The sequence below is a fragment of the Bos indicus x Bos taurus genome, chromosome 14, assembly GCF_003369695.1.
Source record: "Bos indicus x Bos taurus breed Angus x Brahman F1 hybrid chromosome 14, Bos_hybrid_MaternalHap_v2.0, whole genome shotgun sequence".
NCBI classification, from domain to species: domain Eukaryota; kingdom Metazoa; phylum Chordata; class Mammalia; order Artiodactyla; family Bovidae; genus Bos; species Bos indicus x Bos taurus.
In genome coordinates, this window is record NC_040089.1 from 8150605 (window position 1) to 8397716 (window position 247112).

The window sequence follows — 247112 nt, forward strand, 5'->3', positions numbered from 1 at the left end:
GGTGAGACCGAAGAAAAGGAGGAGGGAGTGTCAGGAAAAAGCACGCTCATCGTTTACATAGCAAGCTAGCAGTTGTTAGAAAATGGACGGCAGAAGAGGAAAAAAGATCTTGTTCAGAATCACAAAAGTATCTAAAAGAAGAAATAAGAATTGCACTGTTACTGAGCTTGTGGAGGTCTGTGAGGGGAGGCTGGGTGAGGCGAAGTATGCTAAACCTTCATTTTTCTCAACAGGAAATCAACGGTCCTAGTATGAAGCTGATAAATCACAAATACACACCACAGTATGTAAAACAGACAGCTAGTGGAAGTTCCTGTACAGCACAGAGCGCTCAGCTCGGTGCTCGGTGATGACCTCGAGGGGAGGGATGCGGGTGGGAGAGGCTCGGCAGGGAGGGGATATATGAATAGGTGCAGCTGGTTCACTGTTGTTGCACGGCAGGAACTAACAGCATTGTAAAGCAATTACGCTCCAACAATAGAATAAAATATTCTTGGAAAAGAAATAAAATAAGCAGGCTGTAAACATATGGCTAAAAAATGAAAAAGACATTGTCTAGAATCATGGGGGAGACCAAGCTAAAGTGAAACTGAAACGAAGTTGGGAAAATGGACTTATGGCAGACTGGGGACCCAGGGAGGGCGTTCCTTAAGTACCCAGTATTTCTTAGATTTAGGAGCCCGCGAGACCTCTGCAACCTCGAATATCTGGAAACAGGAACCTCAGGTCATTATCGGGCACTGTCCAGAGCCATCTTGGACAAATTGCCTGATGGCCTTGAGTGATCTGGGAGGAGCAGGGAAGCCAGGAGTCCCTGAGTACTGACAATCCGGGCCCCCGCAGCTCGCAGCTGTGTTTCAACTTCCCTTTGAGAAGGTTCCTCACCTCATCCCCTTGTCCAAACGGGTTGCTTTCAGCTCTGACGGAAGCTGACTCAGACCAGCACAGGGCTCCCGGGAAATGTCGTCACTTCCCTTCCTGATTCCTGCTGTACTGACCCCCAAGGTCACCCTGAGCCTCAGGGGGAGGTGCTGCCCTCTTCACCTCCTGACTCCTGGGTGACCCTCGCCTTGATGTCGAGCATTCTGGGGGCTTCCTGTCCTTGGCAGAGAAGGAGAAAGTTTGTGACGTCTTCATGGTTGCCCTGACCCACGTCAAGCGGGCCCTGCCCATCTGGGAACACACCAGGACTGGCAGAGGCATCTGTGTAGTGCAGGAAAAACGTGCTGGAACGGGAACTGGGCCCGATGGGGTGAGTGTAGCTCAGCCCCTTCCTTGTAATGCGGGCTCAGGCCTCCTCCAGCTCAAACGATGTAACTACCATATGTGTCTCTTTGGCCAGGCATTTTTTGAGAGCTATCTCAGGGCAGGACCAAGACAGCCTGGTCCTTGGACCATCTGATTCCTCATTTCTGGCTTCCTAACAGGCTGACTCATACATAGCAGGTGCCCTGAGTCGATGGTAACTGTCCAGGCTCTGCGGACATCGCATTAGTGTTTTCTGCTGGTGTACACAGCACCTCCATCAGCAGGGTGAACCTGCAGACTAGGCATTATGATAATGACAGGATGTTCAAATGGGATGTTTTCTATCTCAGTTTTCAGAGGCTGAGAATGAGCAGCACGTGGCATCCAGTGCCAGGCCCTACGTGCAGGGCTGACAAACGGGGTGGTCCGGGTGGGCTCTGTGAGCATTAGTCCATTACCCACCCCAACCTTGTTGGAGAAAGTGAATGCTCCATTCTCTGAGCTATCGATGGTGAATTTGGGGTTTTGATATTGGACGGCTGAGAACTTGGGGAAAACAACGAGCTGTGTCTGAGCTTCGTTCCAAGAAGGATAAAACCTAGCTCTGAACAAGTGCAGTAATATGTTACTTTTCTGTGGTTGCTATAACAAATCAGCACATGTTTATGGACTTAAAACTACATGAATTTATTATCTTACAGATCTACAGATAAGAAACTGGCATACAGCTCAGCAGGCTAACTGAGCGTCAGCAGGCTCATTCCTTTCTAGAGGTTGTGGGGAAGAATCCATTACCTGCTTTTTCCAGTTTCCAGAAGCCACTCACATTCCTGGGCTCATAACCCCTTCCTCCATCTTCAAAGGGGCTTCCCAGGTGGCTCAGTGGTAAAGGAATTCACCTGCCAATGCAGGAGATGCAGGAGATATGGGTTCGACCCCTGAGACAGGATAATCGCCCAGGAAATGGCAATCCGCTTCAGTATTCTTGTCTGAAAAACTCCATGGGCAGAGGGACCTGGCAGGCTACAGGTCGCAAGAGTCGGACGTGACTTAGCAGCTAAAAACAACAAAAAACAAAACCACCTTGGGCGTCCCAGGCGGCACTAGTAGTAAAGAATCTACCTGCCAGTGCACGAGATGCAAGAGATGAGGCTAGATTCCTGGGTTAGGAAGTTCCCCTGGAGTAGGAAATGGCAGCCCATGCCAGTATTTTTGCCTGGAAAATCCCATGGACAGAGGAGCCTGGAGGGCTACAGTCCAGGGGGTCTGGTAGAGTCAGCAAAGGGTCAGACATAGCTGAGCGACTGAGCAATGCAAAATGTGGATATGAACTTATTTGGAAATATGGGATTTGCATATGTAATCATGGATCTCAAGATAAGATCATTTTGGATTTAGAGTGTCCTTGTAAGAGAAAGGAGAGGCAGGTTTGATGCGCAGAGAAGTCTGTGTGAGGACAGACGCAGAGATGGCAGGGAGCCCCCAGTCATTAGTCACCAGAAGTTGGGGGAGGACCATGAAATGGATTATCCCTCAGGGCCTTAGAGACAGTGGCTCTGCTGGCCCCTTTGTGTTGGATTCTGGCTCCTAGAGCTGAAATCATTCACTGCTGCTGCTTTAATACTACTCCCGACCCTTTACATAGTGTGTTACAGCAGCCACAGGGAGCAAACAGAGATCTCATCCACTCCCACCTCTGGATCCGCCAGGAGACCCAAACAAGGCCTGGAAAGGCAGAGCACGCCTCCTGGGGCTGTGTCGCCTGCCCCTGCTCCCTGTCTGAGCCCCCAGGCCCGGTAACCTGCTCCTGAATTAAGGGTACCTGGATCCACCAGGGCCATGACCCCTGACACTGGGGCAGTTGGGCTCATCAGATTTCACAGTCCACACTGGACTGAGGAAGTAAAGAGGTGCTTCAGGCCAACTCCAACCCTGGGCCAAGAAAGAATGGCCCCAAGGGTGAGAGGGCAGGATCAACTCTCATGGTCTTGGGAGCAAAGCTAATTTTGTGGCAGAGTGACAGCTGTCTACTCAACAACTATCTCTCCACTTGTCTCAGCTAACTGCACCCCAGCTTTGCTGGAACAGCAACGTCTCCTATTATAGAAAACAAGTCATTCTGAGTCTAATCAGATCATGGTAAGCCCATTCCCTACTGTCTAAAAGTCTAAAGTAACTGGTCTAAAAGTGAGAGCACAATTCCATTATGGACAATGAGATGTAAAGGGAAATCTGCTAGGAATTTCCAGGAAAGATTTTCCTCCAAAAAAAGAAAGAAGCACTTGAAGGCGAGGCCCTTGGCACTCTGTCCTGCTTACTTCCAGCATGAGATGCTGTCAGGAGGGGATGTGATGTCTGGAGCTGTGGCAGCTATATTGTGTTAGTGAAGTGAACCATCATCCATGGACTAAAGATGGCAAAGAGGAAGGCTATACAGAGTCTGGGTCCTTGATGGTACCACTGAGCCATTGGTCAATCTTGGGACTACTTGCTTCTGGAAGTATCCTTTAGTTAAAGCATTGTAGTTGGGTACTTGTTTACTTACATAGAACCATCTTTGCCAAAAAAAAAAAACAAACAAACACCTATAATGCAGGTTAGAGGTCACCTGGGGTTTCAGTGCTATCAATAGGCTTTTACAAGACATATAGACTTATCTGAAGTCCAGGAAGTACAAGGAAACAGAAATCAGAAGACTTGAGTTGAACTCTGATCCTCCACCTCTCCCCTGCATGAATTTAGGCACCATATAAGCCTTTCTGAGCTCCGCCTTCCACATCTGCAGAATGGGAGTGATAGTCCCAACATATGAATATTCACTGACTTTGGTCTGAGTTCAAATGAGATGACGTGTGAATACAACTTGTGACATGTCATGTAAATGACAGACTGTGAACCAGCTCCACCTGCTTCAACTTTGCGTTAATTGTGTGTGTGTATAAAGTGGGGGAGCGAGGGGGGAGAGACAGGAGAGAGAAAGAAAGATTGGGGTGGGGGTGAGGGATTTAAACAGAAGATAACAGAAGATTTACCTTCATAAGTGTGTCCCACAGGAGGTCAATCAGGTGCTTACCTGGGAAGGCAAGTCAACCAAAAGCTAGGGAGAATTCTGCATCCTTGCAGCTCTTACCTCTCACACTCAGTCAGGTCCTGTCACCTCTAATTTCTGAAGGGTTCGTGGATCTGTACCTTTCCCGGCTCTCACCCCATCCTCTCTGCCTCCATCCAGACCTCACCACCTCTCATTCAGAATACTGTCCCAGCCTGAGTTGGCCTCCCACCTCCATTTTGGAATCTTCACATGAGAATTCTTTCTAACACACAGGTGAGACTGTCTCCTTCTGGGGTTCGCCCTTGATAGATCCCCATTCCCTGGGTCACTGTTGACCTGCCTGCCTCTCCTTCTTGAGAGGAGGGTCCTCGCCACCCCCGCCACCCCCAGTACCCTGCACAGGGCTTGGTGCAAAGGGGATGCTCCATCAATATTTGTCAAAAGGAAACAGCCCCCGGGATTCAAACCTTGGGAGGATTAAGACATAGTTTGGTGTCTCCCAGGTGAGTGAGTGAGTGAAGTCGCTCAGTCGTGTCCAGCTCTTTGCAACACCATGGACTGTAGCCTACCAGGCTCACCCATCCATGGGATTTTCCAGGCAAGAGTACTGGAGTGGGTTGCCATTTCCTTCTCCAGGGGATCTTCCTGACCCAGGGACTGAACCCAGGTTCCTGCATTGCAGGCAGATGCTTTACCCTCTGAGCCACAAGAATCCCTGGTGTCTCTCAAGGACTGTCTGAAATTAAAGAATCTGAGTCACCAATGCTTTTCTGCATGTAGACACTTTATTGATAGTTAGCAGCTATGTTGGAGAATAAGGTGTCCAGGGTGGCATTTGGGATGGGGCTGGTCACTTGCTATAGGTCTTGGAGGCTAACTCCGGGAGACCCAGGAGGTCTTCTGTCAGCCCAGAGCCAGCCGGCTGGTCCTCCTCTTCACTGTCTGCTGACGGCCCATCCTTAGTTTCATCTGAAATAGGAGAGAGAAGCCGAGTCCAACCTGGATCCAATTTCTCCCTCATTTCTTCCCCTATGACCCAAAAGAGACCCCAGCCTTTGATGGGAGCTCTCTAGTAATGCCCCTCCAGAGGGACATTTCTGGGGCGGGGCACAAGACTTATAGCCTAGCTCTAGGGACATACTAAGAGCATGATGGCCTTGGGTTCATCAACTGAGAAGATAAAATCAGAGTTGAGGACTTCCCTGGCAGTCCAGTGGTTAAGAATCTGCCTGTCGATGCAGGGGACACGGTTCAATCCCCGGTCTGGGGAGATTTCACATACCGCAGAGCAAGGAAGCCCATGTGCCGCAATCACTGAGCCCGCGACTCACAACTACTGAGCCCGTGCCTCCTAGAGCCTGTGCTCCGCAACAGAAGAGACCTCAAGGAGAAACCAGCACACCCCAACTAGAGAAAGCCCATGCAGCTACGAAGACCCAGCACAGCCAAAAATAAATAAATTAATAATAATTATAAAAAGCAGAGTTGCGAGCCTAAAACGTGTGTTGGCCAAGTTGCTTCCCTGCTGAGCACTCCACCCTTTCGCTCCCCACATGAGGAGCTCCTGTCAAGCTGAAAATCTCAGCCCCAGCATCACCTCCCCCAGGAAGCCTTCCCAGAGGCTCCAGGGAGATGCCAGCCTTCCCTCCCTTGGGACCTCCATAGTGAGGGGTCAGGCTTCCATCATGGCACCACAAAGCGGAAGGGCATTCACTGGTTATGTCACTCACTCCCCCACTCTTCCGGAAGCTTCTGCACCGCTCTCTCTATTCCCAGTGTCCTCATGATTCACTTCCCCTCAGCACCTTTGCAACAGGAAGAGATGAAATGCCCACTTCCCCCTGGCAGAAAGCCCTTTCTAAGCTGTTTCAGCCAAGCCTCCGAGGGCAGCAAACAGGAAGTTCAAGGGTCTCTCCCCACAAGTGCTGCCTGCCCGTGGCTCCCTTCTCAACCCTTTCAGCTCTCCCCACCCCAGGCCCCCAGGGTCTTCTCGCTGTGCCCCCATCAGAACAGGAGCCCTTGTCAAAGAGGACTCATTGCCCCTGCCCCCAGACTGTGAGCCCCTCACGGGAAGGGGCGATGTCAATGGCATCCCAGGGACCCGGTGACCCCCTGCTCCCCACCTGCCGAGGCCTTCAGAGACTGGATGTACTTGGACCAGAAGGAGCAGTCAGCTTTTTTCAGGCCCTGTCGGTTGGGGAGCAGGACACTGAGCTCCTTGTAGCTCTCTGCGCCATCGCGGGGGACAAAGTCAGGCCAGGGGGCTGCAAATTCAGGCGCTCTCCTGGAGAACTCATGAGGGTAGTTGGGATTTCTGGGGAAATGAGAAGAAAGCAACACCCATGAGGAACGATGCTCTTTCCTTTCATCATCTGAGATCACTGCCCGCTCACACACAGTCTCTGAGGACCTAGTCACACATCCTTAGGTGTCGGAGCAGGAGTTGAAAACCCGCCCCATCTGATTCCAGGGCTGTGCTCCTAACAGCTGTGTTACACATGAGTAAAGAAACAGAGGCCCTGACTCACCCCTCTTAGGCCATTTCAGGAAGAGGAAAAGATGTGAGTTCAGGACCCAGCAGTGTTTCCCAGGACCTAGCCCTGCCCTTCTGACTTTCTCATCGCTCAGGAGGTCACATGTCCCTTTCAATTCCGGTGATCTTTGCTCTGCCAGTGTCTGGAATGCCTTTGTTTGCCCAAGGCCTGGGCAGGAAGGTGGGCCTGGAGCTGAACAAATTTGTTGGCCACCTACAGGTCAACTCGTCCTTTGAGGTTTTCAGGGGGCTGAGCGCTGAGCTAGGTGAGCGCTGCTGGTCTGGTGTAAAGGGACAAAGGTAAACCACAGCAGGGCGGGCAGTGAAGCAGGAACTGGTTCCAGAGGAAGGAACGGTGAGCACACTAGCTGGGCTAGAATAGAGGTGTGTGGGAAGGCTGGAGGGAGACAAGGAAGGGTCTTGAGCACTGGAACTTCATTTGATCATCTAAGATGGCAGTCCTGCACTTGGGGTGATCCTGCCTTCCAGGGGGCATTTGGTAATGTCTGAGATATTTTTGTTTTCATAAATGGAAGGACTGATGATGAAGCTAAAGCTCCAAAATTTTGACCACCTAATGTGAAGAGCCAACTGCTTGGAAAAGACCCTGATGCTGGGAAAAGTTGAGGGCAAGAGGAAAAGGGGGTGGCAGAGAATGAGATGGTTGGATGGCATCATCAACTCAATGGACATGAGTTTGAGCAAACTCTGGGAGATAGTGAAGGACAGGGAAGCCTGGCATGCTGCAGGCCATGGGGTAGCAAAAAGTCAGACACAACTGAGTGACTGAACAGCAACAACATAACTGGAACACAGGTGAGGTGCTCCTAGCATCTAGTGGATGGAGGCCAGGGATGCTGCTAGACAGCCTACAATGCCTAGGAAGCCCCGCCACGAAGACTCACCCAGACCAGTGTCAACAGGGCTGAGGGGGAGAAAGTCTAGAGCCATCCAAGGGAATATACGATTGGGATGTTTCTGTACCAAGGTCACTTTGGGTGGAAGGGGAGAATGAGTCAGGGAGACCACTGGCAGGGAGGCAAGGGTGAGTCCATCAGTGCAAAGTGTGACCTTTGCGTTCAGAGGGAGGGGAAGGGATGCACACGACAGCCTCCAGGCGCACATGGTCCACTCACCCGGATCGGATGAAGTTGGAAAAATACTGCATGATTTTCAGGGAAAGGCTTTTCTCCTCCAGAGTAAACTGCCCCTCGTAGGCAGGGTAGAAGGGAAGCCCAAAGGCATACAGAACATCTGTCAGCAATTCCAAGCTGGGAAAACACACGGAAACAAAAGTTACAAGAAAAAACAAAAGTTAAAGGAATATTAAACTGCTGGAAGAACCCACATGAGCCAAAATCCAGTATTCATGCCCCAGTGAAGATTTTCTCTCTTTATGTCTTAGATTCCTGTGTGGCGCTTAATTGAGTTGAGATTCTGCTTGGCCCTTAGTCCAGTGGCCCCTTGGGCAGATCCTTGGCACATAGATAGGTTGAAGAGTACCCAACCCTGAGAATGCAACTCCCTGGAAACATCTGTAAGACCAAGAAATTTTCTAAGACAATGTTCTCTTGACTGCATTCCATGATACTTAGAACACTATCAATTGAACATCTGTTTGTTCAAAGTAACTTGTGTTTTCAACCCCTTCTCTGTGCTAATTCTTATAATTATATATGGCTTATACTCTCCAACTCTTTTCCAGGTTGACACTCATCCATGTATCCCACTCAGTACAATGCCTGGCACATAACTGGTCAATAATACATATGCTATGTTTAACTGGAGATCTGGATGGATGTGAGAGTTGGACTGTGAAGAAAGCTGAGCGCTGAAGAATTGATGCTTTTGAACTGTGGTGTTGGAGAAGACTTGAGAGTACCTTGGACTGCAAGGAGATCCAACCAGTCCATCCTAAAGGAGATCAGGCCTGGGTGTTCTTTGGAAGGAATGATGCTAAAGCTGAAACTCTAGTACTCTGGCCACCTCATGCAAAGAGTTGATTTATTGGAAAAAGACTCTGATGCTGGGAGGGATTGGGGGCAGAAGGAGAAGGGGACGACAGAGGATGAGATGGCTGGATGGCATCACCAACTCAATGGATGTGAGTTTGAGTGAACTCCAGGAGTTGGTGATGGACAAAGGCCTGGCGTGCTGCAATTCATGGGGTCGCAAAGAGTCGGACACGACTGAGAGACTGAACTGAACTGAACTGAACTGAATAAGCAGCAGGCAGGAGGGAATAAAGATCTGGAAGCCCAATGAGTGGTTGAAATGGACTGAGCTGGTGATGGGGAGACAAGTCCAGTGGCGCACAGGTCCATGGGAGTGAGTGCTGGGAGAAAGGCTGGAGGGACTTTATAGCAGTGTAGCAGAGAATCTGACTTTTCCCAAGAAGTCTGGCCCATGCCCTCTGGTGGCTGGGAAGTAATCCATGCCATACCGATGTGAGTGTCTTTCTTTAGGGCAGCACTTTGTTGGCCACGCTGGACCTTCCTTAAATGTAGCAGTATCAGCACAGGGGCTGGCCATGCCAGATCAACCACGTGACTTAGTGTGGGGGCTCTGTGTCATATGATAACAGTCAACCTGGAGACTGAGGTTAACCACGTGGGAAATCAATGAAGCAATCACTCATGCTTATATAAAGGGGCTCCTATCAAAGCTCTGAGCGAGTTTGAAGGCGGCTCCCTGGTTGACACCACTCTGGGTGCATCTTTGTTGCTGTTCAGTTGTGAAGTTGTGCCCGACTCTTTGCCGCTCCATGGACTGCAGCACGCCAGGCTTCCTGATCTTTCACTATCTCTCAGAGTTTGCTCAAACCCATGTCCATCAAGTCAGTGACGCCATCCAACCATCACATCCTCTGTCGCCCCCTTCTCCTCCTGTCCTCAATCTTCCCCAGCATCAGGGTCTTTTCTAATGAGTTGGTTCTTCGCATCAGGAGGCCAAAGTATTAGAGCTTCGTTGTCACACATCAGCATCCAGAGTATGACCCTCCCGATTCCGCGGGGAGAGGACAATAGCAGAGCTTCATGTTCGGAAGCCCCCTGGACTCTGTGCTCTGCCGCTCTTCCTTTGTCTGATCGTAATCTACATCCCTTCCTTGTGACAACCTCAACCATGACTACAGCAGCTTTCCGTGAGGTCTGTAAGTCCTTCTAGTGAATTTTCAAACCAGAGGGTAGTTTGGGGAACCCTCCAAATTTGCACTTGTCCTCAGAAATGAGCGAGGTCTTATGGGGAGTCCATGTTCTCTGACCTTGCACTTGGCCAAATTTATCACGAGAGCCAATTTCTTAACTTTATAGATGAGGAAGATGAAGTTCAGAGAGGTTTCCTGACTTACTCAGAGACAGTAGGAACTTGAACAGCAGAGTTGGGTCAAGAACCTTGCTAGGAAGGCATGATGCTAGCAAAAGACCTGAGGAGAGTGGTCCGAGGACACTGTCCCTGGTCTTGGCTCCTCGACTTTCAAGCCGAGCGATTTCTCAAAAATTACTTGACCACCCTGATTTCCTGTTTTGTCATCTACGGAACGAGTGTGAAATACCTGCTGCACATGGCTGCAGTGAAGTTTGAAATAAGGGGGATGCAGTGGGGACTTGAAAGCTTGGCTCACTTCTTTCTCATCCATCACTCTACTTCCAGATTTAATCAACCATCTTTGCGGAGTCAGTGGCGTCTCTGAGGCAGGGGTACAGAGTCACCAGTGATTCTCACCAGCGCTGGTACAATGGGCAGATATGCCCAGTGCTGGTCCTGGGAAAGGGCTTAGATTACATGACTCCCATGTAAAGGCAATTTGTACAGAGACTAAACTGCTCTAAAACAAGAAGCAAAGTTGTGTGACTAGACAGTGTGACTCTGAGTGACCCACTGTGATGACCCCAGAGATGAGAAGGGAGACCCTCAACATGAGGGATGTGAAGGGGGACATTTCAAGCGCAGAAGGGGCCTTCTCTGCTGTTCCTCACTTGCTTAGGCTGGGAACTGCAGTGACCCTCGGGCCTGAGGTGGGCCTGGGGGCCTGGCACCTGGTCTAGCCTGGGGACTTCCTAGGGGCTTGAGAGCCAGAGTGCCTCCTGTGACCATCAGACTTATCAGCAGGTGTACATGTGACCACAGCAGGGCACAGGAGAAATGACGCGCTACTGAGTCACTCAGCTGAGACCCTGCTCTATCTGTCAGTTGTCACCTGTGTAACTTTAGATGAGTCATCTGATGTCTCTGAGGCTGAGTTTCTTCATCATGAAATACAGACCAGCGCATCCATGGCACGTGGAGGCTATTAAAACACATGTTTCACAAATGCTGGGAACTACCGTGATTATGGTTTTTATTGTTCAGTAGCTAAGTCGTGTCCAACACTTTGTGACCCCAAGGACTGCAGCATGCCAGGCTCCCCCGTCCTCCACTATCTCCAGAAGATTGCTCAGATTCATATCTATTGAGTCCGTGATGCTATCTAACCACCTCATCCTCTGGTGCCCCCTTCTCCTCCTGCCTTCAATCTTTCCCAGCATCAGCTTCTTTTCCAATGAGCTGGCTCTTTGCATCACGTGGCCAAAGTATTGGAGCTTCATCTTCAGTATCACTCCTTCCAGTGAATAGTCAGGGTTGATTTCCTTTAGGAATGATTGGTTTGATCCCTTGCTATCCAAGGGACTCTTAAGAGTCTTCTTCAGTATCAAAATTCAAAAGCATCAATTCTTTGGCACTCAGCCTTCTTTACAGTCCAACATTCACATCCGTACATGACTACAGGAAAAACCATCGCTTTGAGTATATGAACTTTTGTTGGCCAAGTGATGTCTCTGCTTTTTAATATGCTGTCTAGGTTTGTCTAGGCTTTTCTACCAAGCAATAAGCATCTTTTAATTTCATGACCACAGTCACCATCCACAGTGATTCTGGAGCCCGAGAAAAGAAAATCTGTCACTGTTTCTGGTGCCTCCATGAAACGCATCACAGAAGGAACATGAGACAGTGTGAGTCCGCAGGACCAAGGGCGCTCAGAATCATAGTCCTAAAGGGTGATGTCTCTTTGCAGCTGTTGTCAGGTACCCTGATCCTCTCAGAACCAAGGTAAGCTTTCCTTCAGTCCTGAGCAGGGAGGAGGAAGTGGCGCCAGAATTTATAGGTTCTGGGACCCGAAGGGCCAAGCCCCTTGTTCGGTGACAAAGCATCCACGGTCAAGCTCAGACAAAGCCCAGAGTCTGCAGTCCCCACCTGGACCGTTCAGCGGCCAGCTCTCCTCAGCGCCTGTTCACAGCTACCATTTCCCGAGCACCTGTGATGCGCCAGAGACTGTGGTCGATCTTTGATCAGCAACATTAAGGACCAGCCAGGAAGTAAGAGTAGCACCTGCATCATTTGCAGATGACGACCCAAGGCCCAGAAAGGTGATACATCACAGGAGAGCCAGGGTCCGAAGCTGTCTCTCAGACCCCCAAATCCTGTCTCCATCTACTCTACCTGTAGTGGGGGGGCTGGGGACCACTGCAGGATACTAACGCCCCACGAGAGGGAAAGGAACGCAAGACAAAAAACACCAGGGAGGTGCTCATGTTGTAACGAGGGCGATAAAGATGTCTCACCTATGCCCACACTTGGTAGCTCACCAGTCACTTTATCCTTATGATCCCCAATTCCTGTGAGTAGATGGTACTGGAGTGATTTGTAGAGTTTTACACTGGACAAAACTGAGGCTCCAAGACGTCATTTTCCCGCCAAGGTCCTGAAACTCAGCAATGATGCTGGGACGAGGCCTGCGATCGAAGGCCAGCTATCCTCCTGGCCTCGTGGCAAGGGCTCCTCTGTCAGCACCCCACCACTGGGCTGCTTGAGGTCTGTGCCTCTCAAAGGCTGTGGGGGAAAGAGGGGGGCCTGGAGTCTCAGGGGTCGGCCTCTCCCCTCTGTTACCCCCAGCCCAGCCTGCTCCTCCTCTGGTGTGTGGGAGGGAGCCACCTGCAGAGAAAGTAGCTCTATTCCTTTCCTACTGCTGCCCTAAGAAGGGTTTCCCAGGTGGCTCAGTGGTAAAAAACCTGTCTGCCAATGTGGGAGATGAGGGTTTGATCCCTGGGACAGGAAGAGGCTTTGGAAGAAGAAATGGCAACCCACTCTGGTATTCTCACCTAGAAAATCTCATGGACAGAGGAGTTTGGAGGGCTACCGTCTATGGGGTCACAAAGAGTCGGACATGGCTGAGCAACTAAACAAGCGGCTTAAAACAACAGGAATGTACTATCTTGCAGGTTCTGGAGTTCAAAGGCCCAGCATGGGTCTCACCAGGCCAAAATCAAGTGGTCAGTGGGCTCTGCTCCTTTGGGAGTCCCTGCAGAAGGACCTGTTTCCTGCTCACTGAGTGGGGAGCTGGGGGCTGTGTCGGAACTGAAATCCAGAAGGGGCAGAACCCAGGCGGCTCCCACTCTCTCGCTGGAAACTGTAGGCCATTCCCAGCTCCGACAGGCCACGGTCCACGGTCCTCTTCCTCCATCCTCAAAGCCACAGCATTCAGTGGAGTCCTCCTCTCCTCCCATCTCTCTGACCCGTTCCTCTGGCCCCTCTCCAGCCTTGAGGAACACACGTCGTTAGATTGGGCCCACCTGGGGATTCCTGACTCACCTCCCATCTCAAGGTCCTTAATCTTAATCACATCTGCCAGGACCCCTTGCCACATAAGATGATATATCCACAGCCTGGGGGATTTGGATGTGGACATTTGGAGGGGCCCTATTCTGCCTCCCACGGTGGCCTTTCTACCGCCACTTCCAAAGAAAGCTGAGTTCCAAATGGTGTCGTGAACAGAGTTCGGATCCTGACTCCATCACTTAGTACCTGTGAAGTCTTATAGAAGACCCATAACCGCTCTGGGCCTCAGGGTCCTCATCGGCAAAAGGGTGATACAATCAAGCTTCCAAACATTAAGTGAGGTTTAGCAACAACGGTTTCATACCTCTTGCACAGTTTCTGGTTCCAGTGCCCATTCCTGTTTCCTTTACCTTATAAGAACCATCAGAAAGCTTAGGAGTAAAGGTCTTTAACTTGGGGCTTCCATTATAGGGTTTCAGAGGACCACAAATTCCCTGAAACTGGGTGTGAGCTGCTGTGACAGTGTGCACGCGCATCTTTCTTGGGAGAAGCTTCACAGCTTCCATCCTGTTCCCGGGAAGATCATGGGCCCATGGTGTGCTGATGAACATTTAAACCTTGGCCTTTGCCGATGTACATGGTCTCCTGCCTGTGCACACGTGTGCGTGTGCTCAATCGCTACAGTTGTGTCTGACTTTTTGCAACCCCATGGACTGTAGCCCACCAGGCTCCTCTATCCATGGGATTCTCCAGACAAGAATACTGGAGTGGGTTGACACGCCCTCCTCCAGGGGATCTTTCCAACCCAGGGATCCAACCCATGTCTCTTACATCTCCTGCATTAGCAGGCAGGTTCTTTACCACTAACGTCACCTGAGAAGCCCCCTCATGCCTGTAGACAGTACCAAACTACTAAAGAGACATCATAAAGCACAGAGTTGGGAAGAGAGGTGCACACTGGCTCTGGGGAGCACACACAGGCCGGCTCCAGCCCACCACCCAAAGGTCACAGAGCACTGCTTCCGGGAAAGGCCTGGCCTTCCAGCCCATCTGATCTGTCTAATTTGAGAGTTTGTCGTTGTCGTTTGCTTTGTTGTTTCCTTAGCAGGGCTGATCTTTATCAGGATGCCGGAGTTATTTCGAGCTGTTGACGGCAAACATCTGGAGGAGGGGCAGGCAGTGGGGAGCCTTGGAAGAAAGCATTTGGGATTGGAGGACCAAGGCCTCTGTGAGTCTGGGCCTGAGAACTCCTGAGCTTCTGGAGGAAGAAGAGGGATTTGGACTCAGTTATCAGCAGAGGGAGACACAGAAGGACACTCCAGGGACTGTCGAGGTAAAAGAAGAAACTCGCTAGCTGACAGGCTGCAGTGCTGAGGCTGCGGGCAGACAGTTCAGGCATATTGATCTGGCTTCTTTGCTTTGTGCTGGGTTTGATCGCTGACAGGTCATAGACCCAGACCTGTGGCAGCTGTACAAGGCACGCCGCTTTGATTTAGCCTTTCGATGTCATTTGCTAACAATCCGCCCACCAAGATTCCCTAACACAACAGTCACTCGTCCTATCTCAGGCCAGGTCTACATCTTCTCGTCATCCCATGTGGATGTGAGGTCTGGGAACACTTCCTTCCCCGGGCTGGGTGAGCTCAGCTCAAACTCTGCTTCCACCTCTGACTCTTGGTTGTTCTCTCTGTGAGATGTATCTTATCATCTCTGTTCAGCCTCCCCCGTGGTATCACCAGATGCTCACAGACTGACGGTGGATGGAAGTCCCTCTAAAATTACAAATTGCCATCCAAGCAAGGGCTTCCCAGGTGGCGCAAGTGGTAAACAGCCCACCTGCCAATGCAGAAGATGTAAGAGACTTGGGTTCGATCCCTGGGTCAGGAAGATCTTCTGGAGAAGGAAATGGCAACCCACTCCAGCATTTGTGCCTGGGAAAGCCCATGGACAGAGGAGCCTGGCGGGCTGCAGTCCACAGGGCTACAAAGAGTCAGGCACAACTGAAGCGACTGAGCACACAGCCCATCCAAGCAAGAGCTACTGTTGCTGGTGCTGGTCACGGTACATACAGCCAGGGAGGGGGAAGGATCCAGCAGCTCCCCGCCCAGGGGATAACATGGGCTTTGAGCTCAGGATGTGAATACAGTTCAGAGGATGGTTGCAAACACGGCATGTCGGGGCAGGATTGCACTTGAGCCACATTTGCCAAAGGCCTACTGTGCGCCACGCTCAGAACAGGTGCGGGGGTTAAGTGAGGATTAAGTCCGCCTTTCCGTCATGGAGCTCAGAGTCTGAAGTGCAGAGAAGCCGACATCACAAAGAATAAGATTCTGAGAGAGAGATGCCAAATGATAGAATCATTGGCAAAGCTTTGTAAAGAGAAAAGTGTTGCTACTTATTTTAGGTCAGGGAACGGAGAGGAGTTTGTAGAAAGTCAGCCAGGAGAAATTATGGTTGACCTGGCCTCAAAAGGTGAGTAGGGGTCTCTAGAGAGGGGGTTAAGTACAGACAGGCGTTTGAGCAGAGACTCGGGGCATGTGAATCACAGTGGGTTTGGAGCTTTGTGCGGAGGCCGGGACGGGAGGCGTGGCCTGGCACAGAGAGGTGGGCGCCGCAGCAGGTGACAGAGCCCCCAGTGCTCTGGGCCTCGTATACTGTGAGAAGCGCATCATGCTGACCAATGAAAGTGGAGTTTTTCCTGATTCAGGAAAACCGAAAGTTTGGGAACCACTCTAGTGCATGCTCATTAAGGTCTTTCGGCTCTGGTCCTGTGAAAGGCATGAGAACTGAGACCAGAGGAACTGAGGGCCACATCTGAAGGGATGGGGGACATCGGTGATCTCTACACAAACCAGTCACCAGCTGATCTCTTTGGGAACCATTGCTGGAGTAGGCTGGGAAGATAGATTAGAATAGAATCGCAGGGTGGCTGCAATTATCCGGTAAGGACAGAAATCTGCTTCCTTTAACAGATTGCGCCCTGCCCCCCCATCCCCGCCCTAGCCCTGACCTTACCTTCTAGCCAACCTGCTCACCTAAATTCTGCTGGATTTGCAGGGAGGCTAAGCCTGCATTCCAGCGAGTTAAAAGCAAAGTCACATTTCAGAGACTATTCACACACAAGCTCCTGACCTGAGCTCTGCTTCCAGCATAAGGGAGGCATCACACATGGACACCAGGGCTTCTTAGGGAGCAGGACTGAGGTGCTGTCCCCAGAGAAATATACTTGGTTCTGGGCCCTGTGGACACAGTGACCTGTGCTGGGGAGCAGGGTGAGGGAGGGATGGGTAGTATCTTTCTTGACATAAACAGGCCACGTGTTTGCCTTCTGGAGGCTGAAGAGGCTTGGCTGCTGAAAGGCCACGGCTCCAGCCTGTGTGACTGGATTGATCTGAGATTCTATCCTTGTTCCGTCTGTAGGAGGAAGTTTGTTGATCTCATCCCCATAAAATATACTCCTTTTCTTATCTTCAGCCAGCATCTCTTGACAAGTTCCTCCAAAGGAAATTAGGAAACATGAAGGAATAAGTTCTTCTACTTCCCAGGCCTTTTTTTTTTTTTGAAGGGTTGTTAAATAACTTACAAATAGAAGCTTACCAGTATGCTTCTCTTTGTGCCAATCTAATATGCAAAAGTTCAGATTCTGCCCATGAATTAATTAAGAAGTAATTATATGCTTTGGCTTGTGTTTTACAAAAGGATTCCCTTTACAATACTTTAAATAACACAGCCTCATCCATGGCTCCAGATGAAATAGTTGCAATATTTCCATAGCTCCCTAAAGCCCAGCAGAGCTGGATGATATATGCTTTGGCAATACAGGCAACACTTTCAAAGGACTTGCTGGATTAACCTGGACATTTTATTCCCTACATAAGGCATAACAACTGTTGCTCAGAAAAGGCTGAACTTTCGTGGCCCAACACATCTATTCTCACCAGGAAGTTATGTGTCTACCAAGAACCAACTGTGTTCCTCGCTCATCTGTGCCTGTTATAGCTCTCACTGTAATTACAGAGCTGAATTAAATGCATTGCATATCTTGTGGATGCCCCACTTTCAAGAAACCAAAAGTGGACATCACAGAGCTTGCATTATGGTTTTGGTTTTGCACAAATTTCAAAGAGAGAATTCCAAACTGTGTTCTACTCAAACTTTTGACCCTGCAGGAAGCAGAGCAAGTAAATGTACGTTTATATGCTTACAGTTCAAATTAAATGTTTAAGGCATATACATACCTTATTCATTTTCACAAGTTCCCATTTTAGTTAACTTTCCTGATTAACTAAATGATCATAATATTGGATAACAGGGTTTCCAATGGTTTTTAGTGAGTTGTGTTATGAGTGTGAAAGAAAAGACCAATGTGCATTCTACCTAATCTTAAAAATCTCCAATGTCTTCCTATCATACTCAAATACAATAATATCTCTGCCTGCCACAGCTTGCAAACTCCTATGTGAACTGCAAGACCCCATCTTTTTCTCCCACATCTCCAACTACTCTCCTGCTCTTCAAAAGACTTTAGTTCTCTATCCCTCTTTATCCTCAGACATGCCAAGCTTTTTTCCTTTTTTCTTCCTACTGCCATTATCCGAATTTATTCTACTTATTTATCATCTGTTCTTTGCAACCTATTCTTAGACCCTTATCAGCCTTACCCCATGACTATAGTGTTAGTCCCAAGAGTGTAGCCCTTCTCTTCTTACCAACTGCTCTATCTCTAGGATTTCCATCTCAGAGAATCAGGGGCATAGAAGATAGTAGTTATTTGTTGAATCAGTGCTTAAAAGGATGTATAGCACAAGCCCTTACATATCATGAGATTGGCTTCAGTCTCAGAAAATGATTTACTTCCATCTTTACTGGGAAATTATCTTGTTAATCACACAGGATGTAGCCAGGCCAAGGGACTCAGTTCAAGAATTCAGCCTCTTAATATTTTCTTTGGTTTGCTAATTTCAACTAATCCACCAAGACACATCCACTAGAAAGATAAGACTATGAATCTGGAAAGTTAAAGGCCCCTGGAATGCACAGAAACATCTAGAATGCACATGCAGTGGTGTACAAAATGTCTTGAGTTTGGAATCGACGGCTTTGTTTTTCCAGGGTTGGGACAACTTGTGAAGGAGGAACATAACTGCTTCGTTAGTCATTTTGATTTTTTTTTTTTCTCAGACCTTATTTTTCCTAAAAGGAAAATAACCCAAATACTGACCAGCTACAATATGCCAAGTATCTAATGTACATTGATAGGAATCTTCACACTATGAGGCAGATGCAACTAAACCCATTTTCTAGGTGAGGAAACTGAGGCGAAGGAACATGCTCAAATGCAGCAGCTAACAAACGGAAGAGACAGGATTAACATCCTAGTTGGTTTAACCTCTAAGGTTGTGTTCTTCTACACTGAATTGCTTCTCCCAAAGGTATAGAACAGTCCAACATCCTATGTGGAGCTTGGAAAGGTGTTTAATCCCAAGAGTCCGACTCCACCGCCCATTCAAAGTCAAGTCTCAGCTCTCTAAAACGTCTTCTGCACTGCAGAGACATGGGAATCACATCTCAGGATCCTGGAGATCAAAAGCTTTGGAATAAGGACCTAAACAGAGCACACAATTCAAGTCTGATGGCTCACACAGTCCTGAGGTGAATTCCCATGTGAATGATGACCTGACTCTACCTGCCAGGAAGCTTAAGATCATGGGCCTCTATCTCCTCTGTGAAGTGGCCACAGCAACCCTTTCAGTGGCCAGTTCCCCAAAACCACTTTATCTGTGGTTGCTTTCTTCCTCGCACTTGCTCATTCTAACGTGAGTTCTCCCAGGATCATACGTTAAGCAGTATGAGTAGCACCTACTGAGTGCCAACTTTAGCTAGGCAGCAAGTTAGGCTGTTTGCATGCTTTGTCTTACTTGATCCCCACACACTCCTGTACGTGTCAGTACTATTACTAGCTCCATCTATGGATGAGGAAACCGAAGCTCAGACAGGCTGTCACCGGCCAGAGGCACACAGCACAAGGCAGAACCAGGCTGAGCCCCCTAAGGACAGGCAATATCAGAGGAAACACCAATGCTCCCTGCTATGCTTGCTGGGGCCTGGCTCCTAGAGGAAGGTTTGGAGAGGACCCCCTGCCCCAAACCTGAGTCGGTCACAGGGGAGTCCTTTTGCTCGTGAGTGGCAGAGAACAAAGCGGGGGTGGGGGGCATTCTGGGAAGATACTTGGCAAGTGTGACCTTTGAGAGGAGCTGGTTAGAGAGAAAGACACCAACCATAGTCAATAAGATGGTGAAGCCGGGACTGGCAGGGAAGGAAGAGTCCCAGCAGAGCGTGGGAGGTGATGCTTAGAGATAGCTGGGCAAGAGAGACAACGCTCATGGCCTGAGATGCAGGAGCAGACAGTGGGCCAGGGCCCTGCCTGATGTGACCACCAAAGACAGCCTGTCAGCTTTCCAGGGCTTTGTAATAGAAGCGCTAAAGGTTTTGGTTGGGTGGTATGCTGTGGGCTGCCTGAGACTCTGTGGGGCCAGGGACAGTATCTGGGGGTAGGTTGGTCCTGTGCTCATTCAGGGATGGGGTCTGAGAAAGGGGTTGCCACTTCCCTCTAGTGCTGTTAGTGCTAACTACCGTTTTGAGGGATGCCAGCAGTGTTTATCAACTGAGGACCATTTTGGCCCCCAAGGAACAGTGGCCATGTCTGGAGACATTTTAGTTATCACAACTGGGAATGTGCTTCTGGCATTGAATGAGTGGAGGCCACAGTTGCCGCTAAACTCTGCTAAACAGCATGCAATGCACAGGATAGGCTCCACGCCAAAGAGTTATCCGGCCAGCAATGTCAACAGTGTTCAAGTTTAGAAACCCTGGATTACAGTCACCACTGAAAATTCCTCTTCCTGAAATAATAGGCTATATAGATGGAGCCATGGAGGAAACTGGCTCAAAATCTCCACAGTGAGCAGAACTGAGCAAAGAAACATTCTAATTTGTGTTCACTTAGGTTCAGTCGCTCAGTCGTGTCCGACTCTTTGTGACCCCATGGACTCCAACATCCGCTGGATCATTGAAAGAGCAAGAGAGTTCCAGAAAAACATATATTTCTGCTTTATTAACTATGCCAAAGCTTTTGACTGTGTGGATCACAATAAACTGTGGAAAATTCTTCAAGAGATGGGAATACCAGACTACCTGACCTGCCTCTTGAGAAACCTATATGCAGGTCAGGAAGCAACGGTTAGAACTGGACATGGAACAAGAGACTGGTTCCAAATAGAAAAAGGAGTATGTCAAGGCTGTATATTGTCACCCTGCTTATTTAACTTATATGCAGAGTACATCATGAGAAGTGCTGGGCTGGAGGAACCACAAGCTGGAATCAAGATTGCCGGGAGAAATATCAATAAGCTCAGATATGCAGATGACACCACCCTTATGGCAGAAAGTGAAGAGGAACTCAAAAGCCTCTTGATGAAGGTGAAAGAGGAGAGTGAAAAAGTTGGCTTAAAGCTCAACATTCAGAAGACGAAGATTATGGCATCTGGTCCCATCACTTCATGGGAAATAGATGGGGAAACAGTGGAAACAGTGTCAGACTTTATTTTGGGGGGCTCCAAAATCACTGCAGATGGTGACTGCAGCCATGAAATTAAAAGACGCTTGCTCCTTGGAAGAAAAGTTATGACCAACCTAGATAGCATATTCAAAAGCAGAGACATTACTTTGCCAACAAAGGTTCATCTAGTCAAGGCTATGGTTTTTCCAGTGGTCATGTATAGATGTGAGAGTTGGACTGTGAAGAAAGCTGAGTGCCGAAGAATTGATGCTTTTGAACTGTGGTGTTGGAGAAGACTCTTGAAAGTCCTTTGGAGTGCAAGGAGATCCAACCAGTCCATTCTAAAGGAGATCAGTCCTGTGTGTTCATTAGAAGGAATGATGCTAAAGCTGAAACTCCAGTACTTTGGCCACCTCATGCAAAGAGTTGACTCATTGGAAAAGACCCTGATGCTGGGAGGGATTGGGGGCAGGAGGAGAAGGGGACAACAGAGGATGAGATGGCTGGATGGCATCACCAACTCAATGGACATGAGTTTGAGTGAACTCTGGGAGTTGGTGATGGACAGGGAGGCCTGGCGTGCTGTGGTTCATGGGGTCGCAAAGAGTTGGACACAATTGAGCGACTGAACTGAACTGAACTGAACTGGACTGCAGCACGCCAGGCTTCCCTGTCCTTCACCAACTCCTAGAGCTTGCTCAAACTCATGTTCATTGAGTCAGTGATGCCATCCAACCATCTCATCCTCTGTCAATCCCTTCTCCTCCTGCCTTCAATCTTTCCCAGCATCAGGGTCTTTTCAAATGAGTCAGCTCTTTACATCAGGTGGCCAAAGTATTGGAGTTTCAGCTTCAACATCAGTCCTTCCAATGAATATTCAGGACTGATCTCTTTTAGGATGGACTGGTTGGATCTCCTTGCTGTCCAAGGAACTCTCAAGAGTCTTCTTCAACACCACAGTTCAAAAGCATCAATTCTTCAGCGCTCAGCTTTCTTTATAGTCCAACTCTTATATCCATACATGACCACTGGAAAAACCATAGCCTTGACTAGATGGACCTTTGTTGGCAAAGTAATGTCTCTGCTTTTTAATATGCTGTCTAGGTTGGTCATAACTTTTCTTCCAAGGAGCAAGTGTCTTTTAATTTCATGGCTGCAGTCACCATCTGCAGTGATTTTGGAGCCCCCCCAAAATAAAGTCTCTCACTGTTTCCATTGTTTCCCCATCTATTTGCCTTGAGTAGATGGGACCAGACGCCTTGATCTTAGTTTTCTGAATGTTGAGTTTTAAGCCAGCTTTTTCACTCTCCTCTTTCACTTTCATCAAGAGGCTCTTTGGTTCTTTGCTTTCTGCCATAAGGGTGGTGTTATCTGCATATCTGAGGTTATTGATATTTCTCCCAGCAATCTTAATTCCAGCTTGTGCTTCATCCAGCCCAGCATTTCGCATGACGTATTCTGCATATAAGTTAAATAATCAGGGTGACAATATACAGCCTTGACATACTCCTTTTCCGATTTGGAACCAGTCTCTTGTTCCATGTCCAGTTCTAACTGTTGCTTCTTGACCTTCATACAGATTTCTCAGGAGGCAGGTAAGGTGGTCTGGTGTTTCTATCTCTTTAAGAATTTTCCAGTTTGTTGTGGTCCACACAGTCAAAGGCTTTCGCATAGTCAATAAAGCAGAAGTAGATGTTTTTCTGGAACTCTCTTGCTTTTTCGATGATCTAACGGATGTTGGCAATTTGATCTCTGGTTCCTCTGCCTTTTCTAAATCCAGCTTGAACATCTGGAAGTTCACGATTCACATATTATTGAAGCCTGGCTTGGAGAATTTTGAGCATTACTTTGCTAGCATGTGAGATGAGTGCAATTGTGCAGTAGTTGAGCATTCTTTGGCATTGCCTTTCTTTGGGATTGGAATGAAAACTGACCTTTTCCAGTCCTGTGGCCACTGCTGAGTTTTCCAAATTTGCTGGCATACTGAGTGCAGCACTTTCACAGCATCATCTTTTAGGATTTGAAATAGCTTAACTGGAATTCCATCACCTCTACTAACTTTGTCCATCACATCACCTCTACTAACATTCCGTCACATCACTAACTTTGTAGTGATGCTTCCTGAGGCCCACTTGACTTCATACTCCAGGATGTCTGGCTCTACATGAGTGATCACACCATCATGGTTATCTGGGTCATGAAGATCTTTTTTGTATAGTTCTTCTGTGTATTCTCACCACCTTTTTAAAACATCTTCTACTTCTATTAGGTCCATACCATTTCTGTCCTTTATTGTGCCCATCTTGGCATGAAATGTTCCCTTGGTATCTCTAATTTTCTTGACGAGACCTCTAGTCTTTCCCATTCTATTGCTTTCCTCTATTTCTTTGCATTGATAGCTGAGGAAGGATTCATGTCGATAGTTTTAAACAGTGTAAGTTGTGTTCTCATGTCAACAGTCTTGGAAGCAAAGCTGCTGGATATCATTGTAGATACACACACACACCTCCCCCCCCCACCTCAGATGCAGGTATTCTCTCCAGGAACCCTTCTGGTATCCCTATGGGACATGCACTATCACTCTCCCTTATACAGATGAAGATGCACTGAGGCTCAGAGAGGTTAAGCATCTTGTCCAAAGTCACACAGCCAGCAAGTGGACTTAGCCATGGTAGGGACTCGGAAGTTTCAGGCTGAAGTAGGTGCAATTTAAAGAAAACTGAAGAAAGGGTAGGAGACAGGGTTTGAGTTCAGACTGCCACTTACTGACTCTGTAGCTGGCACATAATTCCAGTCTCCCCTGAGCATTTGTTTCTTTATCTGTAAGATGAGTTAGACAAAATCATCTTAAATAGTTTGTGATTCTTTGAATCTGGATCTTAAAATTGCACCTTCTTCCCATACTGTAGATTTTCATTTCTTTGTCTCCTCCCTCATCCATTATGCCTATTCTTTCCTCACAGAATTTCAGAGATGTAAATCTCATCTACAATCCAGGTAAGCAGGTAGAGGACAAAGCAGTGCTGCGATCAATTGACAAGAGGTCGTGAGAAAGTGGTAATTTATTGTGTTTTGCTCTCTGGCTATGCCAGGAAAGCTAATATATGCTCCCAGAAATGGAGGTACCAGACAGATGGCTGAAACCATAAGGCACGCACATATATTTTAAGTCTGTAGATCTGAGCCAGAAATAAATGAGACTGTGACAGCTCCAGGGCAGAATGAGGGAGATGTCTTTTCAGGCAGTAAAAGATAAACTTGCCAACAATTAAATGGGTTAGTTCCCATGATTCATTCATTCATCTACTATATGGATGGAACCGTTTTACGGTCATGGTGGGAGAGATGATATACGCCTAGAAAAATGTCAAGAACGCATTTTGATGGACAAGAACAATGAGACACTCTCACCATTTCCTGTTTACCAGGTCCCATTCTATATACAAATGATCATAGCAACCCTCTGAAGTAGACACTATTATTATTATTCCCATTTCCAGATGAAGAAACTGTCACCAAGGAGATTAAGTGACTTGCTTTAGATTCCTGAGCTAATTAGACAAGTTTCTAACAAGGCAGCTGGCCCAGAGTCCCTGCTCTAACCAGGACACTCTCTGCCTTTGTACAGTTAGCAACATCTCTGTCTCTAAAATGTATCAGTGACTCAGAGTCTCTTTGCTCCAAAATTCATAGAATGTGAGAGTCAGAAGGTGCCTTAAAGGTGACTGAGCCCAGACGCTTTTCATATCTCTCTAAACTGCATGAACTTGAAATTTTATTTGAAGCTCAGTTATTGAGATAAGGGGCTGGGAGGCTCAGATTCCTGCACCCTCTTCTTGCTGTCCTCCTCTCAGGGACCCTGGGTCCAGGGCTCTGCAGAGCCCAGCTAAGACTGAGTACTCCTGATCTCTCTTACCACCTTACTCCCATTCTGCAGATGGCAAAACTAAGCCCCAAGGCACCTATAAACTAGAGTGGAAAGGACACTTTCCCACCTGTTAAATGAGGTAGTTGGATCAGCTTCTGTCCTTCAGCATGGTTTCCTGAGCACCTACTATGCCCTTTCTGTGTCAGGAGGGTCTCTTGGCCCTGAGGTGCTGTGACTATAAAGACCCCACAAGCACTTTGTGTGTCTTTGATGCACAAACATGTCTTCCTTTCAAGGGAGGTTCTGCGGACCAGCCCTGTCGGTCCCCAGGAGGGTGTGAAGATGCTCTTCAGCAACACAGAACACAAAACTGGCCATGGGAGACTGAGGATATGTCTTGGACTCTGTTCAAGGATCGCTCCTCCCAGGACCATCCCAATCCTAAGTCCCAAACAGCCAGCTTTGAATCCTTGTCTCTCAGGAGCCTCCCCAGCAGGGCTGTCATATTACTAAGAAAGGTGGTGCTTCGGGTTGAATTCTGTCCCCCTTAAAAGACATGTTGGAGCCCCTACCTCTAGGACCTCAGAATATGACCTTCATTGGGAACAAGGTCTTTGCAGAGATAACCAAGTTAAATGGAACTCATTAGGGTGGGTCTTAGTTCAGTAGGACTGATGTCCTTACAAAAAGGAGAAAGTTGCATATGGACGCACAGTGGAAAGAAGTTCATCTACTAGCCAAGAAATGCCTGAGGCCCCGGAAGCAGGGGCTGAGGGTGGGCTGGAGCAGATCATCCCCTCCAGCCTCCAGGGGGAGCGTGGCCCTGCTCCCGCATTGATTCCAGACTCTGGGCCTCCAGAACTGTTGTTCTAACCACCCCAGAGTGGAAACGAATTCAGATGGGGTCAAAGCATTACTGATTCTGGCTAGAATCCTATGGATCTTTTCATTATGTTTTGTTTTGATTGTTTCTGTCCTCATATAATAGGTGCAGTTCTTTTTTTTTTTTTTGCCACTTATAAATTCTGGAGTCCCAGCCACTGAGGTGGCTCAGTGGTAAAGAAAGAATCCACCTGCCAGTGTAGGGGACACAGGTTCGATCCCTGACCTGGGAAGATCCCACATGCCTCAGGGCCTCTAAGCCTGAGTGCGGCAACTGCTGAAGTCCATGTGCCCTAAAGCCAGTGTAATGAGAAGCCCGCGCACCGCAACTAGAGTAGCCCCTACTCGCTGCAACCAGCGAAAAAGCCCATGCAGCGATGGAGACCCAGCACAGCCAAAACTAGATAAACAAATGAAAAAATTATCAGAAAAATTCTGGAGTCCAAAAGTACATGCACTTGTTGAAGGCTTTTGATGAGCTTACTTCTGGAGGCTCACAGCTTCTGCTATAACCACTACCTTAGAAGAGAGGGCAGACCAGACTGAAGAAATGCCCCGGGAATGAATTCCTGAGAGCCCTGGCATTTGGGAGGTGCTGCCAAGGCAGCCTCCACCAATGGCTTCCCACACCCGGCCCCCCAGGACGCGGTGGCCACAGGGTTACAAGGCTTTCTTTCATCTCTGTCCAAACCTTCAACTGTCCTCACCACCCTCTTCCTTCTCTACTGACTGCCTTCTCAGTAGAATCCTCGCCTGACATGACTCCCCTTCCCACAACCTGGAGGCAGTTGCTTGACTCTAGGAAATGGAGCAGGCCGACAGACTTCTAAGCAGAGAAACCACACGTTTTCATGGAAAGAGAACTCTGGGGCTCAGAGAAGCTGAGTAGCTCACTGTTCTATAACCAATCACCGCTTGTCTTCGGGGAAATCATGTGAAGCTCCTTGACCTTCAGACTCTTTATCTGTAAAATGCCGAAGGTCATTTCAACACTGCTGACCTCATAAAGATGGATGTTCTGTGTGTGTGTGTGTGTGTGTGTGTGTGTGTGTGTGTGTGTTAGTCGCTCAGTCGTGTCTGAGTCTTTGCCACCCCATGGACTGTAGCCTGCCAGGCTCCTCTGTCCATGGGATTCTCCAGGCAAGAATACTGGAGCGGGTTGCCATGCCCTTCTCCAGGGGATCTTCCCAACCCAGGGATCCAACCTGGGTCTCCTGCATTGCAGGAAGATTCTTTACCAGACATTCTATGCAGTGTTACAAATTTAAAAACCTGTCAAGGGAAGCCAGGTAAACAGTGAGTGCTTGCTTAGGAAAACTGGAATATTTGGGAGACTGTATTAGTTTGTCGTAGCTGCTGTAACAAATTACCGTAAACTGGTGACTTATAGCAACAGAAATTTACTGTCTCATGGTTCTGGAGAGAAAACCGGATTTATTGAGCCCAAATCCAGATGTGGACAGGGCCATGCTGCCTCTGGAGGCTGCAGAGAAGAAGCCAGGGCTTATGCTTCCAACTCTGGTGGTGCTGGCATGTCTTGGCTTGTATGTGCATCACTCAAGCTCTGCTTCCTCCTCTTCTATGTGTATCAAATCTCCCCACCTCCCTCTTATAAGGACACTTGTGAATGCATTTAGGATCCTTTGGGATAATTCAGGAATAGTTTTTTTTTTTTTTTTCTGCATCAGGATCCCTAGTTTGTTCACATCTACAAGCCCCTTTTTCCTTAAGAGGTCACATTTAGTGGTTCTAGAATTTAGGACCTGGTATCTCTAGGTGATCATTATTTCCTTTTGTTGCAAAAAAATCTTTTTATACTTTGGAAAGCCATTTTCTTAAATTAAGCTAACTGTTCAGTTTTTAGAGGCACAAACATATAGGATTAATAAAGATGGCTCCTCCTCCCAAGCCAGGTCAATCAATGAATAGCTAATGTTGCAATCCCAAACTGCTTTCTACATCTTTTATCCAAAATGCCCTTCCTACAATGCTGTGAGATACAGCGGCGATTACTGTTCTACCCATTTTTCAGATGAGACTCAGAAAAGTTAAGCTATGTGTTCCATGTCATTGAACCAGGAGTTGTACGGAGGTCCTACCATCTTTTCTCTGTTACCCTGTGGACCACAGAAGTGACAGGGACCCTCAGCTAAATTCCCTTCACATGAAAATACCCACCGTGGCCACGCGGCCACCTTACCTGCTGTGGCTGTAGCTTTCTGGAGCATGGTACATGAAGACGTTTCCTCGGACCGTCCTTGCCCAGTGGCTGGCCATGTCGATCACGGGGCAGATGATAAAGTAGTCTCTGGTGAGAGGAAGACAGAGGGGGGTGTCTAGCTATGTCCAGCTCTATAGACAACCATGCTGGGTAAAGGTTTCTCCCAGGTAAGGGTCCCTGGGCTACCAGCCCTTCTGCACACACCCGTAGAGAACACACCTGCTCCTTGCACTCCCAGCTTTCCTCTTTCCCCAGCTGGGCCCCCTGCACAGTCCAGCCTGCTTCATGGATGGCCATGGTCACACACTGTGGTCCATATGACACATCTCAGGGTCAAGAGACCCGTGGGAAACATCTTCCCAGAACATCAATTTTACCCAAAAACTTGGGAACAAAACGTCTTATAGTCAAATAAATACAATACACTGTGGAGCTGAACATAATCATGAATTTAAAAAGAAGATGGAGACCTCAAGAGTCTGGGGCTACCAGGCTCTGAATCCCACACAGCATCTCTACGTCTCCTTGACACTCCACGTCCTCAGCTGAGAACTGGGGCCCATGAGCCCAGCACTGCAGAGATTCTGGTAAGTGATGGACTCATGGAAGTCCATCACTGAGAGGGCTGCCTCCTCCGGAGGTGGAGACCAGCACTTCCAGGGCTCACAGGGAAGGTTCTCAGAGAGCACGTGGCTGGTGGGGTGAGTCTCGAAGTGCAGATGGAGGCAGCCGTCTTCAGCTCATGGGCCCTAGAGGAACGGTGAGCAGGACAGGGGTAGGAGCAGACCTTCAGAAAGGCCCACCCTGGTAACACTGTGACGAGGACACTGGAGGCAGGGAGGCCCGTGAAGGCTGTTGCGTCAGCCTGGCCAGGAGTCTGCCTCATCAGTGAAGCCTTCCTGGGTTACCTGCCCTCCCTCAGACCTCCACTCCTGACCCCGGCTCATGGATTACTCTCAAAGACAGTTACAGGCTAAAGCTGGAACGGGAAGGAACATGGGTTTCTGAACTCTAGCCTGAGCTCTTTCCACAACATGGATCTGAGCCAGTCCCAACGTGGCTGTGAGAGTCTCAGGGCCCAGGAGTCGGACATCTGTGAGCCCTTAGGGTCCATTCTGGGGCTGGGCCTCCAGGAACAGCTGCTGGCCATTTGGTTCAAAGGGTTCAAAGCTGAACTCTCCACTGGAGGGAAAATTAGAGCCTTCTTGGGCCCTGAGGTCCCAGGAGGTGGTACAAAGTTTTATTCGGAGCCAATGATGCTCTGATTGGAAACCGCAGACTCTTGGGCAGAGAGACCAAGCAGGGAAGCATGTCTCAACACCCTTCAGTCCAGCTCTTTCCATCACAGGCAAGTTCAGCAGGGGCCTCCGAGCCTCGACAGCAGCTCTGTCCCCAGGGATGGAGAGCGAGGGCCAGTGTGGACCTCCCCAAGGACAGGAAAGGAGCCACAGGATGCTGAACCACCCCCCCCCCCCCGACCAGGTTCTTCCTCCATGGAGGGGCGCCCGCCAGGGAACCAGAACATGCCACGGGGGACTCACAGGTGACTCAAGAGCTAGAGTCCCCGCTGTGGTCTCATCCCAGGGGCTCCACAGGCAGAGAGACCCAGAACCTGGCTGTTTCTTGACTGTGATGAGTGAGAGAGGCATGGACTGCAGACGCATGGGTTGGGGGCATCCACTCACCACTCCTGGGTGGGGGACCTGGGCCGACTTCCCCAGGAAAGGAAGCTGGAGGCAGTGACCTTGAGCAACAAGGCCCATAAACAGTGAGTGTAGAAACAGCATCCTGGGGAATGGGCACACGGCCTCAGGAGCCCTGCGTCCTCAATTCTAGGTGTGACGTCAGGCACAAACCTTCCCCTGTCTAGGCCTGTGTTTCCTGTGCAAGGTGAATTCTGTCCAAAAGCAGAGTCACTTGAGGGACCCTAAAAATACATTTCATGCTTAGTCACTCCATCCTGTTGGACTCTTTGTGACCCCATGGACTATAGCCCACCAGGCTCCTCTGTCCATGGGATTCTCCAGGCAAGAATGATGATGTGGGTTGCCATTTCATCCTCCAGGGGATCTTCCTGACCCAGGGATCGAACCCAGGTCTCCTGTACTGCAGGCGAACTTTTAACCATCTGAGAGATATATACCAGCACTTATGAGGCCTGGGCTCTTGCCCCACCCTTCGAGTGCTCCCTACATGGTTCTCAAGGGTAGCCTAGGTCCAGACTGCTGGACTGGAGGACGGCGGTCCTCTCTGCTGGGTTGGGCTGTTCCCTTCTGCGCCAAGCGCCCCACTCCCTGGTTCTCCATCAGCACCAGCTGAGCTCAGCTTCTAAGTGCAGGGTGTATACAGCAGGCGCAAGTACCATGGAGGGAAGGAAGGGGTCACTGCTCGTGTCTCCCCCATGCAGGCAGGCAGCCCGCACTTTGGACTAAATGAGGGAGGCAGCGAAAAGCACCAGCACTGTGCCCCGGTTCTCCCCAAATGGCCTGAGCATCCCCACGCCCGCGTGGAGGCAGACCCGCGCACCCAGGGGGCTCACCGCGTGGCCTGCTCCAGGGCACGGGAGAAGGAGGCATAGTCGTCCGAGTCATGCTCCAGGGAGTAGTACCACGTGGCCGCAGCCTGCACACCGGCGTCTGCTGCCTCGCCACCCAGGGAGTTCTGCAGCGCCTGATAAAAGGCTGTTTTGCTACTGGTCCGGCCTTGACTTTCCTCAAATTGCTTGAAAAAGAAAAAGATACGGAAATCGCCCGATCAGATTCTGAAAGGCCTCGAGTCAGCGTCGCTCCAACACTTGGTTTAGAATGTTCTCTCTGGAAAGCAGTGGCAGATGGTGTGAAGCCCATGGGTACTAGAGCCAGACGCCTGGGTGCGAATCCCAGCACTGCCTCCTTCCAGCTGCGTGACCTTAAACAAGCGCTGTACCTCTCTGCGCCCCCTCTCCCAGCCTGAAAACGGACAGAGCAGAGCCCGCCCCCACCAACCCAGGCAGGGCTGCGAGGAAGAGTAAAAGCTGAATACACGTGAAGCACCGAAAAGCGCGCCAGCAGCAAGCAAGCGCTCACTGAACGCCAGCCGTTGCGGCAGGCTGCTCTTGGGTCTCACAGTGGGTGCTCAGCCAGCCTGTCACGTGGTTTCGATAGGAAAGCAGACTCCCGTCTCCTTCACTGACTCAAGCAGTCAACGTAAGGATGTTCTCTGTACCCTCTTCTACTGACAAACCCACTCCAGGGCCAGGGCCAGCTGCTTGCCAGGCCTGGGAAACAGCCCTGAGCATGCTGTTCAGAGAGCCCTGATCAAGCGTCCCTGCTCTCGCGGGCCTCATGTTCTAGAGAGTGGAGGTGGAAAATAAGCAAATAGTTACACCGTTCATCCGGGACAGGTGCTATGAAGAGAAGCAGAGCAGGGTGAGGCCGAGGGCAGGGCGATTTCACAGAGGATGGGCGGGGATGGGGAGGGGTCCCCAGGCACCTCTCTGGGGATGGGCGTCCAGTTGGAAGTAAGTCTTTCCCCTTTCCTTCTTCCTTTCTTTCCTCCGTTCCTTCCTGTCTAGCTTCCTTCCCCCATCTTTCCCTCCCTCCTGTCTTTTCTTTCTTTCTTGTTTTCTTTCTTCTCTCTTCTTTTCAAAATCTGTTTTTAAACTGCAGTATCACTGGTCTATAACGTTAGATGACTTGGATGTGTACCACATTCTATTCCTACTTCTGGGTACCCGACCGTGAACTCCCCACCAAAGGTTTAGTTTCCATCCCATCACATACGCCTGAGACAGTAAATGAAACTGAAGTTAGTCCCTTTTACCCGTCTTCCCTGCCCCCACCCCCGCCTCTGATCACTGCTACTCGGCCCCTGCTGTGTCTACGCGTTTACTGTTGCTTGGTTTGGTTTGTTCAGTTGTTTGTTTCACCTGCAAGTGAAGTCGTATGGTATTTGTCTTTCCTTCTTCCCTTCCTTACTTGTCCTGTCTGCCTGGGAGAGTCTGGGGAGGGCCATGTCTCCCCCGCCAGGACTCAGTTTCCTTATTTCTTAAGACAAGGGGAGGAGGGAGATGCAGCTCCAGCGTGTGAGGTCCAGGCCCCTCGGCCCCTGTACAGTCCTGGGGTGTGTGTTTACGTATTTCTAGACTCTTATGTCAACACCAACATGTGCTTATCAGGACTTCCTGACCTGTTTAGATTGTTTTCCTAAACGTCCCAAGCACACCGGGCCTGTGATTAGAATTCAAGGAGTGGATATGATCAGTAAGGAATCCCTGCTGTCTGAGACACAACCCACTGGGGTCACAGGCTGTGCTGCCTTCAGCCTGGCTCACCAAGAGCCTGGACCAAGGTGTGAATCACTGATCAGAAGCACGTCTGCTGGTGGCTACACGCCAGCTTCAGGAGAGATGAAGAAAGGAGATAGGGAGAGGTGTGCAAAGATGGCTTAGTCTGAATTCTACCTATAATGGGTTATTTCTTGGAAAAAGATCTGAAGAAAATATGGCAAAAAATGCTAATACCTGTTAAATCTGAATGTGCCTACTGTATCAGTGTTTATTATATCAACATGGGTTTATTATATAATTCATATATTATCAAATATTTCTGATCATGATCTATAATAAAAAGACATTGGATACATGCGGAATTCACACACACTCACACTGAAAGGTCTGTAGTAATGTTCACAAGTAACACTCATTCTCATTGTTAACATCTATGATGTATCTGATAGTTTTCATTGTATTGTATTGTATTCTAGTCTTGGTCTAGTCTATTCAAAATGCTTGCCTGCAATCTAATTGACTTCACAATCTTCTAATAGTTTAGGTGGAAACCATCATGTTATTATCTGCCCTTTTCTGAGTGTTTGACATATTTTATCCCCCAAATTATATTAGTCACCATTCACATACCTCCGATTATTGCTAAACATTTAGCATGTGTATTTCACTGAAATATCAAAATCACCATGAGTTGGGCAGTTGCATAGAATCACGTCAAATTCCAACAAAACTTTAATATACAGGGCACAGCACAGCTCTGGGCACACAAGGTCAGTAGATGTGAGTGATTTTTTTTCCCTTGTCCCAGATGCAGGCAGGGGCCCCTGGGTGCCTTCAGGATGCTTTACTGAATCCCCAGGGGCTATTCTTGTTCTATTCTTGTTCCAGGACCACCGAGGAACCCCTGAACCACAGGACTCAGTGTGGTGCTCTGTAAGTGCTGGACAAAATGAATAGTGAAGACCTTGCCCTTCGTAGAGATAACACAGGAGAAGCTGCAAGTCCAAAGTCAAACCTCCTGGATTCAAATCCTCAAAGCTGGAAAGACCTGGACTTGGATGCCAGCTTTGCTAGGTATTGGATGTGCATCACGGCGACTTCCTGGACCTCTCTGCCTTTGTTTTCTTCTCCGTGCCATGGGCACGATAACATTACCCTCTTAATTAAACTGTCCTGAGGTTACACGTGCACACTGTTAGCATGATGCCTACTGCTGGATGCATGCAGACTCAACCCTGGGCCCAGCTCAGCTGGCTCAGAGGAGCTCATGTTTTACAGTAAGACCTGATCCGTGCTGGGGCCCCTGGCTGTGGGGCCAGACCCTTGGAACTCCTCTTTGGAATCACTGTTGGAGAATGACTGACCTTGTCCTGGTGCTGTGAAAATTCTTTCCACAAAGAGGCCGCTTTTAGGAGCAGCACGCCATTAAGCCCCGGGCCTTACTAGAAGCACCTCAAACAGCCTGAACAGTTCCACAGCTAGAATGCTGAAAGGAAGGTCCCAGTTTCTGCTGTCACGAGACTGCAATTCATTTCACATTCTAACAGGACCTGAGTAGCTCAGACGAGCTGGGACATGACAGTGTCCATGGTCACTAGTCTGGAGAGACGGCTGGAGCGTGGACCTGGGACACAGCGGGGCGTGTGTGGATGCAAAGGGGCCTGATTTCAGCAAGACCCAGGTCTCTTCCTGCTTGGCACGGACAGAAGCACAGATGCCATTGCTGGTTTAATTAAAGAGGCAGCGGGAGGGAGTGGGGCCACCACGTGACTGCCAAGCCGGGGGCCAGTGGCACAAGCTGTAATTATGGGCAGGACCTTCCTCAGAGGCGGGTTTGCTGGGCGTGGGCTCATTAAGGGCCATCAGGGATTGGCACATCTGAGCTGCGTGGTTTTATAGGGCTGCCCTGAATATGCCCCACAGAACAGTTAGAGGAGCCCTGGGGAACATTTAGAGACTGCAGAGGGGTCCAGAGTCACCTTGCATGCTGGTGGCCTAGGGAACTGAATGTGGGGTTCAGACCTGGCTCTGTGTGCGGCCTCAGAAGATTCATTGCCCGTTGGTGTCCCCAGCTCCACAAAGCCCCAGCAGGAAGCCCAGGAGCCCCTGGTTCTCCTCTCCTTGAAGTTATGCAAAATGGTTGTGACATTGTAAGCTGGAGGAGAGAGAGACCGAGAGAGGCATCTCCAAAGGCAAGCAGGTGCACGCTGAAAGGAGCAGTGAATGGACAAACGTCCCCAGAATTCTCTAGAGCTCCAGGGTACCTGGAGACACAAATCCTCCTTCATTTAATGGGCATACGTTAGAGACGTACTGTGGCCAGCAGCTAAGCGGTTTGAAGTGAACAGGACACAGACCTTCCCACAGAACAGCCTGGTAAAATCGAAGAGGTAACTTGTCAATGAATGAAGTGGTTGTGCAAACCGTCGATGGCTGGTGTCCAGCAGAGACGGGGGTGAAGCAGAAAGAGGGCGGGTTTGGGAAGCACACGATTGCTTCCTCACTCCCTCCTCAGCCTACCCTCATCACTCAGGCCTTCCCCTCACCCCCCTGAGACCGCTCCTATCAAGGGCCCCCGGGACCTACATCTTGTCAGGTCCAGGGGTCAGATCTCTGCCCTCATCTCACACCACTTCCAATGACGTTCTACCCTCGACCTCAACTTCCTTTCACAAACACGTTCCTTTCTTGGCTTTCTGTGAAATCAAGATTTCTTGGTTTTCTTCCAGGTCTGTATCTATAGCTCTGAACTCGCTCCTGAACTCCCAGCTCACCCACCCAACTGCCGATGCTACATGTATCCCCAGTCTGGGCCTGCCTCCCCTCTACCGTGTCTTTAGCCCTAACTTAACACACCAGCTGGCCCCCTGGGCCTCACAGTGGACCTCAGTCTGGTCTCTCAATCCTTTGTTATCTTTCCACAGTCGGTTTTCCATAGAGCCGCCAGAATGCTCTTCAAATTCACTGATCAGGAGTATCATTTTCTAGCTTGCACTTTCTGATAATGGCCCCCTGCAAGTAGAATCAAGTCACTGCTCAGATGGCCTAACAGGTCAGCTTTCCGCTCTTATTGCCCCCTCCATCACCCACTGGGTTTAACAGCATCTGGCCTTCTCGCCCCTCAAACCAGCCCTGCCCCGGGGTCTTTGCACCAGCTCCTCAACTGGCTCCACTCATGACAGGCTCTTCTCACCACTCAGGACCAGAAGTCCCCTCCTCGACCTCCCTGCAAAGTGCTTTCCCCCATCGCTTCCTTTCCTCTCTTGTTACTGTTACAGCTTTCTTCAGAGCACACTCCATGATCTGAAACTCCTATTTCCTTTGTTTACACACCACTGCCACTGTCCTTTCCCTGGAACATAAACTCTGTGAGCCAGGAGCCTGATCTCTTTGGTGGGGGCTGGGGGCGGGGGGTTACAACGTTCCCCAGAGCCATGAGGTGAGCCCTCAGAGAGTTTGTGTTGACCCCTCCTGCCCTGACCACTGGGTGTGGAAGTGACCAGACCAAAGGCTGACTTCACCTTCCAGCAGGCCTCTCTCCAGGCCCCGTTGTAATTGTAGGGGCCATGATAAAATGTTCCTTTTAATTTTTTTTAAATCAGAAGAAAAAATTAATAATAATAATGAACATATACTAATGAATCCAGGGACTCCCCTGGCAGTCTGTGGGTTAACACTTCACCTTCCAAGGCAGCGGGTACATGTTCATCCCTGGCTGGGGAGCTCAGATCCCACACAACCCAGGGCCAAAAATCCAAAATATTAGACAGAAGCAATATTGCAACAAATTCAATAAAGACTTAAAAACTGGTCTGCATCAGAAAATCTTAAAAAAAATAAATAATGAATCCAGCCTGGCTTACATTCATCTTTTACTGGCACAGTCAGAAAATATTTTTACTGTTTGGGGGAAATGAGTCAAACCCATTGATCCTTGGTTTTCTCTTCACACAGCACAGGGGATACTGAGACTAGGGACACGGGTGAGTGACAATGCTGAGGGTCGGCTGGTTACAGCACCAGCGTGGAGGGGTCTCGGTACATACAGCTCCCACGGTTGGGTGCTGTCACCTTGCCTGGAAGTACTTAAAAAATAGGACTAAAACTACCCTATGACCCAGTAATCCTACTACTGGGCATAGACCTTGAGAAAACCATAATTCAGAAAGACACATGTAACACAATATTAATTGCAGCACTATTGACAACAGCCAGGACATGGAAGGAAGCTAGACGTCCATCGACAGGTGAATGGATAAAAAGATTGTGGTATATATACACAGCAATGGAATATCACTTGGCCGTAAAAAGGAACAACGTTGAGTCGACTGAACTGAGGTGGATGAACTTAGAGCCTGCTATACTGAGTGAAGTAAGTCAGGAAGAGAAAGACAAATACCATAGAGTAACGCATTCACAGGGAATCTAAGAAAATGGCACTGATGAACGTATCTGCAGGGCAAGAGCAGAGACGCAGATGTGGAGGTGCAGGTGTAGACACGTGGGCACAGCGAGGAAAAGAGGGTGGGGCAAACGGAGAGAGCAGCACAGTGGGCTTAGTCACTAGGTCGTGTCCGACTCTTGCGACCCCATGGACTGTAGCCTGCCAGTCTCCCCCGTCCATGGGATTCTCCAGGCAAGACTACTGGATGGGGTTGCCATTTCCCTCTCAGAGTAGCATAGAAATATATGCACTGCCATATGTAAAATATCTAGCTAGTGGGCAGTTGCCGTATAGCGCAGGGAGCTCAGCTCGGTGCTCTGTGATGACCTAGAGGGGTGGGAGGGAGGCTCAGGACAGAGGGGACACACACACACACACACACAGAGCTGATTCATGTTGTTGTATGGCAGAAAGCAACACAACATTGCAAAGCAATTATCCTCCAATTAAAAATAAATTCTAAAAGAAGAAGAAGAAAAAAAAAACACAAGTTCTCACTTAACTACAGGGTTGGTTGCCCTGTGCCCATTCAAAGACTAAAGAGATGCTAGCTCTCAGACTGGTTCACCTGCCTGCATGGCATGGCTAAAGCAAGGAATCCCAACCTGTTTTTCTGATTCTGGGTCCTGGCTTTCCAGAGGGCCCCAGGATGTCTAGGGTCCGCACCCTCGCATCTCTTCACCCCAAAGGGCTGGGGATTCGGCGTGGCAGTCCCTGTCTCTCTCCACAGGAAATCCATGTGCCCCCTGAGACTCTGGCACGCCCCTCTGCTGTAATCTGTCACCAAAGGCTTGGTTTTCCCGGGCTGGGGCTCATGCCAGCTCCTGGGGCTGCCAGGTGCCACTTTCCAACTTTCAGATGGGCTGCCCTCCCCCTCCCAGCTCCCTGCAGGGCCCCCACCCCACCTGCTCCTGGATGAGGCCAACTCCCAGCCAAGCTCAGGGGCAACACGGCGGGGGCCGATTGCAGTTTTTTTCTCGCCTTCCTTGGAGATGCTTGTGCTTGGAGGGGAAGGCAGAGCATTGCCTCTTGGAACAAATCTGCTTTTGATCATGCAAATTAATGCCCGGTTAATGTAGGCAGACTGTCAATTTCACCAGTTAGGAAGAGAGAGAGAGAGAGAGAAAAGAGGGAAAAATCCCCACCACGGTGACTGACGAAGAATTTCAACGGAAAGCTGCTACTTCAGAAAATAAGATCGTTCTCTGTGAACAGAGCCATCGCAGGCATCTCAGGGCGCGGCGATGCACCACCGGTACGTGGTTAACTCTGCCGGTGTCGTTAAGGCTCCTCGGGTGGGCCACAGGCGGCCTGGGGTACTGGGGGCTGAGGGTCTTCACGTGGATTCGCTGGAAGCCCTACCCACCCTCTCTGGGCTGAGGGAATTTATTGGGTCTCCGCTGCTGTGACAGACGGGTGAGTCTGGGGCCTCACTTGGGGTGGGAGGGATGTCTATCTACCTCTCTCATGACTTTCCCTGGGAAGCTGGATGGTGTGTGTTTGGGGTTGGGCTCTGGATGGTACTGATGCAAGAGTGGAATGAGAGGAAAGCATGTGTATGTATCTGCCACGATTTGGAAAACTGGCGCAGGTCAGGCGAGGTGGTTCGGTGATCATACGCTCTTTGTATTCCTGCCTCCTTGGGATAATTCTCTGGACTGGGGACAATAGCTTTGATATTGATTGTCATAGCACAGTTAAAGAATTAAGGGAAAAGCTAATATTTATTGAGCACATGCTACTTACTGCCTGTATTTTTTTCTTTCAACATCTTTATGGGGATATGTACTGATAATCTCCCGATTTTACAGATAGGGAAACTGAGGCTCAGGCTCTAGGGAGCTCAAATTCTCCTGATTACAATCCGTGGACACCCAGGACACTGGCACTCTGCTGACAGACAGCTCAGGGGACGGGGTACCGGCCAGTTCCGTCATCACTGGGTCACTTCTGCTGTCGGTGCCACTGTGGGTCCAATGACCCCTTCTTCCCCAACTGTGCAGAGGTCCTGCAGTAGGTGTCTGTCTCTCCAAACAGTGTGTATCAAACTGCCTTTTAATGATTTATTTTTGCTCATTTTCTATTTTGTTCCTTGACTGTGAGCTCCTCGAGGGCAGGAATTTAATTTGTATTTATGTCCCAAACACCTAGCACAGTGTTGGGGGCACAGTAAGTGACCTTGTTAAGTGTCGCATGACTAATTGAACAGGTCTCTGTGCTGGGAAAACATGCTCGAGACTCTGTTCTAGTGGATCTGTCCTGCTTCTCAGCACAGACAGGGTGGGAGAGGCGGGGCCGATATGGATGGATGGAGGACTGGGGAGAAGGAATGGCTGGGATGAAGGTCCTTGGGGATGTGCCACCCGGGGCTCCTCCTTGACTAACGGCAGCTGGACTCAAGTGCTACAGAGCTGTCCAGGGGGAAATGGAGAAACCCACAGCCCAACCCTGAATGCAGGTCACGAGCAGGCTGAGACAAAGCAGGGTAACCCGGAGGGCAAGCGGGCGCAGGGTTGTTGGAAATAAAAAGGGAACTTCAACACCACATTCAGAGGGCAGCTGGTAGCGTGGTTCCCACTTGGGTGTCCATGCTGGTCCATGGCAGCTCTGTGCCAGGCAGGACTCTGAGGACTCCTCTGGGCTATGATCTGTCTGTAGGGTGTAGATGGTGCTAGTGCATTTCCACCACCCAATTTCCTAGAGTTGAATACAGAAAGCACCCCCGACTGGAGCCAGAGGACCTGCAGTGGGGACTCGGCTTTGCAAATGGCTAGTCAGGTGACCCGTCATGCGTGCGTGTTTAGTCGCTCAGTCGCGTCTGACTCTGTGGCCCCATGGACTTTAGCTCACCAGGCTCCTCTGTCCATGGGATTCTCCAGGCAAGAATACTGGACCGGGTTGCCATTTTCCCCGCCAAGGGATCTTCCCGACCCAGGGATTGAACCCAGGTCTTCTGCACTGCAGGTGGACTCTTTACCATCTGAGCCACCAGGGAAGCCCCTAGGTGACCTGAGGACAATATCAATGCTCTCAAAACATGTTTCTTCCTCAGTACAATGGTGTTAAGTGTTGCTTCATGAGTATGGACCTCATAGCGTTATGGCTGAGATAAAAGAAGAGTGGGGGAGGAATTGCGAAGTCCTTTGCATTGAGTGGCCCTGATTCTACCTGAGTTCCTGTCCGTGTGAGCATCTAGCATGCTGTCATTGGTGGACAGCAGGCTCACGAAGGGAAGGTTGGCTTTTCCCAGAAGGCTGGGATAGAAATAGAGTGCCTTTGGAGTTGGACAGACTTGGATTTGAATTCTGACTTCTCTCTGAACTGGTTTCTCATTGGAAAATTAGTGATAATAATCCCTGATCCATAAGGTTGGTTGGGGATGAATTATTGGTTTTGGTCAACCCAATCTTTCCTTAAAGACTCCTACGTCAGATCCGTAATTTTATTCTTTCAAACTAATAAAGATTCATCGAGCACTTACTGTGTACCAGTCACTTTTATAGGCACCAGAAATAGAGCAGAAAGCAAAACAGATAAAGTCTCTGAGCTCAGGGCAACTTATATGTGCTCACATTCTAGTGGAGGAGGAAATATGATAGACAAATAGATGACATTCAGGGGTACAAGTGCTGAGGATGGAGAGCAGGACAAGGGAGAGAAAGACTGCTGGGGGTGTGGTGCCCTCTGTACCAGAGTGGTCCAGCAAGTTCTTTCTGAAGGAGGTGAGGCAGTGAGTTACCTGGAGAAGAACATCCTAGATGGTCTAGTGGTTAAGAACCCACCTTCGAGGGTTCGATCCTGGGTCAGGAACTTAAGGTTCCACGTGCCACAGAGCTACTAAGCCAACGAGCCACAACTAGAGAAGCCTGCACCTGCAACAAAGAACCAGCACAGCCAAAGAACATTCTAGAAGAGGGAACGGAAAGTGCCGAGATCCTGAGGTGGGAGTGTGCTCGGCAGATCTGAGGACTGCCACAGGGACCAGTTGGGCTGAAGCACAGTGAGCGAGAAGGGAGCGGCAGCAGATGAGGTCAGAGACCGTATCAGATAGCGGTCGTGATGGACTGGGGCTTTCCCCTGTGTGAGCTGAAGCCACTGGAGGACGTTGAGGAATGAAGGGATCTGACTTATCCTGTGAAGGGATTACTCCAGCCACGGTGGTTCTTACACCTCATAAGAGGCAAAACCAGAAGCTGGACGATGGTTAGGGGCCATTATAAAAATCCTGGAGAAAGATGATGGCATGGGTCAGGGTGAAGGCAGAAGTGGTGGGGAGAGAGGGCTGGAAACATTCTGAAGATACAGCCACACAGACGTGCTGATGGAAAGCTGGGAGCAAGAAAGAGAGGTTTGGAGCCTGTGCCTGCAGAAGCAGGAGCTACTGTTTATTACAATGGTGGACAGTGGAGGACAAGCTGGTTGGGGCTGGAGGAGGGCATCAGTGGAATCAGCAGTTCCTCTGGCTATGTTAAGAGTGAGAAGCGATGAGACCTCTCAGTGAGGATGCCAAGTAGACCCTGGGCTAAGCCAGTCTAGGGTTCAAGGGAAAAGCCCGGGTGGGAGATAGAGAGTCGGGCTGGAGGTACAGGTCAGTCCAGGAGATGCAAGCATGTACACGTGATGGCTCTGCAAGTGTGCATTTGGCCCCAAGCCTGACTGTTACCACATCCTTCTTCCTCCCAAATTTCCAGTCAGCCCCTGGGTGAGTTCCCAGGGGGACATAGTCTCCCAAGACCCTGCCAATGGCTGCACTAGTGCCTGTTCACAGGAGGACAAACACGGGAGGGAAGTAAGACAGGGACAGTCTAACCAGAACGAAGGCGCTAAAGGAGCACTGGCTGGGACGGGTTTGGATACAAGCAGAGACCGGAACACAGCCGGGCGCTACTCCACCTGGACCTGCCGGCCAGGTCCCTGATCTGGAGCCTGGCCCCCTACCCGCCTCCTGATGTGGGCAGAGAGCTCTCGTCAGCAGACACCATCTTTCTTTGCAAGTGGACCAAGGAAACAGCTCCTTGAAAGCCTCTAAAGGGAAACTCAATGAGAGGAATGGAAACACATTGCTGCGGAGGGTTGCCAGTCCTCTGGATCTGGGCTCCCTGCCATGGGGGCTCTGAGAGTCAGGGCAGAGCTGGCAAAATCCCAAGATGCTGCCAGGAGAGGAAAGACCAAGGCAGCCACAGACCATCCTCTTACACTGGGCTGTCATCATCCCCAAGATATAAACCTGAGTTATCCTATGGTCAACCCTAGCACCAGGTCCATCAACTGGGGACCAACGTGTCCACATTGCTATATTTAAAACGGACAACCAACAAGGACCCACTGTAGAGCACAGGGAACTCTGCTCAATGCCACGTGGCAGCCAGGATGGGAGGGGCGTTTCAGGGAGAATGGATATATACGTATATGTATGACTGAGTCCCTTCGCTGTCCACCTGAAACTCTCACAATATTGTTAATCTGTTATTCTCCAATATAAAATAAAAAGCTTACAAATTAATAAATAAAAGCTCCCCTCCCCTGGTTCCAGTGGATGGATGGCTTTTCCACCATGAGTTAGGGGTGTCTAGGAATTTGCTGCCGGGGCCTGCTTCCCCCTGTCTAGGATGCTCCCTAGGCTCCCAGGAATGCAGTTCTTCCCCTCTCCCTAAGGTTGGAGATGGGCTAGGATGCATTTTCAGTGCATGGTCCAAAGGCTTAGAGCTTAGAGGATAGAATATCTTCTGCACAAAGCTTCCCATGTCCTCCCCTGCCGGGTCATGTGAAATGAGGAACTGCATGGAAGGGACTCCAGGGCTGATGCACACGTCTTTCCAACCTGCCCGTGCTGTAGGGCACTGTCTCCCACATGGAGGATGTAGAGCGTGCAGCAAGAAAGGACATTCATTTCTTTCTCATGCTTTAAAACGTTCTGTTTTTGTGAATCTTTTATAACAATTGGTATAGGACTATGCATGTATACTATTAATACTCGAATGACTAAGCTTCCTACTTTTTAATTGATGACAGACTTGATCAAAAGTAATTTGAAGAGCCACTGCTTTAAAGAAAAGCCCAGGGCTAGTGGTGGAGAGCGGCCTTGTTTCAGCCTTTCCTCAGTGAAACTGTCAGTCTGGTTCATAACCAAGTTGCAGACCCTCGAAATAAAGGGCTGAGTCATAGATGGATGCGTGGCAGAAAAACGTAGAGATGGATCAGAGGCAAAATTCCTTCTCCATGGCTGTGAGCCAACCAATGGAAGCTGATAGTGAATAAGCTGTGCCGTATGCCACCTCCTAATACACACACACACACACACACACACACACACCTCTCTATTTATACACATATACATGGTATTGTTGTTCAGTCGCTAAGTCGTGTCCGACTGCAGCCCCATGGACTGTAGCACACAAGGCTCCATGGGGTTCTCCAGACAAGAATCCTAGAGTAGGTAGCCATTTCCTTCTCCAGGGAATCTTCTTGGACCAGGGATTGAACCCGTATTGCCTGCATTGGCAGGTGGATTCTTTACCACTGAGCCACCAGAGAAGCCCATACATACCTGTATAGGCACATATATACGCATATATGTTATAGATAATGTGTACATATGTATGTTAGTAATGTTCATAATACTAAATTCATAGTATTATGAAAATTCTTTTTCACACCGATGCACCTCCTGAGATAGTCCACGTTAATTGCTGTTTATTCTTTCACATAGAAATATATACAATTATACACACTTACATATTTACAGATATACACTGTTTTTTTAAATATACGAATACTACCTTAATTTCACACTCCTCTGGGTTCTGACTTTTGTTTTCCATTCAATAACATATCACAGGCATCCTCAAGACAGGAGAGATGGGCCTGGTTCATTCTTTTTAGCATCTACATTATATATATCCAATAGTTCATGTGTATCTTCATTCAGTTAACCATTTCCCTGTTCATGGATATTTGAGTTGCTTCCAATGTTTTGCTATAACAATTAATGCTGTGACTAATACCTTTATATATTAACATATCTCATCTCAAAATGGTAGTTTGCATTTTTTTTTCTTTTGCTCTAAGATAGATTCCCCCACAGGAGGTAGATTACCCAAGGGAATAGAATAATCCAAAGGATGAGAGATCCCATTCAGTTGTGTTAATGATCCTTATTTGCTGTTATTAATTCCAATGATACTGCCTTATATAGAGTCAAACTGAGCCAACATTGACTGTCTGTCCTGTGTGTGTGTCATGAGCTGGGACCACCATCCCAGGTTGACAACCTAGAGGGCCATCAAGAACAGCTAGACAGGGAGAGGCGGGTAGGCCAGGGGCCAGTGTGCCCGACCCCTTCCCAGGGGTGGCCACATCCTAGTGAGGAGTGATGGCCTCTCTGGTCTGAGCAGGAAGCATATGCTCAGGCAGATAAATGACCCCACGAGTCCCTCACACTCTGCTGTGTCTCCAACAAGCCACAAGGCTCACATTTGGGCTTCCCTGCCAGACTGCCTTCATCCACCCACCTCTCCTTCTAGGCTCCGTGGGATAGGCATCCTTCGTGGGTACAAGGGGTATGCACAGCTGGAACCCTGAAGCTACAGAGCTCTTGAGTCAGCCTTGCTGACGGTTTCCCACTGTGATTCATACATTCACAGATGTAGTTTCTGGATGTGTCTGTGTCTGTGTTGCTCACAGCACAGCAGGTGTCTTATTTCTGAACCCCACCCCCACTACCATCTCCTAAATTCCTTACAGAGCTTGTGTACATGTAGTTTTCCAGTGACTGTCTTGAAATAACAAGCAAGCAAGTCCATGACTCTTGACCAAGGTCTCGCTTAGGTCCAGAGTCACTGGGCCACACCCCAAGGCCCCTCCCACCTACCTTCACAGCCTTGGCTCTGTTGATGAGCCCGTCGTCCTGAGAACTTCCAATGAGCAGATCCACCTTGACCCGTGGGGCCCTCTGCAGCACTCGGGCTGGGGTCTCTCGGAGGTACTGGCCGTCGACCACCGGACCCCAGTAGTGGAAAGGACCACTCACAGCCAGAAGCTGCATCAGGTGCAAAGGGGTGTCATGGTTTATATAGACTTCATCCTCAAAAACTGATATGAAATAGCCAGTTGTACTGCTTCCCCAGGGGCTTCCCCAGTGGCTCAGTGGTAAAGAACCCCACCTGCCAATGCAGGAGATGCAGGAGATGAGGGTTCAACACCTGGGTAGAGAAGATCCCCTTGAGAAGGAAAGAGCAACCCACTCCAGTATTTTTGCCTAAAAAATCCCATGGACAGAGGAGCCTGGCAGGCTATAGTCCAGAGGGTCACAAAGAGTCAGACACGACTGAGCCACTGAGCACAACACAGTTGCTTCGCTTAATCAAGTCTTAACCATAATGAGCACCAATGCTGGCTATTCACCCAAAGCTCTACTGGGAAAGAGAGTAACGTGGCCAGAACAGCAAGCAGGCAGGACACCAGGCCACAGTGCTGGGGTCAGGATGGCGAGTCTTACTCGGAGCAGTGACTAGTCCCTAGGAGAGTATCCCAGAACCTCCCACCGAGATGACAACAAATCCACTGGGAGGAAGGGTAAGCCTGAGCCTGTAGGGGATATTGATCGTGATGGTGGCCAAAGGCAGGACATGACGGGAAATTTATCAGCTTTAGTCACAGTCTGATTAGCTCATATTTGGAAGAGCTGAGGATAAGACTTGCTCCAGGTCCATGAGTCCAGGCCCGCTGCAGAAGGGATGAAAGCCTCAGCTCAGATGACAAGTTATTCTTTCTAGAGTCCCCTTTGCCAATATCAGGGCCAGGCAGGGAGCCTGGGGGCTGTAGCACCATCTTTATACGTTGGAGAAGAAGCACACAGCTGCCATGTCTAAGGGGCGTGGTGGCCTCGCTGCACTGCAGCCCTGTCCACAGTACTCAGTACATGTTACTGTGACCTGACCAGGTGACACCATGATCCCAGCAAGACCCTTTACAGATGTCACTTCATCTTCTCTACTCTGTAAGAGTCCCGTTATTAACCCCATTCTGCGTGCATGCTCGTGCCTGAGTCTTTGGGACCCCATGGACTGTAGCCCACCAGGCTCTTCTGTCTATGGAATTCCCCAGGCAAGAATACTGGAGTGGGTTGCCATTTCCTCCTCTAAGGGAATCTTCCCAACCCAGGGATCAAACCCAGGTCTCCTGGGTCTCCTGCATTGGCAGGTGGATTCTTTACCACTGAGTCACCTGGGAAACCCTATTATCCCCATAGTACAGACAAAATCTGGTGCACAGAGACCAGTCAATCCTCAGGACCCGAGTTTGGTCCATGACGTACTGCAGCCCAGGCACAGCTCAGGGAGGCGGGGGGGTGGTCAGGGAATATGCATTTGGCCCCAGCTGGTCACCAGCCTACTGCGTGGCCTTGGGTGGGTCCTGTCTCCTTTCTGGCCTGGTTTCCACTTGTAAAAGATCCCTCCGTCCCCAACTCACATACGAGTGCCCACCTTGGTCTGGGCATCATTGAGGATTCTGGCCGGCTCCTGGCGGAGGCAGGACACCATTTCTTGGACAGACGAGCTGGGGCAGCCAACCTCCTTTGCCAAAGCAGCTGCCTGTTGCCGAGCCCTCTCTGGCCTGATGACCGCGGCAGGGGAGAGCGCAGAGCCACCCTAGAAGAGAGAGCAGACTCAGAGCCCAAAGTCTAGATCATCTCCCACGCCCTGCTCAGCCCAGAGACCCCAGGGCTGCATCAGGGCTCTGCGTCCTTCTTCCAGGTGTGGGAGTCCCAGGACCCTTCCCTCGAGTGCCCACAGGCGTCTGGGAGGTCAGGGCTGGTCAATATCACATCAACATGCTGTGTGGTCTTGAATGAGTCTCTCTGGGCCTCAGGTTTCTCACCTGTGAAGTGAGGGCAGTAGACAGAGTGGTCTTCAGTCCTGACTATGAACTAAGGTTGTCCGTGTGTGTGTGTGTGTGTGTGTGTGTGTGTGTGTGTGAGTCATGCAGTCCAGTTCTTTGCGATCCAATGGACTGTAGCCCACCAGGTTCCTCTGTTCATGAAATTCTCCAGGCAAGAACACTGGAGTGGGTTGCTGTGCCCTTCTCCAGGGGATCTTCCCAACCCAGGGATGGAAGCCGGGTCTCCTGCATTGCAGGCAGATTCTTTACCATCTGAGTCACCAGGGAAGCCCAAACTAAGGTTGCATATTGAGACAAAGAGTTGACGGTGGTTGAGCAGGGACAAAAATCAGAACTGTCCTCTGAGAAGAGGACTCCACAAAAGGTGGGTACATCCCACCAACGCCTCCTGAGGATTTCTTAAATAGCAAGCTTTCCTGGCTCGGTTAAGATAGAGTCAGACTTGAAAATAGATGCCCACCTAGAAGGTGATGGAAACACAGTCATCGTGAAATAAATTGTATTCGCAGTCATTGTAAGTCTCCGTAAAATCTTTAGGTCTCTGGGAGCATTTTCTAAGAAGGCAGGTGGTGGTTGCTAGGTCCTGGGCAGTGGGTCTCAGCCTGGACGGTTGGTGGGATTGGATCTTCCGCCCGGGGTAGAAGAGTTTAGCTGAGCAGGGTAGGATCCTGGGGCCTGTCCTCTGTGGGTCAACCCCTCCCTCCAGCTCAGACATAGGCTGGGACCCCCCACGGAATCTGAGACAGCCAGGGTGGGACTGCTGGCATCACCACCATTTCTCACAATGCCACCTCTAACAACAGTAGCAGAACGGCCATTGACTGGAGACTTCAATTAACTTGAGTTAATCTTGTTTTATCTCATTGGGTCCTCACAATAGCTGTGTACCTTAGCAGCTGTTACTGTCTCCATTTGATAAACATGGTAATAAAGAAACAGGGAAATGAGCAACTTAGCCAAGCACAAAAATCTTATCAGAGGCGGAAACAGCCTGTGGCTTCTAGACAGTCAGGCTTCAGAGCGTACTGTGCTCAGGACCCCAGGAAGAAAGTAGAAGGGTCTAGATCAATTCCTGGGTTGGGAAGATCCTCTGGAGAAGGGAATGGCTACCTACTCCAGTATTCTTGCCTGGAGAATTCTATGGACAGAGGAGCCTGGCAGGCTACAGTCCATGGGGTCACAGAGAGTTGGACATGACTGAGCACACACCCACATAATTTACTTAAGCTTCACAATCATCCCACGAGGCAGGGGGAATTATCATCTGATTTTGTAGATGATGGGGGTTAAGGCACAGAGGGGCTCTGTGGGTCTCCAGTCAAAGACTTGCTCTGAGCTTCAGCATCTGTTAACCAGGGCAAGTCCTAACTCCAGGTTTAAGCAGTAATACAAGAAAAACACCAACCAACCCAGGGCCTGGAGGTCAGCAATGGTGGCAGTGAATAGGTTCACGATGGTTGAACCCTCACCATCATGATGGGTTGAGTCCCTGGGCCCTTGGGTTTGTTTCCAATGATGAAGACCACCGCAGATGTTCAGTCTTAAGGGAAAACACACACACACTAATACACACTAAAGATATTCAAGGTCAAAGCCCCATGTTCTAAATTACGCACTGAGCTGCCAGAGTGCAGGAGGCTGAGGTGGGCTGGTTTGACCCACGGGTAGGTCGTGAGGAGACGTGGGTTTCAGGAGGGGGCCCTCTAATGTGTTCTACACTTTCTACAGATATAAAAAGCCAGAGTCCCTGATACGGTGAGGAAGTGGTTAACAGCGTGGGTTACACTAATATTGCCAAGATGCCTCAGAGAACGTTTTTCTCTGCAAGGACTTTGTCTTAATTGATCTTTCTGAAGGAAACCATGTTCTTCATGGAAAATCGGTGGTTAAACAAGCCAACTGCCAGCTCAGCCCTCACTTTGAAGCACTTGGTTGAAGACAAAGAACTGCGGGTGGGAGGAGGGGGTGGTACGCAGAGTTGTGCAGAGAGAGGGGGCTTAGGGGGCAGAAGAACCGGGTTTAAACCCCAACCCTGCCGCTCACCGATGAAGTGACCTTGGGCCAGTGAGTGGCCCCCGGGGCCTCGGTTTCCTCATCTGTAAATGCGGATGATGAACCAACTTCACAGATCACTATGAGGATGCCCAGAGAAGGGGGCAGCGTCCTCCCCACGGAAGGCAGAGAGGTCTCCGCTGCTGTGGGCACCACGGGGCTCCGCGGACCCGGGACTGGAGTGGGTTCTCTCCAGCTCACCCTGTCACCCCAGCCAGCCATCCGCAGCTCTGGGCCCGGACTTTATCTAAATCTGACCTAGCTATCGAGTGGCAATGAGTTTCCGCTTTTTTTTTTTTTCTTTTTAACTTTAAAAATAGCACAGGGCAAAAACCACAAGTGCTGACCACTGCTTCTTCGTTCTGGAGCCTCCAAACATGGGAAGGTATCTTGACCTCAGTCAGCCACAACGGTCGCTTCAGAGTCAGGACCTGCCCTTGGGCAAGCACAGGCACAGACCACATGGTCAAATGGAGAGGCACCTCACTATATAGTCATACACACACACGCACACAAGGACACACACACACACACTTACCGACATACATTCTCACACAGAGACACAGATAGAAAGACACACGCAGACACACTCAGAAACACACAGGCACTCAGCTACACACACAGACAGACTCTTGACTGGGACACCTCAGTGAACCCCTCACAGTCCTTCCCCGGAAAGCAACAAGGAGGGGTAGTTTCTGTGACAAACGTGCCATCCCAGGAGGGCCTTGGGGCCCTTCCTTTCTTTGGGGGGTGAGGAGGGGGGCTCTGGGTGGCAGATGAGCCCTCCAGGAGGTGCAGGCTCCTCTCACTGCCTCCCTCACCCTTCTCTGCCCACCCCCCACTGTGCATTTCTCACCCGTGAGGTTGCGGGTGGCGGGGGGCTGGTAGTGATGATCACTCGTGAAGAGCGAGGGGGTGGATGGGAAGCTGGGTGCCTGCTGGGGGCACCGTGTGGAATCAAGGAGTTAATTCATGCTGAGACCTTGTGAAGGCGCCCTGCAGGGAGACGTAACAAGGATGGTGGCAATTCTCATTTAAACAGCACTCACTATGTGTCACACGCTCCAGGACGCTGTGCTCATAAAGGTTGACTTACTCTCAAAGAGCAACCCTGCAAGGTCGGGGGGTGGTGGGGACTGGGTTATCTGAGCCTTACAGGTGATGAAATTCAGGGTGGAGATCAAGCCACTTGTCCTGTGTGTCACAGCTGGAGAGGGACAGCACCGGGATTCCAACCTTCGCAACCTGCTCTAACCTTGTGCGTCCTCTGTCTTATGCCTCTGGTCGCTGCCCTTTCCATCCCTGTGTGAATGTGAGGTCAAAGCAAAGTGGAAAGGCATGCCTCCGGGGTTTGGGCCCACCAGGGTTTTGACCCCAGCTCTGCCTGTGGCCATCTTGCCAATTCCCTTTGTCATGTTGGGCTTCCAGCTCCTGATCTGAAAAATGGAGCTATTTTCATGAACATTCACAGAGCTGGTATGTGGATTACATAAAATAATGGAAGCCAACTACTTAACATGGAATTATCATTCAGTAAAGTTAGTTGTAATGATCATGGTGGATATTGTTATCCATGTGTTTAACTCCTACAATTTGACTTATTCTCAAGTCACTCAAGCCTGCAGTTACACACCAAGTGACAGGTAGGTAGCAAGTCCCTTGTGATCTCTGTCCTGTAATTCTGCTCAAGCTCACTTCCTGCTTGTTGAAAATATGGACTGTATCCAGCAGGATACACATATTAGTGGCCTCCACATGAGGCTCTCTATCATCAGGGTTAAGAGAAGAAGCAGAAATTCATGTGCTTTCAAAGATCAGAGTGGGAAAAGATCTCTCATGCCCAGAAATCTCCTCCCACTCTGGGCATGAGAGTAGTCCAGAGGAAGCTGCTCAGATGTAGGACTTGAGTGGGCTTTGATGGAAGGAAGTGATTAGAGAAAAGGAAAGAAGGCAGGTGGCCACTCTTGAGGGAGTAGGCAGGGATGGCAGGTGAATCCAGGGGTCTGATCACCCCAAGCAGCTAAGGGGAATGGGAGCTGGTTTCAGGAATCCCAGAATCCCCAGATTAGGACTTCAGTCAGTTCAGTTACTCAGTCATGTCTGACTCTGTGCCCCCAAGGACTGCAGCATGCCAGGCTTCCCTGTCCATCACCAACTCCCAGAGCTTGCTCAAACTCATGTCCATAGAGTCAGTGATGCCATCCAACCATCTCATCCTCTGTCACCCCCTTCTCCTCCTGCCTTCACTCTTTCCCAGCATCAGGGTCTTTTCCAATGAGTCAGTTCTTCCCATCAGGTGACCAAAGTATTGGAGTTTCAGCTTCAGCATCAGTCCTTCTAATGAATATTCAGGACTGATTGCCTTTAGGGTTGACTGGTTGGATCTCCTTGCAGTCCAAGGGACTCTCAAGAGTCTTCTCCAACACTGCAGCTCAAAAGCATTGATTCTTCAACTCAGCCTTCTTTATGGTCCAACTCTCACATCCATACACGACTACTTGAAAAACCATAACTTTGGCTAGACAGACTTTTGTGGGCAAAGTAACATCTCTGCTTTTTAATATACTGTCTAGGTTGGTCATGGCTTTAAGATTAGGACTTAGAACTCAGAAACACAGGTACTAAATGAGTTATCCAGCAACTGTGTAAGTGAATGGATGGATGAATCAATGGATGGATTAGTTAATTCTCCTGAGTAAGAGAGGCATGTGCACAGAGAGGTAGGGAGGAACAAATGTGAGAGCGCTTTAAATTCAGCCTAAGCAAGATAAGCGATTAGAAAGCAGTAAACCCCGGGACACAGGCAGGTATCCCACAGGCAACAAGGAGTTAGTAAAGGCTTCTGAACGGGGTGTGACAGAAGGTATTTTAGGAATATTCTTGGGTCATTTATTTTTGCATCTCAGTGCTGAAAATGGTGCATAGCACTCAGTAGCCCCTCAGCAAATGAGCATCAAAGCCTCTGGAAGGTGAAAAATTCTGATGGCAGAGGTTGGGACGGGTATTCCCTTACCACCAGAACCCAGCACAAAGCTTGGTGCACAGCAGGCCTTCACTAAAGATCGGTGGGCAGAATGGAACTCAAGTGAATGGCTGGATGGCTGACTGATGGCTGCATGGGATGAACAGGAGAGGTCGTGTCTGAAGCAGGGATTACCACAGAGGCTTGTGTGGGGTGGAGGAGAGAGGGGTGAGGCATGAACCAGAATATCACTGCCATTGCTCTGCATTGGACCCTCTCCTGGGAACGGACCCAAACCTGGAAACTTGCCACCAGAACATCATAGACTGGCTGGGTTTATTGTTACTGTTTGGTCACGTCCAACTCTTTTGTGATGCCATAGACTATAGCCCACTAGGCTCCTCTGTTCTTGGGATTTCCCAGGCAAGAATACTGGAATGGATTGCCATTTTCTTCCCAACCCAGGGATCAAACTCGAATCTCCTGCATTGCAGGCAGATTCTTTTTACCACTGAGCCACCTGTGAAGCCCCCTAGCTGGACTGGGGGACATCACTGAGGCAGACAACTCAGAGATAACTCTGCAAACTAAAGCAAGAGATACACTTCAAAAAAAAAAATCTTCTATACGTGCAAGTTAATATTAATATTGCTTTTAATCTTTTCTACACTGAAATCATCTTCTTTTCTTGATCCCTAAAAGCATGAGTTTCACTCTGATTTGTAACACTTTGATTCTGGCAAAATTTCAGTCAAAGGGATGATAATTAACACAACTTTCATCCAGAGACCCTAGTCTTCGGGGCATTGGAGCACACTGCCCCCTTCCTCTGCTTCTTCGGAATCAGCAGTTCTTGGTTTTAGTTGGTGGGAGCCCAGGGAATTTGGATGAAGGAAAAAGGGGGTATCTTAACCCTTGTTGGAGAACTAAATAGCAACCCACTCCAGAACTCTTTGCTAGAGAATTTCATGGACAGAGGAGCCTGGTAGACTACAACCGAGGGGGTCGCGAAGAGTCAGACACGAGTCAGCAACTCACATACATAGCCCTTGTTAGTGTCCTTTGAATATCAGACAAAATGATGCCCTTGAAGCATCTTAACACCAACTGCAGGGATGAATTACAGCCTAGGCGAGCTCGTGAAAGACAAAGCTCTGTGAATGCTGCTTCTTTGGTGGAGAAACGCGTGCGCACAGAATACGTCACCTCTCCGAGCCTCAGTGACCTCCACTATAAAGTGCTGGCCTCACAGTCTTGCTGCCAGAGGTATCAAGTATGCTGCGTGGGGAACTCAGCGTGGGACCGGTGCAGGGCAAGGGAACGGCCCACTGGGTCTCCTGCTGTTCCTCTTAGGACTATGGGTCTTCCCAGTAGGACACACCAGCCTTTCACTGACTAATTCTGAATTGCCATGCCCTTTAAAACTTTGAAAACAACCTCCAGTGTGGAAAAACTGGGCGAGCAATTTGTGAATCAGGGCTGATGGCAAGAATCAACCTGCAGGAAAAGCAAGCAGCCCAGTTCCTCTGAGGAGCAAGGAACCGAAAGGAGACCTGGCTTCCCGGCCAGTCTGCTTCCTCTCTGCCATAGGACCCCTGCTGGGTCCTCCTCACCCTCTCTTCCCCTTCCATCTCTCCACCTTTAAAGTATACAACTTTTAAAGGGAGGTGGAAGAGAAGGGACATTTTATAAAGTAACTTCTAAGAGCCAGGTCATTCCTGCACATTTTCTCATGTGATCCTAGCAACAGCCCTGTATGGATTACCATCCCCACTTTACAGATGGAGAGACTGAGGCTCAGGTGGGCAAGTACTTTGTTCAAGGTCTTGGGACTGAAAGCATCAGAGCCAGGGTTATAAAGCTTGCACTGTCTCCCTACACCGTCCTACCTACAGGCAGAGACAACAAGAGCTCAGCCTATCACATTGCTGCTTTCCACTACACTCGGTAGTGGCTGATGGGCGGTGATTTGTAAACAAGACGTTTGCAAGGTGGTCAGGACAGAGAGAGGAAAGGCGGGGAGAGCCTGGCTTCACCGGCCGCAGGAGTGCCAAATGGGAAACAGTCTCACAGGCCGGCTTGTAAAGGCCCCTCCCTTGTCGTGACCTCATTAAGTCTGTGGCATGGAAAAGCCACCCTGAGACTGACCAGAACCAGAACCCACCCTGGGTCACTGTGATGTGCATTAACAAGTGTCCCACATTCTGTTTTATATAGAGTGTTCGCTCAGACCATCTCAACACTCCAACCCATGTGACGAAGTAGGAAGAACCAATATTATTTTAAAAGGAAATACATTACTTATTTAATCACTCTTTTTGTACATTCCCTACCTCATTCCAAAAGGAAATTGGGATATACTCCGGAAAGAATGTCAACAAAGTCTAGTAAACTGTTGGTACAGATGAAGGAGGTTAAGAAGCCAGATTTTCTGGCCCCAAGATGCTGTGGTTTTCCCAGGCTTCCATGCTGCCGTGATGGAGGGCAGGTGTCCTGGGAAGTCCACGGGCATCCTGACTCCCTCATCTCCCCATCGCCTATCACTCCACCAGGCTCTTTGGATAGTCCAACTCTATCAGTTCCCAGGGTCCCCGATTAATTCAAGATGAGGGACTGGTGAGTGATTTTTTGGACTCTTTATAGTTTTCAAAATATTCTAACTTCTCTCCAAAGAATTTTATAACATTTAATTAGAACAAATTTTAATTGCATTTAAAAGAGTAATTCCTTACTAAAATATAACCTGACTCTTGCTGAGAGGAAAGCAGGCATAGCCACTGATCTGTGGACAAGTGGCGAGGTCAAAACCACGTACGAACACTTGGCGGGGGGAATAAAGCTGGGGCAGAAGGAAGACCACGGTGGGCACAGGGAGGTGGTCCTGACCAATGGGTGTGGTCCCCAGAGCGAGCCTCAGCGTCATCACATCCCAGGTTTGCCAAAATGGCAATCCTCTTCACACCTAGAAAAAGGCCAGCATGTATTGTTCTATCAGTGTCACCTTGGTTTTGTTGTTTAGTCGCTCAGTCGTGTCTGACTCCTTGAGACCCCTTGCGGTGCTCCTCTGTCCATGGGGTTTCCTAGGCAAGAATACTGAAATGGGTTTACCATTTCCTCCTCCAGAGTATCTTTCCAACCCAGGGATTGAACCCATGTATCCTGCACTGCAGGTGGATTTTCTGACCACTGAACTAGCAGGGAAACCCAATTTGTCACCTCTGTATAGCGCAGAAATCTATGGTAGAAAATAAAGATCAGCAAAACAATGGAAACTTAAATACAATTTTCTGAGTCAAGGAGCAATGACTGTGAGATATTGTTAGCCTCTCAGCATGTCCCGTGTGTGTGTGTGTGTGTGTGTGTGTGTGTGTGTGTGTGTGTGTGTGTCTGGGTCTATTTGTATATTTATATGTAGGGAATAAATTAGATCATACTGATTTTGAACTTGTCTTTTTCACCTCTCGATCCATTGTGCATATCCTTCTGTGCTGGTACCTAGCCATTTATGAGACTTTCTAATATCAACAGTGCATCGGGTATTTAGGCTGTTAGGGAGAGAGTCATGGACAGGTTAGGAGCGCCTGCAGGTCACACTTGAATGCAAAGCACAGCTCTGATTGGTACTTTTTGATCTGGACTCTTCCTTCATCTGCAAGAAGGAGTATAATGATGCTGATAGCTTCTCTAGAAGACCTCAGACAGGATAACTGACTTGCCCCAAATCATCTACTGTTACCAAGTTGGATTCAGGATGCTTTCTTCAAAGCCATCGCGTCACCTGGCCCTGCTATGCCGAAGGGAGCAGGGGACCAGGCTACTGTCTGCTCTCAACCTCCCTTCTCCTGACATCTCTGGCAAACACTCCTTCCCACCTGGCTCGGTTACAAATCGCCTCTGCTACCTGTGGATGTGCTATGTGGAGGCCCTGCCCAGGCATCCGCTGGAGGCGGCCTTCCCGGGGCGGGGCGCCTCCCAGGCACTTGGTCAGCCTTGGCTTTGCCCCTTTAGAACCATGCTCGCTCTCCTGTCATGCTTGTCTTCCATGCTCTTGGAAACTTGACAAAATGCCTTTTTTTCCCCTCATCTGTCACGAGCATCACACCCAACGGCCTCTGTCACCTTCTGCCTGTCAGAAACCATTTAAACGCGTGGCACTCGAAACGTACTGCTGTCCCAGGCTAAGCTTTCACCCTTTAAAAGGTAATACCCTGACTCCTGGCCAAGGCAACGGCCGCCTTCTGATTTCAAAGGGAATGGAAAGGCAGGCTCCTGGAGCTCCCCCTCTGTTCTCAACGAGCAGTTCATACACACACGCAGTAGGGGAAATGTCGCCTTTGAAAAGTAATTTCCAAATTACAACTTGTAAAAGTGCCTAGGTACCTGGATGTTTCTGTCCAGCCATTGCTCCCGTGGCTCTGTTTCAGGGACCGGCTGATTTAGAATGAATGCCTAGGACAGCTGGGACTGTATGGAGGAGAGGGCAAATCTTAGAGGAGGTTGGCCTGGGCTTTCCCACATTCCTACGCTTTGGCTTTGAACAGATTAGTCACTTCTTCAAGACTCAGTTCCCTCAGCCTTACAGCCTTGCTGCCAGAGATATAGGAAGTAAGGAGTGTGAGAGCTCAGCACAGGGCCGCGTGCAGAGCAAACGCCCCACTGGCTCCCACTCCTTCAATTCCTTTTAGTTCTCTAGGTCCTCCCAGTGGGACACGCCAGCCCTTCGCTGAATAATTATACATTGTCATGCTTTTAAAAAATTTGTAAAGCAAAACCAGTGTAGAGAAGTGGTAACAACACAGACTAAGCAAAAAGAAAGACTTGCATTCGAGCCTCTGCTCTTAGTGGCCTTGTCTTATTGGGCAAATCAGTTAACTTTATTTACCCTATCCATTTTGTGAAGTTAGAATTTTATTTTACTTTTTAATCTTCTCTCCATTTGCTGCACAGTGGGTTCTTGTTGGTTATCCATTCTAAATATAGCAGTGTATACATGTCCATCCTAAAGAAAGAAAGAAAAGTGAAGTCGCTAAGTCGTGTCCAACTTTTTGCGACCCCATGGACTGTAGCCTACCAGGTTCCTCCGTCCATGGGATTTTCCAGGCAAGAGTACTGGAGTGGGTTGCTATTTCCTTCTCCAGGGGATCTTCCCTACCCAGGGATCGAAGCCGGGTCTCCCACATTGCAGGCTGACGCTTTACCGTCTGAGCCACCAGGGAAGTCAAACATGTCCATCCTAAACTGCCTAACTATTCCTTCCTCCCAGCCTTTCCCCTGGCGACCATAAGTTCGCTAAGCCTGTGAGTCTCTTTCCATTTTGTAAGTTCATTTGTATCAATTCTTTTTAGATTCCACCTATAAAGGATGTCATACGATATTTCTCCTTCTGTGACTCACTTCACTCAGTACGACAATCTCTGGGCCCATCCATGTTGCTACAAATGGCATTATTTCATTCTCTTTAATGGCTGAGTAATAGTCCGTTGTGTCTTCTTTATCGACAGAGGAAGCTCTGTCGATGGGCATTTAGGCTGTCCCCATGTCTTGGTTACTGTAGACATGGTTACTCGGTTACTCGGTTCATGCTGTAGTGAACACGGGGGTGAAGGTACCCTTTCACATCATGTTTTTCTCTGAATATATGCCCAGGAGTGGGACTGCAGGGTCATATGGTAGGTCTATTTTTAGCTCTATGTTTGAGGAACTTCCTTACTGTTCTCCACAGCAGCTGTTCCAATTTACATAGTTGGGGGATTTTATTCATCCCTCTGTTTGGTTGTATGGATCAGTATACAGAGATAACTGGAACTGGTGGCAGATCTGGGGGTCGGGGGTTAGCCAGCTCTTGCCCAGGGCTATATTCCCACGTCTAATATCAAGCTGGAAAGACGGAAGAGTGAGGGGCATGGAGGGAATTTCTGGCCCAGAGGAAGCTGGCCTGGAACTGAAGTCTGGCTGCTCTGCCCCACAGGAGAGACTGAGCAGCCTGTTTTTTCTATAAGTGTGGCTCTGCAGTCAGCCATGGCTGACTGTTTGAACTATGCCTCCAAATATGAGCATCTAGAAGATAGTAGGGGGCTTCCCAAGTGGCTCAGCAGTAAAGAACCCACCTGTCAAAGCAGGAGATGTGGGCTGGGTCCCTAGGTCAGGAAGTTCCCCTGGAGAAGGAAATGGTAACCCACTTTGGTATTCTTGCTTGGGAAACCCCACGCACAGAGGAGCCTGGTGGGCCACAGTCCATGGGGTTGCAAAAGAGCTGGACACAACTTATCGACTAAACTACAAGAAGAAGACGGTAAGGCCCGGCCCAGTCATCTGGGAGTGAGAAAGCCTTGTCTGGTAACTGGTTTCCTCCCCGTCACCTGCGATCACATCCCTCTGTCCATCTCCTCCTCCTTTGCTTTCCTCCTCCTTTCCTTCCTGGACTAGGTGGCACTGACCAGCTCCTGGGGAGAAAGGGCTCCCCAGGCCACGCTGGAGAAGAGCAGTGTGTGTGTAAGTTCTGAGACTCTGGTGGGTGTGGATGGTCTTGTGTGTGCAGAAGGGGAATTGGCTGGGGGACAGGGTAGCCTCTCAGGGGACAGTGTCACCAGCAAGGGTGACTGGGGCCGCACGGACATGACCGGGGATGCCTCTGTCAGAGGGAGTAGAACAGAGAGGAGGGACGTGGCCCAGCTCTCATTAGACATCCCTAGAGGGGGCACCTTGGAAAGAGGCTGGACCGGGAGACAGGGCACTGACCCAGAAGGCCTTCCTGGGTGCCCGGCACAAAGGTACAGGTGAGGGGGCCACCCTGGGGAGATCAGTCATGGGTGCCGGAGTCAGGTTCTGGGCTGGAGGCCCTGTGCTGGCCACAGCGGTGGGGAGGCGGGAGGGGCCCCCACCGGAAGTGGACGGTGGAGGGCTCCCACCTCACATCCAGACCACAGAGGCGGCATGGAGCGCCTGAAGGCAAGCCGTCTGCACATCCAGCTGGACTGAACCCTGCGGCCCTGGGCTGTCCTGGCAGCTGTCCTTCAGACTTGAGCCTCACACCCGCATCCTCCCGCACTTGGCCTTGTGTGTTCAGCAGGGCCCTGCATTCTCCACGGCTCACTTCCTTATCCTGTATTAGCTCCAGCTAATGGGTGTGCGGTCTGAGCTTAGCCCCCTCCCTGTAACAAGGGTAGCCCTCGCAGGCCCTGGGCCCATCACTCTGCCAGACCCCTCCCCAAACTCCCCCGTGTGACAAGCCCAGGGGACTCTTGCTAAGGTGCTGATGCATCGGTATGAACTAAAAAGGCCTGCTTCCGAGCCCCGCCCCAGCTGAGCTCCTGGAACCCATGTCACGTCATTTGCAACAACACAATCCCCTTCAAATTTGTCAGGGAAAAACAAATATACATTTTTATACGGTGTAGAAAAAGAATGGACAGAGCTTGAGCTTTGGGATTGGAGAAATCTTCTGAATCTTAAACTTACAATTTGGTAAGTGGTTTTACTACCTGGATTTCAGTTTCTCCACCTGTAAAACGGGTACATAATAGTGTCTCAAGGTACAGTATCGAGAGCATGGACCATGAGTTCATTATTAGTGCACATACAAGGCCAGTATCTCCTCCTCCTACAAGCTGTGTGTACTTGAAAGAAAAGTGAAAGTGAAGTCGCTCAGTCGTGTCCGACTCTTTGCGACCCCATGGACTGCAGCCCACCAGGCTCCTCCATCCATGGGATTCTCCAGCCAAGAATACTGGAGTGGGTTGCCATTTCCTTCTCCAGGGGATCTTCCCAACCCAGGGATCGAGCCCAGCTCTCCCGCATTGCAGACAGACACAGGCAGATGCTTTAACCTCTGAGCCACCAGGGAAGTACTTAGGAAAGCTATTTAAATCCCCTGTGCCTCAGTTTCCTCAAGTGTAAAATGAGGGTAAGAAGAATATTTCACTAGATTGTTGAGATGAATTGATGAGGTAAAAGGTAATGTGCTTACATGGGTTAGGTTTCCAATAAATGGTAGCCAATATTAAAATCAGAATTGATATTTCAAAGAGCTCTAGCAAGAATTAAATGAAATAACAGGTTTGAAAAATATTTCAGAACCTGTATAGCACTGTCAGAGATCAGTTATTATGATTTATAATATTATTGCTGCTGCTACTGCTAAGTCACTTCAGTCGTGTCCGACTCTGTGCAACTCCATAGACGGCAGCCCACCAGGCTCCCCCGTCCCTGGGATTCTCCAGGCAAGAACACTGGAGTGGGTTGCCATTTCCTTCTCCAATGCATGTAAGTGAAAAGTGAAAGTGAAGTCGCTCAGTCTCAAACTCAAATTTAAAAAATAGCCAAATCTTTTCCAATCTAAAGAAAGCTTTGGGGATTGCAGTTCTGTATTGGCCAAGGATATTTTAAGCAGCTGGGCTTGTCTATCTTCTGTCCCTGCTTGGCGGCCCCGTGCTGCTGGGTGTAATTAGTCGTGGCTCTGTGGGTGATGAAGTAAAGGCTGGCTGACAATTTCACACCCACCCAGTGGCTTGGAAACGGATGACACCATTCTAAATTGCATTAAGGCCAGTTTTGAGCTTGTTCTTCAGATGACAACCACGGAATCGTGTTTTGAGTGGAAAGCCTATCTCATAGAAGTATTAAGGCATCATAAAATGAGAGAGAAGTTATTAGCAAGGGGACTTTAATAAAAGCCATCATCATGCTATGAGAGATGGTAACCTCATTTTGTGCTGTTAAAGCATATTTTGAGGTGTTTGGACAAGTGTAATTGAGATTATTGTTTATGAGATGAAAATACAGGGGTGAAGCAATGAAGAGGGCTGACTCGGCTCACGCTCGAGAGCTAATTTCAGAGGTCTTATCTTTAATGTTCATCCAGCTCTTCCTATCAACTCTGGGATACAGCCAGCTCTGCCATCAGAAGCTAGTTCTTTACCAGAATAACTCCATGGGCTTCTTTGAGCATTTCCTGTATGCAAGATGCTGCATGGAATTTGAAGATGATTAAGGCCTAGAGTAGGAAATGGCAAACCCACTGCAGTATTCTTGCCTGGAGAATGTCATGGACAGAGGAGCCTTTCAGGCTGAAGTCCATGGAGTCACAAAGAATCAGACATGACTGAACACACACCCATGAAGGCCTGAAGAAAGTTTGTAATCTACGGGAAGTGGGGTTTCTTTGTCTTTCTGAGTTTTTTTGTTTTAAATTCTCACTCTCCCTGTCCCACCCTCCAATTCTCCATCCGTTCTGCCCTTTCTTCCTCCTAGCAAATATTTGATGGTTACTCTGGCCATGCAAGGTGCTAATGCTAGGTGTCAATCATTGACAAAACAGGAAGCCGCCTGGCCTTCATGGAACTTAACGGTTTTCGGAAGACAGACCAACATAGAGGTGGGAAAGGGGAGGTATTAAAGAAAAGCTTGAAGAACTTCCCTTCAAAGGGCCTGATACCACCTGATGCCACCATGTACCAAATCCTATTTCTCTTGGTAAGACTGCCTCTTGCCTTTGTCCTAAGTGAAATCCACAAGGATCTCTGAGTCCTTCCTGGTTCAACTGTACATTTGAACCAAGGAAAGATAACCTGTGATGTCTCAAAACTCCTTGTTAATAATCCTTTTTGTTTAGGATAATAATACTAAACAAATACTAAAATAATACTTGTTTTCCTCTTTATGTTTCTATTAGAGTCTTGGTCTCCCAAACACAGACAATCCATTGGTACACAGGAAGAAATTTCCAGAATATTTACCTATAAATATCATTTAGGTAGTCTTATTCTTTTAAAACATGTTTATATATATAATGTATATTTTAGTACAGTCATCTATGAATATAACTAATGACTGTGTATATAAAAGATGTGTATATTAAAAATGTGCACATATAGGGAATGCTTACTCAAACTCACTCAAAACTTTGTCTTACTGTCATGATCAACAAGTTCAGAGACGAGAACACTTGCACTCGAGAACAGGAAGAGGCCTTTTCTCAGTGGACTGAAGGAAACAGTCGAACGAGGATGCCCCCATGCGCCATAGCGTTTGCTCCGCTGGTGGGAATAAAAGCGACCAGCAAACTTCTTGCCTCTAGGACAGTCACAGGGCGTTCTGGCAAAAGGCTCCACTACAGACAGATGGCACCGCTTCTGTCATCCCTCCTCCCCACCAGGGCCACGCGGCAGGAGCCAGTCTGGGGAACAGGCTGTTCAGACAGCTGAGGAACCTCACTTTAGGACAGAGGACAAGAGCAGGCAGGGGAGAGGGCCTACCCCACTGCATAGGGTAAAGGGAACATGAGTCCTTCCACCAGGCTCTAAGTCTCTAAGAGGAAAGGATCAAGCCTTGGCTGGCCCGGACTGGAGACTCACTCCTGATTCTGGCAGATCCTAGAATGAGGGGAACAGCAGGAGTAAATTCAGGGACAGAGCCAGCAGAGCCTGCCAGGCAGTAGGAGAAAGTGGAAGTCACTGAGATGGCAGGTCGGAGCAGTGAGGACCAGGGAGGAAGCCACACGAAGGCCACGCACAGTGAGGGCAGCGGGGGTGGAAGGCTGGGGCAGAGCTGGGCTGAGACTGAACTGACCTGAGCGGGTCAGCTCGTCAGCCTGTTCCAGGAACACTGAGAGGGAAGAGGGGATCACAGGCAGCGGGAGGACCGACGTGGCCGATAATGACGTCACTTCCGACTCCAGACAAGATGCAACTTATCATCCCACAAAGAGAGAAAAAACATGAAGGGACCAATGGAATGTCCCGGCCAGCACTGCCAAATGTGTAGCCTTAGTGGACTCATGTTCAAGGTTGAGCTGAACATCACCTGCGTCCTCAAGACTCGGGGCCACTGCAACATTTTGAACCATTTCCTTTAGTTTCTCCTCCCACAGAACCCCCACTGTGCTCCCCTCTCATTGTGGTTTATTCCTGGTCCCTGTCTGCTGACCTCTCGGATGTCAGGACATGAGTCCCAGTCACCCTGATGCCCCCTGAGCTTAGCCTCATGGTTGGCATGAAGCCAATAGTTACTCAATACAATATTCATTTAAATAAAGAAATACCTGTTAGATCTAGAAAAGAAAAGAGTTTGCATCTTCATGCATCTACAGGAAGTCAGTAGGGAAAGCAAAATTGCAATGTTGCTAAGACTGAAATTGGGGCCCCTCTCAGAGAGCTTCCCAAGCTTTGGGAACCCACTGTCGCTAAGGGGGATGCAAAGGGGACAAGTTGAGCAACCGCAGAAGAGAACAGCTCGGGTGAATCAACACATTTGTGCAACTCCTCAGAGTGGAGAAGCTTCAGTGCAAACAGAGCTTCTGCTTTTTTTTTTTTTTTCTCCTGAAAACACTGCCAGCTCCAAGAGGCACCCCCGAGAGAAACACAAAGATTCTGAGGATACACATTCAGGTGCCATTCTAGCTGGATAATTCAGGTCATCCACATGGACCATTTACCCAGCTCTGGAGATAGTTCCAGAAACATGAACAGCTCCCAACTCTCAGGAAACAATGGGGTCTGATATCTCCCAGATGATTTTCAAGGTTAGCTCATCATCCTCCCGGGAGGTGAAGAGTCAATATTCACAGCCCAGGTGCTTTTTGTTCAGAAAGCAGATCCATCACTTCCATTTACTTGTTCATCTGATGCATGGGTGTGGCTCATCTGTTTGGGGGGCAGGCTCGGTGCTGGGCTCATGGTCTGTGTTAGACCTGCCCCTGCTTGTCCCAGCTTATGCTCCACTTTGAAAGGAAAGAGGCGGAGGCATATTCCGTGGTTCCCATATCCCCACCCCACCCGCCACCCCCCGCCCCTGCCATACACCTTGCACTATGCTAGCTAATCTATGCACATCTTCCTATGGACCTCACGCTGGAGAAGTGGGCTTCGTTCCTGCTTGGTTTAGGAGAACTGCAGACCCCCCGGGGGGGTAGGTAACACCTGGCTCTCGATGACACTACATGTGTAAAGCTAGCATTTACAAAGGAGAAGGTTTCAATAAGATCATCATCTTATCCACAGAAGTAGGAGGAAATTAGTCAAGCAAATCTCAACATACAGGGTCATCTTGCTAATTTGCCTGTGGACATTAGCCTGGGTCCTAATAGCTCATAGACAGCATATTAGAGCAGAGACATCACTTTGCAGACAAAGGTCTGTCTAGTCAAAGCTATGGTTTTTCCAGGAGTCATCTATGGATGTGAGGGTTGGACCATAAAGAAGGTTGAGTGTTGAAGAACTGATGCTTTCCAACTGTGGTGTTGGAGAAGATGTTTGAGAGTCCCTTGGACAGCAAGGAGATCAAACCAGTTAATCCTAAAGGAAATCAACTCTAAATATTCACTGGAACAACTGATGCTGAATCTAAAGCTCCAATATTTGGCCACCTGATGAGAAGAGCCAACTCATTGGAAAAGACCCTGATGCTGGGAAAGACTGAAGGTAGGAGGAGAAGGGGGAGACAGAAGATGAGATGGTTGGATGGCATCACCGACTCAATGGACATGAGTTTGAGCAAGCTCAGGGAGTTGGTGATGGACAGGGAGGCTTGGCGTGCGGCAGTCCAAAGAGTCAAAAGCGACTGAGCAACCGAATAACAATATAACAGTTCATTAACTCAAAAAGCTCCCTGGAAATCAGCTGCTTTTACACTAATGGACCTGGATGTCTCCATGCGCTCTTGTAGTGTGGTTGCCGGACACGTGGCCACTCAGCCAGGGCTGATCCCATTCTTAACTTAAGGACCTTGGTGGGGGTGTCCCCTGCCAAGTGTGGGCTCCAACCTCCATACCATCCCTCAGCCTGGGCCACAGCCTGGGATTCTTTTAAGTGCAGTTGACAGCTTCAGGTATGTTTTCTCAAACAGACCCCATTTCCATGCCGTCACCCCAGGGGTGAAAGGAAGGTCGTGAAACAGCAAGGCCAGGGCAAGTGGGCAGCAGCTCCGGGTCACCCAGTGGAAACAAGCAGAGAGGATCCTGCCACGTGGGCTCCCATGGCTCCCAGTTCTGGGCTTCTCCTTCTGCAGCAGCCTCTCCTGGGCACCGACCACTCCCTTTGATAGAGACCCGTCTATGGTCCCTGCCTGCCTGCTGTCAGCCTCCACCATTAGACCACCGGGAGCTACCTTAAGCCCACCGTGCTTTTCCTCCCTGTCCCCCGAAGTCTGCATGAGCCTCTAGCCCTCTAACGTGTTCCCAGGCTGATCTTTTTCCTCCTGGAGCCTCAGCTCATGGCACAGAGAGCCCCTTCCTCTCCCAGCTCCACAATGGCCATTTTCCTTTCTTTACAGAGTCACCAGAACTGATAGCTGTGTAGTAGGGCAGGGCTTTCATGCACGGCTGAATTCCAATGCCTAGAAAACGTCACTGAATAAATAATTGAGTGAGGGAATGACTTCAGAGTCTAACTCATAATTGATGTTCAGTAAATATTTTTTGACAAGTTGCCTAAAGCTTCATGCCTCTGAACTATCAATCTAAACCTCTGTTACTCCTCTGGGTGAGTTCAGGGGGAAAAATCCACTTCTGCTTCTCCCTGCCTGCCCACTCCTCCCCCTCGAGGCCAAGCACCCAGTCAGTCTTTGCAACATTTCCTCTGCCCCTTCCCAGGGTGCCCCGCGCAGTACAGGGACTCTTACAAGTCGTCTAAGGAAGCACCTCTCTAGTACAGAGCCCCTGCTAAATTTAGAAGCAGCCCTGGTGTTTTGAATTCATCTTCGATCACAACAGTGAGAGAGGTTTCTAAATGACTGTCCCTGCTGGCCGAGTTGTTCCCACCAGGTTGGGGCCGCGCCACCAGTCCCAGACAGTGACCTGACTCTGCTTGTGGACCAGTTGAGTGATGCTGGGCAGATCACTGGATGCTCTGTCTTCTCTGTGAAGTGGGAGGTGGACCAGGGCTCTCAGAGGGCTATGCAGCAGGTCACCTGGCATTCCGAGCTCACCCAGGCACCTCCATGACACGCTGTCTGGAGCCGGCGTTCCGGCAGCTTCCATCTCTACCAACAAGCCCTTGGGCTCCATGTGTTGGGCTTTCGATCAAGACCAGCATGCTATGAGTCGTGTTCGACTCTTTGTGACCCCTTGGACTGTAGCCCTACAAGCTCCTCTGTTTATGGGATTCTCCAGGCAAGAAAGAATACTGGAGTGGGTTGCCATTTCCTTCTCCAGGGGATCTTCCTGACCCAGGGGTCGAACCAGCATCTCTTGCATCTCCTGCATTGGCAGGCGGATTCTTTACCACTACACCTCCTGGGAAGCATGCTATGAACAGGGAGATATATACTATTAGTTAAAAAAATTGAGACCCATCATGAAGCTGAAATAGTACAATGCACATATTCCCTTCACCTAAACTGACCAAGCATGAACATTTTGCCACATTTGCTTTCTGTCTTTCTCATTCTCTTTCTCTTTGTGTGTGTATGTTTTCTTTCTTTTTTACTGAACCATTTGAATGTTAAAGACAGCGTGCCTCTTGACCTTAAATACATTAGCACGAAGTTCCTAAAAATTAGCACATTCTTCACATAGCTCTATGCCCAGAAAATGAGCGCTGACACAAATGGTCTCATATGCAGTCTGTGTTTGAATACCCCTACCTCCATCCCAGGAATGTTCTTTCTAGTCCTTCTCCCTTGATCCAGGAGCCAGTCAGGCATCATACATTCAGTTACCATGTTTCCTTAGGCAACTTTCATCAGGAACCTAGGACAGCTGACTATTTTTCATAACCTTTCTAGTTTTATAACCTTTCATAACCTTTCTAGTTTCTTCCAGTTGTAGCACCAGCCAGCCAAGGGGTGGTTTGCCTCCCCCGGGAAGGCTGGTGGGCTGCTCCTTTCTGTAAAGGGTCTTTGAGGCCCATTATTTCAATCCTCTGCCAATTAAAAACTTGTCTACAGTGGAGCCAAGACCAGAAGCTTTGCTCAGGGCCCACTGGGCCGTGACATCAAGAACCTGAGAAGAGAGAAGCAGCTGAGGCTTCTGAGCCTCAGCCCCCTTGGACCCAGTGAGCTTTAGACCATAAGAGCATCCTCTCAGCCTCCTCTGCCTTTTAATTAGAGACAAAATGTCCCCGTGTCTGAAAGCGGAGCATGGCCTGGACACTTAGAATCAAGCTGTCCATATTCCCAAGTGCTTTGCAAAAAAAAAAAAGAACAGTGTTGCTATCTGCACTGTCCTTACAAAGAGAAGTCTGCTCGGCGCGGTTGCTGAAAACAGGAACCTGTCTCCTGCAGCCCGCGCCTTCCTCGTTTCTAGCAGAGGAAGTGGCAGCCGGTTTAGCAACTGTGCTTCTCGATAGCATGGGCTCTGCACCGGCGGGAGGCTCACTCTGCCACGGAAGTAGCAGCTGACGGAGTGGTGGTGATGGTGCTCCTGATGGTCCCTCCTCTGCGACTCCCAGGGGAGACCGTGCCCAGCTGTTGAAGGTATCTGGGGGGACGTGGCAGGGGCTTTGGAGGGGAGGTGTCGGGACCCCTGAGACACACAGCTGGCAGTGGGGGGACTTTCTGGAGACAGACATGCTCTGGGAAGATAGGCAGAAGCAGGTCTAAGTGAGGCTCTGTGGCTGTTGAGTCGTGGCTGCTCACTGATGGGGAACTCTATGCCAGGAAGGGCTGGGAGAGCTCAGACCGGGCACGCTCATGCCAGAAGGAGATCTTCCAGCCACAGAACATTCTAGCACAGAGCAGGGTTCTCACTGTGGACACTCCAGCTTGCTATTAGACTTTCTAGAGGTATATCCTTAGGTGAGACATTTAAATCTCTCCAGGCCTTCATTCTCTCCTCTGGGAAGTGGGAATAATGGTACACAGCTCACACAGGTATTGGGCAGATTCAACGAGCTAAGCTACGCAAAGTGTCCAGGCCAGTGTCAGACACGTAGTAGGGGCTCAGTAAAATGCTACCAGCATGGAGTCATAACGTGTGTAACTGGAGCCCAGGCAGGTGGACATCACAGTGGTGCTTCTAGGCATCTGGGGTGTGGATCTTCTTGGGAAGATGCCAACAATGACTGATGGTAACAAACAATAAGAATCCAAGTAGGTGAGATTTTTATGGCGCATATGATTAAATCAAAGGCAAACATGGGAGGCATACAAAAATCTGAAAATAAAATGCAAGCATTAGGAGATATTTTGGAGAACTAGAATTTTCTAAGGAACACGGCACACTCCTTATCCTGCTAGGTTCTTCCATGTCCAGAGAGCCTGGTGTGTCAGGGAAATGGCCTGGGTTTTGGCCTCAGAATGTCCTGAATCGGGGTTGTGCACATAGTGTGAAGGGATGGAGTCCGCCCAGCTGAGTGGCAGGGGAGGCATGTTGCACGAAAAGTTATTTTCCTTCAATCTTTCTAACAATCCTGTTAAGATTACCATGATTATTCGCTTCCAACAAACAAGAAAATGAGGCTCAGAGAGGTTAAGTGATTCATCCAAGTCACACAGCTGGTGAGAGGCTCCGAGGGCTCCAAGGGCTGAGACGGGGGAGGAAGAGCCCCACCTAAGTGAGCTGAAGTGGGGGGAGGACAAAAGTGTGTATTTAAAGCAGTGCTCGTAGTATTAAGAGAAGTATGCTCCATCGACTGCAGGGTGTCTTTTTGTAGGTTGCTATGAGATCCTGTACTGGGCTGTGGTTCTTTCAAAAATAGGGAGGTAAACTCAAGTAAAATTTCTGGCAAAGTTTGGTGCAAACTATAGTCTTCAGTTGGGAAAATGTTATTCAAGAGTACTTAAGGAACTTGCCTAGTGTTCCAGTAGCTAAGACTGTGAGTTCCCAATGCAGGGGGCCTGGGTTCGATCCCCGGTCAGGGAACTAGATCCCACATGCTGCAACTAAGACCCTGTGCAGCCAAATAAGTAAATAAATATTCAAAAAAAGAGTGCTTAATAGGCTCTGAAACATACAATGGTAATAACAGGGGAAAAAAATCTATGGAATAGGCTGAAAGCTATTTAGACTCTTGTGTCTTAAAAAAGATCTAGAATCTGGGAAGTAAGACCAGGAAAACCTTTTTTTTTAATCAGCTCCACCTGGGCCTACATTCTGGGTTGGTCGCCAGTGTACTCACTGTGTGACTCTGGGCAAGTCGCTTTGCCTATCTGAGTGTTTGCTTTTTCCTCTTAGTATAATAAAAAGAAGACCAGCTTCCTTATGTGTTTGTAGAAAGTTTAAATTATATACAATATGTAGTGCGTGCTAAGTACTAAACAGCAGCTACTATCACTCCTAACCCAGACAATTAAAGCACCCAAGCTGCTTGTGCATCCATCGGCAGTAAACAGTAGCGGGCAGTGTTCAATATGACGGGTCACATGGCACAGCCGATGACCTGTGATTCCTTGCTCGATTTTTCTGAATACTTATTTCTACCTGGTGGTCCTCCATCTCACTTAAGTGAAACAGCTATAGGTAGGTTCGTACTGCACTGAAATCATCTTCCCAATACAGAAAGAAAAAAACATTCCTCCACTCTTAGTTTCAAGAGCTGGCAATGTATTTCCAAGGGGAGTGGGTCTTCCTTAAAGACTTAGAAATTATTCATCTCAGGAAACCCCAGTCAGCTTCCTGCATTAATAGATGCTGCTGGGTTTTAATTTCTCATCTGACATTCAGCAAGAATTTATTCCCCCAGCTCTGAGAAGCTGGAGCTTAAAATTCTCATTAAAATTTTCCAGCATGTCAAGCTAGAGCCTTTGGTTCTTGTCAGCAACCTGAGGGCCCTGTTAGTACATTTATCCATCCGTTTGTCCACCCACTCATCCATCCATCCATCCTTCCCTAATGAGCAACGCATTGAGGCCGTATCCTCTGACTGATTTCCTCCCCTCCCACCTTCCCAAGAGTTCCAAAGGAAACAGGTACACTGGTCCCGACCACTTCCTCCCATCTGAGAACCACCACGGGGGGAGGCAGTTCATTTCGTTACGGTAACTGGAGCTACAGACAGAAACCGTGGGGCCTCCAAGCCGCTCACTTTTGTTGCCATACAGCCTCGCAAAGTCACGCTTCCCTCCTTGGCACCTTCAGGCAACTGGGACCATGGCTGGGGGACTCGGGGTGGGGGTGGGGGCAGGTGGGGAGACTTCAGGAGCTTCAGACCAAAGTGGGAATTGTCCCTGCAATGGTCCTTGGGGGAAAGGCCCACCCTGAGAGGACAGGGCTGCCCCTGAGGGCACAGCCCTGCCTGCCTGCCCTGTGCTGGGTACTCTGGAGGGACACTTTTAGCCACTCGACTGAATGCAGTGAGCCCTTACTACGTGCCAGGCACCTGCAAGGTAATGATTTCTCATTGAGCAATACACTAAAGAAAGGATCGCGTGCTCAGGGAGTTTATAAACTGGGGCTGTTGAAGACACAAATCCATAACGAGGAATTGTGGTGTGAGGCATGAAGGGGCCAGAACCCTGGACAGAGGGCAGAGGGAAACCTGTTGTCAGTGAAGTCTTTACCTTTAATTCTCACTTTAGCCCTTGGAGGCAGGCACGCTCCTTCTCAAAGTACAAATGTGCCATCTCCCCCTACTCTTCTGGACTCCCACAGCCTCCAAGTCACGTGGACAATCAGCTTAAAGATTACATCCTCTGAATAGAACTTGGAAGAGCCTGGTAGGTCAGGAACCACTTCCTGATATGCTACTTTAGCAATATACCAACTGGTCTATCTACTTAACAGCTATGATGCAACTGACCTCCTAGCGTACAAGAGCAGCGCCACGATCTTGTCATGAAAAGGGGTTGATTTAGCTTCATGTAACCCTCTGTCCACTTCCTTATGACTCAGAGCAGAGGACTTAAGAGCCGGGCTCCGGAGCCAGACACCTGGGTTCAAGCCCTGCCTCCTCTCTTACCAGCTCGCTGATAAACCCAGATAAGTTATGCAAACACTCTGGCTTTGGTTTCCTCAGTCCTACAAGAGGCATAATGGCCGTGGTGTGTCTCTCCCGGGCACAGGGTCTCCTCAGTTTTCATCTCTTCCTTTTCTTTCCCTTTGGAACACCTAGTGTGTTTCAGGTCTGAGTCAACACAGACCTCTGACTTCAAGGCACTTACAGTCACTATCAAACCACCACACAAGAGAGTGTCAGAATCCCCTTTGCGGGCAAGGCAGGTGACCCTGAGCATGTAAGGATGAAACCCTGAGCTGAGAAAGTGTAGCTTCGGGGGTCCCCACCCCAGGCATCTGCAAGTGATTCACGTGCGGCTCAGCACATGCAAAGGCCGTTAAGAGACAAAAGAACAATTTCCGTCTCCCTTGATAAGCTCATGAGCCTCGCTGGTGGTTCACGTATCTGTACAAAGAGCAAACCCAAGTCTTGCTGGGAAAAGTTATGCAATACAGGAACCCCTAACTTCACCACGCCCGGGCCCAGACGTCCAAACGCCCTCTCGCCTATCCATCTGCGTCACCATCGACCTCCACCTTCTGACGAGACCTGCATTTCCCAGGCGTTTGAAATGAAAAGCCCATTTCGTCTTCACTGCTTTCCCATTCTGTGCAATTGCGTATCTCTGTGATCTAACATCAAAATAATTGGCTTTCTGACTGTTTGCTCATTGCCAAGGTCTGTGATTGTCAGCTTGTAGGTTATGTGGGTATCGAGGACCTGGCCTGACTTCATTTGTAACGTGGTTTTTGTCAGGAAGTGTTGTTTGGTGTTCAACAGACTCACAGACTGGAAGGTACCATATCCCACCAGCCCTGTGTATTGCGGGGCAGGGGGGAGGAGGGGAGTGGTCACTCTGAGTATGAAAAGTTGATTTAGGGGAAAAAAAAAAGAAATGGGGAAATTAAAAATTTTTTTTAGTGAGATGTTAAAGCCATGCCAGGAATAACTGTATTGTTCACCTCTCCATGCTGGACACCACTTTTTAAGGATCCCGCTAGGCCTGGGGTCAAGGTGCTCACTTGTAGCACATTTACTGTTGGCAGAGAAATGAGCAACAGAGCACTCACTCCCCGCCTCAACACACGCACACACCCAGCAATGTGCTAATCTTGTAACACATACTCTCTAATCCTTACTTGTGAAAATTCAGCAAGGAAGCTATGGCTAAGCTCAGTTTTAAAACAGAAATCAACAAAAAGCAGTGGAAAGAAGTTTAGCGGCATTCTAAGAGATGAAACTGAAATACGCCCCAGCACCAAGAGGTCCCAAATCTGGATTCTCCCTCTGACATCCTAAAATGACTGTAAAATGTTTTCTAGGATGTGTGTATCCTGGTCTCAGGGTAAAGCTGAGACTCCCTGTTATCCTGAGGGTATACGAGATCCTCTTCTGGACACCCAAGGGTGAAAGGAACATAGGCTCGTGGACATGTGGGTCAATGATGATAAATGGTCAGTGACTCTCTGTGGTGAAGAGCGCTGGATGGTTGGGGAGGGTGGGCGGGTCATAGCACTTATCCAAAATTACTGAGAGGCCTTGAGAACAGGGCTTGCCCTCTCTGAGCCTTTTCTTTGTAATTGAGGACACTGAACTGCTCACCTCCAGTTGGTGCTTTATGATATTCTAGGGTCAGAAAGTCCTCTCTGGAGAGGTAAAGGGGCAGGGAGTGCTGAGCCCCCAACCCCCAATAAGCCTGCTTTTATCTATTTCACATGTTGAGCTTTCTGGGGAAACTTTGTCAGAACAGGTTTCAACCAGCCGGCTGGACCGCAGGCTTCTTCTCTGCACAGGGGCAGGAGAACAAGACGGGCCTGGGGTCAGGGAGGACGGGCCTGTGGCTGCACCTGCCCGGCGAGGAGAGCTGGGAACCATGTGGGTCACAGGGCGGCACACCTGCCGAGCAAGGTCAGGATGTGGTGGGGTGCCCCCGGAAATCCTGAGAGATTTTTGGCAGGGGAGCCAACCGATGCTAAGGTCCTGGCCCAGTTCTTAGGGCCCCTGCTGCGGGTGGCAGACCGCAGGCAGCCCCGAGCAAGTCCCAGGGCTGTTGGGTGGGTACCGGGTACCACTCAGGGTGTGGGGTAGGGGGTAATTGAGACAAAAGGACCATAAGCCATTGTCTGGCCCAACCCTTTCCCCACCATACTTGAGAACCTGAGGCCTAAAGGAGGGGAAGGACTGCCAAAGTTTGCCCAGTGACCTAGCTGGCCACCCAGTACCCCTAGGGATCCAGCGGGTAAATCTGTAGTGATCCCATCTTACCACGCTTATCTCTGCTTCAGATATGACCTTAATTTAATCCTCAAAACAACCCCTCAGGGCACGGATTAGAATCTCAAATTTCTGCATTTGGAAAGGGAGGCTCAGAGGAGCGCAGCAAACTTGCTAAAGGACACACAGCCAGGAGGTCAGGGAGCTGGAATCTGAACTTCTGCTTGCCTGCGTTGGAAACCCTTTATTCAAGGCACCCTCCTTCTTCCCTAGTTCTACTTCTGATTATAGAAGCAGTTCAGGCACGTGGGAGAAAAACTGGGCGATTTTAGAGAGGTGTAAAGAAGTAGTCAAGAAATTCACCTATAAAATCAATCCTCAGAGAGCCCTTGAAAACACCTTGGCAATAATTTCCTTTAACAGTTTTTCACATATATGCGAATGCGTGTTAAAATTTTGGGCTTCCCCGTAGGCTCAGACAGTGAAGAATCCACCTGCAGTGCAGGAGATCCAAGTTTGACCCCTGGGTCTGGAAGATCCCTGGAGAAGGGAATGGCTACCCACTTCAGTATTTTTGCCTGGAGAATTCCACAGACAGGGGAACCCGGCAGGCTATAGTCCAGGGGGTCACAAAGAGCTGGATACAGCTGGGCGGCTAAGCACGCGTGTTGAAGTTTCATAATATTGACATAGTGTGAGTATGGCTAGTTTTCTGTTTGTTTGCTTTGTTTTGGGCTTTTTTCTCCCCATAGCATTAATATTTCTTCAGAACAATGCTTGGAAAGGCTGGAAAACTTTCCATACAATTCACTCCTGCCCTCCTGACCACACCAGGCTGCCTGATAGTGGCCGTGACCGCTGAACCTGAGCAGCCCTTAACTGGCACTTCTCTCCTGTCCTTCCTCCTCCTCCAGTTAAAACCCCAGCCCTGGGCTTCCAATCACTGCAACTTGACATCCAAGAGACCCCTGGGGACCTCTGTGTCCCCTGGACTAAAGGTCCACCCCAACGTTTATGGCCCTCAAAGCTTCCTTTGGCACGCTTTCAAAATCACTTTCGGTTGTGTTCTTGGACTAGACCCGAGGGCAGGCAAGCAGGACAGCCTTCCGCGGTGGTTTTGAGAATGGGTTTGGGAGTCAGGCAGAGCTGGTGTAAAGCCTGGCTTGCCTTCTTACTACTCATATAACCTTGGACACATTGCTTAGTTCCTGTCACCTAAAAGCTGGGCTCTTGTGAGAAGCTGGTGGGGGAGTGTGACGTCTGTAAAATGCTGGTGCCCGGCAGAGGAAGGGCTGACCACCTGGGGCGGTGCTGGTGATTCTGTGGTGACCGCTGCTGTTGGGATTCGGAGGTGATGGGTGACGAGGGCCCCCACTGGTGCCACCATGCCTTCACACCTTAGAAGCAGGTCACGTGGACGGACTTGCCACTGCCACACTCTGTGGGAGAAGTATCTGATTCCAAAGGGAGGGCTGCACCCCCAAGTGAGTTCTCACCTCCCAACTGTCGCCACGCTTACCCGACTGTTCTGGACCTGCCTTCCCTGGGTTGGGGCTCCTCGAGCTGCCGCCCCCTTGTCACACTATGAAGGGGTTCAGGTTACTTCCTTTCCCAGAGTGAGGCTTGGCCTTTAGGAGCACAGAGTGGATGAGATGCACAGAGCAGTCCTGGGATGCTGCTCCCTGAGTGGCAGGCGCTATGTCCACCCGGTAACACAGAGCCCAAGATGGAAACTTCCCTGATCTGGTCAGACAGAAACCAGCCTGAGAAGGCAGGGCCCACACGCCTTGACTCCTCCATACCAGGGGTCCGCTCAAAGGGCAGCCAGCCATTTGCTGACCAGAGTCCTTTGGGGACCCAGCTTCCTCCTGGTGGAGTCTGCAGCATGGCCCTGGGGAAAGGGCAAGGGCTCTGCAGCCAGGGCCAGTAGGCGGGCCCTGGCATCCCTGCTCCACGGGGCTCTGGCCCCGGGCGTGTGGGCAGGGGAGCCAACCAGCTGACCTCCACACTGAGAAGGTAAATGCAGAAATTCTGCCTTCCGGGATGCCGGGAAGATGAAAGGTGGTGGCATCTGCTTATCGCCCACACGAATCACCCTGCCCATGTCCTCAGAAGTGTAAAGACCGGGCTTGTATTTTATTCCGTGTAACGGGACTTCTTAAGAAAGCGATGATGGGTCTATTAGTAATCATTTTCAAAAGGTCACTGAAATTGCTGGAATTGAAAGAGGTTCAGTGGCTCTCTCTTTGGAGATCATCTTTTCCATTCATTTCATTTTTAAGAAGAGTAAACTGAGGCCCAAGTCTTCGCAGAACAAAAAGCAACATTGGCCCAAAGACGGGGGAAGAAGAAGAGGCGAAGGTCGGTTTCCATCCTCTGACACCACAAAGAAAAGGGATGAAGAAACCAAGCCTGTTCGGAGCCAGTGTTAATTAACTCATTTCTCTCTGGCCCTCTCCTTGTTGTTTCCAGAAGCAATTATGCCTTTCAAAGCCTCGCTCCCACCTCCAGCCACTGCATAAAACTGTCACAGATTAAATCAGATCACTCAGCCATTTCATTAGGGAAACCCCAGCTCTCAGTCTCTGGGGGCACTTTCGCTCTTCTCAAATCAAAGCCTCCTTCAGATGAGTTCACTCCTCCCTGGAGATGACAGGAAATCAGCCAGCAGACCTCCAAGGAGCAGGTGGACTGATGGGCTTTTCTGACTAGCACAGGCGGGATAAGGAGCTTACAGTCCAGCCCAGCCCCTGCTCCCGGAGTGTGCCCACCCGCCAGACAGAAACAGAGAGAAGACCAAGAACCCGGGCTTCTAGCATCCACCCCATCTCATCTCAAGACTTTGGGTATGTTTCTTTCCTTGGATGGACCTCAGTTTTTTCATCTGTAAATCCAAGTTTCAAATCTTTTGTTTTCCTGCATTGTAGTTCCTGGGCTTCCCTGGTGTCTCAGACGGTAAAGAATCTGCCTGCAATGCAGGAGAGCTGGGTTCAATCCCTGGGTCGAGAAGATCCCCTGGAGAAGGGGATGGCTACCCACTCCAGTATTCTTACTTGGAGAATTCCATGAACTGGGCAGCCTGGCGGGCTACAGTTCTTGGGGTCACAAAGAGTTGGACATGACTGAGCGGCTAACACTTTCACTTTCATTGTAGTTCCTGAATCCCTTCAAAGAGCACACACATCCTTGAGAAGAAGGATAAAGTTGTTGGAAGGAAACAAAGTTAGAATCCCCTCTGATCGATAACAAAGTCTATCGGCATGACTTTCCTGGAGTTGCTGATGTAGAGATGAGAGTATGACGTGATGGCTGGAGGTCATCGCTTGGAAGTGGCTGGGGGAGAAGATGGACCAGGAGTGAGGCTAAGACATGCTGCAGGGAAGGGGCCCGGGTCTGCAGGGGTGAGAGCTCACCTGCCTACTGGGCGCTCGGGGGAGGGGTGAAAGGCCCAAGCCCTGGGATCTAGCTGATCCTGCAGACCAAGCATCAGGCTGCAGGCAGAGAGGGGCATTGTCCCCAGTCAGTGGCAGCGCTGTGGGCACCCTTGGGAGTGCGAGGGGGCAAGGTGGGCACACACTTGAGTGATACCTCCATGGGGAGGCCTGCAGGGCCACTCCCCATGTATCCTGAGAGCTCCACTAGAAGCCCTGGTGACCACAGACGGAGCGGCTGAGGGGCTGGGGTGACTGTGGGCTCCAGGAAGTCACTGGGAGCAGGACAAAGGCAGTAGGGCCTCTCAGGACGTCTGTGCATCCCATGCAGGGTGCCGGCTCCCCAGAGCCAGTCTGCTTACTTCCCCCTTCCCTGAACAAACCTCAGGTGGGGCCCCAGAGGCGGAAGCCTTCCTGTCCACTGGGTGGGACCCCAAGGCCCCCCGTCCTCTGGGCGCTGGCTCAAGGCCCCACACAGGAGACACTTAACTTCAGAGTGAGGCTGCGGGTCCTTCCACTAGCACGGTTTCCCCAGCACTTTCTTTGAGCACATTTCCAGGAGTGCCTACACCACACCCGAGACAAAGAAAATTCATCCCTGTTCCCCCCAGAGCCAGGGTGATGCTGTTAAAACCCGCTGGCCTGCAGGAAGGGCCTGCCAGGGACAGAGCGCCCCCTTGGCTGTATTTGGGGAGGGGGGAGGCGAGATGGAGGAGGAAAAAGGGCCTTGATCTTGCATCAGAGTGGCCTCGCCCTTAAACTACCCTCATTGCTTCCAGTCACAAAGGCCAACAGGATCAGAATTCGGGCCTTCTCATTGGAGCACGTGGCCCATCCAGCCACACAGTCTGTGGTGCATTATAAGTTTAGAGTCTGGGCAAGTCTTGTGATTATCTTGGGAAGAACTCGATGATACTACAATCTCTCAGTCTGAGTTATAAGTGATAAACTTCATGTAACTAGTTAAAATAGATTAACTTTCAAAGGACACACTTTCTGGTTTTCCTTGTTTTGCAATATACCACGTAGACCCCCCTTCCTTGCCTTCCCCTGACCCGTTAGGAAGTGGTGCACACACCCCTCAGTCTCTGAAAGGCCTTGCTCTGGGAGCATTGATCTGCCCAGTATCTGAACCTGAAATGCATAGAGGAAGGATGCAAGGGCTGGATTGGCCGACTCTGGGGCCCCTTCAAACTCCTAACGCCTTGATCTTAAACTGGAGACGAAGAATGGGGTAGAATGCAAGTTTCCAGGTGGGCTGGACACTGGCTGGGGGATTCTGTCTCATCAGTTTTCTTTGTCCCCAGGGACAGGAATACCTCTGTCTATAGGTGTGGACTTCCTCTGCTTCAAGCAGCCTGAGAGGACACTCCTATGATGGAATCATTTAAGCCCCTTTCTAAAGTACTTGTATGAAGACCCAGAATTAGAGCTTCCCTCACCATGGGCTTTCAGAAAATATACTGTAAATGGCAATAACTGGCAATTTTACGCCTATTAATTTTCTGCCAGGTTGTGTTCTAAGTGTTTCACAGGCTTTATCTATTAATGTTGCAGCCACAACCCAATGTTGTTTTATTATTATTCGCTAAAACAGGCAGGGAAATGTCAAGAACTTCCCCAAGGGCATCCAGCTTGCATGCGCAGAGCCAGAATTTGAACATTATGGAATGATGTTCCAGAGACTTAGCATTTGAACAGTATGGAACAATTAAACCAGAGACTTAGCATTCTCTGTTCAAATTCCAACTTCCCCATTCCATGCTGTGTGACCTTGGACAAAATCCTTCCCCTCTCTGAGACTCAGTTTCCTTTCTGCAAAATGGGGTAAGGGATGCAAGGATGCTGCGATAATCAAAGGCGACAGCAGGTGCCGAAGTGCTGTAGCAACACAGGAAGCAGGCAGACAACAAACAGCCCTGTTAGGGGTTTTCACTTGTCCCCGTTGTTTAGAGCATGTTGAGAAACTCCAACAGAATAGACAAAGTGGAAAGAGAAAGTACCCATTTCTCATTCCCTTCAGGTTGCAGAGCCACATAACTCCTGCAGGGTAAGAGCTCCAGAGGCCGGGACCCTGGGTGTTGAGGGTCGGGGCTCAGGAGACCCTGGGGTGGGGAGTCTGAGAGGCACTCAACCCCTCACACGAACACTGCCGGCTGCTGGCTGTCAGCCCTGCGAGGAATGGAAACTTTCTCCACCAACAACACTTGCTAGCAACTTCCCTCTCTGTGGTTTTTCTCTGTCATTCCCTTGATAAAAGAAGTAGAGCTGCGCAAATGTAACCAACATTCACGAATCTGATCTTCACATAAAAACACCCGCCTTTCAAGAAGCGAGCGGCCTGAAAATATGATGCAGGATGTACTCTAAACTGGGTCATTCTCCACCCAGAGGGCTCAGCGCGTGGCTGACTCCCCGTGTGGATCCCCTGTGCCGTTGGCTTCGAGCGGCTTCGACAGCCCGGGGAGAAAGAAAAATGGGAAACAGCATGCGATCTACCCCGGCGCCCCCCGAGAGGCCTCTGCCCAGCTCAGAGGGTAAGTCTGGCTTCTTCGGTGAAGATGCGGTGATGGGGGTGCTGACAGCTATTCAAACAGGGCAATGGGTACATAGGGCTTCCTTATACCATCTCTCTTGCTTTGCCTGTGTTAACATGCTCATGATTAAATGCTAAAAATGATCAACAATGGTGCCCTGCCAGGATGCTAAGCTGCTGGCATTTTACGATGGAATTTCAAAGCAGCTGGTTTGATCCTTTTATTTCATTTACAGGTGGGGAAACTGAGGCCCACAGAGCAAATGCAATGTGTATATTAGCTATTAGTAGAGTCAGATTTCCAACCTGGGCTGGTCCAGTTCTGAAGTCTAGGTTTTTTCTTACCATTCCTTGCCAACCCTGATATAATATTATGATGGTTATATTAATATTATCCTGAGTATATGATATTATCATGGGTATATAATGTTCGCATGGATATATAATGCTACAAAAGCTCTACCAGAACGTTTTCAGTGTAACTTGATGATGCTAGCCACCAGTCCTAGGAAATCTTCCTGAAAATAAAGGAATCTTTGTGAGCATCTGTAGGACAGCAGGGACCAGGTATTCTAGAAGGAGGGCATACTGTGGCGGGTTAATCGAGGATGACAGGAACCAGCTTTCTCCAGATATGCAAGGCTGAGCCAGATTCTCAAAGCCACGGTCATTCAAGGATGGCCCAAGAGCTGGGAGGGGACACTGGCAAGCAGAGACGGAGGCTGAGAGCAAACCCATGGTTTAGAGGTGTGGTGGCCGCTAACACTCCACCTTTATTTCCTGTAAGAACAGTGAAGATGTGCCTATGGGTCCTTTAGGGAGTCAGAAAGGGGATGGTCAGGTTGGGTGACCCATCAGCGTCTCCAGGGTGAGTCTCGTGAGCTTTGGGACACTTGGACCTCCCACCTTTTATCACAGCAAACCAGAGTCCGATCCCCCTCTCCTGACAGGGGTGACCCCACCAGGTGTCCCCATGTCCCTTGCAGCACTGAACTGGGCCAAGTTCACATGCACAGATGCCCAGTACAATGTCTGCTAAGCACAGCTCCAGACGAGCAGGGACAAAGCCAGACCAAGCCCTGTGTCCCCACCTGCAGCTTACTCCATGACGTCTGCAACCCCTTGAAAAAAGAGCCACCTTCTCATTTCTTCCCAAATGGAGATATTCTGTATCCACGGTCCCATGACTCCTCAGATGCCCCCAGGTGACTGCGCAGAGACCCTCCTGTTCCATCCTTGTTCAAATCAGATGCAGGGCAATTCTAGTGACGCTCCTGTCCAGCTCCGCAACACCCCTCCCCAGACCTAGGTGGGAAGACACTGAGATGGTCCCCCAGACAGAGGAGGCGGAGCCACGTGATTAGGGGCGGGAGCATGTGCACCCCGGGCAAAGTTCCGAGCTGTGTGCAGTTGTGCAGAATGGCTGCGCCTGAGCTCCTCTCCCACCTTCTCCCAACCAGCTCACATCAGTCTCCTGCTCTGACCGTGGCCACTTCTAGAAAAGCGAGGCTGCCAGGCCTGGGGCCCCGGCTGCCTGTGGGAGGCACCACCCAGGAGCCCATCTTGTGAGGTCGCTTCTCCCACGGGGGTGGCGGGGGCGGCGGGGGCGGCATGCTTGAGCGAACTCCATGAAAACACAGGCCTCCAAGGACTCGCCCATTTGCCTTTATTTTCTCAATGCAAATCGTCATGAAATAAGTTTCTCTTTTTCCACTGTGTGGGTGGGAGGGTGCCTCTAGAGAAGCGGGCCAGGGGTCTCCCCGACCCTCTGCCCCCTGGTTCCGAGAATTCCCCAGGTGGTACCCGGTTTGCTATCCAGGCAACCACATCAAGTGCTGGCAGCCGGTGGCTTTTCCATCCCCCACCCCTGAAAAGTTTCCTTTGTGATCAGTCCTAACTTGATTTCCTCTTTCCTCTAACACCTACTTGAATAAGGGATGAGGTGGTACGGTCGATGCTAAGTGAATAAGTCTCGATTCAAATGATGTAAAGAAGGTGGGTTTGCATGGAACAAGCACTTTTCAGCCAACACTCCTGCTTACTCATTTTATTGGTCTCAAGGACCCAGGAGGTCTCCCGGGAGCAGATTCTTTAGGCCAACTGACAGTGCTTCCACTGACTTCAAAAGCCCCACAGCCCCAGGCTCCATATATGGATGAGCAAGAGGTCAACAATGTGGACTTCTAGACAAACAGGTGTTCTGAGCAGGAATGTGAATGCCTGGGAATATGGATTTGCCCATCTGTTTTCTCCTCAACTAAGCTTGCCAGACTATTCCTGATTAGTTCCCAGAGACAAATATCATAAAACCCAGAGAGACAGCAGGGCTTGCTAGAAATAGGACAGGTCTCAGAGGCAGATGACCTTGTTGGGCTTCTGGTATTGTCCTGCGGGGGCTGCCTGACCACAGGGAAGTCACTCAGCCTCCCACGGGCAGGCTGTCAATGGAGATCAGAGTAATTCTTCCCCAACAGCGATGAGAGCACAAAGCAGCTACCTGATACATGTGGGTGGAAGCACTCCTTTATAAAACTCTATTTAAGGTTATCTGATGGCACTCAGTTCAGTTCAGTCGCTTAGTTATGTCCAACTCTTTGTGACCCCATGAATCGCAGCACTCCAGGCCTCCCTGTCCATCACCAACTCCCAGAGTTTACCCAAACTCATGTTCATCGAGTCAGTGATGCCATCCAGCCATCTCATCCTCTGTTGTCCCCTTCTCCTCCTGCCCCCAATCCCTCCCAGCATCAGGGTCTTTTCCAATGAGTCAGCTCTTTGCATGAGGTAGCCAAAGTATTGGAGTTTCAGCTTTAGCATCAGTCCTTCCAGTGAACACCCAGGACTGATCTCCTTTAGGATGGACTGGTTGGATCTCCTTGCAGTCCAAGGGACTAGGCTGTGTCTAAACGGCATTCCCCCCTGCCCTACCCCCCGCCCAGGAAAAAGTTTTAAAGTGGGGATTCCGTGACTTGTTCCCAAAGCATCCCAACGAGCTCATTTTCTCTGCAAATTCTATGCATGGTTCAGACTTCAGTTTGGGGCCAGAGGCAGGTGGAACAAAGTTAAGTAAGACCCAGGGAATTCCCAGAGAGCTAGGAAATGGCATATTTCCACCCTAACAAGAGAATTCAGTTACCTTGCTGTGATCTTTTTCCCCTCCCTGTTTCTAACTTTCTTACTGCCCTGACCTAAAGTGAGATCTCACTGGCAGAGGTGGTAACACAAACCCAGACAGTCTCTGCAAGGTGGAAAGAATGCTAAACTGTGCATTTACATAGCATCAGGAGTGCTGCCCAGGTGGGTGGAAAGAGGGGCGGGTGGGGCTCTGGGGAGGAAGAAGGGGCAGGCGGTCTCAGAGGCAGGGGACTACTTCTCAGTGAGTGGTGCTCAGACCACCTGCCTCGATCCTCTGGGTAACCATCACAAATGCAGATTCCGGGCTTTCCTGGTGGTCCAGTAGCTAAGACTCCATCCTCCCAATGTAGGGGACCCAGGTTCAATCCCTGGTCAGGGCACTAGTTCCCACGTGCCCCAACTAACCGTTCACATGTCACAGCGAAAACCAGACACAGCCAAATAAATAAATAACTTTAAAAATTCACATTTTGGGGCCCCACTCTAGACCTGCTCATCAGAATCCAGGGATGGTGGGAGGGGACAGCATGCCTGATTTCTTGCAAACCTCCTGGTGCCTCTTAAGCTGCCTAAAGCTTGCAGACCACAGACCTGATGCTGCACCAGCATGCAAGGAGCAAGAGAGGAGAAGCCAGCCTGTCTCCCTCGTGTCTCTCTGTCCTTGTTTGTAAAAAGGGGAAATTCAAGTTACTTGGTGCTTATATGCATCAGTCATGAGGCCACATGCTTTAGACACATCAACTCTGGATTCTCACCTAGAGCTAAGGTTCATCCCTATTAGCATCTCCACTTGGCAGCTGAGGAAACTGAGGGATGAGATGGTTCAGTTGCTTGCCCTAGGCCATACAGCTGGGATTTGGGAAGCCAGTGGCCTGAGTCTAGAGTTCCCCCACCACCCTGACATTATATGCCTGGAGGGGATGGACTTACTAAAAGGACAGGTGTTCCCTAGGATGAGGGACAGTGTGGTCACCAGATCAAATGACACAGACACTCAAGTGGCCTTGTGAAAGACAGACAGAAACGCATGCCAGATCTCTGACTAGAGGCACATTTCCCACCCGGTCTCACTGACTCCACTGCCGGTAGATACGATGGCTTTAGGACGAACATCATTCAACTTTTACACTGAACGTGTATTATTTGTACATTTCATGGATACCATGTAAATTATGACCAACCCATCAATCCTGACTTCACATTGCTTAGAATGGGATTAAAGATTTTTTTAAGTAAATTAACATTAAAAAAAAAAAAAAAACACTAGGCTCAGAGGGTTAGTGTTCCAGCATACAAGGAGTTCCCTGGTGGCTCAGATGGTAAAGGGTCTGCCTGCAATGCAGGAGACCCAGGTTCAGTCTCTGGGTTGGGAAGATCCCCTGGAGGGGGGCATGGCAACCCACTCCAGTACTGTTGCCTGGAGAATCCCCATGGACAGAGGAGCCTGGCGGGCTGCAGTCCATGGGGTCCCCAGACTTGGACACGACTGCAGTGACTCAGCAAGCACGCAGCGTAGGTGGTGCTCAGCTGTGACCAGGAGAGTGGGCAGTCAAGAGTCTGTGACCGCTGCTGTTAGGTTACCTGGTTCTGAAACTAGGCCCTCAACCTGCTGGTTGTGTTTTTTTGGCAAGACTCTCCACCTTGATGTCCCATCCGAGAGCCTCAGAGTCTGCTCAGTCCCACACTTGCCCATCTAATCGACAGAGAAGTCAAAACGTCTCTGAGCCATCGGGTCCCACTTTCCAGCCCGTTACAAAGGATCCACAGGCACAAGTATCCCGTGATGACCAAGAGAACTCGGCATACCTGCTATCAGGCCGCTCTGCCCAGCCTGTCTCCTTATTTAGGTGTGTGTTGGGGCCAGGGGTATTTCCTGTGAAAGACAACTAAAAGTAAGACCTTCATTGACTCCTCCGAAGGCCATGAGTTTGAACATGACTCAAGGGAATGCAAAACAAGAAGCTGAGCTCACTAAGTTGGTTAACTCCTGTCCCGCCATCTGCACTGAGTAGCTTTGTGTCAATTCTGAAGCCACAGTTAAATCAGCTTTTGTCCAAGTTCATCATGAGTCAAAGGTCAACTGGGCAGAACTTGGTAACTAAGTCCCAAAAGGAGCAAAGCAGCTTCGTGACCTCACCATGAGCCTGGCAACCCCCATGCTCTCCCTTGAACATGTTTCTGAAACTCCTCCAGCCTTGTTTTCTTCACCTTTTAAATCAGAAGATGAAAGTGAAAGTCGCTCAGTCGTGTCCGACGCCTTGCGACCCCATGGACTATACAGTCCATGTGATTCTCCAGGCCAGAATATTGCAGTGGGTAGCCTTTCCTTTCTCCAGGGGAATCTTCCCAACCCAGGGATTGAACCCAGGTCTTCTGCATTGCAGGCAGATTCTTTATCAGCTGAGCCACCAGGGAAGCCCAAGAATAGTGGAGTGGGTAGCCTATCCCTTCTCCAGGGGATCTTCCCGACCCAGGAATCGAACTGGGGTGGGTCTCCCGCATTGCAGGCGGATTCTTTACCAACTGAGCTATCAGGGAAGCCCAAATAAGAATATATGTTCCATATATTTATCGTGTTGTATTGGAGCCAAGAAAGTAAAGAATGCCTGCTTTTGCAAGATAGTTATACATGGGATCTACTAAAGGCTTTCTGCACTTTAAAAGAAGTGACAGGCCTTACCTAGTGGTCCGGTGGCAAAGACTCAGGGATCTCAATGCAGGGCCCTGGGTTTGATCCCTGGTCAGTGAACTAGACTGACCCCACATGCCACAATTAAAAGATTCTTCATACTGCAACCAAGACCAAATGCAGCCAAATAAACTAAAACTTTTTTTGCACTTGGACTGTAATTTTCCTATGCAGCTAATTAACATGGATTTCTCTCAATGGCTAAGGCCACTGAAATTCATATAGTACAAAATTAGTTTGTATTGAAATGCAAAAAAGCACAGATACTCTTTATAGTAACTAGTTATGTCTCCAAGACTATTAATATTGTAAATTTAGCCTTGTGGTTAGGATTTACTAAACCTACACATCCATAAATTGTACTTGTTTATACAATTGAAAACCAAACAAAAACATGAATGATAATGCTACTCTAAGGAATAATAATGCAAAAAAAGGGCCTGTCCTCTTGTGACCAAGTAATATTTGTGTCTAGTAAGTTCTGCCTCGGTCTCCTTCCGCTTTTGGATTCATTTCCTATTTTACAGTTTTGTACAGTGTGTTTAATCTGACTCATTTTTGCGTTCAGCTATCAGCAAATATTTGGTCTCTTGAACTGCATCTTCTGTTCTCACCAAATGGCGTTTATTTTTAGAAGATAAGAATATTTTTAAATTTACGGGACTTGAGGTTTTGCAAAATTCAGAACACTACTAGCTGAGACTGGCCTGGGATCACAACAGAATGATAACCTCACCCCCTGCCATAAACACGATACCAGCTACCACTGACTGAGGCAGGCTCTTTTCATATACTTCCTCATGAATCCTAACCCGATCCGAGAGTTCCAGTGTAGTAGTTCCCATTTTAATACATGAAGAAATCAAGCTCAGATGAGTTAAAAATAAATCTCTCCCCAACTCACAGAGCAATTATGCAGAGGAGGTGGAATTTAAGCCCGGTCTGATTGATTTCAAAGCCAGTCCTCTCTTCTGAAAGCTCTCCCTGGATTTCTCCTTTGTCTGCCCAGCATGCATCTCATCACTTAATTCGGTTCCTTATCTTGAGTCTGCAATAATCCTGTCTGCTTCCTCTGAGCAACTCTTCCCTGTATCCTTCATTTATCTGACTTAATTCAAACTCTCTGCTCTCCACAAAGCTAGGGACTACAGAAGTCCATAATCCTGTTTGCGCTTTATGAGCAAACTTAAGTTTCCTATTTTGCATTAATTTCACCATAGGGACCAAAGTTCATGGAGACTTAGGTGTGATTCTAGCCCCAGACCTTACTTAAAAAGGCTGCCCTTCCCACAAAAGTACAAACCAAACTCTATCTCCCTCTGACTTTGCCTTCTGTTTTTCCAGCGCTGGGGAAATAAGGTGATGGGGTGGACCTAAAACCCCTCGCAAAAGACCAAGCAAGGGCCATAACCTTGAAGCCAGAGCTCGAACTCAAAGTTTCTCAGTGATGTTTAAGTGTCATAGCTATCGAAAAACATCATTACTACGGAAATTCCACAGGACACTCAACTCTGTTATTGTGAAATTGAAACCCTCCAGCCCCTGAAGCCTGTTTTCCCCTCCTTGAAACAATTTTTTTGTAAAGGGATTTTGTTTTTGTTTCTGTTTTTAGCATTAAGAAAAGACGGTTGCTCTGTTCCACAGCCTTAATCTTGAATCAGAGATCAAAGCCCCGGCTCCTCTTGTAGACATACAGCTTGTTTCCAGGTTCCATTGCTGTCACAGATAGCAAAGCTGCGCATCTCATTTTCACGCTTGTTTTTCAAAACGGTCTGGTTGCGGCACCCCACCCCCACCCCCGACCATCCTGCTTGCCACAAATCAGGCTCCCTTCTCTAGGACGCTTTAAAAAGCTCAGCACGACGGCAGTTTTCAAGGCCTCGTAGCGTCAGGACCTCCTCACGTGTTCGTTTGATAAACCTGCCTTGAGGATCCCAGGCTGGGTCCACAAGACTGCTCCTCCTGGAGTTCATGGCCATTCCCTGATGGTCACACATACAGCACATACAACCCCAGCTCACTGCCTCAAAGGCAAAGCCCAGAGCCGGAGAAGCAGGACCCCAGGAAGGCTGGGCTCCTGAGCAGCAGGTGACCTCTGAGTCGACAGAGGTGGCGGGGATGAGAGAGGGGAGAGCAGAGTGTGGTCCAGGTGGAGGGAACAGCCTGTTGACTGGCTCTTCGGATGGGTAATCTGGCCAGCTGGGAAAAACACAACAGCCCATCTCAGAGCATCGCAGGCAGTGGAGACCCTATTACTAAGTGGTCCTTCCATAGTTGGCGGCTGTCAATCTAAGAGGAACAGATTTCCGTCATGAAGGCATTTTCCAACCCCTCATTTTCCAGAGTAACCCACATCCTGGAGGGGAAAATGTGACCACACTCAGAGCTGCGAATCAGCCTCAAAACCAGGACGATTTACCAGCATCTGGACAAACCTTATGCACCGGGCCTGGCTTCCTGGCACGATGCCTTCCTCAGCCCCCTACCTAACATTCTACCTGCAATTTCGTGCCCTTTTTCTTAAAGAGGACCTCCAGATCTGCAGGGGTTTCATGGCCCACCGAGTCTGGCTCTACCCCTTGTTAGAACTCGGGACTTTGGGCATGAAGTCCAACTGTAGCACTGCCCCGAATTACTGAACCGGGTCTGGGCTGCACAAGGGAAGAGCTCTTTCTTGATTCAGCAAAGCAGAGTGTGACAGAGGACTCCCCACAGGTGCAGGGAGGGTCAGAGACCTCACAGGTCAGCCTTCTCATGAGCCCTCCCCCACTCCAGTGACCACGGCCACCATGAGTCACTTTTGGTTTCCATCTCACACACAGGGATGCTTGCTCTTACAGGGTGTGTTGTGTATGACTCAGCTTCCCCAAGTGAACAGTCCATCTGAGGACACTATTCCACGGCCATCACTCATTTCTCATTTATTCTTACTCATCCTTGTACTTAAGCTCTCTTTCAACTTAGTCTGATGGGGACTATGTGAGTTGGAGACTACAGGACAGATGGGCTGTAAGGGACAGGGGCTAGAGGTTCCAGCATGAGGACCTCTAGATCCTAGAAGGTGGTCCCCAAGCCTGCCTGGGGTGAACGAGGCAGGGAATGACCCCTCCTTCCATGACTGTTGTATTCTCTAGAATATGAGCTCCATGTCAGCAGGGAGACTTGGCTTGCTTTGTTCACTATGCTTGGCCCACAGTAGTGGCTCAATAAATAATTGGTGAATGAATGAATGAATGAATAAATAGCATGTTACCTAGACTTTTGAGTTCAGATGCCCAGCCAGCAAGCAGACTAATAAATGCGACATCACAGCAAACAATAACTGTCTTTGCCAATTTGCTGTTGTTATTGTTCAGTCACTGAATCATGTCTGACTCTTTGCGACCCCATGGACTGCAGCACGCCAGGCTTCCCTGTCCTTTACTGTCTCCCGGAGTTTGCTCAAACTCATGTCCACTGGGTCGGGGATGCCATGCAACCATCCCATCCTCTGCTGCCTGCTTCTCCTCCTGCCCTCAATCTTTCCCAGCATCAGAGTCTTCCAGTCTGTAGGATATGCTTTTTCCCCAAAAATGTACCCTGATATTACCCTATAGCTAAGACACCTGAATTATGGCAAATCACTAAGGCTGTGAAACAAGGCTTTGCTTAGTGACAAAAAGCAAACACACGTGCTGTCAGTCTCTCTTTAGTCTACAGTAAGCCGTACTAACCTCAGCCAGAATGAACCAAAGAGCATGCTTTCCTTTTCAAAACTGCACCAGAATTACTTTCAACATATGTATGATGAGTACTTCATTTTTTTCCTACCTCCCCACCAGCAAAGGTCCCTGTTAAGTCGATTTCTGACTTGGCACCTGACATTCTATGGGGAAGAAGGGATTTGTTGAGTTTCAGAGTTAATAACCTCTTGGTCCTGGTGGGTCCCCAGAACTCATGGGGCCTAACCCTGACACCCCACCTCAATAAGTTGCAGATGTGGAACTCGCAAGCCCCAAGGAGGGTACCTGAAGCCATGGTAATAAGACAGGATGTTTTCACAGCATCTCATCATTCATAGGTCTTGCTATATACTTTCATCTTATCTCACAAAAATCCTGGAAAGAGGAGTTATTAGCCCCATTTTAAAGATGGGAAAATGGAGGCTACTAGGCATTCCAGGACTTGCCCAGGAGTATATGGATCAGTAGACAGCAGGGAACACCCTGGAGTCAGACCTTGTAACCTCAGCTCAAAGACCTCCGCATCCCCATTTCCCAGAGGAAAATGTCCAGGTCAGGGCAAGAATGAGCAGGAGAGTAGGTCACCTGACTCACCATTCCTGAAGAGAGGAGGACCAACTGAAAATTGCTATTTCAAAACAATCAGCTGCCTTTTGCTGCGAAGTCCCCAGGAAGGTCTCACCTCTGCCCCCACCTTGGTTTTGTTTCCCCAGAACTAGACAGTGACTTTCTGGCTGTGCTGAGCGACTACCCGTCTCCTGACATCAGCCCCCCAATATTTCGCCGTGGGGAGAAACTGCGCGTGATTTCTGAGTGAGTGAGCTTTCCAAAACTTCTATGATGCCCCCGAAGAACTCGACGCTGGTGGGAGTTGTTAGATTTTCTCTATGGTTGTCCAGTTCCCCATGGGCCCTGGTCCTGTTGTGAGCTGAGAACGTTGGCCCAAACAGCGGGCCTCCAGGCTTAATCCTCCTGACTGCTGCTGGTGCTCTAAAACTTTCCCTGGCTCCCAGTTGCCCAATGGATAAAACTGAAATTTCTTAACTTGGCTTTTGAGACCCTTTACGATCCAGCTTCTATTTCTTATGTTGGCCTCATCTCCCCCCAACAAGGGCAAGGTTGAGGTTATACATTAATGCAGACTCAGGAAGAGGACTCAGGAATCTGGGGGGGGAAAAAAAAAAAGGAACAACTTCTGATGATAAACAGAAAAGTATTGCCTTCTGACCTGTTGTCTCTTTTAGATTTGAAAAAGGCTGTAGAAGACATAGGGGCTCTGAGCCCCTTTTATTTAGATCCTCACTGATGTAGACATGTGAAACTTGGTTACATCTCAGGGTCTAATTCAGCAGAGTAAACATTTATTTTTTAAAAAGCCTCCAACCATGGAAGATAAGCTAGAAACATCAGCTGCTGATCCCTGAAAGGTGGCTATTGCCAGCACATGGGAAGACTTTCTGTTTAGATCAAAATGGGGGGATATGCTCAAAAACTAAATTTTCGTAGGAAGAAAAGTCTAGTTAATGTGGTCAAGGACAGACCTTACAAAAGGAACAGCCCAACACACCTGGGATTAAATCTGGTTATTCTGTTCATTCATTAAGTCACTCACCACTTCCCCAGTCACTCTTTTCTATTTGTTCTTATCCTTCTAGTGAAGGGGGCTGGTGGAAAGCCATCTCTCTTAGCACCGGTCGAGAAAGTTACATTCCTGGAATATGCGTGGCCAGAGTTTACCATGGGTGAGTACATTTCTAAAATAGCATCAATAAAGCACGATCTCTATGAGAGTGTGGGCTTCCCTGTGGCTCAAACAGTATAGAATCTGCCTGCCATGCAGGAGACCTGGGTTCAGTCCCTGGGTTGGGAAGATCCCCTGGAGAAGGGAAAGGCTACCCACTCCAGTATTCTTGCCTGGTGAATTTCATGAACAGAGGAGCCTGGTGGGGTTACAAAAAGTTGGATATGACTGAGTGACTAAATTTCATTTCTATGAGAGTGCATAGAGAGATCCCAGCAGGGCACACAGGAAAGGAAGGTGTTAGTTCAGTAGGGTCACTTCTAATCTTAGCTCAGTCTCTAAGGACAGAAGTGTCCTTGGGTTAACCCTTTCTCTCTCTGAGACTCAATTCTCCATTAGGAAGATGAATAACGGACCTCGCAGGTATAATGTGATGTTGCTATAGCAATAAGGATTCAGGAACTGTGATCACAAGAGGCAGCAGACGAAAGTCAGCCAATCTGAAGCACAAATCCAGAGACTGTCACTTAGTGGCTGTATGAGAGTAGGCAAGTATCAGCTTCGTATCCCCACTCATTAAGTTGAGATTGTAGTATAGAATGATAGGAATAATGATCTATAGTAATGAGACCAGAGTCTGGGGCTGTTAGGAGAATGAGAGAGGATAACACACAGATTCTTGGAACTGGGCGTGGTGTTACCACCAGTTACTCAGCACATACTGTGGGTGCATGGGTGCTCAGTCATGTCCAACTCTTAATGAGCCTATGAATGGTAGCCCACCAGGTTTCTCCCTCCATGGGATTCTCCAGGCAAGAATACTGGAGTGGGTTGCCATTTTCTCCTCCAGGGGATCTTCCCAACCCAGGGATCAAACTCATGTCTCCTGAGTCTCCTGCATTATCGGCTGGATTCTCTACCACTGAACCACCTGGGAAAAACCCACTCAATACAGACCAGCCACATTCTTATCAAATCATATCCAACATACGGAGAACATGCTGCCAAAAATGCTTACACACCCACCTTGACAAGTGGAGAAGTCAAGCAGAAAAGAGCCCCTTTAAATAATAAAGCATGCAGATGAGAAAGCAAGATGTTTCTCTCCCCTGCAGTCATACAGAAGAGGCCACGGGACATAACAGGTGGCCCTGGTGGCCAGCACACCCCAGCCAGGACAGGTGTGGCTCAGTCTGCCTTCCACTGTGGGGCCTTGGAAAAAAATTCCTCAGCCTCCACAAACCACAGTCTCCTCATCTGTCCAGCTACCAAGGCCAGAACTTGGCATATAGGACAGGAGAAAGGAACTCCACTTTTCACTTGAGGGGTCCAGAAATAACTTCCTTACAGTCAGAGAAAGACTCTATAAGCCACCCGCTTACTTGGGGAAGCAGAGCAAACTGCCTAAGTTTTTTGAAGCGTGGAACCCAGTGCATTTCATTCAGCGTTACTGATTCTGATGATGAATATCAAGAGTTGTCCCTGTGCTGAGGATGACAAAGCTGAGCAGAGGAGGGGTGGTGGTGGCTATGAGAGTTATGTCCTGAAAGAGACCTGAGTCATGTAACTCGGATCAGCTGTGTGTCATTGATCCATCCATGCACTCAGCCATCAGCCATCAGCACCTTCATGGTGAAGAGGCAGTGCTCAATGCCGGCATGAGTAGGGACGGGGGCTGAAGAACCCAGACGAGTAAGATGTAATTCTGACCCTACAGAGTTTCCATTATTACAGGTACAAACACAGAGCAGGAAGAGAGGGGGTGCACCATGGTGGTCACGGAATTGGAAAAATGCAGCCTAGTTTAGCAGTGCCCACTGTGATGTGGGTGCCCAGTTGCTCAGTCGAATTCAATTCTTTGTGACCCCAGGGGCTGCAACTGCCAGGCTCCTCTGTCCATGCGATTTCCCAGGCAAGCATACTGGAGTGGGTTGCCATTTCCTACTCCACGGATGGGTCACTTCAACAAATTACTTAATCACGCTGACCCTCAGCATCCTCATCAGTGAGACAGAGAGTATGCTCTTGACCTTAGGTGGTTGATACAAAGGTTGGATGTCAAGTGCATGACACGGTGTGGGCCCATAATTAGTATTCATGCATGGATGTCGTTATTGCCATTGTTTTATTATCTTCATTTTTATAAGTGGAATTTCATGAAAGGACTTGAAATGATGAATGTTTATCACTTACGCTAAAACAAACTAATAGGCCACGCATCACGGAGAACTAAGGGAACAGTTGAAATATTTGGCCCCATATGGCATCACCATGATCTTACCAACAAGAGCACTCTTGGAGACCAGCACATAAGTAAAGTGGTATCTGACATTATGTCTTCGGGTTTCTCACACGTGGCGGGAAGCCTCAGCCAGCCCTGCCAATGGCCTGCGTTCATGCCACGGGGAATATCAAAGGGTGAGAAACAGTGGAGTGTTAAGACTCCCACAACACTCGCTCATCCAGACGTGATCAAAAGCCAGGGCCCGTTCGCTGCAACCCAGCATCAATTGAGAAGGAATGGATGATTGCTTCCAAATACACAGCAGCCAACTGCTAACTGTGGTTCTGCAAAACCAGTCAGGGCCCTTCACCCCAGAACACAGATTCCTTTGTGCCCCCAGCTGCTTTCTAAAGCATGTTCAAAGTGCCTGCTCTCCTCTGAAGGTGAACATTCCATTGGAAAGCTGGGCTACAGTATTATAACCGTTTTATTTTTAACAGTGAAGTGAAAAAAAAAGGCACGGAAATGCATCATACAATGACAACTGAGTTTAAAAACGTGTTGAAAAGGAGAAAACAGGAGGAAATAGAATGTATGCAGGGTGGGGTGTCAGGTGGTAAAATTAGGCACCGCCATTTCTTTCATTTTCTTTCTTTCTCATGTTGACTCATTCTTTCATGGCTATATACCAAGCTTAATAACCTGGACACCCAGGTGAGCAAGACAAAACTCCAAACGACAAGCACGGTCCCTGCCCCCGTGGATGGAGGAACTGAGTAGTCAGAGTACAAGGAACATAGACATTAAATAAACTGCCAGAAAGGTCCCTTTTCATGTTTTAAGATGCTTTTATATAATACGGAATTGGGTACCATGCAGCTGGCATTTGAGAAACAGGATGAGAAAGATGCTGTGTGCCTCTCCGTGTCATTATTCAATGTAACACCTGCCTTTCAGTGGGTACTCAGGAACTATTTGAAAGATTAAAAGAATGAATGAATGAGCCATTGATTGCCTTGATCTTTTTTTTGTTTGTTTTTTAAATCCCAACAGCGGGTTTTATGTTAGCTGGACCTGGATCATTTCTGCATCCCTCCTATCTTTTGATGGGGAGGGTACATTCAGGGTACTCACGGCTGTCTTTCTTGTCCCCAGTTGGCTGTTTGAAGGGCTGGGCAGAGACAAGGCTGAGGAGCTGCTGCAGCTGCCGGACACAAAGATCGGCTCGTTCATGATCAGAGAGAGTGAGACCAAGAAAGGTGAGCAGCCTTGAACCCATCCTTCCATGCGGGGGTCAGAAAACAAGCTTTGCTCTGGGCTGACTCATGCATCACCCGGCTCAGGTTCCCTCCCTCCCACGATGCACGCGAATCGACCCATGCGGTGAGCTCCCAGAAGCCCATATACTGGCAGTGTGGCCAGCACCGAAACTGGGGCACTAGAGCCAGGCCACAGGGAGCTGGTGGGGCACTGGCTCAGGCTTTGACCCACGCCAGGCCTGGCAGACTACCACTGCAGAATTTCCCAACAGCTGAGAAAAGATGAAAATGCCCGTGGGCAGTGCCCAGGCCAGACAGGACATGGGCCGCAAAGCTCTGTGACTGGGGCAAGTCGTGTACTTCTCTGACCTCAGTTTTCTCATCTGTGAAACAGAGAGAAAACCCCTTCCTTGTGAGATTGTGGTGTGATTCAAATGTAATAATATGTTGTGCTCTCACGACACAGTGGACCTTCAATCTTAGTCCCTGCTGTGCTCTACAATGAAATCAGGCAGCTAAGAGGATTGGGACGAGCAGATTCACTATGGCCTTCACCACTGTAATTTTCATACATCCTACGCACTAAGTAATTCAGTGAAAAAGAAATAGCTGGGCTTTGCCGTGGTTCAAAATAAGAGTCTCCAACTCTAGTTTGGCCTGTATGAATCACTAAGAAGTCACCTCCTCTCTCTAAGCCTCTTTTCCTTTCTCTATAGCATGGGATTAACAATGGGAACGTGTTTGGCAGGTGTCTGGAATAGGTGGTGGTGGTTTAGTTCACTAAGTCGTGTTCAACTCTTACGACCCCATGGACTGTAGCCTGCCAGGCTCCTCTGTCCGTGGGATTCTTCAGGCAAGAATACTGGAGTAGGTTGCCATTTCCTCCTCCAGGGGATCTTCCCGACCCAGGGATCAAACCCGGGTCTCCTACATTACAGGCAGATTCTTTACCAGCTGAGCTACAAGGGAAGCCCTACAAGGGAAGTCTGGAATAGAGTATGCATAAACACAGAAGCCAAACATTAATAGCTGGGGGTTACTCAGACTAACTGAGAATTAATATTAACTTCTTGAATATAGAAAATAGCTCCAAGATCTCAGCCTGTTTCTTGTACACCCACCATCAAAGAACAGACAATGTGGTTTCTGAGACTATCTCCCATGCGCTTATTAAGCACCAGAGGTACCTGGTACTGGATGGAACCTTCCAGTAAAATGAGCGTCAGCTTTCCTCTGGGGAAGCAGGGACCTTCTGTGTGATATAATGAAGAATCCAGGACCAACCTTTTTTCTTAAAAAACCTAAATATGCAGGGTGAGAGCAAAAGCAAAGCAGAGGCAAAACTTCCTGTGCGGGTCCCAGGGGGTCTCCTGAGGCAGGAGACCCAGGCCCAGGCAGGGTCAGGGGGTGGGGGTGGAAGGACCCCAAGTGTAGCTGCCAGAGCTGATCTAAAAGCAGACCGAGCGGCAGCCTGGGTGGGGGCGGCAGGCTCTGCTCCCTCGGGCATGCAAAGTTCTCGTAAGTTTCCACCTGCAGCTCTTGAACGGCTGCTGTCCTGTTGCCACTACCGGAAGACGCACACTGAACCGATGCAGAGGGCGGGCCTGGGAGAGCAAGGGATGCTGGCCACTAGAGAGGCCTGCTCCAGGAGGACGAAGGTCCCACTTGCCTCGGGGCGGCCACTCCTGAGCTGCGTGCCTCCAGCCATCGCACTGCTTGCCCTGAGTCTCAGTTTCTCCAGCTGTAATGGTATCTGAGGACAATACCTCCCAGGGTCTTTCTGAGAATCAACAGAGAGGTTGCTATGAAATAGCTCAGCCCCTGACCCCGCATATGCAAGCCAAAACTCAGTACACGCAGTGTCCCTCCCCACTCACTGCCTTGTGAGTCTTTTCCCTCCTGGAAGACAGAGCAAGAAGGACCCCTGTGTGTGTGTGTGTGTGTGTGTGTGTGTGTGTATGTGTGAGACTCAGTCGTGTCCGACTCTTTGCGACCCCGTGGACTGTATCCCACCAGGCTTCTCTGTCCATGGAAATTTCCAGGCAAGAATACTGGAGTGGGTTGCTATTTCCTACTCCAGGGGATCTTCCCAATCCAGGGAATGAACCCACATCTAATGCACTGCAGGCAGATTCTTTACCATCTGAGCCACCAGGGAAGCCCAAGAACCCTTCCACATGACCTAAGCCCAGTTCTCTCACTTTCCATTTGAGGAAATGGAGGCTAAGAGAGGTGCAGACACTCACCCAACATTCTGCTCCATGCTCCCAATGGGCGGGGTTCCATCCCTACTCAGGGAACTAGATCCCACATAACACAACTTAAGAGTTTGCATGCTACAACTTAAAAAAAAAAAAAAAAAAAAAGATCCTGCATGCTGCATCAAAGATCCCATGAGCCACAACTGAGACTCAGTGCAGCCAGATAAAATAAATACATGAATATTTTTGAAAAGAAATTTTAAAAAGAAAAGAGCATTGCAGTACGGTTAATACAAATGGACTGCTCAAATACATTCCCGGAGATTCTAAAGAGTGAGCTACATCCAAACAGATGAGGCTCGAGCAGTTGTCGCTCAAAACACAAGAGTGTCTGGGTTCCATGGTCGTATCACAAGGCTGAGAAGGTCTGCCTCCACGGTGGTGGGCTCCTTAGCTGGTGGCCCTGGGGTGATGAGCTGTCCTCCACTCCCTGCAGGTTTTTATTCCCTCTCAGTGAGACATCGGCAGGTGAAGCATTACCGAATCTTCCGTCTGCCAAACAACTGGTATTACATTTCTCCGAGGCTCACCTTCCAGTGCCTGGAGGACCTGGTGAATCACTATTCCGGTAAGAAACACTCCATCAAGACCGACGCGTGACATCTCTCTTGGCTCACTGCCTCCCCCCGCCCAACCCCAACTCCAGGCACTCAGTCCAGGCTGCTCCCCTAGACCCGCCTGCTGATTTACTTTGCTCTCTTGTTCATCCTGGCTTCTTCAAATGCTCTTTTCTTGGTAATTCAGACTGCAAATTTCAGGCTAAAACAGACTGAATGTGAATGCTAAGTAAGTAAAACCCAGCCAACCTCAACTTCACCCTCTCTCTGCCTGTAAGAGAAATGAATCAGGACGCCCCTACAGTCAAAACCACAGATGGTCTGCACTTCCTTAAGTGGGTCGCACACTTGGGCCTCTGGGGCTTGGCTCTGAAATGCCCTTCATTTCCCCCTTTCTGCATGTCAAAGTCCTCATCAACCTCCAAGGCCCACAGGAAGCCAGCTCTGTGATGAAGCCCTCGGAGGTAGAAGACGAATGGCCTGTTTTTTCTCTGCTCCCCTGGCACGCCAGGTGTTTTTCTCCCTAGAATTCTGGGCGTTCCGCCTGGTGACCTAGTTAAGTGTCTACTAGTTTGTGTTTCTCAACAAGCTCTTAGAAACCAGGGATTATACTTCATTCATCTGAATGTCCTTCCTGGGCCCAGGAGACAGGTCCAAGCATGCCATGCTGACCGGAGCATCCTCCAAGACGGTGGATGCGGAGCGGGGTTTGATGGAGGTGACGGGTGGAATGCATAGAGTCGGAAGAGGAACCGTGACTTAGACTGACCTGAACGCCAGGTCAGGAGTTAAGAGTTTCACCCTATGGAAAAGGGAGAAATGGTATTAAAAAAAAAAAAAAGTGGCTACATTTGTAAAAGCTGGCTCTGAAACCATCTTGTGTTCAGATCCCAGATCTGGGCAACCTTGGGCTGGCGGTTCACCTTTGAGCCCATTCTTCTCTGTGTCAGGCAGACGCCAAGTGTTCCTATCTTGAAGACACGGTGAGAGTTCACCAAGTTAGCGCAGGGAAAGTGCAGATGAGAGCACCCCGGACATAAATGTGGGCTCCTGCTAGCGAGCCACTGTGTGAGCCGCTGTTCTCTGACCAGGAGGGCGCCCTCCTCCCCGCTTCTGCCATGCGAGAGAAAGGAAGACAGAAGCCGCTTTCACCGCACAAGCATCTGCCCCCTTCCACGTTCTGGACGTCTGAACCCGCCCTGGATTCTTTAGGATGTGTGATCCTAAAGGGCCTTTCAAGGTGAAAGGAGGCATCCACGGCGCTGGGTTACCACACCTGGCCTGTGAGAAGGGCAGGTCAGGAAGAAGGAATGGTCACTCGGGAGGCCCTCAGGCAAACTTGCCTCTGGGCTCTATGAGTTCTTGGGTGAAGACCTCCACCTCGTGGAGCCTACTCTGCTGTTCACGGACGGTGGATGAGCGCCCCACCTACAGGTGGTTGCCACGATTCTTGAATGTGACAGCTCATGCAACGTGTCTATCTGAGCTTGGCACATGGCGGGTGCAAAATAAACGATAAAGCAAATACTACTCCCACGACACCTGAACACCTAGCAGCTCAGCTAAAAATGAAAGAGGAAGGGAGTCCTGGAAGCAGTCAGCTTTTACTGATCACGAGTAGAAGTTGGTCGTGGTATTTGGCTTTTAATAAGAATCATCTGAGAGGTGTGGCGACCATAAGTTTTGCATAGACAAAAGCAAACATGAAAGGATGCTGGCCCGGCAGAGATGTTTACAGAGCGGGAGGTCCACGAGGCTTTCCTGCCGTGAACCCCCGAGGATCGCACGGCAGCACAGAAGCGCGCCCTCCGAAAACGTGCCCCAGGTCACTGCACCAGCACAGGGGTCGAAGCCAGCAGTCCCCTCTGCGAGTGACTGAAAAGGGTCTGGGGCCCTGCAAGGCTCCTGGTACCTTCAGGACCCCATGGTGGGAGTAACGTGGCCAATTTACATCCCACCACGTTCTTCCTAAACGCGCAGAATCTGAGAAAGCATGCACTCAGGGGTGTGAACAGACTTGTTTTATGAGTTACTTGTATTTATTATCCCAGTGCTTTTGGGCAAATTATTTAATAACTTCATAATGATTCAATTCTATTATTATTCAAATTTGCCATTATTGAATTTAATAATTTTGGAGCCTCAGTTTCTGTATCTACGAAGTGAAAGTGTCAATTGTTTAGTCATATCCAACTCGTTGCAACCCCATAGATTGTAGCCCGCCAGGCTCCTCTGTCCATGGGATTCTCCAGGCAAGGATACTGGAATGGGTGGCCATTCCCTTCTCCAGGGGATCTCTGTGACCCAAGGATAGAATCTGGGTCTCCTGAATTATAGGCAGATTCTTTACCATCTGAGCCAATAATTTTGGAGCCTCAGTTTTTGCATCTATAAAATGGGGATTAAAATGCCTCTTACAGGATTATCATTAGGACCAAAAAAAAAAAAAAAAAAATCATGCCTGTGACTGGCTGTGACCTTGAGCTCATGACTTGACCCCAAGGTCCTTGGCTTCTTCATTTCCCAAACGGGTACACAGTACTAACAGCCAGAGCAGTTCAGGACTCCCTGAACTGACAGCTGCCAGGTTCACTCAGCATGGGGCTGAGGCTACGTGCTCAGAAGTGCCAGTTCTCTTCTTTGCCAAAATGTATGTCTCATCCTAAGCATTAACCTTTGTAAGGAAGGCGCCCTCTACCGCTGCTGGTTTCTTTCGCCTTTGTGTCTGACTTGGTGTCCCTCGCCTCCTAACCTGTGAGGTCGTTTCAGTTTCCAGCCCGTGACAGGTAATTATTTCAGGTTCACATCCAGTTAAGCTCCCTGTAACCTCAGGGTCCGATCTCACATTCCTCAGTGCGCGCCAGCGTGGGTGGACATCTGAGTCTACGGTGAAAGTCACGCGGACGCAAAGCATTACTGACAGTCGCTCTCTGACTTGATTCTTCAGCTACAATTCCCCTTTGTTCTTTAGCAAGGACACCCCAAGAGCTCTATCAATGTGATGGAGACAGAGCCCAGCAGAGGGGTTCTGTGCTTCCTAAACCCTGGTGACGGGCGGTCTTGAAGCCTGCGTGGCTGCATCCGGGCAGACACTTCATCTCCCGTACAACATGAGACCCACTGGGCTCTGCATCCTCAGTAGGGCCACAGAGAATCTCCTGCATCTGTGAGAACATCTGAGCACTGCAGGCTCGAGGGTATCTCATGATGACATGGGCTAGGGGAAGGCTTTGAAGAGGTAGAGCCTCTATCTTAAAGCTCCTAGAGAGATGGGGGACCCTGGAAGCTCAAGTAGGAGCTATTAACAGGAGGATAAAAGGAAAGGATTTATTTAATTTTCATCCTCTTTGTGCTTGAGTATCTAGGGTAGAGAAGAGAGAAGTTTCTTTTTTGTCTTTGTCCATTTTCTTCTCGATTTTGCCTTTTACCTTTTTGTTTTTCGCCTATTTCTGTGTCTTTCATCCTTTTTGGTCAGTCTTCGCTTCTTCCCCTCCTTTCCTGTCTACCTAATTCCCTCCTCTCTTAGTCTTTTTTCCAGCCTTCCTCCCTTCTCTCTCCTTTCCTTTCTGTCTTCTTCCCTTATTTCCTTTATCTCTCTTCCTTCCTACAGAGGCATGAGCCCCACCGGTGTATATGGACTCCCGTTCTGTGTGCTGTGGGGGACGCAGCAGTGCACGTAGCCCCCCAGCACACAGGAGGCTGCCCCCGAAGCTGATGGCCCGGCATCTTGGTGGGAAACCCCTGAGTGTGGGGTCTCCCTCACATGGGCACTCTGCCAGCTGTTCTCACGTGTCAGCTCCATCCTCTCATCCAACAGGAGAGGATTCAGGTTCAGAGAGGGTCCAGGTGATGCGCTATCTGGGCGGAGCTGAAACCCTACCCCAAGTCTGGCGGATTCTGGGTCCTAAAGTCTACTCTTGCCTTGTGTCAAGCTAAGCACAGTGTGCATTCGGGGCATATTGAGATGTCTTCAACAGCTGCGCACATGGTTCTCAGCCCCTCACAAATCTCAGCCTCAGTTTCCCCTCATGAATATCCAGGGCCCCGCAGCACGCACTGGCCGGGGCATCTCAGAGCCGCTGACTGGTTCTCTGCTTTCTCCTCAGAGGTGGCCGACGGCCTCTGCTGTGTGCTGACCACGCCCTGCCTCACTCAGACGGCAGCAGCCCCAGCAGTGAGAGACTCCGACTCACCTGTCACCCTGCGCCAGAAGACCTTTGACTGGAGGAGGGCGATAAGGTGTGTGTGTGTGTGTGTGTGTGTGTCCTCCATGAATGTATAAGCCCCAAACCAATACGTGAGCCCAGCACATAAAAACTGGCCTGTTCCTGCCAGCCTTGCCACCCCCTTTCTCTGAGCAGGTGCAGACCCCAGGAATCCCAATGTCCCTGGGAGACCGACCTGTCTCAGCTCCCACACCCTGGGTGGCGTGGTCCCAGCAGCTCCCCGCCACGGCCTCAGTAACCCCAGTTCTGCACACATTCATTCAGCACTCCTTCAGTGTCAGTTGAATATTTTCTAGCTGAATGATACCACCTTGCGCTTTTCTAATTGTTAGTATCCTAGACAGCAACACACAGATCAATCTCGTGTAAATTTAATATTGTTGTAAACTCAATAGTGAAGCTTAAACCCACCAGCAAAATCCTAAAGTGACTTCATGCTTTAAGGGGGAAAAAAAATCTTCCTTTATTTGCTCTGATTGTCAGCTATTGCATTTAAGGGGTATATGTAAGTGGGGCCTGGTGGGTTACCTTACTAATTAAATAATGATCCAGACATCCCACTGGTAAATTCAAAGAAAATCAGTGATCAGAATTGCCTAGGAAATAAAACAGCTGTTCCTTGTAAATTATCATGAAGGAAGATTCATTAAAATGTACAGCTGGAAGTTTTAGCCATCCAAGGAAACAGTGGCTCAGAGAGGTCAAGTGATTTCTCCAAAATTACACAGCCACAGATGGAAGAAGCAGAATTAGAACAAAGTTCGATACGCATTAACCAGGCTCTTCATTTGTTTTTCTTCCTTTTCTTATTCTCTTGTGCTCATCCCGCTACATCCTCTGCTTGGCCCCTTTCTCTGTCCGCTGTCTACCCACTAACAGACAGCAAGAGGACTCGGAGGGGGCAGAGAGCCCGATCGCTGTGGATGAGTCCCTTTTCAGCTACGGCCTTCGGGAAAGCATCGCCTCATACTTGTCCCTGACAGGAGATGACAGCACCTCCTTCGACCGGAAGAAGAAAAGCGTGTCCCTGATGTACAGTGGGAGCAAAAGGAAGAGCTCTTTCTTCTCATCACCACCGTACTTTGAAGACTAGCCGGAGAACAGACACCATGGTGTTTGCCCAAAAGAACAGAGGTTATGACTGTCACCTGGCATCCTGCACAGAGGCACATGGTCCCTGGGGAAACTCGCGTCTTCCAGAAGCCAAGAGAAGCCACGTGGAGAACTGAACTCTTGTCTTCTGTATCCACATCACGACAAAGGGAACCCCTCCCTGGTGTCTGATCCAGCACACTGCAAAACGTTGACTCCTGGCATCTTCGTGCAAGGGGGTCGGAAGAGCCCTGTGTGTGTGGGTGTGTGTGGGGGTGTGTGTGGGTGTGTGTGTGTGTGCACGCTATATCTGTGCAAAAGACAAAGATGCTCTCTCACAAGAAAGTGCACTGGTGCTGATCTCCAGCACACCGCCCAGCTAGGCTCCCTCTGAGGCCACTAGAGAAAACTTCTGAATGAGAAAAGCCTGAGAAGAAAATGAGCCAGAAGTTACAGCCTGGCAGACAATCTGGGTTTGCAAATTGATCCCTTGCACTGAACTTTTGAAACCCATCTGTAAAGAGAGACCTCTGGGCTGCAGCTCCTCTCTTTCTAAGGGAGCTCAGTGACACTAAACGCTGACCTTATGACCTTCCTTATGAGTCCCCAGTTGGAAGATCCCTTTGGGTTCTAGCTCCAAAACTACATGTGTAAAAGTCAGATGACTTCCCTACTTATGCAGAGACCAGGGGAAATGGGAGAGGAGGTGGCTGCCAATGGGAAAGCACAAGGGCAGGCCTGGGACGGAGCGCAATTTCGCAACATCACCAACCATGGCTCGCAGCACAGAAAGGGCTTTTCTGGGATGCTGAGGGTCTTGCCTATCTTAATGCACCTGTTATTCATTCGTGATTACCAGAAGAGGCACTGTGTTAAGTCCTGTGTAGGTATCAGGCCCAGCAGTATAGACAGGAGGAAAATATTTGTATAGACAAATATTGTGGAAGTAGTGTGCTGTGCTAAGTCGCTTCTGTCATGTCTGACTCTTTGTGGCCCCATGGACCGTTGCCTGCCAGGCTCCTCTGTCCATGGGATGCTCCAGGCAAGAATACTGGAGTGGATTGCCATGTCCTCCTGGGACTGGGTGACCCAAGAGTTCATGTCTCAGCTGGATCCTTAAGTAGTAGAAGGGCTGGCTGGACTGGATAAGTAAAAATGGTTGGATATTTTGAAAAAAGGAACTTGATAAGTTCTAAAGAAATCATCCATCCAGTATCTTCTTCTAAAAAGAGTCTGTCAGCCACATGAATAAAAATGCTAAGCTCCAGAAAAGAGGGGAACCGGAGTGGCTTAATTCTGTCAAACAGAATTTAAGAGATGAGAGAGAAAACACCACAAATTTCTGGACAAGGAGAAGCGATTCTCTCCAGATCCTGTTAGGAAGGGGTTGCAGTTGCCTCTAGGACCTGTTTCCCCGCCGTTGCAAAGGGCTTCCAGGAGAGGAGGGGTGCTGCTGATAGGAAAAGCCTGTCTGTTCAGCATATGCCTTCCAGCCATCTGAGATCACTGCCCTGGTGGTGTGTGCACATGCGTTTACACGATTTTCTGTATCATCGGATTCCAGAGTGTTTATCCAAGAGGACGTTTGTGGTTTCCTCAACACTCCCCACAGGCTATTTCTAAAGGGCCGGCCGATGTATGGGAAATGAATGTAACTCTGGGGACGCCAACTCCCACCTCCTCGCCAATGGCAGATGTGTGTACTGCGTCTTCTGTACTGTTTTCCGTTGTAACCAACGAATGGTTGGGACATTTGGGGAGGACTCGGCGGGGTGGGGTGGGGGCAGGTTTCAAATGGGAAGCATTACATTTTGCTAAATCATGTATTTATTCCTGATTAAAATAAGCCTAATAAATATTTAATTCTCGGGGACTCCCCTGGCAGTCCAGTGGTTGAGACTTCGCCTTCCAATGTAGTGGGGGGGATGCGATCCCAGGTCAATGGGCTAAGGCCCCACAAGCCTCACGGCCAAAACATAAAACAGAAATGTGTTTTAACAAACTCAACAAAGACTTTAAAAGTGGCCCACATGAAGAAATATTTAATTCTTGGCATGCTGGGGAGAGGTTCCTGGGTGAGGCAGCTGGGTGGTTAGTTCAGAGGCTCTGTGGGTTGAGAATTTTTAAAGAAACTTGCAGCTGGAGAGAGAGGAGACCAGGGAACACAAGAGGAAGCCACACTGGTTAGTGTATTGGCGTCTCCTTGAGGTGCAGTCATAAGAAAACAGGGTTTCGTGACTTTTGAGGCTGTCTCATCCGACTTGGGGCTGGACATCCAAGATCCAGGGAGATAACAACTTCTTAGTGATTGTTACAAAAGTTTGGTCTCACCTAGACACTCCTGCATGTTACTTGTGATAACTCTGCAATTTGTTCTTCCAAGAATTCCTTCCACAGATATGTTTTTGTACACCAACTAGATACCAGACACTGTTCTAGGGGCTGCGACCATTGCAGGGAAACCAGAAGAGGACCCTGCAAGCAAGCAGGGGGCAGGCGGTGTCCTTCCCAACCTAAGTCCCCAGGGGAGGCTCTCCTCTCCTTGCGTCCCCTCCCTTCTGCCTAAACTTCTAGACCCAGCCCCTCAGACGACAGCAAGACCCCAGGATGACAGAGAAACACATAGAAGGAATGTGGCCCCGGAGAAATCATGAGCTATCTGGACTCCCCACCTGGGAAAATGTTATGGGAAAGAGAAAAAAGAAACTCACTTGGTATTTAAGCTGCTTTCATGATGGGTCTCCTTATTAAAGCAGTTGAGCATTTGCTTCAAAGTGCAGAGAAATAAAAGGGCTTCCCAGTTAGCTCAGTGGTAAAGAATCCGCTTGCCAATGCAGGAGACTTGAATTCTATCCCTGGGTCAGGAAGATCCCCTAGAATAGGAAATGGCAACCCACTCTAGTATTCTTGCCTGGAAAATCCCATAGGCAGAAGTACTTGGTAGGTTACAGTCCATGGGGTTGCACAGAGTCAGACATGACTGAATGACTGAGCACACACACTCTCACACAGAAATAAACCTGATTTGCAGATAGTGAGATAACTTTATAAAAATCCAATGGACCCAGCAGACAAAGTATTAGAGACGATAAGAAAGCTGAGCAGATGCAGAACCAACTTAGTTCCTAACACCCATGTTTACCGACTGGAGAGTAACACAGAAAACATGAAACCACTTAGGAAGGGTCTTGCCTCACAGCAAGTTTGCAAAGCTTTTATGGAGAAAAGTTCAAAACTCTATGAAAAGATAAGGCGACAAAAATACTATGGGCCTGGTTATAGGGTTAAGCTGATATAAGAACTAACATCCTAAAAACATATTTTGCCAAAATGATTTGAAAAAGTACATGAAACTACTGTCCAATTCCCATCAGGAATATTTTTTAAAATCAGTGAACTTATTCTGGCTTCCAGGGTAGCTCAGTAGTAAAGAACCCGCCTGCCAGTACAGGAGACACAGTTTCAATCCCTGGGTCCGGAAGATCCCCTGGATAAGGAAACGGCAACCCACTCCAGTATTCTTGCCTGGGAAATCCCATGGACAGAGGAGCCTGGCAGGCTACAGTCCATGGGGTCTCAAAGAGTCGGATGTGACTTAGTGACTGAACAAAAACAACATTAAAACGTATCCCAACGTACATACAGAAGCATCAAAACCCATGAATAGACAGGCCAATTTTGCCTTAGAGAAGTAGCAGGGTGGGTGAGTGCTCCTGAGAGGTTCATGTGGAAACAGGAGAAAACGGTGTTCTGGACCCAAACCACCATCTCCCTCGCACTGGCCCCAGATGGTTTAATGGACTCAGCGTGGTCTTAGATGCCCTCTTTGAACCAGGAGCTGAGCTAAGTGTTAAGGCCGTACTAAGGAGATGAATCCTATACCCAACCAAGCCTGCAGTCACAGTAGAAATGGAATAAGCTGTGCTAGAAAACATGACAAGCAAGTAAAATAAATCAGAATTCCTAAAAGTTACCAAGCAGAAGTCTCTTCACCACAGTGAGATTCTTTCTGTTTTAGAGATGGAGAAAGGCTTCGAGGTCCCATCCAGCTGAGCCCTAAAGATGGAGTGAGTTTCCAGGTGGAAAACAGGACGTGCTGACCACAGACCAGCGTGGAAAAGATCTAGAGGAAGGCGTGGCATTTTCTAGGAATGGTGGCAGAGCTGGTGAGCCTGGACTGCAGGGTTTGTGTGGGAAAGGAGAGAGGAAAATTTAGTGTGAGGCCAACTCCCGGGGCCTGGAGCTCACTCTGAGGAATGTAGAATTGGGGCAACGTTGTAGGAAAGCCATGGAAACTTTTTCTAAGTCCTGTAAATCACAGCGTGGAGGACACGACCTCTTTTACCTTCTGTTAAAACTGGCCAAGGGGTCAATGCCACAGAATTCAGGCTTGCAACATGGCCTCCCCTTCCTTCTTCAACCTTCCACGAGGGTAGGTGAAACCTCCCACCTCCCGACCTGCTTTTGTTTGGAATTGCCTTTGCTTGGCATCGGACATGGGGAACTGGGTTTCTTAAGTTCCCACAGGGTGCAGCACACTTTACAATGAGTTTACATCATGACTCCTCTAATCCTCGGAAAACAGAATTAATCACACCCATTTTATCCATGAAGCAGGTGAAGTAAAGGGTTTCACCCAAGGCCAGCATCTTAACGCAAGCTTGTCTGATTCTAGGCTCTTTGACACACTGAGACCCTGAACACATCCCAGGCTCTTGGAGAAACATTCTCACAGGATTCGGCTTCACAGGTTCCAGCCCCTAACGCAGTGCTTTCTTGACTGTGTGTTCTCTAGCAGGTCACTAAACATCTCTTGGCTTTCTCATGTCTAGATTAGAAACAGAATAAATGTCCCTTGCAAATCAATGTCAGGAACCTATGAGATCATGTATTGAAATGGATTTATGGTCCCATACACGCTAAACAAATACATATAAGCTATTAATTATCAAAGGAGTCTGTCTCGTTCAAATTTCAATAGTTCTGGCCCCAAGCTTTGCAGAAAGACTGAAGATTTTATCCAAGAATATATCACCACCTCACTTTCATTCCTCCAAACATCTGTTGGTAGAGAGCACGTTGAAGGAACTGCTAATATATTGAAGTATTTTAGTTCTCTCAGTTCCAAATAATTTCACACGCATCCCAAAGACTGCGGGGAACAGTTGTAAAAGCTGTCTGTAAATGACTAAAACAGAAGGAGGATTTATTTTTAAATACACTACCATTTGTTAAAACAGATTCGTTTTTGAAATTCCCCAAACATCTAAACTCTCCAGAACTTTTAAAAGGAAAATTCTGCCTTCTGGGCCTACTGGAAGGTATTTTTGGTGTCCTCTGGGTCCCCTTGAGTGTCTGGTTTCTGAGAGGGCCCTGGGGGGAATCCCTTTGGGATCAACTCAAAGTCAGGAAGGTCTGCTTTCAACTCCAGAAACTGCAAGATGTTTGTGCTCAGGTCTCCTGCCACTCAGATGGACCCCATATGGAGGGACAGACTGAAGACCACCCGAAGCGAAGGACAAGAAACACAAGAAGGAGGTGGGAGGAAGGGAAGCGGGCCGGCCTGTGGGTCCCAGGACACACACCATCGCTCCCCTACCCAGGTTTGCAAGCCAGCTCCTTCACTGGCTGTCAATCACGGAGCATTGACCATAAGCCAGCAGTGCTGGGTGCCCCGGGCTCTGTGGAGAGCCGGGCACTGCTGGCCCCTGCTGTCCTGGAGTTGACAGTCTGTGGGAGAGACACATGTGGCAGGAAGAGTAATTCTGCACTGGTGGGGAAGCAGGAGAAAGGCTGGATGAGATTTACAGGTGGCAGCGGCCACAGGAAGGGGGTCCAACCCGAGGCTGGAAAGTCTGGAAGGAGTCCCTGAAAGACGAGTAGGTCAGGAAGGAGAACGACGGGAGGAAAGCACTTCGGGCAGAGGAGAGCACCTGGAGGAGGCTGAATATAGCACAGACTTCTCAGTAAATACTAGAAGGCTCCGTGGCTGCCGGAGATACAGAAAGTAGCAGGAGGCGCTGCTCCCTCTCAGGGCAGAGACAATGCCCATCCAGCCTCAACTGTGCGCTCTGAACTGGCACTTCTCTACCCTCCTCGTGGTCATGGGTTTGGACCTCAGGAAGGCTGGACAGAGCTGGGTGTGGTTTGATGGCCTTAGAATCGCCAGCTGGTCATGTCACTGGCCCTGACGGTTCTCCGTTGCTCTTTCCTTTGTGTCACTTAACAGTCTCCTCATTGCTTTCTTTTCCTCCAGCACTGGCCCCGTACATTCATCCTCCGCCAAGCTCTAGAAGTCTGACCCTTTGATTGTAAGAGTGTTCACAGTAACACTATTGCCAGTAGCCAAAAGGGGGAAGCAACTCAGATGTCAATCAGCAGACGAATGGATCAACAAAGCATGGTGTACACACACAATGCAATATCACTCAGCCTTAAAAATAAATGAAATTCTGATGCCTGCTACAACATGGATGAACCTTGAGGACGTTATGCTAAGTGAAATAAGCCGGTTACAACAGGACAGAGCTCATAGGATTCCACTCACCTGAGATAAATTCGCATTAGAGTAGGGAAATTCACAGAAGACAGAAAGTAGAAGAGACGTTACCAGGGGCTGGGAGGAAAGGAGAGTGGGGAGATAGTGCTTAATAGGTGCAGAGTCTCTGTTTGGAATGATGAAAAGGTGCTGCTGACGATTAACACTGATGGTCGCACCACGTTGTGAATGTACTTAATGCCAGTGAATGGTATGCTTACTAATGGTTAAGGTGGGAAACCAAACCAGCAAACAAACAAAAGCCGTCAACGGCTCACATGCACTCAGGATAAAACCCAAGGTGTTCGGTGCAGTCTGGCTGCTCTCTGCCTCCCAGCCTCCACTCCATGGTCCAGGCAGACTCTGCCCTCCCGCTGCACTGCATGATGGGCAGATCCCAGTGAGGAGCCCTTGATGCCAGGACTCTGGTTGCGTGCCAGTACAGCCTGCAGCATCAGCATGCACAGTCCCTCTCACAGGGCACGCTCTCCTCCCTGAGCTTGGTGAGGGGCTTCTCTCTGAGCTGCCATAAGACTCTCTTTTAAACAGCTGCTTTAAGTGTCTGTCCCCTCTCTCTCAAGTAAACTACAAGCTTCCTGAAAACTAGGGCACAGATCATGTAGTAAGGCATTTCCAGCAATGAGCGTAGTACCTGGCACCAGGTGGACATTCAATAAAATTAGAAGCTAATCAGAACAGCCAACAGAGCTTATGCTGTGGTTAACAGGTGGTTTCCTCCATCATAGTTATTCCATCCCTATCATTATCATATCACCATCATCATCATTTTCACCACCTTCATCACCATCACCATCATCATCATCATTAACACTACCCTGTCTACATGATTAGTACTTAAGCTACGAGTAGCTATGAGTAGCCAGTAACATCCTGGCTCACATACGCATAGAAAGATGGCCATGGGCAGGACACCAATTCAGAACAAAGGAAAAAGGAAATCCAAGCAATCGAAGTCAGGTGGGGGAAGGAAGGACCACCTTCAGCAAGACTGAAGACAGAGTGGGCAGCTCACCATCAGCACAGCTCTCCGGAAGAGTCTGGAGTTGGCGGCCCTGGTGGTTACAAGGTGGATGCTGGCTATATCGGCTCCGCCACGGTCTGCTGCCAGGGTCACGCGCCGAGGGTCCCCGCCAAACGCTTGGATGTGGGTCTGCACCCAGGTCAGAGCCACCACCTGGTCCAGCAGCCCCCAGTTGCCGCTCAGCTCGCTGGACCCTTAAGAAAGAGGAAAGCCTTTAACCCTCTGTGACCCTGCGCCCTGGATGCAGCCAATCAGGCATGTGGTGCCTGTGGGGGACTTAGACTCCTGTCCACCCAGGTCAGGACTGTGGTTTCTCAATATTGTGGGAGAGCCTGGGCTCCGGAATCAGGCCCATCCAGCTGGGATTCTCCCATCAGCCTTTGCCAACTAGGAGACCATGGACACGTCCCTCCACGTCTGTGAACTAAGGCTTTCCCATCCTAGAAGGGGTGGCTCCTCAGATGAGAGGCAGCGCGTGTTCAGAGCCCCCACTTGGCACATCCAGGGAAAACGAGATGAGCTTCCTGCCCTGGATCCTCCCTGACTGCCCCTGACTCTCCATGTCTCTTCCCCATGACAAAGGCCAGGCCAGCCTGAGCCATCAGTCTCACCCCTTCCCACCACCTTCCATGACCTTCAGCAGCACTCAGTAGAGCTGATCTTTTTTTTTTTCTTATAATTCAGGAAATATTTTGTATTTTATTTTTAGATTTTTTTTGATGATGACCATGTTTAAAGTCTTTATTGAATTTTTTGCAATATTGCTTCTGTTGTATATTTTGACTTCTTGGCTGCAAGGCATGTTAGCTCCCTGACGAGGGATCAAACATGCACTTCCTGCATCGGAAGGCGAAGTTTTCACCACTGGACCACCAGGGAAGTCCCCAGTAAATATTTTCTGAAAGCTCAGCACTTTTAAAAAATTGAATGATTTGGACACAGAAAACATACAGCCAGAACATTCTTCTCCTTGGCATTTGAGACACTCTATGCCCAGGCCCCATGGCCATCTTCTGAATTGAGCGGACCCTCCTTAGTCTACACCACTAAGGACTCTGGAGCACCAGGCCAGTCCTGGTCCGAGCCGAGGCTCACGCCCTTCTTCTCTGGCAGACCCTTGGCTTCAACCACCGCCTACGTGTGGCTGACTCTCAGGATGACGTCGCTGCCCAGAGCACTCTCCAGGCCCAGGTCCCTCACGTGCCTCCAGGAGGCTGTCTCACGGGCACCTCAGGTCCATTCAATCCCAAAGGGAATCGATTCTAAGTCTCTTGAGCGCCCCGCCAGCAGCTTCTCCTGAGTTTCTTACCTTATCCCTCAAACCCAGCCATACCCACCCACTCCTCTCCTGCACAAGCTTGTGGGTCTTCCCGGACTCCTCTTTCAGCTGCATCCCCTCTTCCCCGCTCCCCTGGTGTGGTGCGTGCTCCCCCACTGATCTCTGCCCCGTCTCTCCTAGAGCTGTTCACTGGCCTCCTGTATCAGCACGCTCCTCCCGCCCCTGAATTCTCCATGTGCATCCAGAGTGATCTTCTCAATTGTAATTTTGATTATCTCTCTCTCTGAGACACACACACACACACACAACAATGTACACACACACCCCCCAATGTACACACACACCAGTGTACACACATACACTAGTGTACACACACCAAGGTATACACACACACAAGAAAGTACACACACACACACACACACACACCAGTGTACACACACACACACACACAATCAATGTACACACACACACACACACCCTGCCCCATCCTATGTAAAGTCTCCCATCTCATCTCATGGTCCTTCGGGCACCATTTCTTCTCGTGCATTCCAAGCCCCCCAGGACCTGGTCATCCTCCTCTCGGGGCACATCTCCCTCTGTCTCTCCCCTGTCCTGTGCCGCAGCCACCCAGGCTCACCAGCAGATGCTCAAACACAGCAGCCCTCCCTTCCCCCACCCTGGGCTCGGCACATGTGACTTCCTTCACCCAGACCCCTCCCTCTGCCCTTGACCTGCCCTAGCTCTGACCTCCGACCCAGTCATCCTCTGAGTCTGAGTTACAGCGTCAACTCACAGGCAGCCTCGGGGGAAGTGAGGGTCCCCTTTCAGAGTACTTGTCAGCATGGGCTCCCCTGCGAGACTCCGCCCTCCACTAAAGCCAGTGGCACGCAGTCGGTCCTTATGAAATGTTAAGTGAATGAAATGACTACACTTATGATGAACACGATTCAGTATCAAGTGAGAAACTATCAACAAAAACCCATTTCCCCAGATAGAAAGCAGCAAGACCTTGCATCCTGATTCCCCAGCCTGCTGTTCACAAAGAGCTGACGACACACCAGCTCGGTGCACATAATGGTTTGAATTACTCCTCCAGCTGGGGAGATGCTCAGAATTTCTTCAAACGCATTTCATGTTCTGGGTTTAATGAAGCCATTGGCACCCTTCTCTGTGGGCTTTTCTGGATTGCAGACACATTCTGTTTGTTTCCAAGGTCTCAGGGAGGGCAGGAAGGCTGGGCAGCGGCTGAACAAGACCCGGTCTGAGAGGTGACGCCCACAGCCTGCATTTCCAGGGACAATGTAGAGGCAGGGCACTGTCCCTGACTCCCAGGGCCCCATGTACCAGCTTCCCACTGACAACGCTGACCTTCTGGGGTCTACAGACCCCTAGGAAGTCACAGATGAGGGTGCTTTCAGGAAGCAAATCTGAACCGGGCTTCACTTTATGCCAGCACCGTGCCAAGTAGTGCAGCCAGCAAGACAGACAAGGTCTCAGCCCTCAGGTCAGACAGCCTCCAGGACACGCACAGGGGGCAGCCAACTAGCTGATCCGAGATGGTCTAACTCAACCCTTTTATTTCCTAGTAGAACCTAAGACTTGAAAAGGAAAGAGTTTGTTTAGGTGCAAGAAGTAAATTTTCTTTCAGATTTTATTTTTAATGTGGGACCAAAGTCTTTACTGAATTTGTTACAATACTGTTTCTCTTTTATGTTTTGGTTTTCTGGCCACAGGGCATGCAGGATCCTAGCTTCCTGATCAGGGAAGGAACCCACACTCCCTGAACTGGAAGGCGAAGTCTTAACCACTGGGATGCCAGGGAAGTTCCCTAGAAGCAAATCTGAGATAGAATTGGCTCTTAAATCTAACACACACTCAGTACTTTTTGTCCTAACATTCAATCCAATTCAGCAAACATTTGTCAAAAAAAAAAAAAAAAATCTATGGTGTGCAAGGCACTCTGTTATTTTCATTAAAAATTTTAGGTACTCTTCTTATGGAACCTCTGCGCAGAAGCCTTCATAACTCCTTCATTCCTGCTGCACACGAAGTCTAACTTCTTCCTGGCTTTTCCTCCCCTCTAAGATTAACTTCAGGCTTCCTTGATGGCTCAGCTGGTAAAGAATCTGCCTGCAATACAGGAGACCCGGGTTCGATCCCTGGGTTGAGAAGATTCCCTGGAGGAGTGTCTGGCAACACACTCCAGTATTCTTGCCTGGAGAATTCTATGGACAGAGGAGGCTGGTGGGCTACAAGTCCATGGGGGGTGGGTCTCAAAAAGTCGGACAAAACTGAAGCGACTAAGCAGTAGCAGCAAGATTAACTTCAGCCCATCTGAGCAGTCTGCGTTCCCTTCATTTTCCAGCACCCATCCTACTCCAGACCTTGGGGTCTGCTCATCGCCTGTGCTCATCACCCTACAGTCTGGTCTTGGCTGAGCTCCATTCTCTTCATCTTCAGGGCTGAGCTCTGGTCTCACCTGGCTCAGCCCCACCACAAACATGCAGCAAGCAGTGCTGCTGGGGTCATGAAACTGGACAGGGCTGCTCTCTGCTGGCCAGGCATGTACAGTCCAGGAGGGAGTCCAGGATGTGAGTGGAAGATCTCTGGATAACGTGATCATGCACTTCTCCAACTGCCTCACCCCACCCTGATCTAATCCTCCAGCTCTCTTCTCCCCACTCTCTGTTCAAAACACATCAGCAAGCATTCAGTTGTTCCCTCATGGTCTAAATGGCTCTTGCTTGCTCATTTGATTTATTCAGTTATCCTTCTAAAGCTCCTCAGCCAGGTTCACAGCAGTTCCTCCCCCAGTTCTTGTTGATGGCCATCAATAAAAGGGATCATGGTGCATGGGCTGTGCAGGTGGGTTATGGAGCCAGACCAGTCAGGCACTGGTCTTACTCCACCCCTACAAGCTCAGCAGGGCCCTGGATGAGTTATTTAATGTGACTTGACTTTCTTCGTCTGTAAAATGGGATAACAATAGTACCAACTTCAACAGGTTGTTATGATGATTGAATTTGTTAAGATTTGTAAAAGGAACAGAATGATGCAGAGCCTAGTATAAAGTACTCTAGAAGTTATTTGTCTTTTCTTAAATAAAATAAAACAGGTTTAGATCCAGCTATTATCTCACAGATGCCCTTTGTGGGGTCTATGTTGTCTTCAGCAACAGAAGTTGCACTGGTGATGGAACAGGACTCTGGGCCTGTTCTTCTGGTCAAAAGGGGGAGCAGACCCCTCAGAGGGGAGCCTCTAAGGAGAAGCTCTGAGTGCCCCCAGGATGATGGGGTGATGGGCACATTACGGGGCCTGGCCTTCAGTCTGGCTCCCAGGCCAAAGCACACTTCCTCTGCTCCCACACCATGCAGGAGGCCTGCGGGCCATGGCCCACCCACTCCTCTGACCCTACAGGCCACTGGCCCCGGGTCCCCTCACCGCATTGCTTTGCCAGAGAGAGGAAGGTAATCACTGTGCCCTATACTGGCGGGGTCTGTCCTGCCTGTGAGATCCAGGCAGGGGGACCCCTTCACTTCCTTTCCACCTGCTCTTTACCAGGACCCATGCTCCTTCTAAGTACTATTGAGTTTGGGCTTTTCTCTCTGAGAACACAAGTTTGTCTAGTCGGCAGCAGAGCTGACATCAGTTTCTGTTTCCATCTCTCTCCCATCTCTTTTTTAATGTGCCTCTGGAGTCTGGCGCTCTCGGGGGATTATCTTCACTCTGAGCTACAACAGCAGATGCCGCGTGCATTCATCACATGAGATAAAGTACATGAAGTGGCAACTCGGCATGAGTCAGTAACTGCCAGGGCTGCTGCTGGCCAGATGCAGGGCCCAGACATGGCTGCAGCAGAACCCTCACTTACAGAGGCCCTGCTAGGGAAAGGGAAGGGGTGTTAACCTTGGGAGCCCCTGCGAGGTGCCAGCAAGCTTCCAGATGTTTGCCTTCACATGCCTGATCTCATGAGAGGTGAGCGACCTGGGATGGATGAGATGCGGAGGGACTGAACCCAGGTCTCCTGCATTCTAGGCATATTCTTTACCCTCTGAGCCACCAAGAGCCTAAGGGGGCTGGTAAATGATCCACCTGCCAATGCAGTAGATGCTAGAGATGTGGATTTGATCCCTGAGGTCGGGGAAATCCCCTGGAGTAGAAAATGGCAACAGACTTCCAGTATTATTGCCTGGAGAATTCCATGGACAGAGGAGCCTGGCTGGCTACAGTCCATGGGGCTACAGAGATGGGGACACAACTGAGCGACTGAGCACACACACTCAGAAGTGAGGCAGAAAGCCCCTTGACCTCTCTGAGCCCCGTGCTTTTCTCTGTGAAATGGCCATACTGTGCTGACCTCGTGGAGGTACCTGGAGACTGGGATGACGTCATCTGGGAAAGACGTCTGGTAGAGACACGGACGCTGCGTGAGCGTCACTCTCTTTCTCTCTTGCTTACAGCATTGCTTTAAGCAGAGGAACAGGCAGTGTTGCAAGCCAGGAGTGAGAAGGGGTGGGTGTTCTCTGCCTCCCCCAACACTGCTCCCAGAAATGGGGTCGCCTTCCCAGAAGCCTGCAGAATTCTCCATAGATTACAGCCCATGAAATCATAAGCCCGCCCCCTCACCGACGGGTAGCATATGGAAATTCTCTTCTGTCTGGAAAAGCTCTGAGCCGGAGTCAGCCAGGTCTGTGGAAAGCCCCACCCGAGCGGGTCCCACAGGCTGGCTTCTGAGTTTCACCATCTCTTTAGCGAAAGGAGCTCCTGACTTAAGAGTCATCAGTGGTGTTTTTGAAAAGAGGAAAGAAAATCCAGCAGGAGAGTCCAGTGCTCTAGCAGCCGCCGCTGCCTCTCTGAAGGAAAGCCTGGAATGGGTTCATCAGCCACACTCCCCTCATTGCCACTGGTCACATGTTGCCTTAACTTGTTGCCCGTCTCATGTCTGCTGTGCAAACCTAAAGTCTTTGTTATGACACTCAAGACCTCTAGCCACATGATCCACCCAGCCCTATCCCCCAGGGCTCCGGGGTTCTGCTCACGCTGGATGCCTGCCTCACTCACCCACGCTCTGGAGGAGCCGTGGTTCCGGCCACATTACATCCCACCCCCCGCCCCCAACCATACCCATCATGCAAGACATCCCAGGTCTTAAACGAGACCCCCAAAGAACAGAGATGATGCTCAGTGCTGTCCTTGAGGACACACAAAGCCCATCACAGCCTCTGGAGCCCCTTCACACATAGCACCTCGCATGAGTCTCACAGTGACTTTATTAGTTGGGTTAAAATTACTCCTATTTTAGAGGAGAAAACTGAGACTTGGAGAAAGGGAGGGTTTTGTCCAAGGTCACACAGAAAACACTTGGCTCTTTGGATTCCCAGACCAGGACGCCTGCCTGCCCTCCACCACAGCCGCCTAACAAACAACTGCTCTACCACTGGAGGTGGGGTGGGGTTGGGTGGAGTGGGGCTGGGGTAGAGATGAAAGAGAAGATGCGGGTGGATGATGCTGGGATTGGTCCAAGCCTCAGTTCTGCCCTGGGGGCTGGTGGGAAGGTGGAAGGTGTAGCCTGAGGGATAATGTCTGTGACTGCAAAGAAGACAGGCCAGAAGTTGACGGTGATGATGGAAATCATTGTCTATGCAGCCCTTGCTCCAGGAAACGGCTCTCTGAAGGCCCCAGAGCTCTTATCCACCCCTTAGCATCTCCAGGGCACATGGACCCTGGTGGTGAATCCTGGCTCTGCCTTTTCCTGACCATGTGAGCCTGAGCAAGGGTCTAGCCCTCTGGGGTCTCAATATGCACAAGCATACACACAGAGTTATTAATGTCACAAGACAAAACACTTAAGGTACTTGGAACGGCTTCAGACACGTGGTGAGTTTCACCAGTGGCACCTGTGACCTACGGGCATCAGCGTGGCTGGCGCGTCTCATGAAGGTACTGGCTGTACTCAGTGGGCTGGAGGAGGGCCAGGGGCCGGGAAGGGATGAGGTTTTAGGAAGAAAGGACTAAACACACACAAAGAACACACTCGGCTCAGGGAGTCAGCGGTCCCCACCAACCCCAGCAACTCACCGGAACTCAGGAAGCCGAAGATGCCCGTGCGATAGCTGGCCGTGACCACAATGAGGTTGCCGACAGCAGCCAGGAAGGAGCCATCCACTGCCGGCCGGTCCCCACTGCCCTTGCCCTCCGCGGCATTGTGGAAGAACACCAGCACGGACGCGTTGGGGGCCTGCAGGGGGTGCAGACATGTGGGGGCTACAGGCGGCCACCTCCCCCTCCAGCGCTTGGGCAGGGCACCTTTGCCATGTAGGTGCCAGACCGAGCCAACACACAACTCTGGGTGTGTCAACACACCTACCCCAAGGCCAGGCAGGGGCAACAGAGCAGCCCAAGAGAGAAGTGGCAAAGCTACTTTTGACTGGAAACTCCCTGATGGGGAAGGGGTCCTGGATTTGAAGTCAGGATATGGGGATCAAGCCTCTGCTCAGGCCAGCTGTGCTTTCTTAGTAAGCCACGAAGCCTCTCCTAGCCTCAGATTCTACACCTCTAAAGTGGGAAAGGGGGGAGAAGATAGAAATAAACATACCTATCATTTCCTCCTAGAGTCCGTGTGAAGACCAATGACATTGTAGATCAACTGTAAATTACTGTCGTCAACTTCTTGCTCACATTATGGCAAAAGTGTATGCTCACTGGTCACCACTCACTGGCCTTAGCCGTGAACTCTGGGACTCGATTGACCAAATCTACAGTAATAATTCACTAGCTGAGTGACCTTAGGCAAGTCATCTGACCTCTCTGAGCCTTGGGCTTTTCATCTATCCAGTGGGAATGATACCTCTTAGAAGCGTCAGGAGGATCAGAAGGAAGGATGCTATGAGGTGTTCAGCCGATGACGGGCACAGACCTCCAGAGGTGGTCCCGCCCCCGGCCCCTGTTCTTTCCAGTGGGTTCAACACTGTCCAGTTCCTACACTGCCTGAGTGATGGTCTCCTCCAGGCTTTAGGTGTGGTCTGTGTCCCACTCTTTGCCATTTACAATGTCTCTCTTATCACCTGTTCGTTGGTTAATTAGTATCTATGCCTTGTTTTATTCCATTCTCATAAGAACTTCATGAGCTGATGCTATATTTCTCTCCCTACTTTTCAAACAGGAAACTGGGGCACAAAAAATGTGAGTTGCCTTCTCCAGGCCAGGGAGGCAGTGGTAAGTGGCAGGCTGGTTTGGAGCCAGGACTTAATTCAACACCCCAACAATGATCTGGGGCTGGGCATCACCATCACCTCCCTCACTCTAAGCTCTACGCTTCTATTGATGCAGCCCAGAGGAGGCTCCATGTTCAGATGCCCTTGTTCCAAATCTCACTCAGCAGCTTGCTGTGCTCAAATCTCCAAAGTGCATTGCCTCTGGCTGCTGGTGGCTCAGGGACCGGAAGTGGAGGCGCATCACATCCACTGTGGGATCTGCCAACACGACTCACGTTTCCTAAGGCTCATCAGTTCTGTTTTCTCTCATGAGTTCTGACCCTTCCCCCAAAACAGGAAACTCAACTCAACATCAGGATCCTAGATGCTACTTAGGCAGGTACAGGCTTCAAAACAGGGCCTAACCAGAGTCAACCCTGAATATTCACTGGGAGGACTGAAGCTGAAGCTCCAGTACTTTGGCCACCTGATGTGAAGAGCCAACTCACTGGAAAAGACCCTGATGCTGGGAAAGATTGAAGGCAGGAGGAGAAGGGGGTGACAGAGGATGAGATGGTTGTATGGCATCACCAACTCGATGGACATGAGTTTGAGCACGCTCTGGGAGTTGGTGATGGACAGGGAAGCCTGGCATGCTGCAGTCCATGGGGTTGCAAAGAGTCGGACACGACTGAGTGACTGAAGTAAACTGCCTATTTCTGCTCCTCCCACTGTAATGAAAGCCCCCTTGAGGACAGCAACTTTATTTTGTTCATAGCTGCAACCCATGGAGAACAGACCCTCCCATCACTGGCGCTTTATGAATATCTCTTAGAGAACTGAACCCAGATAACCACGCCCCATGCTCCCATGCAGGAGATGAGAGGAGGCCCTGGAGGAACCAGGCTGGCGCTCAGCCCCTCAGGCCTCAGGGAGCCAAGAACCAGCCAGGAGAGCACGGGGCAGACCATGCTGGCAGTGCAGGGGTTGGGGATTTCCAACAGGGCAGCTTTCACAGAAAACATAGCAAGGGCTGTCGAACTCACCATGTTCTGCGGGACAAACACATTGAGATACAGGCAATCTTCACTGACCCCGGGAGGCGTGGGCGTCCTGATGCCTGGCTGCCAGCACCTGGCCCTGCAGATACAGATGGATGGCGTGTGACTTGCAGGAAAAACAATTAAAGAGACACACTCAGCCCTCCTGCATGCCCAGCAGCAGCAGCAGAACCCACTGCCCAATTCTGAAGTCCCAGCAGCCCACTGACAATTAGGCAGCTTCAGGAAATGGTTAATGGGATTGGTGAGTAAATGCTGGAAGGAGCAGGATGACCACCAGTCTCTCAATCATGGGCCTGAGGAGTGTCCCCTGGGCAAGGTGCCCACCCAGATAGAGCAGAGGAACACGGGTGTCACCTGGGCCCTGGGGCCCTGCAGGCTCCAGGGTACAGACCTGCTGGGATGAGGGGCCTCAACCTGCTTTCTCCATCACTACAGAGTCAAGTGTGCTGGTCGAAACATCTCCTGGCATAAGAGCTGAGATGCATATCTGGGACACACATGAAGCAAGCATGATGGTTACCTGTCCAAGCCTGGTTAGTACTGGGCTCTGATGGACCAAGCTCTCACTGCTCTTCACTTGAAAGCCTGTCAAGTGGGTGGATCCTAACCCAGTGAAGTTCTCTAATTAGTGCTTATTTGTTCCTTTTGTCTCCCAGGGGTGACTTTCATGGCTTTCTGCATCCTTCTGCCACTGTCCTAGCTTAAGTCCTCCTGTCGCTCGCCTGGAATATCCCAGAGCCTCCTGCTCATCCCTCTGTCTGGTCCTGAGCTCCTAGAGCTGCCCACCAACTGGCCTTGGGCAGTGATGGACACGGAGAATGTGGCTGCATCCTCGGGACAGAGCTGCGGACACCTGTGCAGAGGGAAAGGTCGTGGGGCGAGAGAGGCAGGCACAGGTGCTCCTTCCACAGATACTCTGAACATGCTTTCATCAGAAAAATGACAGAATCGTGTCCCGTCTGTCAACTATCTACAGTGGTACATGCATGGGAGGGAATGGGCAAAATTGAAAAGCAGAGGAAGGAAAATAGGATATTCCATTTTTTCCCCCATTTTTGAAAACTCCTTTTAATATCATGTCTATTGGGGGAATGAAAAGACCTTTTACATTATTATTATTTTTTAATTATTATTATAAGCTATGCTTTTCCTTCTCTGCTTATTTCTCAGCCCCACTGACGTCAGATGTAGCTGGGAGGTTGAGTTCCGGCCACTGCCATGGTGGGGCACGTGATGAACGTGCCCCGCCCATGGGTGTGGCCCAAGGAAACCTCCCCTGCACTAACAGCCTCTCTTTCCTGGATGCAAAGTCAAGGGAGGTTCCTAGAAGGAAACTTGGAAGGTCTGTGCTGAAAAAGACACGCCAGCTTGGGTCCCCGCATCACTGCATGGAGCAGAGCACACCAGCCCCTCCATCACCAAAGGAGGCAGGACCAAGACAACGTTAAGTCACAGACAAGTGGGGGTTTATGTGTAAGAGCACTCAACGTCATCTTAGCTAATGTACCCCCAGTGCACGGCTCAAATCCTAACGCACTGCTCTGTTATCAACTCTCACTTTGAAGGCTTAGAATGGGAGAAGGCTTCTCTGGACACCACTCCCCCCACCCCCCCCCCCACCAGATGTATTCCACTCCATCCTTACCGTGGCTTGGTGGCTTCCCAGGACCCAGTCCAGTTCAAGTGCTCGGGGGCCCGGAAGCGTTTCTCCCCCAGGGGTGGGGCGGCATACGGAACTCCCAGGAACTGGTCCACTGGCTTCCACGAAGTGCCCACTTGAATGGCCTGTGACCTGCCCAGCAGCTGGCCATGGGTGGCAATGGGCACTGAAGGTGAAGATGTCCCAAAGCCGGGCAGAGGGATGTCTGGAGTGGGGGAAGGAAGAGAGCATAGTACATGCTCTATTGAGGGGTATTCCAGACATGTTTTAAGAAACAAATCAAAAAGACCAAACACTGCTTTCTGCACTTAAAAAAAAAAAATGTTAGTTATTCATTCAGGCCCCAATAACTTAAGTCAAGTTAGTGTCTAATGCGGAAAAAGAAAAAAGAAACCCAACAAAGACACCTGATCTTCCCCAGGCACTGAGCAATCCTTCCCTCAGTTCTGTCATCTCAAGTTCTTTCCAGGGAGATCACCCAGGCCCACAAATCCTGACTCGCCTCCCTGGGACCAGATGTCATCACGATTCTGGATTACTTGGATTTTAAAAAGAACAGAGGGGCCCAGACCATGCAAGGTCCAATCGTCCAGGGGAGTCTGGACTGGAGCCCATCACTGGACACACCAGTTACTTCCAGGAGGAAATGTACGGGCTAGTCCTGCTAAGACGGATGAATACCTGATATCATTTCTTCAGTCAACTTTGGGTCAGATTTTGACCCCAAACGAGTTTGCCAAAAACTTACAAAAATATTTTTTTCTGACTTTAAGACTGCTTGGATTTTAGAACTATCGCTGAGGCACTGCAGACCCGGTAAGTACATTTCACTGGTGAGGAAGTGGGTTTAGGGGCTGAGGGTGGGTAGCTGTCAGGATGTCAAGGTGATGAGGTAAGAGTCAAAGCTGTGCTTTTCTGAGCCCCAGCTCTGACCACGGGGCCAGAGGTTCACACGGGGTCAAGGGTCGGGCCTGGCCTGCAGCACCCATCCTCCCTCTGTGCCTGTCTGGATCCCACCTGGTCCTTTAGGTCAGGCTGGTGTGGCCGGCCATCCTGCCCTGTGCTCCACAGGCCTCCCGCCCCTCCCAGCAGTGCTAATCTCCAGACACTTATCAGCCTCCCTGTAGCCTTATCTTATCTCCTCTGCTGTATTCCCTCACATTCATTCATTGAGTCAATATACTTTTATCAGCTCAGTTTAGTTCAGTTCAGTCACTCAGTCTTGTCTGACTCTTTGCAATCCCATGGACTGCAGCAAGCCAGGCTTTCCTGTCCTTCACCAACACCTGGAGTTTACTCAAACTCATGTCCATCGAGTTGGTGATGCCATCCAACCATCTAATCCTCTGTCGTCCCCTTCTCCTCCTGCCATCAATCTTTCCCAGCATCGGGGTCTTTTCAGATGAGTCAGTTCTTCAAATCAGGTGGCCAAAGTATTGGAGTTTCAGCTTCAACATCAGTCCTTCCAATGAATACTCGGGACTGATTTCCTTTAGGATGGACTGGTTGGATCTCCTTGCAGTCCAAGGGACTCTCAAGAGTCTTCTGTAACACCATAGTTCAAAAGCATTAATTCTTCAACCCTCAGCTTTCTTTATAGTCCAACTCTCACATCCATACATGACCACTGGAAAAACCATAGCTTTGACTAGACGGGCTTTGTTGGCAAAGTAATGTCTCTGCTTTTTAATATGCTGTATAGGTTGGTCATAACTTTCTTCCAAGGAGCAAGCGTCTTTTAATTTCATGGCTGCAGTCACCATCTGCAGTGATTTTGGAGCCCAAAAAAATAAAGTCTGTAACTGTTTCCACTATTTCCCCATCTATTTGCCATGAAGTGATGGGACCAGATGCCATGATCTTAGTTTTCTGAATGTTGAGTTTTAAGCCAACGTTTCCACTCTCCTCTTTCACTTTCATCAAGAAGCTCTTTAGTTCTTCTGTGCTTTCTGCCATAAGGGTGGTGTCATCTGCATATCTAAGGTTATTGATATTTCTCCTGGCAATCTTGATTCCAGCTTTTGCTTCATCCAGTCCAGAGTTTCTTGTGCTGTTTTCTGCATATAAGTTAAATAAGCAGGGTGACAATATACAGTCTTGATGTACTCCTTTCCCAATTTGGAACCAGTCTGTTGTTCCATGTCCAGTTCTAACTGTTGCTTCCTGACCTGCATACAGAGTTCTCAAGAGGCAAGTCAGGTGGTCTGGTATTCCCATCTCTTCAAGAATTTTCCAGAGTTTGTTGTGATCCACACAGTGAAAGGCTTTGGATTAAGTGGAAGTAGATGTTTTTCTGGAACTCTCTTGCTTTTTCAATGATCTAACAGATGTTGGTAATTTGATTTCTGGTTCCTCTACCTTTTCTAAATCCAACTTGAACATCTGGAAGTTCACAGTTCACACACTGTTGAAGCCTGGCTTGGAATTTTGAGCATTACTTTACTAGCATGTGAGATGAGTACCAGCTCAGGCTCAGTGCCAAATGCCATTTTCAGGGGCTTAAGATAGGCCTGTGTCTGGTTCCCACAGGTCTTAGGGCCTCACCCAGAGGAAACCAACACTGGTGAAGAGATTCTGTGTGTGTGTGTGTGTGTGTGTGTGTGTGTGTGCGCACACGTGTGTGCGCAGTCTCTCTTATTTATTTCCAACAGATGTGTTTTCTTTGCTCCAATTCACTGTGGGCCGATGGAGAGGGAAAGCTTTGCAGCTTGGTCTGCAGCTCTGTCTGTTTAAAATACACATTTATGATGAACGTAAATGTGGGAGAGGAGGCAGACAGACAGGCAGAAGTTTATCCATTCCTCAAGAGTTTGGTACTATGCAGTGGCTCAACTGGAGGTGGTTTTGACCCCAGGAAACATCTGACAATGTCTGGAGATATTCTGGGGTTGTCACAGGATTGAGGAGAGGTCTGAGCTCCTAATATCTCATAGGATGGAGGCCAGAGATGCTATTAAACAACCTATGATAGAGACAACAGGTCATCCAGTCCCAGGTGTCAGTGTCAGGCGTCGGGGCTGAGACCCCCCTGGTGTGATATGCATTCATGACCTCCAGGCCACTGAGGGTCCACGTGGTGAGGAGGAAGCAATGAACGGACCTGTGTTTGTGTGAGGGACCAGCTGCTTTAGAAAAACCTCATAGTTCTTTTGACCCTCGATTTTCCCATCGCCAAGAAAGGAACAGTAGCCGTCCCTACAACACAAAGATGTCAGGAAGAAATACCACGATGCCTGTAATGTCCCAAGCTCAGTGCCTGGTGTGTGACCGGAGACCAACACGTGAATGAATGAATGGGGAGAGGGAAGGAAGAAAGGAAGGAGGGAAAGATAGAAGGAAGGAGGGAAGGAGTGGAGGGGTGAAAGAAAGAAAGAAAAAGGAAGGTCAAAAGGTAGAGAGAGCAGAAGAAAAGAGTGAGTGAAAACTTGGTTGTTCACACACTGGCGTGTGAGTTATAACCCAAAATGGAAACTTGGGATGGAAAGAAATACGTGCCGCTTTATAATCTGGCCTCGATCGCAAATCATGCCTGCTCTCACCCCCACAGTTCCTTCCTTCTCACAAAATTTCCTGTTTCAATTGCAAATCACAGGCTCTCTGGCTAGCATTCAGGACCGACCGTGGATGCTAAGGCAGTGAAAACTCCCAAGGTCAGCTCTTTTGCTCTGCAGGAAACAGCCACATTTCATGAACGTGGCATCATCTCAAGCAGGGAGCAGAGACAGAAAATATAAAAGCTAAAGAATTTTGAGGGAATGCAAGCCTGCTTTCCCACGGACACTGGTATTTAAGCCTCCCTCCAGAGGCTGCCCAATGTATCCCAGACGGAACGAGATCCAACGTGGGAAAAATATCTGCTGTGCATTTCTCCCTTTTGAAATCTTTTGCAGAAGTGGAGACTCTTTCTAGAATACCCATATATTTAGGTTCTGTGACTATTTGGATTAAGAAAATTATTTGTAGCTCTATATGTACTTTAGGTGCAAATAAACAAATGTCTATGTAGATACACGTGGGCATGTGTCTTCTGCTGGAGAGTGAGCATTTCATGCTGAATTTGAGACACACAGAATTCAGAGAGAAGCAGTCTAATTTGTTTTACAGAACTCATACCTCAAAGTGAAGGCATTTCTCAGCAGGACTACTGTGCAGATTGGCTACACTATGGATGAAATCTATTTAACTCGACCAAATGATATAAGCATCCTGAGAGTCCCTTGGACTGCAAAGAGATCAAACCAGTCCCTCCTAAAGGAAATCAATCCTGAATATTCATTGGAAGGGCTGATGCTGAAGCTGAAGCTCCAGTACTTTGGCCACCTGATGCAAAGAACTGACTCATTGGAAAAGACCCTGATGCTGGGAAAGATTGAAGGCAGGAGGATAAAGGGATGACAGAGGATGAGATGGTTGGATGGCATCACCGACTTGATGGACATGAGTTTAAGCAAGCTCCAGGAGTTGGTGAAGGACAGGGAAGCCTGGCATGCTGCACTCCATGGGGTCACAAAAATCAGACACGACTGAGTGACTGAACTGAACTGAATAGAAGGCAAGCCTTAAGATTAAGGGCCCAAGACCTTAGTTTATAGGAATCAAAGCACTCCTAAGCCTGGGGACCTTCTCCTGATCTAAATACTGAGGTGGAGGAAAGGGGGAGAGAGGACACCCCTGGATCCAGACAGCCCTAAAGGACCATTAATACTCAAGGACAAGGTGAGGCCAAATTTCACTGTTACTGGGTCTTATAAATAAAGTTTTATTGGTACACAGCTGTGCCCATCGATCTATTATTGTCTGTGGCCACTTTTCTGCTTCAACAGCAGAGTTCAATAGCTGTAACAGAGACTTGTAGCTGTGAAGCCTAAAATATTTATTATCTGACTCTTTACAGAGAGAGATCATTAACATCTGCTCTTGAAGATAAGATGGCAGACTCAGCCAACATTTCTAAAAAGTTATTCATTCCATCCCGTAAGCATGTCTAGTCGGGAGGGGGTGTCCCCCAGGGCCTTGGCTCCCATGTTTCCTGTTCTATAGCTCATATCATTTCACTTTAGGCTGTAATTATATGCTGCTTGTTCCTTGCCTGCTTCACCCCTGCATCCCCAGCACCCACACAAGGGCTGACACATGATAACACATTACTGGATGTTTGTAAACTGAACCCAGCCAGAGCAACCACACTCTTTGGTGATGGTGATATGGTCGCTAGGCACTGCAGTTTTGTGGGAGAGGACTGCCCCTAGAGATACGAGACCTGGCTCCAAGTCCCTGTTCCGTCATCACTAGTTGTATGAAATCAGAGAAGTAACCTAACTTCTCTGGACCAGAGTCTCCTGGCCTCTAAGAAAGGGATCAATCCTTTATCTTGATATCTCACAGGATAACATGAGGATCCAACAAGATAAGGTATGTGAAACAACTTTATAAACTCTGAAACAGTACTAAAAAGTGGCCTAATGAATTATTTTATGCAGAAACTCAAAGGCCAAAATGGCTTCTATAACTCAAAAGAAGTCATGAATACAGACAGTGCAGAGAAGTTCTAGGTCAGAAGTAGGCTTTTTTGTCTTCCTTCAGTTCATCCCGTGTAAGTGCCACATAGCCTAAGATGATTTTGACTGACTTTTCCTTAAGAACCTCAAAAGCCGCCGCCCATGAGTCACCACTTTCTCCGACAGTCCCTCCCAGCCATACCCAGGCCCTTGGGAATGTCTGCAAAGACACAGGCTGGCACTCACTTGGCTTCCGGTAGATGTAGGTGGCCTCTTCGTGGAGCAGAAGTCGGCAGTTCTGGGCCTGCAGGCTGTGTGTGCAGCTCTGGGTATCAGCATAGAACATACACCTCACAGCCCCAGGTTGGGTCTGCAGAGTGGTGACAAGGCAGTCCTGGTGACGGGAACACTCTGCAGAGGAGAAGAATGGTGGGGATTGAGCCTGAGAGATCATCTCAGTCAAGTATTCAAAAATACATTCATGAATCCATGCGTCCATTGATCCATCCATCCAGTCATGCCATCCGTGAACCCATCAGTTCATCCATTCATCTGTCCAACCATCTATCTTACCATCCAACCGTACATTCATAAATCCATGCATCCACTGATCCATCCATCCAGTTGTGATCCATGAATCCATCCATACATCCATTCATCCTGCCATCTAACCATACATCCATGAATCCATGCATGCACCCTTCCATCTATCCAAGCATCATCCATTCATCCATTCACGTAATTATACATCCATGAATCTGTGTATCATCCATCCACCCACTCTTCCATTTGTCCCAAGACAACCTGAGGTGCCTGGCAGGAAGGAATTCATCTGAGAGAGAAGACATGGGTGAGGACTTCTCTGCAGTCTCCTCACTTTCCTTCAGGGTCAGCCCAAAGTCACAGTTTCTCAAAGCATAAGCCAGCTAGACATCCTTCATCCAATCACCCTTCATGAATCTATACACCCACTTATGCATCATCCATTCATCTACCCACTTACGCAGGCATACATACACACAAAAACTCACTCCTTCATTTTAGCACCTGGCACAGGGCTAGAATCTTGGAATAAAACATTGGTGGTGGGGGGGGACTCAACTCTCCCATCAAACTATTTTCCACACAACAATCGGGGTTTTCTTTGGTTATTTATCCACAAATGTGCTCTTGTCATTTTTCTGTTTAAAGCATGGCTTTAACATGGCTCCCCACTGGCCTCAGAATTAAGTCATACAAGACAAGGCTGTTCATGCTCTAGCCCACGCCTTCCTCTTCAGCCTCATCTCCCTCTGCCTCCTGCCTCATCACACTCACCATGTTCCATCAAGGGTTATGTCCTTTCCCATGTAAACCAGGTTCTGTCCTAGACAGTTTAAATGATTCATGGCATTAGGATATTTAGTCCTAAGAACAGCCATGAAAATAATGACGTTTCATTCAATTGAGCAAGCTGTGCATTGCCTAAAGCCCTTATTCATAGCCTAATCTCTGTGTTGTGGTACCACCCAGAGTTGTACAGTGTACAACCTATACAACTGCACAAGGCAGCCTTGTCTGTAATTTGTGCATGTTGTTTTCCAGCCTTGTAGAGGAGGAGATCCATGGAATCTCAAAATTGCAGAAGCATGAATGGTCTTCCCTTCTAGCTCAGCTGGTAAAGAATCTGCCTGCAATGAAGAACTGGGTTTGATCCCTGGGTTGAGAAGATCCCTTGGAGAAGGGAAAGGCTATCCACTCCAGTATTCTGGCCTGGAGAATTCCATGAACTGTAAGGTCCATGGGGTCACAAAGAATCAGACACAACTGAGCGACTTTCAACTCTCACAAATGTTATCTAATCTTGATCTCTTTCATAAAGTCAAGTCTTTGTAGAACCTTCCTATCAGGTTGTCACCTAGCTTTTGTTTACATACCAGTGACCCAAACCCTCTAAAGGAACTAGGCATCTGTGGACAGCTTTGCCTATTAGAAAGTTCTCTGTATAGCACTGAAAAATGCTGAGGGCAGGAGGAGAAGAGGGAGACAGAGGGTGAGATGGTTGGATGGCATCATCCACTCAGTGGACATGAGTTTGAGCAAACTCCGAGAGATAGTGAAGGTCAGGGAAGCCTGGCGTGCTGCAGCTCATGAGGTCGCAGAGTCAGACACGACTGAGCAACTGAACAACCACAACACTGGTCTTCACTTTGCCCCATGAACTTGGCCAGAACAATATCTTTCTTCACTGTCATGACCACCCACCTGCCATCTAAGGACAGCCATCACAGCCTCCACCCATCTCCTCCATCTCAGACTAACCTCCTAGATCCTTCCTCTGACCTGGCTCAGAGTTGCTCATTTTCTGTCTGGCTTAGCCTCTTGGAGACCTTGGCCATGGGTCAACTCTGCAGGAGGATGAGGAGACTACAGAGGAGAGCCCAGCCAGGGTTCCTCCCCCAGGTGACATCCTTCTGGCCAGGCACCCCAGGTGATCTTGGGGTCTCCTATGTGTTTCTGAGGTCAGAATCTTCAGCAGCACTTGTGTGAGAGGACCCTCATCCCAATTCACCCCCTATCTAGAGGGTGAACATTCCCCTTACCCCACAAGCAGCGGTCTCGGGCTGCAGAGAAGTTCCCCACGGCAGCGGTGCTGATGTGGGCAACGTCAAAGTTCCTGATGGATGGATCAACAATCACTGAAGAGAGGGCCAGGGACTGCCACGAGTCCAGAGTGACTGGAAGGGAAAGAAGGGGACTGTCAGTGGGGCGTCACACGATGTACCCAAAGGGCGCCCCAGGGCTTCCTCCAGGGGTCTCCATTCTCGTGTGACCCACTCTTTTATCCATCTCTCCATTCTATGACAATTTTGTCAATGATTTCTATGAGCCAAACTCCAAATTTCTATGTGCTCAAGCCTGGGAATACAGAGGTTAAAAATCAAAACAAACGAACCAACAAAAGCATGGGCATTTCTACTGAGCAGCTTACAGGAGAATGGCGGAGAATGTGAAAGGGTAAGAAAAACATCACAGTACAGTTGTTATGGGCTTCGCTGGTGGCTCAGATGGTAAGGAATCCACCTGCCAATGCAGGAAACCCGGGTTTGATCCCTGGGTAGGGAAGAGTCCCTGGAGAAGGCAATGGCAACACACTCCAGTATACTTTCCCGGAGAATCCCATGGACAGAGGAGCCTGGAGAGCTACAGTCCATGGGGTCACAAAGAGTGAGACATGAATGAGTGACCAACACACACACATGGTTGTTATAATGCAAAAATCAGAATAATGCCAGCAACCATGATAATACCAGGCTCATGGCAGAGTGGGGAAGAATCTGCCTGCCAGTGCAGGAGATGCAAGAGAGTAGGGTTTGATGCCTGGGCCGGGAAGATGCCCTGGCAATGGGAATGGCTGCCCACTGAAGTATTCTTGCCTGCAGAAACGTGTGGACAAAGGAGCCTGACAGGGCCCAAGGGATCACAAGAGTGGGACATGGCTGAGCACACACAGAGCTGCTCATATGGCTCTTTGTGACGCATTGTGTAGGCCGCCTTCAGGGCCAAGGCGCTCATTTCCCCAAGTGCTGGGAAGCTGGGGAAAGCTCTCATTTCCCCAAGTGGTTGGGGCTGCTGGCTGAGTCCCTTCCTAGGAATTACCTAGGACTAGGCCAGCCGCCTCCCTCCCTTCATCCCCAAACTAGTCCAGGTGGATCTCCAAAGTTCCCGTTCTCTGGCCCCAAGATGGGACAACCCCCAGGGGCCAACTCAGCTTCACAGCTCACTGAGGCGTCCATGGGGCCAGGATTTGTTTGCATCCACGTTCTGCCTCACCCCCAGCCCAATTCTGCCTTACATGTGTTGCTCCCAAGAGCACTGTGCACTAAACTTTCTGTGTGCAACTCTATCTTGGAGTCTTTCCTGGAAAACCCCAGCCAAGACCTCTTTAAACGATGAAGACAATTCGCCCCGTCCTCCCCTCCCCCTGCTGTACCCAGAAGTCCATTCTCTACATCTGCGTCTCTATTCCTGCCCTGCAAATAGGTTCAACAGTACCATTCTCCTAGATTCCACATAGACACATGAACATGCAACATTTGTTTTTCTCTTTCTGACTTACTTCACTCTGTATGACAAAGTAGCCCTGACATATACACCCGACCATGTGTGAAATAGACAGCTAGTGGGAAGCTGCTGTACAGCACAGGGAGCTCATCTTGGTGCTCTGTGATGACCTAGAGGGGAGGGAGGGAGGCTCAAGAGGGAGGGCTTATATATGTACATGTAGTTGATGAGGATGAGATGGTTGGATGGCATCACCGGCTCAATGCCAGCTGGATGGTGACAATGCCCGAGACAGAGCCTCTTGGCTCCAAGTCAGTGCTCCTTCGTGTCCCTCTGAGCCTCCCACAGGGTGAGCATCCTCTCCGGAAGACCATCCTCAGATAGGAAAAGGTTACTGTCTTTGTTAACGCCGTGCTCTTAGCTATATGAGGAAGCCTATTGCTTTTATGTCAAACCTGTCTTTGCCACCACAGTACTGAGGGTCACTAAAATTAGAATGGTAAATAGAGTAGCAAAACAATCGAGTACCACTACCCTTTTTTTTAATTAAAAAGAAAAAAAGAAAGGAGAAAAAAAAGGAAAGGAAGGAAGGAAGAAAAGGAAAAAAGAGAAAAAAAGGTGTACTCAGAGAAGTGGCCAAATAATGCAAGCAGATCTCACGTGGATTCAGGAAGAGGAAGGTGAGACCCCCACACTCGTCCAGGGGCCGTGGGACCAGTCTCAGAATCTCGAACCACATATTTCTGAACTTGGGACCTGGTTTCCCTGCAGGAAACTAGGGATGTCATTTTCTTAAGCATCCTCCACGTGTTGCTATTTCCATGGTCAGTGCAAGTGGCATTTTTGCAACACGGCTGATCTGAGGCACATATTATTAGATGGTGAGTACAGGGAAATTTCAGAGAAACTTATGATGGGATTTCAGGGCTGAACCTACCAATTATGGTCTTAAAATGGAAGCTTTGGCTGCCCTCCACGTTTAGGTTGATGTCTAGGGGAAAGAGCTCTAATTAAAGGGTGACTGTCACTGCCAGAGTGAGAGCCAGCTCATCAGTGGCCATCCCAGGGCCTGGATCCAGCTCTCTGCCCCACCCGGCACCTGCCCCCATCCCCTGGCCCACAGGACCCCTGGATGAGTCATTGCTGCCATGTTGATTCCAACATCTGGGGTTCTATATGCACCTCGTGAAAACCTCTGACAGCAAGTGCCTTGTGAATGCAAAATCATAGTGAAGCATGAAAGCTGGGTAGTCTTGGTAGCATTTCATAAGAGTTCACTAATTTGTCAAGGACTCAGCAATACCACTGTCACTTAATATTCACGATAAACCATGCTGTGGGCACCATTATGTGCACATTTTACAGGCGAGCAAACAGATCCAGAAACACACTCAAAGAGCTTAGCCGACAAGCAGTGATGCTTGAGCTTGAGTCCAGCTCCTTCAGCTTCAGCATACACTGTTTACTCCAAGGGTTCTGGTTTATTCACCAGGTGAATGAGGCGGCGGTGGCTTTCAGACTCACCCAAAGAGATAGTCTCCCCTGAAATGCAGCCTCTGTGGTTTGTTGATTAGTTTTTTTCCTTTGTGTAAAATGTATTTTACACATCGCATTGCCAGCATCACTTATTTAAAAAATATAGTCATTGGAATTTGCTGGCGGTCCAGTGCTTAGGACTCAGTGCTTTCGCTGCCATGGCCCCGGTTCAACTCCTGGTTGGGGAACTAAGATCCTGCAAGCTGCCCAGTGTGGCCAAGAAAGAAAGATTTGGAGTGGAAAGGAAAGGACAGTTCCCAGAGGGGCTGAGGAGGCAGAATTGACAGGATGGGGTAAGGGAGAAGGTGATGAAGACCATGGGATTTTTGGGTTGGGCAACAGAGCGTGCAGTGGAAAACGTCCATGAGGAAAGAAGGAACGCAGCGTGGGGGCACAGAGCAGGACGGAGGGTGAGGCCAGCGATGGGTTCACTCGGGGACGTGCTGGGCTCATAAAACCCCGAAATGCTGCTGTTTCCGAATGTCACTGTGTTCGGCAGCAGGCTTCAGTGCCGGGCACGTGGGCTGGGTCCACTGTGCTAATGGCCTCACTGAGGAGTCCCAGGGCCAGAGGCGGGAGGGGAGGCGTTGATAGAGTCCCCCTGGCAGAAAGCCAGGGATCCTGGGACAAGGCTGGCGTGGAGGGATCAGGAGAAGGCAGAAGGAATTTTTTGAAACTTCTGGGTAATTTGATTATGTCTTCCTGCACACCACACTGTTGCTGAGGTGTGGCGGGGCTGAGGGTAGGGGGCAGCATGACCTGCAACTTTAGGTAGGGCAGGCCTCGGTGTGATACCAGGGCCCTTCCATTCCCTTCCAGGCAGCATTATTCCATTTTCATGTCAACTACGCTTAAATCACTAGACTAAAATACATTTGAAAATTTCCGCCAGTATATGGAAAACTGTATTTCATTCCCTTCGCTTCCTCCCTCCCTTCCTTCCTCTTTTCTTGCTTTCCTGTCTTCCTGCCTTCCTTTATCCCTTTCCAGACAGACGTCAGTTAAAGAAGGAAATGTTTGATTTTGATGTTAAGGTTCAAACAGAGTAATTTCAGGTGTTAAAAATAGCCACAACAAAACAAACGCCAACATAACTGGAGACCTGTGTTGAGACAGAGGGAGCAGGTCTGTCCCTTGCTGACTGCGTTAGCAAGGGCAAGCGTCGCTCTGGCCTTCACCTCTCAAAACGAGGGCAAGGAGCCTTTCAATGATTTTTAATCAGATCCAAGTGCAGAAATGTCAAGCCAGTTGCGAATGCCTGACCTCACCAACGTTCAAATAATCACAGACCCATTTGTTAAATGAAAAGACTGATGGGATTTTCTTAAGAATCACCAAGAATGGAGAAAAAAATTAGAAACTCTAAAGCACTGAAAAGAAGCCAGGATTCATACTGTTTTTCTTGCAATCAAGAACCAAGAATTCCTTTCTGCTCCTCAACACTTATCAATGCTGGATATGGGAAAAGCTTGAGGAAATATTAGAGCTGGTTTTCATGCCCAGGCTGGCTGGCTGGGGGAAAACATCAACGTTTTGAAGTCTTTCAGACAGGAAAAGGCTTTCAGACAGGAAAACCATTTCAGGCATCAGCAATCCTCTGTGACCTTGGCATAAACAGAAGGTAACAGGCTTGTTGACACTGCTGTCACAGTCTTATGGCCACGAGCTCTAGCTGAAGATACTCATGTGCTATCATTTTAAGATAGGACCACTGCTCAGACATCCTCATTTCTTACCAGACACCGTCTTTCAAGTGAAAACCACATCACGTTGGGCTATTTTTACCCTCATTAGAGCGCATTAAAAAAAAAAAACAAAAACCTAGATGTTCCTTTGATAACAGAAAGAAAAAAGACACCCCTTGTTATTTTGCAATCATCTGCGAGATGAAAATGGGACAGGAGCTAACTATCCATCTCGCATATCTTCAAAGAGAAATGCCTGACATTTAAAGCAGACCCTACTGGACCCATTCTAACATTTATAACACTATAAAAGTATCCAGAGACATATTTACCTCTGTTCAGCCCCTAAATACCTACTTTTCAGCTCCCCAGGAGGCATGTTTTCATCTTTGACTTTGCACTTCCAGAGCTTAGCAGAGGGATGGCGCTGAGTACTGTGGTAGAACTGTGTCCCACCCCCACTCCAAGATTCACACTTCAAATTCATCCTAACCCCACGCACCTCTGAATGGGACGCCATTTGAAGACAGGGCTTTTACAGAGGTAATTTAGTTAAAATAAGGTCATCAGTGTTTGCTGTGCTAAGTCGCTTCAGTCGTGTCCAACTGTTTGCGACCCTATGGATGGTAGCCCACCAGGCTCCTCTGTCCACGGGATTCTCAAGGCAAGAATACTGCAGTGGGTTGCCATGCCCTCCTCCAGGGGTTCTTCCAAACCCAGGGATCAAACCCAGGTCTCTCACATCTACCTGCCCTGGCAGGTGGGTTCTTTACCACTAGTGCCTCCAGGGAAGCCCTGGTCCCTAATCCAAAGAGACTGGGGTCTTCATGAAAAGGGGAAATTAAGTCCTAGAAGTGGGCAGTAAAGGAAAATGATAAGCAGACATAGGGAGAAGACTGCCATCAACAAGCCAAGGAGAGGGTTCTGGAATAGATTCTTCCCTCATGGCCATCAGAAGGGACCCACCCTGCAGGCACCTTGACCTTGGACGTCCAGCCTCCAGAACTGGGAGAGACTAATTTTCTATTGTTTAAGCCCCCAGTTAGTGGTATTTTGTTACATGCTGCTGCTGCTGCTGCTAAGTCGCTTCAGTCGTGTCCGACTCTGAGCGACCCCATAGACGGCCTCCTACCAGGCTCCTCTGTCTCTGGGATTCTCCAGGCAAGAACACCGGAGTGGGTTGCCATTTCCTTCTCCAATGCATGGAAGTGAAAAGTGAAAGTGAAGTCACTCAGTCATGTCCAACTCTTAGCGACCCCATGGATTGCAGCCCACCAGGCTCCTCCATTCATGGGATTTTCCAGGCAAGAGTACTGGAGTGGGGTGCCATTGCCTTCTCTGATTTTGTTACATAGCCTGAACTAATACAGTGAGTGAATATTCAGCAAAAATGTCCATTCCTTGATTCACAGTGAGCTTGCTGTGCTCCCTGTTGCACAGAAATGCTGAGCCTAGTGATAATTCTTATCATGTCATATTACAATGGCTAATGTTTCTTAAGCAGTTCCTATTTGCCAGACACATTGTGATGTGCTACGTGTCGTTTCACTTAATTTACACACAGCTGTGTGCGTGACTGTTCTGGTCACCACTGCATGCATGTTTTAAGGCAGGACCACTCTGGGGACACTCTGCCTGCCCCAGTCCCAAGCTCTGCCCACTGCTAGCTCTGATTTAGGGTAAACTGCACTCTGTAAACTGGAATAGTCTGGCCACTCGATGTCACCTGAGTCAGGGCTTCCCATATGCTGAGGGTCAGAGTTTGCTCTTGATCCTTCCAGTCTCTCGGGGTTGGGCGAGGTGGGTGGTGTGGAGGCTGCTGGGCCAGTGCACCACCTGGTCTTCCCAGTGGCATGTCATTGCACCCAATGTGTGTCATGGCACGAGAAGTCAGTGAGCCTTGGACACGTGGGGAGGGTGGGGGCTGAATGGATTGATGCCTGCAAACTCCTTGGCACAGGAGAGTGCTCCGTAACATCTACTAAAGATTCACCCCTGTGTGCTGGCCTCCAAAGCCTGAGCTTCTACCGCTGTGCTGTGTTGCTGAATGCACGAGGGTGTACATGTTGTCACTTGTATTAATACAACAAGGCATTTTCAGCCAAAATACGAGCATTAACAGTACTAGCAGGACTGCTGCCACCTCTTTACATTCCTGGTCAAGCCTATCACACAGTAAGGTGTAGGTTATGTGGCCTGGGAGGACCAGAGAAGACCCGCTCAGATGATTCGGGGACTGGGAGGAAGGATGGAGAAGAAAGCACACATTCAGGCTAGAGCAGGGCCAGCAAGACTTTTCTGTCAGAAGCCAGACAGTGAATGTTTTAAGCTCTGCTGGCCCATGTTCGTCCTCTGCTGCATACTATCTGTATGTTACACATCCATTCTCAGATTAGAGGTTCTGTACAGACTGCACGCTGTGGTTCGCCACCACTGGTCTAGAAGGCAGAGACAGAAGGGCCATGGGTTCAGTCACTGTGCACCATGATGGGTGGAGGGTCTACATTCTGGGAACCAAAAACTCAACAGGAAAGTTGACAGGGAGTTTCTGTACTTTTTCCAGGAATAAGGAGTCATCTGGGGAATGCCATCTGGAAGGTAAAATATTGTAATTTTAATGGCAACCTACTCCAGTGTTCTTGCCTGGAGAATCCCAGGGACGGCAGAGCCTGGTGGGCTGCTGTCTATGGGGTCGCATAGAGTCGGACACGACTGAAGCAACTTAGCAGCAGCAGCAGCATGACATGTTGATAACTGCCCTTCCTTCCTAACTTGGCATGTTAAAGTCCTTTTACAAAATGACAGATTCGTTTCGTTTGGGTTTTTTGGTGGTTCCTATTTGGTAGAAGGAAAAGTTAGCAAACATGAGCTGCCCTCCAATTCGAGGATAGAATCCAAGCCTAAATCAACATGGTCTTACCCTACTTCTGAACCAGGCTCCTGTGGCTCCCAGCTCTCTGAAACCATCTCCCTGCTGTCACAGCAAACCCCTGATCTTGTCTCATCCTTCCCTATCCACTGTGTCCTGGAAACAAGGGTTCCTACTATACAGTTCCCTGTCTTCATTTTGGGTTATAGTCTTCTGCTATGGAACCTTCTAGTATTTCTCTCATCCCCAACTAGGGATGTCTGGTCATTCCCCCACATTCTTCCAATTCTTTGCCAGCTATTATTTTTGCCAAGATAATTTCCATCTTCACCCTAGCTACTGCTAAAGTGACTTTATCATTTATGCAGATGGGCCATTTCACATTCTGGTCTCAGTCTCTTGACCTCTTCAAACACAGAAAATGGTATCTGCACTCACCCCAGCCAAGCATCTCCACAGCCAAACTCTGCCAGGGCACTGAGCTCCATTGCAATGCCAATGCCATTCATTCAAAGTGCCACCTGCTGCTACATCCCACAGCCCTCCCTTCTTCCGGAATTTTCATACTTTATTCCATTAAAATCAGCTCTTTCATTTCACTATGATTTCTACTCTCTAACTCCCTCCAGGTTATCCATCTTCACTGGCTTCTCACAAACCAAGACCTCTCATTGCTTGGTCCAGCATTTCAGCTTCCCTTCTACCAGTGCTCTCCACCCTCTTCCCTTCCATTGGATTAATCCCATGGGCCTGCTTCCTCTGCACCTTGTCTCGACCTGAGCACAGCTACAGAAATACCCACAGACAGACTGGCGCCTTTACAGGTGTTGAGTCTTCAGCCTCCACTGCACTCTCCATGCAGCCTCATGCTGCTGTCCTGTCTCCTCCGTTCTCCTCAGGCCCAGGCATCGCCATGACCCTTGCACTCTCACGAGACGCCTGATCTCTTGCCTCCCAGAGAAAAAGTGACCATTATCGGCATCGGCTCTAACTCCCTGCCCCCCTTCTGCTCTCTGTGAAGCCTCCCATCTTTCCCTCGTTGTTTCTCCTAAGAGAAAGGGTGGCTGTTTGAAGCCAGTTGGACATCCACCTCCAATTTCTCCCCTCTGTGCCCCCATCTCCTACACACCCACTCCCACCTCTCCTACACGCCTCACCTACTCTCAACACTGACACTTCATGCTTTGCGTGAAAACACACCCACATTTCTCTACTATGAAACCAACCCATCACCTTAGGTTTCTTAACTTGGGGTCTGGGTTTCAGGGAGTCGCTTGCATGAAAACACATGCAAAATTTGGTACCTATGGAGGATACATTCCAATACTTTATTATGGGTGATTCATGACATAAAAATGTTTGGTTACCAACGAATGTTCCACAATTCTTTTTTTAGCTGTCAATCTCATTCTCTCTTTGACTTCAGAGCCAAGATTTTTTGGAAAGTCTGTAGTTTCCATTTTTGTCAAATCACTACTATGCAGTTTCTTCCCTCTTCACCAGCGAAATTTGCAAAGGGCCCTTCATGACTAATCCAGTGAATATGCACAGTCTCCATCTTCCTTGAAGGTACTGACCACAGGGCCCTCCCCTGGTTTCCATGACTCCACACACCCTGCAGCTCCTTTTGGCTCCTCTTCTGGTTTCTCTTCTACTCTTCCCTTAAAGACCGCAGTTCCTTGGGGGTCTGTCCCTGACCTTTGCTATTTACATTCTATATACTCTCCAAGGGTGATCTCATGACCCCCCAAGGCTTAAAATACCACTGACATGCTAGTGATTATCAGAAGTATCTCCAGGACAGACCTTCACCCAAGCCTCATGCTGAGATATTCAGGACTCACTAGATACCTCCCTGAAGCATCCCAAACTCGGCATGTTGAAAGCTGGACACTGAAGTCTTATTTCTATCCCCACACTCTTTAACTCTTCCCCTCCTTGCATTATCTTTTTGAGAACTGGTAGTATGCAGGTCAGAAAGCAACAGTTAGAACTGGACATGGAACAACAGACTGGTTCCAAATAGGAAAAGGAGTACATCAAGGCTGTATATTGTCACCCTGCTTATTTAACTTATATGCAGAGTACATCATGAGAAACGCTGGGCTGGAAGAAACACAAGCTGGAATCAAGATTGCCGGGAGAAATACCAATAACCTCAGATAAGCAGATGACACCACCCTTATGGCAGAAAGTGAAGAGGAACTAAAAAGCCTCTTGATGAAAGTGAAAGTGGAGAGTGAAAAAGTTGGCTTAAAGCTCAGCATTCAGAAAACGAAGATCATGGCATCCGGTCCCATCACTTCATGGGAAATAGACGGGGAGACAGTGGAAACAGTGTCAGACTTTATTTTTGGGGGGCTCCAAAATCACTACAGATGGTGACTGCAGCCATGAAATTTAAAGACGCTTACTCCTTGGAAGGAAAGTTATGACCAACCTAGATAGCATATTCAAAAGCAGAGACATTACTTTGCCAACAAAGGTCCATCTAGTCAAGGCTATGGTTTTTCCAGTGGTCATGTATGGATGTGAGAGTTGGACTGTGAAGAAGGCTGAGTGCCGAAGAATTGATGCTTTTGAACTGTGGTGTTGGAGAAGACTCTTGAGTCCCTTGGATTGCAAGGAGATCCAATCAGTCCATTCTGAAGGAGATCAGCCCTGGGATTTCTTTGGAAGGAATGATGCTAAAGCTGAAACTCCAGTACTTTGGCCACCTCATGCAAAGAGCTGACTCACTGGAAAAGACCCTGATGCTGGGAGGGATTGGGGGCAGGAGGAGAAGGGGACGACAGAGGATGAGATGGCTAGATGGCATCACTGACTCGATGGACGTGAGTCTGGGTGAACTCCAGGAGTTGGTGATGGACAGGGAGGCCTGGTGTGCTGCGATTCATGGGGTCGCAAAGAGTCGGACACGACTGAGCAACTGAACTGAACTGAACTGAACCACTACCCGGGGGACTGCCGACCTGAAATGTTCAACAGTATCCTTAACCAGTATATCAGTAGACTGTCCATCTAGAAAGGACACAATACAGAAGGAAAGTCAAAATAAATGTTTGTTTTTTCAAGTCTAAATATCCATTATAAGTGGATACTATCTGTGGGGTAAATGCATTTATCTGATTTTCTAGCGAAAAAAACAAAAACAAAAAAACACGGCCTCCAAGTGTTCACACGTTCTGTCTGCTGCCTCCCTCACCTGCCTCTCCAGGCTCCTCCCTCATCCACCTACTTCCTACCACCCGAAACTCCTGTTTGGCAGTCTAGCAAAACATTCGGTGCTGTCTGACTTTGTTCACTATTCCCTTTGTTTGCACTTGCAAAGTGAAATCAGTTTATGCACCTGATGAGCTCATATCATCTTTCAAAACTCAACACAGATGTCACTTCCCTCAGAAACCCTCCCAAGAGTCCTTCCTCTGCCATTCCCGGGACTTTTTCTTCTACTCTAAGTATCTTGTAAATATGTCAAGTGTTCCACTGATATGCAGCATTGGAAGTTACTTATGTTTTTTCTCTCTGTTAAATTATGAGTTTCTAGAGATCAAAGAGTCTGCTTTGATTTTATTAATTCTCCAAGACTTGTCATAACAGCATATAAAAATACTAACAGTAGCAGAACTTCCCTGGCAGTTTAGTGGTTAAGACTCGCCACTTCCATTACAGGGGGCACAGTTTGATTCCAGGCCAGGGGACTACAATCCTGCATGTTGCACAGGGTGTGGCCAAAAAATAAGGATAGATATAGATATATAGTTGCTGTTTAGTTGCTAAACTAAAAGAATCCTGACAACTCTTTTGTGAGCCCATGGATTGTAGCCTGCCAGGCTTCTCTGTGTATGGGATTTCCCAGACAAGAATACTGAGTGGGTTTCCATTTCCTTCTCTAGAGGATCTTCCTGACCTAGGGGTTTAACTCAAGTCTCCTGCATTGGCAGGCAGATTTTTATTTTTACCACTGAGCCAGCTGCGAAGTCAAATAAAGTTGTAGCTAGCATAGAGAATCCCAGGGATGGGGGAGCCTGGTGGGCTGCCATCTATGGGGTTGCACAGAGTCGGACATGACTGAAGCGACTTAGCAGCAGCAGCAGCAGCAGCATTTATTAAAGGATCTAGGGTTCTATGTCCTAAACAGGAATATCAATATCACAATTTTGCATGAACTGCCCAATCCATAAACATGTAACAAATGAGTGAATAAACAGAGCTCCTTAATTAATACAGGAGAAATGGGATACTCACTCTTTTTTCATCTCTATAAATATTAATGCTATAAATATTAATGTGGTATGAGAATAATATGATTATTCTCATACCACAAGACCTCAGTAAATAATAATTGAATAAAATCAATTAATTGATCAGTGAATCACATAGAAAGCAAATAATGTGCATTTGATTTTATAATATCTCACTTTTATGTGGCCTATTCCTGTTTGTGGAACACTTTCATTTAAACTGTGATATTTAATAATGGGGGCTTCTCTGGTGGCTCATATAGTTAAGAACCCGCCTGCCAATGCAGGAGATGCGAGAGACATGGGTTCAATCCCTGGGTCAGGAAGATCCCCTGGAGAAGGGAATGGCAATCCACTCCAATAATCTTGTCTGGAAGATTACATGGACAGAGGAGTCTGGCTGGCTACAGTCCATGGTGTCGTAGAGTCGGACACGACTGAGCGACTGAACTGAACTGAGTGACTATACTTTCAAACTGAATCTTGGAGCTGGTGAATCACATGGCCAAAATCACAGCGCATGAATGTCAAGTCAAGCACTTGACCCAGACTGTCCCCTTCCAATAACCCCATCCCACTGTAGCTGCCCCCTCCCTCCCTGGGCTCAATTCCAGACTCATAAATTGATTTCCTTCAGTGGCATGTGGGCTTCCCAGGCAGCATTAGTAGTAAAGAATTTGCCTGCCAATGCTGGAGACTTAAAAGGCAGAGATTCTATCCCTGGTTCGGGAAGATAACCTGGAGTAGGACATGGCAACCCATTCCAGTATTCCTGCCTGAAGAATACCATGAACAGAGGAGCCTGGTGGGCTATAGTCCATGGGGTCCCAAAGAGTCGGACATGACTGAAGCGACTTAGCAGGCACACAAGCAGCATGTACATCCCAGGCAGGGGTTTGCAAAGACATCTGAAACAGTCCTGCATTTGTTGAGGTATGAGCTTGTGGTTGGTGAGTAATCACCTTTTACCTTGCTAACTGCAAAGACACTTCTCAAGAAATGTCTAAGAAAAAAGCATACCCAAGAAACCAGACTCTGTCCACGTCCTCACGGCAAATCACTAAATGTGTCACAAGCAGAATTTCCTAGTGGAAAGTCAAAGGCTCAAGTTGAATCTGATTTCTCTCAAAGAAGTTTGACTCCTATCAAGTGGAGGCCCCATATTCCACCCCCATACAAAGGCTTCCTGGGAGGTGGCAGGACAGCTGGATTACTCAGAGCATCTGAACTCCTCTTCCTTGGAGTCACCGAGTGATCCTAGGAAGGTGGGGGAAACGTGCAGAAACTCAGAGGAATACATGCATCAAGGACCAATGTGAGCTGAGCAGAGTAATTCCAATAACGCAGAGGCTTCTCTAGGGACACTGAGCTCTTGCATGGGACAGCGGCCACCGTGACCTCTCAGTGGACTGTGGGTAACTTGTGCAAGGCCACAGACTTGGTTTGAACCCAGGCACAAGGTCACAGAGTTGGTTTAAGCCCAGGCAGGCAGGCTCTCAAGACAGCACTCCCACCCTCCGCCTCTCCAGCCACTGTGGGGGCAGGAGCTGCTGAGCTGTCCCCACTGACCCCTTACTCACTGGACATGTTAGGTATCATGCTAAACACTCATCCTGCCTGATTCACCCAAATCTGATAGCAACTCCTGGATGCAGGGGATATGATGAAGAGCGCCTCAAAGAACCCGAGGCTCAGAGAAGTGAAGGGACTGAACCAGGTTACACAGAGGAGGAACAGAACTGGAATTGAAACCCAGATTTGCCCAATGCCAAGGTCTCTCCGCTTCACTGCTTCTGCTTCTAAAAACATCTACCAAGAGCTTTCTGCTTCCCTCTGGGTAAGTTATCACAAAAACAGAAGAAAATAAAAAACCACGCCTCAAAGTGTAACCGAACCAGTCATTAGAATTACCAAAATAGAAAAGTTAAAAGAGAAGTATAGAGGCCATTGAAGCTACCCCCTCCCACAGCGAGGGAATCTCCAACACGCTTGAATACCCCACTGACAGGGACCTCATCCTCTCCACCTCACACCATCACAGCAGGACCCGTAATGCCTCTTCCTCCATCCTCTGACCCCACCCCTCTCATCTCACCCCCTGCTGCCTACTCCATGAGGCAACACCTACATGGAAGCCCTCCCACAGTCCCCCTGTGCTAGGCTCCTCTCCACTTCTGGACTCCACCCATCAGGGAGGGAAGGTGACTCCTTCCTTGACAAATGAGATTCTGTTCCACCGAGGAGGCCAGAGAATTCCGCACAGGCTCCTGACTGCTCAGCGCTAAAGAATCCTCCTGCAATGCAGGGGACACAGGTTCAATCCCTGGGTTGGGAAGTCTTCCCTGGAGAAGGAATTGGCAACCCATCCCAACATTTTTGCCTGGAGAAATCCCACGGACAGGAGAGCCTGGCAGACTACAGTCCATGGGGCCGCAAGAGTCAGACACGACTTATCGACTAAACAACAACAACAATTAAAAAAATAACAAAATAAAAACTTTGTGTAGCACTAGCCACTGGTAACATAGTATTACCATTTTTAATCAACAGAATTATTATAACCCATAAAAATAAATCTACCACTGTTGATGGATTGCTTTCAGAGATGGTTTAATTCATAATCAGCTCACAGTGATTAGAGTGGTCCTAGGAGGGGTAACCATTCTGAAATATTTCCCCTCAAATGCTTAACAAAGGGTCTGAATTTCCACTTTTAAAAATTAAATCTTCCTGGTTTATTCACTTCTTAAAATGTGACCACTCTTGGGGAAAATGTTATTATACAAAAGAAGGTAGGTCCTAGGTTGGCATATTTTGTTTTTTACCCTATTTCCCTTCAATTCGATTGAGCCAATCCTTGATGGACTAGGCACAAAACTTGTGCTGTCTGAGAAGGAAATTATCAAGGTAAACCCTTTGTTTTCTCCAGTCTCTAAGATCTAACAAAGGTTTAAGACACAATTATTCAGCAAACATTAATCAAATGTTTCCCAGACACCCCATGTACAGTTGCACAGGTTGTACACTGTACAAGCGCAGGGGCAGCGTTCACAAAGATGGCCTGTGAAAAGGATCCCTTAGAACTGGCAGTGCTTGACCGAATCTAGCTATTCCAACAAGGCCAAACTTCATCAGGCACTGTGGCAGCAATTTTACACATAAGGCATATTTAAAGTCCAATAACAACCTCTTTGAAGACACCATCATCTCCATTTTATAAGTGTAACAACTGAAACTCATAAGTGAAGTCGCTCGGTTGTGTCCGACTCTTTGTGACCCCATGGACTGTAGCCCACCAGGCTTCTCCGTCCATGGGCTTCTCCAGGCAAGAATACTGGAGTGGGTTGCCATTTCCTTCTCCCAGGAATCTTCCCAACCCAGGGATCGAACCCAGGTCTCCTGCATTGCAGGCGTGTGCTTTAGCCTCTGAGCCACCAGGGAAGCCCTTACCAGGGAAACTCGTAAGTATCCCTTAAATTGGTCAAGTTCACAACCTAAGGAGGACAAAGACAGGATTCCTACATCCCATGTGATTTCTAAATCCATTCACCTGGTTACCATTCATTAATCTATTCATACTTTCAACAAGCATTAACTGAATCACTATTAGCTTTAAACTACTAACCTAGAGCAAAATGAATATTTATATTTTTCTTTAAAAAAGCAAATAATTGTAAATAAAATAAGATCGAGCGTCTACTAGACACTTTGCTAAGTGTTTAGGATCAAACCATGAATTACAAAATATCTACCCTTTGCAGCATGAAATCTCACAAGCAAGCAAACAAGAGAAATATGTTTATTCATTTGGGGACTATTTCCTGAGAACTGACTAGGTACAGTCATGTTTCTAGGAGCTAAAATATAGCAGTGAACAAGACAGATAAAAGCCCCTTCCCCGTGTGGCTTCCCTTTTAGAGGAGGGTAAACAGTTACTCAGGAAGTACACAAGGGAGAAGGTTTCACAGCACAAAGATATGCAGACACTAAGGCAGGGTCAAGGGGTAGGGAGTGCTAAAGAGGCTGCTTTGATGGGGACGGTCGAGGGTGACATTAGCTAAGAGCCAAGGAGGCACCAGCCCCAAAGAGATACTAGGATGAAGGCTCCATGGAGCAGGGCTTTCTGAGGCTCCATTCATGGCTCTGGCCCTAGTACCCAGTGCCCAGCAGAGTAAGTGCTCACCAAACACTAAACACTTGTTGAACGAATAAGCGAATGAACAGGGGGGTGGCAGCTGAGGCAGAAGAACCATAACTGTGCCCCAAATCCTGTACTTCACTAGCTGGCCCGAGGCTTCCTCCTGCCTCCGTGGAGAGAAATGAAGCCTTCCAAGCTGAGGGAAGTTTCCGCCTGTGTCCCACTTTACTTCCCTCTGCTGTGGCTGGGATTCCAGTCTGCCAGCCGTTTCTCCATCTCAGTCCCTGGGTCTCCGAGCAGCAGGGCATGGGTCCAGGGGAGCTGCCCTATGCGAGGCTCGGCCCAGAGCACACACAGTCCTGCTGGTCACAGCCACCCAGGCAGCGCGGGGCCGGGGCAGATGGGCATCCCGGCTGCAAGCACTGGTCTAGGTGGGCACTGCCACTGCCAGCTAGACTCAGTGCCCTCAACAGGCTGCAGACAGGAAAGAGTGAGTGCCTGCCAACCTCGCCTCGCTGGGCCCTGGGATATGGACTCCACCTCTGGACACCACTTTCATGAATAGGGACAGAGTCTATACTGTGAGGTCCAGAGAAAGGCTGTGTATCTCTGCATACATGTGCACACATCAGCTCTGCATTTTGGAATTTAAGTTTTATGCAAACATGAGGCAATGTTGGAGTCAGTGCCTGCTCACATGGCCCTTTCAGCCCAAGGACCAGAAGGATGAAGAACTGGCGTGTGTGTGGTTAACGCGTCACCACGCTAGTGGCTATGGCAGGCAGGTGACAGGGCCCCAGGGTCGCTGCAGGACAAAGTTGTTAACAGCTCCCATCCCAGCCTCAAATGAGCCCCAGATGAGATCATTAAAGTATAGCGCCCCTGGGATGCAGGCTGTGATGTCCTCCAGACCCCTCTTCAGGAATGAAGGGCTCTTCCCCAGCTGCTGGCAGAGACCCCTGCAGGAAGGGTGGCACCCCAGAAGGGCAGCCATATCTATGTGTGACCAATGTGAGGGTGTAACAAGTTTAAAGGTCATCCCAGCATCCCCAGAGATCAACTAAGCTAAAGTCACACTGAAGCTCAAGTTCTCTCTCCATCCTTCTCTTTTCCTCTTCACCCCTTGATTCCATTTCCTAAAAAATGACCTGCGTTCTGATTGCCGAGTCTGATTCCTGGGGGACCCAACCAGCAACAGTCAGCATCTTCAATGGAGAGACTCTGGGTTTGGATCAGATTGGGTTTGAATCCTGGGTCTACCATTCATGCATTCATGAATTCTATGACCCTGGGCCTCTATGACCCACAGTTTCCAAGTCTGTAAAATGGACATAAGGGTGCACACCTCCTAGGGTATGAAAATATGGAAGAACTTCACACAATGATTGACAGATTAAGTTGCTAGATACACAATAATGGAAACATTAACTGGCTGTGACGTGGGAGAGTCATTCTTTCTCTCTGCTTGTTTCCTCCTCTGTAAAAGGATGGGTTTGGGCTTGGGAATTATTACAGACATTTCTTGAACACCCAGTCTTACCAGGTTCTGTGCCGAGCCTTGTACTCTTTATTCTACGACACAAGCCTACTGGACTGATATTTCACCATCCTCACTTTACAGAGGCCAACAGAGGCTTGAGGAGGCTGAGGAATCTGGCTCCGGAGTGCCCAGTGGTTAAGTGATGGGGCAGGATTGGAAGCCGGGTGGATGGACTTCAAAGCCCATGGCCACACCAGAATGCCCCGATGTTTCCTTCAATCAGACACACGCTCCCTGCCAGTGCTGGCATATTTTAGGATCACACAATTCTGTCTCCAGCTTAACGGAAAACATTTGCAGAACAGATCAACTGAATTCCATCAGCCCCTTGGCACAGCCAGGAAAGGACGGAGGCCAAGCAGACAAAGTTGATTGACTACAATCGTGTGTCCCCAAGAAAGACTGTTGGCACAGCCACTTCTATTTCCATCAACCTGGAGTTCAGACTTTGTCGCTGTTGCTGAGCTGCAGGCTGGGGAAGCTGAGCAGGGCAGACTTTGACCAGGCATCTTCTTCAGCCACACCTCTCACCCTCTCAAGCTGCAGCCTCACCCACACCCTTGATCTGCCGGTAGCAACCTGTGCTCACAGTCAAGAGCTGGGGTGTACTTTAAAGGGTGTTTTGAATTCCTCAGGTGAAAGAAACTCAGAGCATAGACACAATTTTCTAAAACTCACATTCTGTGTTTTCCTCTGGCTTGCACTCTAAATACTCAGTTTGTTTCAACGATACCACTAAAAGAAGAGCTTCTGAAATAGTGAACGACAAGCAATTATCCTGGGAATCACCCCTTGAAAGACTCCAGGCTTGGCCTGCAGGGGACAGGGAGATAGTGGCCATCGTACAGGAAGCCTCCAACATCCTGAACATCGCTCCGGACTGGTTGTCATGGATCTTTTAAGAAGCAATGGACCTTTTCTCTTACGAAGGAATAGCATCTTTGCCGTTTTGCCTATTTTAAAAAAACATACAATTTTCCCTATGAGAGTAAAATGGCTCTTGACACATAGATGACACAATTATCCTTATTTTCTCAAAGCCTAGCTTGTCCACGCACCATGCATCTCCACCTCAGTCCAAATGGAGAGTGTTTGAGTCTTTTTGAAGCTCATTATGGAGGTGGCTCAGGGGTAAAGAATCCACCTGCAATGCAGGAGACTCGAGTTCAATCCCTGGGTCAGGTAGATGCCCTGGAGGAAGAAGTGGCCACCCATTCCAGTATTCTTTCCTGGAGAATCCTATGGACAGAGGAGCCTGGCGGGCTACAGTCCACGAGTCACAAAGAGTTGGATCCAACTGAGAGACTAACACTTCCACTTTGCTGTCTTCAAACCCGCTAATGTGTTAGAAACCTTCTTTGGAGCAACACAAACCAAGATCTTAGAGAGGTCCCTAGCACAGAGTATGTACCCAAGACAGGCCCCTGAGGTTTCACAGGTCACCTTTGACTCCTCCATCCACATTCATCCATCCATCATCGCATCAGAATCCCCCTTTTCAAGTAGATGTTGAAGGGGCAGCTTATACACACCACTTCATAACAGAAACAAGGCCAAGACTTTAAAAGGTCTCCAGACAAGTCTGAGATGGGGAAGTTCATCTCTGTCACCCTTTCCAGAAACTCAAACCAAACATTTTCATCTAACTCTTAGTGGGGCCAGATACACATGGGTTCCAGTCCCAGTGTGCTCATTTACCCTAATGGAGCCTCGGACCCCTTATTTGAAAAATAGACCCTGTGACCATCTCACTTTCTTTTGAGCATTAAATGATTTATGCAATGTTTGGCATTTAATAAATACTTCCTTTTCTCCCTGAATAAAAAGTGCATAAAGATGAGGGATTTACATATGCCTGGTGTATGTTTGCATGTGTGTGCAAACCATCCGTGTCAGCATCACACACAGGCACCAATACCTTGAAGGCAGAACGACACTCCCGCCTCTGACACATCAAACAAACAAGCTCGCACTCTTAATTCCAACCTGGGAGCTCTGTGTGCAGGTGGAATGTTGGCCCCACACCTCTTCTGCTTTCAAACCACACTCGTCCAAGGCATATTTGAAAATACTGTGACATCTCATTCCACTTTCAAAACATCTACCCAGATCCATAGACTTTGTGTGTTCATGAAGAGCGATGTGGAATTCTACACCCTTTTCCTTTTGTTGGTGATCCAAGTCTCAGTAATACAAATCTTACCAAAAACAGACTGGAAGCATTGTAAAATCACCTGAAGATGCTTATACATCGATTGATTCCTATCTAACAGTATATATTTGACATAAGATATCAACACTTTCTTTATCCATAAATTTAATAAATGATTTCTTAGTCATAGTATTTAAGAATTCTAAGCACGTGAAAAAAAAGCACTTTGATTCACTGCAGGCAAGTATGAAACTACAGTCAAGTGTTTGGGACTAATTTGGCAATATAGACCTAGAGTTTTAAAATCTAGAGTTTTCAAGCCCAGTAATTCTGCTTCAGAGAAGGTACTCCCACCACCACCGGGAAATAATCTGGACATTGCCAAGAGCTTTATGCACAAAGGGATTCTTATGATGTTTTCATGGTGGTGAGGAGTCAAAAACAATCAAATGCCCAGAAATAGAGGAATAAGTTAGTGAATTATATGACAGTTGTGGCTGATACTATTCTGTCTTTGATTCTTCATCACCAGAGTGGGAGCATTTTAGGGGTAAGAGCTTGATCAAATGAATGAATGAATATACACGTGTATGCAGGAATGGTCAGCACATCTACAGCAGTTTGGAAATCTACACGTGATGCAATATTAGGTAAAAACAAAACGCTGATAAGAGATTACAACTACTTTTCACACACACACACAAATCTAAAGAGATTAGGAAATAAACCAAAAAATTAGCTGACATGGAGTAACTTCTAAATAATCCTGTGGGTTTGTTTTTTTTTTTTCCTTCTGTATTCTGGTATTGTTTGCATTTTTCTGTAATTAACAAATAGGAAGATAGAACCTGCCTTTAGAGGTTGGTGTGATGATCGAAAGTCTTAGACATGAAATCTGTAAGTGCTTAGACATTGATATTCTGAATAGAATGCTCAGGGGGATAAAAGAACACATAAAGTTAGCTCTTTTCACTGAGTGAAGGAAGTGACGACACGGTTGAGGACATTTATACTCTCAGCCCAGCCCTGACTAGAAACGATTCCCTCCCACATGAGCCACATTCTGTCCCTTCAGCCAGGGCCATAATGACACACGTCTAGCGCCCCTCAGACATCGTGTCGCCGGACAGGAATGATGAGAGTCTCGGGTTTCCTGACTAAGCGGAAGCAGAAGCGGGATGCGCAGCGAGGCCCACGCTGGCCTGCCCACTCCCGCCCTGCCCCACCCAGCGCCCAGCACCCCACGCTTCCCACCGCCCAGGCAGCACATGGGGCCAGCGGTGGTGGGCACGGGGCCAGGTGTGGAAGGGGACAGCAGCCTCAGGGGACAGCACGCCTGCCCGTGCTCCTGAGCTCGGGGCCAGTGCCCGGCCTCTGAGGTCACTGTGCCACACGGGGGCACCCGGGGCTCTGAGCCCCAACTCCTCTGCACCTAGAAGACCGGACTCCTTTCACTTTGGGGCCCAAACACCATGGCTCCTGACATGGCCCCAGGGTCGTGCAGGCCTCGTCACCACGCCATACGGTGAAAACAAACCTCAGAACGAAAGCAGGAGTACCAGGAAACCCCTCACACGCGGACCTTCAAGTTGCAGACTTTAAAAGATGCAAGCGTCCCGTGCGCATGCCCAATCACGTAAGTTCACGCGTCTGGTGCACACGGTCAGGCGCATGCGTCCTCTATAAGCAGTAGTGTTTTGTGTACTTTACTGTACAGAACTGCATAGAGTACAGTAGTGCAGTATCTTTACTTCAACCCCAAGATGTCCAGAAACAAGCGTAAAGGCAGCACTGAAATAGCTGGCACTGCTAAGACACGCCAGCCATAGTGTTGTACTACGATACTTTTCAAGGTAGTGGACTGTAAGATTAAACATGTTTCGTTTTTTGTGTTTGTTTTGTATGCATTATTTGTGCAAAAAGCATTATAAACCTATTACAGTACACTACTGTATAGCCCATTGTGTTAGCTGGGTACCTAGGCTAACTTTGTCAGACTTATGAACACGCTCTTGGGATGGAACCCATACATGTGTGGCAGACTTACTGTGCCGTGCTCCCATCCCACTCGGCCTCGGCTTGGCTGCGTTGTTTGGCCGTCACTTAACCATTGCAAGTTTCCTCGTCTATGAAATGGGTGTGGTGCTGGTATTTGCCCTTTCCATGCATGTGTCTAACTGAGAGGAGCTTAAGGTCAGAAATGTGATGGGCTCCCGTGAGCTATAAACTCTTGGACGGAAGTGAGGAGAAAGTCAGCTTCACACAGGAGAGACAAAGACCATGGACTCACCATTCTCTGTGAGGGCAGGCAGAGCCACCGAAGGGCAAAAACTGGGAGCATCACTTGGAGAAACTGAAAAGAAGACAAAGACAGCCTTTTAGCTCTTTGTGACTCTTTGGATCATTGAGCCCTGAAGGCAGGAAGAGTGGTCTTACTTGGTGGCACAAAGTCGTGCGTGGAAGGCAAGACAGTGTGCCCAGCACCTGGTCCCACTCCCATGTGGCCAGGATGGGGTGGGTTGAGATGAAGGGACATCCTAACAACTCAGGGGCTTAAAGCAACCAAGGGCCTCCTCTCCCTTGAGCCACATACCTCCTGCAGGTGCTGGGGGCTCTCCTCTGTGTCAACCCCCTTCAAGCCCCTGGCAAGGGGAGGTTCCATCACACCCCTGCCTCCCAGACGCTGCAGCAGGGCAAGGACAAGGCTACCCCTGCTCTCACAGCTTTGCCTACGAGTGACATGTAGCACTTATTTTCACACCATTTGCCAAAGCCAGAGGTGCAAAAGTACAGACCATCCATGTTCCAGAGAGTGGTCACCTAGAGATATGCGGTGAACAAGGGAAATGCCACATCACTGCTGAGCTGACTCACTTAGGGGCAGCACTTAGCCCCTCTGGGCCTCAGTTTCCACATCTGTACGACGGGGATGACACAGCCTATGCTGAGAATTGCGGTGAGCACGACAGGAGGTAGTATCGGGCCAGGCACAGGGTGAAGGCCACAAGACGGCAGCTCTTCATGGCAGGCACTGCGGCAGGTGGACAGAACTGGAGCAGGTGGGCAGACAGACCTGGGCTCCAACCTCCATGTGCCGCCTAGAAGCAGGGCCAATGGACTAGTGATCTGGCTTCTTCCATCCCCAGCTTCGGGCACTGGTATGAGGCGATGATGTCGGAATTAAATGAGAAAGTGCACACACCCAGGAGGTGCCCATCAGTGCTAACTGCCCCCTCCCCTGCCTCTCCCCTTACTGAACAGATCACAGTCTTCAAAGCCACTGCATCCTTTTCTCCCAACGGCCCAGACCAAGAGTGTGGCCAGACCTTCTCCCTCTCTGAGCCACAGGGCAGCATGGTCAGCAGTCAAGGGTCATGGGTGAGGCTCAGGGTCAAGGGTCAGGAACCCAGGGTGACCTTCCTTGTCCTCAGCTTCCCTGTCTGTAAAATGGGAGTAATGATAGTATCTCCTTTAGGGCTCTGAGGCTTAGATGAGTTAGTGTATGTGAAGCTTTGGGCATACAGTAAGCACTCAATAAATGCTGGCCACTATTTACTCTTAATATCGCCCTTTTAGGGACTTCTTGGCAGTCAGTGGTTAAGACTCTGAGCTTCCAACACAGGGGGTGTGGGTTCCATGCCTAGCTGGGGAACAAGGATCCCACATGCCTTGGGGCATGGCCAAAAGAAAAAAATAAAATTTAAAATTTCAGCACTACTGAAATTGTAGGTGAAGCAAAATTAAAAAAAAATATATCAGTCTTTGTAGTAACACATCCTTGTCACTGATGCTCAGGCTTGTCTGCCTCCACGAAAGCCTTGAGTCAGAGTCACGTTCCATCTGGTCCCCAGTGCCCCGGTTTGGGTCCCCTCCCGTCCCCTCTCCTCCTCTGCCTTCCTCACTTTCGTCAGGCATGCCGTGACCCAGCCTCCATTAGTTCTAGAGCCTCAGGTATTGTCCGTTCTGCTTGGCTCCATCTGCCTGAAAGCACCTGCTCCCGGTCATCATTCTAGAGCCTGGTTCCCAGGCTTCAGCGGACATTGGAATCTCCTGGAGGGCTTGGTGACCCACACTGTGTGAGCTTCACCCCGAGTGTCTGGTCCAGCAGGTGTGGGCTGGGGCCCAAGATCCAGCATTTCTAATAAGTTCCCAGGTGACGCTGACCCTGTTGGTCCACAGACTCACTCTGAGGGTCACTGGGCCAAGGCTTCCGTCACCCAGTGTCCTGTGAGCTCCTCACACAAAACTCAGAACCACCCGCCACCCTCCACGGTACCCAGGGGGCCAGTGTGTTCATTTAAATGTCCATCTTTGCTTTCTCAGAGAAAAGACCCTGAGAATCAGCACACTCCAGAGAACAATTATTTGACGGATCTGTAACAAGGGCATTCGACGTCCACCCCCTTGGGCCCAGTGATTCTCCTTCTGGAAGTCTGTCTGGAAATTCAAAGCAAGCTCAGTTTGCGAAGGAAATATTTATACAACATAATGAATGGCCAGAAACTCTATATACCCAAGGCTGTGAGAACAGTTAGGCAAGCTGTCCACAGGGAGAATTACCATATTCACGTCCAGGGATTTATCACCTAGATCTGCTGCTATTGCCTTACTTACTCTTTCTCAGCCCCCACAGTGCTTCCTGACAGGGTGCTGTCAACCCTCTGGGTGGGACCTTCTTCAGTGTACAGGAATAGCTGAACCCTGAAAGTTCTCAGCTTCCCTGGGCCCCCTGGGGCACTGAAAATCTCAACAGCCTCATTCCCTGGGGGCCCTCTTACAGAGAATCGCACTGTGCAACTTTGAGCCAGTTGCTCAGTTAATTTATGCTTGTTAAGCAAGAGGATGGCCACCCTTCTTGCTTCTTCCCAACTCTGCTTTCAGCGACATCAAGCTGGTGGCCTGAAATGGGCTGCAGCCGGGGTATTTACACCACGGAAAGTGGCAACAACGACACCTCGCCCTGCAGCTGCCCAGCCCTCCCTAATTGTAACACATTTGCCAGCAGACCAGAAAATGAGGATAAGGAGAGACCCCACCTCATCACGTGGTTTGGGGGCTAAATAAGACGCTGCCCGCCAAACACTAGCCTAGCCAAGGAGCCAACGGGGTGCTAAGCAAATGGCAGATGCACGTGCTGGGATGTGAGTGATGCTGAGGAATGAATTAGACAGTAAACTCTCCTACATGCGGTAGTTTCTATGTGGGCTGCAGAGGCATAATTAGAAGAGCTGGTCACTTCCTTTCCAAGTCATTCCCGTATCTAGAATATCTATCTACAGGGTCCAAGTGCACTTGTTTAGCAGAAGAGGAGAGGAAGTGGGAGGATTCTATTGGTTTTTTTAGAAGCCGCATTTGACTTTGTAAACAAACCAAAGACCCTGCCCCACTTGCAGGCCACACATGGCTGCAGGGGGTGGGAGGAGGGGGTGGGGAGGGGTTTGAACAGCAGCTCAGTTCCCCTCTGAGAGCAGCCAGCGGGTACCGGAGCCCCAGAGGCGCCCACTTGCAGGCAGCCCAGAGCCCCAAGACAGCTGGACCACAGAGCAGCCTCTTCCCTTTCCATTCCCACCCTGGTTGTTAAGATGCTTCCTCTTTGAGTACTGCCGCCCTCCCCGGAAGGGGCTGCAAACAGCCTCATTTGCATCCACAGTCACTCAGCCTGGGCCTCTGGGTTCTGTGCTCAGATCCCTGGAACTTTCTGTTCGTGCTGGACAGCAGTGAGAAATCACATGGCTCTCTGAGCGGCCCCTCTGGGCGCTTGCTGCTCTAGGTTGGTGCCTCTCTCCGGGCTCCTAGGAACTTGACTTCCATTTTCGTTCTGAGAACACAGCTCAGTACCAGGGTCGTGTCACCTGCGTGCAGGTCTCTGGGGGCCCATCTGGGGCTTGCAGGGCAGAACCATGGCCATCCTACCCACTGTCCCTGCACCCTCCACCCGACGCGCCTCCATCTCGGCCCAGATGCCCCCTGGAGTGGCTCTGGGGCAATCCCTTGTAGAACAACATTTCTTGGCCCCCTCTTGTGCTCCAGAAGCCTCCTTGCATCTCCCCACAGTAAGACAAGCCAGAGGGCTGAGCCGTTCTCTGGGATAGAAGGAGTAATTACTCCTGATGAGGGGCTAGGAGAGCACCAGCCCCACAGCGGTCCTAGCGAACACGGGGAGAGCACTGCAGAAGTGTTTCTGGCATCACTAAATGCCTGAGAAATGTTCCTTCTCTCACGTCTGCCTCCCAGGCCAGGCTTGACCCTTTGGGGAAGGACCTTCTATCGCTGGTGCTTCCAGGGTGTTTGACGTGTAATAGGGGCTTCCCTGGAGGCTCATGGTAAAGACTCCACCTGCAATGCAGAAGACCCAGGTTTGATCTCTGGGTCGGGAAGACCCCCTGAAGGAGAGTATGGCAACACACTCCAGTATTATTCCTGGAGAATCCCATGGACAGAAGGGCCTGGCAGGCTACAGTCCATGGGGTTGCAAAGAGTCGGACACAAATGAGCATCAGAACATATTATTATTATATTAGGAGCTCAACAAACGGCCTTTCATTTCCCCTTCTTCTGTCCAGTTCTTTAGGTACAGGCCCTGGGTTACGTTTTTCATGTCTGGTTCTCAGCCTGGAGTCAAGTCAGGAGTCCATGCTCATCACTCAACATAGATGTCAGAGAGAAGGCATGCTTTCTGTCCATCTAAGTAACTATGTGCCGGTGTATATATGAAAGTGAAAGTGGCTCAGTCGTGTCTGACTCATTGCGACCCCATAAACTGTAGCCTGCCAGGCTCCTCTGTCCATGGAATTCTCCCAGTCAGAACATTGGAGTAGGTAGCCATTCCCTTCTCCAGAGGATTTTCCCAACTCAGGGATCAAAGCCAGGGCTCCTGCATTGCAGGTAGATTCTTTACCGTCTGAGCCACCAGGGAATATGTATGTGTGTGTGTGTGTGTGTATACATGTATGTATGTATCTACCTGTCCATCATCTGTTTATTTATCTATCTGCTCATAGATCTATCATCTATCTATCTTTGTATCGATCTATCCATCCATCTGTCATCTCTCTCTCTCTGGGTTTGGGTTTCTGCCCTGAGGTCCTTGACCATGCTCCCTGCCTCATCGTGCACTGTGCACCCCTCTTGTCTCTGCCTCTCTGAGTTTAATGACAGGGTCCCCCCAGCAGTATCTCAAGAGGAATCTCACTCTCCCCTGAAGTACCTGCTCTCAGAGGTCAGTGCTCAAGGTCATGTCCCCTCCCCGCAAAAAACCATAGATGGCAGAATGCTACATGACCAAGCCATGGATTTGAAGCCAGGGCAAAATCTACTACAGAAGCTCTTTGCAAGAATTCCTTTGTAAAACCCATGTTTCCTGTGCCAATGCTGACTGAGAGGTCGCCCTTCAGGCGCAGGACCCTCTGTGCAGCCTCGCTGCTCCTGCGGGGCCCCTTCTTCCTGTGACTGTGCGTGACTGTCTAATACGAAGACGAGGATGGGGAGAAAGTAATGACAATGTCAGCTTGTTTGTTGGGTTTTCCAGAGTTACACTGGTGCAGTTCTATCTACAACAGAAAACAGAATACAAGGCCATACTAAGGTGCAGAATCCAGAAGATGACTGACTGTGTTTTGGGTCAAGATATATCAGAAATCAAAAGGTGACTTTGTACTGGATCAGTGTGACTGAACTACAAGAACAGTCTAATTAATGGAACCAATTTCCTTGAATAATATTCCTTTTCTCTGCCTGGGTCTTAGGAGGAGATCATTCATCGTCTTAAGACCTACCCCACCACCTGCTTCTGATGAAGATGACTTAAGGGAGAAAGATGGACTGGCGAGAACCTGGTTTTCCACTGATGGGAGCCATGGGTCACACCAGGTCACCAAAACTCTGTGTCAGCCAGCCCTCTTTCTTCCACTCTTTTGAAACTGGAGATTCAGAGCCACCCACACCAGAATGGCCTTGAGCCATACACATCTCAGGGTGTTTTCCAGCCAGAGGTCCTGAGAAACTGATGCCATTATGGCATTTTAAAATCTTTCACCCCACTCACCCAAGCACTGAAAACAGGCAGTGTGCAGTGTGGAAACCTGCCTGCGAGGGCGGCTCCAGGCCAGCAGACCAAAACCTACAGGGAGTGGTCCCTGAAGCATGAAAGAGGGCTTGCAGGAGGCTGTCAGTAATGGATCTCCACCTCTTGGAAGCAGGGCTAGTTTCTTGTTCCTGTATTCCCACAACACCTTATGCATGTCTGTTCTGGTCCTGAGTCTAGGACGCAACAGTTAATCATATACGCCCACGACCTCCATACTAGGATGTGAGCATCTATAATAAGAAAAATGACTACATCTTATTAATTTCACATTTCCTATTGCCCAGCACAATGTATGACTCAGTATGGACACTCAAAAGAGTTTCAAAACTTCTAAACTTATGAGCAATCCAGAACTAGAATGGCTTATTTAGTTACAGTCTGCAATTGCTCCTTAGGGTTCCCAGGTGGCCCAGTGGTAAAGAATCCACAGGAGATGTGGGTTGGATCCCTGGGTCAGGAAGATCCCCTGGAGAAGGAAATGGCCAACCCACACCAGTATTCTCATCTGGGAAAACTCAAGGACAGAGGAGCCTAGCAGGCTACAGTCCCCAGGGCCACAAAGTTGGACACAACTGAGCAATTAAACAGCAACAACATCAATTATTCCTTAAGTTGAGCACCTGGAGGATAGGAATCATATCGTATTCATACTCAGCCATTACATCTTAGTGAATATGTCACATAGCTGAATATAGCTATATCATTTGGTGATACAGTTGGTTATTTGGACCTGGTTCTTTTTGACAAAGTCCAACAATCCTGAGTCCAAATTCCATCATTTACCTGCTCTGTATGACTTTGGGAAAGTGACTTAGCATCCATGGACCTCTGTTTCCTCATCTAACAGTGCTTGTAAGGATTAGATGGGATAACACTTGTAAAGTGCTTGCATTCAGCCAGGCATACTCACAAGAAGACTCCAAAGAACAAGGCTGGATTTAGAAAACCAGAGATCCCTGAGGCACGGCTGATGCTCGGTCAATTCCCTGGTCAGAACTCCTGAGTCCTCAACCTGACCCTTTGAAATATATGTCGGAAAAAGTTAATAGTCTCTGCAGTCAGATAGAAAGAAACAGAACAGATGGAAAAGAGTTGGGACAATAACCACCTTGAATACTTTTCCTGGCTGAGTCCTGCCAAGAAGTTGTAACACTCTGGTCTGATTCCCATATTTCTGAACAAATGAATTATGTCTTAGCTTCTTTTTACCCAGCCCTTCCCTGTGCAATGGAAAGATGAAAAATGACATTTTCCAGCCTTTGGTAGGTAGGGTGAGGAGATGGGAAGAGGTGTGAGAGGACGGATGGGCAAGGAGGCATTGAGCGGTGAGAGTTCAGTTCTGAAGGCCCTAAATACCCACAGCTGGCTTTGGATCTCCTGTGGAGCCACCAACCTAGGCAGGTGCTCATGCCCTAGCCTCTGTGAGTTAGTTAAAGCCTCCTCTATATGGCACATTACCCCTCCTCCCCCTCATGGAAACCCAGGGCTTCCCCAGTGGCTCAGCGGTAAAGAATCCACCTGCAATGCAGGAGCTGCAGGAGACATGGGTTTGATCCCTGGGTGGGGAAGATCCCCTGGAGGAGGGCATGGGAACCTACCCCAGGATTCTTGCCTACAGAATCCCATGGATAGAGGTGCCTTCTGGGCTGCAGTCCATGGGGTCGCAAAAAGTCGGACCCAACTGAGCAACTTAGCACACATGCATAGAAACCCACTGAGGCTATTTCATCATATAGTCCTGATGTTTTTCTTAAAACACTTCAAGATGTTAAGATAAAATAAAAGTCATAAATAGAATGAACTCAGAACACAGGATGCTCAAGGAGGGAGCAAAGAGGATTCCACTCAGCCTGATAACAACCAACTCCAAAAAAATCTGCTCCGCAGTGACAAAATGTCTTGGGATTAGTAGACTCATGTTGAAGTGTCAAGGACCAGATTCCACCAAGGAGCCCGATCCCAGGTCTCTAGGGTTGGACATGGTTCTGGAACACGTGGCCAACCTACCATTGATTTCATTTATTAGTTTATTAGTCAGTTTTATTTTTTCAATTTATTAGTCAATTGCCTCTATGGCCAGTTAACTTGAGCTGGGGGAAAACCAGCCAGACAGTGCGTCTAGACAGTTTCACATCCAATAGCTCGTGGGATGTGGAAGACCCACCAGGCACAGCATAAAAAGGGGAAGAGAGAAGTTTGGAGTCGTCAGAGCTGGGTTTTGTGACCTGACTCTGCTTGCTGCTGGCTATGTGGCTTGGGTCAAATAACTTCCACTTTCTGTACCGTACTCTCTTCATCTTAAAATGGAGGAAATAATGTCCACTCCCCAGGGGCACTGAGCAATAATTGTGTAGCTGTTCAGGGCAGGTCACTTACCAGGCTTCTGGTACCATCCGAAGGGGTAGGTACGGACCTCAGTGTCTGGGGAGCCACAGTCCAGAATGCGCCAGACCCCTCCATATTCCTCGCTGCATGTCTGAAGGCCCAAGCTGTTCAGAGTTAGGCATGTCACCTCTCCTCCTGGAGCAAAAAGTAACCAGGACCAGGGAAATGATCACGACGGGAGATTCAAACTGAATGAGAGAAATTCTGCAAACTCATCCTTCAGCAGACATGTAGGGTGAAGCGCCCTATTCCAGGGATGATCTTAGCCACTGATGAAAACCCTGCTACCTTAGTGAGTTCCTGGTCTAAGAACACGGTGGTGGGGGCAACACATGCTTGTCAAGCGTCCTTCATGTGCCCGGAGCTGTGCTAAGGCTCTGTATGCATCATACCGCTCATCCCCACAGAAGCCTATGAGGAGGCTGGCACTTGTATCTCTATTTACAGATGAGGAAACTGAGACTCAGAGAGACTCAGTGGCTTATCCAGGATCATTCGTCTAGTACGTGACAGAATCAAGTTTCAAATGCAGATCATATGGAGGGATTCCAAGTTCAGCCCACCAAGCTACCTGACCCAGGTCTTGAAAAGCAAGCAGAAGACAGTTCATTGAGCCATGGCAAGAAGGCTACTTGGGTCAGGCGGAAGTGTGGTGTCCAGCTGACTGGGTACTGGACCAGCAACCCTGTCCCAGCTCCCACATTTACCAGCCACCTGCCCTTTCTCAAGCCCCCACGAGGTGATGCTATGGATTAGGTCAGACCATAGACGTGAACAGGGCTTCGCTGGTGGCTCAGATGGTAAAGGATCCACCTGCCTGCCAACGCAGGAGATGCGAATTCGATCCCTGGGTTAGGAAGTTCCCCTGGAGAAGGAGACAGCAACCCACTCCAGTATCCTTGCCTGGGAAATCCCATGGGCAGAGGAGCCTGGTGGGCTACAGACCATGGGGTCACAAAAGAGTCGCACACGACTGAGCGACCAAACAACAACACAGATGTGAACACGTTTCTAGACTGTAAAGTGCTGGGTACTTTACAGAAGGAGTTGTTGTCACCCTTACCTTTTAACTGAGAAACGTTCAGAAAGCCAAAGCCGGTGCAGCACGGGTCCATGTCACACAATCGCTCACATTCGAAGAAGCTGGCGGAAGAGGAGAAAGAGGAGGCCTGAAGGTTTGTGCTGGGCGGGATCCTCGAGGTGGGCTGACTCGCTGTCATTCTGACTTCTGGGGGCCTGCTCTCTGTGACAACTCTTCCCTGAGTCCAGACATACAAGCTCTGCTCCTGCAACCCCCGACCCAGCACCAGGGCCAGGCAGATCCCTGTTTTCCACCCTCCCTTTCTTCCCCACTCCCATCAGCATGGGCAGTGCCCAGCCAGATATCTTTTATCATCTTTTAATCTCCATTTTCGAAAGCCAATTCTAAATGCCAGCAGCAGGGCATAGTTTCATGTGTTAACAACACTTTGCAGATCCATAGTTCATAAATCGATGACTCTTAAATTCTAACTTCTACAGGGAGAACTTAGTTGAAATTCACATTCGTGAGCCCCCTGTAAATGCTGATTCGGGTGGTCCAGGGTAGGACCCAGGACCGCGGGTTATAAGAAGCCCTCTGGTGATTCTGATAGGTGAGATTCACAGACTAGTGGAGAGAAACACTAGTCACGTTCAATGAAAACAACTAAGTTATAGCTAATTAAATCAATAACAAAATATATTTTTTTTAATTTTCTTAATTTTTTTTTCAGCTGCACTGTGTAGCATGTGGGATCTTAGTTCCCCGACCAGCAATTGAATCCATGCCCCCTGCGTTGGGAGTGCGGAGTCTCAACCACTGCATCACCAGGGAGGTCCCACAGGACCTTTTTAAATAAAAAATTAAATAAAAGTCCTTATATGCCTCTGGCCCTGTAAAAAGTTCTGCTTGCTCTCCGGGTTCTGAATGCAGCAGGGAGACTTTGCTGATCAAGTTTATTTCAATGCTTGAAAATTTGCATTAATTGACTAAAAAAAAAAAAAAAAAAACCACGGGTCAAGTTCCCCTTTTGCATCAGCTGACCTTAGGTTCAGGGCTAAATGTTGTGTTGATTATTGTTCGCTGACCTTAGCCACCTTAGTCAATAAAGTAAAGAGTGAAAGTCCCTCAGTTGTGTCGGACTCTTTGCGACCCCATGGACTGTATAGTCCGTGGAATTCTCTAGGCCAGAATACTGGAGTGGATAGCCTTTCCCTTCTCCAGGGGATCTTCCCAACCCAGGGATAGAGCCCAGGTCTCCTGCATGTTGCCTATTTATTCCTTTTTCACCCTTTGCTTTGCGTTTTGCAGTTTTTCATGCTTGTGTCTTTAACTGATATTATATCACCTTCTTTATGAAAATAGAAGGGTCTTCATAATAAGTATTGTAGAGGGCAGGGATGAACGGAAGTAGCTTACCCACTGGAAATGGATTTGTCAGACATAGGCACTTTGTTTCTAATGGAAATCCCCGTCAGCTTTTGGAATGGCAGGCGATTGTAAAAATTCTTCACTCTATCTTGCAGCACAACTACACAGAGGAAGAAAGACATCTTATTATTTAAGTGGAAGATGCACTGTAACCAGAAAAATACTTCTGTAGGGGACAAAGTATACAAACCCATACTGAGAGCTTCTGATTAAAGATAGCATATTAAACCCATAGACTTACTCTCTGTTCTCTCCCCAAATCTCACTAAAATCACAGTAAAGGGATTTTTATAAAGGCATACACCCACAAGGCAAAAGAGAATAGGAGATCAGACAGAGAGACAAATTTTGGAAGCTAGAAAAAATACAGAGGAAAAATTGACCTCATAAACCTAAGAAGGCTGAATTCTTGACCCTTCTGTGGGAAGAAGCAACTCTATACACCTGCAGGGCTTCCCAGGTGGCTCAGTGATAAAGAATCTGCCTGCCAATGTAGGAGTTGCAGGAGACAAGGGTTCAATCCCAGGGTCAGGAAGATCTTTGGAACAGGAAATGGCAACACTCCAGTATATAGTCTGGAAAATCCCATGAACAGAGGAGCCTGGCAGGCTGCAGTCCGTGTGTGTTAAGTTGCTTCAGTCGTGTCCGATGCTATGTGACCCTGTGAACTGCAGCCCACCAGGCTCCACTGTCCATGGGATTCTCCAGGCAAGAACACTGGAGTGGGCTGCCATGCCCTCCTCCAGGGGATCTTCCTGATCCAGGGATCGAACCATGTCTCTTATGTCTCCTGCATTGGCAGGTGCATTCTTTACCACTAGTGCCACCTGGGAAAGCCCTAGGCTACAGTCCATAGGGTCACAAAGAGTCAGACATGACTGGGCACACACACACACACACACACACACACACAATCTTCTGGAGTCCTGAAAGGTTTATGTATCCACAGTACTGGGATGAAAGTTAGCTGATGCAAAATGGCCTGGAAGTCTTTTAAAGAAGCAGGTATGTCTCCAGAGGTGGTCTCTTTCCAACAACTACCCCTTCCCACTGTACAAAAGTGAGGTCTCTCAAGGGCCTCAGAGTGAGTTACAGTGCAGAGAGGACCTTGCTGAAGCCAGGGAATTTTTTTTTCCAGTTAGTCTAGGTGGTGAATATTGAGACTCCATTTTGCCAACCTTGTTTGGCATGTAAACCACAAGCAGCCAGGCTCATGCCCCCAGCCAGATATTATACAAGATCCCTCTGGAGGAAAGGCCTAGACACAAAGATGTGAAAGTGTTCGTCACTCAGTTGTGTTCAACTCTTTATGACCCTGTGGACTGTAGCCCGCCAGGCTCCTCTGTCCATGGGATTCTCCAGGCAAGAATACTGGAGTGGGTTGCCATTCCCTTCTCCACAGGATCTTCCCAATGAAGGGATCAAAGCTAGGTCTTCTGCATTGCAGACAGATTCTTTACCATCCAAGCCACCAAGGAAGTCCACATAGATATGAGGGATTCCCCAAAGGGCAACCCAACTACGTCCTCTTACAAAGAAAGCCAAGGTCAACACGCTCCCACCACACACTCAGAGCTTCCCAGTTAGCTTCTGGGCCCCTGTCTTACATTGAAGGGGAAAACCAAGGGTCACCAGATACCTGAGAAAGGCTTCCAGCAAAGAAGACAGAACAGTAAGTGGAAGATCACAGCACCACAGAAGAAGTGAAAACTGTGCAAGGTGACTCCCTCTCCCCAGAGTATCACTGATGTTCCCAGAGGGTAAAATCAACTTCTGTCTTGTTGAAGCCACAGCTGTTGGGATTTTCTCTGATAAACACCCAATGGGAATTCCAACTGCTATATGCAATAAACATAATTTCTAAGAGCAGCGGAGTCCAGAGCAAGCATCTTCTCTCTGGTCAATCTGATACATTTCTAAATGCCTCTGTATCTCTACAAAAAGCCTGTGTAACTTCCCTTAGGAAAGAAGAAGAGCTGATCAGGATATTTCTAAAACCACAGAGTCAGCAGCCCACTGAAAATGCAGTTTGGGATGATCCAACCAAGAGCTCACCTTTCTTCCTGTAGAGGGCACTTGGCCTTCGGGGCAGGATCAGCCTGCAGCCCTTGGGACTGGACTCCAGGATATCGTCACACACCTGGGCCTCCGGGTAGAGGGTGCAGGTAAAGTACAAGGGCTCACTGTCCGTTACCTCTGCCAGCTGACAGAAAGAGGGCTCTCCAGCACAGCCTACAGGCAAGACAGAGGTTGGCTGTTAGTCCCTGGGAGGCTGTCGGGGGAGGGTTATCCCTGCAGGGTCTTCTGGGAGGAAATGCCCTGTGGGGATTTCCTCCCAGGAAGGGCTGAGGCCCAAGTCAGTAGAGGCTGTCCAGTCTGGAAGGCTCAAGAAAAATACCAGGGTTCTGCCAGCTGGAAAACAGGGAATCCAGGTGGCTCTGAACCAAGGCAGAGCCAGGAAGGTGAGGGGTCAGCTGTAAACTCAGCAATATGGGAGGAGAGAGGGTGAAATTCCATTGAGTCTGCCGGGACCATCTCAGAGGCAGTCAGGGTCTCAGACTACAGACCACAGGATGTAAAACTTGGTGACGCTGTGAATAGTCTCCCCTGCTCTCACTCTCATGTCCAACTTTGCTCTGGTACATGTGAGCTCCTTGAGAGGGAGGGGTATGACTGATTCACTTTTTATTTTCTCATCCCCAAGGTCAAACACAGAGCCTAGAACATAACACATACTCAACACAGGACACACCTATTGGGTAGAGAATAGATGGATGAATGGATGGATGGATTGTTGGATAGATAGATGGATGGATGGATAGATTGTTGGATAGATGGATAAATGGGTGGATGGATAGATGAATGGATGGATGGATTATTGGATAGATGGATAAATGGATGGATGGATAGGTATGGATGGATGGATAGATGAATAGATGGATGAATTGTTGGATAGATGGATGAATGGATGGATGGATTGTTGGATGGATGGATGTATAGATAGATGGATGTATGGATTAATAGGTGGATGGGTGGATGGATTAATAGATGAACTGATAGATGGATGGATGGATTGTTGGATAAATGGATGGATGGACTGTTGGACAGATGGATGGATGGATGGACCGATGATTGGATGATTGGATGATAGGTTCTGGGAGCAGAGTAGATACTGACTGCACAATTAGCTTCTGAAGATGTGGTTATGTTCTGTCTTCCGTATCACTCATGACACTAATACTGAAGTGATCTCTGAGTTTGATCTTGTCTATGTCTCAAGAGTTGTTAAACTAGGCCTGTGTTGCCTGACCACAGGGTGGAGAAGAAGGTGGATGAGAGCTAAGATACTCACGAGAAAGGCACCACAGGTTTGCCTGCTGAAGTGAAAATAAGTGTTTGAAAAGCCAGTGTTGCTGGCTGGGCAGGGATACGTTTCCATCGACAATGACCTGGATAAGGTCCACAGGGGAGAAAAGGCCTGTTGTCAAATCTGAAAAAGAAAGGGTGAGTCAACTTCCTTTGGCTTTATCTCATGGCAAATCTCTCTGTCTGTCTGTCTCTATCTTTCTGACTCTTTCTCTCTCACATACGCATGTGTGCACATGTACACATGCACACAAACACACACACACATACACACACACACACACACTTGCAGGCTCAATGACCCAGAGCCGGTTTGGAGTCAATATGGCTGGGAGTCTGGTAAGGCAAGAAAAGTTCAGAAGGTCCCAGAAAGTCCTAAAAATTATGGAGTTGCAAAATCTTAGAATCTTTGCTGGGGAATAAACCTGGGAGCCATCTGGGTCAACTTTTCACTAAGGCAGGACTCATGCTCACGACACTTCTGGCCCATTTCCCTGCAGACTCACGTGACTTGTCTGTCCTGACCGCAGCAGCCCACCCCACAGTTAGGAAGTTGAGGAGTCAAATCTGCCTCTTTATAAATGTGAACCACTGATATGCCCTCTGTCTTCCCAAGCCACGTGGAATTTCTGTCTCCCTCCCAAATGGCAGCCTTCATCTGTGAAGACAGCTCTCAGCTCTGCTCAGCCCCAGACTTGAAAGTTCCAGCTTACCCATCATGGGTCCATTCACTGATCAGACGCTTGGCATCACCATCTTGTCTCCACAGCCAGACCCCCAAGTATATCAAGAAGTTTGAGGTGAGTACCTGTTTCTGATGGAGACGCTGGCCTTGGTTCCGTGTCTCTTCTGCATCCCATAGACTCAGATCGAGACCCCATGTCAGAATCTAGGAGAGAAAAAGGGATTATTGTTCTAATATTTGGGAGGAAAGGGGAGGTATTCTTCTGGTCAACAAATGATAATGACAATGTGAGAAATCGTCATGGTCCACAGCCAGGGGTCCCAATAAGATGTGAAAAAATCCAGTGGCATAGTTCTGTATTCTTTGTCTTTTTATGGAGCATCAACCAACTTCTCCATAAGAGAACTATTACTGTCCTTGATGCTGGAATTATCAACGTTTGCAAAATCCTCCAGAGTTAACAGAGTACATTCATAAACATTGGTCTTCCCAAGACTCCATGAAGATAAGGAGTAAGATTTCCATTTTACTCTTGAGGAAACTGAGACTCAGAGACTTGAAATAACTTATTCCAGAACAGGCAGGTGGAGAGTCGATGAAATGGAATTCAAAAGAGTTAAATAAACTCCCAAGTCAGTAGCAGGTCTTCCATGATGGGGGAATTGGGTTTTGGGTGGGCCTTGGGATGCTTCTGTTTAGTGGGGCAAATGTCCTGGGGAGAAGCAAGTCTTTAATTTTCCACCAGCGAGCAAGCTATTTAAAAGAATTTTATTTTTTTTTAATTGAAGTATATTTATATACAATATTATAAAAGTTGTTCATGCTCATTCAGTCATGTCCAACTCTTTGAGATCCCATGGACTATAGCCCACAAGGCTCCTCTGTCCATTGAATTCTCCAGGCAAGAATACTGGAGTGGGTTGTCATTTCCTTCTCCAGGGGATCTTCCCAACCCAGGGATCAAAGCCAAGTCTCCTGCATTGGCAGGTGGATTCTTTACTGCTTTGTTTGTCCTCCTTTGAGTTTATGAACATTGACCAAGTGCCTACTCAGAGCCAGGGACTGTGAAAGGCATGTGGGGCAAGTCTAACGTGATGAGAGAGATGACCGAGCCCCCAGGAGGGAGGCGGCTGGGTCTGAGCCCCCAGGAGAAAGGCCTCCTGTAGGGTGTGGTCCTCAGAGCCCCCATCCTACTGACAGGGACACCTTGTGGTCAGTGCACTTGATCTCACAGGACCCAGTGCTTACTCCATCCCTCCTTGGCTTTCCACACTTTCCATTTTTGTTTTACACTTTGGTGTCTGATGAGAATTGAGGCCCTTCTCTCCATACAGGGTACTCACTTGGACAGTAAATCTCTACATTTTCTTTCTGGGGAGCAGAGTGCCCCATGAATGAGAAGTAGGGCCACATGGCCTCCTGTGATGGGTGTCCTGCTCACCACCCTCCCCACCACAGAGCTCACCTTTCCAGAGATAGACCTGCTGGAAGCTGGTCAAGGTGTCCTGGGTTCCTTCCAGGGGGGTCAGACCTGCAAAGAAGATGTTTATTTGTATGAGCTCGAGTGTTCATTGTGCTTGCTCCTACTAGGGACTCACCATGACCACAACTGCCTCACCACCCTAACACTGAGGCCCCTCCTGAGCCTGACACTGTTTCCCATACAAGGTGCATCCCGAAGTCTTCTTGGAGCTCTCTTCTAGCCGCTAGTACAAAATCAAAGCTGACCAGAGTATAGCTGCTAGCATAACTGACGCCATCTTGGGCCCATGCAGTTCCTCCTATTCTTCCACTGAAGCCTAGAACTGTCCAGGGTGGTAAATCACTTCTCTGTCATCAAGGGCTTTGTAGTTAACACATAGTGTTTAACAATTGTTGGGCTTCCTAGGTGGCTCTGGTGGCAGAATCTGCCTGCCAATGTAGGAGACCCAGGTTTGATTCCTAGGTCGGAAAGATGCCCTAGAGGAGGAAAATGGCAATCCACTCTAGTATTCTTGCCTGAAAAATTCTGTGGACAAGAGGAGCCTGGAGGACTATACAGTTCATGGGGTTGCAAAGAGTTGGACATGACTGAGCAGCTGAACACACACACGATTGTTAGGTCCAGGTGGCCTCCGTGCTCTGGTAGCCCCCAAACAATGACAAAGACCTTGGCTGATGTATTCCCAGCACCCATGAGACTAGCTACCATTCATAAACCTTGACTTAGGAATGCGTGCCTTGTTCCCAAGCACATACCTCTATTTGCTTTTGTTGTTCAGTCAGTCTCTCAGTCGTGTCTGACTCTTTGTGACCCTATGGACTATAGCCCACCCAGGCTCCTCTGTCCATGGGATTCCCACAGCAAGAATATTGGAGTGGGCTGCCAATTCCTTGTCCAGGGGATCTTCCTGGGCCAGGAATTGAACCCGAGTCTCCTGTATAGGCAAGCAGATTCTTTACCACTGAGCCACCAAGGACATACTCCTACATGTGTATGTGTACTCAGTCGTGTCCAACTCTTTGGGACCCTAGATTAATTATAAATCATCCCAGGGGCTCCTCAACAGTGCAGAGTGTAGCTACTAATGGTTCTAGATCACTGATGTTGGATCCCCATCCAACCCTCTGAGTAAGTTACCCTGTAATAAATTGACCCATTGATCATTTGGAGCTGCCTGCCTCATTTCCCACTGTCAAGGTACCTTCTCAGTTCAGTGGGCACTTTTCCTTCCCTCTGTCCTCACCAGACCCCACGTGTCTTTCTTAGGGCACCAAGGGGACTACAAGGGGAAGGGTCATGGTGCTGTGACACTTAGCATCACTTAAGGAACTGTGGATTGGCTTAAAGAGACCAGAACTTAGAGTCAACAGTTGTATTAATTTTCCATTTCACTTAAGTCCTCTGAGACTCTCACCTCATTGGCAACCGGGGATGGTATTTGTGAGGCCAAGAATTTCTATCTTCAGTCTCATGCTTGACCATAATTTTCCAGCTCCTTAAATATACTTCCGGAGGCTGATAATTGAGCCTTATTTCTCTTTTTCTCACCAACATCTAGCATAACCCCTGGTATAGAACCAGTGTTCAGCACATTCATGAACACGAAGAGGAACGAGTAAGGAAAACAAAGCAGTCAGTGGTTTTCAGAGTCCACCAAGTGAACACAGAGCCTCACTGCACAAGCACAAGAAGGCTGGCTGTGAAACTAGTCTTCCTACTGTGAACTTCTGATCCTGCGATCCATTCCTCAAAGCCTCTCCAGTTCTGTATTGTTGATGGTGAGAAGGTACAGAGAACAGAAGCAAACACGATTCCTCCTTTTCCTGGCTAATGGTTTAGATTGCCCAGACATCATTCCATGCCTTCCACAAGAACTGAGTTAAAACTTCCCCATTACATAAACAGGCCTGCAGACTCTGATGCATGTAATCTGCTCTCTCTGTAATCAAGGCTGCAGGAATACACACACATTTAGAATGGTGGCAGTTTGGCATGGAGCCTGATTCTTGAGGGTTGGTGGGTGTCATGTGATCTTAATTGACTTCAAGCGACTTCTGCAGAGATCCTGTGCTGCATCTGGGGTGGTTAGCTTGACTCTAAAAACCTGGAAGTGTTGTTGTTCAGTTGCTAAGTCAAGTCCAACTCTTTGCAACCCCATGGACTGCAGCATGTCAGGCTTCCCTGTTTTTCACTATCTCCTGGAGTTTGCTCAGATTCATGTCCACTGAGTCAGTGATGCCATCCAACCATTTCATCCTCTGTCACTTCCTTCCCCTCCTGCTGTCAATCTTTCCCAGCATCAAGGCCTTTTCCAATGAGTTAGCTCTTCATATCAGGTGGCCAAAGCATTGGAGCTTCAGCTTCAGTCCTTCCAATGAATATTCAGGGTTGATTTTCTTTAGGATTGACTGAACTGAGGGTGGGCAGGTTCCTAAACTGGAAAGCCCAGGTTTCAGAGTCTACCTTTTACTGGCCATTTTCTCTTCTCTGTGTTATTCTCCCTCAACGTCTCTACTGCTATTCCTTGTCCTTCCTACATAAACTACACTCCTAAACGCTGGTCCCAGGCTCTGCTTGGTGCTAATGATGGCTACTGTAAAGAACTAACAGGGCCATCCCATGTGTAGGTATCCACCACACATCCACTCCAGAGCCACCCAGTGATAACAGGGCCATGTGAGTTCCTCCCTCTCAGCCCCAGCATCCCAGGAAAATGATAATCACTTGTACAAAACAGAATCCCATGAAGAGAATGCCAGCCAGTGAGCTGAGCCTCACCATGAACCAACAACATGAAGCTTTGGGATTATAGAACAAACCCAGGAGTACTTCTGCCAAGATCTATTTTTCCCATCAAATTCTTAATCCCTATGGGTATTAAAGAATGTTTAATCTATTTTTTTATATTCATTTGCACTACAAGATATTGTCAGAAATGAGACAGAGCTTAGAGATTACTAAGCCTTTTTTCTTAGAAACAAGATCAGTCTAGCCAACACCAAATAGTTGAAAACATCCAGAGATGTCCATTGGAAATTTAGGAGAGGCAGACTCAAAAGCCTCTTGATGAAAGTGAAAGTGGAGAGTGAAAAAGTTGCCTTAAAGCTCAACATTCAGAAAACTAAGATCATGGCATCTGGTCCCATCACTTCATGGGAAATAGATGGGGAAACAGTGGAAACAGTGTCAGACTTTATTTTTTGGGGCTCCAAAATCACTGCAGATGGTGACTGCAGCCATGAAATTAAAAGACGTTTACTCCTTGGAAGAAAAGTTATGACCAACCTAGATAGCATATTCAAAAGCAGAGACATTACTTTGCCAACAAAGGTCCGTCTAGTCAAGGCTATGGTTTTTCCAGTAGTCATGTATGGATGTGAAAGTTGGACTGTGAAGAAACCTGAGTGCTGAAGAATTGATGCTTTTGAACTGTGGTGTTGGAGACGACTCTTGAGAGTCCCTTGGACTGCAAGGAGATCCAACCAGTCCATTCTAAAGGAGATCAGTCCTGGGTGTTCTTTGGAAGGAATGATGCTAAAGCTGAAACTCCAGTACTTTGGCCACCTCATGCAAAGAGCTGACTCATTGGAAAAGACCCTGATGCTGGGAGGGATTGGGAGCAGGAGGAGAAGGGGACGACAGAGGATGAGATGGCTGGATGGCATCGCCGACTCGATGGATGTGAGTGTGAGTGAACTCCTGGAGTTGGTGATGGACAGGGAGGCCTGGCGTGCTGCAATTCATGGGGTCGCAAAGAGTCAGACATGACTGAGCGACTGAACTGAGACTCTGAGTGGATTCCTCTACTGAGACACATGTCAACCCAGGCACAAAGGTTATAGAGAAAGCTGGTGACAGGAAAGAGAAACCTCACAGCCAGTGAAAAGTGCCAACAAGACGGCTTCCAGGTGATTCATGGGTTGTTTGTTTGGAGATATATTTGTTTGTTCTGATCAGAAGTCTACCCTAAACTCCTCTGGGGTGAGAAAGGATTGGTTGGCTTAACAGAAGAGGAGACACGTCCCTCAGCGCTCTCCCAAATGAGCCTACTCACAAAATTCTCCTTCCTCTGTTTTGCTACCTTTTACATCATCCAAGTAGGTGGGGGGTCTGGGAAATGGTCCTTGAGAATTTACTTTGAAAGTCTACAGTGATTCCTCACTTGGAAATGTCATACCTATTGTGCATTGATGTCTGGATGAAAATTCAATTTTAATACCCTGTTTCATACATACATAAAATTGTGCTATGGTGGTGTGCTTATAGTTGTGCTTATAGTCGCTAAGTTGTGTCCGACTCTTGCAACCCCATGGACTGTAGCCCTCCAGCCTCCTCTGTCCATGGGATTTCCCAGGCAAGAATACCGAGTGGGTTGCCATTTCCTTCTCCAGGGGATCTTCCCAACCCAGGGATCAAACCCGAGTCCCCTGCATTGGCAAGCAGTCTCCTGCATTGCAGGCAAACTCTTTACTGACTGAGCCCCCAGGGAAGCCCAAAATTGTGCTATAGAACATTTAAAAAAAATAGTAAAGACATGATGCTAAGGGGGATTCTGTGTCCAGTGATCTGTCATCAGTCCATATGATGGGCAAATAGGAAGCCCACTACAGTTTAATAATGCCCCTATCGGTCACCCCAACTAGCCTGTGAGTCCCTTGAGAGCAGAAACCACTCTCCCCATCTCAGTGATCCAACTGCCTGGCTGGGCTCCTCACAGCCAGCTGCTTCTCAGGACGAGAGGCAGATGGGTGAGCTCAGCAACTCCCCTCCCACGCTGTCCTGCACCCCCCACTCAGCACAGCAGCGCACGCTCGACCCTCCACCTCTCCTGCACCTTTTGTTCCCTTTCCCCCACAGTCCTTCAAAATCTTGAAGGAGAACATGCTGGTAGCTGAGATTCATCACCCAATGACTGCAGTGCAGCAGCCCCAGAGAGACGGCCAGGCAGCAAAATTTTCTGTTACCAGACTCCTTAGTTTGCCGCTGTCATAGGAAGATCCCTCTGAGGCACTTTCTGCTTCCAGCCAAGGAGATGCAGGACCATCTCAGCAGACAGTGAGTGCCGCCCCTGACGACTCTGATCCCCGAAGCTGGAGTTGAAGCCCTAGCCACGGCAATTAATGCAAAGATAGCTTCTTGAAATGTGACATGTCACAGCTTTGAAGCTCACTCCCATGAGCAAAAGTGTGATACAACCTCACACTTCTGCCCCAGGTGGCCTCGGTCCCACCAGACTGTCAAACACGGATCAACTGAGCTGATGGAAAATGCTTTGTAAAATGCAACACGGATACTGACGTGCTTGCTATTTGAATTTAGGGTGTTCCATTCACTAATGCTTTTTAAGTAAATGCTCATTTTGCATGAACCAAATCACCTGCCAAAGCAGGTCCTCAGCGTACCTGTGAGCTGACTGACGAGACTGGACGTCCGAACCGGACATCGGACATCCTGCAGAGCGCCTCTGTTGGATGTGCGGGTCGGGGACCAGGGACTTGGGGTTCAGAAAACTACACCTTAAACTTCAGCCTGTAGTGCATGTTAGCAATCCTCGTTCGATGGGAATTTTCTGGGAAGAATACTGGTGTGGGTAGCTATTTCCTCCTCCAGGGGATCTTCCTGAAACAGGAATCAAACCCCATTTTCCTGCATCTGCTGCATTGGCAGGAGGATTCTTTACCACTGAGCCACCTGGGAAGCCCTGCTTCATTGTATAAGATATTAAAAAGCACACCCCTATTTTGCAGATGAAAACCCTGAGGTTCTGGGTTGGGGGGTTAGATGATTTGAACAAGGTTATGGAACTGGTCAGGGAGGAGGAAGCAGGATTCAACTGCAACGTTTTCAATGCAAACCACTGCTCCAGCATCTCCAGTATCTACCCAGTGCCCATCTGGGCAGTACTCCAACGGCTTCACGTGCATTCATCCTAGGATCCTCCCAACCTCCCCAAGCATCAGAAATCACCATAAAACTCATTTTATAATTAGAAAAACCAAAACACAGAGAGATCATACAATGAGTAAGCATTCACTTTGGGATTTTCCTCCCGAGGTCTGATTCCAGAGTCTGTATTCTAATGAGCATCTAGCCATTTGTTAAATGGAAGGAAGAGGTTGACCCTCAACCACCCCTGAGATGGATAGAGTTCCTCTTTATTGCCCCTGCCCCCTCTCATGTTCTCCCAATCCAGTCTATACTGCCTCCATCAGCTGTTCAGATATCTGGAATTCTCACTCCTCTTTCCTTTCATCAATATCTGCCATTAGGAGCGGGTTTTTTTCAGCTATTCCCACTTTAGTAAGAATTTTAATCCCTATGTTTATCTTCTCAGGGGTTAATTGTACTTGAGGCTGACTTCCTATTGTGGAAAGGAAGGATCTGTGCCCTACAGTTCCCAACTGGAGGTGACCTCCAAATCACTCTGTGTACAAAGCAACCTTCAATCTGGAACATCACGAATATGACTGAGGCTGTCTGAAACTTGCAGCAAAGGGTTCCCTTCATAAAGCTCCGCCTGGACCCCAAGATATACATATACACCCAGGGCCCCGGAAAAAAACTTCAGAAGTAATCACTCCGTCTCAGGGAGGCCAGACGAGGGCACAGTCTTCACTTCTTGGGCATGGACCAAGCACACGCTCTGTGTTAAGCAATTCACTCTGGATTTATTGCCCACGAATGGATCATATGTCTTTCTTCAAATGCTCGTTTTCACCCTGGGTTACCTCTCAGAATAATGGATCCCATATGTTTACTTTCCATCATAGAAATAAACTATTTTATTTTATTTACCACAAAAGAAATGAATCCTCATGGAATTCCACCAAATTCTGTAATATTGTTTTTCCAGGCTTTGGTAAGTAGGCATTCCACAGGTCCTGTGTGCACTCTCTGTGCCGGGTCTTATGTTCCATAGTGTGAATCCAGAAGTTCATAAGACACAGAGCTTGTTATATACTATATAATAAGTCTAGTTCTTAAAATGTAACCAAAAATGACAGATTTTTTAATGATATCATGTAACATTAATAGTGCGTCAAATACGCTACTAAGTTCTACACGGGTATCATCTGAAAGTACGATATAAGGAAGCAGTTAAGAAAGTCACTTTGGAGGCCTTTGGAGGCAGAATGCCTGGTGACAGGTCCCAACCCTTCTACTTACAAGCTCGGAGACCCTGGGAAGCCCTCACTGGTTTGCCTCAGTGTCTACAGCTGTAAAATGGGAACAATGGGAACACTCTGCCTCCCCCAAAGCACCGTGTTAAGGATCCGTGAGTTAGAACAGGTCGAGACCTTGGAGCAGGGCCTGGCTCTTAGTAAGCATGATGGAAGACGTTTCTATGACTACTGTTATTGTCTACCCTCTCCTTTCATCTTCACAGCAACCCAGTGAGCGAGGAGCTGTCATTACCCCATTAGCAACCAGACCTGCAGACATGTACTGGCTAGCTCAAGCCCACACAGCTGGTGTCCAAAACCGTAATTCAACACCACAGGGCAAACTCTCAGCTGGGCCAGGGAGGGCAGCTTCCAGACAAAGGCTCAGTTTCAGTGCATTGCCCTGCCCTGCACTTCCTAAAAAACCAACACACGAATCATGCTCGAAGCTCCACAGAGGAGGAAGGGATAAGCTCTGTGGGTAGTCAGGGAGGGCTCTTGGAGGAGGTAACCTTGAGCTCACTGCCATTAGAGTCCAAGAGCTGCAGCACATTGGGAAGCAGAGCATGGAAACGTCTCCATGCTCTGCAGAAGGCAGGACCTGGTCTCTGCCAGCCCTTAGAGGACCACTTCCAGGGGATCTCACGGCTCTTTTGACAGGCCAGCCCCCTCCCTCCTCTTTCTGGCTGACACCAGCGTGTGCTTTCGCCCCCTCTACTCAGAGGGTGGACTGGAACCATGGGGTCCAGTTCTGACATTCAAGGGCTGGCAGATAAATACAGGAGAGAGGAGATAAGATGGAGCCAGGTTACCTTCGACCTCACACTGGATCTGAAGAGGTAAGTGAACAACTGGGCCCTTTAAACTCAATCTCTCAAGGTCAGAAGAGAACTTCCAGGTCACCTACTCAGAGCTCCTCAGACTTAGTGTATGTGGCATCATCAGACAGCCTGTTAGAGTGGATCCCTGGGGGTTTGGGGAGAGGCCTGAGAACACATATCTCTCCTGATCCCCCAGTGATGCTGAGCCTGCCTGCTGGTCCTGACCACACTGAGGCACACTGGTGTGGTCCATCCTGACTCAGGACAGAGCGGTCTCAGCCCCTCCCAGGTAGACATCTGCAGGTGGAGGTTGCCCAGGGCCAGGGGAGGCAGAGACAGCTGACTGCCTGCTGGGGCTGCAGGTGCTAACGCTCCTCCCTGTAAAATGAGAGGTGGGGCATATGATATCAGGGTGACCTTTAGATCCAACAATTACACGCTTGAGGAAAAGGTTGGAAGAGCTTCTCAAAGACAGAAGACCAAGGAGCCAGCTCAAGGGTTATTTCCATCAGTTGAGCCCAGGTCAGGGGCCCTGCAGTTCCTCGTGTCACTCTAACTAGGCTGGGAGGTGTGACGGTTACTGCCTGGAATTCCTTAACTGTCAGAGGGGGAGATATGCCCAGGGGGGCACTCATTTGGGAGACAGATTGCATTTTGGGCTCCAGTTCTTCTAGTTCCAGTTGGCCCCCTTGGATCCACACATTTTACACAGGACTCTACAGTCGCTCCCGCTAAAGAATGGAGTGTTTCCCCAGCCCTGACTTCAGGTCAGGCCAGCGTAATGAGGTCTTGGTGACAGTGTCAGACCCAAGTCTCAACCTTCAGTGGCCTGGCTTCTTTTCCCTGTTCTCTCCCTCTCCTGGGACTTCCCAGGCGGCACTAGTGGTAAAGAACCCGCCTGCCAGTGCAGGAGACACAGGAGATGTGGGTTGGATCCCTGGGTTGGGAAGACCCCCAGGAGGAGGGCAGCCCGCTCCAGGATTCTTGCCTGGAGCATCCCATGGACAGAGTAGCCTGGTGGGCTACAGTCCATTAACAAAGAGTCAGACACGACTGAAGTCACTTAGCACGCACGCACGCTCCCATTTCTGCCCACAGGAGAATAAGCTCATCTAGAAGGCAAGGCACTGAAGCAGGGCCAGGCCACCGCCATCAAGTCCAAACGACATCATCCAACTGCCAAGCGACCCCAGGATGTAAGCAAGCCTGGCCAAGGTCAGTGCAGCCATCCCACTGAGCCTGCCTGAGCCAACCTGAGGCCCCAGAGCTGCACCACGCTTCCCACAGAGCACTGCTGAGATGCTCTCTGGTTGTTTTTTATGCAGCATTTTGGTACAAATTCTTTTCAGAAGGGTAAATTCCTCAGGGTACAGAGAGGGCTCCCAGCAGAGAAGCAGACCTTGCTGGTGAGCACAGATCACTGTGAAGGAATGCACCCGGGGTGAAGGCAGATACTTACCCCTGATCTCCTGTCCTCCCAGACGCAGCGTCACCTGGCGGCTATCCTGGTCGTAGGTCACTCCAGGACAGGAAGCATTAGCCTGGGCTTCTGCAGGGTCCCTCCAGTCTCTGACATGGCACAGCAGGACATCGGGGGAGCTCAGCAACCCACAGAGGAGGGGACCTGAAGAGTTTCGAGACGGAGGAGAGGTGGGTGTGATGGGGACCAAGCAGGGGCCCCTTGGAGATGCACGTCTGTGCCCTGAGAAGCTCGTAGGATGCAGGCAGGGAACCAGTCCTCAGGAATGGACACAGGAATTCAGGAGCCTGCTTTTGACTTGGCCCATCCTTCCCCGATCGTCCTGTGGTTGTCTTACCAGACAAGTCCAGAGAGGAGGGCCACCACTCCCTCCTCACGGGATCAGCAGCAGTGACACCTCTGATATGACCAGGGCTCCTAAAGCCAGCGTCCTCTGTCTCCACTTCCCAGATTTTTGAGGCTTCAGGGAAATAAACAGTGGCCCCCACCACCACCATTTCTCATTCTCTCTGTGTCTTTCTCTCCCACACACACAATCAATCTTGAGAGCTCAGGATTATTTTTTAAATTTATTTATTATTGTTATTATTCTGGCCGCACCATGCAGCGTGTGGGGTCTCAGTTTCCTGACCAGGCATTGACTCTACACAGCCAGCATTGGAAAGCAGAGTCTTAACCACTGGACCGGCAAGGAAGTCCAAGGAAGGAGTATTTAGAGTCAAAGTACTGCTGCTGCTGCTGCTAAGTCACTTCAGTCGTGTCCAACTCTGTGCGACCCCAAAGACGGCAGCCCACCAGGCTCCCCCATCCCTGGGATTCTCCAGGCATGAACCGGAGTGGGTTGCCATTTCCTTCTCCAGTGCATGAAAGTGAAAAGTGAAAGCGAAGTCGCTCAGTCGTGTCTGACTGTTAGCCACCCCATGGACTGCAGCCCACCAGGCTCTTCCATCCATGGGATTTTCCAGGCAAGAGTATTGGAAATAGTTCTGTCAAAGCACAGAACTATTAAAATCCAGGAGCTGTACACTCATGGCACAAGCCTTCCTGGTAGGAAATGAACTCCTCGTCTCTGGGTGGACGCAAGCCAAGGCTGAGCACCCATGTCCCTGGGATGCATAGAGAGGATCCATTACTAGATTTGGCAGTTGGAAAGCATTGGACCACTTTGTCTTGAATATATCTTCTAACTCTGAATCTTAAAAAAGCTGCCCCAATGTTATGACTTTATTTAGTAGCAGAAAGACCTACCTGTCCCCTAACTGAATTTGATAGTGATTTTAGTTAGATCAATAAAGGTAAATCAAATGTTGGGATGCCTGTGACATGTCAGCCACTATGGTCAATGTTTTAAGAATATTAATTCCCTTAATTTTTATTATTTTTTATCTTCTTCTCCAGATGAGGAAATTAAGCCTCATGTAAGTACATTGTTTAAGTTTATTGAGATTTAGAATTTAAGTAATTTATATACCAAATGAATTTATATACTATATACCAATTTATATAATTTATATACCATATACACCATTGCATGGTATATAATTTAAACCATATACACCATTACATGGTATACAATTTATACCATACATACCATTATTTGGTATATAATTTATATACCATATACCCATTTGGATACATAACCCTGTTAGGTAGTACAGTTGTTCAGATTCTCCTGGGGGAAAAAAAATGGAAATTCACCACTTCACATCTCCTATCCCCTCCATTATCCTAATTTATGTCCAAATGCAGATACACTTCAAACTTCTCTCACCAAAATAGATGACTCACCAATGTCCGGCTTATAAATTTGACATTTTGTTCTCTCCTGTCCCACTTTTAACTGAGTAGCTAAAAATCACCATCACCGTTACTATCAACAGCATCTCGGTGGTGAACATTTACCTCAGAGACCCACTAACTCACTCGGTGGTTCTTAAACCGCTTAGACCATCATATCAAAGTCACAGAAACGGCTTTGAAAATGCTTGTTCCTCAGCACCAACCACAGAGGTGCTGACTCGACAGTCTGTGGAGGTCAGTGGAGGTGGGCTGCACTTGGGAACAAGCCCTTGTGAACAGCACCATCCGTGATGTTAGTGAACGCACAGCTGAATCCCAGAATCCCTGGGCTGGTGAGGCTGCTTCATCTCACAGATGGGGCAACAGAGGCCCAGAAAGGGAGGCTGGTTCGTCCCAGCTGGAGCACGGGGCAGCAGGGAAGCATAAGAGCCTGAGGAGAGCCCAGAGGAGCCTGAGCTCTGTGGCTGCCCGTCTCATAAACCTAGAACGAGAATCATGGACTTAAACAGGAGGCAGGCCGTGTCTTCCCTCCGCCTCTCAGAGCTGGGAAGAGAAACGCAGGCTGCTTTCTTCTTTAACTAGCATTCAGTGAGCACTGTGGGTGTCTGAGAGGTGGGCGCCGGCTGGAAATTTGAAATCACTTTGCTGATCCTGCTTCCGTTACGATGCCAGGAGCCTCAGGCCCCGCAAGTGTCACTGAACCCCACTTCCCAGTGGCTTCAGCTACTTGTCGAGGTACAAGGAGGCTCATGAATGTAGGTCTGGAAGTCTCATGAGTTGTCACTACTAATTCTCAGCGGAAACAAAGCCATTTCAGGGTGGGAGGTTGGCGGGGGTGGGAGTCTTGCTGGGGAGGAGGGGACAAGGGAGAAGGGAGACTCTTCCAGAAATTAAGTGCCTTCCCAGACGGCAGGAAGAGGATTCTGCTCCTGGTCATGAGCAGATCCAGCCAAAGCTTCACAAGTTAAAATTCCAGGTCTGCCCATCAGACAAGACTGGGAAACATATCTGCCCGCTGGTTGATGTGTGTCTTGAAGAAAAGCTTAACTTGCAGCATTTCGAGGTCACTGTTCAAACCCACATAATTCACAGATCAGGGTTACACTGGAGGGGAAGGCGCGTAAGCTGCTAGCCAGAAATGTCATGGAAAATAAAGGATCGTGTGGGCTTATGGCTCCATGGAACAAAATAATTATTCTGTATATGATCCTAAGGAAAATGAAATCAACATTTCCAACTTGAAAAACCCTATGGTCTGGTGAGTAATTGGACATCTGGGGAAATTGTGGTATCCTCAGAAAAAACATTTAGTTTAAAGAAGGCAAAAGTCATCCTGGATTTGAATTGCAGGGTTTCTAAATATAGGCTGATATAGAGACATATACAGACACACCTCATAGCTATTGCGGGTCTGGCTCCAGACCACCACAATAAAGTGAATATTGCAATAAAGTGAATGAATTTTTGGTTTCCCAGTGCGTATAAAAGTTATGTTCACTTTGTTCTGTAGTTTACTAAGTGTGCAATAGCATTACGTCTAAAAAAACAAAGTGCGTACCTTACTTTAAAAGTACTTTAATATGCTAACCATCATCTGAGTCTTCAGTGAGCTGTAATCTTTTCACAATAGTAACATCAAAGATTGCTGATCACAGATCACCATAACAAACGTAATAATAATGAAAGAACCTGACATATTTCAAGAATTACCAAAATGTGACATAGAGACCCAAAGTGAGCAAAAGCTGCTGGAAAAATGGCACCGATAGATTAGCTTGATGCAGGTTTGCCATAAACCTTCCATTTGTAAAAAACACAGCATCTGCAAAAGCACAACTAAGAGAAGTACAATAAAACGAGGTGTGCCTGTGCACACGCATCTCTAAACACCGCATGCGTGCATGTGTGCTCAGCCGCTAAGTCATGTCCAGCTCTTTTGTGACCTCGTGGACTGTAGCCCACGAGGCTTCTCTGTCCATGGGATTCTCCAGGAAAGAATACTGGAGTAGGTTGCCATTTCTTCCTCCAGAGGATCTTCCTGACTCAGGGATCAAACTCACGTCTCTTGGGTCTCCCACACTGGCAGGCAGATTCTTTACCTGCCGAGCCACCTGGGAAGCCCTCTAAACACTACCCAGCCCGCAAAGCCTGGACTAAGTCTCTCCTCTTCTAGAGAGCCCTCCCTGAGCGTCAAGTCCCCTTGGCATCTTCCTCCTTTGCAGTTAAGTCTCCCAAGGCCTCAGACACTCATGTCGCCTTCTGTATCAAGCCTGCTACACAGCAGAGCTCCACACACACTTGGATGTGTCATAACCTGGGTGACCAGGAGCAGCTGGTTTAAATTCTCTGAGCCTCAGTTTCTCAGTTTGTAAAAATGGCACTGGAAATACTTCCCCTGAAAACAGCAGCAAGAAGAAACGTGGTGTTGCCATGTGAAGCGGCCAACACAGTACGTGACCTGTTGGAAGGGTCACAATTGTCCCTCATTTTGTAAATATCACCTTCTAAATGACGGTGGTCCCCTCATGCCTGCTGCTCCCTACAGCATTCCCCGTGCTGTGCATACTGGCTTTGGCAACCCCATGCCTTCCTCAAATTTTACAAACCACAGGTCATGGAAGAGGGAGGAGGCTCTGGGCCTCACTGTCACCTTACCTCCTTGGACCTGCACAAGGATGAAGCCATCGCAACAGGAATCATGATCACAGGCAAGAAGACAGAAGAGATGGACCTCGGCCAGACTGGCTCCTGAGGCTGAGAAGGTGACGGGGCTGTACATTCCAGAGAGTGCACTTTGGAAACCAGTTTGTTCAAATCTTTTTTGACCTGTGATGGTGAACTCTTGGCCTGGGAGAAAAGCAGAAAGATAAACTTTTTTGAGCTCTAAAAGGAATGCAGACTGTGCTGGTCAAACGACAGTGGACCCTCTGACCACAACAGGTACAGAGTTCGGTCCAGAGAGATGCCCTCTGTGTCATAAAACCCCTGGACCTCCCGTTGTGTGCAGAGCATGGAGACGTGGCCCCAAGACCCGGACAAATACCCGCCACACCTTGGAGGTTCTGCAGGGCAGATGTGGAGAACGGGCATTTATTATGGTTTTATCATCAGTAAATATCTTTTGAGCTCTAACTGTATACACAAACACCAGACCACATGCTTTACCCAGACAACCTCATTTCACACTCAGTACTCTTGAGTTCGGTTCGGCCTGCTCTGCCATCATGAGCGTTTCTGTAACACAATGATTTGAACACGTGGTGCACAGGCAGGTTGGCTGCTGCGACACTGAGTCACACTGGTTGATCTGCAGTGTTCCCAGCATGTCCCTGCCCTGTGCCATCAAACCACAGGCCAATGCGGCACTTACACACGCAGCTAAAGAAAGCAAGCTGCAGACACACAGCGCCACGCGATACCCATCAGCCCACGGGCTTCTCTTGCCTCGGACAGGCCAGTGGCTCTGTCTTCGAAGTGACGACTGCAATTCTCCCTTCTTTGTGCATCTGGCCCTCGTTGCCACAGCTCAGCATCCTCAAACCTTCCCCTCTCCCTCCACCATCAAGCTACCCTGCCCTTCACATTTACGGGAGCATTTCTTTGTGATGGATTCAGGATGTCTTTTTTTTTTTTTTTAAGTTTTGCTAACATTTTAAATAAGACTGCTATTGTTTTTGTCAGTCCTCTGGCTAGAAGTGGCATGGTTTGGGTTTCTTCTGTCCCTCAGTCTAGTTTTTCCATAAGCTCAGTTATTTTTAGAGCATCCTTTTGCAAATATGAGGGGTTTTAATCAGATATATATATATATATATATATATATATATATATATATACACACACACACACACACATATATATTTCACTAGAGCCAAAATGTCTATTCTATTATTATATCCATTTTAGATTTGAGGAAAGAGAGCCTTAGCAAGTGAGCAGTCTGGCCTAGGTTTACACAGCTCATGGGTGGCAGAAAAAACACCAGAGCCTGTGCTTTAGGTCACCCTGACCTCCCAGTGGCCTAGCAGGTCAACAGGTCTTAACCAACTCACGCACCTAAAGCTGGGGGAGACCTTACAGCTTAGAGTGCAAGCTTTAGAATCAGACAGACCCAAGTGCAAATCTTCGCAGCACCCCAGACATGTGAGTTCTTAGGTCCTCAAAACCTCAGCTTTTCCTCCTGTAACCAGGCATGTAACCCTCGCAGATGATGCTGAGTGGATGAAAAGATAGACTGGACGTTAAAGGGCTGAGCCATGAACCTGGCCCTTAGCTGACACTCAGCAGATATATTACAGGTGTCCAAAAAAGCCAGCATCTTTTCCTCCAAGCCCTGGATCACTCAGCCCCTGCTGCCTGACTGCCCTCTAACTGTGCCAGGCCCATCCTGCACCAAAGCCCAGCTTAACTTAAAGAGCCCATGTCCCAGCTTTATTGGGTTAGAATTCACCTCTCACCCTCGATCTGTTACACTCTGTCTGTGCCTCTACTAAGGCTCTGCCATCCTTCACCCAGAGGTTAAGCCACTTGGGACAGCAGCTGCTCCCACACCAGCTGTGATTCCTGGACCCAGTCCTGCTGTCAGAAGCGGGAGTTGCCAGCCGTGTGTGACTCCTTGAATATCAATTCCAGTTCATCAGAGTCCTGTTGCAATAGCCACATTCCAAGTGCCCAGTGGCCACGCGGCTACCGGCTGTCATGTTGGACAGCAGAAACTTATGGAACATTTCCACGCCTGCAGAGAATGCTGCCCAGACGGTAGGGCCACATCTCAGCTCACAGGGCATCCTCCACACAGCTCTGCACAGAGGACCTCCTGCCCTGAAATGTGGACACGTGGGCGCCTCCTCATCCTTCGTTCGGACATCCCCCTTCTCTGAAGTTCCTTCACCGAGCACCCAAAGCAGTTTGTGTCCATTTTTCTTTTCCTTTTTAAATTGTCATAAACTATACATAATGAACGATTTACCATTTTAACCATTTTTAAGTGCACAGTTCAAAGGCAAAAAGGTACATGCACAGGATCTGCAGCATCACCACCATCTACTGCCAGAACGTTTTTCATCCTCCCAACTGAAACTCTGTCCCCATCAAATGCTATCTCTGCATCCCACTTCCCCCAGCCCCTAGTAATCACTGTCCCTCTCTCTTCTCCATGAATGTGTCTATTCTAGGTACCTTACATCCATCTTTACCCCAATGTCCTATTTCATTTTCATCAAAGCACTTATCACCCTCTGAAGTGCTCTTGTTGTTAGATCAATTCCTCTATCAGCTGTGATTCTGATTTTGATCACTGCTGTATCCACAGCACCTGCTGAAGTGCATATCCTACCATGGGCACTGGTAGACACATATGGAGTCTGCCGTGCTGGGTTCACCCACACGGTGGCCGAGTCCTGAGCAATGGAGCAGGTCTGGGAGACCCTCCTGAGCTGGGGGAGGCGGGGCCTGAAGTCTTGGGTCCCCTGGATGGAGTGTGACCAGATGCTTCCTGTTTCTAGGCTTCCTCTGTGAAATAAGGGCTAAACAATCTCCAAGGAACCCTCAGGCCCTGACTCCCTTTGACTCTGCAAAAGCATGTGGCTCTTCCTCCATGGTCAAGAGCATGGACTTGGGCAGAGGATGGCCCCAAAGGACAAGCCAAATTGTACCATCTTCCAGGTGCCCTAAGCTCCAGCATGTGGATGGACATGCTGACTACCTACTGGGCACCACAGAATTTTCGAGAGACCTTCAGAAACCATGTCCTTTCTACCTCAGCGGTGGCACTGTATTCCCACTTTTACAGAAAGTAAAATAAAGAAGGCATTCCTGATTAAAGAACTAGTAAGTTGGGGGTGAATCTAAACTCAGATCAAATTTACCCCTACCTCCCTTCTCTTTCCATTACACCACGATCCAGAATGGCTGGGTCTGTGCGTTTTCTGCTTGAAAAAATAAAAAGCAAAACAAAACAAAAAAGGGCAGAAAACAGTTCTGTCCTTGATTTAGTTTGGCAGCAAAGAAGCTTCACAATTTCCCCTGCAATTTTCTTCCAAATATAAACTTTCAGGACATGAGGAGAAAAAAAATAACAAACACTTAAAAAGAAATACAAATGCATTTAAAAAAAAATGATAAAAGGCCAAAGTAGAGTTTTCAAGAACATTTTTGAGAGGGGTTACTTGTTTTATTTGGGTTTTCTTTTTCAGAAAATGATCTCTGTGCTCTGTCATTTTTCAAAACAGGTAGTAAAAAATAATTGGAATAAACACTGGGGCAGAAATTCTAAAACCCTGGCCAGAGATCAGAGAAGACAGAGCCCTGCTGGACTCCATTCTCCCAGGGGAGCTCCCATTTAAGACAGGATGGAGGTATTAGGCTAAAGAAGGACCAGAGGCGAAAGGACACAGTCGCTTGTCCCTGCCGTGGACTGAGTCTGCTCTCGAGGTCAGCTGAGGCACTGGGCCTGGGCCGACCGATCCTCTGCAAATGCCAGCTGCTCACAGAGCAAGTCTGTGGCTGCTGGTGGCCAGGCTGCCTGCCCAGAGCCAAGGACCTAGGGGAGTGACATGCTTGCCACCTTCATTCCAACCCCCTAGCCCTCGCTCAGGCTCCCTGCCCTGTCTTCCTGTCCACAGCCATAGCCTCGGATCTTTGGGAAATCACTGGCAAGAGTGAAAAGGATCGTAGAAACCTCCACTTGCACTTGCTCTTCACCACATGCCTCACACTGTTTAAAAAGCATCGCATCATTCTGAAACACCCTCTTTCCCACCTCCCAACAACCTCGGTCCACCTGCAATTCCTTTTGACTAATGCAGGCACAGCAGCCGGTGATGCCAAGGAACCTGCCCAAGATCACAGAGCTGGCGGTAGCAGGGCCAGGGTCAACCCATCAGGTGGGCTCCAGCCCCTCACCCTTAACCGCGGGAAGCGAGGCCAGGGAGCCCTGACTAGCAAAGGTATCACAGCTCGCGGGCAGAGCCTAGTCATGGCCCGGTGGACAGGGTAGAAATATGCATGCCATAGGATTCTTAGGAGAAGCCCACCGCTCCTCCCACACGTGCTACAGTGACCAAGAAGTGTCGCCCTGTGTGAGGCCGCCCCCCTCTGTGAGGCCGCATGGGAGATTCAGACACACTTAGGTTTAAACCCAGATCCCCGATTTCTAGCAATATGTACGACCTTGGGCCACTTTCTTAATCACTTTGAGCCCCAATTTCCTCATCTGTAAAACAGGGATTATGATACTGTTTTCACCTTTCTTCGAGAATCTCTGTGGGGGGAGGAATGAAAGGATGTTTGGGGAAGTGAGACATAAACTATAAATTATGAGATGCCCTTGCTACTCAAAATGCGGTCCATGAACCAGCAGCTTTGGCGCCCCTGAGAAGCTATTTGAAAGGCAGAATCTTGGCCTTACCTTGAGTTACTGAATAAGAATACTGGAGTGGGTTGACATTTCCTACGCCAGGGGATCTTCCCAACCCAGGGATCGAACCTGGGTCTCTTATGTCTCTCGCCTTGGCAGACAGGTTCTTTACAACTAGCGCTACCTGGGACGGCTCAGGGTACTGCGCATGCGCACTACATAGGGAGGCCGTCTTGAGTGCTGGGCGTAGAAAGACAAGTGCGTGGAGGTCTGGACTGCTTGTGAGCTTCCAGGGAGAATAGAGAGGAAAGAGGGTGGGGTGGAGTTCCCTGAGAGGGAGGGTTGGTACAGGCAGCTGCAGGGAGCTCAGGGCCCATGGCCCTACTGGGAATGCCCCCGTATCACAGGCAGAATCATGGGTCTGCACGGGGCACAGGGGTAGACTCAGCTGACTTTGCCTGCAGCTTTTGTGTCTGCTCTGTAACTCAGCCCCTCCCCTGCAGGAGGGCCTCCCCAGTCCCTTGGGGCTGGGGCAGTGTGGCTCCCCTCTAAACTCGCCCTGTGGGAAAGAAGCTCCAAACGCTGAACACGTGAAGCCAGTGGGCCACCCCGCCCCCCCACCCCCCGCCCCCCTTGCCAGCCATCCAGCTTATCAACCTACCCTTTTTCAAATACACAGCTAGAGGGTCTCCTTCCCTGCTCCTCACTTTCACCTGACACTGAAGACTTCCAAAGCTGGTGGCCTGCGAGGTCCCCAGCGCATCTTCACTCTGAAGATGGAAAGAAGCTCCATTAAAGTCCTGTGATGTTTAACATAATAATAAGTTCAGCAAAGGTTGACCAAACTCTACCCAAAGTTAGGCTCGGGGGCTACAGAGATAAATAAGAGAGGAAGCTTCCTCCTTAATTTCTCCCTTTCTACTGGATCGCACAGACAGGTAAGCAGCAAATTCCAGCCAGAGTGTTAGCTGCAAAGATACATGTCATAAAAGAGGAGATAATTACCCCTGAAAAAGGAGTGCTTAATTCTTTGTGTGTGTGTGGAGCGGCTGGGGGGTGGGGGGGCGGAGGATTATCTCTTGTAACTTCTAAAACAGCTCTATCGGGTAGGTGTTATTGATATGTGCATTTTAAAATAAGGAAACACAGGCTTAAAGAGGATGAGTAGATTGCAAAATCCACACAGCTAATTATGGAGTGGAAGGATAAGAATCCCGGTTGGATTTCATTTCCTAAACACAGCGCCTGGGTGACACTGCCTGTTTAGGTGTTCTGGGGGGAGGGCAATCAGGAACGGTTAATTCTATTGCAAAACAGAAGCTAGAAAATTTTCCCAGAAAAAGTGAATCCAGGCGGATTCTGATGTATAAATAAGAGTTTGTCAGGTGGAAACAAGAGAAGGGGGATTTTAAGCAGAGGATATGGCAGAGATGGAGACCTGGGATCCCACAGGTGTTTTGATTAACTAGGTCCAGTGGTTCTCAGGGACTGTCTATTACAGGGATGGGAGGCAGGTGGTGGGTGGCAGAGAGAGAGAGGCAGGGGCCAGCCTGTGGAAGACCTTGTTTGGCATATGTGGTGAGGATCAGGCGAAGACTCTTTGGCTTGAAAATAAGGAGGTTCGACTTCTGTAAACCATGGCGTTCTCGTTTGTCTCTGATCTCTGGTCCCAGCGCTCTTGCTGTGTGGGTTTGGTAGGATAAATCTGTATTCATTGTGTCTTGTTTCTAGTACTTTGCCTCCTCCAAAGTTACCCAACTTTGAGTTTCCCAGTTCGATTTTGGGAATTTGGGGAGGGCAGAAGCTCAAACAAAGGCTATTGGAAAGCAATCACTCTCCTTGCTTTTTAGATAAAAATTAAACTCATTGAACGGATGGTGATATGGAGAGGGAAGAAAGGCCTTTAAGCAGGAAACATTCCTGCAGGTGGAAAGGATCTGAGTTTTAGGTCCCAGATTACAGGAGCCCTGATCCCATCTGCTGAAATTGTCGATACCCTACCAGCTTTGACTTATAGAAAGAACAATTTCATGTGGTTCTAATATTGAACTTTTCTTTTCCTTTTTAAAGTTATAATCATGTTTTACTTCTACAGTGAGAAAGAATGCTGGAGTCTGGGACTCAGATGGTATTTGGGGCTTTGGACAATGTCCTGGTGTGTCCAGTGACCCAAGTCGCCCAGTGAGATAAGCTGGTGGGGGACAGAGGGAAGGGGCTCATTACTATGACCCTCTTCTGATGAATCTATCAGGAAGTGATGCTGCTCAGATAAATAGTCCCTATGTCAGCTTCATCCTGAGCCATCACCAGTCCCCTGCAGTTTCAGTTTTCCCAAATCCCATCATTTTGAAGAAATGGAGGTAACATGGGACCACTTATTGATAATCTCATTCCATCATCTGCTCAGAGTGGTGTCGATTCAGTGAAGGCATTTCTGACGTAGGACAGACACAAGACAGAGCCTCCATGTGGCTGCCACAACTCACCTGACCGGAAGTCGTGCAGGCGATGCTGTCACTTGCCCAAGCATAGAAATCGCAGGACACTTCTGATCCTGCTGTGGACACCGTGAGGAAGCCGCAGGCCTCGTCCAGTGCACAGTCTGCAAGAACCAGGGGACAGTGACCCACCTGTCTCTCAGGTGATACAGAGGACAGACAGACACAAACGCCTACTCCATGCCCCTCAAACACACACACACACACACACACACACACACGCACACAATAACAATGACTACTCATGGAGGACTGGAGGATTATGAGAAAATTCTTGTAAAGATGAATGCTCAATATGTGGTATTTGTTATTATTCATCTCTGGCCTCACCCTTGAAATAGACAGCTGCATCTCCTGAGCTGGACTAAATGCTCTACAAAGAACAAATGTCCCTCAGTGCTTCTCCCTTAACATCTGGCAGAGCCTCATTCTTGGCAGGCAGCGGGTGCACTATAAACTCAGAACTAAAATTATGAGTTAGATGTACATTTTGGAAATCAGTTGATTTACAGAGTATTTCTGAAGAAGTATATTTGATTATGATCTCCAAGGTTGTATTTAACATGTTTTGCAAGATCAGCACTGTGTATTCCTATGGCACCACCCACGTGCCCGGCCCCCGATTGCCCCTCACCTGCCAAGCACTGCATCAGTGAGGACTCAGAACCGGGAACTTCAGACCTGACCGTCACAGCCACATCAGCATTGAAGATCACCTTAGATTCTGGAAGCTTCTCAAATTTCCGCATCACTGAAATGTAAGCATATCCATGAAACTTGACTCTGAAGAGTCTGGGGTCTCTGCAGAGAAGCCAAAAGGAGATTTAGGTCAAGAAATCACTTCCCACCCATTGCATTTGCTCACATGGGCACTGCAAAAAGACAAATTCCCTTTGAAGGGTAGTTCCAGAAGCTGCCTCATAGCTAACACTGAGAGCTATCGCTCACCACGTCTCCTTTTTTTCATCTCATTGTCTGGAAGTAAGAATATCTATTACATGTTAATCCTCACAACTCCCTTTTTCACATTGATACTGATTTTCTACATAAATTTATATTTCCTTGTCCTTATCTTTGAATGCTAATGATATCTCATAATTATTTTATTTATAATGATACAAATAAAATATTTATAATGATATCTCATGTTTATTTTTAAACAACTTGACCTCTTTCTGGAAAGAAGTAAATTATTTTTAAAAGACAAAGCATGTGCACATGGGTTCGTGTAAGTCTGAATATGCACCATGTGGCTCAGACATTTTTATGATAGCATTTGTCTAAATGATACGTTAGCATCTGTTTTTCTAGGTCCCATCAACACACCTGAGCTCCTGTCTGTCACAATGACACAGTCACGAGCTCATGGAACTAGACAAGAGAGGAGAAAGAAAGAAAATTTCTCAAGGCTATGAAACTTGGAACTCACCCTTTACCAAGCAAAAAATCCATGGCAGGTAACTAGCTCTCAAGGAATGAAACTCATCTTACAAGCCAAAATGCTCAAAAGCACCAATATTTTGCAGGTAACTATCAAAATATAAGCCCTGAAGTACATGAGTACTGATTTTTTTTTGAAGATGTGGTGATAAATATGTACGAGTCAGACACAAGCAACTAAGCATAACACATGTAAGCCCTCATCCTCACACACACCCATGGCTTTAAAAACGAGATCGTGTCTGAGTTGATTTTCATCATGTCAGTACATTCAAGGCCATCCTAAGCAATCTGTTCTCAGTTTTCATAATAAGTGTAGGGGGAAAAAAGTGTGTTTGGAGTGGGGATGGGAGAGGGGAGTATTAATATAATAGAAATGACAGGCATTAAGCCTTCGGAAACTTTGATACGAAAAACTCTCATTTTACAAAGTGGCCCTCATTGATCTAGAAATGGCCAAGTTCATGTGCTCAGCCCTTCCCATCTCCTCCTTTCTTCTTTATTTTTTGTACTCCTTGATATTTTGTTTATAGGGACCAGAAGCTCCAGTCCAGCAAATACCATCTTACACTCAGCCCAGTGTCCCTAAGGCTTGGTTGGTATGGACAAGAAGCTCACAGCCTTCTAGGAGATTAAATAAAATTTGAAAAGTTTTTCAGTTTCCAATTAAATTAGTCTCAGGAGCCATAAATGCGGTAAGTTTAGCGCTTCAATTAGAGAATTGGCTGGTTTTCACCTAAGAGACAACACAGTGATGGAGATCTCAACATTGCAGAGCTCTGAGAAAAAACTCATTGACAAAGAGGATAGAAACAATCTATGAACTGAGTTACCAAGGAGTCCTTGGAATATTGAGTTAGGATGCAAAAGTATACATCCTCTAGTTGTAATATCCCACATGCCTTATAGTCATTTACAAATTTACATACGTAACATATTTACAGATGTCTTGGGGAAAGCATTAAAGGTCAGCATCAAGGCACATCACCCTATTTGGTCATGATTCCTCCACAGCTTGTGAAACTGGCCACAGGAGTTCAGGTGGTGGGAAAATCCCCTTCCTCTAGGTGCCCTTTAGGAGACTGTTCTGATCACGCATGCTCAGTCGCTCAGTCGTGTTCAGCTCTTTGTGACCCCCTGGACTGTAGCCCGCCAGGCTCCTCTGTCCATGGGATTGTCCTGGCAAGAATACTGGAGTGGGTTGCCATTTCCTTCTCCAGCGGATCTTCCCAACCCAGAAATCTAACCTGTGACTTCGGCATCTCCTGCATTGGCAAATGGATTCTTTACCACTGAGCCATCTAAGAAGCATAAGTTCTGAAGAAGCCCAGATAATTAGAGCCATTCATTCATTGTGTCTCCAGTATTATTGCTGAGTAAGTTTGGAGGTTTGCTTAAGAAGCCAGAGATTCGGAGGACCTATCTGGAGGCTATTCCTACAGCACCTCAGGGAGGCATCATCAAAGTTGGCAAAGCTAGCTGTGTTCCTTGTAAACGTTTCTGATGCCACTGATTGAACGGGCTTTTCTGCTCCAGATGAATGCAGGCCAGAGCAAGCCAGGAAATGCTTTACAAAGTGTGCGTTACAATCCACACAGCTGAGCTGGTGGAAGGGATGCAAAGAGGGCTGGAGTTAAGATGTAAGCACTCAGAACAGCAGTCATCACCATGGTCCTTGGGCAAGTGGCCTTCCCTCTGAGAACGTTCTCTCCCTCATTTGTAAAAGACAGCAAAAATCGGCCTAACCGAGTCCTTAAAGCTCTAACTGTCCTTAAAGCTCTAATTCCCCTGACTGCTATTTCTGCCCAAGAGGAGGGATTGTGGAAAAAACCAATAAAGATTTTCACTGGATTTGCCATGAGATTTTATCCATGGACGTGAAAGTTTGTTCATGGACACACGTGCACAAATCCTTGGCATTTATTAGTTCTTTGCTAAGTCATTTCATCTCCATCTTGCAGATGGGGAAACTGTTGAAGTGGACCTGCCCAGCATTACAAGACCCGTAAAGGGCACCATGGGATTAAACAAGTTCTGAGCCCTGTCCTGTTATACTTGGGACTGTAGGACACCTGTAAGTTTACTCAGGGCTTTTGTATCCATTATCTCATCGAAGAGCTGGGCTCAGTGAATGTTTGTCATTTTCATAGGATGATATTGACCCTCACTGTGTCTCAGGAAGTGAGGAGGAGGCTGCTGGAGTCATGAGGCTCAGAGAAGCTGAGCAATTTTCCCTGGGTCACCCAGCAAGTAAGTTCTGGAAGAAAGACTGGCCCTCGGGTCTTCCCCTAACATCCCACTGAGGGAGAAACACTGACCACTTTTGGGGGCAAGCTGCCCACAAGAAAGGAAACCTCAGCAGATGAATGGCTTTTAAATTCATTTCTCATGAGGCTGAATACTTAGGGGTGAGGTTTCATGATGTCAGAAATTTTTTTTTCCAGTGATTAAAAGAGAGAAAGAGCAAAACAATAACAATTTTTGGATCTGAGTGATGAATATTTTTTCATCCTACTAATCTTTCAATACCTACGTAGTTTAGAAGTTTTCAAAATAAAAGGCTGGGACAAACACATCTTGCGTGTCTCTCCCACTTTAGAAAGCCGAGTGGGATTGCACACCCTGTCCCCAGGAGTGGCTAAATGAGTGGCCTGCGCGTACCCAGACACTGGGCGTCCACCAGCGGGGCCTCTGCCGCCGTCCAGGGCAGCCTCCGCCCCTCGCCGTCCACACAGAAGGCCTTCCCGCTGGTCCTGTCACTCTGGCTGGCTCGGTACTGGCCGTCCTGGTCACACTGCAGGCCCACCTCATTCTTCTGACAGTCGGTGACACCTGGAACCAAAGATGAATATAGCCATCAGTGCCATCAGTGTCGTTGGATCTTCCCTGGTGGTCCAGTGGTTAAGACTCCATGCTTCCATGGCAGGGCAGGTAGAGGTTCGATCTCTGGCTCTGCATGGCCAAAAAAAACTATCAGTGTTGTGCTTCTGGGGTCCCCTATCTGCTCGGCTCCCAGTCCTTGATCAGACATCCAAGTCCCATGTCTGAGCCAGGCACACTCCCCCAGCCTCAAACTTGTCAGTGTCCCCACCCTGACCACAGGACAATGTCTGGGCTCGCCTTTGGGCCACAAGGGCCTCTGTGACCTGGACCCGCCCATCTGACCCTCCACCGCACCTGTGTGTCCACATCAGTGGGTACCACCGGCTCTGATACCACTTTCTGGACCCTGACCCTGACTCTGCCCCCTGGTTCTTCTCCTGGTGCCCAGCTCTCCCCGGTTCTCAGGGAGTTAACTCTTTGCCACCCAGTCCTCATTTCCTCAGGGAAGTCCCTTGATGTCCCTTGACGCCTGAGTGCCACACCCTCTCCTCTGGACCTGCACCTCTGCTCAGAGCTGAGAGCACGATGATTATTTCCATCAGTCTGCAGAACGGCTGGTTCGCAGCTGTCTGCCTCCCTCCCCAGCGGGCAGGGACCTCACCTGGGTCTGCTTCCTGTTACAGCCCAGTGTCTTGCTCAGTGTCTGACACGTACGTAATACAAGCCCGCCTTGCCCACCCTGGGCTTTGATACTGTGATTTATAATAGAAATACGTATCTGGTCTTGATCCGCCATGTCTGGAAGTGGACGTTCAGAGAAAGGAGGTGACTCGGCCAAGGTCACAACAGTAGGAGGGAGAGTGGGGAGCAAAGGGGAGCAAATGCGTTTGGGGCGGGGGTCCTGAGCCCCCGCCTCCTGCTCAGCTGCCCACCGTATGTGTATGCAGCATGCCCTCCACAAACAAGGACCAGCGCGTGGCAGGGAACCCCTTCCCAGAAAGGATCCCTCGGGCCGTGTGACAGCACCTCACATCATCCCAGACTGCAGTGACTGGAACCCATGTGTGAACATCAAGGACGCTGTGTTCCCAGGGAAGAATCTCTTCTCTAGAAGGGATGCTGGACTTCCGGCCTCGGGAAATCCTCTGACTTCTTACTTCCTTGGAAATACCGCCCTATTTCTACTGCTCTCCTGACCAAAGAAGACCTCCTCTATCACAGAAGGGGACTTGATCTCTTTTGATTAATTATTTTACAACTCCAAACACGACTCAGATTTCAAATAGTAGTAGCCACGGCTGCCTCATGTTGACACCATTTCAGAGTATCATGAAAAGATGCACAACGAGGCAAGATATGGGTCCCTGCGAGGGAAAACCCAACCCTCCCCAGGTGACTGTTAAGTAAACAGGCCGAGTGAAATCACATGACATACGGGAAGGCCACCGTATGCACAGACCCGACAGATCCATGGGCCCAGAAAGGGAATATGAGCTACATGGTGGTGGTGACCGTAGGTGGAAAACATCTTCCACGTCTAAATCTGATAACACTGACTTACAAAAATTGGAACTTTCAGAATCAGACAATACCAAGATCAAAGGCCAGTTATGTCACTTTTGGGGCAACTTTCACACTAGGTGAGCGACTTCAGCTAAGTCTCGTCAGATGAGTCTTGGCTTTCTTACATGTAAAAGTTGAGCTCATAATGTTTATCTAAAAGGAGAATTGGGAGGATTGACTGCGACAACACTAGTAAAATGTCTGGCCTGGGTTTTAACAGAGCAGAGACATTCAAAGGTGGTGCCCCTTTGATTATGCTATGGACCCAGTGGTGCTCAAGGGTGGGCAATTTTGCCCCCCCATTTAAGAGATACTTGGCATTGTTTGGAGACAGTTCAGTTGTCACAATTTGGTGTGCATGAAGGAGGTTCTGACAGGTAAGGGCCAGTGCTGCTGCTGAATAAACATCCTCTCACACAAGGGACAGCCCCCCCAAATGAAGAACTGTCTGTCTCCAGATTCCAGGAGGGCCGAGGCTGAGGTGTCCTGCTGGATCGCATGGCACTGTAGCGTTTCTCTTTCGGGCAGGACCCGTGAGGACTTACAGTGAGTCTGGCTGAAAGCTCCAGCATAAACGGTAGTTCTGCCCTCAGGACAAGGGACACAGGCCAGGCTCCCTGCCTGTTCTTGGTAGAATCCAGCAGGACAGGGAACGCACTGCTCATCCTGAAAATAGCTTCCTTCCGGACACTTGACTGGAAGAGATCAACAGAGCAATGAGGTTAAAAAACAAGACACCTGCTGTACAATTACAACCTCAGAATGCATTGGATCTGCGAAATTCCAAAATCAGACAAGAACTCATTCATTTAGCAAATGCCCACTGAGAATGCACTGTGCTTCAGGCTCCAAGAGTCGAGGATAAGCCGTGAAGAAGCTCCACAAGGTTCCTGCTCTCCAGGAGCTGAAAGGGCTGGTAGGATGAGAGGGTGTCTGACAAGAATGTCAGATACGAGTGAGATTAAGCAGGAGCAGAGGGCATGATAGTGAGGAAGGCCCCTCTGAGAGACAACTTGTAAGACCTGATGAGTGAGGTGTATGCCAGGCAAGGATGCAGAAGAGAATTTCAGACAGAGGGAACAGCAAGTGAGAAAATCCCGAGCCAGGAATAAGTTTGGATTCTCCAAGGAATGGAAAGAGAAAAGCCAAACAGAGCCAGCTACTGAGTTAAAGCTTAGTGGACAAAGAGAAGGATGTCATGAGATGAAGTTGGAGAACATCTTTAAAGATGAGCACCAAAAAGGTTTAAACCTTTAAAGAGGTTGCCATGGGAACGTGGTGGCAAACAGTGGGGGGTGCAAACTTTGGGGTCAGACAGACCCAATAAAGTCCCCCTCCTCCCTGTGCCTAAATGACTGTGGACTTCTCTGAGGCTCCATTTTCTCCTCTATAACATTTTGTTGTTTATTCACTAAGTCATGTCCAACTGTTGGCAATCCCACAGATGTAGCCCGCAAGGCTCCTCTGTCCATGGGATTTCCCAGGCAAGAATACTGGAGTGGGTTGCCATTTCCTTTTCCAGGGGAATCTTCTCGACCCAGGAATCAAATCCATATCTCCTGCACTGGCAGGCAGATCCTTTAGCAATGAGCCACCTGGAAAGCCCTCTCTGTAAAATAGGGATTCATTATATTATCCCACTGGAGTGTGGTAGTGATGTGCAGATAGCATGTGCCATAATCCAGACTCCACAGGTGCTCAGTCTACAGGTGAGGGAGTTGTTCCTTGTAGCCTCAACTCCTGCTGTCTCTACACAGGGTGCCCTCCCTGTGGGGTGATCTCAACCATTCAGCACTATCTGACTCCACTCACATGGCCTCTTCCTCTGGGTCACTCAGTGATGGCGGGGCTCAGACCTGGGGCCACCAGGAGGTGAGATGCCCAGGGCATGGGATCGACAGAGGCCCTCATGGTCAGGGTATTGAGGCTCTGATTTCCTCAGAAACCCCAGGTGTGACCCTGGGAGTGGGGACCTGCTCCTGTGGGCACCCTGGACGCCTCCCTCCCCTCCTTTGCTTCTGCCTGTGTGCCCCTGTCAGTCTGCGGACTCTCGGGGCCTCTGTCCCTCTGACTCTAACACTCGCAGCCCTTCTTACTGTGCTTCCTCCAACAGGATACGAGCTGGGAAACAGAAACCCAAACTGGACAGACGCCCGTCTCCTAAAGGTTCTAAGTTGGCGTCCAAGAGCTCTGTTCCCCGGCAAGGGTATGAACTTGGCCACACTGATTCGGACAGCTCAGACAAGGGATGGCAGAAAGAGGCTCCCTCTTGCCTTTTTTCTTGGTTCAGGGTTGGGCTCCTGAGAGTTGGTCAAGTAACTTCCAGAAGAAGTGAGCTGTTACTCAGGGAGGGTGGGAGTCAAAAGCATGCCTGCTCTTGGGAGCACTGTCTTGGTGTCTGGCGCTTCTCTGTGTACCTACTGCATGTACATCACCTCAGCACATACGGGAGTTTGCATGTTACCCCCATTTCACAGATGAGAAAGCTGAGCCTCCGGACATTCATGCATGATGCCCCTTTGCCCGCTGCAAAGGGCAGTGGGGAAGTAAAGTCATAGAATATGCCAAGCACGGCACCAGGTGTGTCACCAGCACCACCTTTCACGGTCACCACATTATGGAAAAGGTATCAGTGCCATTTTAGTCTGGAGAAAACTGATGTTCAAGGTCAAGTTCAACCAGGCAGCGAGGAGATACGAGTGGGATCGCAGTCCCATTCTCACCAAACCAAAGCCTTTTCTCCACCCACCAATTCAACCACCTTCTTTTGACGAAGAAATGAAGCCCATACATGTGGGACCAGCTAGAACAGAGCCCGCGTGGATCTGACAGCTACTCTCCTGCGTATGCATATGCGTGTAGTGTTTCTGAGTAAATCAGAAACCCAGGCCCATCTTGGAAACAGAACCGTGTGTTTTCCGGCCTGCCCGGCACCATGCACACCCTCGCTCAGAGTGGAGTTTCGTTACTTCTATGAGTCACATTGTTGATCATCTCTAGTATTTTTACCTCCGTGCTGGGGCATTTTTTTTTTTTTTAAAGCAGTCTCCAAGTTCATTGCTGAAGGAAAACAAAACCTGTGCAGCAAGCCTGAATTGCTGCCTCCGAACCCCGGGTGCAGCTGAAGAGGCAGAGAAATGAAAGCTGAGATCTTTGCTGCCGTAAACTTAAGGGCTCTCGACCACGCACAAGGAAGCCGTGTTGTGTTTCTCTCCATCTCTGACGTCAAGTGTCCTTTCCACCCAAACAAACCCTTGTAAACATCACGGTGAGCCTCCTGCTCTAGCAGGTAGGTCCTCTTCACAGAAACAATTGGGTGTTTATCCTTCAGCTAAATCCCCTCATGGAACTTACTGGAAAACCCCTGAAGCCTCAGTTCCCTCCTCTGTAAAATGAGGCCATTTGGCCCGAGTTTGTGAGTTTTGCAAAGCTTTGGGGTTATGCCATCCTTCTTGCCAACCGGATCCCAGGGTCCCCAAATCAGACAGCTACATTCGTGCTGAAGAAAATTACTTGAGGACAGGGAACACTCCTTCCCTCCTTAGCCCGCTTTGCTCAAGCCCACCCCTGGCCTGGCCCTGTCACTCTCCAATTTAAAATTCCCCTAATGTGACCCCACCAGACCAAGCCCCTTGCTGTGCCCCCAGGCACCTCCACGCTGGTCCCCGCCGACCATTCCAGCTCCATCTTTTGCCACATTCCCCACACCCACATTCTCCAACCGCACGAACCATGTGCTGCTACTGCCGCTAAGTCGCTTCAGTCGTGTTCGACTCTGTGTGTGCACTGGCCCCATAAAATCCACAGCACTTCCTAACTGCCTGTTTTTGCACTAATCTCCATTTCTGGAGTGTCCATCACTTTAGCAGCCTCAACACAGGGGCGCACACACACATACACACACATACATACACACCACTGCTTGTCTGCTCTTATCCAAGCAGCAATTTCTACTCACCAGCCTTTGCTAGCTCAGTAAGCCTTCTCTGACTGCCCTGACCATGATGCAAAAGGCTTTTCACATGATATTTTAGCTGTCTTTTCACTTAACCTTGCCTCAGCTAGACTGTGAGCTCTTTGAAAATAAGGCTATGACTTTTGGTTCCCTGAGTATTTCACATTATGTGTTTGACACATAATTGCATTTTGAAAGTTTGGATGGGATAGATGGAAAGATGGATGGATGGAAGGATTAATGGAAGGATGGACGGATGGATAGAGAGATGGAAGGAAGGAAGAAGGAGGGAGGAAGAAAGAGGAAGGAAGAAAGGAAAGGAGGAAGGGGGGAAGGAAACAAGACGCAATTTGTTACTTTAGGAAAAAATCCATAGAGAACTAGCTCTATAATAAGAACTTGCAGTGAATGAGTGAGCAAATGTTGTCCAGAACAAAGATGGAAAATCCAGACCGTTTCCCTGGGATTCTCCTTAACGGGCCAATTTGGCATGAAGGCTGCCCGCAGGTAATTCCGAGGGAAAGCCATTTGGCTGGCCTTGAGGCAAGAGGGTGAACGTAACTGACCCCATGGGTGTTGCAAACAAAGCCTCCCGCTCCTGCAGCAGGTACTGCGTAGGTCAAGACGGCCCTGCCTGGCGGAGTCACGGGAGGCAGATACTCCCACTGGTCCCCCTGAGTCACTGCCCTCCCAGGGGACCATCCAGATTAACCCCCCAAGACGGCACACAGAAACCCTGCCTCATCTCCACAGGACAATGCTCTGCTTGTAGCCTCACAGCTGTGTTCCAGATGCACTTCAGAAGGGAAAAGAGTCAATTAGAACAGAAACAAGGATCAGAGGGCATGATTTCACCAAGAGCCCTTGTTGAGAAGGGAGACTTGTGAATCTGAGGACAGAACAAAGATTTTGGAACCAGCACAGCTGAGTTGAAATCTCACGTAGCCAACTGACAACAAAACCATCTGCTGAAGTTTCACTATGTGTGAATAGACGTGCTTTGTGTCGATTATATTCTGCTATGCAAATTGCAGCCCCCCACCATGAAATAGATATTACTGTCCCTGGTTTCCAGATGATTCCTAGTGAAGATGGGCAGTGTCCCAAGAACTCACACTGCGAAAGTGGTGGAACCATGGCTTGAACCCAGATCTGACTTCCAAGACTTCCAGCTTCCTGACACTGTCAATTGTACTCTCCCCACTGCTTTGTCCATCCCATGGGATTAGACTCTCTGGACCAGAAACTCAGTAGAGGATGGATGTTATCACGGATACTGGAGAAAACCCGGGGCTTTTGGTACTGCTTTTGTGAATTCCACTCTGGACCTTTCTGAGCATTTGGAGTAAGGGGTGGGGATGAATGGTGTGCTCAACAATTCCTTGTGAATCAGTAAAAAGCTGCCGCAGTTGACAAACAGAATGTAGGTTTATGTAGAGCTAGGATGGGCGGACTGCAGCCTTTGGGCCAAATACTGCTCACCTGCTGTTTGGCAAATGAACTTTTACTTAGAATACAGCGTTTTTCTCCCCACTATGGATGACTTGAGTCCTCGAGACAGAAAGAGAATGGTTTGCAAAGCCTAAAAGACTTGCTTTGGCTCTTTACAGAGAAAGGTGGCCACCTCCCGGAGCAATTGCAGCCCCGGCCAGACCTTTCTCTCGGCCCCTTCCCCAGGCCCACCCTGGGGCTCCCACTCTCTGGAGCCTGGTCACCCCAGGCCAGGTTCTGGTTCCCGGTCCCTCACTGCTCAACCCCACCAGGAAAGTCTGCCTGCACTCCTGGTTCAGCTTTTCCTCCCATCTACTACTTGAGCAGGACTGTCTGTCCTGGGAGACAGGAAATGATCATCTAACCGTCACTCAAGGTCCCTAGAGAAAACCCAGGCCCAGATTCCAGGCCACCCCCTTTATTTTACAAGGAAATGGGGAACTGGCACTTGACAGGCCCCTCTCGCCATCTCCTGTTGCCCCACCTCTTGGCTGCATGTTCCAGAGGGGGCACCCGAGGTCACTGAGCCTCAGAGGGGGCTCTCAGACCCCTTATCAACACCACCTGGGGTGATCCTGAAAACACCCTCCTCCCAACACACACACACACACACACACACGCTCTCTCTCTCACACATACACACACTCTCACACATACACATACACGACACACTCATACAGACACACATTCAGACATACACTCACACACACACCCCCATATGTACACACTCTCACACACACACACACACACACACTCATACACGTAAACACATATACACAGACTCACACACTCTCTCACACACACATATACACACTCACACACATTATCTCACACATACACACACTCACAATATGTATAATCAGATGTACACACACACACACATACACACCCTCACACACACTCGAGTCTTTTCTTGGCAGCGGAGCCCAGGGCCCTTCACAGTGAGTCTGAGGACCCAGCGCCAGGTGCTGCAGAGACCCCCACTGCAGTGACCCTGCTTCACCTACCCTAGGGGGTGGCACCATCCACACCTGCTTCTGCTTCTTGTTCTCTTTGTTTGGGCAGCTCTTCCAGGTGGAAGGATCATGAGGGCTGGTCCCGGAGGACCTAGGGTGACTCATCCACAGAGAACCAAACCCCTTCTTTGAGTCAGCCCTGCTCTAGGCACTGCAGACCCATGGCCTCCCCTCATCTGGCCTCCACCCCTTCACCTGTCCAGTGGGGGGATGACCTGCCACTGGGGGCAACTGTGATGGCCGAGTATTGGCGACGATGCCTTGTCAACTGCAAGATCCTCTGTAAACACTAGCAAGAAGCATTGTCTCTGGTTTCTGTGCTGAGTTAGCAGCATGTGATATCTAGTGTGGAGCTTAGAACTTGGCATGGATTTCACGAGAGGAGAGGCCTTGTAGCTTTTGTGTGGCAACCAATATCAATAGTGGAAAAATAAATAACTGAGAAACATCTCCTCTCTCTTCAGCTCCATAAAAAAGCTTCTGTGTCTCACGTCATGTGGGAGGCAGCTTCTCACTGTGAGACCCTGGAAGCTTCGGTAGCAGATGGAACAATGGCCCCCAAAGAGGTCCACGTCCTAGTCCCTGGAAACTGTAAACACGTGAGGTCACGTGGCAAAGGGAGTCCAAGGTTGCAGATGGAAATAAGGTCGCTAGTCAACTGGCCTTAAAGAGGGAGAGTGTGCTGAATTATCCAGCTGTGTGTAGTCACACATACAGCTGATTCACTTTGTTGTACAGCAGAAACTAGCACAACTCTACAAAGCAATTACACGCCAATAAAATAAACTAAAAAATAAATTTAAAGAAAAGAAATGAAAGAATGGACTTCCCCGGTTTACAGTGGATAGGAATTCACCTGCCAACACGGGGACATGGGTTCGATCCTTGGTCTGGGAAGATTCCACATGCCAAGGAGCAACTAAGCCCGTGAGCCACGACTGCTGAAGGCTGTCTGTCCCAGAGCCCACGCTGCACAAGAGAAGCCGCCATAGCGAGAAGCCTGCACGCCGCAAGGAAGAGCCGCCCTCACCCGAGCAACCAGAGAAAGCCCACCTGCAGCAACAAAGACCCAGCACAACCAAAGATAAATAAATAGATAGATAAAAAATTTAAACAACCATTACTTTGAAAAAAAAAAAGAAGAAGAAGCGAGAGAAGCGTCCAAGGGAGCTGTGATGGCAGATGAACGGCCTGAGAACTACAGCACTTCCAGCTTTGAAGATGAAAGAAGGAAGCCAAGGGCCGAGAAACATGGGCACTTTCTAGAAGCTGGAAAAAAACGCAGGAAACTGATTCCCTTCCAGGGCCTCCGGCAGGAATGCAGCCAGATGACACCTGGATTTGGCCCATGTGAGAATTCAAACCCACAGAACAGCAGCATATAAGCAGGTGTTGTTTTAAACCGCAATGCTTGCAGCCACGTGTTATAGCAGCGACAGGAAACACACAGAGCTTCCATTCAGGGAGCCGGCAGGCACGGGTTAGTGAGGGTGCTTCCAAGGCTGCTCGTGTGTCAGGCCAAGAATGGCCCCGTGACCTCCACCAGGACTCACTGCCCCCGAGCCTCCATGCCCTGGGCTGATTGCTGGCCATCCGGGGATGGTGGTGAGAAAGGTACTGCTGTAACCAGACTGGGATAAGTGACAGAGCATGCACAGGGTGGACGCCGGCCTTCTCCACAAACGCAGTGCAGCCCAGGCTACGGGTCTGTGCTTGGCAAGGGTGAAGAGGATGGATAACCCCAAACACGGGGCTGCTTCCTTCTGCCATGCTGCTCCCAGTTTTAGCTACTACCTGGTGGGCGATAACTACATGCCCACACTCACAGCTAGACATCTGAAACGCTTCCACTGAACAAATAAATGAAGGGTTCCCACTCTGCATGTCAGAATAACCTCCGTCAGAGCTCTGTGGCCATCCCCCAAACTGGCACGGCCCAGTAACAGTGGTCCAGGGAGACAGGAGGCACCTACCACACCCCAGTGCATCCTGACTGGCATCGCTGGCGGCCACGACTCGGCCGAATCCTTCCAGGCACCCAAACTGTGTCCTGGGAGAGGTGCCAAAGCGGTCCCCTTGGAGGAAGCGGATGGAGGTGTCTGCTGAGAACGTCTTGGAATCCAGATGAAGCTGGAATGTTCCGCTCTGGATCAGATCTGCAAAGCGCCCAGCGAGATACTTGCCTGCCAAGGCCTCCTCTGCAAGACAAGAGGAGACAGGGGTGTCACCTCACTGTTCCTGCTGGGGTCGGTTCAGGTGCAGAGCTTCCGGAATGTCCACGTTGAAAGGAGACACAGGCCTTACCCCGTGTCTCAATTTACAGACGGAGAAACTGAGGTTCAGACAAGGGGCTTGATTGACCCAAAGTCACACAGAATCAGAAGCCCATATAGGGCTCCAATCCAGGTCTCCAGCTCATGCTAAAGTCACACAGAATCAGAAGCGCGTATAGGACTCCAACCCAGGTCTCCAGCTCGTGCTAAAGTCACAGAGTCAGAAGCGCGTATAGGACTCCAATCCAGGTCTCAAGCTCATGCTAAAGTCACACAGAATCAGAAGCTCGTATAGGACTCCAATCCAGGTCTCCAGCTCGTGCTATTTCTGCGACAGCAGTGTGACCCTCAGTGCTTCCCAGGTGGTGCTAATGGGACAAAACCTGCCTGCCAATGCAGGAGACGTGAGACTTAAGGGTTCCATCCCTGGGTTGGAAAGATCTCCTGGAGGACGGAATGGCAACCCACTCTAGTATCCCTGCCCAGAGAATCCCATGGACAGAGGAGCCTGGTGGGCTACAGTCCACAGGGTCGCAAATAATCAGACATGACTGAAGTGACTTTGCAAGCACGCATGCAATGTGACCCTCGCTGGTAGAGAATATCAGGATCCCAGTCACTCATCTAATGTGCATTATCCAGGTATACAGCTGTCTCAGCCTTTGCCAAGCCACCATCTCTGAGCCTCAGTTTCCCCATCTGAAAAATGGGCTGGGAAGCCCCCTTTTAAGGTTGGTGGGGATTACAAGACAGGACGTGATGGGGCCGCTCGAAGGGAAAGTGGAGCCTCCACCTCAACGTTCAGCTTGAAGCTGGCAATGTTCCAGCTGTGGAACTACGAGGGTTTCCTAGGAAGGAAGCAGGTGGGCAAGCCCCACACCTGGAGCTGGAACACCCCAGCATGCAACAAACGTCCCCGCCACGACGACTATTGTGAAGGAAGCCCCAGGCTGTGGATGCCAGGAATAAACATCACATCCATCTGCAGCTTCAAACACACCCAAATTGTGCAGCCTGTTGCCAGAGAACAACAAAAAGGGGCTCCTAATTCATAATGCTGGGGTTTCTCTGGCAGCTCAGCGGTAAATAATCCGCCTACCAATGCAGAGACGTAAGAGATGTAGGTTCAATCCCTGGGTCGGGAAGATCCCCTGGAGAAGGACATGGCAACCCACTCCAGTATTCTTCCTGGAGAATCCCGTGGACAAAGGAGTCTGGAAGGCTACAGTCCACAGGGTCACAAATGAGTCTGACATGACTTATAGACTAAATAACAACAACACAATTCATAATGCTATGGGGAGGAGTGGTATTAATAATTACTGTCACAAGCACTGCAGAATGGCTGACATACAGCCTGCCTCCTGGGTTACATTCTGGTCTCTTCTTCGACTTCTCCCTCATAGAGCAGTGGTCAAGCTCCACCCAGGCCTGACCCTGGGTGTTTGGCCCCAAGATAGTGCAGGAGAAATAGGAGAAATTCTCACCATCTAGTCAGAAGACCATGGGTTGTGTCCCACCCTGGCTCAGAATAACAATCATAAAGTCCACGCTACTCCCTCTTAAGTCTTTCTATTCTCAATTCATCCATACCATCACTGCACAGTTCCAAATAGTGTACTGATGGATGTAAACAGTGTCAGTGGTCTGAGAAGTTCTCTGATTGGAAGTAGAATGAGCAAAAATTATAAACCAACAAGGACTCCCTCACCCTACCTCATTGTCCCCTTCCTCACATGTGTCTTCCTTCTCTGTGCCCAGAAAACCAAGAGAAGAATTAGAAAACATTCTCAAAAGCAGTCAGAGGGTATTATTATATTTAGCACTAGTCAGCTATGGGCCAGAACTCTACTGCTTTTTATAAACTTCTCAGTAACCAGCTCCACCCACGGGCCAGGCACGTGATGGGCTCTCTGGCCCCACAGGGAGGCTCTGGGGCCGCACTGGCTCCATCCGACGGATGGGGACACTGAGACCCAAGGAGTCTGCTTGGTCTCAGGGCAGCAGTGTAAGAAAACATACCAACGTCCTGCAGGTCTGGGAGAGAGGTGGGGGGCGCATCCACAAGCTGCAGTTTCCACGTGATGTTGACTCCTAACCGCTCCCTGCTCAGACACTCCACCTTCACCGAGGAGTCGTCACACACGGGGATGGAGACAGGGGTTCCCGCCGTCTTCACCTGCACGGAGATGCAGACGGGAGTTCAGGAACATGAAGCCGGGAGCCAGCTTTGCCGAGCCTATGCCGGGCACCGAAACTGGCTTATCTTACTGTTGGAGGAGCTCCCGGAGAGAACAAGACTGACCCTTGACCTGGGAGCTGGCCCCGGGGCGATCGGAACTCCCGGGCCCTCCCCTGTTCTTCGAAAGGCTGCTCTGCACCCCCACCGCCTCGTGGGAGCCATTTGGGAGGGCGCAGCCTTGAGAGAGCCGGAAACTGAGGTTCTGGGTCCAGAGAGGTTGAATCACCTGCCTTGGTGACACAGCTTGTAGACAGAGGTGTTAAGTGGCGTTAAGAGCCAACGTACATGGAGAAAGGATTGAAAAACAATAGATACATGTATATGTGAAAATAAGATAGACCACAAAAATACACTTAGAAAAAAATGTAAAGATTCTCAGAAAATAATAAAAAGGGCACGCGTGTGTACACACACACAGAGATAAAGAAAGCTCAGACACTCCAAATTCATGGGGCCATAATTCACTGGAGAAACAATTTCTGCCGACTGCCCAAGTCCTCGCAAGACCCACACCCAGCAGGACACGACCCTCCCTCCCGGGAAGCACCCACTGGCTCCTCCAGTGTGACCACGCAGCCTGGCTTCTTGCTCCACCTAAGCACGCTCCACAGTGCCCGCTGACCATCTGCAGGGGAGGGTGGGAGGATGGATGGTGGTAGGGCCCGGTTAACTCGAGGGCAGCACCAGGCAGGGCCGGGGATCCACACAAGCCTCTCTGTGCACTGTTTGCATCATGCTCTTTCAAAAGCAACCGCCAGGAGCTTCTGTGTGGAGTCCTGGGGGTGTCAGTTTATCAGAAGCTGGGGCGTCAGAGGTGAATGAGAAGGTGAATGAGAAGGTGCTGTGTAAAAGCAGAGGATTCTGTGGCTCTACCATTTCTCAGTTGTGTGACTGCCCAACTATTTTAACTCATCACAAAATGGTAATAATAATAGGGTCCCCATGAGGTCTGCATTAGCTATGCCATGCCAAGGGGTGCAGAGTGCCTGGCACAGTCTAAGTGCTTGGCACACATTTGGAGTGGCATCTGTGTGCAGACAGAATGGCCAGTGAGATGGGTACCAATCCCACCTCTACCTCTGTGTCATTAGTCTTGTCTGAGCTGCTTTCTCATCCTGGGTCTCAGTGGGTGAAATGAATGAGGGTTGAACTGCGGGTTCATTTGAGCCCTGAGGTTCTCTGCCCAAAGACCCTGAGCTCAGTCCGAGCCCCGCTTGTGGGCACATACCTGGATCTGACAGAAGCCGCGGGCCGTGAGCTCGTCTAACAGGAAGACCTGGAACGCCAGCAGCAAGCCTGAGTAGTCGGCGCTGCACACCTTGCCCAGAGGGAGCAGGAGCTGGAACTGCGCTTGGGTCTGGAGAGTCTGCCAGAACTGGGGCCCTGAGAGCGAGCACCAGAGGTCAGCAGACAAGGACAAAGAGCTATGGGGTTCTTTTGTTTTTTTTTTCTCTGCAAAACGAACCCTTCTTCATTTTACTTGGAGTTCACAAGTGCTGCCATCTTGCATTGTCAGCCTCTGGGTCTAGCTACTTTCCAGCACGCCAGCTTGTCTCTGAAATCACTTAGCACCCTCACAGCAAGCTCAGTCCTGCCTCAGCCTCTAAACCCAGGCTGAGGTCCTGGACATTCTTCTTGGAAAATCTTCCATAATACCTTGCACTCAAACAGGGCCATGACACCTGCTTTGGCCAGTTGAGAGTAGATACCGCAGCCTATGTGCAAGACTGAAGTTGTGCAGTGTGCAACCTGCACAAACGTACACAGGAAGCCTGCACTCCATTTTAGGAGTTCAGGACCCACGCCTCTCTTCCCCCAAGTCCCTCACTCACAACAAGTCTAGCTCTGATTTCCAGCTACTCAGTCACCATCAGGGGGACAAGTCACTTATTTGTCCAAATCACATTCTGAACTTTTTTCTGGATAGCATTCTCTATTTCAGAATGCTTTGTGACAAATTTGTGTCCTTTGCCCCCCTGCCAGCCACCCAGAGCCTTGTGACAGTCAGTCCCAGAATCTGGGTCTCTCTCCTGAATGCCCCTCCTGTTGCCCTGTGCTGACCCCTGCCCTGCCTGGCTGTGAGTAAGTACAGCCAGCCTTTGCCTAGGCGGACACAGTCAGAGTTTTGTGTCATGTCACAGCCACGAACATGTCAAAGTGGGTTCGCTGTGAGAGCAGGAGAAAGGAGCTGCCCATATTTAAATACGGCCCAGGTCCATAGTGATCAGAACAGACGCCATAGCCTGGAGCTACAGACGGACTGAGGGGAGGCGGGGAGGGGGGAGGCTGGTGTGGCAGTGTCACTGTGACCCCAGAAGCCAGATCAGCAACTCTGAGCTTGTCGGCATCATAGTAACCAACATGGCCACTGAAGCATCTACACCTTGAGAATAGTCCTGTATCCAGGACTTCCCATGGGAGCCAGAAACAGTGGAATGTGTCTCAGGGAGCAGATTGCTCCAGAGAAGCCACAAATGAAGCTTTGCCCCAGGGGCCTGGGAAGCACACTGGATCATTCTAGAAGACAATGCTGCATTGAGCGCTCTGTCCTGCTCTGATGCCACACGCTACCCTCAGGTGGGGAAAATGAAGGCCTCCGCCCCAAGCCCTGGGGGTGGGGAGCGGGACTCCGGGCAGACCTTTCTGGGGCCACTCACGTTGGCAGGCGCGGGGCTGGGGCGGCCGGGACTCCCAGCGTCTCCTCTGCACGCTGCAGAGCAGCGGCTCCGGTGGGAAGGCACTCCGGTAGCCCTGGCTGCACCGTAGCTGGCACCGCTGCCCGGCGGCCGCGCCCAGGCCTGAGGCGCGTTCACACAGGATGGCCCCACCAGCCACGTCTGCCACGCTGAAGGGCAGCGGGCACTGCGGACCTGGGGGGAGGAAAGGGGCGGCTGTGGGCACCTACCCGGCACCAATGCTGAGCGCCTCCACCTCCCATTTCTGCTCATGAGCACGGCCCCCCTCACCCTCCCTTCCCTCAGGCCAGCCTGGGCCTGCCCGCTCCCTCTCCACCCTCCTGTTGGCTAATCCCATCCTCTCATTTTAACAGACACCCCTGGATCAGGGAAAATCCCCTGGAGAAGGGAACACTACCCACCCCAGTATTCTTGCCTGGAGAACTCTACAGACAGAGGAGACGGGCGGGCTACTGTCCATGGGGTCACAAAGAGTCAGACATGATGGAATGACTAACACTTTGATAGCACTTTTGAGCAGAAAAGGAAATGGCAACCCACTCCAGTATTTTTGCCTGGAAAATCCCATGGACAGAGGAGCCTGACAGGCTACAGTTCATGGGGTCACAAAGAGTCAGACACGACTGAGCGACTTCACTTCAACTTCGACTTCACTTTGAGCAGAGATGACTCTCACATCTTCAACTCCACTCAGGCCCTCTGGAGCACCTTCTCATCTCTAAGTCCAGTTCTCACCCAGTCTCCTCCACCTCAGAGCCAACAGGGCCAGGCTCAGCATCTGCTGCCCATGCCTTCCCACGCCTGCTCCAGCTTCAGCAACCCCAGCTTGAAGCCTGGTGCCTTTAGCCAGAAACATGGCAGCCAACCCAGAGGGTCCCACTGCCTCTGCCCACCAGCTCAGCTGTGGCTCACAGCTTCTTGACTTCTCTTCTTCCCCACCGTACATCCTTTATTTAGACATGCGTCATCTTCTCCCTGAACGGCCACTGAAGCTTCCTCACAGCTCCGTGTGTTCGGGCCTCACCCCCTGCCCTCTGCTTCCATGTTCAATCCACTCCCCCCGCCAGCAGAGAAATGTATGGAGCTGGACTCAGTTCTCAAGTCTCCCGAGTGCCTGCTGGCCTGACTTCCTCTCTGCTCTGGTCTCCTCTCCAGCCTCGCTTTGCCCCAGGGCAGAGTTGCTATTTCCCAACCATATGCATTGTACAGCCCATGTCCTTCCTTTTTCTATCTGCTTATCTGCCTAGAAGATTTCTTTTTGGGTGGTCAGTTATCAGCTCAACCCCTTTAACTTTCTAACACTTTTCACAGTTCTTCCAGGCTTGCTTTAGCCACCTTTATCCAAGCCCTCAGGCCTCCTGGAGTAGACTGCCTTGTGATCAATTATACAAGACTATCTGCATTCCAGGCTCCCCGCTGGACTGAGCCACAGAAGGGGAGAGGACGTCTCTCCTCTGTTTACCCAGGGCCCAAGGCTGACCTGGACCACAAGCTCCAGGAGTGTGTGTTAAATCAATAGATGAATGAGTAAATTAAAAAACAGACATGGTCAGTGACAATTTCATACCTGGCTAAAGATAGTTAATTATCTGACTCTAGAGCACAGACTTGCTGCCTGTATATATCTGGCTTTAAAGCTTGCAAGCCTCACATGACTCAAGGTTACTTGGGGTCCTCGGATGGAGAATGACTCACTTGGATCTTCAGGGTGCAGCCTGGGCCCCTGTCTAATAAGGACAATGGCCTCTGGACAAGATTGTGTGCTGGCATTTGCAGTGGGCTCATGGAGTTGGCTCTTAGCCACCAGGCTAAGCAGTTTACAGAGACTATTTGAATTAACCCTAACAATGGTGATAAGAAATAGCTATGATTCCCCCTCCCCATGCCCACAAGTTACAGATTGGGAACTTGAGATTAAGGGACTCGCCCAGGGTTACCCAGCAAGGGTGCTGGCAGAGCTGACACTTGGGTCTATCTGTTTGACCCCGTCATCTGAGCTTTCTCCCCAGACTCTGTAGCAAGTCAGCAGGAAGAAGCTTTGGGGAACTCAAAGTGCTTGCTGTTCCACTTGCTAGCTGGGTGGCTTTCAACACGTTAATGACCCTCTGTGAGTCCCAGTTTTGCCATCTATAAAATGGAGAGTAGGACTCTTCTATCTATTTACCTGCATCCCTGGGGGAGCAAAAATGGGGCGTATGATGTGACAAGCACGTTTTAGTAGGTGAATCTCTGCACAGGTGAGCTACAATCATGGAATCCTGGCAGGGCCAAGACACAGGGGGTCTTTCAGACCCCAGAAGAGCTGTGCTCCCAGACCTGTTCCTGCAGGACACTCAGCAGTCTGTTCCTTGGGTCCCGACAGTGCGGACCACTCTTCGATGTCCTGTAAGTTCAATGTGTCTGACGCTAAGGCTGACACTCGTTGCTCTCGGCAACACCCGGCAGGGGGCTCTTCTCATAAACACCCATCGAGCACCTGCTATGTTCCCTGCATGGTGGCAGTGGCTGAGGGTCTTGAACAGAACCCATAGAGACTGGGAGACTCAAGGTCTTGGGAGAAAAGGCGTGTAGTGAGAGCCCTGGGCACGCACCGCAGGTTTGAGGAAGGAGACAGAGCCCCGCGAAGAGAGCATTGACTCTTCCTTCCCACCCTTCTTTTGAAGACTCCCCTGTCTCTTTACAAATATAAATATCACTCTACAAATGTAAAAATTCTCTTTACACATAGAAATCATTAGACTTAATTAAATGTGTCTGCAGTTCCAAAATGTTGCCTAAAGACTGCAAATGTTAAAAATAATAATAATAATAATAAGGCAACAAAACAGTAAGAACAACAGAAGAAAGGCAACTGCCATAAAATTAGTCATTTTGTGCAGCATTTCTCAACCGTGCCAGACCCAACATCCCAACTTGTAATAAATATTTTGCAATGTCTTCATTTACTGCTCTGAAACAGAAGTCACAGATAATGTAACCTACTTGTGCACACACATTTTAAAATGACTCCAGTGTCCTGTGACTTGAGAACAAAGGAAAAAGTAAAGGTAAGTAATTGATAATTCAATAATATGTTTAATAACTAATAATGTATTTCAATATTATACATTCATGTACAGTTCAATATTTTATACCCAAATGATCTTTTAAAGTAGAAACAAAAATAGATAAATCAACACCTCCACTGATTCCTGAAGCTCCCCGGCTGGGATGGACGCCTCTGAGGTCCCCCCACTGAGATCCTGCCGTCTGGACCCTCCTCCCCACTTGAGGATGGGGAGACCAAGACCTGGCACCCCCAGGAGGCCAGCACCCAAGCTTCACTGGCTCGGGAGATTGCCACAAGGGCTCGCCTTGGTTTGAGCTCCTGAATATTCACTGGAAGGGCTGATGCTGAAGCTGAAGCTCCAGTACTTTGGCCACCTGATGCGAAGAACTGACTCATTGGAAAAGACCCTGATTCTGGGAAAGACTGAAGGCAGGAGGAGAAGGGGACGACAGAGGATGAGACGGTTGGATGGCATCACTGACTCAATGGACATGAGTTTGAGTAAACTCCAGGAGTTGGCGATGGACAGGGAAGCCTGCTGTGCTGCAGTCCATGGGGTTGCAAAGAGTCGGACACCACTGAGTGACTGAACTGAACTGAACTGAGCTAAGACAGAGTTTCAACGTCACGGGGTCAACTGCAATCCCTCATGCAGATCCCTTGTCTCCCCTCCTTCCCTCACTGTCCTGACACCTTTGGTGACCCCTTCACCCCAGCCAGGGCCAAGGAAGGGATGACAGGACCCCCACCAGCCCGGGGGCCACTCTGGGGCATCACCACTTACTCTCACAGGCCGGCTGGCTCCCGGCCACGCGGGTCCCGGGTACCTCCTCTCCACTGCCCAGGACGCACCAGCAGCTGCCCTGGGCCGGGTCGCACTGCACTGGGGAGAAGCCTCCATCCTCTGCCCTGCAGGCCGGGCTGTAGCCAGGGCTGGTTCTCCTGGAGGGAACTCCACTCTGGAGCACTTCACAGAGGCTCGGGCCTTGACGCAAAGACAAGCCACATGTGTTCTCTGCCTGCGTGGCTGTCACAGCCCTTGTCACCACCCACCACCCACTGCCACCTGCCTACAGGGCCCCTGGGGTCTGGGGTGGCCTCCCTACTAGGGTGTTGCACTCAGACACTCGGCTTTGTATTCCCCTCTCCACTCCATGCACGTGCACACACACACACACACACACACACACACACACACACATTGCCTGTCTTCAAGGAGCTTAGAATCTTAGAGGATACTTAACAAGTAAGTGAGCAACTGCAGTTGAGATGCTAAGGATGATAATGGGGTGTGCAGGGCAGTTTATGAGCCCATAGGGCGGCACTGAGCTCTGCTGGGAAAGACAGAGAGGCCTGCAAGCCTTCCTTGAGGGACTGATGGGTGGACGGAGTAAGAGTTAGCCAGCTGGGGTTGTGGGTTTGCAAAGGCTGCACCAGACCATAAAAGCCCAAGGAAAAGAGTGACTACCTGCTTGAAAAGCCTGATTATAGTTTACTATTCCTGGACCTGATGCTGAGATGGAGAAATAAGAGAAGCCCAGGAAGATACAGGAGCCTACACAGAGAGGTCCAGAAACCTCAGCAAGGAGCCTGGGCCTGAGGACCACAGGGAGCATCGATGGGCTCCAGGCAGAGGACAGCCGCACATGTGCCCTTTAGAGACACCGTCTTAACCTCACTGTGGAAAGCAGATTGCTGGACCAGGCTGGAGGACGAGGGGCCAGGCAGGAGCCCTGGTATCGGGGCTGCACAGCAGACTGCATGAAGGCAGCGGTGCCCACTCTAACAGAGACCAGTGCTGGTTTGTGCCTCTAGTTACCCCAAACCCTGCTATATGTATTACTCCCAAGAACCCACTGAGGTGGGGGAATCGTGCCCCTATTTCACAGATGAGAAAACTGAGGCGCAGTGAGGTTAGAGGCTTTCACGGCTCTGGAATGGCCAAGCTGGGACATGAAGCCAGCTCCTGGGGCTCCGTACCTCATGCTCACGGGGTGGGGGCTGGAGAGTGATGGGGAAGGGCCAGTACTCACACTGGGCACTGCTGTTTGTGCCAGGGGGCACGCCCTCTCCTGAGGCCGGATCCACACACCAGGTGCCAGCCTCCGACGCCTGCAGCCTGGCAAACTCTCCTGTCTGAGACAAAACCGAGGTGGTGTCACCCAGCGAAGATGCTTCTGTAAACTGATAAGTCGGGAGCCAGACATCAAGGATATTTCTCCCGAAACTACTGGCGATGGCTTTTCCAGACGTTGGGGAGGGGCTGGACGGGGCTGTCCTGTTTGAGACCCTTTACGTACATTGTCTGAATTCATGGCTGTAACATCCGCACGAGACAAGAACTGCAGTGAACCCATTTTTAGAGTGGGGAAAACAGGCTCACTCAGAGAGAGAAAGTGATACAGCACCATCCAGCTGGGAGTGGCAGACCCAGGCTGGGCCCAAGCCTGCCCAGCCCCAGAGCCCAGCTACTGTCTTGAAAGCATCCCCCTAGTTCCGGAAACGATTTTCAACCTGCATCCCTTGGAGAAAAGGGGTCTGTAACAGAAAAGAAAGACAAGGGAGGAGGCAGTCCCCTGCCTTTGCCCAGGGCCCATCTCTCCTCGGCCAATGGAGATGCTGGGCAAGCTCCGCCAGTTCACTGGGGCAAGTTTCCTCATCTAAAAAGAGAGGAGATGGGACCAGATGGACCCATGCACTCCTGGTGAAGACAATGTCCTCTCTCCTGTGTGTGCAGCTGCAGGCAGAAGGGAGGCCAGTTTTTCCAAGCTCCCTGGGACCACTGAGGGTTTCCTTGAGCTTTCCGAGACCACTTGTCCATTCTATACTCCGCCGTGCCATTTTCACAGACGGTAAACGACCATCGTAACGACACCCGACGTTTACAGAGAACATAATCAGGAGGCCCCCAGGGTGCCCTTCCGTCCCTGATGTAGGTGGAGAGCCTGCGTCCCCATTCTACTCAGCGAGACCCAGGGAAATCAGAGGAGGTGCCCCCAGGTGCACGGCTTTCAAGCCGCACAGGTAGGCTTCAAACCCAAGCAAAGGTTTGAGAAAATACGGGATTGTGAAGATCTACAACTGAGAACACACTATCCGCTAACATGACTTCTGCTGAGGAGCCGGTCCAACACACAGCCGTCCAATGTGGACACTCGGCATCTTGGGTCCTGCTTCCTGGCACTTGGGTTCTTCCAGGAGCCAGCCTGGGGAACCACACGATCGGAGGTTCTCTGGGAGCTGGTCTGAATCACTTTTCCCTCCATCAGAACTCTGCTTCCTGCCTCTCCTTCTCCACAGGGGGGCTCGCAGGCTCTGATGATGGAGCAGACTCTCATTTCAGGGGTAGGGAGCTGTCAGCCAAGACAAAAGACTAGATCTGCTAATTTCTCTACAAAACTCTTCCGTAATCAGGGTCCATGTTTATAGCACCAAACAGTATGAATAACAGTGAGGAAGAGTAACAAGGAAATTTTGCTCAGTAATCTGCATTTTGTGAACCTCTGCACTACTGATTTCATCTAACTTCCTTGGAGCCTCTGCGAGCCCAGCGGAGTGGGGGGCAGTGTTCCTATCACTCCTACTTCAGGGTACGGGGCCTGAGCCACAGGGAGTTCCATCAGCTGGTACCTGAGTGGTTGGTTCCAGCAAGAAGTCTCTCTCTAAGAGCTTTCACATCAGTCACTGCCCTAAATCATGACAACCAGGGAACTGGAGAGGGAAATATTACAGTCTTCCATTTATGTTGAGAAGCTGAACTATGATGGGCATGTTGATGTGGCCACATGGTTTAAGGAATTATGTATGTGTATATTATTCTTCAAAGAGTTTTCACTAAAGGTTATTTCCTAAAAGCCTCAAAACAGTCCTAGCGCTAGGGAAGATTAAAATGGGGCCTGATCTTAGGATAACACAAAGCCCAGAGAAGCACAGAGACGGTAAATAAATTGCCCAAGGTCATATAGCTTGGGCCTCCAGGTGGCTCAGTGTTAAAGGATCTGCCTGCCAATGCAGGACATGCAAGAGACGTGGGTTTGATACCTGGCTCAGGAAGATCCCCTGGAGGAGGAAGTGGCAACCTACTCCAGTATTCTTGCTTGGAAAATTCCACGGACAGAGAATCCTGGCGAGCTACAGTCCGTGGGGTCATAAAAGAGTTGAATACGACTGATCAGCTAAACATAACCACCACCACATAGCTTGGATCAGCCAGGGCTGGGACAAAACCCGAGGCCTAGAATTCCTTGTGAGTTTTCAATTAAAACAAGTTTATTGAAAACTAGAAAATTCGCCATCCAGAAAGTTCTGGCTTCTGGAACCTTCTTGGGCCTTCAGAGACTTACCTCTAAGCAGGTTGGGATGAACAGGTCTTTAGGAGATGGTTCTGCTTGGACACCAGCCTGTTTCCAGCTGGAAAGCAGCCCACTGGCTCGCAATCTCTCGCAGCTGGTGGGGCCTGGGTGGGGAGAGAGGGGAGCTCTCAACAGGCTGGCCGTGGGCGCTGAGGGCAGGTGGGGAGCCCAGGCTGGCCCCGAGTGTTGGAGCCATGCATCTGGGTGGGTGGAGGTGCCTTATGCAGAGAGCTGGGACCCCAGAGAAGCAGGCTGAGGGTCAGGGACAAAGACCCATGTGGGACATTTCACCTCTGAGACATAAAGTGAGCGCTTGATTACATGGGTCCAGACTCAGAAGAGAGGTTGGACTATGGACCAGACATGAGGTCGTTGTAGAAAACACAGAAATAGATGAAACTTCCCAGGAAGCAGGTGTCAGGGGGTGGACCTGGGGCTCCTTGCCCACACCCAGCTCCCTCCCTCCACCTGGGAAATGAGGAGCACCATTAGGAACTACAACCAAGGTCAGGGAACTCTTTGAGGCCTGGGCACTTGGGGGTGTGTGGTCTGCCTGCTCTTGGGAGTTGGTCTGAAGCGCTGGCCCACGGAGCCTCCCCAGGCAGGGCGCCCGCTAGAAGGCCCGCCGGCTGGTCCAGCGGCCCCACTTACACTGCGGGATCTGCCGGGAGCGGGCGGTCAGCGAGGCGGGGACGTACTCTCCCTTCCCGTCCACACACCAGCAGTGCCCTGGAAAAAAGCCCGGGCCAGAAGTTCAGGAAGTGCCCAAGGGCCCTGCCCTGAGGGTCCTGCAATACACACTACCATATATAAAAGAGATAACAAATAAGGACTTGCTGTATAGCACAGGAAACTCTACTCAATACTCCGTAGTGGCCTATATGGGAAAAGAATCTGAAAAAGAGTGGGTTTAGGTATAATCTACTCACTTTGTTGTACAGCAGAAACTATTGTAACATAGCATTACAAATCAACCATACTCTAATCAAAATTTTAAAAATTCCTAGCAGTGCCAATAAGTTCTCTCACCCAAACCCCTACCTGTCTGCTCTCCCTAACATGGTCCACAATCAGAGGCCCTAACACCCAGAAACCCCAGCAGCTACCCACTTGATCTTCAGGCAGGTAGAAGGCTGCCACTCCCATCGTACAGACGGAACCATCAGATGGCACAAGAATTAAGGGACTTGCCACCAGCTGTGGAAGAGAGGCCTAGAGTCCACGTTGCTTTGCCCTAATAGTGCAGGGCTCTTCCCTTTCTCTCTTTTTAGGGCTCTTTTCTGCACATGAAAAGGAGGGGTGTCCCTCAGCCTCCCCAGGGTGCCTGCCCGCCTCACCCGTCGCGGCATGGCACTGCACAGGCTCCCAGCCTCCGAAGGCATCACACTGTGGCAGGTACGGGCTGGACCGCAGAGGGCTGGGGGCTCGTGGTGACTCGGCCAGGGTCACCAGGCGTCTCTGGTAGAAGTCAAAGGCTGGAGTCGGGAGAGAGGAAGAGAGAGGTGAGCCCTGGACGCGCAAAGGCCAGGCCGAGCGGACTCTGTCCTGAGAACAGCCACCTCGTCCTTTCCCAACATAGGCGGCCTTTTGATTTCTGTAACAAACATTTCCACCCCAAAACAAGACAGAGGCTCATTGAGGAGCAGGTAGGCCCTCACCAGATTGCCCTTTAAAATTAAAATGAAAAAAATTAAAATGCCGGCTGATGGGAAGTCCCTGGCAGTCCAGTGGTTGGGACTGCCACGCTTCCACTGCAGGGGGCACAGGTTTGATCCCTGGTCAGGGAACTAAGATCCCACAAGCAACATTATGCAACCAAAGAAGTAAAAAATGTCAGCCAAGTTTGAAGGAATCACTGTTCCTCCTTCAGGAATTCTCACCTAGAGCCCATCAGGTCAAGGCAGAGTCTCCAGGCACATGTGAGAACAGTGATTGCTGATAACACTGATGGCACGTAACGGAACTGACTTTCCTCCTGTGCCCACCCCTCCTCCCTAGAGACCCTGGGACACCAACACTGGGTTCTGTGGGTCAAAGATGCTTTGCGGCCTTCAGTCTCTTTCTGGGCTGGGCCTTCAATCCCCAGACTCCCCAGGCTCCAGAGGTCTGCACACCAAGAGCTTCCTCTCCTCTGGCACAGTTAGAGATGCCCCTTCTCATCTGAAGGGGTGACCAGGAAAGGGACCAACCCTGGTTGTTCTCTACAGACACTTCCTTTTTTCCCAATGGTGTCACACTTGCAAAAGCAGAGCTGGTGGCTCGGTGAAGGGGAACTTCTTTAGCCTGACTTCTGAGCAATGTGCCACCATGACATTCAGCCAATAAATTCCCATGGGGCCAACACTTCTCTCTCTTCCTCTAAATTTCCCTCCCTGACCGAAGTGGTCACCACTCAAGGGAATCAACACCTCCTCCCCTCTTTGATTACGTGACAATTTGCCCAGGCACATTTTTTAAAAAACTGGGTTCCTGCCAAAAGCAGAATCTCCAAGTCTCTGAGGAACAGAGGGGAAAAAAAAAAAGTACCTGGGGAGGGAAGGAGAGAGAAGAAGAAGAAAGAAGCAAGGAGGATGGTTAGGCATCCTTTTCCAGGTCCCCACATTCTGTCAGCGCTGTGCGAGACCCAGGATGTAAAGAGTTAGGTGGGCGTCTTGTCCTCCAGCAGAGGTGGCTGGGGAGGGGGAGGAAACAAAGATGGCTCTGGGGAGACTCTCATGTGGGGTTAGGGGAATAAAGGCAAGGGAAGCCCAACGCCAAGGGGGCAGCAGAACTGCCAGGAAGGTGAGGGCAGGGGGGCTCCAGCCTGTGGGCAGAGGCTCTTTGTCTTGGTCCAGATGTTACAGGGGGAGCAGTGGGAGCAGGGGACAGAGGCGTGGGGGCCAAACCACCAGCATCGCATCCAGGCTCCGCTAGTTGCTGGTTGGATGAACCTGGACACGTGACTTTACCTCCGCTTCCACTTCTGAAAAGAATCACGGATGGTGATTACAGCATCGCTCTCATGGGACTGTCAGAGGATCAGATGCAAAGATCTGGTAAAGATCTACTTAGCACAGAAAGTGCTTGGCCAGGGGTATGTGTCAAGCAATGCTGAGCTGGTCCCAGGCCAGAGCGGTGTCAGCCTTCTGAGCATAGGTCTCTGCCATGAGCAGGGACCAAGTGGTGCTTTTTGGAGTTAACTACCTGGATTAGATTTGATCACATGAGGAAGGTCCCTAAACCCAGAGCGTGTTTCCTCAATTTAGGAGGGCTCTTCTACTTTCCTCCTAGGAGGTGTTACTGAGTCCTTGGAAATGGAGGGAAACTTCAGAACCAGTCACAGGGGAATAGGAGCGTTCGGGGCTCACACATTTGAATAGTTTAACCCAAGTACTTGGCTTCCCAGTGGGCTACAGGCGCCATATGCAATACAAAATACAGAGCTCTGCCCCCAAGTGGCTCTGTTGGAGGACTGGGCGCCATCTTGGAGGGGTGGGAAAACTTCCAGCTTTATCACAAAAGACGTTTGTGTTCTCCGGAACTCATGGGCCGGGGGAAACCACAGCTCTAAAGATGACCAAAGAGGAACTCGTTCAAACTCTCTCTTCCGCCAAAGAGGGAACAAGAAACCAGAAGCATGGGGCACTCACTGGACTGAGCTGCCAGTCGAATGGCATGATCGCTCCCACTCAGAAACTTCTCCAAGAAAGTCTCCTGAGACGGGGAGAGCGGAGGAAAGGCCAGCTCCTCATCCGTCAGCCGGATTCCTTTGGCCGCAAGGAAACTCTCTCCCAGAGGGAAACGAGAACTGTTGGAATACGTGACAATCTCTTCTGCTTCCCTGATGAACTGCAGGACGCGAAGCTTCACTTCCTCACAAGAGCCAGGACCTGGGGAGGAAAGGCAGATGGATCCACCCACCACGTGGAGCTCACTCTGACCCCTCTGAAGTATGTACACACATCAACATACACACGCATTTCTGCCTCAGCTGTTCCCTTCGCCCCAACTCTTCCCACAACCTGGAATGTTCTTTCTGTTTCGTCTCTGCAATCGGATTCACTGCACTGACGGCATACCCACTTTGTGAGATGATTAGTAATAGCTAATGTTTATTCCACACCAGGAACTCACATGCTGGGACCTTGTTGGGCTCGTTCCGGGTTCCTTCCAGCTTCTGACCAGCCTCATCCACACACCAGCAGCTCCGGAGGTCAAAGTGCGCCAGAGGGGCACTAAAGTCTGAGTAGGGCCCTGGGTATCGGTCAAGCTGGCCGTTTAGGATCTGCCAGAAGAGGTAGGGTTCCAGAAACACGTTCCCTCCAGGTTGGGTCTGGTTCCCTTCCAGCACCGACACTGGGACATCTTGGAAAGAAGAGTATCTCGCCAGCCCTGGGAAGACGCCTTGTTGGCCAGCCTCGTACAGATTTTGAATGAAGAGACGGAAGTTTCTGGAAGCTGCTTCTCTGTAGCTCATGATCTTCATCAGCAGTTCCGCCGGGGTCAGTGCCTGGCCAGCACTGTTCTGAGCCTCCCAGCGTTCATACCACTCGAAGGCCTGCTCAGGGGGCCCGTCGCATTGCACGGGGCTCCACTGCCCACTGGCACTGCACTGCGGGATGTAGATGCTGGAGAGGGCGGGCGGCGTGCTGGGATTGGAGACCAGGGTCCGCACCGTCCCGAGGAAGGCTCGCTCGGCCTGTAACTGACAGGGGCTGGGGCCTGGGGAGGAACAAAACACAGGTATTTCAGGTTAATAAGCCCCAAAGACCAAGATGCATATGTGCTAAGTCGTTTCAGTTGTGTCTGACTCTTTGCCACTCCATGGACTGGCAAAGGGGACCACCCCTTTGCACGCCAGGCTCCTCTGTCCATGGGATTCTCCAGGCAAGAATACTGGACTGAGTTGCATTTCCTTCTCCAGAGGGATCTTCCCGACCCAGAATCGAAGCCCTTATCTGTCCAAACTCCATCTAAAACCTTACACAGCCATAGAAACCCCATCAACCTTAAATTTGTAAATATTCAGAGAGAGAGAGCCTGCCCATCACTAAATCAATGCAGTTGAGACCAGCTGTTGTCAGCACTGCAGAAATTTTATGTGCCAGCTTCTTAAGGCCAAATTAATCTCCCAACTCCACTCCTTGGAATGGTTAACATTATCAAGACCTTTCTGGACAATGTTTAAATCAGCCAGCAAACTTCACCATTAGCAGAAGTTTGGGCTTTAGCTACAACTGATGCGTCATGTCAGGGCCCTAGGGGAGAATCAGAGTCTGCAGGTTGAACACTCAACAGACTCACATTTCTTGGGCTCTCCAAGCCCACTTCGAGTTCCAGGAATAGGCTGACCCTCGGTGTCCACACAGTAGCACTCTGAGTTGAAGCACTGGACAGGGAGAAAGTTCCCCTCGCTGGTACAAGCAGGGACAAACAGGCTGGACCCAGCCGGCTGGCTACCCAAGAGGCTCTGCATGCGCGCCCTCTGCTTTTCGCACTCCGTGGGGCACCGGGGTCGTCCACCTCTAACCCGGGAGCCAGCAAGTTCTCGGCCCTGGGCGTCCACGCACCAGCAGTCTCCGGCAAAGCACTGGACCTCCTCGTAGCTCCCTTCCGCAGTGCATGCCGGGACGAAAAGGCTGCCAGGTGCCTGCCCGCAGCCCTGAGAGCTGAACACCATTTCCATCACGTCACCTAAATCCCTCGCTATGTCCTCTGGCACAGAAATAGCATGCTGCAAGAAGAGAAGGAATTCTGGAAGCTCCAGGAAGGAAGAAAGGAATTGCAGGGCATTTTGGTTCTCTTGTAAGTTGACTTCAAAGCCAAAGCTGCCCACAACTGGCTTCCTCAGGGCAACGTCTATCTTGGAGGCTTTGGGAGCTTCGGAGGCAGGATTTGAATTCAGTCCCACGGAGAGAGGCTTGGCCAGATCGGCTAGTGACCGTCCATCCTGGAAGCCTGGGAGACCCAGCTGCTGGAAAAAGTGACTGAAGTTAAATGTGCCTCTTGTGCCCAGGGCTCCAGACAAGTTAAACTGGCCGACGTTCACCAAAAATCTTCCCCCGAAGAGGTTTTGCTGCAGCCGCTTTGCGTTGGTGGTGAACTGCAGGGCGAGGCGGGCCAGCTCTCGGGAGGGAAAGAGCCCTCTAATCGCTTCCTTGAGGAGACTTTCTGGGGCGACAAACCGTGTGTCCCGTCCTTGCAGCATCGGCTGGAAAATTCCGGAATCCAGAAAGAGCTCCTTGATGGAGGGCGGGCAGGATGCGGTAAATCTGGCGAATCTCTGAGACACCGGTCTTTCCTCGGGAGCCAAGAGCAAGCTGCGCCGGCTGAAGTAGCCGGAGGGCCCAAAGCGGAGTCTGGAAAAGGCCCGCCGCCTCTCAGAGGGACAGGACTGGTCTTCAGCTGCAGGGGGAATGCAAGCAGAGACACAAATGGAGAGAGAGTGTCACCATCGCCAGTGACCCTGACACAAACCCGCAGAGCTTTCTGGTTTACTGTTGTTTAATAATCACTGTCTGACTCCTTGTGACCCTATGGGCTGTAGCCTGCCAGTCTCTTCTGTCCATAGGATTTCCCAGAAAAGAAGACTGGAGTGGGTTGCCATTTCCTTCTCCAGGGTATGTTCCCAACCCAAAGATTGAACCTGTGTCTCCTGCTTGGCAGGTAGACAAAAACAACAGCAACAGCATTTCTGACACAGCCCTCAGATCTTTCTGGTAGAGAGATGAAAGAAGTCAGACAAGGATTGAATCTCTGCCTCCTTTCTCCATATCCTTCTGTTTGTTCCTTCCCCCTGAGCAGGACCCCCTGTGACCCCCATCTTGGGGAGTGAGGACTCCAGGTGACTTGACTTCCTCTCCTTGATTCCACTCGAGGGTGACCCCTTCCTAAGACAGGGCTCAGAGACACTGGCCCACTTTCTGGAAACCGGCCCACACACTCATCAAATGTGCCCACTGGCATGATATCTGCCCACCCGGTGGGTGCCCTGCCTTGCCCAATACTCATGTCTGCCTGGAACCTCCAACTGTGATCTCATTTGGAAAGAGCATCTCTGCGGATGTCATTAGTTAAAATGAGGTCATACTGGTTTAGGGTGGGTCCTAAATCCAATGACTGGTGTCCTTAAAGAATGCCATGTGAATACACAGAGGAGACACACAGGGAGAAAAACACAGGAAGAGGGAAGGCAGAGACTAGGGTGATGCAGCTGTTAGCTAATGAATGCCAGAGACTGCCAGCATACACCAGAAGCTGGCAAGGACTCTACCCTGGAGCTTTCTGAGGGAACACAGCCCTGCCCATACCTTTATTTCAGACTTCTGGCCTCCAGGACGGTGAGAAAATAAATGTCTGTTGTTTTAAGCCATTCAGTTTGTGGTCATTTGTTATGGCCACCCTAGGAAACTCCTGCACCAACAAATTCCTGTTTGTTTTTAATGGAATGTTGTTTTCCAGGGTTCTCCTATTGGAACCCTCAATGGCCTTTAACGCTTCATTATAATGCTCTTTAAGAGGCTATCTATTCCTCCATGGGGATCATCTTATCTAGGCTAACTAGTTCATCGTCTGTTTGAAGTTAAAAACCATACTTTAAATTCTATTGATATTTTCCATAATAAGAAACATTTTCCTATGTTTTAATATGCAGTATTAGAGGAATTGGGCTTCCCTCGTGGCTCAATGATAAAGAAACTGCCTATCAACGCAGGAGACTCGGGTTCGATCCCTGGGTCAGGAAGATCACCTGGAAAAAGAAATAGCAACCCACTCCAGCATTCTTGTCTGGGAAATCCCATGGAGAGAGGAGCCTGGCGGGCTACAGTCCATGAGGTCAGAATCGGACACAACTGAACAACAATGGTACAGGAATTATGGTGTTTCCCGAAGTAGAATATGATAACGCCCGCTCCGCAAACACACTCAGCAGTCTTCCAGACTTCTTGAGCTTTCCTTGAAATTATTAATTAGTAATCAACTCCATCGGAGAAGGCAATGGCACCCCACTCCAGTATTCTTGCCTGGAAAATCCCATGGACGGAGGAGCCTGGTTGGCTGCAGTCCATGGGGTTGCGAAGAGTCGGACACGACTGAGCGACCTCACTTCCTCTTTTCACTTTCATGCATTGGAGAAGGAAATGGCAACCCACTCCAGTGTTCTTGCCTGGAGAACCCCAGGGACCGGGGAGCCTGATGGGCTGCCATCTATGGGGTTGCACAGAGTCGGACAGTCGGACACAACTGAGCGACTTAGCAACAGCAGCAGCAGCAATCAACTCCATGCATGGTCAGGTCATTCTGTCTGAATATCCCAAGTCAACGGTCATCATATTCAGAAAAAAGTTTTTAAATTCAAACTCTGATCATCTCAGTCACATAGGTAGAAGGGAGAAAACTCCATTTTTCTCCATAAAACCATAAATCTTAGCTGTTCTTTTCAACTCACCCCACCCTCAACTTTTCAAAATAATTCATTCCCCTCAGTTCAGACGGGTGCCAAAAAGAAAGTCAGCCAATTTCACTCTGTAACCAGGCAACAGAGTAAGATCTGGAACATGCGGTCAGAGAGAGTGAGAGAGACTGGCAACATCTGAACATATAACACATCCGTCCACAAGGCCAGGGCTTCCTCTAATGGGTATTACAGGAAGGCAGGGAAGAAACCAAGCTCACGTCTCTGCTGTCTCTCTCTCCAAATTAAGAGCATACCGTGCCCATTCATTTGTTATGTAGTGTTACCAAGGCAAAGAAAAAGATCAGATATTGGTTTCTTGTGGCACATGTTTCCATGGTAATGAGACTGATACATCAGATGGAAAAAGTAGAATATATATATATATATGATCTATGCATTTGGAAGTACTTTTGGTTTTAACGTGGAAGACCATAGTTCTTCATTTTCACCTGGAATTAGGGAACAGTGTTCTCTGGGTTCTAACAGAACCAGAGTGTAATTGTAAAGGCTACCTTCAAGGCAGAGGTTCACAATGTTCTTTTTCTACATCTTCACCCTTAGCCAAAAGCATGGTACCCAACACAGTGCTGAGAACTCAAAATGTTAAGTTGGAGAAATCAAATGGTTTCCTAGGAAGTCACTGAAATAATGTTAACACATGTCTGAAAAGACTGTCCTCCTCCTTCACTATCTCACATCTTGCTGAGTCCATCCAGCTCACCCCAACTGGGAGCCTGTGAGTGCTCCTAGACTCCCCCTGCTCCACCGCTAACACCCTTCAGGTCTCAGTGTAAGGAGGAATGGAGTCTGATGCAATGCCTGGCCACCTGTCTCAAGTTCACACCCTTGTCCCCAGACCACTGCTTCTGCTTCAGTATTGCTTCCTGTCCTGGGCTGAATAGTGTCTCCCTAGAATTCACATCCCTCCTGGAACTTCAGAATGTGATCTTCTGTGGATGTAGGGCCATTGTAGGTAAAATGAGTTAACATGGCATCACACTAGGGTAAGGCAGCAGTCACTCAGTAGTATCTGACTCTTTTAAACCTCATGGACTTTAGCCTCCCAGGCTCATCTGTCCATGGGATTTTCCAGGCAAGAATGCTGGAGTGGGTTGCCATTCCTTCTCCAGGGGATCTTCCTGATCCAGGGATCAAACCCACGTTTCTTGAATCTCTTGCATCTCCTGCATTGGTGGGTGGATTCTTTACCACTGGCGCCACCTGGGAAGTCCATACTAAAGTGGGTTTTTAATCCTATACGACTGGTGTCATTACAAGAGGAGGAACAAGACACAGAAGCAGACAAACAAGGCAGCCAGCCGTGTGATGACGGAGGCAGAGTGTGGAGTTCTGCAGTCACAAGCCAAAGATTGTTGGTGTAAAAAAGAATGAAATAATGCTATTTGCAGCAACATGGATGAACTAGAGTATGGGCAACTAGAGATGGCCTTATTGAGTGAAGTAAGTCAGACAGAGGAGGACAAATATCATATATTGTTTATAGGTGAAATCTAAAAATGGGTACAAATGAACTTACCTACAAAGCAGAAATAAAAAGAGTTACAGATGTAGAAAACAAATTTGAGGTTACTAGAGGGCAGGAGGTGCTACAGAAGGATAAATTGTGAGACTGAGATGGATATACACACGCTGCTGGTGGACTACAGCCACCCCAGGCTCCTCTGTCCATAGGACTCCCCAGGCAGGAGTAATGGAATAGGTTGTGATTTCCTCCTCCTCCAGGGGATCTTCCCAACCCAGGGATCGTACTTGGCTCTCCTGCTTTGCAGGTGGATTCTTAACCGACTAAGCCACCAGGGAAGCCCGACATATACACACTGCTGCTGCTGCCACTGCTAAGTCGCTTCAGTCGTGTCCGACTCTGCACGACCCTATAGACGGCAGCCCACCAGGCTCCCATGTCCTTGGGATTCTCCAGGCAAGAACACTGGAGTGGGTTGCCATTTCCTTCTCCAATGCATGAAAGTGAAAAGTGAAAGTGAAATTGCTCAGTAGTGTCTGACCCTCAGCAACCCCATGGACTGCAGCCTTCTAGGCTCCTCCATGCATGGGATTTTCCAGGCAAGAGTACTGGAGGGGGGTGCATATACACACTATATAAAATGGATAACTAATAAAGGCCTACTGTATAGCACAGGGAACTGTATTCAATTCTCTATAGTGGCCTATATGGGAAAATAATCTAAAAAAGAGAAGATATATGCATAAATGATTCACTCTTCTGTACACTTGAAACTACCACAGCATTGTAAATCAACTACACTCCAATAAAAGCTTTTTAAAAAAGAAAGTAAAACAAGTACGTTTCTGGCTAAAAAACAGAAACAAAAAAAATTGTTGGTGACTATCACAACCAAGAAAAAACAAGGATTTTCTCCTGAAGCCTTCGGAGCGAGCACTACCTTGCTGACACATTGATTTTAGATATCCAGCCTTTAGAACTGCTCAAGAATACATTTCTGCTGTTCTAAGCCATTCCATGGGTGGTCATTTGCTACAGTCGCCCCAGGAAAGTAATACAGGCCACTCGTCTCTCTTTAGGACACCTCAGTGACCTTTAGATGCCTACTGCCTGCAGCCTGATGCTCCTGTTCAATCTCTCCTCCAAAATGCCTGGGCTGCCTTTCCACACCACCCACACAGGGCACTCTCCAGCTTCAAAGCCCTCAACAGCTTTTCTGAAAGCTGGAGGAGGAAGCCCCTAAGGCTCTGCTTGATACGAAAGGCCTCATCACCCGTGCCTTTCAGAGTCCCCCACCCAAAACAGGAGCTTCCCAGGTGGCTTGGTGGTAAAGAATCTGCCTTCCAATGCAGGAGAATTAGGTTTGATCCTGGGCTGGAAAGATCCCCTGGGAGAGGTAATGGCAACTCACTCCAGTATTCTTGTTTGGGAAATCCCATGGACAGAGGAACCTGGTGGGCTATAGTCCATGGGATCGCAAGAGTCAGACACAACTGAGCTTACATGCACACACACACACACACACACACACACACACACCCAAACATGCTCCAGCAAGTTTTTTGTCTCTCTCCTTCTAACAGACTCCATGTTCCTTAGCACGTGTGAAAGTCACTCAGTCGTGTCCCTTAGCACACCAACGCCTATCACAGATCCTCCTCAACTAGGATGGAATGACCTCCTGATAAATTCATCATAAGTTGAAAATATCATTAAGTCAAAAACGCATTGAATTCCTATCACCATAGTTTAGCCCCGCCTACATTAAACATGCTCAGAACACTTCTATTAGCATACAGCTGGGTAAGATCATCTGAACACCAAGCCCATTTTGTAATAAAGTTTCAAATATCTCATAATTTGTGTGTGTGGGGGGGGGGCGGACCACACCATGCAACTTGCAAGATCTTAGCTCCCCAAGCAGGGATTGAACCTGGGCCCCAGCAGTGTGCCAAATCCTAACCACTGGACTGTCAGGGAATTATTGAATAACTGTACTGGAAGGGAAAAATGGAGTAGCTGTCTGGGTACAGAATTGTCGTAAGTGTATGGGGCACAATCATGTGGCTGACTGGGACCTGCGGCTCACTGCCACTGGTTACCATCATGAGACAATTCCATGCCACATATCCCTAGGCCAGGAAATGTTCAAGATTCAAAGCACTATTTCCACTGAACATGTATCATTTTTGCACTGTCATGAAGTCTAAAAATTGTAAGTCCAGCCACTGTTAAGTCAGGACCCATCCATATTTATGTCCCTATAATTTCGCTTCCCCAGCCCTGACTCTAGTGAACACCTCTCTTTATTTTCGTCCTTCAGGAAGCGTCTTTAGTTTAGAAGAAGCTCCTCAAGCATCACCTCTGCCATGAAACCCTCCGGGTGTCTCCTCGCCAAACAGGCACAGATAGAATTGACCTCTGCTGCCCTGTGCTCCTGGAGCTGTCAGCACACGCTTTTCTCACGGCACTGTACACTTAATTCTCTCCTCTCCTACTATTCTCTGAGCTCCCTGAGGGAGCAAGCATGTCTGATACGGGACGAGAAACATAATGGAAATTAATAATGATAGACGGGTTTCCATCCTGTTGAACTTGAAGGGTCTGTGCGGCACCCCCTGGGAGGCAATGGAATGAATGTGATCTGGAAAGGTCAGTCTGGAGAGACAGATACAGTAACACGACCTGACGAGAACAAGGCGGGGAGGCTTGGAGAGGACACCCACCACAGGATGGAGGCTCCCCTCGCTGCCGCGTCCCCGGGATCTCCTGTCCCCGGCTGTCCACGCACCAGCATGGCCCTCCCTGCTGGCACTGTGCCGCCTGGTACTCCCCGTCCGGGTGGCAGCTCGGTACGTAGGGGTGACGGAAGCTGGTGGCTGCAAACCGCTCCACTTCACATTTTGTGGGGCCTACGAGAGATCCAGGCAGGAAAGGCAGGGCGGTTAGTGTGTTTACAGCACGCGTTCTGCATGCTGGTAAAGTCGATTCAATCCCCACGCCCGCTCTGGTAGGACAGACACGGAGGCTGCAGGACATGAAAGCCGAGGGGTTTCCTCCTAGCGGAAACACATCTGCCTCCAGCTTGTACTCACATCGGAATCTGCCGGAGATGACTAGCTGCACTGCTAGGAACCGTCTCTGTAATATCCGGTACAGAGTGGTCTCAGCGAAGGTGGAAGCAAGGTCCAGGCCGGCAAAAATAGTGTCGTAAATTTCATCGAGTAACAGCTCCAAACCTGAGCCAAGAAAGTAAGCATTTGGAAGGGATGGGTTCATTCAGAAAGGAGGCCCTGACCTCACCACCATGTAAACAGATATAAAGAGGCTAGAGCCCCCAATGGGCATCACTGTGCTTTGGGCCTGAACAAGGCTTTAATGGTTTCCAAAGTCAGGGTGGCTCTGTGTGGTTGCACAGGTTGTTTACAGCACAAGGGAGAGCAGCTGAGAGAGTGAGAGAAGGAAATCCAGCCCGGGTGCCACTCGCCAAGCTTGGAGCTACATCTGCTCAGAGAGGGGGTTGATGGGGGGTATCTCTTCCCAGCAAAGGCACCACGTGGATGAGCAGCAGCTGCACTCAAAGTACCTCCCTTGAAGGTCTGTGAAGGCCATGCCCTCCTGCATACCCAGCACAGCCCATCCGCTGTTTCTGCTTTACAGGGAGTGACAGTTAGGCTCTCAGGGGGGTGTGCTTACCTGTCTCAGCCAGTTCCCGCCCTTGGCTATCCGCACAGTAACAATACCCAGACACCTCTGGAAACCTGCTCCGGAAGGAACTAAAGGTCACAAATGCATCTGGGAACCTGCAAGACAATGGCATTCGTGGTCATCGCCTCACACAAGGCAAGTCATCATAAGCTCTCCCAGCAGAAATAAATTAACGTGGCCTCATCTCATCTGAGGAGGAGACTGTTAGACAGCATCACTGACTCAGTGGACTTGAATCTGAGCAAGCTCCAGGAGAAAATAGAGGACAGAGGAGCCTGGCGTGCTGCAGTCCATGGCATCACAGAGAGTCAGGCATGACTTAGTAACTGAATAACAACAGCAACCATCTTATCTGGGAACAAGAACTGTCTGCTTCTTTGTTTCATGCCATTTGCTCCATTATTCCTGTAGTCAACGTATTTTTTTCTAAATTGGTTTTCCCTGGCCAGAGCTAGGCTGGACCTGTGAAAATGAAGCTGTCCTTGACTGTCACCTGCCAATTAGTGTTTTTCTCACTCGTGGGCTTTGACCAATTTATGCCCAAGTGTGTGTCTCATAGGATCAGGCAGAAAACAGTCAATCAGCATTGCATTAACGAGTTCCTTTACTAGAATAGAACTCTCGAGACCAAGGGCCAAGTGTGCTTTACAAACATATGGTACACATTGCAGATGATCTCATTCGGGGAGATCACATGACTTCAGAGCCCTTTACGACTTCTCAAGAGCTGGCAAAGAAGCCAGGCTCCACCACAGGAAATTCTTATGTAGGACATTTCCCAGTCCCATAGTCGAAGAAAACATCAAATCACTGTGACATCACTAACAAGGGCTATACTTCATTTCCATAAGTTGAGGGAAAAGATGCCTAAATCACGCCTGGCCCGACAATTGCTACACGGAGCTAATTGGCTGGGCTACCCACCCTAGAAGTAATAGGAAGCTCAGGTGATAAAAAGTTATACCCACGTGCAATGACATAGCAGCCAGAGAGGAGCTGCTCATCTCTATGTAACACGGAGAAATTAGTTTTTAATGCTCCATATAGCAAGTCTGTATGGAGAAGGAAATGGCAGCCCACTCCAGTAGTCTTGCCTGGAGAATCCCATGGACAAAGGAGCCTGGCGGGCTACAGTCCATGGTGTCGCAAAGAGTCGGACACGACTGAGTGACTGACACACACATAACAACTCTATGAAACCAAGCAGAGTATGTTTCCACCTGTATCTGGAAATATATTCCCAACCAATAAATTAGAAGAAGTATAACAGCAGCCCTCTGCACAGAAAGGTCTATTGCTGTGTGATACATTCGAGCAAAGCGTTGAAGACAACCTTCACGTCCAAAGCTATGAAAATTGAAAGTGAATTATGGTAAATCCCCTAAATGAATGCATGCATAACATTATGTAAAAAGCGTAGACTACAAAATGGCATGTGCATACACTACAATTGTTCCTATGCAAATGAACCAGAATCGGAAGGGAATATATTTCTAGGAACTTCTCAGAACCTCAACACAGAGTGCACATGTCGTAGTTAATCTGAAAGGAAATGAATACACAAAACAAAACCTATGTACACACGGATTATAGAATTACGGATTTTTTCCAGATTGTTGGTCTGTGATTGTGCATACATGGGTTAAATTAAAAAGAACGTTACAGTCAGTGAGTTGCATGAGTATGAGTGTTTGTCACACAGTCGTGTCCAACTATTCAAGACCCCATGGACTGGAGCCCGCCACACTCCTCTGTCCATGCGATTTCCGAGGCAAAAATACTGGAGTGGGTTGCCATTTCCTGCTCTAGTAAGTTGCATAATAGAAGCTAAAGACATACGTGGCCCAATTGCTCACACTGACTGGAGGATTATGACAGAAGTTCATTCATTGGAACCTGGGATAAATTCAATTATAAACGTGTTAAAACAGTATGATAATCACTTCCCTTTATTAAGCATTACTTTGTAAAAAACAATCCGCAAAATGTTTAATAGACATTGACTCATTTAATCCACTTAACTGTCCTAAAAGCAAGGTGGTATTTTTGTGTGTGCCCATTTTAGAGGTTAAAGAAGTGAGGTATGTTGGCCACCATCTAAAGTAGTGGTGGGAGTTGGAGTTCAAATCCAGGCTGTCACCACCAAGTGACTCTGTTAGTGGGGTTACTCAGTGTGCGGCGGCTCCCTGCTCCTGCCCCATCTCCCGAGAAGCAGTCCTCCGCTCTGACACTCTTCCCTCTGCTGGATCCTGGGTTTTCCTGGCATCTAACAGATAGGGACGGGGCTCCTGGCTGGCATGAAGTTCTGCAGGCCATCCCAGCATGAGGCACAGGAAGTTTAAACCACATTCTACCAATTCAACCCAAAGACCCACCTTGACCTTCAACTAAAGGAAAAGGGTGCTTCCCTTTTGTTGAATGAAAAGCAACATCTCAGGATGATGATCAAAGAGTCCTCAAGAAGGAAAACTATAGTGGAGGGTGAAATGATGGTGTTTCTGCATTTATGCTCAGGTTGTGGCCAACACAGAGTTAAAGAAATCACAAATAAGCCTCCGTGAAATATAATGTCAGTCCCAACCAGGCGTCTGGTCTTGCCCATCTGCGCTGCAGGATTCACGCCCTTGGACTCAGTCAGACACTTATTCAGTCAGACACTTCCACCTCTCTCATGGTGGCTGGTCCCTCCAGATATCCAGCCTTTGATGAAGACCAGCAGATCCCCCCTCAAAATCAAGAGCTGTGATGACTCCCACAATGCCCGGTACAGTGCAGACCCCTCTGCAGACCCTGCAGAGGGTCCAGTGAGCGTAACAGGCGATGATGAGTCCATGAGGGTTCCTGTACACGGTCGCTCTCCTGTTCAGGTAACCAGTCCCCTTTACTGCGTATTAAGGTGCATCGGCTCCTTCTCACTGGGTCATCTGTGTATCAGGAGTTGCCAGAGCCATCTGAAGAAGTTTGGATGAGCTCTGTCACTAAGGACAAGTGCCGATAAAGAGACCAGTTGACTGAGTCTTACCTCGGATCACTGAGGCGTGATCACAGCACCAGCTCTTAACCAGGGTTACTTAACCAGAACGTACTTCCTTAGCCAGTGGTTAGGCAAGGGCCTTGTGAAAGATGGGGAAAGGGGGGTAAGGACCAGCAAAGCTTACTCCCCACCATGACATGGTTTTTTCCCTAAATTCACCAGCCAAATGGGTGTAGTTAGCAGCTGCTCTTTTCAAGAGGCAAAAGGATCTGCTTCAAATGGGCAAATGCTGTGGTCAAGTTCAAGCGTAAATCATCACCCACCATATCAAGAACCCACAACAAACATGTTGGCAAGTGAGACTTCCGGGCTCCCTGTGGCCCCATGGAAGTGGGTCAGCTGCCTTACACCACTTCTGCATGTGAATTTCCCAAAGAAATCTCTTCAGATTTGTTGAGGTCCTTTAATGGACCGGAACCTGGTGGTCTGGAGTCGACCGATAAAAAAGTAAAGGAGAAAGAAAGAGGCTGATATTCCTTGGTTTATGCAGAAAACCAATAAAGCCCCTGCACGGGGCTTGCTCTGTTCATGGAGGCCTCAGGCGCCCTCTCGATGGGGTGAAGGTGCAGAGCGCCTTCTCGAGAGGGTCTTAGAAGCCAGGGCAGGAAAGTGAACTCAGAGAGCCTCTGTGCTCCAGGAAATCAGCCTGAAAAAGAGAGAGGGAGAGAGAGAGAGAGACAGGGACCAGAGTTCTGATGGAGCAAAGGTGTTTTATTCAACATTGTGTGAGTATTTATACTGTCTTAAAAGGCAGCTATTTTCAGCAGAGATAAAATCAAAACTTACAAGTTATCAAGGAAACCTGAGGTCATCCATATGAAAGAGAGTTGTAAATAATCACTTTTACCATGTAGTTGATAAAAAGGAAGAGGGTACTTATCACCTTATAGAAAAACTAACAAAGGAAATGCCTGGATTCCTCAGCCCCCAGGAGAGGCTTGCCTCTCTTCTTAATTCCTGAGTATTCAGGAATTAATAAGGAACAGAGAATTCCCGACAGATCCAAAACAGCACACAGGAAACCTCCTGTTAAATGCTTCCTGACACAGATTCAATATTCCAAAAGCAAATTTGTGACTTTTCCTTTCCAGACTCTTCCTCTTCTGCCAACCAGAAACCAGACCTTGGAGTCATCCTTGACTTTTTCTCTCCCTCACCCTTCCTATCTGTTCCTTCCCCAAGTTCCATGAATCCCACCAAGTCAATATTTCTCCATCAATCCCACTCCATCCCACCATTACCCTCTCCATCACCTGCTGTGGTTCAAATTGACAGCCCCTCTCACCTGGAATAGTACAGTGGCCTCCAAACTTACAGGGTCATCCCTAGGTACCCACTGCTCTTCCTTAATTGCAATCCATTCTTTTTAAAATCCAACTCTGATGGTTCATGAGATATCTCCAACCCTCACCCAGTTTTAAAATTCTTGATGAAATATTCAGGACACACTTAAACTGAAAAATTACTCCTTGCTTATCTGAAATTCAAGTATCACTGGCCATCTGGCGTTTTTTTCACCTGACAACCATCCAGGATACTATGTCTATACTTTCCACATAGCCTCTGGGGCTCCTGACACTTTGCCCACTGGAGAGGCTGGGGCTGGCACTGCCCAGGTCTGCTTATCAGAAAATTCCTGAGCATGGCTGGGCTTCCAGTAACCAACTACCTGACCCTTCCCATGACCTTCTTAAATCAGAATTCACTCAGAGACATGCTTGCTTACATAAAAGAAAAGCTCCCATTTCAGGGGTAAGTTTTTTGGTTCTTTAACAATAGATGCTTAGTCCTGAACTTTTGCCTTTAATTTGACTGCCCTCTGGTGGACAAAGCTGTGAATTGCGCCTCAAGCAGGCACCTGCAAGTTCTTTGAGAATTGTCGAACACGACTGAGCGACTTCACTTTCACTTTTCATGTTCATGCATTGGAGAAGGAAATGGCAACCCACTCCAGTGTTCTTGCCTGGAGAATCCCAGGGACGGGGGAGCCTGGTGGGCTGCCATCTATGGGGTCGCACAGAGCCGGACACGACTGAAGCGACTTAGCCCCATCAGCAGCAGCAGCATACGCAATATGCCAGCAAGTTTGGAAAACTCAGCAATGGCCACAGGACTGGAAAAGGTCAGTTTTCATTCCAATACCAAAGAAAGGCAATGCCAAAGAATGTCCAAACTACCGCACAATTGCATTCATCTCTCCAAGCCAGGCTTCAATATTTCGTGAACCGAGAAATTCGATATTCAAGCTGGATTTAGAAAAGTGACAGGAACAAGAGAGCAAATTGCCAACATCTGTTGGATCATTGAAAAAGCAAGAGAGTTCCAGAAAAAATGTCTACTTCCACTTCATTGACTACACCAAAGCCTTTGACTGTGTGGATCAATCACAACAAACTGTGGGAAATTCTTAAAGAGATGGGAATACCAGACCACCTTATCTGCCTCCTGAGAAATCTGTATGCAGGTCAGGAAGCAACAGAACTGGACATGAAACAATGAACTGGTTCCAAATTGGGAAAGGAGTACATCAAGGCTGTATATTGTCACCCTGCTTATTTAACTTATATGCAGAATTCATCATGCAAAATGCCGGGCTGGATGAAGGACAAGCTGGAATCAAGATTGCCAGGAGAAATATCAATAACCTCAGATATGCAGATGACACCACCCTTACGGCAGAAAGCAATGAACTAAAGAGCCTCTTGATGAAAGTGAAAGAGGAGAGTGAAAGGCTGGCTTAAAACTCAACATTCCAAAAACTAAGATCATGGCATCCGGTCCCATCACTTCATGGCAAATAGATGGGGAAACAATGGAAACAATGTCAGACTTTATTTTCTTGGGCTCCAAAATCACTGCCGATGGTAATTGCAGCCATCAAATTAAAAGATGCTTGCTCCTTGGAAGGAAAGTTATGACCAACCTAGATAGCATATTAAAAAGCAGAAACATTATTTTGCCGACAAAGTTCCCCATAATCAAGGCTATGGTTATTCCAGTGGTCATGTATGGATGTGAGAGTTGGACTATAAAGAAAGCAGAGCACCGAAGAATTGATGCTTTTTAACTGTGGTGTTGGAGAAGACTCTTGAGAGTCCCTTGGACTGCAAGGAGAGCCAACCAGTCAATCCTCAAGGAAATCAGTCCTGAATATTCATTGGAAGGACTGATGCTGAAGCTGAAACTCCAATACTTTGGCCACCTGATGCGAAGAACTGACTCACTAGAAAAGACAACCTGATGCTGGGAGGGAAGCGGGAGGGAGGAGAAGGGGACGACAGAGGATGAGATGGCTGGATGGCATCACCTCCTTGATGGACATTTGAGTTTGAGCAAGCTCCAGGAGTTGGTGATGGATAGGGAAGCCTGGCGTGCTGCAGTCCATGGGGTCACACACAAGAGTCAGACACGACAGAGCGACTGAACTGAACTGAAAAGGAGCCAGTCAGGTCTATAAGCCACAGATTGTGCTTCCTAGGGTGGGTTCCTTAATTTCTGTTCTTCAGATTCCCCACTGTGTGCTAGAGACCATCATTTTCCAGTTATTTTTATAAATATTGAAGTAGATGAAAGGATCTCAAATTCCACTGTATACTGTGAGTATCCAACTGAACTTGGACTGAGCACACATCAGTTTGCATTGCTCAGCATCAGTAAATCAGGACGTTTGGAGATTCCAATATGCACACGGGCAGGCCATTTTCTAGGCCTGAGGTGGGTAGGGGACTGTAACCTACATTTGCAAAAGTTGGTGATGGATTCCCTACAAATGATAATAATTTACAATTTTCACAGTGGTTTCATAGGCAAGGGCTCAGCAGATCTTCACATGACTGATGAGCTGGTATTGTCCTTACAGATGGGAACACTGAGACTCAGAAATAAGTGACCCGGTCACTTTGCCAGCAGTGGCAGAGTCAGAACAAGGATCACAGGGCAAACGCCATGGGGTCAGACAGGTAATGCCAACAGTTGGAGCAGGAGGAGTGTGGCGCATACAGGAAGAGGCCCACAGCGCGGGGTGGGGTGGGTTGCACTTGGTCCAAAAAGAATCAGCTTCTTGGTGCCCTGGGACAATGCATGCAGTCCCCAACCTTGTTCTTTAGAATCAAGAACTCAGAATTTTGTGTCTTGGGCTGAACATACAATATTGCTATGTTGGACTATTTTTACCTGCCTGCACAAACTGAAATTTCACAGGATTCAATTTAAAATTTCTCAGTTTTGAAAACAGCATGCAGCTCGAATGAGGCTTGTCTCTGGGACAGTACCTGGTCACAGGCTTCCGATCCATGACCCCTCTGGGCACAGCCCATGGGAATTCCCTCTCATAGGAAGGAAACTAGTGGTTTTGAAAGCCAGACACATAAAGCCTCAGGTTCTCTAAGAGAATTCCTACCAGTATTTACAAGTTAATATTATTATTTATTTTCCTTCACAGTGTTTTGATTATATCTGAAGTCTGTGCAAGCCCTGTGTATTGATAAAGCCACCATCGTAAATAACCGGAAGCCATCCAGTTATTTGGGCCAAGAGCTATAAAAAAATACCATTTTTATATTTGTTATATAAATCTTTAAGCTTAAATAAGCTTAATAGGTGCACACATACATGCCATTTATAAGAATGCATCAATGCGGTCCACATTTTTCCTTTTCTGGGGATTCTCCTCTCCTGACTCCTCCTCCTCCACAGCAACCTGACCCTCAAGGTGGCTGAGGGAACCACCCAGTATGTGTTCATTCATGTAATTCTCTGTCCTCACCGAATCCGATACAGACACAAGCACCATCATATAATCATATACATGCACTTAGATTAGGACCTGTTTGCTTGTCTGTGTTCTAAAAACTAAATCCTCTTATATTATGTGCACCTTGTATCTTACACGATATTATCATAATGTGCTGCACGACCCACTCCAAATCAACAGATGCAGTCTGAGTGCATTCTGTTTAAGGGCTGTGGAAATATTTACAGTGGCTTCCCTGATAGCTCAGTTGGTAAAGAATCCACCTGCAATGCAGGAGACTCCAATTCGATTCCTGGGTTAGGAAGACCCCTTGCCGAAGGGATAGGTTAACCCACTCCAGTATTCTTGGGCTTCCCTGGTGGCTCCAATGGTAAGGAATCTGCCTGCAATGCCAGAGACTTGGGTTCAATCTCTGCATTGGGAAGATTCCCTGCAGAAGGGCATGGCAACCCACTCCAGTATTCTTGCCTGGAGAGTCCCCATGGACAGAAGAGCCTGGCGGGCTGCAGTCTATGGCGTCGCAAAGAGTCGGACACGACTGAGTGACTAAACACAGCACAGCATGCTTTTATCCAGACACCCACCTGGGGTTGTCAATCACTCTGTTCCCAGTTTTTGGCCTCAATTAAAAAAAAAAAAAAAAAAAAAAAACGATGCAGTGGACATTCTGCTGCTGCTGCTACTACTAAGTCACTTCAGTTGTGTCTGACTCTGTGCGACCCCATAGACGGCAGCCCACCAGGCTCCACCGTCCCTGGGATTCTCCAGGCAAGAACACTGGAGTGGGTTGCCATTTCCTCTCCAATGCATGGACATTCTAGTACATCCTAATAAAGAATCTTCATATTCTGGTGTTTTCATCTCTGTAGGCTGGCTGGGCCAGAGGGCTCGTGTATTTTAGTTGAATAGTATTGCCAGCTTGTTTTGTGGGAGACGCCGTGGGCCTTCAGTGTCCGTCACGGGAAAGTGAACAGGAGGCCTCTCTCAGGTCGCATGGGCTGAGTGTGTCACACACACCCTTGCCAGCGCCCAGCCCTGCAGACAGCAGGAGCCTGGGCGGGAGACCAGAAGGCGTGGGCCGTGCTGGGCACACCCGGGGGCCCTTACCTGCTGTAGCTGTGGACCAGGTCGAAAATCATCATGTCTGTGGTGTTGACGAACTTGCACTGCACCGGCCTGAAGGCCCCATCTGGGGAACACTGGGGTGGCGACCTGTCGCCCACGCCATGGAGGAGACGGCGGTTTCTTATCTCACAGCTCCTTGGACCTAAACGTTTCCAAGGAAACAATTTAAATCTATTTACTTTTGGTTAATCTTTATTGGCGTCTAGTTGCTTTACAATGTTGTGCTGTTTCCTGCTGCACAGCAGAGTGAATCGGCTCTGTATTTACATATGTCCTCTGCTTGTTGGATTTCCTTCCCATGTGGGTCACCGCAGAGCACTGAGCAGAGCTGACTGTCCTACACGTAGATGCTCATTCGTCATCTATTTTATACGTAATATCAAGAGTGTATGGGTGTCAGTTCCAATCTCCCAATTCCTCCCGCCACCCCCGTCTTTTCCCCCTTGGTGTCCATAGGTTTAGGAAACAATTGCTAATCCTTCCATACGAGGAGGCGTATGTGCTTCTGCACATGTGCTTGTGCTCCTACTACACACACGAGAGCTTCCCGAACAGGGACGAAGGCCTGATGCTCCCGGAAATCCTACTTGTTAAGCCTGTGAATACTGTGGTCCACGGCGCAGAACTGGAAGGGAGAAAACCTTCCTAAAATGCCTTCCTTTGCGTGCTGAAGGCCAGGTCCCCTGCCTTTCCTTGGGGAGCCCTCACCCCGTTTCGGTCAGCTGTGGGAGGCTGCCCCGGGCCTCCGCCTCCCCCAGGGCCCCGATGCTGGTGGTGCTTACACCGCGCCGGCCTCCCCCGCTGGCGGGTGCCGTACACCTCCATTCCTTCCGCGTCCACACACCAGCACTGCCGCCGCCGCAGATCGCACTGCACGGGCGAGTAATCCCCTGAATCCTGACACTGGGGTAGGTAGGACGTGGCTGTGCTGTTGATGTAGCTGCTGAGCAAAATCTGCTGCTTCTGCAGCTGGCAGAACGACAGACCTGCAGCGGCAAAGAGCGGTGTCAGAGGGTGAGGGCACCATGCAGGGGTCCGAGCCCGGAGGACCACGCGCTATCCCTAGGGGCGGGAAGGCAGGGTGGTCCTTCCCACCAACCAAGGAGGCTCCATGAGCTGGCAGCAGCCTCAGGGCCAGCGTTCCGCCTGCCCAACTCTACATCCCAGGATTTCTTCTGACATCCGGCAGGCCGAGCTGGAAAGAGCAGATTTCATTGTGTCCCTTCAGTCCATGGGACACCCCAACAGTCCTGGAGCTGAAGAGGTGGGGTGTGAAGGGAGCACAGGCTGGCTGTTGATATCTTGTCTGAATACGAATTTCCCGCACAGCCTTGTGCGGGAAAGAAGACTCCCTGGGGGGAGTCTTCACCCCTCCGTGCCCGACTTGCCTTCTCTAAGGAATTAAAGTACAACTCGTGGGAAAGACCCTGATGCTGGGAAAGACTGAAGGCAAAAGGATAAAGGGATGGCAGAGCATGGTTAGATAGCATCACCGACTCGATGGACATGAATTTGAGCAAACTCCAGGAGATAGTGGAAGACAGAGGAGCCTGGCATGCTGCAGTCTCTAGGGTTGCAAAGATTCGGACACGACTTAGCAGCTGAACAACAAGCCTACTTCAGGTGCGTGAGGACTGGTGACACTGGTGATTGCTGCTCCCACTCAGGACCTACTGGGGGCCAGGTGTCTTTTGCACAATTTAAATCCTCACGACCATCAGAGCTGACCCTACAGCAGCTCCTGTATTCATGTTACAGACAAGGAACTGGAGTTCAGTGGGAGCGGGGCACCCAACAGAGGTCACTCGGCAGGACCGCGGGAGTCAGCTTGCTCCCCAAGCCAGCGAGCTGGCCCCCAAAACCAGCGCTGCAACGGAGCTTGGCTCTTTTACAGGATAACTGGTTTGAAGCTCAATCTCACCATTTTAAGATGAGCGGCTTAAACCGACCCTTGTTTTAGCTTTACTGTGACACGCTTCTTTGACCACTCATCATAGCAATTATTTTAACAGGAAAGTTTTTGCCTTAAGTCTCAAATCTTAGGAACATCCCAGTTGAGAAAACACTTCCTGCGCAAGAGGGTGCTTTCTGGTTTCAGAGGACTTTGAAGTCTTTTCCCTGATGCATCCTTAGCATCAGATATGGGGCCTGGCACAGGGGGACGTCAGAGGCTACTTGCTGAACACATGACTTGATTGTCCTATTGATTTTCACAGCAGTCCCGTAGGAGGTAGGGCCTAATTCAAAGAGGATGATCCCGCAGCCCAGAGGGAGACTAGCCCTGGATGCACCCGAGCCCAGGGCTGTACCCAGGGTGTGAGCTGCCCCTCGCAGTGCCTCCCCTTCCTACTTACAGGCCGCAGGCCGCCCAGGCTGCCGGCTACCAGGCACTTCCCTGCCATCAGCGTCCACACACCAGCAGGAGGCCCCATCCTTCCCGCACTGGACAGTCCTGGGGACAGGAGCCACAGTCAGGTACCCTTCTTCCTTCTCCTTCCCTCCACTCTTTAATTCATTTCAGTTAGGAAAAAGACTGGTGTGGAGCGGGACTGGTGACTCCAGTTGAAGTCAGGGAGGAGAGGGGGCATCTGAGCGTAAATCGTTGGATCATTGGAAAGTAAATCACTGCCGCCGCCACCACCCCATTCACCCTTGTTAAAACAATTACAGTAAAAAGTTTTGGCAGGAAAGGAAGGGACGTCTTTGGTTCTGGCTGGAAGGAAGCATGGACTGGGGCAACAGAGGTCAGATGACTCGGTGTTGACGGGTCTGGGGAGTGCTCCAGTGACAGTGGTCACAGGTCAGTTTCAAGGAGGGGGGCGGGGACAGGAAGAAGATGGGTTTTAAGGCCCCTGGGTCCGCATGGCTGGAGGAGGCCTTACTGGAAGCTGCCGTCCTCGGCGCACTGGGGGACGTAGTCTTCTCGCTTCAGAAAAGCCCTCTCCCTCTGCAGCTCACATGGGCGGAGAGGCTGGGCATCCACCTGGTACTCTGCACAAAGGAAGTGATGCCGCTCATGAGAGAGAATCTGCTGCCTGGATTCCAGTAACGGAGACGGGCTCGCTGAAGACACAGACGCTCTTCCGGGTTTTATTTCTACCACCATCGGCAAGTATATTTCAACTCGCAGTTTTGCAGCTACTCACAAGTTTGACATCAACTCTCCTGATCCCCTGGGAGGTGATATCACCGTCTTACCCAGGTGGCCCTGAGACTTGGCCGGGAAAGTAGCCTGTTCAGGATCACACCACTGGCAAGAGAAGGATTCACAGTGGACCCTCGGACTGTGCGTTCCCCAAGACCACGGTTGGGTCAGAGAACACTGTAAAAGAGGTGCTCTTGGGTTTATCCAGGCACTCCTTGCAGACAGAGCACCTTCCTGGCCTCGATGGAGAATGCATGTAATGTGCAAGGCCTTATTAAGAAATCACAGTCACAACTGCTTCATTTCCAGAGAGGAAACAAGCTGAGACTTTATTCAAAGTCAACGCTAAGTGGCTGAGCCTCAGCTATAATAGAACTCAGGTCTATTTCACACCACGGGTAGATTTGTGGTTTTCATTACCTGCTAATACCCCACATGGACAACCTAGGACTTGAGATTGTAAAGATAATTTCAAAAACAAACAAACGAAAAAACCAGTCAATCCCAGCATTTGCTAACAGGGTGGGGTGAGGGGAACTAGAATCCAACTGGGAAGATCTAGTTTCCCATCTCCTGTCCACCGATCACTGACTCTGTGACTTCTCAGACCCTCTGTCTCTTCATCTGAAAAGGAAAGAGTGCATAACTGACCTCGGGACACTGAGGATTAAATGAGGTCACAAATGTTCCACGGCCCTGGGGCAGGTCCTGGCTAACAAGGAGTTGGCCTGAGAGGTCCCTCCCGACCCGATGCTCTGAGACCGCAGGGTCAGAACTTACCAAAGATGTTGGCAGATGCCAAGCAGACTAAGTCCAGCAGACCAAAGACCCATAGGGCCAGGGCCATCTTGGGAGCCCTTCCAGGGAGAAGGGTTAGAAGCTGCTGCCCACCTTAGGGCTCTGGCCAAGGAGCCTTTATAGCACTGCTGTGGGTACTTAGCCCCCACCCACAGGCACTCAGGGAAGCAATGCCCACCCTGTTTTCTCTGCTGGTCACAAGGAGGTCCTCCACCTGCGTCTGTTCCCCTGGAGGACACTCATGTGGCCAGTGTGGGGTGAAAATCTTGTGGAGGCTGTAGGGGAGCAGAACCAGGGACGAGTGTGTGTGAAAGTCACTCAGTCACATCTGACTCTCTGAGACCCCATGGACTGCATCCCGCCAGGCTCCTCTGTCCATGGGATTCTCCAGGCCAGAATACTGGAGTGGGTAGCCATTCCCTTCTCCAGGGGATCTTTCCAACCCAGGGATCAAACCCAGGTCTCCCACATTGCAGGTGGATTCTTGACCATCTGAGCCACCAAGGAAGAACTGGGGGCGTGGCTTCATAATTCATCTTCAGGGGTAAAGGCCAAAGTTAACAACTTGGTGGGCCACACGTTCAGGCCCACCGTGAAAGAAACACAATGCTCCCTCCCTCCTCATCCATGCTCCTTCCTTCCCTCCTAGCAATGTTTCTTTAGAGTCTGATAGAGAAGCAGACACTATTCTAGGCCATGAGGATATGGCAGGGAACAAAACAGGCAGATCCATTAACACAGAATGTAGAGATTTTGATGAGATAAGCCAAACGCACGCACAGTCATATTCGTAGTCATCCCCCTTTCCCCTCTGTCCCAGGACGTCAGACAACCAAAAGGCAGCAGGAAGCTTGTCTTCCACATAAAGCCTGTACATCAGTGAGCTTTCTCCAGTGGCTTCTCCCATTAAAGGGGTGGGGGATGGAGACAGGCTCCATGGGTGTTCAGAAGGTTGGTGGGCAGGTGTGGGAGAGCACTTGGGAGTGAGGGAGATCACAATGAGCCTTAGGTTTTAGGTAAAGATGATTTGAGAAGACGTGCTGGCATTTACTGGAGAATTAGAATCCCCCAGCTTGGCCCTCTCCAGCCCCCATTGGATGCTAAGTCGCTTCGGTTGTGTCTGACTCTTTGCAACGCCATGGACTACGGCCCGCCAGGCTCTTCTGTCCTTGGGATTCTCCAGGCAAGAATCCTGGAGCAGGTTGCCATTTCCTTCTCCAGGGGATCTTCCTGATCCAGGGATAGAACCCACGTCTCTTATGTCTCCTGCACTGGCAGGAGGGTTCTTTACCACTAGCACCACCTGGGGAGCCCACAGCCCCAATCACACAAGCCAAGTTCTGCCCAGGCTATGGAGACGCTGTAATATTACCGTGAACCTGGCCATGTGCAGCCCTTGCCAGCTCTCCAGGTCCAGGTGTTCTAAAGCAGATGAATTTTCTAAAATGTTGAAACCAGGACTTCCTAGGCAGTCAAGAAGTTAAGACTTGACCTTTCAGTGCAGGGGGCAAGGGTTCAGTCCCTGGTCAGGGAGCTAACATCCCCCATGCCTCGTGGCCAAAAAACCAAAACATAAAACAGAAGCAACATGGTAACAAATTCAATAAAGATTTTAAAACTGGTCCACGTCAAAACAAATAAATAAAATCCTTTTAAAAAATAATGCTGAGACCATGACTGAGGTCTAGCAGAAAGCCCACTCCTCATGCTTCCCCCACCCATGCATGCAGGCAGGGTCTTGCACAGGCCAGCTTGTGTGCTGAGTCATTCTCGCTGGCCTGGCCCCTGGGAAGAGGCACAGCAGAGTCAGTGAGGGTGAGAGCCGCCCGGGCTTCCTTCTGAGTCAAAACAGTGTACCTGGAAGGAGAGGTGCTTCTCTCCACTCCAGCAATGAAGCGATGAGCTTGGAGAGAGCCATGCCAGGCGCTGCCTCCACACCGTGAAAACCTCTTTCTCACGATGACTCAGCTCCTACCATCATCTGATGCCTCGTGAGCCAGGAGGATGCTCTATGGAAACTCAGCACCAACTCCTTGGTCTGGCCTCCGTGAGCCCGCTCCTGGCTCAGGTCTCCATCCTCTCTGCAGGCTCCTCACCTCTGGCCCTCTCACCTCTCCCTCCTGGATCCTCATACAATCACAGTGCCTTCTCGTTCATCTCCTTCATTCTTGAAGACTAGGGTCCTGTGTATAATAATCCCGATGGCTCAGCTGGTAATCTACCAGCAACGCAGGAGACACAGGAGACGTGGGTTTGATCCCTGGGTGGGGAAGATCCCATGGAGGAGGAAATGGCAACCCAATCCAGTACTCTTGCCTGGAGAATCCCATGGACAGAGGAGACCAGCAGGCTGCAGTCCACAGGGTTGCAGAGTCGGACACAACTGGGCAATTGAGCATGCATGCAACAAACACAGGGGACAAAGGGAGAATCACTGGAATCCAGGGGAGGAAATTGCTTCAAAGCAAGCATCAGATGCCACGGTTTCTGGCTCTACAGAGAAGCGCTAACCAGCCATCTCTCCTGGAATCCCGCTTGCTGCCACATTGCTGGGTCCCCTGCCACGGCTTTGGACAACTACTCTCATCTCCCACAGAACCAGTGACTCAAAGCCACAGTCCTTTCTCCCAGGTTGCCAAAGCAATAATCAAAAGTCCTGGAACTTGACTTCTGCTTCCAGAAGATGAAATAGACACATTTTCCCCCTATTCCTCTGGCTAAGTACATTTAGAGACCCTCGATATTATTTGTAACACAAACAGAAGAAGACACTAAAAGATGGATAAGAAGACAGTCATCGAGCAACCTCAGAATGAGGTTGCCTCACACATCTCATACTCGTGTTAGAGAAACTAGCAACTAGAAATGCCAAGAAGCAAAGATCCCAGAAAAGCCCCAAGAAAAGCCTTTTTGAGCCAAAGGTCCAGGAAAAAGTAGCCTGCAAGACAGAAGATGTTTAGACAATAATTGTTCTATTCTTGCAAACCTCACAGAAGAAAACAAGTAAACAAACTGTGGTTCCACCCCAACCCATGCCAACAAAAGCCAGCTAGGGAGCCTAGAATTCCATTCTTGCCAAGCTAAGGAGTCTCTCCAAGCTAAGACGGTGACTCAAAGGCCATATGAGAAGCCAGAATTTTTACCCCAGCTGGGCAGTCATGAGCCCCCTCTCCCTGTGGGGTCAGCGGAGACCACACAGGCAGCCTGAACTTCCACCTGCCCCCAACCAGAAATAATAAGGATGCCGACCCTCCCAGCTAGGGTGGCATCAACAGTGACCCGTAGGGGAAACTAAACACCCACACCCAAAGATCTCCATCAAAGTAGTCGTGCTCGCACCTCAATGAGATCCACCCAAGAGTACCAAGGGCTTGGCCTTGGACAAGCTACCTAATCTCTCCATGCTCCGATTTCTCATCTATGAAGCTGTAATGTTATTAGTGCCCAAGCTTATAGGATGATGTGATTGCTAAATACATAAATATAAGATGCATAGCAGAGGGCTTGGCCCACCGTAAGCACCCAATGTTATTTTTCTTGTAAAAATGAGAGATTTCCAGTGGTGGCGACCCAGACATTGGTCTCATCTAAGGGGCATGTCTTTCCCTTCAACATATTTTAAATCCCTTCACTTCTACTTCCTCTTTGAGTTTATGGTGGTACACTGAAGGTAGGTGTGCCTGGCAAAGCCTCGTCTGCCAGCGTGGGTGGGCGGTCATCCCCAGCCCTGTCCCGCAGTGACCACTGTCCTGGAGTTTTAAGAAAGTGAAAGTTGCTCAGTCATGTCTGACTCTTTGTGACCCCATAGGCTGTAGCCCGCCAGGCTCCTCTGTCCATGGACTTCTCCAGGCCAGAATACTGGCATGGGTAGCCTTTCCCTTCTCCAGGGATCTTCCCAACCCAGGGATCAAACCGAGGTCTCCCACATTACAGGTGGATTCTTTACCATCTGAACCACCAGGGAAGCCCAGAATTTTGAGAGTGCCCTTAAACCTTAGCCTTGTAAATATTTCTTCCTCATCTTCTTTTTTTTTTTTTTTTTAAGCTGAAGAATAATCCCAGCTCATTTTATCCACAGTTGATGGCACCAGGGAACTGGTGGGACCATGTCAACTTTAAGAAAAATGCACAATGTAAGAGTTGTGAGTTTGTTTTATTCAAGAACCTTACTGAGGACTATAGGGGCTTCCCTGGTGGCTCAGATAGTAAAGAATCTGCCTGCAATGGAGGAAACCCAGGTTCAATTTTTGGGTCAGGAAAATCCCCTGGAAAAGGGAATAGCAACCCACTCCAGTATTCTTGCCTGGAGAATCCCATGGACAGAGGAGCCTGGTTCAGTCCATAGTGTTGCAAAGAGTAGCACACGACTGAGCAGCTTTCACTTACTGAGGACTGTAGCCTGGGAGATAGCCTTTGAGGATGTAGAAGCACCAGCTTCTAAGTGCTTTCTGGCTAGGGGATCCATGCATTTGGGCATGCACCTTGGTTAAAGATCACTGCTAGTCACAAAGAACAGATATCTTGAGTTAATCACTCAGTGCTCTTCAATGTATGGGAAGATGCAAGAATCTGAGTTCAGTAAAAAATCTGCCTGTGATATATATCTGTCTAAGGGGCTGTTTTCCCAAAGCACAGAGTGGCTCATCTGTTCTTCACCCTGAACTTTCTGCAGGGTGCTTTGCGGGTCACTGACCACAGTGGCTGACAACTTAATCCTTGTGGAACTGGTGGTGAGCAATGCTCTTCTGCTTTGTTCACAACCAGAGCCTGACGCTCCTGAAGCACTGCTCTTCCTCACTTTTGACTCTTTGTGTTTTGAGCAATACTTGTTTTATTATTTTCCATAGTAGAGGAATATAATCCTGACATTTCAATTTCCATGGTGGTTCTGCTTTTACTTTTAGGAAGGCTCAGACAATTTTCTAACACTTTGAATAGCTTCTTAAATCATTCGCTTTTCTTCTCTGGTTCATTTTGTAGTAGTATTGTTTGCTAGATTTGAGTCTTTCTCTCTTGCCCTGCTTTGCTAACTGAAAAGGCATATATTTAACAAATGTGTCTCTAGGTTTTGTCGTTTTGGGTCTCTTAGATTGGAAGAAATAAAATCAGGAACCTCTAGGACTGCCAAAGCATCAGTTATTCAGACCAATCTTGTCTGCTGCCACTTCTCCTGTCACAGTCAAGGCATTTTCCCAACCAATCAAGAAACCAGTCATGGATGCTATCTGGTTTTGCCTGGGTTCTCTTCAATAGGTTTCTTATCTGTGTGTCTTACTTAGTGTGTGTGTGTGTGTGTGTGAGAGAGAGAGAGAGAGCACGCAAGTGCCGTCAGTTGTGCCTGACTCTTTGCGACCCCATGGACTGTAGCCCGCCAGGCTCCTCTGTCCATGGGATTTTCCAGGCAAGAACACTGGAGAGGGTTGCCATTTCCTCCTCCAGGGGATCTTCCCAACCCAGGGATCGAACCCTCGTCTCCTGCATTGCCAGGCGGGTTCTTTACCACTGAGCCACGTGGGAAGCCTGTGCCTTACTTTAAGAGGCATCATTTGATCAATTTCTCAGGCACATTCCTCAGGGCAGAAGTAGTATTTGTGCCTCCACCTCTGCATAAAGGTAGCTGCCTCACTTTGAAACTCCCAGAAATTACCTGGAGTCTTCTGTGCTGATCTTCATGGTCTAATCTTCCCACATCTGTCTAGATTTTCTATGAGCATTGCACACAGTGGCTCATTCAAGGTGTTAGAGAGAAGACACTTTCCTATACTCTCCTGGGTTCTCCTGGCTAGTCTAAGAATTAGGTCAACATGAGACAAGTGAACAGGGGAAAATCAAAAGTTTAGTAACACTTGTACATGGGAGAGACCCATGAGAAGTGAATAATGGGCCCAAACAGCCCAAATCCTCAACTTAAATACTATCTTCAGCTACAGAAAAACAAGGATATTGGGGGTAGTGCTTTGGGACTTCGAAGGGGAGGAAAGCAATTGGCATGGAGATGCAAAAGTGAATGTTTGGTGAACAAATGCTTGCTGAGCCAGGAAGATTTAATGAGTCCCAGAGTGGACTGATGAACTATGGATGGAGGTTTGTGACACTATACAGGAGACAGGAATTAAGACCATCCCCAAGAAAAAGAA

The 247112-nt window shown here is 49.1% G+C and overlaps 2 protein-coding genes across 5 annotated transcripts; one reads left to right on the plus strand and one right to left on the minus strand.

The window, feature by feature from the left end:
* Positions 1 to 5063: 5063 nt before the first annotated feature.
* Positions 5064 to 241060, minus strand: TG (thyroglobulin). Its single transcript, XM_027560798.1, has 48 exons — positions 240958 to 241060; positions 239915 to 240023; positions 239387 to 239484; positions 237815 to 238018; positions 237015 to 237174; positions 228109 to 228215; positions 227508 to 227651; positions 227139 to 227324; positions 219776 to 220876; positions 218606 to 219193; positions 218122 to 218361; positions 215830 to 215967; positions 215144 to 215221; positions 214484 to 214596; positions 212174 to 212276; positions 210925 to 211125; positions 207053 to 207265; positions 205624 to 205778; positions 204176 to 204332; positions 201854 to 202078; positions 193964 to 194113; positions 191694 to 191864; positions 188227 to 188343; positions 187581 to 187696; positions 185756 to 185864; positions 180396 to 180587; positions 175920 to 176084; positions 166459 to 166524; positions 165117 to 165197; positions 164295 to 164432; positions 162998 to 163174; positions 160931 to 161042; positions 159554 to 159633; positions 158482 to 158625; positions 150310 to 150372; positions 128394 to 128528; positions 126058 to 126222; positions 120299 to 120518; positions 118636 to 118729; positions 116475 to 116634; positions 109109 to 109311; positions 46153 to 46317; positions 44538 to 44705; positions 30496 to 30677; positions 27936 to 28043; positions 7970 to 8104; positions 6424 to 6614; positions 5064 to 5269 (listed from the first exon to the last, which is right to left on the minus strand). Exons 1-48 carry the CDS (start codon positions 241022 to 241024, stop codon positions 5151 to 5153), a joined length of 8313 nt encoding a protein of 2770 aa, XP_027416599.1. The 5' UTR covers positions 241025 to 241060; the 3' UTR covers positions 5064 to 5150.
* SLA (Src like adaptor) lies at positions 37639 to 103421 on the plus strand. 4 transcript variants are annotated; one of them, XM_027560795.1, is made up of 8 exons: positions 37639 to 37922; positions 78487 to 78632; positions 88891 to 88990; positions 89833 to 89919; positions 93298 to 93401; positions 96099 to 96230; positions 100326 to 100458; positions 101325 to 103421. In XM_027560795.1, the coding sequence occupies exons 1-8, from the start codon at positions 37912 to 37914 to the stop codon at positions 101536 to 101538; spliced, it is 927 nt and encodes a 308-aa protein (XP_027416596.1). In that variant the 5' UTR covers positions 37639 to 37911; the 3' UTR covers positions 101539 to 103421. The 4 variants fall into 4 exon arrangements, with proteins under 4 accessions (XP_027416596.1, XP_027416598.1, XP_027416597.1 ...); XM_027560797.1 differs by lacking the exon at positions 37639 to 37922 and adding an exon at positions 37930 to 38083; XM_027560796.1 differs by lacking the exon at positions 37639 to 37922 and adding an exon at positions 66824 to 66992.
* Positions 241061 to 247112: the final 6052 nt, after the last annotated feature.

What these genes read in the sequence shown, in the direction of transcription:
- SLA (XM_027560794.1), top strand. Translation starts at nt 78,455, where the DNA reads ATGTACTCTAAACTGGGTCATTCTCCACCCAGAGGGCTCAGCGCGTGG. An exon ending in AAACTGCGCGTGATTTCTGA is followed by an intron (nt 88,991 to 89,832) that starts GTGAGTGAGCTT and finishes TTATCCTTCTAG; the next exon opens with TGAAGGGGGCTGGTGGAAAG. An exon ending in AGAGAGTGAGACCAAGAAAG is followed by an intron (nt 93,402 to 96,098) that starts GTGAGCAGCCTT and finishes CACTCCCTGCAG; the next exon opens with GTTTTTATTCCCTCTCAGTG.
- TG (XM_027560798.1), bottom strand. Translation starts at nt 241,024, where the DNA reads ATGGCCCTGGCCCTATGGGTCTTTGGTCTGCTGGACTTAGTCTGCTTG. An exon ending in GAACGTTTCTCAGTTAAAAG is followed by an intron (nt 158,626 to 159,553) that starts GTAAGGGTGACA and finishes TTTTTGCTCCAG; the next exon opens with GAGGAGAGGTGACATGCCTA. An exon ending in ACAGAGCCAAGGCTGTGAAG is followed by an intron (nt 30,678 to 44,537) that starts GTAGGTGGGAGG and finishes TTCTTTTTCAAG; the next exon opens with CAATTTGAGGAAAGTCAAGG.